General features: G+C 36.8%; 12 protein-coding genes across 18 annotated transcripts; 4 read left to right on the forward strand and 8 right to left on the reverse strand.

Moving 5' to 3' along the window:
- Window positions 1-17,947: 17,947 nt before the first annotated feature.
- On the forward strand, window positions 17,948-33,506 carry LOC140151569 (aladin-like). Of its 2 annotated transcripts, none has more exons than XM_072173960.1 (12): window positions 17,948-18,063; window positions 22,442-22,616; window positions 23,594-23,780; window positions 25,071-25,162; window positions 25,523-25,668; window positions 26,833-26,976; window positions 27,735-27,855; window positions 28,888-29,012; window positions 29,628-29,861; window positions 30,939-31,079; window positions 32,043-32,127; window positions 32,845-33,506. In XM_072173960.1, exons 2-12 carry the CDS (start codon window positions 22,488-22,490, stop codon window positions 32,998-33,000), a joined length of 1,560 nt encoding a protein of 519 aa, XP_072030061.1. In that variant the 5' UTR covers window positions 17,948-18,063; window positions 22,442-22,487; the 3' UTR covers window positions 33,001-33,506. The 2 variants fall into 2 exon arrangements, with proteins under 2 accessions (XP_072030061.1, XP_072030060.1); XM_072173959.1 differs by having other exon boundaries at window positions 17,950-18,078.
- Window positions 33,507-36,913: 3,407 nt separating this feature from the next.
- Window positions 36,914-53,032, reverse strand: LOC140151571 (uncharacterized). Its single transcript, XM_072173961.1, has 3 exons — window positions 52,919-53,032; window positions 42,649-42,790; window positions 36,914-41,424 (listed from the first exon to the last, which is right to left on the reverse strand). Exons 2-3 carry the CDS (start codon window positions 42,749-42,751, stop codon window positions 39,536-39,538), a joined length of 1,992 nt encoding a protein of 663 aa, XP_072030062.1. The 5' UTR covers window positions 42,752-42,790; window positions 52,919-53,032; the 3' UTR covers window positions 36,914-39,535.
- A 4,555-nt stretch (window positions 53,033-57,587) lies between these two features.
- LOC140151572 (solute carrier family 40 member 1-like) lies at window positions 57,588-81,265 on the forward strand. The gene is made up of 10 exons (XM_072173962.1): window positions 57,588-57,897; window positions 66,969-67,191; window positions 68,617-68,866; window positions 69,965-70,032; window positions 71,774-71,933; window positions 72,833-72,928; window positions 73,632-73,775; window positions 77,169-77,369; window positions 78,682-79,581; window positions 80,291-81,265. Exons 3-10 carry the CDS (start codon window positions 68,623-68,625, stop codon window positions 80,635-80,637), a joined length of 2,160 nt encoding a protein of 719 aa, XP_072030063.1. The 5' UTR covers window positions 57,588-57,897; window positions 66,969-67,191; window positions 68,617-68,622; the 3' UTR covers window positions 80,638-81,265.
- Window positions 81,266-94,612: 13,347 nt separating this feature from the next.
- On the reverse strand, window positions 94,613-98,100 carry LOC140150445 (ADP-ribosylation factor 1-like). The gene is made up of 4 exons (XM_072172458.1): window positions 97,956-98,100; window positions 97,246-97,356; window positions 95,529-95,653; window positions 94,613-94,750 (listed from the first exon to the last, which is right to left on the reverse strand). The coding sequence occupies exons 1-4, from the start codon at window positions 98,098-98,100 to the stop codon at window positions 94,613-94,615; spliced, it is 519 nt and encodes a 172-aa protein (XP_072028559.1).
- A 2,548-nt stretch (window positions 98,101-100,648) lies between these two features.
- Window positions 100,649-127,295, reverse strand: LOC140151573 (ADP-ribosylation factor 1-like). 2 transcript variants are annotated; one of them, XM_072173964.1, is made up of 5 exons: window positions 127,132-127,271; window positions 107,327-107,537; window positions 105,148-105,258; window positions 104,075-104,199; window positions 100,649-102,216 (listed from the first exon to the last, which is right to left on the reverse strand). In XM_072173964.1, exons 2-5 carry the CDS (start codon window positions 107,472-107,474, stop codon window positions 102,055-102,057), a joined length of 546 nt encoding a protein of 181 aa, XP_072030065.1. In that variant the 5' UTR covers window positions 107,475-107,537; window positions 127,132-127,271; the 3' UTR covers window positions 100,649-102,054. The 2 variants fall into 2 exon arrangements, with proteins under 2 accessions (XP_072030065.1, XP_072030066.1); XM_072173965.1 differs by lacking the exons at window positions 100,649-102,216; window positions 104,075-104,199; window positions 105,148-105,258; window positions 107,327-107,537 and adding exons at window positions 113,270-115,785; window positions 116,237-116,361; window positions 116,783-116,893; window positions 117,262-117,459 and having other exon boundaries at window positions 127,132-127,295.
- A 2,451-nt stretch (window positions 127,296-129,746) lies between these two features.
- LOC140151574 (ADP-ribosylation factor 1-like 2) lies at window positions 129,747-138,543 on the forward strand. 3 transcript variants are annotated; one of them, XM_072173968.1, is made up of 5 exons: window positions 129,747-129,850; window positions 135,441-135,620; window positions 136,463-136,573; window positions 137,012-137,136; window positions 138,126-138,543. In XM_072173968.1, the coding sequence occupies exons 2-5, from the start codon at window positions 135,473-135,475 to the stop codon at window positions 138,288-138,290; spliced, it is 549 nt and encodes a 182-aa protein (XP_072030069.1). In that variant the 5' UTR covers window positions 129,747-129,850; window positions 135,441-135,472; the 3' UTR covers window positions 138,291-138,543. The 3 variants fall into 3 exon arrangements, with proteins under 3 accessions (XP_072030069.1, XP_072030067.1, XP_072030068.1); XM_072173966.1 differs by lacking the exon at window positions 129,747-129,850 and adding an exon at window positions 130,856-131,093 and having other exon boundaries at window positions 135,433-135,620; XM_072173967.1 differs by lacking the exon at window positions 129,747-129,850 and adding an exon at window positions 131,383-131,398 and having other exon boundaries at window positions 135,433-135,620.
- Window positions 138,544-147,568: 9,025 nt separating this feature from the next.
- LOC140151575 (uncharacterized) lies at window positions 147,569-160,067 on the reverse strand. Its single transcript, XM_072173969.1, has 6 exons — window positions 159,877-160,067; window positions 155,265-155,409; window positions 152,888-152,924; window positions 151,588-151,721; window positions 150,588-150,770; window positions 147,569-150,013 (listed from the first exon to the last, which is right to left on the reverse strand). The coding sequence occupies exons 1-6, from the start codon at window positions 159,968-159,970 to the stop codon at window positions 149,122-149,124; spliced, it is 1,485 nt and encodes a 494-aa protein (XP_072030070.1). The 5' UTR covers window positions 159,971-160,067; the 3' UTR covers window positions 147,569-149,121.
- Window positions 160,068-162,296: 2,229 nt separating this feature from the next.
- On the reverse strand, window positions 162,297-201,433 carry LOC140151579 (mitotic spindle assembly checkpoint protein MAD1-like). 2 transcript variants are annotated; one of them, XM_072173974.1, is made up of 18 exons: window positions 201,245-201,433; window positions 195,130-195,246; window positions 191,850-192,016; window positions 190,906-191,088; window positions 189,829-189,881; window positions 189,431-189,502; window positions 189,009-189,090; window positions 178,853-178,983; window positions 178,191-178,305; window positions 173,554-173,618; window positions 173,175-173,261; window positions 172,594-172,738; window positions 171,423-171,563; window positions 170,468-170,524; window positions 169,661-169,864; window positions 168,967-169,186; window positions 168,014-168,204; window positions 162,297-164,905 (listed from the first exon to the last, which is right to left on the reverse strand). In XM_072173974.1, the coding sequence occupies exons 2-18, from the start codon at window positions 195,203-195,205 to the stop codon at window positions 164,738-164,740; spliced, it is 2,157 nt and encodes a 718-aa protein (XP_072030075.1). In that variant the 5' UTR covers window positions 195,206-195,246; window positions 201,245-201,433; the 3' UTR covers window positions 162,297-164,737. The 2 variants fall into 2 exon arrangements, with proteins under 2 accessions (XP_072030075.1, XP_072030074.1); XM_072173973.1 differs by having other exon boundaries at window positions 195,130-195,252.
- On the reverse strand, window positions 179,786-185,242 carry LOC140151576 (uncharacterized). Of its 2 annotated transcripts, XM_072173970.1 has the most exons (5): window positions 183,966-185,242; window positions 183,585-183,647; window positions 183,194-183,439; window positions 182,730-182,996; window positions 179,786-182,248 (listed from the first exon to the last, which is right to left on the reverse strand). In XM_072173970.1, exons 1-5 carry the CDS (start codon window positions 185,240-185,242, stop codon window positions 181,912-181,914), a joined length of 2,190 nt encoding a protein of 729 aa, XP_072030071.1. In that variant the 3' UTR covers window positions 179,786-181,911. The 2 variants fall into 2 exon arrangements, with proteins under 2 accessions (XP_072030071.1, XP_072030072.1); XM_072173971.1 differs by lacking the exon at window positions 182,730-182,996.
- LOC140151577 (uncharacterized) lies at window positions 185,293-188,631 on the reverse strand. Its single transcript, XM_072173972.1, has 2 exons — window positions 187,874-188,631; window positions 185,293-186,682 (listed from the first exon to the last, which is right to left on the reverse strand). Exon 2 carries the CDS (start codon window positions 186,523-186,525, stop codon window positions 185,293-185,295), a length of 1,233 nt encoding a protein of 410 aa, XP_072030073.1. The 5' UTR covers window positions 186,526-186,682; window positions 187,874-188,631.
- A 189-nt stretch (window positions 201,434-201,622) lies between the features above and the next one.
- Window positions 201,623-210,068, forward strand: LOC140151580 (NADH dehydrogenase [ubiquinone] 1 alpha subcomplex subunit 6-like). Its single transcript, XM_072173975.1, has 3 exons — window positions 201,623-201,783; window positions 209,072-209,187; window positions 209,890-210,068. The coding sequence occupies exons 1-3, from the start codon at window positions 201,645-201,647 to the stop codon at window positions 210,016-210,018; spliced, it is 384 nt and encodes a 127-aa protein (XP_072030076.1). The 5' UTR covers window positions 201,623-201,644; the 3' UTR covers window positions 210,019-210,068.
- Window positions 210,069-229,812: 19,744 nt separating this feature from the next.
- On the reverse strand, window positions 229,813-240,771 carry LOC140151581 (soluble calcium-activated nucleotidase 1-like). Its single transcript, XM_072173977.1, has 3 exons — window positions 239,721-240,771; window positions 234,341-234,544; window positions 229,813-231,092 (listed from the first exon to the last, which is right to left on the reverse strand). The coding sequence occupies exons 1-3, from the start codon at window positions 240,331-240,333 to the stop codon at window positions 230,722-230,724; spliced, it is 1,188 nt and encodes a 395-aa protein (XP_072030078.1). The 5' UTR covers window positions 240,334-240,771; the 3' UTR covers window positions 229,813-230,721.
- Window positions 240,772-288,358: the final 47,587 nt, after the last annotated feature.

Below are 288,358 nucleotides of genomic sequence, written 5' to 3' on the forward strand. Positions count from 1 at the left end.
TGATCCTCCAATTCAGCAGTTTTAAAGTTTGCTTAGAAAAACAATCAGCAAAAAGAAGGTATATATTTAGAAATACAAATAACCGAACAGTCAATTTGTTGGAGAGAATGTCAGAAAGCGCGCACGGTATTTTACAAAGTACTCCAGAATACAGCTGTTGGGTTGCCAACGATACTACTGAAATGATTACGCCAACCCCTATCATCATACCACGAGATCGTACAAATTGGTGGTTTCGATGGCTACTTAACATCGTTGCCACTTTTATAGTCCTCTTCTCACCGTATCTCTTTTTCAAGTACTTTGATTGGCAGAACCCTCCAAAGGACAACAAGATCAGAATTGACACGCGTCCATACCCTTTTGGATTCTTCCATTTTGTTTTCTATTCGACTTTTCTTAAGTGTGATGATCTGTGTTCCTTGTCATGTTGGTTGAGATACATTTTCTTTTTCTTGCTGATGACCTTCCTTTGCTGCATCCAATTCTTACCATATTTGTACGTTGATCCCAACAATTATAGTTTACGTAAACTAGCAGCAGAACGAATGGATGTTTGGAAATTTGATTGGGGTAATCGATATCTCACATATTTCTGTGTCACTGTTATTATGGTTAACATAATCCTGTACAATTGTCTCAAATTTTCGATCACTCGGCGACAGATGATGAATAATGACAAAGCCACGCCAATCAATGACATAGGGAAGTCTTATCTAACCACTAAATGGATCTTTCCTCAAACTGACGATAAGGACATTGTTGCAGAAATATGTCCAGAGAAAGGTGGATATATTTTCATAGACAGTCCCAAAGTTTGGAACCTCTTGAAGGTGTTAAAGAAGACTAGTAGAGGAAGCAGAAGTACATGTACAAAGATGTTTTTGGTTCCGATAATTGTAGCCTTTTGGATAGGTCAAGTCATTCCACTGATTTACTACACCAATATTGTGCTAGCGGTTATCATTGCATTAGTGCACAATAGCTGCAACAAGAAAAGGAAGAATGAACCCGACGATGGGGGTATTATTCTACAGGATGGAGAGGGTAGGATCGAGGAGATGGCCCGGGATAAAGAGCAAAAGATTCAAGATGTCCTCCTGCTTTACCTCATATTTATCCCTTCCTTTGGTTCGGTGTTTTCCTCGTCACAGTACCGGTGTTTTTTCAAATGTTTATCGGCTGTTCTCATTTGATAGAAGTTGTAGGATACACCCTTGTTGGGTTTATAGTCAATGCGAAGTACGTGGTGGCTTGGATCGTGTTTGCTTTAGGTATCGTGTCATTCATGGCTCAAACAGTGACCGGATACACCAACTCTTACGTCACTCTCTTTTACGAAATATTTGACGTGTCTGAATCTGTGGCTTCTAAATTAGACCATCCAATTGTGTCACGTGATACGGATGGCGTACCTCAGATTGGTTTGAATTTCTTTTTTGATATTGCTTACAGAGTAAAACCTTGGAAGCCAGCGTTGTTCTTCACCTACGTACAACTAGTGTCTGCTGGAGTATTTTTCCTACTGGGATATCTACTCTTAGACTATGTTGATGGCTTGAATGATTTGCGTGGTCAGTCAGAATTGTTTGGTGCTGCTGTTATCGGAGGGATTTTGCCTATCGCAAAGCTTGTAACAGCGTCACAAGCAACGATTAAGTGTAAAGAGAAAGCGAAGAGATGTAAGCTTGAAACGCTGGTCTTGTCTCGTGCCTCTATCAGAGGTGGGTATGACGAAGGGACTGGTGGTGATGATGGTCATCGTCAAGATGGTATCGTTGGTGGACAAGATAATGGCCACCCCACAGTTGTTTGATGTGATCATCTATTAATTTGTCTAACAAAACATTTTATAATGTATTCATAACCTCATTAATGAACGCGATGTGTGCGATCCAATTACGTTTAGTTATTTGTGAAAACGCGAACGCAAATCGAGGTCATTAATATCTCACAATTGACCGCAAAATGCGTAATTGTTCCAATATCGCACACAATTGACCAGCGTTTGCGTGTTGTTATGCGTCGAAGTTCGTCGAACAAACTGCGAGCGCGCTGGATGCCGTATTTGGATTGCTCGCTACCATATTTGCACAGATTGTGATACGCACTTTTGTTATTGGTCGTCATGTTTTAGCCTGATCGATTTTTGGAAAGGGAAGATGTAAAAATCATCTATTTTTCTAAACTTTTGAGCAAAATTTTGTGTTATTTTGTAAGGTGAAGAGATTAAAGTGACGGTTATGAATGAGGTTAATAACTTTGCATCGGTAATATGTACGCCCCTCGGGATATTCCTCGGTTCCAAAGGCAAAATGTTTAGATTTTTCACAATGCCCTCCAAATAACCGATGCGCAGTTATTAACCTCTAAATAATGTTCAATTCTAGACCTGGACAATACCAACAGCTAGGGACAATACCAACATCTATCACATTAATTATATACACTTATTTGTTAGCTATTTTTTAACATAGATTTTCGTTTCTATATCAAGTTATTCAAGTTCCTCCTTTATGTGGTAATTTTTATTCTATAAACTGTACATTTGTGTGTACATCGAGGGCGCTATTTACATATATTTTAATTTACCAAATAATATTAGTAATTACTTGCATTTTATGGATTTAAGATAAATAGCGCCATCATTGTTCAACTTAACTTAAGATTACTACAGTTTAGGCATCAAACAACCGTGACCCTGAAGCAGCTGCTGGAAACGACAATTCAAACAATAGAACAGACTAGCAGATACAGAAGAGGAATGGATCAATTGAGGATGATTATGTAGTCAGCATTGTTAAAGTTATTCAGTGTTGTTTTATTAATTTACATTTATATATTTTACTCTTGCACGTATGTGAATAAAGCAGAATATCGAATATGTGTATACGCACTTGCATATAACACCGTGTGCCTTTACCTGGTGCTTTTATGACAGGCATGATCAATTGATCATTGCATACGACGTTCTTAATAGTAAATGGCTGTGCAATAACTAACCTGGGGAGGGTAAAATTGGGGGGGGGGGGGGGCGGCGGCGGCAAGACCCTTTTAGCAACGGAAAAGCAATCTTTTGCAGGTCGAAAGGGGGCAAGGGATTTTGGCACCTTTTAAATAAAACGATCTAAAAATGGTTAGTAAAACAAACGTTCAAATATTCTAAATTACTACTCTATTACGTTACTCTCGCATTTATTATAGACCATGGATGAATATCATCTGGATGTTAAAATTTAACAATATTTTTTCTAATTTCACTGCTGTCAGTGGACAATTCATAAACTTTATCCAAGTGGATTATCTTCTCCACTTCCATGTATAAACACTTTGACTTCAATTGAGCGATATATCCCACTACCGGGTATAATGAAATTACCTTGCCTGCAAAGGAGGCTAACATACGGCAAATCCTTTTGAATTCTTCCAAAAAATCCAATGATATCATTGACCCTTCTTTCTAGCCGATATTGTTGAGTGAGTCCCAGGTTAGGCCTAACCAATCTAACCGTTTAGTTGGACTCCACACTGACTTTTCTACATTTGGCACTAAACCGGCTGAAAGCAAGTCTGCTTTCACTTGTTTTGCAATCACTTTGTTTAAAAAGGAGCCCGCTCGTCCCCATCCATCATATAAATACAGGGTGTAACAATAAAACAGGAAAAAACTAAAAGAGTTATGGCACAATTGTTATGCAATACAATCAGTAATATCTTAGCTAAAAGAACACGTTTATTTGGTCTCTTTACTAGCTTGGGCTCAAAAGTTATGTCCGATTAATTAAAACGTCCAGAAAACGTGTTGGGCCACTTTTGTCATGTTTGCGCATATCAAGTTTGTACCGCGTAGATATGCTTATCGTGCATTAAACATCAAAGAACTGACACAAAAGAATTATAAGTCGTGTTTCTTCATATAATTAACATGAACTTAATGACAATATGATCTTTCTTTAAAATCTATAAATGAAGTCATGAAATTTCTTTCAAATTATCTTATAAATAAAGTAATTTCTCATATCCCTGAGATATCGTTGGTAAAACTGAGAACAGTTTTTGCATCTATAAGTACAAAACAATAGGATTTTGAAATTATGTCAGTGATTGGTTGTGACTTTCCAAAACTCAAGGAGATATTCTATTATGTAATCATTTCTACCACTTCGAATACCCCATTGTTTAAAACTACCTATCATAAGAGCATCGTCCATGGTTCCAACTCTATTCAGTCATTTTTGTAACAGTTTAGACAAAAGTGGCCCAAGCGGTTTTAAGACTAGGTTACATAATTAGCCATATCTTCACTTTTATACCGTCGATTTCATTGAAACGAAGCTTAGCTGATGGCTAAAGAAATTATCTTGATAGACATATAAATATCAAACCACAACATAAGCGGCATACTTGTGTCATTCTATTTTCAAAATTGTACAAATTTTATTGTTACACCCTGTACAGTGCTATGAAAAAACCCCGTTTCCTCCAATATTTTATCAATGGTCTTTTAAACACTTGGTGAAAATAAAAGGTGCCGATTTTAAACCAAAAGGCAAAACCTTGAATGAAAAATACTTGGTGTACCGCCAAACTCCTATACGAAACACAGGTACTTTGTGTGATCAGGGAATATCTCCAAATGATGATATCCCGACTTTAGATCAAAGGAGAACATAAAATCGTCTTTGTTGAAAAATTCTAAGGCACATTTCCAGTCTTTATCTTCTCTCTCCAAACAAAATAATTAATATATCTCAGGTCTAAAATTAGTCTTAATTTCCCCGAACTTTGTACAGAAACTGAAAGTGTATTTACGATCATCGGTTTTTTCATCACATTCAACTACCAATTGTTTGTCCATTAGAGAATGGCCTCTGATACGAATTCTTGATGGTGAATAGCGGATTTATTACTATTAAATTCGGCGGGGCCAGGCGAATATATCAACGGAATCTTGTATCCGTTAGAAATTATCTCAATAATGTCAGGTTCCGCGCCAATTAACCACCAATATGGTAATGATGCTTTAAACCTACCTCATCGCGTCCTAGCTCGTATTCGAAATAGTCAATATAAAATAAAAGTCAATATCATCTTCACAAGCTCAGAAATTAGTCTGGTCAAAACATTTATTAGACCCCAATTATGATAGCTTTTGGAAACTTTTAGAGACACAAGTTCTTAAGGTATTTCATAATGATACTACAGTTTTATGGAAAGCTGATGCGCCAAACTGTGTTCTTGCTTTGCTAAAAAATTCACAGTTAGCTGAATCCCTCAGGGTTTGGTATTTGTTCAGAGATAAGGTGAAAGAGAACCTAGGGTACTGTGGCTATCATCTTCAGAATTCCATTTGGTGGAACCGAAAGGTGCGTCTTAAAACTAAGAAGTTCTTTTTTTATCAGGAATGGTTTGAACATGGTATTTGCACTCTGAATGACCTTAATAGAGGTCATAACTTAGTGAAAACATTTGAAGATCTTGTTATGGAATTTGATATCTCTATTAAGGGCTGGGGTATGAACGTTTGGACAGTATTTATTTTGGGACATTAGAGCACATCAGACATATCGAATTGCATTCTGAATACGAAGAATGTCATTCTGATATCAAATAATTTTGAATTTTGAAATTCGCAATTTAATACACATTTTATGGCAAATCATTAAAATTGATATTTTTGATATTTAACAGTACTTGAAGTAAACTTTATAGATCTGATGATTTATACTTAAAGTGTATGTAGGTGGGTTGAAAAGCCGACGATCAATTGAAAATTTTGACCTTTCGTATTGAAGATATGGATTTTTTTCCCAAAACACCAAAAAAGTTAGGTCTTTTGGGAAAAAATCCATATCTTCAATATGAAAGGTCAAAATTTTCAATTGACCGTCGGCTTTTCCTCCCTGCTACATACACTTTAAGAATATATCATTAGATTTATATAATTTACTTCGAGGACTGTTATATATCAAAAATTCGAAAAATATCAAATTTTTATAATTTGTCATAAAATTTGTATTATATTGTGATTTTCAAAAAATGAAAATTATTTGATATCAGAAAGACATGCTTCGTGTTCAGAATACAATTCGATAGGTCTGAGGTGCTCTCATGTGCCACAAAAAATACTGTCGAAACGCAATAAACGCTCATTTTAGATCCCTTAAGGCCCGGTCACACTGTGACGGACGATAAGCAACGAAAGGTGACGAACGTGAAAATCACAAAATGTTGACGGCAAAGCGACGACAAAAAGAGCAAAAACAAGATTCGGTGACGAGTGGGAACGACCTTTAGCGACAACACGACGGCAAGGGACGATAGGATGCGGCAGGAAACGGAGACTAGCGACCAAATCCGGACGTTGTCTGGGCGATGAGTGACGAAGTCTCGACGGAGCCCGACAACAAGCAACGAGGTCAGACGGCTGGCAGCGGATTTGCTTGCGGCAAGGAACGGCAACTGACGGTGGATTGCGGTGAAGATGACGTGACTCAGCAGCCGACATCAAAGCCTGTGCATGTGTGCGGGTCGTATAGTCCCCTTTGGCGTTCCCACTCTTCACAACGTTCTGATCATCCACTCAAAAATATCAATATCAATAATAATCAAATATATTAACATCAATATCAACAATAATCAAATATATTAACATCAATATCAACAATAATCAAAAATAGTAAAATCAATATCAATAATAATCCAAATTATTATCTATATCAATAATAATCAGGATTATTAACATCATTAATAATCAGAAATATTACACATATCAATAATAATAATAAAAAAATTATATAAACATCAATAATAATCAAAAATAGTAAGAGCAATATCAATAATAATCTAAACTATTAATATCTATATCAATAATAATCAAAAATATTACACATATCAATAATAATCAAAATTATTACACATATCAATAATATTCAAAAATATTACACATATCAATAATAATCAAAACTATGAATATCTTTATCAATAATAATCAAAAATATTACCATCAATATCAATAATAATCAAAAATATTACACATATCAATAATAATATAAAAAAACCAATATAAATATCAATAATAATAATAAAAAATAGTAAAATCAATATAAATAAAATAATCTAAACTTTTAATATCTATATCAATAATATATTAACATCAATATCAATTATTATAATCAAAGATATTAATATCAATATCAATTAGGCCTATTATAATCAAAGATAGTAATAGCAAAATCAAAAATAATAAAAACTATAGCAGATTTCGAAAATAATCAAAAAATTTATATAAATATCAATAGGAATAAAAATATGAAAATCAATATTAATAATAATCCAAACTATTATATCAATATCAATATATAAATAAAAATAAAAAAATACTATCATCAATATCAATAATAATCAGAAATATTAATATTTTGATTATTATTGATATTATTTTCTTTATATGAACTTTAAAATTGCATCGTGCCGGGTAGTCTATTGAAATCGAACTGACGTCAATAAAACGTCAAACATCGCACAAAAAGACTTGATTAGAATTTACCGTCACTCATCGTGAGTTGCCGTTAGTTGTCGCTGAGAATCCGTCAGCGACCGCAGACGGCCGAAATTATTCGTCGGGAAATTTTCAACATGTTGAAAATTTTGTGACGACAAAAAAGTAGCCGTCTCTAGTCGTTTTGAGGTCGTCACAATTTCGTTGGTAGTCGTTGTCAACGACCATAAAAAAAAGACTTGATTAATTTCTACAATCCTACAAATGCATATATCTATCTCATGAATCGCACAAAAAGTTTAAAATCGTTGACCATCGTTTAAAAATCGTAACCCATCGCAGACCACCGTTTCAATGCCGCAGGTACTCGCAAACGATACTCGCAAACAATATCCGTCACTCTCCGGACAAAATTCGCAAGTCACTGTCGCACCAAGATCGTTACAATTTCGTTGCTTGCCGCAACGTGTCGTCAGGGTTCGAGATGTGACGTCGCCTGCCGTTGGTTATTCGTCAATGGACGTTGACAACGACTACCAACGAAATTGTGACGACCTCAAAACGACTAGAGACGGCTTCCACGGTATGGAAACGTCAAAGAAATGAGGGTTGCGGTCTCCAACGAAATTTGAACGGAATCACAACTACTTTTTGACGTCACAAAAGTCAACATGTTGAAAATTTCCCGACGAATAATTGCGGCCGTCTGCGGTCGCTGACGGATTCGTCAGCGACAACTAACGGCAACCCACGATGAGTGGCGGTAAAGGCCCGGTCACACAGTGACGAATAGGGGTGAACGGCAAGCGACGTTAAGCTGCGAATTGCAATTTTGAATTTACCGCCACTCATCGTGGGTTGCCGTTAGTTGTCGCTGACGAATCCGTCAGCGACCGCAGACGGCCGCAAGTGTACCTTACCTTCAGATCTGATGAGTCAAACACCAGCATCGCCCGCATCGAACGTTGTATTCGTGACATCAAAAGTTGGATGATCACCAACAAGCTCATGCTTAATGACAACAAAACCGAGATCTTACACCTCACATCTCGGTTTATTCATGATACCGACAGCGTCACAGTGTGTGTGGGTGATGCAAGTGTACCTGCTTCTTCTACTGCACGGAATCTGGGCGTCATCATTGATGATCACATGACTCTGTCCCAGCATGTAAGCAGCATCTGCCGTAGTGCCTCGTTTGCTCTCTACAACATCGGCAAGTTAAGAAAATACCTCGACCAGGCGTCTGTTGAAATGCTTGTTCACTCATTTGTAACTTCGCGTTTAGATAGCTGCAACAGCTTGTTATACGGACTTCCTCAATTCGAACTTGATAGGTTACAGAGAATCCAAAATGCCGCAGCTCGGCTAGTCACCTGTGTTAGGGGTCGCGTCCACATGAGTCCCATTCTTCGCCAACTCCATTGGTTGCCGGTACGCAAACGGATCATGTTTAAAACTCTTCTTCTGACATTCAAGATCATCCACGGACTTGCACCTCTTTATCTTACTGATCTGGTTACCATCTACACACCGACTCGCTCACTACGTTCTTCAAGTCAACGTCTGCTAAAACCACCCCACTCGGTTCCGTACGCACGTATACATATGGCAATCGTGCGTTTTCGGTTTCAGCGCCAAAATTATGGAATCAGCTGCCCACTCACATCCGTGCAATAGACTTGATATCTCAGTTCAAATCGGCTCTGAAGACATTTCTGTTCGACAATGATTTATTTTAATTTATTTTTTGTGCAATCTGCATCATTTGAACTTTGACTTTGTGCATTGAGCCTGCTTTGTATATATTCTGCTGCAGGTTTTAACATATTATCTTGTGTACTTTTAATTAATGCCAGTGTGTATTTCATATATATTTATGTGTAAACTGTACGATTAAGGTATTAAGGGGTTTTTAGTAATGTATTGGTGTTTGTCTTACTTTTGTTCAGCGCCTTGAGGTGTATGCGTAAGGCGCTATAAAAATGCGGTTTTGTTGTTGTTGTTGTTGTTGTAATTATTCGTCGGGAAATTTTCAACATGTTGAAAATTTTGTGACGACAAAAAAGTAGTTGTGATTCCGTTCAAATTTCGTTGGAGACCGCAACCCTCATTTCTTTGACGTTTCCATACCGTGGGAAGCCGTCTCTAGTCGTTTTGAGGTCGTCACAATTTCGTTGGTAGTCGTTGTCAACGTCCATTGACGAATAACCAACGGCAGGCGACGTCACATCTCGAACCCTGACGACACGTTGCGGCAAGCAACGAAATTGTAACGATCTTGGTGCGACAGTGACTTGCGAATTTTGTCCGGAGAGTGACGGATATTGTTTGCGAGTATCGTTTGCGAGTACCTGCGGCATTGAAACGGTGGTCTGCGATGGGTTACGATTTTTAAACGATGGTCAACGATTTTAAACTTTTGTGCGATTCATGAGATAGATATATGCATTTGTAGGATTGTAAAATTAATCAAGTCTTTTTTTTTTATGGTCGTTGACAACGACTAAAAACGAAATTGTGACGACCTCAAAACGACTAGAGACGGCTTCCCACGGTATGGAAACGTCAAAGAAATGAGGGTTGCGGTCTCCAACGAAATTTGAACGGAATCACAACTATTTTTTTTGTCGTCACAAAATTTTCAACATGTTGAAAATTTCCCGACGAATAATTTCGGCCGTCTGCGGTCGCTGACGGATTCTCAGCGACAACTAACGGCAACTCACGATGAGTGACGGTAAATTCTAATCAAGTCTTTTTGTGCGATGTTTGACGTTTTATTGACGTCAGTTCGATTTCAATAGACTACCCGGCACGATGCAATTTTAAAGTTCATATCACAAGAAAATAATATCAATAATAATCAAAAATATTAATATTTCTGATTATTATTGATATTGATGATAGTATTTTTTATCATTATTGATATATTGATATTGATATAATAGTTTGGATTATTATTAATATTGATTTTCATATTTTGATTCCTATTGATATTTAATTTTTTTGATTATTTTTGATATGTGTAAATATTTTTTATTATTATTGATATTGATATTAATATCTTTGATTATAATATGCCTAATTGATATTGATATTAATATCTTTGATTATAATAATTGATATTGATGTTAATATATTATTGATATAGATATTAAAAGTTTAGATTATTATTTATATTGATTTTACTTTTTTTTTTTATTTGTATTGATATTTATATTGGTTTTTTATATTATTATTGATATGTGTAATATTTTGGATTATTATTGATATTGATGGTAATATTTTTGATTATTATTGATAACGATATTAATAGTTTTTATTATTATTGATATGTGTAATATTTTTGAATATTATTGATATGTGTACTATTTTTGATTATTATTGATATTGATGTTAATAATCCTGATTATTATTGATATAGATAATAATTTGGATTATTATTGATATTGATTTTACTATTTTTGATTATTGTTGATATTGATGTTAATATATTTGATTATTATTGATATTGATATTTTTTGAGTGGATGATCAGAACGTTGTGAAGAGTGGGAACGCCAAAGGGGACTATACGACCCGCACACACACAGGCTTTGATGTCGGCTGCTGAGTCACGTCATCATCACCGCAATCCACCGTCAGTTGCCGTTCCTTGCCGCAAGCAAATCCGCTGCCAGCCGTCTGACCTCGTTGCTTGTTGTCGGGCTCCGTCGAGACTTCGTCACTCATCGCCCAGACAACGTCCGGATTTGGTCGCTAGTCTCCGTTTCCTGCCGCATCCTCTCGTCCCTTGCCGTCGTGTTGTCGCTAAAGGTCGTTCCCACTCGTCACCGAATCTTGTTTTTGCTCTTTTTGTCGTCGCTTTGCCGTCAACATTTTGTGATTTTCACGTTCGTCACCTTTCGTTGCTTATCGTCCGTCACAGTGTGACCGGGCCTTTAATTCAAAATTGCAATTCGCAGCATAACGTCGCTTGCCGTTCACCCCTATTCGTCATAGTGTGACCGGGCCTTTAAGGACAGAAGAAAATACAACTCTCTTATGAATGGTATTTTAATTGATTGGTTCTACAGTCCCAAAACGGTTCAGGTGAATATTTTTGATAACATAGTTGCTACTTTGTTTGAAAAATAGCAAAATTACCAAGTATTCTTACAATATTTTGAAAGCAAAGTACAGTCCTGTAAACACCGAACTATTTTGGATTGATGCCTTGAATCTTGAAGACGATATTGAATGGAATAAAATTCATGATAACAACTTTACTTGCAGTATTGAAACTCAGATGAGAGCATTTTACTTTAAAGTTTTTCATAGAGCTGTTTGTACCAATAAATTTCTTCATAAGATTGGTAGAACTGATTCTCCATTTTGTTGTTTTTGTAAAAAAATGATGAGACCCTGGTACATTTGTTTTGTGAATGTGAAAAAATTACTTGTTTGTGGGATAGCTTGAGTGCCTTGATTGAAAGTAAAACCGGTGAGTGTTTTGGATTCTCAAATTTTCAGAAAATGTTTGGTTTGGATGTTGAAGAATCTGAGCACAAAAATGCCATCAACTTTCTTGTTTTATGTTTGAAATATTATATTCATAGATGCAAATTTCAAGATGTCAAACCTAGTTTTCAAGCTTACAAGAACATGGTGAAAGTTAAATTTGGCACAGAATATAAAATTGCGGAAAGCAAGGGAAAACTGGGTAACCATTTTAAGAAATTTTCCTTTGATCTTGGTTTTTAATGGGATGCAATTTTCATTTATCATGGTGTGTTTTATATATTTTTTCCACTTTTTTCAATTTTCTTTTTCTTGCCATGGTGGACCATGTTATTTGCACTGTGATATGGGAAAGTTTTCAGTGTTTTGTTTTGTCACTTGTCCTGCATGTTTGTGTGTGGGGTGTCTGGGGGGGATTGTGTAGAAAATCCCTGGTCTAATTTTTTGATGCACTCGTAACCAACATGAGTTGCTTGATCTTATTATGCATGTTGTATGGTGCTGATTCTGCCCACCCATGGCAGGGGGGCCCAACAGTTGCCTTTGTGTTTTCATGCTTTTGCTGGGCTACCACTTCTTTTTCTGCTTGCCTTTTTCATCACTCTTGGTAGCGTAGCATTTGCTCTTTTTTTAAATAATTTTTAACAGAGGTATTGGTTGGGTCCTGTTGTCGTGGTGGGGCAGCATTATTTAAATCTCATTGTCATAATCTGATTGTATCTTTGCATCTATCTTGGTTACCGTAATTAAGATGGGTCTGGTGGACCATGTCTGTATGTTCTTTTTCCCCCCTTCCACCAGGTCCAAGTACAGGTGAATAAAAATGGAAAAAAAAAAAGTCAATATCATCGTATATACCCAGAATGCAGATTATTTGACCACTCCTGTAGAACTTGTACCCGGTAAACCATAATCTGTGCAAAGATTATGAAACGTTGTTTTTTTTAATTCCTATTAAATTTTGAAGCTACGTATAACTCAGGGCGTATAATAAGTATGGTTTAACTGAATATTTGGGGGTGAAGGCCTCACAGGAACGTATTTGCAACGAACACGGGCCGAGTGCAACGAACAAAGAACGAACATGCAGCGATAGCGAGTTATACGAACACCATACGAACACACATCGGATAAATATCGAACATGTGTATTCGGTACACTCCGTTTCAAGTTTTGTGCATGCACAAAACTTGCCGACGGATTTAACGAACATCACCTAACACGAAACGCATTTGGCGGATGATAGCAGGACATAAAAAGAACCGAAACGATCATTGACGAACAACAACGGATTTACTAAAATATCATCCGTTTCTTGTACGGAAGACCTATTCGGTGTAGTGTGACAGGCGCTTTAATGTCATTAAGTTTATGGTATTGATGGTATTTATATGCAAAAACGAATACAAACTATGCACAAATCCCGGGCACAAATGCATAAAATGCACACAGGTGCCTACAATTGCACGAAATTAATATCTGTAAAATGTAATAATAGTAACAAATTCGATTGAATTTGTCATTTTTGATAACTCCATAAAAGTACACAGAACCTCTTTATTAAATGCTGAATGCAATGCACACGTGTCCCTACCATCTCTTAACATGTCGCACAGCAGCGTAAAGTTCTCAAAATGTGATAAGATTTCAGCAAAGTGATGCAAAGGTGCATTTAAGTTGTCGGCAAATTGCATAAAAAAGTTGCATACAAATTTCATTACAAAAGATTAGACACACTTTTCATGAACTAAATGTCTAGTGCTCAACTTAAAACACTAAGATGTTCAGTCCATAAATAGGGTGTTTATTTTCTAAAAACAATATACAGGGTGAGTCAAAAAAGTGCAATAGTGCAAAGAATCCATCTTTATTTTATAATCAGATTGAACTTTTAGGATTTAAAACACATGATTATATTCATTAGTGGTTAGTGGCCTTGTATGAAAAAAACGAAGTAATTAGCACTTACCGTTCTGTTGTTCTTACACATTTTACAGCGATACTCGATTTTAATGCTTGTCCAAAGGACATATTATAAATTTTGAATGTCAGCACACTCTTTGTAAGGTAGAATTGGAACAACTGCCATTTTTTTAACCGCATTGGCACTGAAGTAGAATGGAGCCCCAAAGTTCTATTGTCCCTGCTCTTGAGCTGTTTTGTATATACCCTTACATTAAAAATGTTCATTCTCTATAAAAGAAACATACAAATTTCTGGGAGGGTTTTTCAAATGTCGAAAGGAATGCGTGCAAATTGAAGTGGTGTGGATTACAAAATATCCAGTATAAGTTGGACACATTGTAGGAAATTGAAAAATTGGAGTTGGAGTTGTGTGAGGTATGAAGGACTTATGTAATATTAGAAAGTAATTTTGAACCGAAAAAAGAAATGAACGCAAAAATCAACCTTGATTTAAGTTAAAGATCTGGTGTCTTTATTTCGCATTGTGTGCTCTCATTCAAATTACATGGTGCCTCGTGGACAAAGAGTTAAGATGGGTATCGTATCGCCATAAAATGATTCATAAAAGTTAAAGGGTTTACTTTCTTTTTTCACAAAAGGTGAATATTGAGTGTGTCATTAATGGGAAAGTTCGACTTGGTTCTTACGTGAATATTGATTCGTTGACCTACACTGAAAGCCAAACTGGAGTCTAGGTGACTCTAAGAGCAGAGTCCAGCCACTCTGCGACTCTATGTCTAAAATGACTCCATATTGGGAGTCATTTGACTCCCTTGAAGAGTCATAAATTTCTTGACTCCCCTGAAGAGTCACTGTTGATGACTCTACACAGGAGTCAATTGACTCCCAATATAGAGTCATTTTAGACATAGAGTCGCGTAGTGGCTGGACTCTGCTCCGAGTAACCCAGACTCCATCAATAGGGTCACTCCGACAGTCCGAAAAAAAGACAAAATAATGATACACATAGATGTATATCAAAATAAAATTTCAAAGTAAAGACCTACCGGAATAGGAGACTTTATTCTGAGTTTCACGCCATAGGCGATAGAGAGTTCCCGTGTTTTCAAGCGGAACGGACTACAATAGTGTTTATAACGTGATTCGCACCGCCGTATTCCTCATTCCTTTGATTTAGTCAATGACCCTATTGGTGCTACATTCTACAAAATAACATTTGCTAATTATTGCGCGAGTGTTGGTATTCTGAAAATTGTAAACGGAGTTTAGGTTTCCCTCCAAGATGGCGGGTAACCCAAAACACGGGAACTCTCTATTGTCAGACGACACTTTGGAGAAAATTTAACTTGACCACCCTCCTCTTGGAATGGGAGAATATACATTCCATGGTGTCAAGAGCCAAGCAATTACAGAGTCTGACTCCCTTGAAGATTCATATATTTCTTGACTCCGTCGACGACTCTGAATGTAGAGTCAATTGACCCCACAGGTAGAGTCAACTGCATGACTCTCCTCAGTCTCCTGTGATAATCAGGTAACTCCTTTGGAGAATCAGTGCTATTGTCTGTCCAAATAACTTAGACACCCGGTTTTTAGGATATATTTCGAAAAGTTTTCACTTTGGCAAAAAGTCATGAAAGAAAAGTTGCTAAACACGGTTAGACCTAACAGAAATTATTAGTAAAGAGATGAAAAAATATTCTTCCTTGTCTACTTTTATTCAATTTTGACCGATTTACAGCAAGATATCTGGGTCCAGCCGAATATTCCTAATGACTTGAAACTTTTGATGGGATAATCTATTTACAGTAAGGGTGTTTGAACATTGTAATCATGCATATTGATCATTGATTCCACCCTTTTTTTTTTTTTCCTTTTACTGATTCACAATAATGGCGGTCTATTCAAATGCATTCAACAAAAGCATGTTTGCAATCTACCGCGAGAGGTCGTCTCACACGCATAACAAATACACTACGATCAAATAGGTTGATGACAAGATTCGATTGAATGGACTGCACTGTGCCATGATTTCGGTGAAGGACACCGGTTCAAATCCTTTGTTTGGAGCCAATCAATAATTTCATGCACAACCTCTATAACTCAAAAGATGTCACAGTTGGTGCATTATAACAAATGATAGGGCAAGTTACTATGCGTCTGGAGTGTATTGTGAATTATACTCCTCACCAATAACATCAGAACATTCATAGGGCATACAATTTGTATTTTCTTAGAATTGGACCAAGCCAAAAGCATGCACAGAAGAAGATTCAAATACCGCGCCGAATTGTTGTAATTGGTTGAGGGACAGCTGGGATCACTGAGTTAATACACTAAGAATAAATATGCCAATCAGAAACACTGTCTGCATTTTATGAACTGAATTATATTTTTCATTTTTATAAAATGTTTTTGGTGAGGAGTATAATTGATTTACTATTCATCCATTCACTATCCAAAATCACCATACCTACAAATCTGTATAATGAGACCTTCCAAAATAATGGTACCCAACTTCTACCGGATTATTTTGAAAGTGTTGAGAAAAACCTTCCAATTTCAATAGAATTTCTGGTAAACTCTCACTCAATGCTTTGGAAACACAAAAATCCCGTTAGGTCTCGGCGAATGTTAACACTTTTCTTTCATGACTTTCTTTGTAAGTGGATATTTTTTCAAATAAGTAATAAAAACTGGGTGTCTAAGTTAATTGGACAGACAATAGTTTTAATACTCCACTCATAGAGTCACTTGACTCCATTCTGGCTATCAGTGTATTGCACTTTTTTACTCAACCTGTATATACGTTTAATACCCAAATGATTTGATGTGCTCATCATGAGTGTCTATAGCTGTCTATGTGTTTAGTTTAGCGTTGAAAGTGTTCAATTTAGTATTTACCTCTATACCTTTACCTTGTAAGCACCTAGAAGAGTTTAAACCGGCTGATTTCGCATGCATTTAGCAAATGAAAAAAACAACCAATTTTTTAATAATTTAATTATCATATGGTTAAGCAGTGCTTTTTTCACTGATCTGGAATCTACTAATATATCGCAAATAAATAAATAATATGGTCTTTGAAGGTTTCCTTGAGCATGTTGAGGAAAATCGCACTTTAAGCCTTTTTCACACTAATTTGGCCATAAGTATTGTAAATTTTGATTATAAAAAAATCCCAATATTGAGCCAGAGGGATTATTAAGCTGCCCCCGTTACAAGGTATGTATGCCATACAGGCTGCGCACTTTTTTATTGGTGTCCCGGTTGCATATGAGCGGCGATGCATCACCGCTCATGAAAATGTTCCTGATGGTCATAATTTTTGACATGCTTTTACTGGGACAATTGAGCACGAAGCGCGCAAAACCTTTCCATTTTACACTACTTGCACAAGCAAAGGTGATATGTTGTTGTAATTTGCAACATTACACTACTTTTGCCCCCCCCCAAAAAAAATAAAAGGTTGATCGGGATATGGTAAAACAACATAGCAACAGTATTAAACGAGAAAGGTTGGCCAGGATATGGTAAAACAACATTATTAGCAAAGGTATTAAACACGAAAGATTGGTCGGAATGTGGTAAAACGGCATAGGCTAGCAAAAGTTTTAAAGCTTGGTCGGGATATGGTAAAGCGACTTTGGTAACACAATTTACGTGATTTATTGAACTTGAGGGGTTGTATATGGTAAAACGACAATATTAGCAAAAGTATTAAACATGAAAGGTTGAACAGGATATGGTAAAACGACATTACTAGAAAAAGTATTAAACATGAAGTGTTGACCAGGATATGGTATTAAACATGAATTTGATAGCACAATTTACATTGATTTATCAAACATGAAAGATTGTCCAGAATATGGTAAAACAACATTAGGCCTACATGTACTATAGCAAAATTATTAAAACATGAAAGATTGACCAGGATATGGTAAAACGAGTACGACAGCAGATGCAGTGGGGGCCTATTCCGTGGTGGTGCTTAAAATCGTGAAAAGGAATATCCAATCGCATATGGGCGACGAGCTGCTGATACCAGCCAAAATTGAAACTCCGAATCTGAATTTTAGGAAGTAAAATTGGGGAAATCCACGTGAACATTCTTTCAAATCACACTTGGACGAGGTAGGCAAGAAGCAGGTAAACAATTGGAACCGACATTTAAATATCCGTAGAATCTGCAAGACAGGATATGCAATTTATAAGCATGTCATGGGTAGAATTCCAGGGAGAAATAAATTTAAAAATTGTTCTACTCTTGAAAATTTTGAAAATTTTGGCTAGATTAAGGAAAAATTGGGCTGTTTTCCGAAAAAATTTAGAAAATAAAAAAAAAGGACCCATTCATATACCAAAATAGGCTTTGAAAAAGGGGTCATTGATAGGCCTATACCAGAAGGCTGAAAATGCTACCCATGTTTGTGGCACGTCCCTGTATGGTCATTTGTACTGAGTGAGTACCCCCCCCCCCGGTCCACAATAGCGTGATTCACGTAACATGAATAGGGATTTAAAAAAGGCTGTCAAGTTAGAACCATGTGCTTCTTTTGTCCAATTTGCCATCAAGATTTCATATGGAAACAGTTCAGACCCAGAACACAATCATGTCAGAAATTAATAATTTGTTCTGGGACTGATTATTCGGACTACATTTCGGTGGTGTTTCTAGATCTTAGTCTCATGTCATGATGATAGCAGCTTTTTTTAATGGTTCTGCTATCAAAATCCCATGTCTTATCACCATAAAAAATCATATATTTGGGTCAAGTGAAGTATAGAAAACATTTATGTAGGTTTCCTTGACCGGCCAGTTCTTTTAAATTTCTATGTAAATATGCATTGACATTGTCGGCAAATTTGGCTGACTAGCAAATGTGTTAACTAAGGTTTGCCTGGCATACCTGCACAATAGCGTGATTCACGTAACATACATGAATAGGGATTAAAAAGCTGTCAAGTAGAACCATGTGCTTCTTTTGTCCAATTTGCCATCAAGATTTCACAGGGGTGGATCCAGGATTTCGAGGAAGGGGGGGGGGCACTCCTGAAAATTATAAAATACTAGAGAACGACAGCATTTGTTGTTGCTGTTGCAACTTGAAGTTGATTAAGTAAGAGCTCTTTATAACAGCTTCAACTTCAATGCAGTTGGCACTCTTTGCGCAATTAATGAGTATATGGTGCAATAAGATTAGACTGATAAAGTCTGTCTGATTATAGGCTTACTACATTTCCCGTAGTTACAGCCCGATCTATCGAAACAACTTTAAATTTGACCTGACCTTTGACCTCAGATGACCTTTGTGGTTTCATACTCACCAAGTGTCGGGGATCATTTTCTGTAAGTAACAGCCCGATTAGAGCAACTTTAAATTTGACCTGACCTTTGACCTTGGATGACCTTTGCGGTTTCACACTCCCCAAGTGTCAGGGATCATTTTCCCCGAATTACAGTCCAATCGCAGCAACTTTAGATTTGACCTGACCTTTGTCCTAGGGAGACATACAGTGGACTTCCCCTCCCTTTAAGGGGGTACTACACCCCTGGCCAATTTTGAGCCTATTTTTGCATTTTTCTCAAAAATTATAGCGCATTGGTGACAAGTAAGATATGTATATTGTAGGGGCAAGGACTACAACTACTGCATTGAAAATTCAGCAACTCAAGGCAAGTAGTTATTGATTTATTGATCAAATATTGGTTTTCCCTCATTTTTGACTGTAACTCCACAACTGTTGTCTGTGCTGATATAAAATTTCCAGTGCAGTAGTTGTAGTCCTTGCCCCTATAATATACATATCTCACTTGTCACCAATGCACTATAAATTTTGAGAAAAATGCAAAAATAGGCACAAAATTGGGCAGGGGTGTAGTACCCCCTTAATGATGTTTTGTATAGGGATACATTGTATTCTCAATTATGTCAAAAACTGCCAATTTATTTTGTACTCACTTAATCTGTCTCCAGTAGACAGGTCTAAACTTGCCCCAGATTCTTGGCAGTGCTCCTAATTATATAAACTTGAATCTTGGCACATATTCTTGCCTTTTCTATTCTGAGCGATGACCTCATTGGACAGACATACATACACATTACAAAGTGCTCCAAACTACATGTAGTATATGGATAAGAATCAGAGCATTTGCGCGACGCAGGGGGGTGTCTGAGGGGTGATGTGCCCCCTCAGAAGTGAGAAACTTTTGGAAAATGAAGACCCAATTGAAGCCATTTGGTGGACCATTTTGTCACTATTGTGGAAAATTTTAGTTTGAAAAAGCCTAAAATTTGCAAAAAGACGACCCAATTGAAGCCATTCGTGGACAAGTTTTGACCTCTTTTGTATAAATTATTGCTTTATATGGTCGCATGTCATGAATTTGTCATCTTTTGTGTAACATAATGTAAAATGAGGAAAATATCACCAATTCTGATTCCTCTTTTTTGGGGAGGAAGGCGCCGCCCCTGAATCCAGCGCCTGGAGAGTGCCACCCGGTGTATGATACTCACTACAGATTTATTAGGCTATAGGCCTGAAGATTTTCTTTCTTTCTTTTTACGTTGTTCCGTTTTCTTTATTTCTTTTCTTTTTTCCCTTTCTTTTCTTTTCTTCTTTTCTTTCCCTCCTTCCCTTCTCTTTCTTTTCTTCTTTTTTTATTTTTTGGGATCCGCCAAAGGGGGGCACAGGTCGGCTGTGCCCCCTCTAAATGCGTGCATGAGATTTCATATGGAAACAGTTCAGACCCAGAACACGATCATGTCAGAAATTAATATTATTAATATTCTGGGACTGATTTCTGAATGTTTCTTCATAATTCATTTCATGATTTAGGGGGCTGGTCAGACACGAGCCAATTCTACCTAAAAGCTGGCAGCCTTATTTCTATAGATCTGCTGCGCATTCAAATTGCATTGTATTGCATTGTAATTTCATTTGTGTCAAGCAAATTCGCCGATCATTATAATACCGTATTTCGTCAAATAAACGCCCCCGGGGGGCGTTACATTTTCCCAAGGGGGGCGTTTATTAGAGGTCATTTTTAGCACGATAATTCCCGTTAAAATCATTAGGTAAGCTTAAAAGTCACGCTAAAATGACGAACTATGAACTTTTGACACTGACTTTTGGTTCACTTCCGGGTTTCTGATGCAGATTTTCGCCATTTATTGCTGCTATTACCGACCATGTGAGCAACTTGGTAAGCTTACTACACAAGATAGCATGGAAATATCGGAATTTTTGAAACATCTTGGTTGAAAAAAGTGGTGGTGGCATTTATTTGAGGGGGGCGACTATTTGACGAAATACGGTATATGATCAAAAGCGATCGGAATGTTACAAAAGTACAGATCATATTTAGCTTACTTCATATGAGATGATCTTTGGAAAAATACGGCATAATTTGTCATGGTCATGTGGTGCTTACGGAATTCCATGCAGTAAAATACTAAAACGGTGCGGCAATTCATGATTGTCAACTATGTATGATTGGTGTGTTGTTTGTATCCTCAGCTCCGCTGTCAATTTCTTATATATCCACTCACTAGTCCCTCCTCACAAAAGCTTTGTGTTGATTACGTAATGTGTTATGGCAAATTGCAATAAGTACAATGAAATAATGGGTAGGGTGGGTTTCTTCTTCGTCTTATGTAACAGTATTGTTCTCCAAAAAACCCGGTTTTTACTTGTGGATAATTTTTGTTGTAATCAACGAAATCTGGTGATGGACTTCAATTTCAGTCCAGATTGATATCAAATACATTCAAATTGGTTACATTTTGATGAAAATATAATATTTTAATTTTATATTAATTTTTGGCTAACTTTTCTTCTTATCAAATCATCCCCGCTGTTCAAAGTTTTATAATATTTATAGTACAATGTACCGGTAGTCAGTAGTGTACATGGTATACATCCATCCTTGTTATACATGTAAGTATGAATTTAAAAATGTACATTGTAGACCTATATTTAGACACATTTTTCAAATCAGCTTTCAATATGAAAATTCCCAAGTATTTCACAGTATTTCCCAGTATGTTATTGGTGGCACTTACGCAAATAATTACTAGCATTGTATTTGCAAGTACTTGTCAATTGATGATCGTCATCCATGGCATTGTTTTTTTAAAGAGAGTTCTTGTTTGGTTTTTATACATATCAATATTTCCAGTGCAAATAAAATGACTGATGACTATTTAATAGCTGAGCTCCACAGTGAACTTGTGTACATGTATAATTCATTTAATCACATGTCATCCCTTAGGCAGGATTGTCACTTAAAAACATGATGTAACATGAATTAAAGTTTTAACTACCGTACACTATTTTTCGCTCACCTGGAACATTTTCAGTAGTCCGACTAGCGTCTTCAGCAGATGGTGATGCTGTGTTGATATCTTGTCTACAATCGGGATATCTCTCACTGATGACGTCATATGATGTAACATGTATATTTAATAATAATTCTTAAAATTTTTTTTTTTTTCCACAATATATCTAGGTATTTAGAAAGTGCTCCCCATCTGTCCAGAATATAGGAAGGGAAGATGTGTTCACTAGCTGAATGTAGTCCCCCACCTCATCAAGGCTTTGTGACAGTATGTGAAATGAATGGGGAACTTGTCACAGCTCCAGCTGCAGATGCAGATCCAGCCAAATTCACTCAGGGAGTACAGGTAGTGCCTTTTGTAATGCCTACATGTATAATAACTATGTTTTGTTTTGTTTTTGTTTTTTAATATGCTACATATGACACATGGAAAATAATTTTTTGCGCTGTCCGATTTTGAACTACATGATTGTTTTAATTCTGCAATTTTGAGTTTTCTTACATAGACCTATACATTTTAAAGAACATAGTCGTGTGTTTTTATTTTCACGGTAGCTGTGTGTGTTGTATGCGAAAAGTGCGAAAATTAATGTGCCGCGGAAATTTCCACTTATACAATACTAACTGCCCACACACGCACACACAAATGGAAAATAAGACGGGTGTTATTTAACAAAATGTCTATAGCACTAAAAAATGTGCATTATTAAAGTTTAAGATTATTCTATTTAAATTTGCATAGAATTTGCATTGATTTGCAAAATCAACTTTGTATTTTTCTTATATCATATATTATTTTATTCATCAATGAATACATTATTCATGATTCTATTACCTTCAAAACCCATTATTCAAAATCGCACACTGTGATTTGTTAATGCATCATGTGAGAGCCCTTTATAATGGGTCAAGCACCGTAACACTTTTACGCATAGCATTCACCCTCACACGCCCTCCACATTGAATTAAACAACTTAAAATATTTGGGGCTGCATTTTAGGGTCCCGGACTCATCAAATTACAGTTCGAATCCTGTATTTTAAAATTTTTCTGCAAGTTTATGGGTTCCTGCAGACCCCAGCTTTTCAATCTAGCGCTACTGCAGACATACTTATGCTGCATTTGTGCAACTCTGACTCACCAAACTCTACTACAGACCCCCTACTTTCAGATTTTCTGCAAGTTCGTGGGTCCCTGCAGACTCTGGAGCACTTTATTCTAGCACTACCCCTGCACATCCACAGATCAGAAGCTGTGGAGATAAACTCACACAAATTATAGCTCAGACTGTAAATAATATTGCTACTTTCTGTTCCTATTCAGGGTATGGAGTTCCTGAATGTCCATCTGGCCCCTGAGACGATGTTCCCATTAGCAACAGATGAGGCAGCTCAATCAGCATTCCTGCCTTATGAAGGACGGGTAGCCACCTGGAAGAAAGCTTGGTATGCGTACTGTGAACATGGCTTCTTGGGGATGCTGGAGGAGTTTGCTAGCAAAGCAGGAGGGGGTAAGTCATATTGGAAGGGGGATAGATCAGATGTAGGTAGGTTTCAACAAAGTTGGTGCTTATGAAGTCATGCTGGACACATTCCAGGCTCTGGCAGATGTGTGGATGTATATTAAGCTTATACCGGGTTATGCCACAAATCCACAAAGCCTCTTAAATCACTTCACAGATTGTTGTAGATTGGCCACAGTGACCCAAAATCACTCCATAAACCAGTTAATGTCAATTCAAGGACTTGAAACTTGCAGACAGGGTCAGTTTCCCAAGTTTTGTACAGGGTACACGTAGAACAATTATGAGGAGAATTCCAAGCATGTTTAGCCTGAGAGTAAACTAAACAACATTGATTGGGCTTGAACTCATACTGTTATGCATCAGAGTAGTGCTTTATAACCTGCCTATATTAATAAAGCTTGAATGGAACAAGGCACCTGTCTCTCCAATTTACTGTAACTGTTTCAAATATGATTGATTTGGCAACCTGCTTGTAAGAGATAATAGTCAGATAGTAATTTCTTGGCTGTGCTACACACCTACATCGCCTGGCTAATAATTACTTGGTACAGCAGAGATACTAAAATGAATACCCGGGATCGATACACGTGCATTTGCTATGCACGAGTTTGATATGAGAAGAAAATCTTTGGATACGGTGTAGAAAATGATGAATATCTCCCGTAAATGATTTCGTATAAAGAAACCAGATGTGGTTCCTTGCACATGAATATATATTTTGAACAGATATGATAGGCGTTAGCTTGCGCTTTGAGACAGTAGCTTGCGTCTTGAGTCAAAAACTGACAATAATTCCGCAATAATTCTGATTTATATGTGCCGAATTATATAGCGCAGTGTATAGGCCAATCGTGAAGGTTGTCAAAAGAATATGACCTATGGCATACCATGCTTGACTGACACACAGCGAGGTCAGTCACCGAGGTAATTGGGGCTATTGTCAGTAGCCTTAGTCAGATGTCCTTCAGCCTATTTATGCGAAACTATTAAACAGGTCGATATGTATGCGTGGCGGTGGATTCAATCTACCATGGCGATTTCTGCCATGAAGATATCGGGGCGATGACACTGTGTGCTATACATCCAAATCAAACCTGTCATGAAGTTTTTAAGGGTGGACTGACATCAGTAATTGTGCTGAATTACAAATTGTTCATTCAGTAGCTTTTTACTGATTTAAAAAGTGGAAGTATTTTTGATCTATACATTTGCTCACATTTGCACCACGATGCTCTCCTATGAATAACTTTTGACTGTTTTCTCTTTTCTATGCAGGCTCAAGTTGGACATCATCAGTAGCTGGTGCCAGTTTAGGATTCATTCGGTGGTTGACATCTTTACATGGCTCTCTGTATCCACATCTTTCGGTGAGTGCAAGCACGCAAGAATTGACCTGTATACTAAAGTTGTTAAAATGTACACAAGTTTGGGTGTGATATGTGAATTGTGGTGAAAAGCAGTGTTCTGTATGTGGAACAGCTGTCTAGGTTCCATGGTCTCAAAATGTCTGCCTGCAAAGATGTACTGTGATGTGGTGCAGTGATCAGAATCTTGGTCAAAAAACAAGTTACCTCTACATGGAATAAAGCAAATCCTATTGGGGTAACTTGATTGCTGACCAAGATTCAGCTTTCTGCATGATAGGTAGCAGCAATATACATAATTTTTTGTTTATAATTATTTAAAATAGAATAATATAAATTAATATGGTAATTGTTTCATTGCAGATGTCAAGTGAAGAGATAGCAGCCTTATTCAGCCCAACCAGAGACTGGCATGAGTCAGCTATACGTGCCTTTGCATGGCATCCACACACAAACAAATGCGCTGTGTGCTGGAAAGACAACATTGTCAGGATATTCACATCAGCAAGGTATTTAACCAGAATTCATACACTCTTAGATAGAGAGAAACCAATCAGAGCAAATGTTAGAAAAATGCCAGGAGTGGATTATTTGTGTGTAATGCACGGTCACTCACTCTGTGTACTACGCGCAATCCTTTCAAAGCTGAATTAGGGATTCAATCATGTGTCACCGTTGTTCATCAATGTTTAACAGCAACAACAACAACAACAATGTGACCACTTCGTCTGGGTGCTTTACTTTGCGAGGGTAGCCTTAGCTGCCTGAGCGAAGTAAACTATGCAGACGCAGCGGGCGTGAGTTGTTAAATGGTGATGAACAATCATGAAACATGATAGAATCCCTTTCAACAACAAAAACAAGCTTAAGATTGTCTAATTCACTTGATTATTTATGAGGAATGTCATAGTCATTGCCACTCAACATTATAAGAAGATCATTGATTTTTCTGTTGATATCAACAATAAAACCAAAACAGTAAAGTGTGGATTCATCACTGATTAACAATGGCTGGTTCCTGACCCTGTACAAAGGTATATGTATAGGAAGAGGTGTTGAATATTGTGTCAAATCTGTACAACAGTCAAAAGGCCAGGATAGATGAAGTGACAACCAAACATTTGGTTGCCAGTTTTCATTGCCAGACAGTATATATTTGCATATTTTGCTGAGGGTGTGTGCTTTTAAAATTTGCCAGTTACATATTGGGCAATAAGGCAGTGAACTGGTTGTGTGCTATTGCATTTGTTTATGTCACCTCATCTATAGTTTGGCTTCTTGTGTTTTTCTGTTGCTAGAATGCAGATTTCTCTTGAAAAGATCTGCATTTTAAAAATCCGCATCCACCATGAAAAAATCCTGGCTACAGTCAGTCTACTCTGAAGTACAAAGTGGACGCACACATTTTGCCGACTTTGTAAGCGCGTATACCTCGGCAGAGACGCAGCACTGCGCACTGTTTACACGCTATATACGTGTGCGTTGTCACTTTGTACTTCAGAGTGGACAAACTGTAGCATGGGTCTGTTAAACATTGACATCTATCATTATAGAGCTGAAGACTTGAAACAGACTAATACTTGAAATTGTTTCACTTACCCTTCTTGTGTCTATATGATTCTCCTTATGATTTTGTTAAACAGGCGTTATTATTTTGATATGTTCTTATTTAGTGATGTAGTTCCTACCCTCAAGCATCAGTACCAGCGTTCAGTGTCTTGTATGGCATGGAAACCATTATCATCATCAGTTTTAGCAGTAGCTTGCCAGACATGCATACTTATATGGCATGTGGATCCAACATCTCTTTCAACAAGGTAAGCAGTATATGTGGCCAATTCCAACAAAATACAAAAATTGTTGACTCAAGTATTAATTTTACAAAAAAATGGTTTTAAAAACTCACTTTTAATGTTAATAAAGGTGTCAAAATAAAGCAGAACTTTGAGTTAGTTGCTGGCTTAGATAATATTTTTGACTCAAAAGATCTGACAGGCTGCGACATATTTTGAGGACTTCCATCAAATGGATAAACCATAAAAGTAACACACACTATTGACCCCTTGCATGGTCATCTCAAAACGAAGGTTCTACCCGCAAAGTGTGTGTGTACAAACATGTGCTTTAATTACCGCATAGGTTTTGCAAAAGTCTTCTGGTGTGTTGCTAGAAAAATATGAGAAATAAAAATTCACTTTTTGCATTTACAGGGAGAACCTAGTTTTGGTAGCAAGATGGCAGATCCATGCAAAGGGCGATTAGGAATGCAACCCGTCTCTGATGGACGGTGCCATTTCCTACAGTGCTTGTCCTTTTTATCATTAAGTGTGAAAGTTGATATAAATAAAAATGATTAACATTTCAACAACCTTGAGCATGTTGGCTACAGTTGCATACATTTCACAGGCCTGTTGATATTTCTGTGATCTTATATAATATGTATGTCTACATGTTGGTTAGGACAACAACTAACGGTGAAAAATGTTCAGTTTATTTTTAAAGTAAACTCTTTTGAACTTTATATCTGTTGCTTACCATGCTTACTATTTGATTGTTTGTAAATTTCTTTTTACAGACCATCTCCGAGCTGTGCTCAAATTTTAAAACTTAGTGGTCACTCACCAATTACAAGCCTAGCCTGGGATGCAAGAGGGCGCATGTTAGCATCAGCATCACCAAGTGACACTGCTATTATGGTAAGTACCGGTACTGAGAGTATTATACACAGGTAAGGTCAATGAGAAGCAGATGCGGTTCAAAGGATTGCCCATACTTTGTATGGGATATGTGGGCCCCACATTGTGGGGGCTGATGCTCCTTGAATTCTCATGAGAGGTGATTCTTCCATCGTCCATGTCTGACAAATCATACATAGCATTGCATGCCAATGCATTTATGCAAAATATTAAGACTGCACTTGTATGCTATGGCAGATGCAGTGTGTAAGACAGGCAAATTTGACTCACACATTTGATTGTGTGATTGACCATCATTAGCAACTATGCCCATTTCTGCCCTATCTGCTACTCATTTATATGTGGTAACACACTTGATTTTCTCTCTGCAAAGAGGAACATAGGGTTAATGTCTGCTATGATAGGAGAGGTGTCACCATTCTAGATATGGGGTAATATTATTCTTTATATAACTTAAACTATTACAAATATTCTTGTCATTTAATTGGTCAATTAATATTTAGTATTTTTGCTATATTTTGTGTGATCCCAAAGTGCGCAATGTATTGCGTTCACCATACCATGCATGAAAGCTTCGGGTCAGGAATGAGACTGTACATACACACACATCTAATAATCATGCATGTATTGTTACTATTGTATTGTATGGCTATGTAGACTCACCAATTAAAGCTTATGGCTCTTGTTTCTAAAATAAATATATCTTGTCCAGTCATGGTGAATTATAAATTAAATGAGATCAAATGAATTTGCATATCAGTTATGCAAAACATATTGAATGTTTTTATTCGTGCAATGCAAAGAATATTTTCATTTGAGATATGAATTTGTTCCATTCAACTGGTCAAAGTCCCATTAAACAGAACCATCCTCATTAAAGTGTTCTAACCATTTATACTAAACATTCAAGATGTGTATAATATTTGCACGTTATTATTTTCATACTGGCTGTTTGGAGTGCAGAAATGGCAAATGTGAAATGTATTGAAAATCCACTTTTACATTACTTCTACATTATACCTTTGACTTAAGGTTTGGGATGTTCCCAGAGAGACGGCAGTGCCTGTGAGACGAAGTGGAGGTGGTGGTGTATCATTGTTGAGATGGGCACCTGATAATGCGAGACTCTTTGCTGCAACACCATCAGCAGTGTTCAGGTAATTTTAATATATGTTCTGTGTAAGGGAAGAAACCCAAGAGATTGATGTAGCCCTATCAACAGAACTAGTTTTGTTAGGAATGGACAAGTTAAAAAAATGTCAATTATGTTTGTTAATGTTAGAAAGGGAGAGGGTCAGCTTTTATGTGATGCGATCAAGCAAAATCAGTTGGAACTCGGAAGTATCAAATTTTCAGTTTCTTATAGGATAGTAAAAAGCATATTTACAAAGCTGCATTTTGCAGAAAACCCCATTGAAATTGAACAACCAGTTCCAAAGATATGAGCAATAAGATTTCAAAACAAGAGGAAACAAAAGAATATATTTCCTTTGTTTGGCTTGATCTCAAAACAAATATTTCCAATTTCCGACTGATTTTACTTGATCGCATCACATAAAATGAAACTGTATATCCTCAGCCAGCCCTGAAGTTGAGGTTATCCTCTTTGTGAATATCGCTCTTTTGTACTCTGCTGCCAAGTCTGTGTACACAATAATTGCTGGAACACATGAATAATTAACTAATTATCAACATTCACTAACAAGTGAATTTGATGCTACCAAAAATACCCCAACTATTCTGCAATTGTATATCTTTTGTATTATCTCCAGAGTGTGGGAGACACATAACTGGACTTGTGAAAAATACACCAAGCTGATAGGCCACTGCCAGGCTGCCTGCTGGAGTCCTGATGGCAAACTACTACTATTCTGCACAGACCAAGAACCATTTATCTACTCGCTTAGTTTTGCTGAAACAAACAGTGTGATTGGTGGAGCACGATCAGCTGTTAAATGCGCTGACCTATCAGAAGTGCTGATAGAAATGGAGGATGAAGAATTAAGGTATGTGGGTTTTGAATAACTTGAATAACTGTTTAGTTGTTTTTTTATTTTTTATTTTAAAGACAATTATATTGAAGGCACAGTGTAACACTGCTTCATCTTCATTTTTGGTGAAAAGTAGATTTTGGTTCTAAATTTTTAGAAAGAATGTTTGATTTTCAGTAACACAAAGCAGTATCTCCATGACACACTCTTTATAAGAGTTATAAGACAGTATAACAGGGCCTCATGTGGGTTTATAGTATGAGCAAATCTTTTATCATATTGTTCTCAAAATTGACACAATGAGGATGATGCAGTGTTGCACTGATGAAGCCCTTGATATGTCTGCAGTCAATTTCATTTATAATTAAATGCTGTTTGGTTTCCCATTTTCTTGTCTTCAAAATGTTTCCCAGTTCAGCCCTTGATAAATGAAACATATCATTTCAGAGAAAAACAGAAAATGCAAAACATACATTGTATGGGCACACCCAACACCTTATGTATTCATCTCCTTCAATATATCCACACATAACTGTCGAGATGAACAAAGGCTCCACTTCAGATGTTTGACTTTTACTATCATGTATAGCACTCTGTTGCATTGGAGTTGCTCAGCCGTGTGCTTCATTTAGAGCCATGAGGTGGTTCTACTCTACATGCTTGTATTGGCTGAGGCATATATGTGACACGATCAAGGGAAATGAGTCGGATGTCGCTAATATTAATGTTGAGATATTGGCAAAGAAAGTGTTAAAATTCTTCTGTTTTAGATTGTTTTCAGCGATTGATAAATTCGCAAAGAAAAGTCGTATCAACATGGAAATTTCAGTTTCTGAAAGCTCTAAATGGCCTCTTTAGAAAGATGTGTAAAACTAATTTTGGACCAGGGTCGACATGTGACTCATTCCCTTTGATCATGTCACATATATGTTTTAAAATCCAAACCAATTGGGCTAATCTCATACAGGATCATATCACACCAATGTATATTAAGAATTGTGGCAAAGTCCAAAGTAATGTGGAAAGTAACCATATAATAAGCACTTCCTAAGCAATAATATGGTCGTCTCTTTGTCCAACCTCAATCTCCAGGACTGGTGGTCTAATTCAAGACATGGCATGGGATTCTACAGGAGAGAGACTTGCAGTTCTATTCCAGAGTAGTGCTACCAGCAGTAATCTCATAGCATTGTTTAACACAAGATTACACCCTATGCTGGAACTTATACCAAGGTTGGTGTCAATTATATGTTAACTGTATATGTGCAAAATCAAACAAAACCAGATATCCGTTCTATTTTGTAGTTTTTGAGATTTTGATATAAATATTAAATATTACAGCTATAAGGATTAAAAAAATAAATTATGACACCTAATTTGCTATTGTATCATGAAGGTATTTTGTAATTTGACCTTCATTTCTGGGATCATAGGATGGGTCGGAGGGGAGCATGACATAGCGGTGTTTTCATTCCAAAATAAAGACAAAAAATCTGACACACAAGAGGAATGGAATGAATTCTCATAAAGAAGATTCTAAGACTTTATATAAAGGGTGTCATTTCCGCCCTATGTGTATGATTTTTCTTGGAAAGGTGAACATGTTCAACCTTTTGTTTGGATATATTATTGGCCTTAACTCAACAGCTGACCAATGGAAATAATTGTAAATGACAAATGTTCTTTTACATGTAGCATATTCAACATAAATAGCGCCCTGCCAATTTAAGTAAGTCATTGGGAGATATTAACTATGTTATGAACGTCAACTGGACACTGCACAATAAATGCTGCTATTCAAGAAAGGAAATGTAGGAGGAACGAAACTTGATGTCTAAATTGTTTTCTTTGATTAAATTTTGAGTTTTGATCCAATTTCTTGCCAAAATGTTCACTGAAAGGGGGCGCTTATACACGTTGGATAAGTCGTCAGGGATACTAATGAAGGGGTAGTAATTAAGTTGAATATGGTAGGCACTTAAGCACCATTCTCAGAAGTCTTTCTCTTTCTCTGTTTGGAGAGCATTATACAATGTATTGCATCTCATGTATGAATGTGCCCAGGAGTGAGTGGGCAAGGACTTCTTTTGAGCAACCAGTTTTACATGCATGTTATTTAATATGGGTACATATTTCTGCATGAGAGTAGCTGGCTATTATTTACATGTGATAAATCTGTTGTTATTTTCACTACAGTGGGTACATACGAGGAGAGACAGGGGAGGTCCCACAGCTTGTTTCATTTCAACCAAAGTTTGATCATGGAGCCATGCTGACGGTGGTAAGTAACATTCATTGATATTGACAATTATAACGGTCAAATATAATGAGAATAAGCTACTTTTTCATATTTTCAAACATTTTAATAAAGGACACACATTTTGGTGGGCACAAATTTAAGTTGGTATTTATTGCATTTTGCATCTGAACTCATCACTTGTAGTTATTAGCTTATAAGTTGAAGGCACAACCCAAATTTGAAGTGTTATCTAGAAGCAACATTCCACATCCTGCTGAGATGCTTTCTGAAACTAAATATTACCATTCATAATATTGATGCTGACATGCATCTTATACCAGCAAAGCATCAGGGTTCCAAACCTGTGGGGTCATGAGCTTAAACTGTGGTTCACATGACTTAGCATTATTGTTAAAAACCAAAAACGTTATAAATGTATTGATAGCTATTGATCATCAGCAAGAATGTTTAAGTTTCCCCTTTTTTCTGCGAGTGAAAGAACATCTTATATGCACTGGCAAGCAATAGCCGAATTATAACAATGAACAAACTTCCTATGAATGAATGAAATTCCAAATAAATAAATGTCAAAGTACCAATTTGGAATGGGTTATTAGTCTCCAGGAATGCATAAGTAAAGCAAGTTCATCTTACATGAACCAGCTATACATTATGAGAAGTTTTTGCACTCACAGTGGGACATGAAACTATACCAAACATTGTTATCAATCCAAGCTTTGTTTTTTTTATCATCCACAGTGTTGGCTAAGTGGTAAGGTGACCTTCATACCACTATTATATCTAGCTACAAGAGTGCTAGCAGAGCGACGTATACCAGCCTATCAGTTCCCCAATGGAGCCTCACAAAGACAACAGGAATTGTTTTCTCTGCAGGATCAACAATTGGAAGATTAGGTGTCCAGACGTATATTTAATAATGCTGTCATCACAAAGTGATCAGAACAAGAGGTTTGCCTGTCATTGAGGGCAAACTAGTTTAACTTTAGATTTATATTTTGCCTTGAACAGACATATAAAAGTTTTTGCTATAATTTGCATTCTGTGTGAAATTTGTTTTCATTTTGCATGAAATGCATTGTGTCTATAATGCACGCCAACTATAAACATACACAAATGCTCTAGCATAAAACGTAAATTATCATTCAGTTTGGCATTTTACTCAAAGTAAAATGGCTCCATGTATACAATCTAATATGAGGTTTAAATGACCATAGCATTGTACACAGAGCAATAATCAGTACTGACTCTTTTCTAATGTTATGTCAGCAGCATTTCACCATGACTATACTGCCTCCTTCCAGGACAAAGGGGCATAACTGTAACAAATTATAAAATTATGTAGTAGATAAAGGGTGAGAAACAGACCATTACCATAGATAATTGGTGTCTTGTTGAGGTATGGTGAGATGTTAGTCGCTCGAAGGCGAGACTCAAGGGTCGAGCCTTCCAGCGACTAACATGCTTAACATATCTTATATCTGGCGAGAGCAAAAATAAACGAATTTATTGTAAAAGTGTATTCATTTTCCAAAAAAAACAAATGGAAAAAACTGATGTATTATTTTGTAAAAGTTGTGGGTTTTTTCCCAAAATAAAAACACCTCGAGATAGTGTAATATTCTTCCCATGTATCCTGCGTGCGAGTCTATTTAATGACAAATGCAAGTGATTTTATAAAATCAATACATCTCAATTGACAATTGTATTTGAAGTGGTTTGGTAGGTTATGGTTATTTACTTGCTTTAATCCGCTGCAGTTTATTCACCGCGTGACCATTGTTATTCTAATGAATAAATGAATAATGCAAATTAGAGTTTTGACTACCATCTGTTTCAACACCATGAAATTTATATCTTAGAAAAATGTGAGTATAAGCAGATATTTGAAAGACCTAGTAACGTTGTGTCCAATGGTACTCCCCATTATGGGTAGGTCACAGTAAGGCTTTGCACCCCTAGCCTCTTGACTTGTAATGAGTACCGCAGGTTAGTTTGCGAAGCTCCCCTGGTGGGGTAGTATCCCGGGGGTTCTTGCCTAGCAGCTAATTTGCATGGACCGTTGAGCGTTTTTGGGTTGGGCAAGGATAAAGGCAGATTCCCTTCTAAAAACCAATGGCAAGTTTATATACATGTACTGAGTTTACATTCAACATAACGGGTTACTTTTATTTATGAATATTTACTTCGTTATGCTAATTAAAATTTAATTTGCATAAATCTAACTGAGCACCAGTGGTGTTATATGAATTACTGTTATACGGACTGCAGGAGCCCTCTATAATTTTTCTCTTGCCATGTAACATTTGCATTTAAATCGAGCTGTAAATGCATTTTTTCCAAAATTCTATCTGAGACTAGTAAACAACTCAGATTCTACATGTATGTTGTGATCCTTTCCATAGTGTTTCTAGAATGTCCATGGTATTCCTTTTGTTTAGCTCGCTGCCCGAGACCGTTATCTTGAGCTATTGTGTTGATAACGGTCTCTGGGCAGCTAGCTACCTCCATTACTCTAGGTAATGGTCGAGGCAACGAACTTCAAACAAAAGGAATACAATGGATAATCTGTGAATAGAAAAGGGCTAGACGTATATAAAGAGAGAATGGTCTGGGTAGATGGTGGGAGTAATCCACACAGTATGCAGTGGAACCTAGTTAACAAAAAATTAACAGGGTCTTGAATTTAACAAGTTTTCACTGCACTAAATCTGCATCCAGTTACAAAGTAAAATGCAGTGTCTGCTGCTAATTAACAGATATGTGATTTGATTTGAGAGGGTGTGTCGATATAATTAACTGTTTGAAGGTAGTAATGAAGGAGGATACAAGTATTGGGCCATTGCATTTGCAATCCATGCACCCCCTATGGAAGACATGACCTTATATTAATCTTTCACACAGGGTAGACGTCAAATGGGGTGTCGCCCATTCAGGTAACTCAACTTGAAATACTTTATTCCTGTTTGAACGATTATGGTCAAGTCTTCCATGGACAGTGGTGTATGGATTTCAAATAGAATAGCCCATTGTGTAACAAACAAAAAGCAATGTGACAACTTTGTGAATGGATTTCTATGAACAGTTTAATGCATCATGCCTGGCCAGGTATTAAGATTCAACAACATACAATGGTTGATGACAATTTAAACTTCACACTTTCATCAATCACAATTTACAATTCCATGAGTAATACGGCTATATCAACCAGAAGAGCAGTGGGGTTTCATTCAACTTTAATTTGTTGACATTATTATGAAATCAAGTAGGAATTACACACGTATAGACCCTCCCTCGGGTCCATGGAGAACGACTGGTAATGTAGATGTATATAACATTAAATAAACCCGATACATGGACCCTTCCAATCTGTAGGCAAATTGACTTCCAGTTCCCAGCAGTTTGTGGGAATTCACTTTTACATCCTATGTCAGACGAGTTTTCTATATATCACGTCCGTGGTCTCACTATGTCTTGCCGTTTGTGTAAGACTTGTGTAAGCGGCTACTCAGCCTGACCAATCAATGTAGAGCTCAGTAAGCAAGGCGATATTTGAAATGAGTTTTCATTGATAGTCTGTTAACCAACGCACTCGCAAAATGACAATAGAACTGGGTCATGCATGTTATGTGCCTACCATATTTGAATTTTAAAACAATGGGGGGCGGGCAATATACTTAATACGTGATGTATCAGAAAAGGTGCGACATCGCCATGTTTGCGATGTATCATAGGAAAAAATAATATTTTTTTAGTTTGTCAAAAAAAGGTGTTACACGCGAATCGATACTCAATAATACTTAATAATGTGATTTGAAATGTGCACAATTAATTTTTTTCTATCGATTTGCGGTAATACCGCTATATATTGACAAACTCAAAAATATTGTCACGTGTTCCTATGTAATAGCATGGTAATATTCAATTATGCGGACTTGATGTCGACCTTTTCCCATGATACATCACGATTTTTCCCATGATACATCGCAAACCGCTGGCGGCGCCCTTATTGCGAATAGCGAGAATTGACGCCACAGTCACGTTACATAGCTTGATAATTATTTGGAAGTCAGTTTACTATCAAAGCGGAACAGTCTCGGATTAGGAGAGCTATTATAAAAAATAAACAAGTTGGTGTGTAGATTAATTGAGTTTTCGTTGACGCACAGTGCTCCAGGAGCACTATAACTTTGTTGCCATTAGTTAGGGCTTAGTGGTGTGTTTGGTTTTAATCTTTGGAGTGAAGGAGAAGGTGGTTTTAGCTCTAATTAATAATATTTAGGGACCATTCACAAACACTTGTTAGGGGGGCCTGATGCAAAAGGGGGGCCCTGAAATTTGTTGACCCTCCTAAGGGGGGGCCTGAAAAAAAGACCACAACTTTTTTCCAGGGAAAATTGAGTTTATATGCTTTTCTATGGGCTTGAACCATTATTTTCATGTCAAAAAGGGGGGCCCTGAAATTTTTGAGGTCTGTAAAGGGGGGCCCCGAAAAATGTTCGCGATGAAATTTTTTTCATCAGGCCCCCCTCTAACAAGTGTATGAACGGTCCCTTATGCAGCCTACATGTACATTATGTGTCTACTAACATGCATAAACACATGTGACACACTCAAAAAGAATGAGTCTAATGTTGACAATTTTCAAAATCAATTTTTGTTCTTTGCCTAAAAAGTTACCTTTTTCAGAGTCTTGGTTAGCAGCGACGTAGCGACAATTTTTGTTCATTATTCTTTCAAACCTCATTACAACTGGACTTTTCATTACAAGTGATTCTCTAACTTTAAAAACAAAGTAGAATGTATCGCCTGTTTTCATCAAGAACTCAAAATTAATTGTGTCACATTGTCTACCACTTGACATGTGGCGTCATTGCCCTGCAGTGTGCGTACGCATCGTAGTCTGCTAAGGGCATGTGCATTTTAAATCGCCCGCCACATTTCATATAGTACAGGAAAGCCATTGAACACTGTAGCGGCTCGTTCGAGCATATCGATAGACGAGTCCCTCGCCTTTGTTGATAAACAGTGATGTCAAGTGGTCTATACTGACTATAATACAACGCTAGTTTTCAAGATTAATCCTGATTTCAACATTTTATTTTCTTCTTCCTGACAAAAGTACAGACTTGCAGAATATTTTTGTTGTTACCATGTTAACAAAATCATGAACTTGTATATTTGATATACATTTGACAAAAATAAAGATTTTTTTGTTCTATGTATTATATATAGTGCTGCTGAGTCTTATTTTATGTTTGTCTGCACAAAACAGACCTGGTCTAACTATGGAGATAATTCCTGTGAAGAAGTAACTTTTTGGAATTCATATACCTTTTTCTATATTAGCATAGATCATGTTAAGGGCAAATACATCTTGCTTAATATTAGATACTATTAGATACATGTGTAGTTTAATTTTGGACTTTACTAGAAGTAAAGGAAAAGAATAAAGTCTAACCTCCAAAGTTAAACCAGGTCTAACATTAGACCAACTTGTTTACGGACTGTATTTAACCTCCCATTTTCACATGTCTTTTGCTGTTGTGGCTTTAAATTAAATCATCTTAAGGGTAATTCCACGTTAGTCGCGTTACACTTTGACCAAAATGACAAATTCAATCACATGCTGTGTAATTATACAAAAGAGTTTAATGATTCATGTTCTCTGCACAAGTAACTATAGTCACAATGTATCTAATCACACAAACAAAACACCAGTGGATACGACTATGTAAAATTTACAAATGGAAATGACGCTGTGAGTCAAAGACGCGCTAAAATTAGGCTTTCACTAATCCACCTTTTCTCTTCAAACTAGAAGCTTGGTGAAAATATTCATATTAGTGTGCGAGTCACATGGGCGATATATGAAATGACATGACTAGATCATTTGGCTGAACTTTTAACATGCCAGTTACAAGTTAAAAGTAACACTTGTATTAATCATGGACAACCATTTTATTGAAAATTTGAAGTGATTTATTACATCCTACCAAACGAATTCTTCTTCCAATAAAATGGTCCATTTTGGCTTTCAATTTTTCAACTCTTTTCTGCAAAAAATTACCTTGGTAAAGATACTCATAATTAGTCATATCATCAGGTAATAGTATCAGCGCTATAAGTTTAATACCCTGTTAAAAAATGTTACTCAAATGATTGCTCAATTAATTTTCCTCAACAGTATTTTTATGAGATACTTGTACCAATCTTTTGAGTAAGAATGTTTAACATGATATTAAAAGGATTAAACTCATAGCTCTGTATGTGAAATGTTATACTGGTACCTTGGGATACCTGGCAAAATATGCCAGGTATCCCAAGGCAATGAAAAGAAGAGAAATTAAGACCAAAAATTGATGATGGTAAACAACAATAATTTTCTGAACAGTTTCATCTGTAGGATTGGTTTGGTTATCAAAGGTTTAATTTAGGTAAACAAATCCACTCACTCAAATATGACTCACTGCTTGTACCATCACACTCTGGGAATGAGGCTACAGCCGCTTTCCACGGGAGAAGCAGTGAACCAAGTCACTTTTGAGAAAGCCATCATCCGAGATGGCGAAAGCTAAAGACGTGAGTAGTTTACTCGATTTGTTTACCTAAATTAAAACTTTGATAACAATATATTTACTTTGCAGAGTTGTGTGTTAGGCAATTTACATTTTAAAACTGAAATGGGACTTAGGCAGACTGATGTTTAATGTAAATTGAGTTAAAACAAAAACCTAGTGGGTATTTATAAACTTGTAAAAGAATTTGGGCTGTCGTCGGCAAGCTTTTGGCTTTGCGACAAATCCTGACGTCGACACGTTGTCGACATACATGTAGACAACAAATCAGATCAACTAAATTGACCAATGGTCCTGACTGCCAAAACACTGTGATCGTCACAAAAGTAAAAACAAAGTATGAAAAATACTCCGAAAAAGTATGGATTACCATTGAATATGCGCTATGCTTGCTCATAAACATAAAATGCGCTCTTGAATAAGGGAAGTTTGGAAAAGATGGTTGGGGAGATGGTGCAGTATTCCATTTTTGTTCTCTTATTAAACTTTTGCAGCTTAGCCATCGCAATCATTGTGTGATGCTGCCATGCTGGAGCATACTGCTACATGCCTAGTAAACATTTTTGTTCCTTCTTGCTTGTCAACAATTTGACTAGTATTGTCGACTGTCGGGAAAATGTGCCTTGTCGACAACATTGTCGACAAAGACCTTGTGGATGACAGCCCTAAAAAGAATACTGCTTGGCCAACACCCACTCTGAGTAAACAAGCAAACAAACTTTTGAATCTGCAACATTTTGTTGGTCATGTGAAACAAACACATAGTTTAAAACCGAATTATCATGGTCATAGAAATATTTCAGGCGTGTCATAATTGTGTCCAGCATTGTAAACTTTTCAAAAATATAATATGCCTACATCATAGATTCCTCTACCACCACAGAATGTGTTCTCATGTGTTGGTTTAAATTTGATTTGGAACTAAAAGTATTGTAGCAATACTGACATACAAGTTGATTTTTGTGGCATTCTTCCATATGCTTTGCCAAGCTTATATTACTATCATACTTAGTCCTGCACCTGTAACACTGAAAACCTCTGTTCTCATCTTTCCCATGATGTTTCTTCATATGATATGACACACACAGTAAATTCTTCATTCTTTTTCCACAGTATTCACACTGAACTTTCTCTGTTGTCACATGTGTCATCTCGTGTAATTGACGTCCTTCGCATGATGAAAACGCTCTATCGCAGTGCCGGCACTTGTATGGCTTTGCTCCTGTGTGGGATCTTTGATGTCTATTATAGCTGTTCTTGAATGAGAACGATCGTCCACAAAGGTCGCATAAGTATGACCTTCCATTATGTACCGCCTTTAAATGTTCCCTCATGTTTCCAGCACTTGCGAAGGCTCGCCCGCAAGTGGGACAACTAAACTGTTTAGATTCAGCGTGTAAAGTTCTTTCATGATGTTTCAAGGAGCCTGCACTCGAAAAATGTTTGCCACACATGATGCAAAGAAGTGAATTAGACACTGGCAAATGCTGTCCTATACATTTATGTTTTGTCAGATTGTGCTTCTGCTGATATCTTTTATGACATGTCTTACATTCATGTTTCTTGATGCCTTTATGAACAAGACTACAATGCCTATAAAGGGAAGACTTTTGTGAAAATGTTTTGTGACATATAGTGCATTTGTTGGTTAGATTTGTTTTTAATTTTGATTTGTCCGTCTTCGTTGATTCATTTATTGTATTGCCGTCATCGTTTTCAGGAAACCACTCATCATTATCTGTAGCATTGATTATCTCATTTTGATTTTCTGCCAAATCTTTGGCCTTCTGTCTTGATCTTGTAGTATTAACTTGCAATTTGTTGTCTGATTTCTCTTTTGTCCCTTCCTTTCGCCTTGCTTTTAACAAATTATTTGCATCGATTCCTTTGTCTCTTTCTTTATTCTCCTCATCACTTTCATTTGTTTTCCCAGTTCTCCGCCCATTGTTATTTTTGATAATTGTTTTAGCCTTCCTCTTTCCAACAACCAAATATCCAGCTCTGCGACCAGACCTTGTTTTCAACATGCCCTTTCCATTGTCGTTTCTCAATTTGTCATTGCTTAATTTGCTTGATTGTTCCACAGACCCTGACAATGTTTTGTTCTCAGATTGTGTTTTTAACTGAACATCAGATTCTGTTTCTAGACACAATTTGATCTCTGTGCTGGCCTCAGATGTGACCTTTTCATCACTCCTACATGTATTGGCTTCATTTCCCGCATCAGTCAACACACTATAATTTTTACAGGATCTAACATGGTCAATTAAAAGTTCAATATTATCAAATCCTTGATGACACTTTCCACACAAGTATGAGTTTAGTTCTGCTTCAATCACACCTGCCCTGATCATATTTTGTGATGTATCTTGTATGCTCTTGATGTCCTGTACTGTACTCTCATTACTAAATCTATCAGCATCTATATTTTTGCATTTTCTACTCTTCAAATTTACACAAGTGCCACTAATGGGTTGCTCTTGTGAGGCTGGATCTCTTTGCAAATTCTTGTTGCTGATACATTTTCTTACAGAAGTTATTGGAACAGTTGTCCTGCACTTGGAGAGTAGCCCACAATGTTCACAGATGAAGTGCCCTTTCCTGATTGGTTTTCTTTGTCTTTTGAGTTCAGTTTCTTTTCTTCTCAACTTATATTTTCTTGTAATGGTAGCGTTATCTTGCTTTGGTGATTCTAATGACTTGTTGGTACTGGTAGATGTTTTTACTTGTACTTGTGAAGTTCCTGCACGGGGGAAACAAAAGAAAACAAAAATACAATGGTTGACTGCACTTATTAACGCAAAGACAATTAGAAATGAGAACAGAAAAAACTAACACATCACCAGCAAGATTATGACTAATAAACTGTGCAGACTCTCATTCATCTGATTCCGGTATGTTAAAATTACCGTAGATTTTCATTTAAATCTGGTCAGCAGCCACACATATACCTATTTTTGACGGATGGACCAATGTTGTGAAATTGAAACCTTCAGACTTCAGCTGGATATGAAAAGGACCCATATAAATATGGACCCAGGGCTTATTATGAGTGCCACCCCTGGGAAAATGTTTTTATTATATTCTTAAACTTCTTCCTCTTTCATTTGACACCATTTGGGGGTTCATACCTTTGTGGCATTTAAAGATATATGTCCATTTCAGACCAAAAGGTTGGTAAGTAAGTAAGTAACATTCACTAATATACATGTAGGCTGATACCATTCCATGGTTCAGCAAAAAATGTTTTTCTGGAATTTCCAAAATAATGGTTCATGATCATCAGAGAACATACATACATTTCCCATAATGCATTTCTTTTGTGTACTGATTTGCTATTCAGTATAATATTGCTTGATAATAGTGACAAGACATACCTCAATTGCAAGATCTGGATGAGCTCTGTTTATTGAGGTATTTTTTGTCACTATCAACCCATATTGGACTGAATAGCAAATCGGTATAGGGAAGAAATGCATTGTTGGAAGTGTGAGATATATCTTCTCTGATGGTCCATATTCTTGTGCAAAGTAAAAACTTTTTTAATTAATGCAAGATAGATTATATAGTAGTTTGGGCAAGGGCACACAAACTTTAGTTATTTTTACCTAATTTGAACAAGAATTCTGAGAGGAGCTGAAATAAGGCCTAGTTATAGACTACTTGACATGTGATGTCATTGCCCAGCAGTGTGCGCGCCAATTTAATATGGCAATTTCCATCGTTCTTTGCTCTGCAGTGTGCGTGACGGATCGTAGTTTGCTCAGGGCACATGTGCATTTTAAATCGCCCACCATATTTCATATAGTACAAGAAAGCCATTGAACAGTGTAGCGGTTCGTTCAAGCATATCGATAGACCCGTCCCTCACCTTTGTAGATAAACAATGATGTCAAGTGGTCTAAAAACATGTAATAAACATAAACCTGTCACATGATTTTGTTTGTAATGAAATCATATTTCATACCATTTGTATGCTCTTCACTCAACGAATGTGTACCGTCATCAGCATCATGTGCACTGGGGAAACTCATCAGTCCTGGATTGGTGGATGGGCCATGAAATGACATGGTATAGCTCCAATATGTATTAGTTGCACATAGGTAAACCTGATATACAAAAGAAAAAGATTTACAGCAATTATATGTATTCAATTAGGTACCGTAAAACCCCGTCTACAAGCATATATAGTGTTTTTGATGAAAGTTTAATTAATACGATACATGCATAAACATGCCAATTCAATAGATTGGTCTTACAATAATACTTGTTTGTATGTGCTTGGATCTGTAACTTATTTGCTCTAATTCCATAATGGTGACTGGATTAATTTAGTTTTCATCAGAAGCACTCTATATGCTTGTAGACGGGGTTTTACGGTATTTCATGATTTTAGCATAATCCTCTTTTTAGGGCATGGTTCAATAGATAATCCAAGAAAAAGCCTTTTTCCAAAATTTCAGTTGATTTGGACATTGAATTTGCAAGTTATTACTAGCATAAAAATATACGCATGTATTTATACAGCACCCCATAAGCCCGGGGGTCTAATCAGAATTATACTTGTAAGCATCCGTGTGAAAGAAAGCGTGGATTTGAAAAGCTAAACGAGGATCCGCTCGGATCCGCGATTAGGGTCGCAAAACACTAATTTTAATGGAAGAAGGGGTGTTTTTTTAATTAAAGAACTACCCTTTATTTAAAAGGTGCCCCATGATTATGAATGTGTGCCAAAAATTCCTTGTCCTCCCCCCCCCCCCTCTTAGCTTGCCCCTCCCCTTTTGGCTCACAAAAAATTTCTCCCACCAGGGCTCATAATTATTACACACTGTCACAGCCCCTAAATTAATTTTTAATGCTTTGCCCTCTCAGCTTTAAATATTTGACAGCTCTATAAAAAGCTGAATTTATACTCGATCGCTGATAGATTGCAATGTACAACTTTTGGAAAAGAATTTTGCGATGCATCGCTCATTGCTTTTGCATAAACTTATCACGGCGATAGTGATTGCAGACAATTATAATATTAATTAATGCCATGACAAAATATTAGAACATCCTGCTCATAACCGAAAGTTAATAATCGAGAAAGGTAGATTTTAATAGATCCAGTTGGTTGGAAATGATTGGTTGATGCATTCAAGTGTCATGCGTCATTGCAAAAACGATGACGCAGTGATTTGTATCGATTCATCGGCTTGACTCTGAAAAAAGTAAACACTAAGCATGCGTAAGAAACGCTTTTCTGCAAAAGCGATCAAGTATAAGTTCAGCTTTATACTTGTGACGTAATCCCCGATTGATAGCTTCATCCACCATATCAAAACTGGCATTTGGTAACAGAAGAAAGCTCATATTTTTCTGGAAAATGACAGTCTTGACAGTAAGAGCTGGGTGGGTGCCTAAATATTATTGGTCAGTAAAAAGGGTCCTATATCAGCTGGTTTCATACTTTCTGCCGCTTGCTGCTGAGGGGCGTGGCGCTTCATCATGCCGCTTGCACTTGTCTGCAAGTGGAGCGGCACACCGCTGAGCGGCATGACTCTGAAAGCCACCATTGCCGCTCAGCACTGCTTCAAAATCGTATTTTGTTCTCATAGCGTGCTGCTGCGCGGCAAAGTGGTGGAGTGATTGATACATGTATATCAGTTTGTCGCTGGTCACCGCTAGTGTTCCTGGTGCGACTGCGCAGTGAAGTAAAATCTTCAAAGTGGCAAGAAAGTATGAAACCAGCATAATGCTGGGTACCGGTATATACTTTCTTGTCTGTGGTTTCACACTTTCTGCCGCTTGCCGCTGACTCCGGTGTGACGATTTATCATGCCACTTGCACTTGTTTGCAAGCAGAGCGGCACATGACCGCACATCGCTGAGCAGCAGCAACATGACTCTGATGAAAGCCACTCAGCACCTCTCCAATTCCAAAATCGTATTTTGTCCTCATACATCAGAGTGGCCCACCGCTCCGAGTTTATTTGAATTCAACTCCAAGCAATGCTGGGCACTGCTTGGGCAAAGCGGTGGAGTGATCGATATATATATCGGCTTGCCGGTGGTCACTGCTAGCGTTTCTGGTGCGACTGCGCAGTGCTTCATCTTCACAGGTTGGTATTTTCATTTTTCACATGCTCCAGATCAGTGTTTAGGGTGTGCAATTTTGAGGGCCTGCTTGAGGATGACAAATGAAATTGACAACACAAACTTTTTTTCAATTGAAAGTATATGAGTGCCCTTCAGTTCACCCCCCCACACCCGCCACGGGCCCCAGCATTTTATTCTTCTAGTAGCACACCGTACCCTTTCCCAGCAGTGCTATAATTTTCCATATTTAAATTGTACAATGCAATATGAACTGCATTGTATCTTTTTGGAAGAGAACTTTCCATACGAGAAGAGAACTTTGATAATGTTCATGTAAATGACATACCAAATAATGTTCATGAAAATGTCTCTATTGTAAACAATACCTGTGGCACATGCTCTAGGAAAATTATGCCTGTGCAGAAAACTTTTTCATGTATCCAGTGTTCTTTATTGTTTCATAGAAGTTGTATTGATATTGATTGTGACGAAAATACCTCTTTCTGGTGTGAATCTTGTTTCTATAGGACTTGTTTGAACGAGCTTCCTTTTTGTAATGAGCCTTTTGTTGATCTGAATTGTATTCTTGGTAAAGGTTTAAAAATTGCTCATCTTAATATACAAAGCCTCAGATACAAAGTTGATTACATTGATATTTTTCTTCACAATAATGATATTGATATTATGTGCTTAACAGAAACTTGGTTGTCTAATGATATTGATGATTCTGAAGTTAAAATTAATGATTATAATTTGTGTAGAATTGACAGAAAACATCTTACACATGGAGGTATTGTTTGTTATATTAAGGATTGTATTAACTTTAAAGAAAATACAGATCTTCTTATTAATGATGTAGAAGCATTATGGGTGGAAATTTATCTCCCTCACACAAAACCAATTATTCTAGGTACGGTGTATCGTGTTCCTGATGCAAAAGCAGATTACCTTGATCAAATTGATTCCATGTTCCAAAATTGTGCTTCCGACTGTTTATGATGATATTTTTATTCTTGGTGATTTTAACCTTGATATTTCAAAACCTTCTCTTTCAAGAAAAATTTCTGGTCTGGCAAATCACTCTCAGCTTAGCCAGCTTATTAATGATTTCACTCGATTACTCCAAAGACTAACACTATTATTGATCTTGCATTTGTCTCTAGGCCAGAGACTATAACTACCTCTGGTGTCCACAGCCTTGGTCTTAGTGACCACTCACTTATTTATCTTGTTCAGAAGTTAACAAACAAATTAAGTCGCTGCCTAAAATGACAAAATCAAGATCATATAAAAAGTTCAATGAAAATGACTTTGAAAAATCTCTGAGTGATATAAATTGGAATGTAGTGTATAATTATAATGATGTTGATAAAGCTTGGGAAGTGTGGAAAGATTTGTTTAATAGTGTTTGTGATACCCATGCCCCTGTCAAAGAACAGCGTGTTAAGGGCTCACAACCAGAATGGGTCAACAGTGAATTCCTCACATTATGTAAGGATCGTGATTATTTCTATGCCAAAGCACACAAAACAAATGACCCTCATGATTGGCAAGAAGCAAAATCATATCGTAACAAAGCTAACAACATGCGTTACTATCTTAAGAAACGATTTTATTCTGAATCTATTGCTAATAATGTTCATAACTCAAAGAAATTATGGTCTACTCTTAAGAAACTTCTTCCTAACAAATCTTGTCCAACAACCTCAAGTGTTAAAACTGAGAATGGCTTTACATCATCACCTAAAGAAACCACAAATGTTTTTAATGAGTACTTTACTTCAATCGGTACTCATCTTGCAGATAAATTTAATAATATTAATTCACATGATCTAAATAATAATTGTTCACCAAATGTATCTAAACCAAAGAGTAATTTTAACTTCAGTTACATTACTCCTGATTTTGTCTATGATCATATTTGTAAATTGCCTAATAATAAGTCACCTGGTCTGGACAATTTCAGCGTTCAGCTGCTCAAATTAGCAGCTCCGTACATATGTATCTCTCTGTCATATATTTGTAATTTGTCTCTTTGTACATCCATATTCCCAGCAGATTGGAAAAGGGCTAAAGTTACCCCTATTTTCAAAGCTGGTGATAAATCTGATGTAGGAAACTACAGACCAATTTCTGTTCTTCCAATTGTTTCTAAAATTGTTGAAAGAGCTGTTCACAATCAACTTTATTCTTATTTAACCAATAATGGTCTCTCTCAGTTAATCAGTCTGGCTTCCGTGCCAATCACTCTACCACTACTACTTTACTTGATGTTGAAGATTATATTTTGAACAACATGAATGAAGGTCGTGCAACAGGGCAATTTTCCTTGATTTAAGTAAAGCCTTTGACTGCATGAATCATGCCATCCTGCTTGATAAACTTTGTGATTATGGTATTACTGGATGTTCGTTAGAGTGGTTTAAATCATATCTTAGTGGAAGATCACAGGTTGTAAATATTAATTCTTGTATTTCTGATTTTAGTAATATAAATATTGGTATTCCTCAAGGCTCAATACTTAGGCCACTTCTTTTCATCATTTTTGTAAACAGTCTTCCTAATAATGTCACCTGTAAATGTACTATGTATGCAGATGACACAACACTTCTTTGTACTTCTGATAATCCAACTATTCTTGAATCTGAGCTTCAATCAAACTTACTTAAAATAGCTAGCTGGTTTCAAACTAACAATCTTACTTTAAATGTAAAGAAAACTAAATTTGAACATGGTGTTTGGTACACGTCATATTCTTGATAAATTTAATGATATCACTTTGTATTACAACAATGATTATATTGAGCGTGTTAATCAATTCAAATACCTTGGTGTTGTTTTTGATTCTTTTATGTCTTGGTCAGAACATGTAAGTAAATTGTCAGCAGATATCTCCAAAAGATGTGGTGTTATAAAACGTGTTAAATATTATATTCCTAATTATATCCTAATTATGCTTGCAAATGCTATTGTTATGCCCAACTTTGACTACTGTAGTCCAGTCTGGTCTAATTGTTCAAATGAGCTCTCAAGTGCACTTCAAGTTCTTCACAACAGATTAGCACGTATAATCCTGTCTGCTGACCCAAGATGTCCAATTAATGAGATGATGAATTCTTTGAAATGGGTTAAACTAAATGACAGATGGAATAATCACATGTTAACTCTAATCTTTAAATGTCTTAAAGGTACTGCTCCATCTTATCTTTCATCTCAGTTTACCTTCATGCACTCTGTTCATTCAAAAGGTACCAGAAGTCAAACTTTTAATTTATTACATGAACCATCTTGGAATAATAATGCTGGTAAGCGCACTTTCCAAATGAGAGCAGTTAAACTTTGGAATAATCTTCCTGTTAGTATTTGTAATAACTTTGATAACATGAGTATTTTCCAACTTAAGAATGCTGCATTTGTAAAACCTGCCTTGAAATAATATTTTTGTAAAATGTTGTTATCACTGTACATGGTGATGTCATGTAAATTAGTTTTAATTTATATTATCATTGTACAAATCTGCATCTCACATTTTGCTGTATTGTATTAATTATGTTATGTTTTACCAGAGAAGATGAGAAAAGAGGAGATCGCTCGAACATATAATCCGATTACCCACAGTTAACCTCCATTCACTTTTCTTTGTTATGGGTACTTAAAATACCACTTGAAGCTTCCTTTGTGGTAATCTGTTCATCCGACACACGCTCGACTGATTCGGTAGTTCTCTTAGTGGAGAAAATATTCCCACACGGAAGTACATCGTTAAATTCCCAATTTCAAGCAGTCAAATCATGCTTTTTTTTCTTTAAAACAAATAATACTAACCAGGGTGACCATGATGTTTAAACAAGTGAAAAAGCATCATATATAACGCAACTCCCATTAAAAAAATCAAAAGTTTTGTTAAGTTATGGAAAGTCAAGCATAATTAATTTTCCAGTAAAATTAATATAAGGTCAAAGGAAAAGAAATTTAAATGATAAGCATTTGAATATTTGCGGCAGTTTACGGAAGGTTGTGTGTCTTGAGCCCGCCACCAAAAAAAGGTGGCGACGTTACATTTTGCCAAAGTCGACTCAAAACAAATGATGATATCTCTGTCAAGCAAGAAGGTATTGTCATGCTTGTGGTCTCATTTTATTGCTAAATAAAATGCACTTTCAACCCTGTAAAAAGAAATACTTGAACTTTTTTAATACTGACACTGTGTTTCATAGAATTCAGAATGGGCAGGATGGCGGTGGTGGGGGATGTGGTGGTGGGGGATGTGGTACACACAAACTCTATGGGATTTGTATTTTTAGTGCCTAATCTGCTTCTGTAAAGGCTGTAAATTGGATTTGGACTCTATTTAGCATCTAAAACACTCATGGCCTTACAGCTAAACAATTCTACTAATTGTTTTTAATAATTTATGATTGGTTTAGTCTAGAAAATACAAACTTTTCCATACAAAACTACCCGTTGTCATATTAAACACTGTAGTAAGTAATGCAGATGTCTTCAAAATCTAAAAGTTACTGTAAAATTTTAATTACTTATCCTATCATAGTCAAAGTATAGATTTTCTGAAGGAAATTTGACGAGGAATCTAAATATGGACATATTTTTTCTGTATGGGTTAGGGGAAAATGTTTAGGTTCAAAATATGTTGAATTGTAAAAAATCTAACATACTTTGGGACACCCTATATTCCTAGATTACCAAACAGCTGTGATTTTGGTTTCTAAGTCAGTTGGCTCTCCATATCCTCTAACCAAATGAATGTTGTTTACTTCCAGTTTATTACTGTAAGTTGGTAATAAGCAATGCATTGAGTGACCCATTTTTTTATCAAAATCTTTTTTATTCCACCCTGTATAACTTGCAGGTCACCCTGTATAATGAGTTGAAATGTATATATTTGAATTGCTTATGCCTTGAGCTTTCCAAAAATGTATACTTTTGCTAGTTTAGGGTTGATGATTGTCGAGATAATCTAATTAGAAACCCGGTTGGTGTAAAAATTCATAATATTTGTCATGTAACGCTAAGGGTGGCGAGTTCAGGACACACGGCCGGAAACTTAAAACTAGTGCAATCAGTTATTCAAACTCGTGTCAGTTTCTCCATATACTCCCGTTTTGTGTCCAAACGTGTCCAAAAATGCTATTTGGATCCAAAATGAGGGTCTTCTTCACAGGGATCTTGGGTCAACCTTACCAGTCGGTCATGCCAAACAATACAGAAATTATATTTCGCGGTCAACTGACGTCACAAATTGATATCCGGGCATGCGCTGTTTAGAGCTAGACAGTCGTGACTCGCAAAGCCACTTATCGTATTAGTTGATCAATCGGATTAGATCATTGTTTCCATCAATAGGCGGATACACACATTATTTATTTGATGTGGGCAGCGAGCGACCTCCTCTTTTATCATCTTCTCTGGTTTTACTATGTTGTTTTAACTATGTTATGTACTTGCAGGGCCTCCTTGGAAATCAGTGCTTAGTCATTGAAGGGGCTACCCTGCCTAAAGAAAGTTTAAATAAATAAATAAATAAATAAGAGAACACTTTCAATTATAGTAGTAAGTGACAATTAACAGATATGTGACATACTTAATTTTGAGACAGATTGATGTTGTAAACATAGGTGAGTGTAAAACCCTTTTGGATTTGCAAATTAGGCATCTACTCTGTCCTTCACCTCGCATACAAAACTAAACCAGATCATTCTTGTTAAGAGACCACCTTTCAATTAGTAGCAGTGACAACAGATGTACCATAGTTGACTGATGTTTGAAACATGTATGAAGGACCTAGTTGGTTAAGCTAAGATACCCTTAATAATAGTTTGGGATTTTCAATGAATGAATGAATGAAAGAATGAATGAATGAATGAATGAATGAATGAATGAATGAATGAATGAATGAATGAATGAATGAATGAATGAAAGAAAGAAAGAAAGAAAGAAAGAAATAATAATATAATAATAATATTTATTTCAATTGTCATAAATTACAAACATGAAAAAAACACTAAAAGCAATTTAAATGACAATCCAGGAAAGAAGAAATAGACTAAACAGTCCAAACACAATGTGTTCTTCTTTCCTGATTATAAGTACATATAAAAATAATAATACATTCAAAAGAGTGAACACTCTAAGACATAACATATGCACATAGGATGTGTCAACAGAGCACAAGATAGGCCGCGGCAGCAAAATAAATTAATACACATGTGAACAATGTTACTACCTTAGAGTGGGCCTACATGTAACTCAAATTATACAACTATTGGAACTATGTAAGTTTCCAAAACATTTTTAGATATACATGCATATGAATTACATAATTACATCATAAAATGTTCTTTACACATTGCCTTAAACAAGTTAAGGGAGGGCAGAGCGGACATCAGTGGAAGTTCATTCCACAAGCGTGGAAAGGAAACAAAAACAGAATTGAAAAAGGCATTGGTATGAGAACTACAGTGGAGATATCTAAGCTCTTTAACCTTAGAAGGCTTGAAAAATTGGCAAAAGGAAGAAGAAGGACCAATTCCATTAATCAATTTAAAGCAGAAGATCAACCTTAACAAATCAAATAAGTTGCATGTTTTAAGTAATCCAAATTCGTCTAATCTAGACTCATATGAAAGATCAGAAGGACACCTCTTCCTATACATCAAGACTTTAGAAATCTTTCTCTGACTCTTATCTAACCTATCAAGCAGGCCAGTCTGACAAGGATTCCAAATTACAGCACAGTATGTAAGATGAGGGAGTATCAATGCTTTAAATAGATGCAGAAGAGCACTGAAGTGCATATGGCGAGAAGTTCTGATGACAAAACCAGTTAGGCGAGAAACCTTTTACAGATATTATCAACATGTGAAGTGAACGATAAGGAAGAGTTGAAAACAACACCAAGTAGTTTATACTCATCAACAACCTTAATTGGAATACCACCTAACTTGTATGTAAAAAGACTGCAAGCCCTAGACCTCGAAAAATGAACAACAGCACACTTAGAAGCATTAAGGGGGAGATTATTCTCAATGGTCCACCTGTGAATTCTGTCAAGATCTTTCTGCAGAGCAAGGTGATCCTCAAAAGTGCGAATAGAACGTACAAGTGTATGGTCATCAGCAAATTGAAATAAGGGAGTGGACAGGTTCTCATTAATGTCATTTACAAATAACAGAAACAAGATGGGCCCCAAAACAGAACCTTGAGGAACTCCCGATGTAACTGAAGCCCAATCAGATTTAGCTCCGCCAAAGATAACTCTCTGTTTTCTATCTGAAAGAAAACTTTTAATCCAGTTAAGAACATTATTCCTGATACCATGGTAATGAAGCTTTTGCAGCAAAATTGTATGATCTACCCTATCAAAAGCAGCACTAAAGAAAGAAAGAAAGAAAGAAAGAAAGAAAGAAAGATTGAAAGGAAAGAAAGAAATGCATAGGATTAGGAAGAAGAAAAGAACGAATGAAAGTAAGAAAGAAAGATAGGAAAGAAAATAATGAATGAAAATAATGTGATGAATGAAAAATGAATGTATGAAGGAATCAAGGCTGTCACGCAACAACTAAACTGTCAAACGCAGTCTATAAATCCAGACACATACAATGACCATCTACCTTGCTCCCTCAGACCCATCCAATTAATTAATTACCCAATTATCTGCATTGTCCCTACATGTAGATCAACTCAGATTGTGAAATGTAAAGGAAATGCAGTTGGTGACAGGTTTATAGATAAACAAAATGGAGTTGATGACAAGTTTGAGACCAAGACAGATGGTTATAAGAGCACACCTCCCACTTATAAGAGTATTTTGGTGGGTGCTACTTTAGTACTAGTTTGTAAGAATATTCGCGGCTCACGCCGCTCATACTCTTACTACTACTAAGACTTAGTTCTAGTTTATCATACATGCATATAATGCTGCATGCTAGTCTGAATAAAGTTTAAGCTTAAAGTTTAAGCTTTAAAGTTTAAGCTTATAAGTTTACTGACATTGCATTGTCATTGACTGATTAATAAAAATACAACAGGCATGACATGCGGGATTGTGGGTATGTATTTTATGCATGTATATATACGATACAAAATACAGGTAAAATATTGAGACTTGGGCAAGGTGACAAAAAGGTGGCATTTACCTGAAACGACTACTTTCAGTCTTCTTTTTCCTTGAAGTTTCTCCTAATCATCCTAATGCATGCTATCACGACTGTGCAAAATCGTTGGGGAGTGTGTATGGTTTACTCTCAGTTTACACTTGATCGCTGTTGTAGAAAAATATGTCGCGCGCATGCTCAGTGTGCACAAAAGAAGCCGTTTTTGCATACGGAGCATAATGAAAGTGCGATTCGCTTATCCACAAAGACGATCAGGTATAAACAAAACTTGACACATCATTTTTGTTTATGCACCGGCACACTATTACTTTAGCACCCTAACACTTTCACACCCAAGCACTTTCACTTTCGCGCGGTTCTGCTATAACCACACTTTCGCCCCTTCTTTTACCGCTAATAAAGCCGGGTAATAAAGGAACAGGGGCACTTCAAGTTGTGATCCACTCGAGGACTCCAACATACAAAAAAAATAAAAAAACATCAGAAACCAAGGACTAATTAGGCCCTATATATTTACTTATTAAGGGCTATCATCCCGGGGGTCCCAAATATACGGGGGTGGGGAGGTGGTCATAAATTTTTGGAAAGAAAAGTCACAAGATGACCACAGAAAGTGCGTTTATTTTATTAAAAAAGTCTGATTTCTAAACAATTTTAGCCTGTTTTAGGGGTAAGGTGTATCGGTGTGGGGGGTTCATAAAATGTTTGTTGCCAAAATAGGAGGGTCGCAATTTTATTGACGCTGACTTTTTGTAAATTTGGGACCCCTTCCGAAGAAAATGATAGCCCTTTATGTCATCATGGTCATAGTCCACAGAGCTGCGGCAAAAATGCCGTTCTCTAGACACGGACGTACGGGCCCTGCATCATATAACAATTCACCTTTTTGGTAAATCCCATAAGCCTTTGCGAGTACACCTGAGACCTCATCATTTGACATCACGAAGATCTGCGCCGATGCGCGCATCGTTTATTGAACATCGTTACTGCGCATTGCAAGGCGTCATGACGTCAAATGATAAGCTCTCAGCTAGGTGTACTCGCAAAGGCTTATGGGATTTACCGAAAAGGTGAATTGTACTGAATTACGCTTAAGGGGCTGTGCAATAATTATGAGCCCTGGTGGGAGAGTAAAATTGAATTGGGGGCAAGAAATTTTTGGCTAGCCAAAAGGGAGGGGGCAACCAAATTTTGGCAAGCCGAGCGGGGGCAATTTTTGGCACATATTCATGGAACACATTTTAGATAAAACGCTTAAATATGCAAATTTTCCTGCTCGCTGCGCTTGCAACATACTCCAGCCCATTTCAGGATCCCAAAAATTTGGCATGTGTAAAGGGGGGGGGCAAAGATTTTTGGCATGCCATGGGGGAGGGGCAATTTTGGCAGGCCGAAGGAAGGGGAAGCAATTTTAGCAAGCCATCTGAAGTTTTGCCCCCCCCCGGCTCATAATTATTGCACAGCCTAAATCATGATTAATATAACACATTATATTATTATGGGGATTGCCGGATTGGGTATATAATATGGCGAGTTAAGGGATAGGCGAGTTACTGAAAGTTAGTGGACAAGGGTGAAAGGCGAGTTAGCAGAAAGATGGTGAGTTGACTTAACATGTTTAATGTGCAAGGGGCAAAAGGAGGGTATACGGGGTGTCTCAGAAAGAATTACCGGGCGAATGAATTTGGACGTAAGTCGAGAAATATACATTTGAATCCAAAAATCTAAACATCAGCGTGTAGCCCATCTTATACGTCAATTTTACTGGAATCGGTTGACTGATTGCGAAGAAATGAGCGATTACATAACGCATGCATCAATTCCTTTCATTCCAAGTTTGAAAGAAATATCATTCAACACAATGCACAATATAGTGCTTAACTGTCAATGGGCTTTGTGTTTTGTTCGGTGAAATCCTTTTCGTTGTTTTTAAACAATCTGTTTCTCGCAAAACATTTAATTAGGTTTTGTTTAAATTTGAACACCTGCACGATATTGAAAATTAAAACTTGCACTATGTACATGTAAGATGACGATCGGTACTTGTAAATATATTTTTTCATTAATGTTGAAATAAATATTGCATGAAGAATTACTGCATTAAAGAATTCCAGTTGGCTTAAAAATTTCTCACACACATTAAAGTTTTGGAGTAACAGTTGAAATTGTAATGCAAAGTTTAAATCTTTTAAAACTTCAACATTAATGTTGCATGGTATCAAAAATAACAAATTGTAAGCATTTGATTATTGTCTTTCTTGGCTCAAATGTTCTGTGGAAAGTTAAAATGTAACATATTTGCCCAACCTAAAGAATCAAAGTTGGAAAACTTCCAATTGCAGAAATCAAAGTTTTGAACTGTTATTCATCTTCAGTGAAAGCATGAATAATATGACACCGTCGGGTTATAAAATCATGGGCTAATTTCCAATTCAATGAGATACATACATAAACGTTAGGAAGCGGCGCTCGAGTAAAAAAGCGCCTATGATCAAACTTAACTGCATTGATGCGGGCATTATGTAATCGTTAATTTCTTCGGAACCAGTCAATCGAATCAAATAAAATTTTAGTATGTGATGCAGAATAAAATAGGCTATGCGCTACTTTTTAAATTTTTTAATTCTGATGTCTACTTTTCGACTTACGTTCAATTTAATTCACTCGGTATTTTTATATTTATAGTGGGCAAAAAGGAGTTGTCAACAATAAAGTGAAAAAGGTGAACAGCGGGCGAGTTAGTGGACAAGGAAAGGCAAAGCTGGACATTGTGAAAAGCAAGTTTAACAACATTATTAACCTATACATAAATATATTATAAAGGCCGAATAGGTTAGACAAAACTGTGTGAAGGACAATATATACTGCGACTGTGCCAAAAAAGTATCCTTACAATTTTGGAAAAATAATCACAATTTCAAAACTGAACCATATTAGGGTAAGTTTCAATTGATGCACTATCTAATCCGACACATTATGACACCCCATTGAATCCAATGTGACTTCAAGAAGCAAAGTACCAAGCATTTGATTAGACCGTGAAGGTCCAGTTTTAAAAGTCACAAGCGGCCTATTCTAAACTCCACGGACTAGACATCTGGTTTGAGTGGTGAATGGCTAATTTATGCGTGCCTTTATACTAAACAGAAGGAACAAAAGAAAACTGAAACAAAATAACTTGCTTGTAACTTTACTTCTTGAGGTCACATTGGATTCATTGTGGTGTCAATGTGCAGAATCAGATAGTGCATCTATTAAAAAACAAATATGTGATATGATCAAGGGGAATGAGTCACATGTCGACCCTGCTCAAAAATGAGTTTTACACATATTTCTAAAACGGACACTTAGAGCTTTCAGAAACTGAAAACCCAATGTTGATACAACTTTTCTTTGCGAAGTTATGTTAATTTATCAATCGCTGAAAACAATATAAAACAAAAGAATTTTAACAATTTCTTTGCCAATATCTCAAAATCAATATTAGCGATGTCCGACTCATTCCCCTTGATCATGTCACATATACTAAAAAGTACGGTACCCCAATATGGTTCAGTTTTGAAGTTGTGATTATTTTTCCAAGTGTAAAGATACTTTTTTGGCGCAGTAGGCCTATACAAATAAAAAATAAGTAAAGACTAATCTGACAAGTCATGCATGCCAGGGCATCATGCTTTGTGCTCATGGCACGGGTATTACAACACTCATGCCTAGGCACCATACAAGTTGATGTTGTGGTTTTTCCTCTGATAAATTGGATAGAATTTTTTTAATACACTTTGTTTTTCTGAATATAATCCCCACCCCCCCGGGCCCTACTCATTTTAATATTTTTTAATCCCGTAACTATTCGTTTTGATGAGATATACGCCTATTGTTCATTTTGATTATCACTTTGAACGGACATCTAAATAAATAGTTTCCATTTTATTTGAACAAGTAACTATTTAAATTGACAAGATTTAATCCCGGATTTAATCAAACCATTATTCAATCACAGAGACTGGGACACATTCCAACTACATTGATTGTCTGGACGATGTGGGCCTAGTTGGAATTGTTGAAATAATAGTTTGATTGGGGGTTATGTGATTTCATCATTTTATTTTATTTCAGTTTAAAAATAACAGGGGTATGTGAAATTTATCCACGATGAGGCTTTAGGTATCCACCTTAAAGTTAAACATTCACCCGCCCCTCCGGCATTAATAATGAACGTGGTCCCTTGAAGACCCATTCAGTGATAGGGATCGCAAGTGTAAAAGAAATAAAATTGTTTATAAATTGCTTAAAAGTGAAGGTTAAGCCTAAGTCATTCATATTGTCATTTGGTATTTTTGAAATGACAAATTTGGCAAAAAACGAAGAAAACAGCAGTACTGACGAAGTTGAAGCCCCATTCAAATACATGTATCTAATTAGATACTGTCAGTATCTAAATTACAGATTTGTGTAAAATGTCTTATTTTGTCTTAAATACACAGCTTTCGGCTGAACCACTCGGAGGCTATATTAGTACATCTATGACAATGACATAGGTACCAAAATCTGAATTTTGAATGATGATTTTTACGATCGTCCGGATGATCAAATCACTGAATGGGCCTTTAAGGTAAACAAGGGGACGAAAGTGAAAGGTGTACGAAATCGTACGGGTGTGAAAGTATTAGGGTGCTAAAGCTCCAGCGCCACACAAATCATATTGACATCAGAATCCGTCATTCATTCACACTCAGCGCAAGTTGGTGTTAGTGTGAATTGAACGAATTATTACCGTTTACTGCAACTTTATGACTAAAATAGCCTCTCCGAATCGTACCTATAGCTTCCAAGAGGAAAGTTGGCTAATTTAAGAGGCTAACGCTTCGTTGACGTATCAGCTTTTTTGGTTACAATTACACCAGTCGTGATTACCAGCTTTGACTTCATACACATACACATACCGCTTTCTCATTCATGTTTGCAAGGTTTCAGCTATAAACAGCAGCTCAGAGTACGATGTAAGTATTATTATAGTGTAACTTTGAGTCTGAGATATAAAAAAAAAGGTGTAACTTTATGATATTGATAATTAAAGGAGTATTTCGTCACTTCGTGATCCTAGCAATCCCCTTTTTATGATATTTGTCAGTAGATATCCACGAAAAAAGCTTATTCCCAAGATTTCAGTTGATTCCGATTTTGCGTTTGCGTGTATAAGCATGATTAGGCCCTTCGCACTTGATTATTAGGTTTCCTGTTAAAGATTTTGAAAAAGGGACGAGGTGACTTTTAATTATTAATTATCTTTTTAATTTTCTTTATTTATCTTTATATTACAAGCAACTATTGACTCGTTTTGACTAGAGCGGGCATTTAATTATTTCACAACAATAATTTGATTTTATAAATAAGTGAAGGTGGACGAGTTGTACTCTTTGTTCATTCATCATTATTGTTGATATTATTAAAGTCAGAAAATGGCAAGTATAAGTATAGTTGAAAGTTATTTTAGAGGAGAAAATTAGAAATAAAATTAAAATAATTAATTATTTTGAGATTTTCAATTTTGGATGCGGGCGGTAAACAGGAAACTAATAATCAAGTGCGAAGGGCCTTTAGGCGCGTGAAAGTCGATTCGAGTTTATCGTCCCCGCCTAAGCGTCACTTTTGGACACCAAAACACCCGTCAAATTTTCAAAATGCCAAAATAATTCATTATTTTCAAAGTATCAGGGTTTTCACCAGTTTTAGCAATTGGAAACATATATTTTTGTTTGTAAAACATATAAATTTATAACTTGGAACCAAAACCAGGCTCTTTTCTAACTTTTCTAGTCGCTACCCATATAAAAACATGTTTATAAATAACATGTCATGAGTGTGGCTTTAAATCAACACGCACTTTAGGTCAATAATGAAATCTGATGAAATAATGAAAAATGAAAAAGTCACCTCACCAAAAAAGGAAAAAAAGGGACGATAAACTCGGAATTGACTTTCATGGGCCTTATGTATTACACTGCTCCATAGTCGACAATGTGTTGTAATTTCGTTCTGGTATAACAGAACAAAATTCAAATTTCACGATATCTTTGCTAAACGAATTAATCTGCAAGAAATGTTTTGTACAGAAAACATTATGTAGCCAGAGGTTTCCAGTGATATAAAAATCTCAACTTTTTTTGAGAAAAGTGGGGGGATGATGCTGTGGATCATGAAATGCCCTTTAAAAGGGAGCGATCGTTTATTTTACGACAGGGGGGAATGGGCGTTTTGAGGGGGGGAAATTATTTTAGGGTGAGGGGGGAATGCAAATTTTTTTGTTGAACCAGGAGGGGGATTGAACAAAGTTCTGGAAGAGTAAGACAAGGGGGGAATCCGAAAATTTTGAGTAGACGCAAGAGGGGGACAGCCTCATCCCCCCCACTTTTCTAAAAAAAGTATAATGACAAGTGTGAGCGTCAATTCCGGAGGCCGGGGGGAGGGGGACATGTCCTCCACATTTTGGGATGGGGGATACAATATCAATTCATATACCGTAGAATGGGGTACGTGAATAGGGACGCAGGTTGCAGGGGTGAATAGGGACAAAAATGAGAAAAGTTTTTGAAATCTTATTTATTCACATTTGATTTAAAAACACTTTTTTTTTCCACAGATTGAAAGCGCAATCAAACAGTGTTTAGAAAATGGTTCAGCAGATGTTAAAGAATAAATTTAGGATACAGGGTGTCCAAAATAAAATTTTCTAAAAAATGGGGTGGTCAAAACTTTCCTGCTCCCACAGCCACTATTTTAGAAAATGTGCTGGAAATTCACCAGGACCTAGCCTTTTAGGTCCTACAACTTTTTCTATTAAAAGATTATTTATAAATTTTGACAGGAATTTTTATAACAATTTTTTAAATATTTTTCAGGTAAATGTCACCTAATACGGGGTGAATAGGGACACCCTTGCCACAACCACCCTTACCACACCATACCCTACCACCCTACCCTGCTCCACCCTTACCCCACTACACTCATGAACCTACCCCACCACCTTAACCCTACCACCACCACCCTTAAATCACTATACCACACCCTGACCCCACTAGCCTCATTAAACCTACCATCCCCACCATCCTACCCCACTACCACACCACCCTACCAAGGCTACCACCCTCATCCACCCCTAATACTAATTATCATACCACTGCCAGAACTCACTACCCCACACCCTACCCTAGCACTCCACCATCCTACCCTACCATCTACCCCACCACCCTATCCCCTAACCCACCACCCTATCCACTGCTCCACCACCATCACCCTACCTCTACCACCATGATACCTTTTTGTCTCGCCTGAACTTTGTTCAGGATGGGACTTAGTAATCACTATTTCTGTCTGTCCGTCCGTGTGTGTGGATGGATGTGTGTGTGGATGTATGTATGTATGTATGTATGTGTGTCCGTCCGGAGCTGTATCTGGGGAACCGTAAAACTTACGGCGACGCTACTTGGTGGGAGGAAGGGTATCCAAGTTTGCTCAGAACCGTATGTTTTGGGGAAAAATATGCAAATTAACATAGCTAATTTGCATAATTTATGCGAAAATCAGCGCAAATTGATAGCGGAGTTTGTGGACAGACTATCTCAAGATCCGTCGGGCGCATGGTAACGAAACCTGGGGTCAGCTATGATACACATCTGCTGATCACCTGATTAGTTTTTGGGCGAAAAGTATGCGCATTTAGTTGTTAATTTGCATAATTTATGCGGAACGATTCTACAAATATGGTTGGAAATCTGAAGAAATCCGCCTTGTGGAGCTGTATCTGGGGGATTTGTAAGATCCCTAAGCCCTATGATGATGAAACGTGGTAGGGGGTAGTATGACCAGAGGATCTCAACCCGATTCGATTTTCAGCGCAAAATATGGTAATTAAGTACCTAATTTGCATAATTTATGCATAAAATGCAAAAACCTATTTTCTCGGAGACTAGAGGTCGCACATTCTTCAAACTTGGTGGGTGGGTGCATCTTCACCCCAGACAGAACAAGTTTGTATTGGTTAAAAGGCGTCAAGGTCACCCAAGGTCATCCAGGGGTCATCTGAGGTCAAATGACTAAAAACTGTCGTATGGGCACGATGCTTGGTGGGTACGGTCAACATAATGTGGTAGGGGTAGTATGACGAGAGGATGCACATTAGTACCCCCCATGTGGCCCCTCCCACACACTCAAAGTTGGGGGGAGGTCAAAATTTAATGAAATATTGTTTTATATTATGCATTACATATATCAATTTCGGTCATGTAGGCCAAGTCATTAGGCCAAAAAAAAGACTTTGAAGAATGTCTCTCATGTACAAAAGTATAGGAAACTGAAAATTTAAAAGCACCTGTTTAGGGTGAAGGAAGCATTTTTTCAAAAAAATGTCTAAAACGGGTTTTTATGTCAAAAATGTCTCTGTTGGGGTGCTACATCGAGTCAAATGTTCACTAGCACCCCCCATGTGGCCCCCTCCCACACACTCGAATTTGGGGGGGGGTCAAAAATTTAATGAAATAATGTTTTTATATTGTGCATTATATATCAATTTCGGTCATGTAGGCCAAGTTATTAGGCCAAAAAAGACTTCAAGAATGTCTCTCATGTACAAAAGGATAGGAAACTGAAAATTTAAAAGCACCTTTTTAGGGTGAAGGAAGCATTTTTTCAAAAAAATTTCGAAAACGGGTTTTTATGTCAAAAATGTCTCTGTTGGGGTGCTACATCGAGTCAAATGTTCACTAGCACCCCCCCATGTGGCCCCCTCCCACACACCCGAAGCTGGGGGGGTCATCCGAGGTCAAATTACTAAAAAAACTGTCGTATGGGCATGAAACTTGGTGGTTACAATCAACATTTAGAGTAAAATGTTCGGAAGATTCTTTTGGGGTCATCCGAGGTCACCCAGGGGTCATCTAAGGTCAAATTACTAAAACTGTCGTATGGGCATGAAACTTGGTGGGTACAATCTACATTTAGAGTCAAATGTTCAGAAGATTATTTCGGGGTCATCCGAGGTCACCCAGGGGTCATCTGAGGTCAAAATACTAAAAACTGTCGTATGGGCATGAAACTTGGTGGGTACAGTCAACATTTAGAGTAAAATGTTCGGAAGATTATTTCGGGGTCATCCGAGGTCACCCAGGGGTCATCTGAGGTCAAATTACTAAAACTGTCTTATGGGCATGAAACTTGGTGGGTACAGTCAACATTTGGAGTAAAATTTTCAGAAGGTTATTTTGGGGTCATCCGAGGTCACCCAAGGGTCATCTGAGGTCAAATTACTAAAAACTGTCATATGGGCATGACACTTGGTGGGTACAGTGAACATTTAGAGTCAAAGTTTCGGAAGGTAATTTCGGGGCCATCCAAGGTCACACAGGGGTCATCTGAGGTCACATTACTAAAACTGCCATATGGGCATGAAACTTGGTGGGGACAGTCAACATTTAGAGTCAAAGTTTCAGAAGGTAATTTAGGGTCATCCAAGGTCACCCAGGGGTCATCTGAGGTCAAATTACTAAAACTGTCAAACGGGCATGACACTTAGTGGTTACAGTCAACATTAAGAGTCAAATTTTTGGAAGGGCATTTCGGGGTCACCCAGGGGTCATCTGAGGTCAAATTACTAAAACTGTCGTATGGGCATGAAACTTGGTGGGTACAGTCAACATTTAGAGTCATGTTTTTTGGAAAGTCATTTCAGGGTCATCCAAGGTCACTCAGGGGTCATCTGAGGTCACATTACTAAAAACTGTCGTATGGGCATGACACTAAGTGGTCACTGTCAATATTAAGAGTCAAATTTTTGGAAGGGCATTCCGAGGTCACCCAGGGGTCATCTGAGGTCAAATTACTAAAAACTGTTGTATGGGCATGAAACTTGGTGGGTCCAGTCAACATTTAGAGCCCATTTTTTGGAAGGTCATTTTGGGATCATCAAAGCTCAATCAAGCTCAAATTGAACAGGCAAATCGCCATGGGTTGTTGCAGGTTCATTTACTTCTACCAAAAGTAATCGTAAAAGCAGGCGATCGCGAAAGCAGGCGAGACTCGTGGTTCGAGAACCGCCTTGTCTTATACCCAACCACCCTGATCCCACTACCCAACACCCTACCCTACCCACCTACATGTACTTCCCTACCACCCAGAACCCTACCCCAGCCACCCTTACCCCATCACATCCTACCCACCTCTTCTTGTACTGACGTGCCTGATCAACGTTGTCAAGGAATCAGATTTTAATCAGTTATGATGGTATGAAAATTTACCCTGACATGTTTCTATTGTTTTTATGCCTTATGCCTCCACCGCGAGGCATACTGTTTTTGCAATGTCCGTGCTTCCGTCTTTCCGTCCTTCCGTGCTTCCGTCCTTCCGTCCGGATGCGATATCTCGGGCATGGATGGGCGGATTGACTTCAGATTTTCAGGATAGGTGGGTCATGGACAAAAACTCTGGCTACTTTTTTTGGGTGAGGTTCAAGGTCATATACTGAGGTAAAAGGTCATTTGAGGTCAGAGGGCCCGTTTTCCTTATTTACCTCTTTTCTCGGAGACTACATGTAGGGCTCGCACGTTCCTCAAACTTGGTGGGTGGGTGCATCTTGACCCCAGACAGAACAAGTTAGTATTGGTTAGTGGGTCAAGGTCTCCTGAGGTCATGCAGGGGTCATCTGAGGTCAAATTAGCAAAAATAGTCATATGGCCATGAAACTTGGTAGGTACAGTCAATATTTAGAGCCAAATTTTTGGAGGTCAATTTGGGGTCACCCAGGGGTCATCTGAGGTCAAATTAGTAAAAACTCGTATGGGCATGAAACTTGGAAGGTACATTCAACATTCAGAGCCTAATTTTTGGAAGGTCATTTTGGGGTCATCCAGGGTCACCCAGGGGTCATCTGAGGTCAAATTAGTAAAAACTGTTGTATGGGCATGAAATTTGGTGGGTACAGACAATATTCAGAGCCAAATTTTTGGAAGGTCATTTTGGGGTCATCCGAGGTCATCCAGGGGTCATTTGAGGTCAAATTAGTAAAAACTGCCGTATGGGCATGAAACTTGGTGGGTACAGTCATCATTTAGAGCCAATTTTTTGGAAGGTCATTTTGGGTTAACCAGGGGTCATCTGAGGTCAAATTAGTAAAAACTATCGTATGGGCATGAAACTTGGTGGGTACAGTCAACATTTAGAGCCAAATTTTTGGAAGGTCATTTTGGGGTCACCAGAGGTCATCTGAGGTCAAATTAGTAAAAACTACTATATGGGCATGAAACTTGGTAGGTACAGTCAACATTTAGAGCCAAATATTTGGGTGGTCATTTTGGGGTCATCCTGGGTCACCCAGGAGTCATTGAAAGGTTGTTTTGGGGTCATCTAGGTGTCATCTAAGGTCAAATTCAGTCTCCTCTTTTAGGCTTGATGCTTTGTATCAACTTGTGAGTGCCACATCACTCCCTTTGGTGGAGGCATCACGGTCGACGCTATGCGTCGAAAACCGCGGTCCATCTAGTTTAAAATTCACTTGGGTGTCCCTTTTCCCTCCATGTGGGGGTAAAAATGCAAGTACACTCCTTCAAGGTCAATTTAGAAAATAAGTTACATGCACCACTTCAGTTTTTCCTTGAATATATGGGCTGAATATCACAAAATTCTGCATGCACCAGGCAAAATGTTACATGCACAGAACCAATATCCAATGTTATGTATGCACCTGTGCATGTAAAACCCTTCTAAATCAAACCATGATTGCGCGCTACCATATTTGCACAGATTGTGATTCGGACTTCTGCAGGGCTGTCAACGTTTTGGAATTGCTAGGCGTGAGTGAGACACTGTCGTACCGGGACGGAATGATTTTTTGCCGACTACAATGTTCATTTTGACCCATGATTATTTGAGCCACGGCGCTTGAGAGTCTAAAAAGGGGGGGGTAGGGACAACAAATTATTTTTACGATGCACAAGATTTTACTCATTTGACAGCTCTTTGTGTGAGATTTACTACCTACAATGTACATGTAGGCGTGAGATTATACTACCTTCATACACTCTTAGATAGTGAGAACCAATCAGAGCAAGCGTTAGAAAAATCCAAACCATGCATTGATTGTGTCTAATTGCACTCTGCGTATTACTGGCAAGAGTGTTTCAAGCGTTCAAGGCGCGTAGGATTGATTCATTTTTCGGGCGGGTTGATGCATTTATATTTGGTTCTGTTTTCCAACATTTTTAGTGATAATTTGTTATATAAAAAAAGTAGAAATGACATGTTTTTTTCTTCTCGTGTATACATGAAATAGATTAATAAACTTGTATTGTACTTATTGGGAGAGAAATTAGACAAAATAATGCACTTGCGCTGATGTTGATGCTTCTAATGCACTCCCCTCTTCGGGGCTCGTGCATTAGACGCATCAACATCAGCGCTGCGGCATTATTTTGTCTAATTTCTCCCAATAAGTAATACGCGTTCATTAACCTATAATTGGTGTGAGACCGTGAGAAAATGACCAAATGTGTGAGACTCACGGCCCTGCTTCTGTTATTGGTTGTCCTTTTTTAGCCGGATCGATTTTTGGAAAGGCAAAACGTTGAAATTGTTTATTTTTGAGGAAAATTATGTGTTATTTTGGAGAGATGAAAAAGTGACTGTTAGTGTAAATCAACTTAAAATTTCACGGATACTTTATTTCGCGAATTGGCGATTGTCGACATTTTCGCGGAGATTTAATTTCGCGAATTCAAAATTTTGCAAACGAATCTATAAAGTCTGTCAAATTTTTAACCTCAATTTTCACGCCAATAATGTTACAAAAGTACCTTAACAGAAGCATGTTGCACTTGGTCTATAAAACTGATGATGTTTGAGTAGGCCTACTCGTTGGCATGTCCACTAAAAATTGAAGAATTTACTTATTTATTTGTAAGTTTTTTGAACGGACGCTTTTGTATCAGCGGCACACACCTTAATTGGCGGTGCGTTCATATAAAGAGAAAAGAAATACATTTAAAACAACCAACAACAACAACAATTCATAGGAAACAATAATACCATAAAAATAAAATAATGTAATGTATAAAAGATACACAACCCACTCACGCACACACCCCCACGCTCTAATCCCTCTCACCCTTAATACTCGCTCACACCCTTACCACACATACATACCCCCCACACACACAGCACACACGCCCACACCCCCCCACATGCACACAAAATCAAACTTATGTATACAGTGTAGTGCACTTTTCCAAACATTTACAGGGTGCCCCTGAAAGGACTGTATCGTCGGAAATTGAATTTTCTGGGTATTTTAACGCATAAAACATTGAACTAAATAACTGATGTGGTTGAGGAATATCAGCTATCACATACTTTTTGAATTTTGACAATTGACTGCTCCGTTTTGAAATAAAAGAATTTTACGAAACTACCTAATTTGTAACTCGTTCCACAGAGTAAAATATATTTCAGTGACAATAGTCGTCTCATGCGCTGATGAAGCGCAGTGATTAGAACTCTGAATACAGATCATCGATTGATATTTGAATAAGTGGAAAGGTTTGAAAATGAGGGAGTTTTGATGGCATACTCTCATACGAACCACACCTGCATATGTGTATACAATGTGACCTTAGAGAGAGAGACACCAGTTATTTAGTTATATTTAGTTGTGGCGTTAATATACACAAACAATTAAATTTCCGATGATACAGTTCATTCAGGGACACCCTGTATGAAGCAATAGGAGTTGCCTTGCTGGAATATACAGGAAGGTTTTATTTGCAGCCAATCAACAAGAAAAGACAGGTGGATGTCCATAGCAAACTTTGTTTTAACAAATATAATAACATTTAGGGGAAACTGGGGTAATTATGACCCCTTTTTTGCAATTAGAAAATCAATTCTGCCTATTATGAAAGATTATTATTTACAGAGACAGATTTGTTTGCTGCAACTGGTATCATAATTCAGTAATAATGTTGCATGCCCGAACGTAGTTTAAAAAGATACGTAATATGATAACATTGTTTGTTTGCTTACATTACAGATCTGTCTGGAGTGTTCAAAGTACATGTATCATATTTTGATTCACTGACACCGGTCACTATTCATTGTGTGACAAGATACTTCAGGATGTGCACCAAGCCAATCATTCAAGGTGTTTTCTGTCTGGCCATGTGAAATACAGACTTTGGAAAGCTTTTCATAGGATTATATTGTGTGCTTTATAGGAATATAACTTTACTTCACCTACAACGCCGGGCCATAAGGTAAGTTTTTATGCAGTCAAATTAGCATGTTTGATTAGCATGTTTGATTTCACCCCCAGAAAATCTGATAGTGTAGCAACTTTAGAATTTAGTTTGCATTAATTACTGAATCATCAAACTGACTGTAACCCTTAACCCTATGTAATGTTTACCAAACCCTATAACCCTAATCCTAAAAGCTCATCTTTATCCTGAAAGGTAACCCTAATCCTAATCTTTTGGGGTAGTAATTCTGAAATCTTGTTCCAAGTCATTTTGCCCAAGTCACAAGTAAGTTAAGTAATTTCTGTGAAAGTTGCAAGTCAAGTCACAAGTGTTTCAATCACAAGACAAGTCACATTAAGCATGTAAGTCACTTGTCTACTGGGCAGTTGGTCATGGTGTGATTTGTTGATAGGTATTCAAGATGGCGAAAATCAGATTGAGTGTCGGAGTACAATACTACATGTAGTGAATATATATACAGTCCGACACCCTATCCTAGTAATAATCATTCACATGATATTGGTAGTTCAAGAACAAGTTCAACTCAAACTTTGTTTTTCCATTAAACACACACCTAGGTTTCATTATCATTGAGGTATAGGACTTTTTATTTTTTCGGAGAAGAGCAGGTAGGGCAACTACTTGATTATATTTCCACATGTTTATACTACATACTCTGAAAATTTTAGAAAATTCGCAGACGAGTCCGCTTTTTTTAAAATCAAATTTTTGTTCCTAAAATGGGGTTTATAGCGCCTCAACGGGCACTCCTCCATAGGGCTACATGTAAAGACCAGTTATAGACAAATGGCCCTAAAATAAAACGGACTCGCTCATTTTTCATCAAATTTTGTTTATGATGTAGATTTAACATCTGGAATGTAATGCAAGTGATGTCGTTGCTGCTCTTCTAAATTCATTTTTAAAATGTCCGCCCCAGACCAAGGTGAGGCCACAGTCAGAGATTGATATTTCAGTTGTGTATTGACACAAGAACATGTGTTCTTGGTGATATATTCCGGGGATATATTTTCGTTGGTATATATATATATATATATTCATAGGTTGGCTTTTCGTCTGAGGAATTATATAAATTTATGAAGTAGTGGTGGTTTGCAATCGGCAGGATTTATGCATACTGGTCAGGAAAGTTGCTAAATGTATCTGTTTGTCTGTGTTCATGGTACTGGAAGGGCATGGATACTATTGGTATTTGGGGTATATTTTCATAATCCCATCCGCACATCCCTACTCATTAATCTTCCACAACATTGGTGGCAAATGTTTATATATATTTGAGCTTTACAAAATGTAGAAATTTAAAATATCAAAAATTTGTTTCATTATTCTATCAACAACATTTATGAGACTCAATGTATTATTTCTCCACTATATTAATGACATCTTTATATACACATGTAATAACGATTATCTTTTCAGGACAAAATGACCTCGGAAGCTTCATCTGTGAAATATGAGGCAGTCGATTCTGAAGAGCTGCCGGCAGAAGAACGAAGTTTGGGAGAACCTATTGACAGAAGCAAAGGTGGCCCCACTGATGATGATGTTGCTGGTGATGATAATGGTGTGGATGGGACTGCTGGTAAGCTTGCTACAGATGTGAGGGCTGATGAAAGTGATCAACAGAATGATGATGATGCTGGGGGTGGTGAAGCTGAGGCATCAAAAGGTATGGAAATATATAGGTTTGATAGGAATTTCATAAACAAAAATAGATTTTCATAAAATATTTGATTATTTTGAAAGAAAGTGGTTCACAAACACATGTGCACACATGGACAAATTGGTATAAAACATGCACATACCACAGAGCTGCATTTGACTTTATTGTGCTTTTCATCTGAGGATTTGAAATAGTGATGGTTTGCAGTGAATGCAGTCTGCAAGATTCTAAATGCATTCTGATCCGAAAAGTTGATATGTCTGATCTGTCTGTGTTCATGCCACTGGTAGGGTATAAATCACCGAAATTGACAGACAGGGATGTATGTATAGTGGCTGCACATCGATCATTTCACTTTTAAAGATTAGCCCAGCATCTCTCCCCCTCCCCATATAAATTCCTCACAGGCTAAGGTACTTTGTTGATATTGGCAAATTCATTGCTGAATTATCATTTTGACATTTTAATAGTTCATGTAAACAGCATTTGACCTCTATCTTATCATTGAAATAAATTGTGAATGATAACAGCTAGACTATCATGTCATGTTTGCAGTGAGAATAGACAATAAATTCAGGTCATTCACATCAATTTTGTTCATATTTTTCAGTACAAAAGAACCAATGTCTGCAATTTGACAGGAAAATAGACAGTCATTAATCTCTATCACAAATAAGTCTGACCTGTCAGGCAGTGGCTGGTAACTGTCTAGCATTGCAAACATGCATGAATACCTGGCTGGTCAGTGGTGCTTCAGTAGCATGAGTCGTCCAATGGGTACCGTGACTGTTTGAGGGGACACTGGATCTGATTGAGGAAGAACTGGTCATATTTTTAGAATTTTTTTCTATGGAATTTGTCAGATTTGGACTCCCAATGGGAGGGAAGGAACACATATGCCCCTATGACACTGTGACTGGTATTATACATGTAGCAATTTAGAGCCTGTTCAATGTAAAGTTAAGACTCCATATGTCTGGTAGAAAAAAGTAACATTGTCCTTAACCTGCTAAACTGGGTACCAGGAAAAAAGTTTTTAGGACACCCCATCACGTATAGGCTATACATGTGACATTGTGTTGTTTGCATTTCTTTTATCTACAGGTCATTTTTGTTGTTGGGTTGAACAGACAGACTGTCTTATCTACAGTAGTCAAGCATTATCAGCATGGGTAAGCTATTATAATAGATCATTGTGATAGCAATTATTGTGTCTTTCATTAGGAACATTAATGTGTCAAAAGATCTTTGACCTGGGTTAAGACTAAGTACATATGAAGTATCATGACTGGATCTGACTAGGCCTTCGATGACATTTCTCTCCAAGATTGAAACAAGAATGTGTTTCATTGGTCTTTGAACATTGGACATGAAGAGCATCGTATTTACAGTTGCAGCATGCGATTCAAAAATCACTAGTAATCAAATGCTGGTAGAGTTTTCACAATCGCTACCAGTGCTCAGTCGTGGCCAGTGATTTATCAATCAGATATTGCATTCTGTTAAACGAGTAAAACAACAGAAGTTATGTGACCAAAAAATGCTATGGTCCTAGTGATTTCTCTGTATGATATGCCCTTGCGTCTTTCTCACAAATGCCAAGCCACCAAAATCTCGTTTTTTTTGTAAACTACAATCTCACCCTTTTTGAAAAAAGATTTCTGCAAATCTTACACGTATTATCACAGAATGTTATGACATGTTAGTCCAAGAACCCTTTTTTATTCCTTTAAAAAAAAAACCCGGCAAAATATTACTTTCAAGCAATTGTTATTGACTGAAATCGTGAAGAAATAATATCATACACTTTGCTTTGCTCTACTCAGCCAAAGTTGACTGCCCTACAGTGCATCAATTTATATGTGTCCATGCTGTGGCATAAGTGAGCTAGACCTTGTAATACTGATTAGGCCTGAGTAAATATCATTGTATTCTAAGCAATCAAAGTATTGTGAAATAATGATATTTGTATGGGATGTATTTTATCAATGACATTTAAGCCACCTATGACCAGCTGCCCTATTTTAAGCTGTATTTACACTCAGTCCCATATTTATATAACAGAGAAAAATTTACTTAAGATAAATGAGATCAAGCACAACAGAAAATGCCCTGTCATTAGTTTAAAGTTAGTCACAAACTTCAGTAACTGATTCAGATTTAGAATATCGCATTCAAACTAATTAGGCCCCTCCCTTAACCCTAACATGCAACCCTTCTTTTTGCTATCGGAAGTTATGAGAAATGAGAAAGGAGAGAAGATGAACAAAGAAGTCACTTGGCACCCCCGGGATTCAAACCTTAGACCCCCTCAAATGCCAAGCACACGATCACCGACCGTTAGCCACACAGGTTACGCTGCCTCAGGATTCCATGAGCATATAGCACTTAAGGTGATTGCATCATTGCAGACCCTGGGATTCACGCATGCGCAGTGGTTTTCATTGTGGTATTCGCCAATGAAGTGGTTATACATAACTCCTTGGTAACTGGATCACGCACCTTTTGGATTGGTAGTACATACGATAGACTTTTGTGTTGCGATCATTTTGATCATAATGCAGAACTCAAAAGCGTGATCCAGTTGACATAGTGATAATCGGATTACAGGTAACACTTCGCTGGCAAATTTTGTGGTATTTATGGGTGTTAGGGTTAATGATGAGCACCCCACAGAATTTTGCAAGCAACAACTGCTAAAGTGCCTACTTCTCAAATCACCAGGTGCAACTAAATCCCATGTCTAAATATTTTACTATAGAATCTTTCAGTTTAAAGATTATGATGATTTTTACTGTTAATGTTGTAAATTCCAAGTCACATTTATTTCATCATTTTGATAAGTGTGTTGCGATATTCCTTCAACTCACAGTGCTGACAAGATAAAAACTATATACACTTGTGATTTTTCAGGGAGACAGAATGTGGTCATTTGCAGTTGCTCTCTTCCTGGTAGATTTGGAGGATAATTCACTCAGATTAACAGCCATCTTTGGGTTTTCTTTAGCTATATCAGTGCTATTGTTTGGTGCTCTTGTTGGTAGATGGGTAGACAGAACGCCAAGATTAACAGGTAGGTTTGAAGGGAAATAGGGAAAACCATTTTTCCCAAGTTACTGGATGCAGGCCTACCACCCCGAGCCCGAAGGGTGAGGGGTGGTAGGCCTGTAGCCAGTACCGAGAAAAAAATAGTGACCTTATTTCCCTGAAAATACCATGTAGTATTTTCATTATACCTCATAAGAAAATATTATGAGAGAATGACACCAATTCAAGATATTTAATAAGAAAATAGGCGCTAGGTCCCCGGCTAGGCCAAATTCATCAAGTTTGTGCTTACATGTTTTATAGCTTGGAAGTTAAGCTTTGGATTCGAGAGCTTCTCTAGGTTGAGCCTTGCTAGGCTCTGCACACGCAATTCCCTTCTCCTTGCAGTAAGTCTTGAACAGCTTCATGGCTTTATGAATTATAAATTGGTGTTTCGAACATTGTTTTGCAGAATTCTGCAATATCTGATTCCACTCTGTCATGACCCAAGCCCCTCTTCCTTGAGCTCCTCTAAATAAATTACTGGTTATACAGGTATCTCATAGATTTTCCCTCCTATACACACTTTATTTCCCCCTTATATAACCTCCTTATTTGTGACCCAACATGAGTCAATAAGGTACATTACAACAATCACCATTTTCATTTTTAAGCATGTTGATCAAGGTCAAAATTGGCAAATTTCCAATAATATATGAACTCTGATACATACATGTACATTTTGTATACTGTTATTAAATGCATAACATGGTCTCTGGACTTAATATTTGGCCTTTATTGATTTATTGCTTTGTCAACAAATTGTCGACAAATTATGAAAGGGTTACTCGACAACAGCCCTATATCCATTTCATGAAATGATTGCTAAAAAATGTGCCAAGTTGATCAGAAGTTAAATCTTTTATGTTTTTATTTTTGTTTCAGCTGTAAGAACTGCCTTGCTTTGCCAGAATTCATTTGTCATTGTTTGTGCCATCATATTGTTATTTCTTCTGCGATACAAAGACCAATTATTCCAAGGTAAAGAAAGTGTCTCAAAAACAGCATTGTTAAATTTTCATTTCATTATCAAAATATTATCTTCTTGACTATAACAAAGATCATCATCATCCAGTGCATCATTGTTATGAACCATTTAGATAAACTTCAAAGAAAACATTAAATTTCCATATTCCTCGAAAAAATAGTGTTGGCTTGAAGAGATATGTTGCTATATTTCTTGAGAGTTTCTTTGTTTGTGCATTGTTTTAAATATGAGTGCTATAATGAAGAAATCATTCTATGACCCAAATTCCATTATTTACCTACCATCATGAACAACAGGCAAATATGAATGACTTCAAAGTCACAATAGACCATTTAGTATTTCCCAAAATTTTGTTTTTGCATAAGAAATTACACACATTGGATTTTCTTTAGTTCTTCATTTATTTATTTCTTATTTAACCTGGGGTGACCAATCAATGCACTGGCACTGTTCTCCCTTGGTTCCCAGGCTTGTTGGGTATGTGCATTGATGATATGCACATTGAAACATAAAGCTTTCTTTACAAATATGTTGGTAATATTAAACTAATGTGATTTTAAAGTCAGTGGTTGCTATAAAAATCTAGTCATGTGTAGGAGAAGTCATTGAGTTCAAGGATATATTTGAAGCTAAAAATAATTATTTTTGCTCTAGCTGCATTATCTATTCTATAGCTATTATATGTTTTCTTTTCAGCATGGTATCCAGGCCTATACCTACTATGTTTACTGGTGATTTTATTTGGTGTGATAGCCAACCTGTTCAGTCTAGCCCAAAAGATTTGTATTCAAAAAGACTGGGTGGTGGTATTGGCAGGCAACAACAAAGACAGATTAGCTGGTAAGTATTCATGGAATGGTTATCTCTGAATGCATACTGACAAAAATACATCCCCATTGTGCAATACTCAGAGTTCAGATAGACACCATAGCAAAGGCTAGACTAAATCCATCGGTCGTCTACACTGCACATGAAACTGCAACTTAAATTTTGGTATGGGTGTACGGCACGGAGCGCCGAGTTATTGGAACTAAGAACTGATTTTGGGAAACTGAAATTTAAACAGTTTGAGCGGGTCTAGACTAAAATTGGGCCAAATTATAGGCTGCTGAGCTAAAAATTTAAAAGAAATTCTAAATTTGAGCTAAAGAGCTACAATTGTCAGAGTTTGAACTGGAGCATGATCCAAATGTGGGTCTTATGGAACTGCCGGAGACCCTGAAAAGGGCACCCTTAACCACCGTACATACCCGTACCACCTTTACATGTGAGTGCCCCCTCTGTGAGACAGCTTTGCACTGCATTGTAATGCATTTAAAAAAATCAATAATGTCTCATACTGTCAGTATAACAAAAAGCAAGGATCCATTATAGTTATATGGGATTGTAGCAGTCCAGGTAACCCAATCAGTGAAGCATTTTGACTCTGGTTAATTGTTGTTTGGCGATGCAAGTTCAAGCCTGACACAGTCTCTGTTTCTTTTGAACTAATTGAGCTAATTTGAAATTCACGTGGACCTAACCGCTACCTGTCTCTGCTATCCGTACAAGAATTTGGGGTGTTGATCCTTTTTGCTTTTATTGTGTCATATGTAGAGTACTTCTTAGCTGCACATACCTGATTGTTGCTACATGGTTTATATGTGTGTTTTGTGCCACAATGGTCAGCAAGTGTGCTGAGGCTTGTGGTTTCATACCTGTGCATAGTGCACTATAAATCACTGTGCTTTTGTTGTTCTTGTTGAGATGAGAAAACTTCAACTTGAATATGGATTGATGGTTAATATACCTTGTTAACTTATGTGGGACATGGTCGAGGAGATTGAATCCAATGTAAACATGGGTTATTCCTTCATGTAATTTTACACGAAATTAGGGTTAAGGTTAGGGTTAGTTTAGGGTAAGGATTTGGGTTAGGATTATGATTAGGGTTAGGATTAGGGTTAGAGTTAGGATTAGCTTACACGAAATAATTACATGAAGGATCAACCTAAACATGTATCAAGAATGTTAAATATCACACCCTGGGCATCACACATGGGCACACACCACTAAATAATCGTCCCATTGAAATACACGGGAAAATACAAGAAAGTAAGTTAGTTTTTCTACCCCATGTAACAACATTTTTAATATTTTGATCAAACCAGTGTCTTAAATAAAGATTAAACTTTTATTTAAATTTAATTTTTGGGACAAGTTAAGACAAACTTAAAAGATACGCACTCCTGAACAGCGCCATCCCGAATTTCAGCCGACACGCTCGCCTCCTTACCCGTTCCGGCCATGATATTGTTCCGAGGGCCTATTACCCATGCACATTCGATTCAGAAAATTTTCTGAACAGATATGTAATGTTGAGCTCCTATTCTATCTTTTTTATCAAAACAACCAAGAGTCACTCAAATTTGGTTCCCTCGGGACGCCGATATATTTCGCAGATAGGTGCTATTTTTTTCGAACTATGAAGGGTTACACCAAATGCGGAAGGATTTGGTGTAGTGCACCCTTATAAGAAAAAATATTTTTGATATTCTTTATTTTTGGAATCAGTGGTCAACATCCTAAAAAGTGTAATTGCTTTTTATCGCTAGTCACTCCAAAGTTATAAAACAGGGCTCCAAACAAGCTTGGACTGAGTGAAAATATGATACTTTTCGCAATTTTCAGCATTCAAGGGCCAGAGCAACATTTTGACCATGTTAAACTGTATTTATAATCCCATTTACATCAGGAAAGTGACTTTGTTTACAAAAATATATGTACAATCACAAATTTAACATGACCGAAAAGCGACATATGTGATCATTTCCCCCCCCCCCCCCCCCACTCTTAGATCATGCATAATATAAAGACGTGTCAATAGGCATATGCCTTAAGTTGGGGGGGTAGGGTAGATAGAACGGTAATTTGACACTCTAAAATGTTAAATTTCCAAGTTGCGTGTATTATTTTTGCATGATCTAAAATTAAGAAACCCCATCATTAGAATTAATTGATAAATTTCTCTCTTGGGAATTGAACATTTGGTCATGAGATAAAAATGCCGTTATTTTGTCATCATTAGGCCATAATATAGTATGCTTTGACTTTAAATGTCTATTGAGACCCAATTAAAGGTTCAGTGATTATTTTCAAAACGGTTATAATTGAGTTTTGATCTTATAATTACATTTTGCATCAAAATAATTCCAAAGATGTTTCATTTTTTCAGCACCGAGATAACCAAAAGTGACCACTTCTATGATATTGGGGCCAAAATAGCTCAATTTCAAGCACGGTCTTAAATTGTCAATTCGACGGAACTTATGCTTTTGAAGCTAATTTTCGTATGCTTAAGAATGAAATCGCGTATTTGTAGACGGAAATAGAAAAACAGACTTTTTTTCTTTGCAAAGACATCAGTTTCAGTCCAAAATCTCAACTTTTTGGCACTTAAAATCAGGTATTAATCATGTACATAGCATTTAAAAAATGAGTCTTCGAAGGGCACACACCACTAAATAATCGTCCCATTGAAATACACGGGAAAATACAAGAAAGTAAGTTAGTTTTTCTACCCCATGTAACAACATTTTTAATATTTTGATCAAACCAGTGTCTTAAATAAAGATTAAACTTTTATTTAAATTTAATTTTTTGGGACAAGTTAAGACAAACTTAAAAGATACGCACTCCTGAACAGCGCCATCCCGAATTTCAGCCGACACGCCGCCTCCTTACCAGTTCCGCCATGATATTGTTCCGAGGGCCTATTACCCATGCACATTCGATTCAGAAAATTTTCTGAACAGATATGTAATGTTGAGCTCCTATTCTATCTTTTTTATCAAAACAACCAAGAGTCACTCAAATTTGGTTCCCTCGACGCCGATATATTTCGTGATAGGTGCTATTTTTTACCGAACTATGAAGGGTTACACCAAATGCGGAAGGATTTGGTGTAGTGCACCCACATGGGGAGTCATCTACTAAGAGCTTGTCTCCCACAACTAATAACAGCTTTGTGCCCTTTTCTTATTGGCCTTGGAAAAGTCCTTTTGGTAGTGGACTGGCTGGAATCCAGCTTTAGCATTTGTGATGTGCATGGTGGACCAATTCATTTAAGAAGTTATTAAAATACTGTGGTTTTTCCCATTAGGCCTTTTAGTTAGTTACTCAGCAAATTGATTTGCAAGACCAAAATCTTTCTTAATTACTCTGATCTTTTGACCGCCTTTTTTGCTGTTTCAGCAATGAACGCCATGATTCGCCGCATTGATTTGTCAGTTAACATCTTGGCACCGATCATTGTTGGTCTCATTATGAATTTTGCTGGCATGACAATCGCTGCTGTGTATATAGCTGCTTGGAATGTAGGCTCCATGATCGCAGAGTACTTTTTATTGCTAAAAGTTTATAAAAAAATGCCAGCGTTAGCAAGAAAAGGCAAAGGTAAGTGCTATCTATAATAAATTACCGAGTTGGAAAACTTTTTGTGATAAAAACTCGAAAAGTGGTGATGCATTTGCAAATTGCATTTTTGCAAAGAAAATCATACACTGAGTTACGCTGCATATTCACCTCATTTTTTTCAATCTCAGCGTTTAAAATCCCCAAAATGAGCAAAAACAGCCTTAAATACATTATCCAATGTCCAAAAAATATTGTACGGTAACTAAGCTGTCGCGTATATCTTAAGCATCACTGCTTTTGCATCAACCTTTTTACTTCAAAAATAGCTATAAAAACATGAATTTTGGAACAAAATAAAGCTTTTCCGACAGAATAAAAGGTATGTTTGTACAGTTGAAAACAAGTTTTAATCTTGTTCAGAAAGTTTAATTTGATAAATTAGCCATTTTAACCTTATATAGCTTGGGTGGTCTAAAAGTCAGGATCACCTTATTAAACATCACCCAATTAAGCTATCAAATCAAAGGTTTCATGGTAACATCAATGTAATAGCTGTTGTAGCAGGTAGCTAATCAGATTTGGTATTGATTCCCAAATGAATGGTCACTTGATGATAATGGATTTGTAGACCAATGATACTGTTCGTCAATTACAGTTATATATCGAGGGCTTAGAGCAAGAACTAGCTATGTCCACAATTACATGTTACTCATTTCGGCAACAAATATATGGATGGTTTATAATTCTGCCCTCCATAATAAATACAAGTGACTTTGGGTTATATGCATTGGTCACTTAAACAGTTAGCATGATTAGTTAGATGCTAGTGACCATGTAGGCCCAACATACACCCAAAGTCACTTACATTATATTATAGAGGGCAGAATTAACCGTCCATTTGTTGCAGAAATGAGTAACATGTAATTGTGGACAAAGCTAGTTATTGCTCTAAGCCCTCGATATACAATACAGTTTTGGAAACTTTTGTTATATAGATAAATAACAAGATGAATGAAGCAATAAATTTATTATTTACTCAGTGGGCGCCACCACTGACCATAATCCTAACCTATTTTGTTATTCTTAATCATAATTGTAATCAGGCCTGGAAAAAATTGGCAATTTGGCAACCTCCTTGCTGGGAAATTTGGTCATTTGGAGGGAAATTTTGCTTTTCTGGATAAAGAAATACACAAGAAATTGTTGGAAATGCTGCTACGTTGGAGGAAAATTGATCTCTCTTGTCGGAAAATAAACATATTTTCCAGGCCTGATTGTAATCTTTTTAGGTGGCAGCAGTTGCTACAAAGTATTACTGACAAAAATGGTATTTTCCATTCAATTCTTACAGATGAGCAACCAGCAGAAACATCTCCGACAGAACAAGATGTAATGTTACCATCTCAAGATAATCAGCAGCCACAAGACGAATCAGACAAGGTGGGCACATCAACGTCACCTCAAGATGAAACAGCAGATGGAGAACAAAACCAAGTGAAGGAATCCAAAGGCTGCTGTAGCTGGCATCGGAAATTTGTAAAGTCATTTACCAACACTTACGAAGCGTGGAAAACTTACAAATCTTACACGGTATCATGGGCTGGAATGGGTATTGCAATGTTTTATATGACAGTCATGGGATTTGATTCCATTACAAATGGTTATGCATATTCATTAGGAGTTCCTGAATATGTGATTGGTATCATGAGGGCACTTGGCTCTATTTCAGGAATCATAGGAACACTTTTATTTCCTATTTTTCACAGAAGAATCGGCTTAGAAAGAACTGGACTGTATGCAACGGCAATGGTAATTCTGTGTTTATGTATTTGTACTGGTTCCATTTGGGCACCTGGTAGCCTGTTTGATCCATTTTATTATCAGAGAAGTGGACCACTTCCTACTATTGATGCAAGCACCCCTCTTAACTATGTGGTAGGTTCCACACCACAATTTGACAATGTGGATCAGACTAGTACGCTACAAAATAGTGGTGATTTGTTAGATTTGATTAACAGTACTTTAATAACAGACATTGTTACAGAAGTTACTACCCCGTCTTTCACCTCATCGTTGGTTACCACACCAACAGATATCATCACATATACAATAGCAAGTGTGACTTCAAGGAACAATTCGGATTCAAATCCAAACCAAATTGGTTTTAAAGAGTGTGTGGACTACATAGGAGTGGAACATAGTTATTGGACAGCTGTGCTTTTCTTCGGAGGCCAGATACTACAGCGAATGGGTGAGTAGATCATGTTTGTTTCTGCCATTAAACATTAGGAGTATTTTAATAAGTAAGATGAGTCAGAAGGCAACAATGTTTTACAGGATGGGCAAAAATTAATTACAAATTTTCAATTTCAGTTTGGTATAACTTTTGTTGTTTTCAGAAAAAGTAGATTTCATTCAAAAAACAAGTGTTGAGAAAATTGAAAACTTGGCATGGATGATGTGAAAAACGGGAAATTAACTTTCTTTAGTCTTACTTTTTGCTTATGAGCGCAACTGCCATTATTACAATTTAATAAATGAATGAATGAATAATGAAGCAGTTTCCCCAATTTGTCAGAGTTCAACGTGTTCCAAAATTGCCAAAACCATCCCACAATGCTTTCAGAATTTGTAATGCTGATGTCGCTTATTAACTAATGTGACTGCTTCTGGAAAGCCACAAAGACATGTCTCTTTTTACCACTGTACATTAGTGTAGAGCTCAGCAGCACGAAGACTCAACTCCACATTAGTCATTGGAAAAGTATGTTGAGTTCTATGTGACTAAATAAATATGTCTTTGTGGCTATCCAGATGCATTCACAACAGCTAATTGCTTTTGATCAGGACTATCTTGTATGTTATAATCATGATAAAAAGGAATACCCAATGTAAACTTGAGGTAATTCCCATGTATGTGACACAATGACTTTACACTCTATTTATTGGGTTTGTTGCAGGCTTGTGGGTCTTTGACCTTGTAGTAACTCAATCCATCCAAGAGAACATCAAGGAGAATGAGCGAGGTGTGTTCAACGGTGTCCAGCGCTCTCTGGAATGCTCTATGGACATGCTGCATTTCATCCTAGTCATCATTCTTCCCTGCCCAGCAACATTTGGTTTCCTTATCATCCTATCGTTGATCTTTGTGTTAATTGGTTCGTGGTTTTTTGCTGTGTATTCGCACAAGATTCGTGGACATCTGTTTCATCCAGAGAAATTCACTGTCATCTGTCATCCACATCAAAATGGTGGAGGCAGAATACCTAACGGGACTGCTAATGGGGATGCACCAACACCTGTGTGAGGCGACGGATTCTCTCTTAAGACCCGGAGGTGGATGTTGGCCCGATTTCCTGTATGTACTAGAGCGAGAGAGGACTAGAAGAAAATGTGACTCCTGCATAGGGTATGACGTTACATGTCAAGTGGTCTATATAATGCAGAGTTTAGAGTTAAGAAATGATGATGTAATTGCTTTGGGAGAATGCCATACTTGTAAAAACTATTATAAGGTGAATGGTTATTGCTTTATGCAGGAGCACTGGTGAATAAGGTGAATGGTCATTGCCCAACGCAAAAGTGCTGGGCATATAAGGTTTCACCTCTGTATGTGACACTGGGGTGCATTTTCTGTTCAATGCTTATGTGATTTGGGTGCTTTTTGAAAGTTGATGTTCACAGATGATACCCCGTGTCAATGTCAAGTGCTGGCATGAATCTTTTTTCAAGCTTTACTTTAGTACTTCATTCACCTTACAGTATTATCAGTTTATGATAGATTCAGATTCAGATTCAGATTTTATTGACAAATACCAAATATAAAGGTGTAGTCAATTACACAGAACAAAAACATATACAATACATATCAAGATTAACTGTGTACACTAAAATTTTTTTTAAAGGTCTATCAAGTCATGAAATACGAAAAATTATATATAAAAATGCACGATATATATGAGCCACTACTAGAGCAAGAAATTGACCCAATACACATGCGTACAACACCATTGATATGGATAGTCTCCAACACATCCAGTTTGAGACAATCTAACGTTCGTCGGTCCTAAAGATGTTTTACTTTCAAACAAATAGTTTGACCTGAGTGGGCCCCGAGACCACAAATGTGTGTTATGAATTTAGTTATGATATGTATACTATGATCAGCTTGTAATAGGCGAGAATTAATCGGTTTGTGTTACTGCGTATGTCAATAAAATCCAAACTTACACCTGCATAAATTCACAACAGCGCATGTCAGTCACACAATACGCAAAGCACATTTCGTGTAGGTTCTGCGTGTATGCCATTCTATATCAATCTATGATGTTATGAGTCCTGTCAGGGCCTAGATTTCAATGAGAATCACAGAATTGATTCTCGTAATGATTCTCGTAAGGTTGGCTTGCGAGAATCAACTTCTCTCATTGTATCATACAGTAAGTGCAGTGACTATGATGGATTTGATTCTTGCAAACCAAAACGAAATCTAGGCCCTGCCCCTCTATTACAAGCTGATCAGAGTATAGTCCTAAGTCTTGTTATATAAAACAACTGAGACCATACTTCTTTTGTAAACTCTAAAGATAAGGTGAATGGCTGAGATTGGCTGTTGCCTAACGCATGAACACTAGGCATATAAGGTATGTATGTGACATAGTGGTTGAACGTAGAGTTCAATGGGGACTTAGGTCTGCACATGCATAAAACAGGTTAGACCAGGTCTAACTATAGATCTGTCTAACTATGGAGATTAGTCCCACAGAGAAGGAACTTTTTGGTATTTTAAAAGCGCACTGTGGTGATGGAACAATTTTGACTCGCACTTATAGGAAAAGGAAATAAGTTATGTTGCTGTAATTTGCAAGATAGTTACAACAAAATATAATTGGCATTAACTTCCCCAATTTTTACAGAAAAATATTGAAAAATAAAAGATTGAGCTCAATTTAGAAATATATGTGCAAGCTGTGCACAGCTGAGCTCCCTGCATGTATATGGGAGTGTTCTAATCGAGTTGATGGTTCATTGGTCATCCCTATAAAGATTGTACACTATAGCTTTTTGAGTTCTGTATTTCAATTTAATGATTTGTGAATATAATAATTATTAGATGTACATGAAATTGGTTAATGAATATTGCATGGTGTCTAAGGTCATGTTATCACTGTAGATATGTGATCTCGGACCTAGGTCCGAGTCCACAAACAAGAGGACCGAGTCATTTTGCATTCTCACTGAGTGATAAATACACTAAACAACTAATGTAGTAATCCACTTACTCGGATGTTATATGATCCACATAATACTTTGGGCTGCCATGCTAGTGATGGATTATAAATACTATTACAAATTTATTAAAATTAAAATTATATTTCTCAGAGGGTAGATGACACAAGCTGACCAATTAACAATCCTCATTAATTAAGTCACTGTATATCAATTAGCATGCACTTGATATAATTACGGGCATTTGTGCATATATTGGTGCTATATGGCACCAAATATATCTTGTACTCTTTTGTCTTCAAAGTAAAAAATAAACTTGTGTTTGAAGAGGGGTTGCTACTTGCTGTATTAATGTTTGTGCTATACAAAATGCCGGGACAAAATGTTTATGATAATTATTATAAATAATGGCTGAATATTATTTTTTTACAATTTTCAAAATAAAATGTATACTCTAACTTTTTGTCTTGTATATGCCAAGGTGAAGGTTCTGCTTATTTATTAATTTAAATGGTAATAAATAACCAATATTGGTATTACAGATTTCTAATGCATTGTGGGATGGATTTGGCACATTTTAGTGCAGCTGAATTCTGACCTGTCAGAAAAATTTATTTTTTATGCTTACAAAATATTTGATTTGCAATGATTTGCTACTAATGAAATTAATTATTAATATATTCAATAATAACAATCCAACTGTCCTTCAGTGAATTACGAATTTGTAATGTCGATATCGCTTGTTTATATCCAGATGAGATGAGGCGAATGTAATTTACATGTATATAAAATCATTCTGTATCTGACATTAATAGAACAGCACTATAAATAATTTGTAATTATTTTGATATAAAATGTGACCCAGTCTGATCCAACCAGACCCAAGGTAGCAACGTGAAATTGAGATGCAGGTCAAAATAGGCCAGGAGCAAAATAATATAATTGGCATTGATGTAAATGAAGGTAATGCTAAGGTATACATGTAATAGGCAAGGACTAACAGATTATGTATCAACAGTCAAAGTCCCTGTGCTTTGTATGCTGTGAATTCTCGCATATTCATGAGGGCCGATCATTCTATTGTGCATGTCACCCCAGCGTTGTGTGCATAGAGCATTGCGTGTCTTCGGATTTACTTGAAAGACTGTAAAAAATATGCAGTATGTGCATAGCATGCAGTTTCATCTGTTGCACTTCATGAAATGATCTGCCCTCTTTATGATGCTGAAACTTTGACTGTTTGTGATTCATCAGTAGTAGTCTGTGATACTAGGTATGTAAAAGATTTCAGCAATGAGCACATTGGAATTACTGTGGGCAGAATTGTAATTTTGATTGTTGGGAGTGGCCTTCTTGGCTTGTCTCTATTTCTTAGTATTTTTTAATTTCTTTTAACGAAGTGTTGGCTTGTGCATTTTGCTTAGGTCTGGACCATGGATTTTCCATGTTCCCAAGCATGCTCCCTTACAGACCAGCCTAGGTTACTGACAAGTTTATAATGAGAATTGTAAACTTTGAACTCAATTGTCCAAATTGCCTCCTTGATCCGGGTTGGATCAAACTGTTACAAATAGGTATTCATATGAAAGGGAAAATTTTTATTCAAGCTTCAAACTATATTAATTGTTTGCCTGAAAGTAAATATCTGAATTTACTCACCGGATGAAAAAAGAATGAGTGATATGCTGCAAGTGTTTACCAATACTTTCAAAGGTATTTATTATCTGTTCAACTCGTTAAACATGGTATTCACTTTAAATAAATGAATATCAATGCAATTATATTGATCTAGAAATAGACAACTATTTATTATCTGTCATCAGTGGTGGATCCAGAATTTTAAAATGGTCACAAGTATGGGCCGTGGAGGAACTTTTAGGACTCAAAAGTTACCAAATCGGGTTGATTTTGTATGATCTTGACACCCCCTTAAACACCCACTGGATCCGCTACTGATTATTGTAATCTTTTGATGAATCTCAAAGTGTGTGAAAATATTGGATCCAAAACATACACTATCAGATTCCTATTGATGTCGACTCCAGAGGTGACACTGCTGCTCAGCTACTTTGTGGCTACTCTGGTGCAGTACCAATTCAGTCCCAGTGTGTGTACTGTGCATGTGATACTCGTGTGTGTACTCTACAGTACCAATGAAGTAGCTGTGCAGCAGTGTACAATTGAGGGTGGCAGCTATAATAGGTACAATGTAGCTGTTTGTGTATAATAATGATAAAATTGGATGCTTTACACCCAACAATATTTACAAGTCTCCCTATGAGCTTAAAAATATTGGACTCGACTATGTCTTGTCCAATATTTTAAAGCTCCTAGCTCAACTAATTAATTTGGCCTCAATTGATCCAACTTTATACCATAGGTGTATGTTGTTGAACAGGACCTAAGGTTTAATATATTCTGAGTCTTTTACGTCAAATAAGCTTGCTCTGATTTAATGGCCATTCCTCTCAAAGCTATGCATCAGCTCAGTTCAAGTATTGGGTGATTTGCCTTGTTACACAGCAAAACTTTCTGTAATATGAGAGATTTGAATGGAGCCATTGTGTTACTTTATTTGTAATTTCACAGGCATTCTTAACGTGTGTAGATATTCTTAACATGTGTGGGCATTCTTAACATGTTGTTATGACAACTTGTGCTGTCATTTCAAATTTACTTGCATTATGATGTGACAGGCCAATTGTGTGTGAGAGATATTTCCTCTAGCAGTTTTCAGCATCTCGACTGCTCAGTGCCAGAAGTGGGTAAGTGTAATAATTAACTGCCCTGTGAACATTTGACAATTTACACACAATATATTGTACTCATCTACACATCTATTGCACTTACCCGCTTCTGGCACTGAGCAGTTGATATGCTATCACATATTTGTTCATAAACTATAAAAGGAAACATTTTAGGCTTAAATATTTTACCTTCTTCTTGTTGGTGGCATTGGTTTTGTCCTCGCCAAACTGAAAAAGGTACTGCAAAATGAGCTCCAATGTTTGTGTGTATGTACAGAAAAGTATGTTAGACTGTATCCAAAAAATGTTAACCTTTGGCCAAAAAATGTTAACCTTTCGCCAAAAAATGTTGAACCTTGGCTGCTTTTATTGATTTGTCCCACATGCTTGGGTGGATTTCAATGGGACTTGGACATAATAACCCTTGGGTAAATTGACATGTGCGCTCATTACATATTGTGCAAATGGAAGTAAAATATTGAAAAAAAATGCAATAAATTAATTCTACAGGCTGAAAAATAAATGCTTGTTACCTTGAGATTGGTAAAGTTTGTTCGGTTTATATAAGGCGGAAATTATTCCGCTTTTTGTTCCTACGCGCGTCAATAAAGTCCAAACTCACGCTCGCCAAAAAGCGTGCGATAGTCACGCATTACGCAACGCACACCTAGCGTAAGCACTGCACCCAACAGGGTGCATGCCATTCTATATCAGTACATAGTCTTATTTTTCCGCCTTATATAAGCTGAACAAACCTTAGCGACATCATAATATGATGAGTCTCTGTGAGTGTTACGATTATGCCGGCTTTATATACCAGGGTATTATGCCGTGATTCCAAGGCTATGCAAACTAGAATATGATTGTAGTGATATCACTACCAATCTCAAAGTGACAAGTGTTCTGAAAGTATTTGTATGAGACTGCTAAAATATGAAATAGCATAATAATATGGAATACTGTAAACGTTCGCCTAATGGCGCACTTAGGCTACTTTGCCTTGGGGTAAATTTCATGTAATAGAGAGCTCCCTCCTCTAAAAATCCCAACAAGAATTAAGGGTACGTGCCCTTATTTGCTGGTGGGATTTTTATCATGGGAGTGCACTTTTAGTTTGTGTCTAAAATTCCAGTTATGTCAAGAGGCCCATAGCGCCATTAGGCGAACGTTTACGGTACTGTATAAGTGGTAATTTTTGCGAGGGTTTTATTTTCGCGATTAGAGCTCCAACCGCAAAAATAAAACCTCGCGAATATATGCAATAATGTATTGCAAGTATAGGGAAGAACTGGGCAATCGCGAAAATAACATTCGCGAAACTGACTCTCACTCCAAATCGCGAAAATAACTGTACGCAAAAATTATCACTTGGCACTTAAACAGTATATGGTGAATAATATGGTGAATAATATGGAATATATGGTGATATTTTAACACTTTTGTATAATATTAGAGAAAAATAATATAAAATATTATAAGAAAAATCATATAGAATGATTAGTGGTATTACATTCTATTTTCATATATAATTTGTAAATATCTAAATACTATTTTGAATAATCAAACTTGTGATTCTATTATGTAGTCATCCAGACAACCTGTAAAATGCAAAGTTAAGGGAAAGCTGTTTATTCTGTACTGTGTTTTATATGTTACTATAATTATTGTATTCGTGTACATCCATATCAAAACGATGCACTTGTCGGCTGCTACATGTGTCTCTTTAGACATAATAGCTAGAAATAAATACCATGGTTAAACCATGTGACTTCAGGATCATTTGAAGTGACCTCCATTTGAGATGAGTCTGGCATTGATTTCTAGCTATTATGTGAAATGAGATACATGTAGCAGCCGACTAGTGCATCGTTTTGATATGGATTTACACAATTTTTTATTTGTTGTCAGAAAAGCACAAAACCAACCTTTTGTAAAAATATTGTATAGCTGGTGAGGATTTTTATTTTTTTCAGTTACATTGTTATTTCAATGTACAACATGCATGTTTAGTCCCTAATATAATTATATAAGTGCCTATATAGAAGTTTTCAAGTGATAACTGACTATATTAATAGTAAATATAAAATAATGAAGACGGAGGCGGCCTATATGTGACATGATCAAGGGGAATGAGTCACATGTCGGCCCTGGTCGAGTTTTACACATGTCTCCAAAGAGGACATTTAGAACTTTCAGAAACTGAAAACCCCATGTTGATACGACTTTTCTTTGTGAAGTTCAATTTATCAATCGCTGAAAACAATGTAAAACAAAAGAATTTAAACACTTTCTTTGCCGATATATCAAAATCAATATTAGCGACATCCGACTCATTTCTGTTGATCGTGTCACATATATGCTTCACCCTAGCAGGGTGTAAGACAATGCGAGACACAAATTAAGATGCGAGGATCATAAAATAAATGATGCAAGCCTGAGAAATTATGATTTAAATGATGTGTTTGGGGCTCGGACAAACTGACATATGAACATTTGGGGAGAGAAAAAAATCAGGACTCGGCGGGGATTGAACCCCAGTCGCTGGATTACGGGTCCAGAGTCTAACCACTGTACTACCTGAGTTTGACTCTGGCCCCGTAATCCAGTGACCGGGGTTCAATCCCCGCTGAGTCCTCAGGTTTTTTTTTTCTCTCTCAAAATTTTCGTATATCTTTTAGTAAGTAGTCCTTGAGATGACATGCCATTAAAAAAAATCACATTTTGGAATTCCTAATTTCATGGTAATTTAACTGTGGAACTAAGTGGACTTTCAAATCCTTGAAAGTACTTATTAAAAAGGTTTATTTAATAAATAATTAACAGTTGAACTATGATAATCCCTATTCAATCCTGTGAAAGGCAGAAAAATAATTGGCACATTACTCAGAATAGCAATTTGGCAAAAATATCAAGGTATCATATTTACAAAATTACCCATATCTTGAAAAGAATGGCTGCTATACATGTATTTATATCATTTTGGTATCATTTTAAAGCTTATTGTCTTGTGCTTGCATTTCTATTCAAATCATGAAATGTTACAAATGCGACATGTTCCTGGTTTTATCAGAGCGGGTCACATATTTGTTTTTGTTTACTATATACAGGTGTGAACATAACTGGTACCTTAATTCTTTTGCTGCTTGTATAATGGTTTGGGCAAGAGATACACATCTACACATGTTCCAGGCACAAGTTGCATAGAAGCAATATCTAGCCCAGAATTAATATGGCTGTTCCAACTGTTTGTAATTGAAACAGTCGAGGCTTGTTCTTCTTGATGTTTTATCATATGTGACACGATCAAGGGAAATGAGTCTGATGTCGCTAATATTGATTTTGAGATATTGACAAAGAAAAAGTTACAATTCTTTTGTTTTATACTGTTTTCAGCGATTGATAAATTGATGTAACTTCGTAAGTTGTATCAACATGGGTATTTCGGTTTCTGAAAGCTCTAAATGTCCTCTTTAGAAAGATGTGTAAAACTCATTTTCGACCAGGGTCGACATGCGACTCATTCCCCTTGATCATGTCACATATTTGCATCAGATATGTGTCATTGTTGCAAAATTCTGTCTCGACAGTAAAACCCAAAACATTGGTATACTATACTGACCCTTAATTGTGTAAAAGCAAACTTGTTTCCCTTATGTTGTAATCATGGTAATAGGGACTTTGTATTGTGCTTTCATTCATACTGTTCGCTATTTTGTTTCGTATCCTTACTGCTAGTTTTAAAAATTTGTATGCATGTGGGAATTAAATAAATCATTTGATGAGTATATTTTAACCGTTTTGACGAATGTTATCTTGTGTGGTGTTTATCTTCAATTAGACCACATTTATTGAATTAGTAGGTCCTGCAGGCATTAGTAAATTTGTGTTATTCACACCGATATTGCCAGAAAGCATTATTTGATTTTAATTCTTCACCATTTAAAACAAGAAAGTAGTTTCTATCCACAATATAATTTCCAGAATTTTTTCAGTCTTAAGATTGTCACCTGTATCGGTAGTCCGATTCATTTTGTGGCCCATTGTAGGTACGAATGCACAAATTTATTAATCTGCAAGTGGTATCTGCAATAATCAAAATATGAATGAATTATACGCTGGCGAAGTTACGTAACAAATCACAAATTTTGAATATATCGCGCAGGACTACAAGCAGGTTGCTATCATCACCTTTGTATGTCTGCAATCATAGATTGAATACCAGTGCAGCACGGTATAGAGGGTATGCAATACAACGTCATAACAGATTCATCCTCATTTAAATAAAATTCTGCCCTCCATAAGGTACCACGGGAAAATTTTCATGATAATACAATAAAACGTGTGGTAGGTATGAACTGTTGTGGAATCGATCTAGAGACCTGCCCCTCTGTCATCTTAAGTTATCTTAGAACTGTCCTCCAGCATGGCTGCCATTTTCAATTGTTATACCGTTACGATTGGTTTATTGCATAAACTCTATATATTTAAAAATTGTTTGAACCTATTGCTATGGTAGTTAATCCAATTATTACTTAACTTCGCCAGTGTATTAAAATAAAACTCAACTGCATTCTGTAGATTTTCAACATCAGAAGAGATTTGTTTTAATTTGCCCTTATGTGAATAACATTGGAAATGAATGAATACTGGCCTGAAGATTCAATGTGAAAAATTCCAGGACTACCCATTCAAACTCATAACACCGGAATAAGAAACACAACATAAAATCTTTCATCCTGTCCCATTATTTATTTCCATGTCATAATTCAGCCACAATTCTAGGTATGTAAATTAACACAGGTTTAATCAGATACAATACAATATTTAATAAACATTGGCCCCATCCAAATAGTAACATTCACTATGATATGTATGCAGGTTTTTACTTGCGCACTGAGGCTGATAACTTAAAACAATATTTATGATAAATATGTGGGATCACAGGGAAACAAAATATATTCAAATTGATCAAAAAATGTCTGTGTGGTACATTACTTTGGTGGTGCTGGCCACAATGATTTAAAATTCCAAAAAAAATCAAAAGTTGTTTCTCACAATTGATTAAGAAAGGACCTAGTCATGATTTCATTCAGCTACTCTGCCAGTACGTATAAAAACAAAAAACCTGAATTTACAAGTGTATGTTTTCTCCGACTTGATAATCAACATCTCAATTATGTTTGCAGATTCAGTCAGAGCGACCATGGACTAGATTACATTTATCTATTCAGGTTCTGGTTCTGCATTTAATTGATTTAAAAACAGCTGATGTTCCTTCACTTGTGCAAAATGAGTATTCCTAATAACTGTGAATGTTATGATAGGAATTCTGATTGTAATTGTAAACACATTTCAAAAAGAAATTTGAAAAGGCTTTTGCAAGACTGGACCTGTTAGCGCCACCATTGTGTCCACACATAACAGATTAATGTGATAATTTGTCTAGCATAATTTGTGCTATATAGGAAATCCAATCATAATAATCATCTTTGGTCCAAATATGAATCCCGTGATTTACATCGTAGATCAAATCATTGGTTTGTACAAAGCACCAATGCTGATTGTTCTTTATCTTTTCAAAATTGTGTACTTATGAGGTTTACCTAAAGATGTAAGTGAACAGTGTAAATGAACTGGATTATTTGAAAGCAGCATTCCACAAGTTCCATTCCGAAATTTGTTTAAATTCAACATGCCACGATCCCCCCTTACCTTTATGACTGCTATATCAAATTAATACAGAACAATGGGAATGTCTAAAATAAAATAACAAATGAACACTCTATTTACAGATAACTGAATCGTAATTTGTTTTCAAATCCATGTGTAAATTATCAATGACCCTTGAGGTTTGATGCAACATTGTGGTTATTAATTTTGTTATCACACCCATCCATACATTATACAACAATTTCCCTCCCGTTTCACTGTACAAGTCTTGCAAATAAACATCTGGTTATGAGGCACTGCGAAAGCTAGTTTCTACTAAATCTCTTTCTGGATGTGACATCAACCTGTTTGCTAATAATGCACCCCCGTAACTTTAATGTATTGACCCAAGCTGGGAAATAGTGCTTTGCAGCACATACCATGTTGCCAAGTTCACTGCAATGATGAGGTGTTAATAAAGGCAGTATAAACCCATTTAAATTCATGTGTGTACCTGGACCTCTGGGGTTAACATGATACACACTATAATGCTTTTCAAAATAATTCTTGGCCAAGGTGGAATACTCAACATGCTTGTAGCTCTGCGATAAACATGTGTATAACATGGTCCAGAAGATCACTTTACACAGCGTATACACATAGTACGCTACATGGATGCAACAGGCAAGTTCCACCTTGGCCAAGTATTACAAGTTAACAATACCTATAAACTTCTTTTCTTGAATCTAGTGCATAATTAAAATTTAAATCTGACACAAAATAGCATATAATTCCAGCTCTCCAAATCAGAATTAAGAGCCCATCCAAATTAATTAAATTTATTATGCTGTTTTTGTTTTTTTGTTCTCAACACATTTTGCAGAGAACATTTTCAAGATTTTTGTTACATAACTTTCTTTAAATATCCCATTCTGTGCATTGATAGTTCACACAAACACAACATGCCTCTCCCAACATCCAACAAAAAAAACCCACTGTACATACTGATTTCATACAAACTTCAATTTAAGTTATTTTAAGGGGGTACTACACCCCTGCCCAATTTTGTGCCTATTTTTGCATTTTTCTCAAAAAATATAGCGCATTATTGACAAGTAAGATATGTATATTATAGGGGCAAGGACTACAACTAATGCACTGGAAATTTTATTTCAGCACAGACAACAGTTGTGGAGTTACAGTCAAAAATGAGGGAAAACCAATATTTGATCAATAAATCAATAACCACTTTCCTTGAGTTGCAGAATTTTCGGTGCAGTAGTTGTAGTCCTTGCCCCTATCATATATATATCTTACTTGTCACTAATGAGCTATAATTTTGAGAAAAATACAAAAATAGGCAATAAAATTGGACAGGGGTGTTAAATTCTTAATAAGATTATATAGTTCTACAATATTCCACAATGTACGACAAGCTTTCCCCCAATTATTTCCGTTCATTTTCTATAAATAAAAAGACCAGATTTTCTAAAATCTCCCACATCTATTCTACAGTTGTAATCACCTACTCGGCTGCTGATTTGCAGGTTTGCAGCATATTGGGGCATGTTATCAATTTGCCCAAAATGGAGTTGCATAGTTAGTAATGTTATGCTCCCGTTTTAGTTATCTAAGAAAAATGATACAAAATGACATATGAATTTTAGTTTGGATTGCAACTTGGAACAGTGATTATTAATGCCCTATCAGACTTTTTGGTGTTGTCAGAAAATAGATTTCGGCCAAGATTCTTGTAAAAAAGATTTGTGTGAATCAAGTTTCTTCTCATATATTTTCAAAGTCTATAAAGTAAATCACTTGACACTGATTGTGACAACATGTGAAACCATTATCATCCTGGTTACAATAAAGAAAACACCCTCAATATGCTACAAACCGCAAACAAAATGCTTCATAATTATGCATCTTTTGTAGAAAACATCACAACTAGCATGGGCTTTATTACAATCACTTGCCACATACTGCCTAGCCCCATTATAAGGCCTCTAATAAGTTACAAGTTTTGGGGACTTAACAATGGGCTTAGGCAGTCAATGCTTTGGGAATCTTTGTAAGAACAGCCAGCAGTTATCATACATGATATTTATCACATTTTTTTATCCATATCTCAAAACGGAGCTCCCAACTTGTCAAAGAAACAAAGAGTTACCACTTGTTAATCATGTTACGTCACATTCTGATACACTGTTAATATCAACAATTGACTATTTCAGTTTAAATCCATACACCATGGAAGGCATGACCTTAATCGTCCACACAGGGAGTATCAATTTGCAACCTGTGCAGGAGATTAAGGTCATGTCTTCCATACAGGGTTTGTGGGTTTAAACCGGAATAGCCCAATATCAGTTTACTGCGTGTGACTTCACTATGACCGAACTTGCAATCCACTGCAAATGGACAACAAAACTCTACTAAAATCTAAACTGAGTTAGATTAGAAGACTAGCAATGAGTTAAGAACCATACAGTTTGTTGTAAACAAGACACTGTACAATCAAACCCACCCTGCCCGCATTAATTCCACAAGAAATCATATCCCAATTATGTAAAATATTCAACTGGTTCCCATTTACAAGCAGTATATACCCTGTTACAAAACCCCTTTGTACTAAAAGCTGGAAGCAAACAAAGGATTGTGACAAATTCACAAGACTGTAATGTTTCTCAAAATAAATACTTATTATTTTTTACCATTTGTCAGATATCACTATAAAATTACCTAAATTCACAATTAATGTTACAATATTTAATTTTGGTTCCTAAAAAAAAAAAAAAACTTGCAACAATAATACAGAGAACCAAAATTACAAATAACAAATAAATGACATAACGGAATAGAAGTTTACAAAGAACCTGAAGTGCTGTAGATACAAACCAACATCTTCACATTAAGACTTGTTTCAAGTCTTATTTATCATCCCTCCCATATTGTTACCCTCTGGTTTATAATAGACTTGTTTCAAGTCTGATATTACACCCCTCCTTTTTGTTACCTTCTGGTTATTATACAAGTGTTACATACAATGAGTTCTAAATAGTGTGTGATATGCCGTCAAACCAACACATTTTCTTCTGTATAGAACATTGCAATTAACAAAGAACAAAATATATAGCAGTCTTGACTGTTGACCTCAATTCCTTTTCCAATATCATCGCACTAAAAACATCATGTTAGAAGGCCAATCTAGCATGCACAACTTGCCAATCATCTATAAAATTGTAATACTGCATGATCACACTTCTGACACATATATATTCACATTAATAATCTATGCCGAAAGTGCATCTGCTTTGTCAAAGGAATTCAGGCAAACAGCGCTTGTAACAGGTGACAAGGGTGATGTTCATAACACCAAGTGTACTTGAGTAGCAATATTATCTTCCAATAGAAAACAAAAACTTAACAAAGAAATCTTGGAAGTTTATCTCATTCACTGAGTTCCCATAATTATCTAAAAAAATACCAACATCACCTATATCACATCTTATTTTCTTATGTTCCTTGTTACTTGCAATGGATACTAAAAAAATGTAAAAAAGGACTGCACAAAGACTACATGCCATGTGATTAATAAATCCCCCTCCCCTAGTGAGGGTGGTGAGTGTGATTATTTTGCGTTCTTCAGCTGATTGCTTAGCCAATCCAGACCCTCGTAAAGACCATCTCCACTGTCGCAAGCATGTTGCTTGGATGTACCAGTTTGCGGTTTCGGAGGCTGTGAAGGCCTAATTTGTCTGTGATTTCTGCGGCATTCATTGCATTTGGCAAATCCTGGAAGGAAAGGAAAAACAACAACTTCAGTGTCAGGAACAAATCCAAAATACCCTTCCTTATCCCCTAGAGGTGGTTTGATTTGAGGTGGCCTACATACGTGCTGCTCACCCTCCGTGTCACTGAAGGGAAGGCACCCTGGATGTTGGATTATGTTGGGTTGACCCTACCCCCAGGGCTGGTTTGACTTTATTTATGTATTGCTTAATCAACTTCAGATTTTGAGATTTGAGTTTTGTCAACACTGAAAATTATACATGAAATTTCTATCAAACAGAAAAAAATGCTAGTTTTGCAGTTAGCAAATCATGTGTGTATTCATTGAGAAGACATCAATTGGCACTTTGAATTAAATGACACAAACTTCTTAGTGAACTAACCTAGTTTCATCTATAAACTGAAGTCGGGGGATAAAAATCTTTTATGTTTGTAAAAAAATAGCTTAAATATCAGTCACAGTTCATCTTCCTGGGTTGATATTTTCAACATTTCACACTTATGTTTCATGGAGGGGTCAGCCTTCCAACGAAAGCACTTTCGTTTATAGGACGTCATCGAACTTTGGTTTGTTCCCTATAATCAGGGCCAGTTTATAATCACATGTTTTTGGTGACAAATGCTACAATTAAGGCTCAAATGATTTAACAATGTTTTGGCTTTATTCTTCCTCACAACCTTTTGTCCCTGACTTTTGATACTGTGGAAAAGTCATTTTGCCACTGTGTTTGACGCAAAGGGCAAAATGCATGTAAACAACATTACCACGACAGAATCATACCTGTTTGTTTGCAAAGACTAGGAGGCAGGCATCTTTTAGTTCATCTTCATTAAGCATCCTCATCAGTTCTTCTCTCGCATCACTTACACGTTCTCTGTCGTTACTATCAACTACAAAGATGAGACCTGCATAGTGGTATACATAATAGAGAAAAGATAAATGAATGCATTGTGAAATAAATTGAGGTCATTTTAACAGAGAGAACACTGGTTTACCATAACACTAAGATTATTTCATTGTACATGTAATGGGTAAAGACTGTCTTTATTAGACAGCTTATAAAATAAGTTTGTAGGGTTTCAGTATTGCCTTTAAGTAAGCCTTCACAGTGTTGTTCTAGTTAGCTCCATAGGTCATGGCTGGTAGTACACATTGGTTGAAAACCTCTCATTTCAGACAAGCTGGCATCTTGTTTACAGAAGTGTTGACAATAGGCTAATTTCATGTAGACTTACATGAAGGATACGCTTGGATTTCTGATTAGGTATATCAATTGCCCTAACCCTCAGCTCAGCTGACAACTTATTTTCAGCAATCAGTTGTCAGGGAGTATGGGTATCGTGGTAAGCATGATATTTATCACCTGCCTCATCACTCCACCCACATGCTATGGGGGAGATACTTACAGATAATTATAATGTTACACCTGAAATAACTAAACCTGTGAACAAGGTCTTAGCCAGCCATGCCTCCACCTGTCTTTTAGACGGCCTAATCTAATTTTAGACGGGTGGATTTAATGGATTTTACAGATGTGATAGCTCTAAAACAGATGATTTGAAGATTGTATGAACTTGAGACTAATTCAGAGTGACATGTAAAGGCCAAATCAGGACATATTTGACCCTAGTGACCCTTCCATGGGTATAGACAAGTTGTTTTATATTTGAGGGTCAAATTTTGCTATCTGCTTGGACGGGTGGTTTCTGATTTCTGGCTAAGACTCTGCCTGTGAATGTCATCAAGTTGAACCTATGCTAACTATTTTGCAGACCTTTTGCTCTGGCCGACCAATACTACACAGCTTGTTCGGCGAACAAGGTGCCGATAAGGTGAGGGGATTCAATTAGCCAATCAGAACCCCACTTCCTCTTTATGCTGTAAACAGCGCCATATCGGTCAGTGTGAATCATCCTTGCAAAATACTGTAGTGGTCATCTTCTACTTCGCGATGTCTAAATTTTATTTCGGTTTGAGTATTGATTTAGGTGCGTAATATTTAGTATTGATCTAGGCGTGTATTTTGCTGGTTGAAGTATCAAATCACCTGCGCTGTCAGACCTAATCCCACAGAGCATTTACACATTCATAAATGGGTGGTTTGTTGGCACGCTTACAGCACAGTCACTGTAAATCACCGATGTCACTACACAAACTTGAGGTAAAAGTATGAAAACTTGGTAGCTTAAACATAAAAAGACAGTTAAAACAGATAATCAGTTCATCTTCCTACCATTGACTCACCAGACCATCTTACATACCTTTATATGAAAATGTTCTTAACAAAATCCTGTCAAAAACTGATCAGTTATTGACAGCGCCATTTACGTCAGCTACCAATAGGAAGCAGCTGACGTCAATTTGAGAAAGTGCTACGACACAGCACAAAACATCATTGAGGTATGTTAACATCATCTTTTATTTGGATTTGTTTAGGAACATTTTCATATAATGTTAATGGACAATCCTGATGAATCTATTTGCGCTTTTTACATACCTTGTGTGTTTTGGAAGTAATGTCTCCATAGCGGTCTGATTTTGTCCTGACCACCTACATCCCATACTGTGAAACTGATGTTTTTGTATTCCACTGTCTCTACATTGAAACCTGTGCATAGATATAAATTATATGGAGATAAATGTCATATTTTATCATTCATTTTCACAATAGGAGTTACAATATCATAATACTGTGTGTGCATGTACATGAATTTGTTGACACTTTGTTCTAGAACCACTTGATCATTTTGATTTCATGCAGCCTTCGTTTAGTGTGTGTTCTCGTCCCATAGCTGATAGCTCACCTAAATTCATGGACAAATCAATACAGTTGAGGGACCAGCTCAAAAGTACATCAATTTATTGAGGCAGATGTTTGGATCACAAGTCAATATTATGTGAACTATGTTTTTGACCTTATGACCTCTTGAAGTTCATGAAGGGGCCAAAAATGGACCCTTTTCCATATGTTGTTGCAATTTCTGCCGGTACAAAAGTTTGTATCACACTTCATAATATTAATAATAAGGCTTCTTTAATTTTAAGCTATTATGGTAATTCAAAGTTAGTAGGGCAGTTTCCATGGCAACAGCCATATTAATTTTTAAGCAAAATTTCCCAGTTAATTTTCTAGCTTATCAGAAATTTTAGTACAAGAGCCCTTACAAATTGGCAGAGAGAAATGCAGTTTAACCCGACGTTTCTTACCTATTGTTGGAATTGTTGTGACTATTTCACCCAACTTGAGTTTGTAGAGAATTGTTGTCTTACCAGCAGCATCCAACCCAACCATCAATATCCTCATCTCTTTCTTACCAAACAATTTTGCAAATACATTCATAAAATTACCCATTTTGATTTGCTATGGGTTGTTGTAGAATGGGAGTATAATATGCAAACCTCGCCTATGTCAAATTAGAAGCTGTTATCTGAAAAATATAAATAGACATAAAATAGTGAATTCCCCATCAACTAAATACTACAGCAATCAGCTGGGCATGCCACACCTTTTACAAACACAATTCTTCCACTAAGCTAGCATGGCAGCTCAAATTTAGTAAAATTCTGTGAAAATATCATGCATGTTTTACAGATGACTTCACTTCATCATAAACCACTCATACAATGTACATACATGTGTACTTACATGAATACCTGTACAACTGGACCAAGTTACCAAACTGCATGACAAATTATCTCGAGATGAACTATTATTAATTGATCAAGTCTTTCAGATTTTCCCTCTCCTGTCCTCATCTCTCTACATCTCGGTAAAATGCACCCATGCATGCACATGACACGTGTACACTCACACCCCACATACACACTTTCACTGTCTATCTCTCCTCAAGGACAAACAAATGAACAATCATAACGCTTGACAAACAACAAACTATTATAATCCATTCAAAATTAATTTGGAGTTAAGCTTTATTTTTGTGCAAGTGCAATTATCAATGAGACTCCACATAATGTAGCTAGGAAAAGATCAAAACTATTTAATATTGATACCCATTGCAGACAATGGTCGAGGTCCAATGCCGTTTTTAACCTTTTCCCAACACTCCAATAGAATCAATTATAATGGTCTGCATACTATCATCACAAAACAAACTTGAAAATGAACTTGTAATTATCATATTTTGACACATCTTCATATTAAAATGTCTTTCACACCATTATTCTCAACCTTATATCTGGGCATTGCATGCACAAACTGTGCACAATCCGAAATAAGATTAAACAAAGCATACAGATTCACTACAACAGTGTTCCATTAAGGGGGTACTACACGCCTGGCCAATTTTGAGCCTATTTTACATTTTTCTCAAAATTATAGCGCATTGGCTGACGAGTAAGATATGTATATTATAGGGGCAAGGACTACAACTACTGCACTGAAAATTCAGCAACTCAAGGCAAGTAGTTATTGATTCATTGATCAAATATTGGTTTTTCCTCATTTTTGACTAACTCCATAACTGTTGTCTGTGCTGAAATAAAATTTCCAGTGCAGTAGTTGTAGTCCTTGCCCCTATAATATACTTATCTTACTTGTCACCAATGCGCTATAATTTTTGAGAAAAATGCAAAAATAGGCACAACATTGGGCAGGGGTGTAATACCCCCTTAAATCAAATCAGTTAAAATCACACAATCATTGGTTCTTTACAAGAGGTTTATTTACTAATCATGTTCATTGCAGCAGGTTCCAACAGAACAAATTATCCCTCAGGAAAATGATTACAAGCAATGTAAATTCAAGTACATTCCACAGCATGAGTTAACATGCAATTTATTGGCCAATGAATTACGAGTCAAGTCAAAAGAGTTGTTAGTCGATGTACACTGGCGTAAGGTTAGAATGTTATGTTTCTTTTTAGAAAAGCAGTTTCCACTCAATTGTCTGCATGCATATCATCTTTGATAGGCTACGTAGCATACAAGGATATCCAATTTGTTTGTTTGTTTATTGTTTATTTATTCATACCTGTAGGCAACATTTCTGAAACTAAAAGAAACCATAACAATGTACACAGGCGGTGATATTCTTACAGTTCTGAAGCATTATTTTTCAAAGAATTGTTGAAGTTTGCATTGTAACTTATTCAACTCATATCTAGTTACATCACTATAGCATATTTACTCTTGGCGAATCTGTGCAAGTTCCATTTGGCCCATCTTCAAATTGTGTTCGTTCGCTGTAATGACATACACCCGCAGAAGTTTAAAGACGCCACATAGATGCACACACAAAACAGCTGTCTCAACATATTGACGTCAAGAACTCAACAAGAGTAAAAATACTACAGCCAACAGATTAGTTTATTAATTTGGACCCAAAGTGTGTAATCTGTTCCTCTTTATCTATTTCAAATACTATTTTTTTTAAGTACTGAAATAAAGAAAATGCTATGACATTTAAGTTAAAAATCTTTTTCTAGAAAATCACAAAATCACAAGATGATGAAAGTGCCTAGTAATAACACTACATTTATGACCTTGCGCCTTTCATAATATACCAGAGGTATCAACTTCTTGGATTAAAAATTATTCATGAATGGGAAACCTCAACCCAAAATTAATGTTGCAGTACATGCAAGTGTCCTCTTAACCCTAACACTGGACCCTGCTTTTTGGGATCGGAAGTCAAAGAAGATCCGAAAAAGTCAAGGAGAAGAAGAATTTTTGACTTGGCACCCCGGGATTGAACCTTTGACCCTCGCATGCCAACCACACGATCACGGTCCGGTAGCTACACGGGTTATTGCTGCCCGGCCAGCAATTCCGTGCGCATATGACACTTAGGCTGATTGCGTCATCGCAGACCCTGGGATTCATGCATGCGCATATTTTTTCATCGTAAGATTTTGTAAGATTTTTTTTTTTTTTTTTTATAGTAGGCTCTAATCTGGAAAAATACATCTTAGTTAACCCTAACACTGGACCCTGCTTTTTGGGATCGGAAGTCAAAGAAGATCCGAAAAAGTCAAGGAGAAGAAGAATTTTGACTTGGCACCCCCGGGATTCGAACCTTTGACCCCTCGCATGCCAACCACACGATCACGGTCCGGTAGCTACACGGGTTATTGCTGCCCGGCCAGCAATTCCGTGCGCATATGACACTTAGGCTGATTGCGTCATCGCAGACCCTGGGATTCATGCATGCGCATATTTTTTCATCGTAAGATTTTGTAAGATTTTTGGGTGTTAGGGTTATTCACAGGTTACTTTAGATAAGTTCATTTTCATTTCTTATCTTTTTAACTAGTTGTTTTTAATACCATAGAATCTATATACATGCATATTTGCATCTAATGAGCAGGATTTTTTTTGGGGGGGGGGGGGTATGAAAGAGACAAAAGGCAGATACCCTCCACAAAACATTACAATAGATTGGTCTTACAATATAGTTGTTTGTACAACTACCTGTTTCAGTAATATAGTTGCTCAAAGTTTTTGTGGAGGGCACCAGCCTTTTGTCAAAAACACTTTAATTTTTTTTTTTTAGGCAAAGATACTTCTAGATGAAATTCTACGGTATATTTTAGAATATGATAGAAATAATTATATACAGAAAATAACATTTTAAAATGTGAACAAAATGAAAAATTCTTAATTTTCGGAAGTTTTCCAAAAACCAAGAAGATATTGCCAAAGTTCTGCTACAATGTACAAGGCAACCTGCAATTGATGCATTCTGACAATATCAATTCCCTCTGTACAAAACCTTCATTGATTGTCCTTTTATAATTGAATTTCTATGTACACTCAAATGTCATGCTTTCTGTGGTGCAATATATCATTGCACTCACCAAAGTTTGTATAGATGCAGAGTTGAGTTTGGCCCAAACACTGATTACCGACACTGGCATTAGTATGTCTAAACACTTTATTTGTCAAGTCGTAATGATTTTCTTTTCACTAAAATAAGCAATCTTATGACTTTCAAAAAGATTTCAGTTTTTACATCATATGCTTAAAGCAAGCCAAACTTGCACATGTAAGTACATTGAATCAACTGGCATCACATGATAGCTTTCCATGACTAGCATTATAATACCCTTAGCACCCTAACATTAACCCAAATCCTTACTCTAAATCTAACCCAAATTCTAATACTACATCCTAACCCTAATTCCTACTCCTAAATCTAATCATATCCCTAAATCCTAACCCTAAAAAATAGAGTGCCAAGGGCATTCTCTAATTATGCCAAGATTTCTGTGAGGCCAGATTGCATAATGGAAGAAGTCCTGCAAACAAAAGACAACAAAGAACACAAATCTGCCATTCCATTCTCCTTTCAGTTGACTTTCTTCAGCTGTGTGCTAAGCCAATCCAGCCCTTCATAGAGTCCATCTCCACTGGTTGCACAAGTTGCTTGGATGTACCAGTCCCGGTTTCGCATACTGTGAAGGCCTAGTTTGTCTGTCACCTCCGCAGTGTTCATAGCATTAGGCAAATCCTAGAGTTAAATAAAAAAAAAATGAAAATTTTTATAATTAAATGTTGATACTGTTAAAATGAAATACCAAACAAAATATTTATAAATGAGGGGCATTCCTTCAATTATGTTATTCACTAATATAGACAAATCCAACAAGCCAAATGATGGTCAGAATTCATTCATCTATTACAGGGGTCCATCCGCACCAAACTGGTGTTGTGACTGCCCAATAGGGTGGATGAAAGCTGCTTAAAAATCTTGTATTGTATTGCATTGTAAACTTTCATCACTCCTTTGTCTATATGTAACATGGGTGATAGAATGCAGTTTAAAATCTCTGCCAAGCCTGCATTATTTCACATTTCAGGTGGGATAGACCCTGTCAAAATCTGCCACTGAGGTGTAGGAATGCGTGAAATTGGATTTGTCTATATTCTTATCAATTGATCAATGTATAAGCTCGTAAGAAACTGATGACTTCATCCAGTCCTGCATCACAGGGTTAAGGTTTCATAGCAAAGTTAAGAGCTGCAGTCTTGATTCTTGCTAATTATGAATTTATTAATCATTTGATTCTAATTAATTTATCAATTGAAATTTGTAAGAATTAGCAATAGCATTGATTAATACAATTTCTTTTTACAAGGTGAGAGAATCTGTGGGAACCACTTAAAACAGACTTACACCAAAATTACAACCATGCTACATTTGCATCATAAGTTGTTGTACCTCCCTGAACCTACTCCTGTAGTAACTTTAAGGGGGTACAACACCCCTGTGGTAAATTTGTGACTATTTTTGCAGTTTTCAAAAAATAATAACACACTGGTAACAAAAGTTATGTATATTATTGGGGCAAGTTATCCAATTACTACACTGAAATTTCAGTGACTCAAGACAAGCGGTTCAGTATATATGATAGGAAATGAGGTACATCCTAGCGGTACCTTATTTTTTATCATAAATAACGAACCACATGTCTTGGGTCACTAAAATTCCAGTGTAGTAATTGGATTCCTTGCCCCTATAATATACAAAACTTTTGTTACCAGTGTGTTATTAGTTTTTGAGAAAAATGCAAAAATAGACACAAATTTATGAAGGGGTGTAGTACCCCCTTAAAGCATATATTTTGGTAGAAGTCTTGGAACTAGCCATCAAAAGAATGTTCATGAAAATATCAATTCACTTATTGAGCCTTGGCCCTTGCTGTGCGATTTCCTGTCACAAGATGGAATTCTCATTTGTTTACTGCGTTGAATAGTTTCCTGAATTTGTTAACTGCTTGTCTCACTCACATTTGACCACCAAGGTTAAATACACTATGTTCAAATGTCTAATACATGTAATTCATATTCAGAATGGAGACTCGGGAGATATATGATGTAAATATTTTCTAAAATGTTTTCTATGTGACCTTGAGTTTCCTGTCATCTATTCTGACAAATATCACTAACTATTTGGGCACAAAGAACAAATGATTCAGCTGATGTTTATTGTAAACAATGGCAAATTACTCAAAATATAAACTTGTGTATGATCACCAGTTTACCATAACAGCATGTATGTTCGCATAACGTGCAGAACATGTCAAGAAACTTCTTACAACAGACACAGTACATGAGTTTCAGTTAAGGACAGGATGCAGATGACATCACATAATTCACATGCTATAATTCAAGATCACTTCCCTCTATGTCTTGTCAGTTTTTTTGCTTCCCTTTTCAGTTTATTTTTGTTCGCTTTTAATTTGTATGTAGGGCTTCCCTTTAATTTAATGCTCTGTGAGCACTAGTAAGTTCTGCTCTGTGAGCACTAGTAAGTTCTGCCTGTGCTTTACGCCAATTGCAATAAACAATAAATACTTGATCAATACCTGTTTGTTTGCAAAGATTAGGAGGCAGGCATCTTTTAGTTCATCTTCATTAAGCATCCTCATCAGTTCGTCCCTGGCGTCTCCTATGCGTTCTCTGTCATTGCTATCAATTACGAAAATAAGACCTGTGTTCAAGAGGTTACACAAAAAACAAAATCAGAATTTATAATGTACTGATATCATTATAATTATTTGGGATTATATCAAATAGATTCTTATTCAACCTCAAAACTGTGGCTAGGTCATCCATTTTCAATAAGAATTTGGTTAAAGGCTTAATGTACGATTTCCTTCCAATTTTAAATTTGTCATTACATGTATATACTCAAAATGCTGAAATAAAACTAGTATTATGATCGGGGAATGGTTTCTGTCCATTTTGAGCTGAAATAACGGGGTAACGTGAAAGAAACACTGCTTGTTATTTTGGCCGTTTAACACGCAGTTCTATGGGCGGACATAAAGTCATAATTTCTTGAATTATGACTTTGTCGAACTTTGATCTGTTTACCTACAAACACAACAAATTTGGCTGATTCCATTTAGGTGCAAGTTATGACATGTGTAAACATTACAAATATGCAAAAAAATTAGGTTTTAAAAAAATTAACCAAATTCATATTATAAGATCGTACATTATGACTTTAACATGCCGCTAAAGAATATGACTAAGGATGCAATATAGGACAATACCATTTTATTTTCTAACCAGATATATTATTATTAGAGCCGGGTAAACTAAACCCATTGCAAACAGATAAAATTAATAATAGATCTTGTGAAAAATATAACACTATGTAACTGTATCTCATTTATAATTTATTGGAACAATGGACATTGAAGCAAACACTTTGAGGCAGAGAATAAGGGTGCAATTCCACCTGCCCACCTCCTTTGACTGCACCACTGCATCTTTTGCTACACCAATTGAAAGATATGATTCGTCATGGATCATTACACTGCTATTTATGTGACTAGTAAAATGACACAACTGAAAAGGAATTCATATTGTCAAGCAACACAGCGTATCTGTACAAGTAAATGTATCAAGCAGATCATGCATGTCATATTACCTTGTGTGTTTTGGAAGTAGTGTCTCCACAGTGGTCTGATTTTGTCCTGACCACCTACATCCCATACTGTGAAACTGATGTTTTTGTATTCCACTGTTTCCACATTGAAACCTGTCACAAGGAACAAATTGAGTGATTTTCATGGATTAAGATTGTTTGCAAAGGGCGATTCGCCCCCAATTTTCCCAAAATATCTCCCATGGAAAAAAATGGTCAATGGCAAAATACACACATGAGGGCTATTTTTCACTGAGTCTGTCACAAATAGCCCTCGTAATCAAAAAAGGATTTTGAGGCCTGTTTGGAAGTCAAAACTGATTATTTTTCCACTAATTTAGTTGATTATCATTTGATAATTTGCCAATTCCAGATCTAATGCTTGGATTTTGAAAATGTGTGAGAGAATCAACCGACTCAATTTTTTTTTACAAGAATTTGTTGGTTTACAATATATTCCAACCCTAATCTGAATGGATGGGATTGGGAAGTAATAAAATCTTCATATCAAAATGTTATTATTTAGATCAACAGGGATTTCACTTTACATCTCCTTTATTGCAACAGAACTGTAGATTCACTGACTAAATATAATAAATACCTTAAAACAGGTTTGTTTAATCTGATAATTTGATCTGTTTATTGCAAAGCTAAATAATCGGCATTAAAGCCGTACATGCAGACATGGATGCAAGAGGTTGCAAACAACACACATGGCATTTTAGTTTTACATGTAGGTACCGGTATACAGGAAAGTATGTATTGGTAGGCAGCAATAAGGGGTCATGCCATGCTTTACAATGAAGCTTTAGATTTGTGAGCAGAATAATACACAAAAGAATATCACATCACATTATTAATATAAACAATTTAAAAAAAACTGCATTCCCTGCAAAGCATTGTGGCTTATATAAAGAATGGTTGGTTGCAGCTGTAGGATGGATGATTGAATGAGGCGTTTTCAAAGACACAAACCAGGATTTTCTCATAAAGACAAGATTTTGTCTATTTTTCATAAACTGTCCATACATGTACAGCTATTGTTTTCTGCAGGTTATAACCAAGATTTAGTGGTAGCTTACACACATTCTAAAGATCTCAAATTCAATTCTGGAAGTGCATTGATTTTATAAAGGCAAAAAAAAAAAAAAAAAAAAAAAAAAAAAGGAAATACCAACATGGTTTGGGAAGCTTGAAATGAGAGGAATATATGATTCTGCTTTTCAATACAAGGTATGCCGCTTGAAGTAGAAGCAATCATGGCATGCAGTAGGTGCCTTTTCACTTCAAATGCAAACACAAGGCTGTTTCAAATTCATCTCTAAGGCCAGAGTAATGGGAGAGAACATGGACCTTTTTGAGCATCATTATCCTTATATTTTAAAACGGTAAGGCTTTCAGGCTTGTAAAAGCTGTATCTGGTGCATGGTCTAAATATGCATCTTTTTGCACCAATGAATCTATAATGTCTGCTTTCAGTGCTCAAAAATTCAAAATAATTAAAAAATCTAAGTGGCATTTTGACTGCAAATTTTTGTTTTGTTTACACCACATTTTAACAACATACCGAATGCGCCTGGACATACGCCAAGAGAGTGCGCGCCACACACGCTGACGCAAAATGCGTCTTGTAATCACAATATTTCGTGATTCAGCAAGCATTTCTGACTCATTATTTCCCGCCAATTTACTAAGCTGTCTTGAGCCATGTGACTTTTTAGAGTTGAAAAGAGTGAAATAAATCAAGCAAAAATTCGAGTAACTATTAGCAAGTTGTATTTTATCAGTTTCAAGTGAAAGAATACATCTTAGTGTTGATAAATATCAAGAAATCTCAAATTCGGGCGTGGACGAATGTGTCTTCCATTACTCTGGCCTTTAAAAAGTGTTTGTATACCGATAAATGTACTTAATTATATTGTAGGCCTCTCTGAAGTTCAAAAAGCAGGCCTACATGTGAAAAATGTTTCAGACACTTCATGGGTTGAAACAACCAAGTGTATTCAGTTATTAATTCAGCATGCTTAAATGAATGCAATTTTTATGACACACATAATTGTTGAACTTATCTTATCAGACTGATTCAACATTACTATGTGTGTCATTGTGTACCAGTATGCAAAGTTGCACAGATTACAGAAGATGAGAACATGAAATATAGTTGATGCATGGAATATCTTACCTATTGTTGGAATGGTTGTGACTATTTCACCCAACTTGAGTTTGTAGAGAATTGTTGTCTTACCAGCAGCATCCAAACCAACCATCAATATTCTCATCTCTTTCTTCCCAAACAATTTGGAAAATAACGATGTGAAAGCTCCACCCATGTTGATTATTTGGTCGGAATGTGGACTACGTACAGTTGAGGTATCAGATCGCTGAAACACGATCTAAAAGAGAGCAAGATCCAGTTTAGATCTCATTCTTTTTAATTTTAGATTGGACCTTCTGAACCTAATTACAAATCACCAGGTGAAATATTAGTCTTGGTTGTAGCTTTTTGAAAATGTCCATGTCTCAAGCACAAAATACTACATTTGAAGAGTTCTAGACCAAATAATGAAATAGTCATATGTTTGGCCCAGGGTTCAAAATTCACAGGGGCGAAGGGCGATTCACCCCCAATTTTCCCTAAATAGCCCCCATGGAAAAAATTGTCAATGGCAAAATACACACATGACCTGCGGGCTATTTTTCATGGAATCTGTCAAAAATAGCCCTCGTAATCAAAAAGGTATTTTGAGGCCTGGTTTTGGCCAAATTAGTGCTGGTCTGGAAGGCTTCACTAACGGCCAAGTGCCTGTCATTAGCACTGAGTGCTGGCCGTGGCCGACCGACATACTGACATCCCCGATTACAATTAGTTGAAATAGAGAGGGAGACCAATGGATGCTCACAATTTTCCATGAAATTTTTGCATTCAAAGTGAATTGCTTTCTCAGGAGACAAACTTATTGTCAATTTTGTGTACATAGCTTTTAGCTTCCGAGATCTCAAGTTGGGCTGGTATGTATCCTCTTGGCCAAATACCAACTTTATTAATGCTGGGACACTTATGGTAATGTAGAAAAAGTAAAAGGCAAATGTCTTCAGAAACTGATGCCTGTATCAAATCACTGTTCATAAAATGCTGATTGTGACTGCTAAAATGTATCTGCCATTTTGGTCAAGTGGCCAAAATTACAGAGTGACTTGACTTCAACTTGTATCAATTTAATGCTGGGCGGGCATGCATGTTAGCCACCACTGATTGATACACAATTGGTTATTCACTTAAAACTGAGAGTTGGTAGACAAAAATATTAACAGCATCAAAACCCTCCACTCCCCTCTCTGGTAACAAATACATGTCTGGATCAAGTGTTAATATCTCAGGAAGAGAAGCAACATTTCCTACAAGATTCAATTTCATTTGCGAGAATAAACTTTCCGAGCAGAGAGCTTCCCATATTCCCCACTTTTTCTAGTCCTGAGCAAGTATCTAAGCATGATACCCACATTTATCATGTTGTAAGCACTTAATCATAACTGACTAACAACACACATTAGATATGTACATCCACAACACAATTGCATGCACTATTTCCGTTAGTATTCCACTACAAAATTTCACAAACCATACAAATTTAGATTATATTGAGCATATGATGAGCCCGATCATATCTTTATTTTTTCAATTAATTTCAATCAAGTTTACACCAATGCACTTTGATTGAAATTTTGAAAACCATATTTACAAGATATTTCAGATTGACAATCAGACAAGGCACATAAATAGTTACAGCAGAAACATGTGACAGCAAACTTAAACACAGGTGTTCTCAAATTCTCAAGGCCAAACATATTTCAAAGCAGCCGGAGGGCTAAGTGCCCTCACACCAATGTCCTTTCCCCCCTCAAAATGGTATCTATCAAATTAAGGGGTAGGTGTATCTAGCAGATTCTGATGATATGACCCAAAATCAGGCTTCTGCAGCTCACCTAAGTTTACAGCATATTTAAGGACTAAACAACATTGGCTAGCAGGGCGGAATTTGGCCCACAAGCCGCCTAATGGAGAACCCCTGCTTTTAAACCTTGCTGTAAATGCCTACAGATACACTAGTCTTGGATACATGTGCAGCATATAATATAATTAATCTGCAATAAAGCACATACAGGTAATTAAAATAGGTGGATACTTTCTTTGTTTATCATATTGCTTTTAGTTCTTTTTTATAAAGAGAACTACTATTTTCACATTCACAACTATACACATGGCGACTCAAGATATTTGGGACTGGGGACATTTTGATGGATATTTTACTTGAACCCCATATAAGAACTATACATCTAAGAAATGGTGGGATTTTTTTAATTTTGCTATATAGATCTTGCAATGAAATATGGCTTATCCTGTGAAATTTTAAAAAAAATCCACTCCTTTAGGAAAGCAGCTCTAGGTTCAAAGACATTTATAGTTTATGACCCAGTGTTATTAGAAGCCTCATGTTTTTTGTACGTGTGAATAAAAAAAAAAAAAAGTGTCCACATATTTTGCAAATATTTCAACCCTTGGTCCATTTTTGAAGACTTACTATGACGCATTTTGTTTTGCTAACACTAACACTAATCGAAAGTCTTTTAAACTTAACACAAAATTTTAGTTATGTTGTGTCTGTACATTTATTGGGGAAATGGGGACTAAAACATTTGCACTACATGTACGTGAACGAAACTGAACATGGTACATAAATAAGATATTCCACACGATTTCATGGCATTTCGGCATTCTTGAATGGCGCCAAATTTACATCACATGTTCATGTACCACACTCATGTTTGTTCATCTGTATATACATCCTATATATATTTATAATCACATACACACACTGGACAACACATTCTGACATCGTGATACCTACAGGGTTCTAACTAAATCATACCAAGTACATGGAACAGTATTTACAACATAGAAAAACATAATGCTGATTGCAAAGTATAATTGTTTGTTTCCAACATTTCTCTCATACTTTATCCATCCAATCATTGCTGTGAAATTAAAAAACTAACAGGGCTACCTGTCTTATGTATCTCTCACAATCTGAATACAAATCCCCATTATATAGAAATAATATAAGTCTAAAATATATTAGCAGGCATTCTTTTTCTCCCAAAATCAAGACCATCCCAACCTGCTGTCCCCCAAAGTAGATTGATAATTATAAATTTTAATTTACTACTGTTTGGTACCTCAATAAACAATGTGTTCAAGTCCATTCAACAGCCATCAGCCTGTTTTACCAGAATAACTCTTGTGCACAAATAAAGCATCTGGTACATTTGAGCTGTAACACAATGGCATGCTCACATGATGCGAAGGTACGCTGTAACCAACTGAGCATCACATCAACGGGAACAGCAAAAATAATAGCTACATCATATTTTGAATACAGGGCCATGTATTACTGTGACCTCACTAAGAATTGGAAAATCTTACTACTGCATTTTAATTCTGAGTTATTTCACTGGGTTTCCTAACCCGCCCACGATTTCACTCTTGGATAAAAGTTGCCTAGAGTGATTCAAGTGATTTTTAAAAACGTCTGTTATTTGAATCACTGGGTTTCCTAACCCGCCCACGATTTCACTCTTGGATAAAAAGTTGCCTAGAGTGATTCAAGTGAATTTTAAAAACGTCTGTTATTTGAAAATGAAAATAACAATGCCAAAATATATTCCTTTCGCAATTTAAGGTTACACGAAGAAACGTATAAAAACGATAAAAGACGATAAAGTTGTTCTCTAAAACCGCGTTTTCTCAGCAATCAAATATCGCAGTGAGTCAAATGTTGGTGCATGGACGTATCTTAACATTATTTTTGTGTCTTTATACAAATTTTTAGAATCCGTTTGAAAATCCTTCGTTTAAATCATTTTTACGCACCGTGTTCACAAGATCAAAAACACGTTCCATGCAGTTTTTTTCAAATATTCGCTCCGTATAAAACTACGCCGAGTGATTGTTTTCTCCTTTTTTGTAATGAACTACAAATCGACCAAAGAAATAATGTTGCCATGGGGAAGAACAAAAACAGTACCGATTAAATTTTATTAGCCCGTTTTTGGGAACAATTTTCGAGAATCTTGTACCACAAAACACTGTTATGTTACATTATCGATATCTGGATTGTGGAACATTAATTTTGATTTCTAACTGCCTACATTATTTCTCAAAAGTATGTCGATTCCTTTCCCATTTGAATTTCACTCCAAATTTAAGCTACTTTTGCAAAAATCGAGGTTTTTCGCCATCGATACCTCCGACATTTACAGCGGTGATGAGATTGTTTATCATAAGAGCCTGGTATGCACTATTCCATAATAGTCAGTTTGAGATCAATCGATTTCACAGATCACTCAGTAGCTCAATCGGTTAGCGCGCTGGGGCTCACGCTCGACTATATAATTCTATAGTTTTGAGCTGGAAAACTTTGGTACGTGTTCGAGTCCCTATGTGGTCCATTCCATCTATTTTATTTTATTTTTCTCTCACTTTTTTCTTTTTTCTTGTTCGTTTCTTTTTTTCTGACTGCAGCGATTGATTGTTTTTGCCCGGTTTTTTTTTCATTATATAATTCAGGAATTTTTAGGCTATACTAGTCTAGGCGCTGCCTATGAATATATTTTTACAAATTAGATTAACAAAATATTGGTTGTTGGTTTTGTTACTGTTGTTGTAGTTATTGTTGTAGGCCTATAAATTGCATAATTATCCAGGATAATTTTAAAAATTGAAAATTCAGAAAATCCAAAGGAAAATTGCCGAAAACGGCTGCCCACAATCACCCCCCCCCCATATCAGCCCATATGGTCCTATCATGGTCGCCCCTTCCCTATCCCTGCAACATATAGGATGACTCACGAGCAGCGGTTTGTCCGTGTTCTAGTTCAGATTGATACACTATTGTACGCGTGAGTTCATTCTTTTCTGCATGGCTGTTTCCATTATTAACTTCCGCCCCTCTGGAATCAAGCCTTGAAAATCAATTGCATTTAACCTTAAGGAAGCTAACAATGCACAAAATGTAGATTGTAGAATCTCAAATTTAAAAACAAGCGAAGGAGTTTGAAATCGATTGGCAAAGCAATAAAAAATTTATAGCGCAAAAGATGCCACTGAATAATCATTACGGCACAAATATTATAATTGAAAAACCTACATGGAGTGGAAGCTGTCCTTCCACCACAAAGAGCAGAACCAATATTTTTGCGCAATTGAGTTTTCTATTTTCGATTGCTTCTAGGCACGCAAGTATAAACCTAAATAACTGAAACACCGACCCAAAATCGATGCGCATGTGCAAGTCAACTAAGTGTAGTTCATGCATGTCTATCTGTTCTAATAACCAGCTGATGCCAGTGCACCTGTCCAACTGTTACATTTTACTACAGTTAACTATACTATGATCAGCTTGTAAGAGGCGAGAATTGTTTGGTTTTTGTTACTGCGCATGCAAATAAATTACCAACTTACGCCTGCGTAAATTAACAAAAGCGAGCGTCATTCAAGCAATACACAAGCATGGTTCATGTAGGTGTTGCACCAAGCTTTTTGTACGCTATTCTATATCAATCCACTATGAGTCCCACCAATTAAGAGCTGATAAGAGTATAAATATACAATGCACACAAATTTTGGACTAGGGTATCTATTTTTCAAACTTAAGTAACTTTTTAGTACTTCCATATTCCGGGTACGCCCTGGTGATTGGCAATCACATAAAATTGGTTAGGTCTCCCCCCCTTCTACGCGCGGGCGACCATTGGGTCAACCGTCTTGTTGGCAAGACTGTTGATCAGCCAATCAGTGTGATTTTTTATGACGTCTGTGTATACGCTCATGTATGCTCGGCGCACAGCACAGACCAATGAAGTGATAAAATTAGGGATTCAATCATGATTCACCGTTGTTCATCACCGATTAACAACGATGCGTCAGCGTCGTCTGAGTGGTTTATTTCGCGAGGGCAGCTTTAGCTGCCCGAGCGGTAAACCACGCAGACGCCGCTGACGCGCAGTTGTTAATCGGTGATGAACAACGGTGAAACATGATTGAATCCTTTCAACAACGAAAAGAAGCTAAAGATCGTAAATTCACATTTATTTCACGAGGAATGTCAGTTAATCATTGCCACTCAGCCTTACAAAAACTTCGATGATTTCTATGTTGATATCAATAATAAAACTACAGAATAAAACGGCAATGTTTAGCCGCTACCTGAAAAATACTGAATTCAACTTTAAGCATGCATACGCACAAAGGTTCCAGGCATGACGAATTTTACGCGCGCTCGCCAGAACGCGTAGTCTCGCTCGCGTTGGCGTATACGCTACAGTAAAAGTGTGGATTCATCACGGATTAACAACGGTTGGCTCCTGTACAAAGGTATAGGAAGAGTTGTTGAAAATTGATTTAACACACCCATGAGCACCAAGTATAGTAAGTTTGTGGTGATGTGCCAGACTACCACCATGTTCCTGTCAGTTACAAATGCCTTTATGTAGTAGTAGTAGGGCAAAAATCACTCAGGTGACTCTTCACTGTTTGAAATGGTTATTCCTCCAAGTGCTGTAGTCACCATACACTGCACTTATTATGGTCTAAATATACTTTCTTCATACCCTGATTAATATACAAACAATACACATACATGTACATTCTTGACATGGAACGTACTACTTTCAAATAATTCCTTGCTGCACAGAACTTTGTACCTTTTCTCTTTGTTTTCTTTTGTAATGTAATAATAACAACCTAAACAGACTGTGCACAGGTTAAGGGCAATTTGCTTTAAAATTTTATAAAATAGTCCCCGATATTCTACCATTGGCAATTATTGGCCACTTTAAGTCAAATCTGCTCAAAATTGCCCAAGTACAGTACCGATAAAAATATTTTGAGATCTGGCAAGGACGAGTACACATACATTGTAGTTGCACGTTTTGAATGCAATTTTCCGCCAGTGAGCCATGGTGGGTGTAAAATACATCCTACAGTAGGCATTCTTCGTTGTCCCATACATGTAGAGTCCATCAGTATATGACAGCGTTCAAGCTTTGACTTACGTTTGGCGGACAAACCGTGAAAAAGGTATTTAGGGGTGAAAACAGTCAAAATTCTTGATTACTTAAATGTTATTAGGGGTAAAATGTCACATATTTTCAGATTTTGGCACTTAAAACCCTTATTTTCACTGATTTTGAGAAAAATTCATATTTTGGTCCAATTTTGGCCGAAAATGGCCGTTTTGGGGTGACACAAATTTTGACTTGCTTATTTCCTGTGAGTGTATGAACATGAAAACTATCAAATAGTGCCTAATTTTCTATGCTAATTGTGTAACAAGGGTACAATTGTGATATTAAAAGCATTGAATGGGATCCATATATTCCTTTATTTTCATAGCAGGGGTAGAAACTCAAAGGTTCGGGTGACAATTGATTTGGAAAAAAGTATTATATTTGCCTCATTTTCGATTTGAAAATGTCATATCTCCACAATGGTATGAGCTATAGGGATGTTTTAAGTGTCTTTGTGCTCAGTATTTCAATAGCTAAATGGTGATATAACAAATAAGTAAGCTAGATTTACAGAAAAGAAAATAACTTGCAATATGCTACCCCCACCCCTAAGAATTTTGAGGGTGTGAAAAAAGTAATGGGTTTTGCTAAAAAAATAAGTCCTTCAAAACTGGGAAGTGGAAGGCTAAACAAAGAACATGTTGCTCTAACCAATACCTTTCTCTAGAGCAACATGTTTTTTGTTTAGCCCTAAGTATCTCCATTTTGAAGGACTTATTTTTTTAGCAAAAATTTTTGCTCAAATTTGACGATTTTGGGCAGAAATATGCCTGTACAGTGCTATGGGGAAAATTTTCAAGTTGAAAATTATGCATTTTTTATGTCAGATTCAGATTCTACACAAAATTTCACCCTAGAAAAAGTTCCTTTAAGTAGGATATCTTTCACTTTAAGTTTCCTCCATTCTGTCCGCCAAACGTAAGTCAAAGCTTGAACGCTGTCATATATACTAGTAGAATGTAAGAGCTGCACTTTTCCTAAGACTTGTGGAAAACACACGAGACAAGACATCACACTATATGCTGGCCCTAACTAATGGCGATTGATTCATAACCTTATTAGTTGCAAATTTCATTAAAAACTTCAACAATTTTGTCAAGTACACTATATTTTATTGTTCCTTCTTAAATAAAAAATGTTATGGTGACAAAACCATTGAAATCTTCAGTCTTTAAAGCCACCATATTTGTTGTTAGTTTTGGTTCACCAAATTGCTCTTTATCTTCAGCTACTGGTGGAAGTGCTTACCAACCAATCAACCTGCAGCAACAGTTTTCTATGCAGCACGTAATTATTTATGAATGAAAGAAACGGGACATTAGACCACACATAAGTGGTCACACAATAAAGAGTTAGTTAGGCTTTTTGGATATTATTGCTAAGCCAGTCTAGGCCTTCGTAAAGACCATCCCCACTTGTTGCGCAGGTTGCCTGAATGAACCATGTGCGTCCTCTAAGGGTGTGAAGGCCAAGTTTGTCGGTCACTTCTCCACAGTTCATTGCATTGGGTAAATCCTGTATAACAGGAAACAAATAAATATGGTGTCAGTCACTTCTTGAGATCATTAACATTAAAATTAAAATTAAATTAAAATTACAGCACTGTTGATCATCTTTGAGCAAGGTCCTTCCTATCAATAATAATTTGACAAGTTATAACGTATTTATGAGATATAACTGGCAGAACAGTAAAACAGAGTTTACCTAGGGTATGCAAAGTGCAACTTTCGGTCGCGCTGCATTATAGTATGCTTGAGTTTCCTTCAAGCCACTTTGCCACAAAGGTGACTCGTCAGGAAACATCATTTCGAAAAAGAAACTTAAGAAGAATGTTTCAGTCATTTTCCTCACATCACAATTTGCAAAACAGAATACCATAATATTAATAATAAAAAGATAATGTGTGTGAAAATTATAAGTTCCCACTATTAAAGTAGCTTCTTTATGGGTAACATAAAATTGATACCTGTTTGTTGGCTAGGATAAGAACACACGCATCCCGGAGCTCATCTTCATTCAACATTCTCATCAGTTCCTCCCTGGCATCACCCACACGTTCTTTGTCGTTACTGTCTACCACAAAGATCAGACCTGTATACAAAACACACATAAAATTGCTTTTTGTTACTGCGCATGTCAATAAAGTCCCAACTCACGCTTGCGTAAATTCACATAAGTGTGCGCTAGTCACGCATTACGCAACTAGTGTAAGCACTGCCCCAACAGTGATCACGCCATTCTATATCAATGCACAGTGTTTTGGGTCTTATTTTTTTCGCCATAAGCCAAACAAACTTTAGTGGCAGGTAAAACTTTGTGATGAACCATTATATTGAACCAAGCATTATATAAGAGACCTGTATCGGTACATTAAGTTGCTGCTGCCCTCCATGAGATGCACCCAAACATGGCAAAGTTGGTCTTATTTGATTCTACCTCATTGCAAGGTACTGTGCAGCCATATAACAATTTATACAACACATAGTGCATATCACCACCAATGAGAACCTACCTTGTGTGTTTTGGAAGTAATGTCTCCACAGCGGTCTGATTTTGTCCTGACCACCTACATCCCATACTGTGAAACTGATGTTTTTGTATTCCACTGTCTCTACATTGAAACCTGAAGATACAAAGAAACAATTTTATGGTTGTAGAATTTTTAACAAAAAAATAAAAAATAATTTCTATTATAAAAACAAAATTTGTGAGTTAAAGTTTATGTAGTTTGTCATTTGAAAATATTTGGTTCATACTGCAGTATACCACTGCACTACACATTTATCATTTAAATGCTATAAGGAAATAGTAATGCAATAGCAGTGTCATCTGCATATCACATCTGTTCGTGCTCAAGAATAAATTACTATCAAGCTGCAATGTATTGCATTTGGTGCTGTAACAACCACTCAATTTACATACACATACGCCTAGAGTTGAAATTTAATTTGGAATATTAATGGGAGACACACAAAAATCAGGTCTACTCACCTATTGTTGGAATGGTTGTGACTATTTCACCCAACTTGAGTTTGTAGAGGATTGTTGTTTTACCAGCAGCATCCAACCCAACCATCAATATCCTCATCTCTTTCTTCCCAAACAATTTAGAAAACAATGATGTGAAGGCTCCACCCATTGTTATAAATTAAGGTATCTCAAAATTATGATGAATTTTGCTGTAAAGTACTGTAAGATAGAAATGATACAATGTGATCAGCGACAATGTGAACAAAATGTGCTGTCTCAACACATAAACATACCGTACACAGAAAAAGAGGAAAACATAGAGAGATATAGACGAAGTATTTTCATACTCATGTAAGGTATCATGTACAAGAAACATTTCATAAAATATAAATGATACATCCATATATTTTCATTAAAAAAATTTGTGACTACTGCTCACTCAGGTAGGTAACTCATTACTTATACTCATTTTACTTTCAATAATTGTAAACTAGTACTCAGCAAGTAAAGTTTTAAGTTTATAATTATCAAATGATCAAGATCACTCAAACTTTCAAAACTAAATATACTAGCATAATAGTCCCACAACACACTCTTGATTGAGTTGAGACCTCCAATTTCCAAGATTATGTTGATCAGTACAAATATATTTGATATGGTCCATTAACATGTTGGATTTATGACTCCTTCAAAAAAAAAAAAAAAAAAAGCCCACAGACATACGCATTTGAGCCCTGAGCATGAAGAGAAAACTTGAGAACAAATTTACACACAAACTCAGGGGTTAACTATTGTGACCAGCCCATCCAATTTCCACATGAAAATAATTTAAGAGGTTATAAGTTTAGATTCGATACCATTTAAAGAGCTTAAATGTGTACATCCATATCAAAACGATGCACTTGTCGGCTGCTACATGCATCTCATTTCACATAATAGTTAGGAATAAATACCAGACTCATCTCCAAGTGACTTACACTTGATATGAGTCTGGTATTTATTCCTAGCTATTACGTGAAATGAGACACTTGTAGCAGCCGACAAGTGCATCGTTTTGATATGGATGTACACAAATATGAATTCATAGTACAGCGTGTGTGCAACATCTACAGATTTGATAGTTGGTGATGGTGGTGGTGGTGATGAGAGATGGTGGTGAAAATACACTTACTAACAGGAGTCACATCAAGTCGGTTCAATGAATAATGAGTATGGAGATGGAGTGTTACGTTGTTACTATCAAACACACAAGAAAAGTTATTAATTACTCAGTGACAAAAGATTTCACATGCATGCTACATCTACATAGTTCAATTAGATTTAGTTAGAATCAAACACATGCGACACAAACAATTGAAGTCAAATTTATTTTTCAACTTACCAGTCTTTTCATAGTCAAACCAAGATAGGATATATTTGTGACTTCCACACTGCCAAATGCCAATGCACAGTAATTTTTTCACTTTCCTTGAATGTTGCCTCTGCTGCCAGCGCACTGTTAATTTTTACCTACTGTTAAAGCTCATTATGATGCCATTTTCCCCCGAACTGGACATCAACAATTTTTCTGCTTTCAAGAGTCGCATGATGCCTTTATATTTTGTATTTCCAAGTTGAAAGTTATGTTTGTAAACGTCTTTTATGCAACTTGCATGTCTTTGCAGTCAAGTTCCTTACAGTTTTCTTATCCTCGCTAAATTAAATCTAATGTAGTTTGCATGTTAGTTCCAAAGTCTTGCAATTAATAATCACAACAAAATGCTTTCAAAAGTTTGATTAATTTTGAGGGGTCATCAATGATCACATGGCAATGTCAGACTTTGCAAACTCTCACCACCACACCACTAAATCTATACTACTTTGCTACAAACTGCAAACTAATCTCTGAACTATGTCCCCTGCACTAGTATTTTAACCTATAGTTCTACACTACTAACTACAATTTTATTTTCCAACTCGCTAAGAAATAAATAATTATGCAGAATGGGGGTGGAAAGAGAGGATTCAAACTGGTTCATTGCACACATGTACATAGGGGCAGTAAAAGTCCAATGTTTGTGCATGCATTTGAAACACTTTTTTGCCTTCCTTATAGTGCTCACACTCAGTTGTGATTCTTGGTTTCGCATGATGGGCACTGCAATTTTTCAATTGGCTGCAATATTTGTGGCATTTGTCCTTCTCACTGCGGCACATTTTTGTTGCAGCCAAAAACCATAGATGAGCGATCACTCAAATGTAAAAGTGCTATGCATCCTTGTTTTAAAATGTAGAAAAAGGGTAGGATTTTGAGCATAAATTACAGAGTTTACATTTTAGCTATGTCACCGTTTAGGGCCCATTTTTTGCTATGTTTTATTAAACCTCAAAAATTGCCATTTAGGTTTACATTTTCTGGTTTTCGTAACAAAACATTTGGAACAAGTGTGATTTCACTTTAATAAATTTGTGACAATTTGTCGTCCGTATTCCATAGTGGCGTATAGTGGGGCGCCGCGAATAAACAACTTTTCGAGAAAATCGGGTTTGAAGAAATGTCAATTTAAATCAGACATTCATTATATTTTGTAAATGATGTGAAATTTCTGTAGTAAACTAAATAGATTTTATTGTTATATATTTTTCAAAAGAAATAAATACATACTATTGCTGGCAAACTGAAAATAAAACTATACGTCACTATGGAAAGCGAACAAAGCATAATACCCTAACCTAACGTTAACCGACGCCATTTCGGGTCAGCCGTGTAATCCCTATGGCGTTACTTTTTGTCGTTCAGTATTCCATAGTGGCGTATAGGTCCGATACGCGTGTCACGCCACTATGACATACGATGTTTTTCATTTTGCCGATATTTCATAATTATAAAATGTGTATAAATGGAATACGAAAAATGTCATTTTGTAACTATACGCCACATTTAATTAATTAATTACTAATTAATTAGCTAATTGTGACTGATGAGACTTAGAAAAAATGAAAGAGAACATAATTAAAAACATATATGTGCCAATTTTCAAAAAAATGACCAAAAATCACTATACGCCACTATGGAATACAGCCGACGAATTATTTAAGAGCCAATCTCCCTTATTATGTACCCATTTGTGATACAAAAAAAAATAGAATTTTCTCTAAAAATAATTTTGGTACATATTAGTACCAACAACTCACATGTAAAATATAGCGTGCACAGCGCCCTCGTTCAACTTAAAAAATTCTTGAAATTTCAGCCTCTCTGAGCCTTACTTGCAAATGGTAAACTTTGGAGGTGCATAACATCGTGCGCCATCATCAACCGAACCTGCATTTTGTATTTTTTTAAAGTACCAAATGGTTACATAACAAAAACCAAGAAAAAAATTGGGATCTTGATGGCGCACAAAATCAGCAAATCCAATGATTTGATGAAAAGCGCCCTCGTGCAAACTTCAAAGCATCATAACGGGCTGCGCCATCAAGATCCCAAGACCGAACAAGTTTGAAATTAAAGACCTCCATGGCAAGTTTCATTTTTCAGCAAAATTTTTTGGGATTTCGATTTGGCGCACCGAGTTAACAGAGGTCAAAGGTCAAAATATCCTATTTTCGCACATATTTGCACGCCTGTATTATTGCGCGCCAACGTCACCTGACTCTCCGAATAGCATTTCATCAAAGAAGAAGTAATTCTCTGCAAGAACTGAAAAAAATTAGCTTGGGATCTCTTGATCTTCATATTTTTCTGATTTTTTGAAAATGGACTTAGCCTCATTTTGGAGGTCAATTTGACCTCTTTTTTCCCACTCGTCGCTGCACAATGTGGGCTTTTTACTGCATCACAAAAAGATGCGCCAACAAGATCCCAATTTTATTAGTCATCATCTAGCTTCTTTGGCGACCAGTAGATAAAACACAAGCAACAGCTAATTGGGATCATGTGGGCGCACTAATATAAAAGAGGTCAAAGGTCAAGCTTTGTGCCAAAGTGATGCATATTTGCCTATGTGCAGCACGAAAGTGGAACTTTGACCCACAAAAAAATTGTGCGCCAACAAGATCCCATCTTACTTTTTGGATGATTGGATAAAGGGGCTTATGTATAACTGATAACAAGTAAAAAAAAAGTGGGATCATGTGGGCGCACTAATTCAATAGAGGTCAAAGTTCATACTTTGTGCCGAATTGGCATTATTTTGCCTATGTGCAGCACAAAAGTGGAACTTTGACCCGCAATAAAAATGTGCGCCAACAAGATCCCATCTTACTTTTTGGATGATTGGATAATGGGGCTTATGTATAACTAATAACAAGTAAAAAAAAAGTGGGATCATGTGGGCGCACTAATTCAATAGAGGTCAAAGTTCATACTTTGTGCCGAATTTTTTTTCAATGGGGATCACCAGACATGTCTCATAGAAACTTGTGTGAGTGCATTTCAGATGATGCTGATTCCATCATGGTAGTTGGTGAGAGTAAAAAAAAAAATTTGTCAAAATACTTGTCATATTTTGCAAAATTTGAGTGAAAAATACTTTAGGCTAAAAATCGTTTAATTTTGTATGAAGTATGAACTTTGACCTCTATTGAATTAGTGCGCCCACATGATCCCACTTTTTTTTTTACTTGTTATCAGTTATACATAAGCCCCTTTATCCAATCATCCAAAAAGTAAGATGGGATCTTGTTGGCGCACATTTTTATTGCGGGTCAAAGTTCTACTTTTGTGCTGCACATAGGCAAAGTAATGCCAATTTGGCACAAAGTATGAACTTTGACCTCTATTGAATTAGTGCCCACATGATCCCATTTTTTTTTTTACTTGTTATCAGTTATACATAAGCCCCTTTATCCAATCATCCAAAAAGTAAGATGGGATCTTGTTGGCGCACAATTTTATTGCGGGTCAAAGATCCACTTTCGTGCTGCACATAGGCAAATATGCATCACTTTGGCACAAAGCATGACCTTTGACCTCTTTTATATTAGTGCGCCCACATGATCCCAATTAGCTGTTGCTTGTTTTTGTCTACTGGTCGCCAAAGAAGCTAGACGATGAAAAATAAAATTGGGATCTTGTTGGCGATCTTTTGTGATGCAGTAAAAAGCCCACATTGTGCAGCTTAGTGGGAAAAAGAGGTCAAATTGACCTCCAAAATGAGGCTAAGTCCATTTTCAAAAAATCAGAAAATATGAAGATCAAGAGATCCCAAGCTAATTTTTTCAGTTCTTGCAGAGAATTACCTCTTCTTTGATGAAATCCTATTCGAGAGTCATGTGACGTTATGCGCAATAATACAGGCGCAGTGCAAAAATGTGCCAAAATAGGAAATTTTGACCTTTGACCTCTGTTGACTCTGTGCGCCAACGAAAACCAAAAAAAAAATTGCTGAAAAATGAAACTTGCCATGGAGGTCTTTAATTTCAAACTTGTTCGGACTTGGGATCTTGATGGCGCAGCCCGTTATGATGCTTTGAAGTTTGCACGAGGGCGCTTTTCATCAAATCATTGGATTTGCTGATTTTGTGCGCCATCAAGATCCCAATTTTTTTTCTTGGTTTTTGTAATGTAACCATTTGGTACTTTAAAAAAATGCAAAATGCAGGTTGGGATGATGATGGCACACGATGTTATGCACCTCCAAAGTTTACCATTTGCAAGTAAGGCTCAGAGAGGCTGAAATTTCAAGAATTTTTTCAAGCTGAATGAGGGCGCTGTGCACGCTCATATTTTACATGTGAGTTGTTGGTGCTAATATGTACCAAAATTATTTTTAGAGAAAATTCTATTTTTTTTTGTATCACAACCCCCCTGATTTGGGTACATAATAAGGGAGACTGGCTCTTAAAAATCTTTGCAAGCTCTTCTAAGACTGAAACATACCAAGTGTTAAAATAGTCTTTTATACAATCATGATTTGAAAGTGACCCTTTTTTAGTATAATGTTGTACGTTTTGTTACGTCATTTAGGTTCTGCTTTGAAGTTTGATTAATTAATGAGCATGGATACATGATCTGTAGCACTTTTATGTTTGAGTGACCCTTTCCCGAAAACAGCAACATGCAGTGTCACAAAACAAATTCAATTGGTGCAAAATTTGAACTTTATACTATCCCTAGGAGCCGCCTCAAATTTCTGAACTTTGAAAACCTTCTGATAAAAAAAAATTAAAAAATTTAACACCCATCTTGAATCTGGTTGATTTCAAAGGATTTCCTTGATTTTTAATCCATTTTGGTCACCTTTAAGAGGGGAGCATCAGAGTCAATTAATGGCATATGGGTAGGCCCCGGCAAAAAACACAATTTTTTGAAGTAAAAAACAAGATCCAAAGTATTGAAAAGCGAGAAAAGCGAGATTTCCCCGGAAAATGGCACAAGAAGCTTTAAAACGCCCGAAAAATCTGAATTGATCCGAAAAATAAAAAAACTGTGGCCTGCCCTCTGTTGTTCAGATTCGGTCAATGTCAACAGAACTGAAGTGGGAGGATGTGCTTCCTTTACCGCCTTGTCGTCAGTCGGCAAAAAAGTGACACAAATTTGACCTTGAATTATGTTTTATAGTCAAAATATTCCAATAATTCAATAAATATAACAGTATTTGGCCTAAACTTGAACTCATTTGCAATGAAATGTCATTTTTTATTAAGTAAAGCATGGGTTTTGCATAGGCAATGTGGTTGCAATGCTGTTGAATTCTGCACTCTTTTCCGATGTTGAAGTTCATTTCGTGGAATTCAACGAACTTTTATGGCATAAAGCAACATTTTTATAGTAAGTATACTGCTTGGGAACTTTCTTAAAAGCGAGATAATTGGTTAATAGCGAGAATCACGGCGTGAAAAGCGAGATCTCGTTTTTTGCCGGGCCTTATATGGGGAGCATCACAGAAAATTTACAGTTTATAGGGATATGCTGTATGGTACAAGTAGTATACAGATGTCACTCAGAAATTATGCAGTGCTTACTGGTTACTCAAGAACTCTGGACAGCTCTGAATTTGCACATGATAGGTGATGATGTTTAAATTTGTATGATAGTTATTTTCATCACTTGATGAGTCAACGTTTTGCTTCTTTTTAGCAAAGGTTGCCCATATATTTTGGACAGACTACAATTTAGTTTTTTTAGACTGCAATTCTAGTAACATTTTTGATGCGATCAGCCACAATGATCCGCTGTGTTTACTTTATAAACTTCCATTGCTTTACATGGTGTCATGCTTCATCCACTTCTACTACGGTATTCTTCGATAGCTCGGGACTCGTTGTTTCTTTCGATAATTTTTTTTATGTACAATGTAGGCCTACTTTGAAATATTTTGCATAAGGTCGTTCGCCATGAATTGGGGGCCAAATGCGTTACATACTAAAAAATTGAACAATTTACATGTTTTTGTACTTAAACTGATCTAATTCACAAACTGTTCATCAAAACCCTATCAAATTATATATCACTGTAAAGCTTAGAGTACCAGGAATGCACACGTACAAACAATTGGTCAATATACAGGGTGCCACAAATGTCATATAGGGTGGAAAAGTTGAATTTTGGTTCAAAAAGTATACTTTTTTGTTCCTCTCTTATTTACTAACATAAACACCTGTTCTGCTAAAACCTCTTTAGATGTGCTAATAACATTATAGGCTTTCAAAAAAAGCAAACTTGTAATGATGAGTTATGTTGCCTAACTGAGATACAGGGTGTTCAAAAGTCGTACATAATTTTTATGATTTTTATTACATTTTCAATCAAAACTTTTTTCCTCCATGCCTCACACAAAAACCAGTGGCATATTTGAATTCCTCATCAAATTTCCGTCCAAAAAATGTAAACTTTTACAGCAGTGGAGTAACTCCTTCAAGAAATATGACCTTCAGAACATTTTGGAGCATAAATGAATAGTTAACACAGTAACGTATAGGAAAAGCCTAGAACCCATGGCACAGAATGCAGCACACTTACAACAACTTAACCTAGCTTGGAGTAAAACTGGTCAAATTGTAAACTAGACATCAATACCAAAACAATGGTACATAATCCATCTCAATACCTTGCTGGGTTACAAAGTTGCAGTAAAAAATAAATTCGGGAGGCATGAAAACTCAATATTCCCTATACTTTAACACATGCCTCAACCGTAGGCACCTCAACCGTAGGCACCTCCACCCCTGACTCTGCATCGTTTGAATTGCAATATCTCAAAAAGTATGAAGTTTGAAGTTTTTACTTTCCACAATTTTAGCTAGATAAATTAGCAACAAAATGAGACCAAAACTAGCTCAGTACCCTCTCCATTCTTGAGATCTGGGACAAAACGTCCCGAATAAAATGAAAAAATGTAACGCCTCCACCTTTTCCTATACCCCAATTCATGACGCACGACCATAAATACAAGCAGAGAAAATCCAAATTGGTAAACCCCAAATCATTCTTCTGGCCAACATCACACAGCAATATAGCAGAAAGAGCGTGCGTAGTGCTTACTGCTGCATGGGAATTATTCAGGGGTCCCGCTAGTGCTCAATTGCGATAACCCTCAAGGAGTCCAGCTCCGGGTTAAAAATAGAATGTAAACAGAAGTCGAGATGTCACCGAAGCACAAATCACGATCGATTGCGCTAAAGTTTGATCATGAAATTGGTGAAAATGTTTCATAAATGAGAGAGTATAAAGTAGGAGAATATTATTTATCTACCGGTACTTCAGAATGAAAATAAAATACACCGCATTTTTTATCGATTTTATTTCACTATTTCACTCATGTTCACAAAAGGACAGATTTGACAGAAACTTTGTTGAACTAGCGGGGTACACCAGGGCCAGAATTTGTTTTGCAGTATTTGTACACAAATCAATCTTGATTCTTGCAGAATAAATTTGTGGGAATCATTTGATTCTTGTAAATCAACTTCTGTGTAAAACCACAAAAGTTTGCAAGAATCAACTAGGTCTAAGATTCACACAAATTTGTTTTACCAGAATCTTTTGGGAGAATCGATTCTCGGATTCTTGCCAAAATTCTGTTCCCGTACACATGCGCAAACAACTCATTGCATCGTGTAGTTGTGCAATTAGTTCATGTGTTGCTATTTGTTCAAATTCAATTCATCTTCATCATCAGAGATTAAACAAATCAATGTCACTCATGATTAATTTAATTTTATATATCATGTCATGATTCTCATTCTGTCAGTCGGCTGTTCCATCTTGCGCACTTGGACACAAAATGGGATACTCACCGTTGTTCTCAAATCACAAAACATGTCATAAAATAAAAACCTTCTTTTTGGTGAAAACGAATAAATTCAAAAAATAATTTGATTTCTTTATCAGGACAGGGAATACAACTTAAACAAGCTCCCAATCATAAATTACAAAGGGAAAAGCAAATCTGTAGCAAATTGGTGTTTTCTGTGCGGAGAAAACTGACTGGAACTGAAAGGCCCTGTATAAACCAATACGGATTTCGAGAGGACCCTTTGACAGCCGTGAGAAATGGGTAAGTGCACTGGATATCAGTGTCTGTGACAGTGATATGGATACATGTAGAACCGTACCGAGACCATAAACATAATCCAGTGCAGTGAGTCAGTCAGTCATGTCAGTGTCAGTCACGGAAGTATATAGTTTCTAACTGACTTGATGACTGAACTCGGGGTTAAACATAAATTACAAGGAAATGGACATCAACAATAGTATAAAAACTAGCTTCCACTTCGACTTCGACAGCCGTACGAAATATGTCACACTTCCAGATTCACATTTATGCACTGTTCGTGCACGAATATCGACAGCAGATAGAGAGAGTGCAACTTTCCGGCTGGCCAACGGAGCCTTTATGTTCCCGATTGCGATCGAAATGGCGATACCATTATATAATGAGTACATTGTAAATATATCAAGCTTACCAATCCTTTGTAACAAATTATGATTTTCCTCTGTATATTGGTCAAATTTCGTGAAAACAATACGCCACTTTTGACGAAACCACCATCCACACTTCTTCCTCTACAAAATGGCGAACGTGGCTGAGTAAACCGACCCACTTTTTAACAGCGTATTTTATTGGTCAGTTTTCTATCAATTAACTATTGGGCCAATAGAAAAAGCTGTTAGGCAATCCTGCTAATGACGTCATTATGTGGGCATGTCATGAGCAGTCTCTTACACAATCGTTATTTTATCGATACAATTTAAAGGTGGATTGTCCGATTTTTTGTAGATTTCTAAGGGGCTGTGCAATAATTATGAGCCCTGGGAGAGGGTAAAATTGGGGGGGCAAGAAATTTTTGGCAAGCCGAAAGGGGGGGCAAGCAATTTTTGGCAAGCCGAGAGGGGGGGCAAGCGATTTTTGGCACACATTCACGGGGCGCCTTTTTAATAAAACGCTCTAAAAAGGCTTAAGAAAACAATACGGAAACGCTTAAATATGCAAATTTTCCTGCTCGCTGCGCTCGCAACATACATATAGACCATCAAAGTTTGCAAATTGGGATCCCAAAAATTTGGCATGTTCAAAGGGGGGGCAAAGATTTTGGGGCGGGCCGAGAGGGGGGCAAGCGATTTTGGCGGGCCGAGAGGGGGGGCAAGCGATTTTGGCGTGCCGTTTGAAATTTTACCGGGGGGCTATAATTATTGCACAGCCCCTAATTCATGGGGCCATTCTCTTGGTCGGGCTGACGTCACAAAGGGGAAATAGCCTTGTAAAACTAGTGTGCGCATGTGCAGCGCATGTGCAGTTCCCCTTTCTCGAGCTGGTTGCTATGCGCGCGCTTGTGCAAAGGGGACGAAGGGGACAATGTTCCCGGATGTCCGATCGAGTGAATGGGTCCAATCCGGCCCATACTAGTCTCAGATGAGGCCCAGTGCAGTCGGAGCACGCAGTGGTGGTGGTGGTTGGGGGGTTTAGTCAAGCGGCGCCAGGTTTTTTTTCGGGGGCATTCGGGGAAAGTGAATTTCAGGGGGGCGAAATTGGCAAATTTTGCACAAAATTGCCACAAAAAGTGGAAATTTACGTGATTTTGGAATTTGTTGCCTCAAAAGTGGGGGGGGGGGCAAGAAAAATATTTGGGGGGGGGGAGGAATGCCCCCTTTGTCCGATTTTTTGTAGATTTTGAATCTTTTCATGGGGCCATGGGGCCCAATCCGGCCCATAGGCCTACTAGTCTCAGATGAGGCCCAGTGCAGTCGGAGCACGTACGCAGTGGTGGTGGGGGCGGCAGTGGCGGTGCCACGAAATTTTTTTCCGGGGCATTGGCACCGCCACTGGGGGGGATATATGCTGTATGTCACACCACGTATTTACAGTGAAAGATTGAGTAGGCCTACCCCCAGGGCCCCCAGGCAACTTTTGCTCCCAAGACCCAAATTCCTATAGGCCTAGTTCTATACCGTACTTGTTGCAGAATCAAGTAGGCCTGTAGCTGTTCTAAACTTTTTAATACAGTTCATAGTACCGTAAAAATGTTTGACCCTCTTCCCGAGAGCACTTGAGTTACATAGACTAGGTCTATGACATATAACATCTATTTTGTACCGGTACTTTTTCTAGTCATCATCTTGTCTGTGTACTATTATTTTGAAAAAAAATTAACAACTTTTTGACCCCCCCTCCAATATAAGAGCAAAAACTCAAGTTTTTGACTGCATGCAGACTTAAAACTTTTTTGATCCCCTCCATTTTTGCCCACACCCACTAAAGTATTTATGAACACTCCCTTTTCCCTTATAACATGGGCTAAAATGGGTTTTAGGGGCTGTCGTTATCTTCGCTTTAGAATGTCAGGGTTCAGTAGGCCTTTTAGTATAGGCCTACTTGGGATCATAAAAATATATCATAGGCCTGTACCAAAAATATTGGCGGCGCTACGGGGGGGGGGTGATAAGGGGGAATTCTTCCCCCAATTTAATATCATATAGGCCCCCTAGTTTTAAAGACTATAGTTTTCCGTTACCCCAGTTTGCCCCCCCCACTTTTGAGGCAAAACCCCACAATTACGTAAATGTCCACTTTTTGTGACATTTTGTACAAAAGTTGTCAATGCCCCCCCGAAATTTGCTTTGCCCCAAAGGCCCCTACCCCCCCCATTTCTGGCGCGTAACCTGAAGCGTGCATCGGCCTAATCTATAACAATAGCTAACAATCCGATTACCTCAATAGGCCTAATCATGGTGCGGGGGGCTGGAACTTAGGCCCCCAGTAGGCAAAGACTCCCATGAGGGGGGGGCAAAAAGATTTTTTGGCACGGGCGGGCAAAGGTTTTTTGGCACAGCCAAAGGGCCAGGCGATTTTTGGCAAACCACTTTGAGAATTCACTACCCCGGGGGTAGGCCTACACATAATTATTGCACAATAAACCCCATACAATTGGGCTCGCCAAAAACCGCACCCTGCCCTCGCCGACTCGCTTCTTTGTTTACTCATCACACAATGACTGTTTCCCGTACGTAATTATACCACTGCAAAAAAAGCGTGGATGAAGCAACTTGTGTAAGCGGTCATCCACGAAAAAAACTCCACGTCAGGGTGATCCGGTGTGTGTTCCGGTAGAGATTACTGTACTGGTGCAATATGTTGATGTCGTGACTGTATATGGTCATGTTTTTTATACTGGGACCCTAAAAAAGGTGCTGCTGTCACATTTTGCTAGATCATTTTGTCTTCTTATTCCTATATTTTTGCTAAAATTCATCATGAACAAATGGTTTTGGTCTTATTTTGAAGATAAATTATTAATCTAATGAATTAATAACAAATACAATTAAATAAATGTATTAATTAATTACTACAGCTTAATTAAGTTAATTAGTCAGGGGTGGTGCGGAAGTGGAGGAGCGGAAGCGGAGGAGCTCTATGTAAATCCAATGGGAAGTTGGTGTGCATTAATAAAATTCATGCACTTTGGTGCCTAGTAGAAGTAAAAATGCAGTTTCATAGTTTTATCTTATTTTTTTAACTTTCAAACTATAATTGCTTAATAGTTAATCTTAATAAATAATAATTAAGGATTTAACAAGCTTTTAATTAATGCAGTGGAATATGTGTGTCATGCAATTCAATAGAATTCAGGATATAGGATAGGTTTTCATAAATAGATGGACTTTTAAATTGTTTTATCTTTGAAATATCTATAAATATGTCTTCTCAAAGGAGATTATTACAGTCAAAGGATTAATCTGATGACATATTGATCTCTGGTTATTGTTAAATAGTTTGTTGATGTAGGCTTTAGAATTATGCATGTATATGCCTATGTACCATTGTTACAAATTACTTTATATTGATTTTTGGAACACCCTTTATGGGAATTAAATATTTAAATGTGATATTATAGCAATTCTTTAAACTATTTTGAATATATTTTCCAAATTCAAAGTGCATTTGATTACAAATGCTACAATTAATGACCCTTTTACATTAAATTAAGCAATTTAAATACAACTTTTTTAATACCTTGTATAACACAATGGGCTTAACAAATATGGTGCAAACTATATATTTAATGAAAGGGCTAATTGCATACATTCCAAATATCAAGTTCATTTTCCAATTTAATATATACTATGTAGAAATATTGGAGTGGTAAAGAAATGTTATTTTTTTGGTACTTTTCATTGGAATCACCCTGTATACTTTTTGGCACACCCTGTATATCCATTCAAACTTTACAGATTTGTAATCCTGACAATATATGCTTTCTAAAAATGTATAACTTTACATAGTTTAGGTGAAAACTTTTTGAAATATAATCAGAAATACAAAAAAGGAGTTGATTTTTGACAAATTGCAAGATGTGACACAATTGGGTCCCACCTCAAAAAACATGACCATATGTCATGTGTATGTCATGTACATTATTTTGAATAAATAGTGAGTATAAGTATCAGCTTTATTTTTGTTTTTGCGATACTTTAGATAGCTATATGTGGTTTGAACTCGTCTGTCCACAAACTTGTTCATATGACATGATGATGATTAAACGTCACTTTTGACTTGAAAACTCGAAGACGATGTACATGTAGCAGAATTCGACAGCATGTATACATGCATTCACCCGGCACCCGGATTCACATGTCTTCCCTTGATCGAGAAATCTATCTACTATCCACGACGACACGATAGTTAATGTGTGGTCCACACTGTGGATAGAAGATAGAGATTGCTGGTATAACACGGTCAGTCATCGTAGCGTCTTCAGTTTTAAAACGCAGCAAAACAATTTTTTAGATTGTCCAGTTTGGCTTCAAAGTTCAATTAGCCATGTTCATGTGTTACTGTTAGCTTGGCTAACATTTATGTATCTTAGCTGAAGTGTTTGGGAGAGGCAAACCTTAGTTAACACATTTGCTAGTCACTAGTCAGCCAAATTGGCCTAAACCGTATTACACAAGCTTTATAAATTTTGCAGCGCAAAGTTTTTAAAATTTATATAATTATTTTTCTTACTTGAATTACACATGACAACATCTCTGCAGTCAGACTTACAATGTATGGCTTTTTGAGCATTCCAATTGAGTTTCATGGGCGGTTGTCACACTTACATGTTGTGAAGTACCAAAAATTTAACAAAAAAATCCTCCACAGTACAGGCCTACATGTATCAGTACTAAACACAGCCAAATTAAAAAGTCTCCAGTAGTTCCATCCCCATTTACTCAGAGTCTGATGAGTTTATGGCAAAATCATTTTTATAATAATTTTCTATACACTTTCCTTCGGAGGTTGATACCAAATTTGATATCAAAAGTTTAATCATCGTGAGCAGAGGAACCTTTGTTTGGAAATTCGTGCAATTTGAAAAATGACATAGGGAATTGTATCACGTAAGCGGAACTAGCGTGAGTGCCAAGAATTACGATCGCCTGAATAGGCCGGCAGGTTAAAGGTTTACCCATGCATGTCAAAATGCAAATCAAATACCCCGCTCTTTCAATTGTGCGCAGGCAAGTGTACAGTGATTCCTGTACGGGTTGCTTCAGGCCACATAATAAGCTGATACCATGCGTTGACTTTTTGCGTGGTCAATTAAGTAATTTGTCATTTTTGAAATTGCACGAATTTCCAAACAACGGCTCCTATGCTCACAATGATTAAACTTTTGATATCAAATTTGGTATTAACCTTTGAAGGAAAGTGTATAGAAAATTATTATACAAATTATCTTGCCATAAACTCATCAGATTCAGACTCTGATTAAATGGGGACGGAACTACTGGAGACTTTTTAATTTGGCTGTGTTTATATTGATAGGGAGACATGAAGTCCATGTACAAAAACCAGAAATTACATTTCAAATGTACACCAAGGTATTCTTCCCTAACTATTTCACTTACTTTTTGAAGTAAGCTTCCTTGGTTGTATTTATTATGTCTCTGGAAATTTATTGGTCCAAATTTGTAGTCAATATCCTGAAATTATGTGTCCTGCTTGTAAGCTACAACATGCTTCAAATGGTGTTGATCAAATCTGGCTCTCAAAATGTCTGACAAAACAATCCCTAACTTTTGACCTTTCATAAAGACATGTGTTATTCTACCAATACCCCACAGAACAGAGACTGTGACTATGAGGTTGATATCATGACATTGCTAAATATGACACATCAGCAGTTGAAGCATGTGCCAGGAGGGTGAAAGTGCATATAGGAACAATGCCAAAAACTATGTCACGCCGGTCACGCTATTGTTCGACTTAAACTACATCATTCGCCATTTTGTAAATATTAACGCATGATCGTTGCTTTGAAGTTTCCAGCGGATAGTCTGTGGATAGCGCAAGAGCATGCTTTGACCATGCGCAAAAAAATGAATATCATGAAGATGTTTAAGATTGATTCTTAGATGTTTCAAAAATTACCGTCATATTGCATAGATTCATCAAAGAATGGTTTGAAGTACTAACCTTATTTAGTAATTTTAAAAATGGGAGAATTTTACAAAATCAATGTTTTTACCTGTCGGTATTACAACTCGTGAAACACATTAGTGATGTGCCTGGGTGACCTAATCTACTAACCTTTAACGTTTCCTCTATGAACTCTAACCCTCCTGCAATATGGCGCCTATTGTCTAGAGTTAAACTACATCTTTCGGTGTGTTACGTAATACTACGATGCCTATCCCATTATATCGATCCCTGCATGTGCTGACATGTGCAGGTCAATGAACACGTGGACTCTCAACCAGTCTCTTGTTCAGCATGTTGGGCTATTGACTGCACATGGCAGTGCTATCAAGGCCTTGTGCATGTGTCTAAGGTCTGAAAGGTTATGATTTTGGGTCATGTTGTGAACATATACAATGGACATGTACAGCTGAATTTGTCATGTGGATTTAAACTTTTATCAATAAAGTAAACTGGGGATCATATTTTTCAGATATGGAATAAGGACTTTGAGTGCATTTTAAAAGTGGTATGTGTGTGGGAATTTTTATAACTGGTGCAGTTATCATGTTTTGAAATATACACTCTTTGACAGCTCTATCCGTGGCTGTTTGAATGCATGGTTAAAATTGGAAAAAAATCATTAAAAAATTTTGGTATCTAATTTTGTATCTAAATCTAAAATGGACCCGGCCGAGCTCCGGTAAGTAAATGGCATCTCTGCTGATTACATTTGTAAAAAACTAGTTAAAATATTGGTCAAAGTTAGATCTTTTTGGTTGCAATTGTCAACATTTCACACTATCTTGTATTACAGTCAACATCCTAGCAAAAGCACTTTTGTTATGAATACGTGTAGGATATCATCAGAGCTTTGGTTTAATTCTCCAGATTTCCAAAAACAAGAGATGCAGTGTTTAATTTAAGTATTTGTACTAATTTGATAATGCAATGCGGTGTGTATACCGGGGAGGGGGATTGATGGTGGGGGGCCTTCTGGAATGGAAAATGAGCTTGAAAAAGTGGGTCTTGAGGGCGACACTTGCGCATAATGCAAGGTATTATACAAATACAACATGTTTGTAGTAGTCAAAGGGGGAAGTAGTCAAAACTACTGGTCCCGAGGTGTTGGATGATTTGACTACTTCGACGGCCAGCGGAGGAAGTAGTCAAATCATCAACACCGAGGACCAATAGTTTTGACTACTTCCAAAATGAAACATGTTGTATTTGTTTTACTATACCTCATAAATATTTTCACTATCAGGGTAAAATTGTAAACAAAAGTCAAAACACACACCAGTCAACGTGCCGGCGCGGCCGGCATGGTAAAATGAGCTTAATATTTTGCTTACCTGATTTTATTGAAGGATTTCTGTTTCATCAATTCACATTTTGCCCTATATTATTCTAATTTTCCTTTTAATATTCCATAAATAACATTTGTTTCATAAAACGTCAAATTCGCGTGTTATTATCCATCGGTAATCTCGGCAAAAGAACCGCAGCAGACGCCATTTTCACGATAAACATGATAAACGCATCTGCAGAATCGCCGTTGTGTAGCATAATGCCACGTTTGAAGGAACGGTGACGTGCGGGGTCGAGATACCGTGTGGTAGTAGGGGTGCGGAAGTTTTTACTACTTCCCCGCGTGCGCATAATTGCACAGGCGCGGGAACTTCCGGAAGTAGTCAAAATACCGTACTCGGACGCTGGCGTTATTAACCAATAAGATGTCTGGATTACCTAATAAATATTTATGAGGTATAGTAATACCATGTACCCATACACTAGGTATGGGTACATGGGACCAGGTATAGTACAGGCCTTGCGTCTAGATTTTAAAGGCGAGTGGTCAATCGCTCGCTAGCATGATGCTAGGCGTGTGGTCGAATCACTCTGTAGTACTATGTAGTGGTAGAATCACTCTCTAAGTCTGACAGATCATTCATACCAATATGAAATACGGGGTGTTGAATTTAACCTCTTCTTCAGGAATTAAGGCTCATTCATTACAATATATACCAAATGAATAATATTGATGTGCTAAAACTTGAATGCAAATTGGGTAAAATTGTGATTCGCAGCGAGCGATATTTAGTATCTATGACGAGTGTAAAATTACTCGCTAGAAATTGAGTATGGACGTGCGGTGGCGAGTGAGAGCGATCGCTCACCTCTAACAGCAAGGCCTGACAGAAGTGTACTCAAGGCAACCAAACAATTTGTTTTTTGCATAACCACCATTCAAGGTTACAACCCCACCAGGGACTACCGGTATTGCTTCTGTATTTTAAAATTGAAAAATTCTTTTTTTTTATAGATTTATAGTAAGGAACAACAAGTAACTAATTACATTCATCATGGGAGGAATCTTCAGTAGTTTATTCAAGAATTTGATTGGTAAGCGAGAGATGAGGATATTGATGGTGGGTTTGGATGCTGCTGGTAAAACTACAATCCTCTATAAACTTAAACTGGGAGAAATTGTCACCACCATCCCAACCATTGGTAAGTGTTAGTGTAGCCAAATATGTTTGCACAAGTGTAGCAATTATACAGCTCTGTCTGGCTGAGAAGGGTACAGTGACTGAAAGAGTTTTTCAAGGTCCCTTTTCTCTGATCTACGTTAAATTCTTGCTTAAATTCTTGCTCAAAGGCTAACATTAAAATTGTTAACTTGATTGTTGGGAGTGGCCTTCTTTTCCTTGTTCTTTGTCATCAAATCTGTTTCTCACTTCTCTTTCCAAAATTTTTCCATACAGGCCAGCATGCTTATAGGCGTTTTAGCCTGGCTTGAACATTGTGATTGAGCCTGGTCCCACCAGGACCCAAGCGTGTCTCCACACGAGCGACCATTTAAACCAAACAAACAAACACTTTTGTTTCAAGTGAACATTGTTGAATTCAAAGTTATAATTTTGGGCAAGGTCTTAATTTCTTAATTCTTAATTAAATCGCATGACACACCCCTATGTTTGAAAAACATGATATTGCAGTTTTTATGAGAACAAAGATGGGCAGGCATTTTTGTAAAATGGGTTTTACGTCACGGTTTACATGCAAGTCTATGGAGAGAGTGGTACTTGAGGGCACTACTTCAGTTTTTATTCAGATTTAGGCTTGTGGTAAAAAAAATTGCAATTTGTTTTTCATAAAATTGGCATTCAATTGCAAATATGTGCTTCAAACATACTGGTCATGCAATATTCACTAATAAGATCTGTATCCTCAAAAAATAATTGTCCTAGATACCTTAATGCTTAATAAACATGTGATCACCATAATCAATTCCCCCCAAAAGACTGAATAACTTCATGAAATTATGTTTTTCTTCCTCATAATCCTTACAGGTTTCAATGTGGAGACAGTGGAATACAAAAACATCAGTTTCACAGTATGGGATGTAGGTGGTCAGGACAAAATCAGACCGCTGTGGAGACATTACTTCCAAAACACACAAGGTAGGTTAAGAGTAATCTCCACACAGTATTTACTGATTAGACTTACTGATTAGAGGGTGCATACTGCTGAACATGAACTCCGCATTATACTACTTTTCATTGTTACCAATGTCAAGCGTTTCTGAATGTACTGGTTCAGTTCAGTTCTATTACACACCTGGACTCACTACTTCTTGTCCTAGGAAAGTGAGTCCAGGTATGTAGGTCTCCACTCTCCATAAGTAGTCACCCTGCATAATCTAAGGGGATGAGTCTTAAAGTTTGTTTGAAGCATAACATTGCCTTGTCGACAATAGCCCTAATAATTTATTGTATGAGATTTGACAAGAAATGGTGTGCAGGTTCCTCAGCTCAATAATTGGCACAATAGTGAAAGTAATGTTGGACACTCTTGATATTCAAGCATTCATCTGTTATTTGTTTTCTTTTATTGTTCAGGTTTGATATTTGTGGTAGATAGTAACGACAGAGAGAGAATAGGGGAAGCCCGAGATGAACTCAACAGAATGCTGCAAGAAGATGAGCTCAAAGATGCTGTCCTTCTAGTACTCTCCAACAAACAGGTTAGCTTTTGTAGATATCTTTTCTTTTTCTTTTTTTGGTCTAAAATAAAAACGATGACATTTGATCGCCTAAGATCTTTCTCTAGTGAAGTGGGAAAGATCAAATCTTTCTCAATATCCTAAAATGAGAATGTGCCTAACATTGCATATATGCAAATTTAAGTTTAAAGGATCATTCGATTTGCATGTATACAATATTAGGCTCATTATCGTTATGATTATTACATGAAACTTTAAGGATTATGAAAAAACTGATTAATGAAAAAATGAAATCAACTTCTAGTAAGTTATGTTTTTATTTGTGACATATAGAAAATGTTAGTGTATTTTGTAAATTTTAATAAATAATTTTCATCATGTGTCAATAAGTACATCATAGCTCTCCTCCTTCATCAATAGCGGATTAATCTCAAACTTTGTAGGGTGATAGAGTATGATGACCTCTGTTGCTGAATAGTTTGTATTATATTATCTGCATATGATTATTGACAATAATATTATGTTACATGCATTTTGCATATTTTGACTGAAATTTCATTTATTGACTGCAGTACCTATAATGCAATGATGAATGAATTTGATACAGTGGCGTAGCTGCAGGGGGGGCAATTGCCGATTTGTGCCCCCGCCCCCTAGTGCAAGGAAAAAAGAGGAAAAAGGGGGAGAAAGAGGAAAAAGAGAGGAGAGAGGAGAGAGGGGCAGAGAGATGGGGAATCCATACGATATATGCAATATCATACGATTATTATCAATAAGCCTGGCAAAATTTGTCTATTCCCAGCTACGCCGCTGATTTGATATTGGGGGAGGTGATCAACATTGTTATGGGGTGACCTTTTATGGACCGATGATAGTCTTTAGAGTATCAGTGGAAAGCTCAGCCCTCTCATATTGTCTCAAAAGGAAAGTTTAGTTCTTAAAACACAAAGATGTTTCAAATCATAATTTGATAAGCTATTTAACTATTCATATTTCTCATCTGCTACCAGGATCTACCAAATGCCATGAATGCTGCTGAAGTGACTGACAAATTAGGACTGCACTCATTGAGACATCGTAAATGGTACATCCAGGCTACATGTGCTACCAGTGGAGACGGTCTATATGAAGGGCTTGACTGGCTCTCAGGGGTTCTCAAAGACACCAAGAAATAATTCCCCAAATGAACAAAAAAATTCAAATTATTGATATGCAATAAAATGTACAGATTTTATCTACTAAGTCTATCTCCAGAAAAATGCATACACATCTTTTCCATAATTCTTACTTTAACATAATTGCAATACTTCTTATTTATAATAAAAATTGATATTTTGGCATGTCAAGTGCAATCAAATTATAAAATTGAAATTCATTGGGACCATTTTAAATGCTCCTAAAATGTTCTTAAGGGATCTGGAATGAGCGTTTTGAAGCGTTTCGACAGTATTTTTGTGGGACATGAGAGCACATCAGACATATCGAATTGCATTCTGAATCGAAGAATGTCTTTCTGATATCAAATAATTTTCATTTTTGAAATTCACAATATAATACAAATTTTATGACAAATTATTAAAATTTGATATTTTTCACTTTTTCGATATATAACAGTCCTCGAAGTAAATTTTATAAATCTAATGATATATTCTTAAAGTGTACGTAGCTGGGAGGAAAAGCCGACAATCAATTGAAAATTTTGACCTTTTATATTGAAGATATGGCTTTTTTTTTTCCCAAAAGACCTATTTTTTTTGGTGTTTTGGGAAAAAAATCCATAACTTCAATACGAAAGCTCAAAATTTTCAATTGATCGTTGGCGTTTCATCCCACCTACATACACTTTTAAGTATAAATCATCAGATTTATAAAGTTTACTTGAGTACTGTTAAATATCAAAAATATCAATTTTAATCATTTGTCATAAAATGTGTATTACATTGCGAATTAAAAAAAATCAAAATTATTTGATATCAGAAAGACATTCTGTGTATTCAGAATGCAATTCGATATGTCTGATGTGCTCTAATGTCCCACAATAAATACTGTCCAAACGTTCATACCCCATCCCTTAATCTACTTGCATCATTTTAGATTCTCCTAAAATGTTCTTAATCTACTTGCATCGTTTTAGATTCTCCTAAAATGTTCTTAATCTACTTGCATCGTTTTAGATTCTCCTAAAATGTTCTTAATCTACTTGCATCATTTTAAGATTCTTGTACGATACACTGATACTTTTAAATATTGCTTGCTAGTCAGGCAGATCTGATGTGCTGCAGAATTTGGTGCAAGTGAATTTGTCTAATTATTTGCGATTTATTCTGATGAAAAATTGAAAATGTAATTCCTACATGAATTCAATTTTTGTATATTTACAAGAGTAATATTATGTACATGTATACATATGCTGCATAAATCATACTTACTATTTTATAGAGTTTTCATATAATTGGCATTTGACCCCTTCCTGGCGTTGATGGCATTTTGGCTCTGCTAACTCCAATCAGGCTGAAATTAGCAAAGCGGAAACTGACAGCAAGGCAAAAGTTGCGCAAACTACATTTGCACAGTATTCAAAAGTTACTTAGCTAAGTAACTATAACTTATAAGGAATATCAAAGTGGTACAATGCAAGCAATTTACATTCAGTGTTTTGCTCATTTTAATCTGCATAGAAGTAACTTTGAATACTGTGAAGGTGAAATTAACAACTTTTGCCTTGCTGTCAGTTTTCCGCTTTTCTAATTGATCTGGCCCAATTGTAGTTAGCTTAGCCAAAACATCATGAATGGCTGGAAGGGGCCAATTATATGAAAACTCATAGGTGTGCAGTTTTTTGGAAGTCAAGTATAATTTTGTGTGTGTTTAATGGAAGCATTCAGCTGCAAATGGAAACTACTAAGTATTTCTTGGCCAAACTGGAACATGCGCATTGCGTCCATGTAGCGTACTATTTAAGCGTGTACGCAATGTAAGGCGCGTGTATGCTTTCTTCTGTACCGCGCTATATTTGTGTGTTTATCGCGGCACCAACAGTGTTTATAGCGTTCCAGTTTGGCCAAGAAATACTTAGTATAGATTAGAATCCAGTGCAGAAATGATGACACATGACTTGTAAAACAATTCCAATTATTGCTGTACAGTTATAATGAAAGACAGATAAAAAAGACTAAATCGCATCTGATGGAATGGCAAAGGCGCTCCGTGATTGGTTGCCGACCTGCACAGTACTGCATTTTCTGTCTGGTTGTCAGAATTTCAGATGCGAACTAGTCTTTTTATCTCAGTCTTTCATTATATGTGTTGCTTATTCCTTTGTTAAGGAGTAATCACTTCCCTTTTAGTGTAGTTGTATTAATATATTAATATAGGGACTTGTCATCATTATTTATGACTTCCAATCAATTGTAAGCAATTTACATAAAACTTGGTCGATCCTTCATGTAATTATTTCGTGTAAGCTAATCCTAACCCTAATCCTAATCCTCACCCTTACCCTAATCCTAACCCTAAACTAACCCTAACCCTAATTTTGTGTATAATTACATGAAGGAGTAACCTAAATTGGTTTATTAATTCCATTAAAAACAGCAATAGTGTCTATGTCGCCCTTGTCTGCCAACAAATAAAGGCATATTGTGTTCAGAAATATGTGGATCCTGCGGTTCTCCTTTGGAACTCAATTTGACCAGAATTCCTTCCCACAATACAACATGCATGTTGTAATACTGAATGAGATGGATTAACTCTTGAGCTTATTCATTTTACTTTTGCATTCGCTTTCTCCTTGTATTTTCTATTTTAAAATTTTTTTGTATCTTTTGTATTGGTTTTATTATGGTTAGTTAAGTGCTATGAAACCTCCTATTTTATGCTCATAGTTTTTGCAAAGGCAATAGCTGTATGCGGTGTATTACTTTGTGGGAAGGAATTTCTGTACTGACTGACTTCTGGTAGTGAAACACAGAATCCATATATCAGCATTTTCACTCAAAAAAAAAATTAACAAAGTGATTTTGTATTAAGTTGTGCCACCTATACTTATAGTGTAGTGTGCCAATCAGAATTGTAACCCTTTTATATCCTACTTAAAAAAAATAAATGAGTGTGTTGTTTTAATTGTATTGTGTGTTACAAAAAAGTATTCAAACTAATTAAATTGAGTATCTTGGTAGTTTTATTTACCAATTAATGTAACATTTAGCTGTAACAGAACTGTGAAAAAACTGTTTACTAAATATCTTAAAATATTAACATGCACATTTGTTTGGTAACTTTGATTTTGCTTTACTGACAGTGACTCGAGGAAGGTCAAGCTCTGGATGAGTGAGTGGGTATTTTAGATTTTTCCAAGGTCAAGTCAATTTAGTCTGAGCTTTGAGTTTTGTCAAAGGTAAATATACTTAAACTATACCAATGACAGTATTAATTTATTCATTAATTTGAATGGGTCAGAAAATTGGAACCAGTAGCAGTACTATTGCAATGATTTACAAGAAAATGTATTACATGCAGTGCTTGTAAATATACAGATTATCAATTTTAATGCACTAAGCATATTTTCTTCATTTTATGCCTCCACATGAGGCATACTGTTTTACAATGTCCGAGCTTCCGTGTCCGAACTTGGTGGGTACAGACAACATTCAGGGCCAAATTTTGGGATTTTCTTTTGTAAATTTGGTCTCATATGAACAGTTTAATTCCTAATGCAACCAAACTTGGGTCAATGCTGCATTATGGGTACCCTCATGTATTGGTGGTATCCAAGGATTTAATAACTGTTATAATAAATTTAAATCGCCCCATGGTGGAGGCATCCCAGTCGACGCCTTGCATCGAAAACCGCGACGTTTCTAGTTCTCTGCAGATTTAAAGAATGTACACATGCCGTGAGGCTTGAACATAATTTTTTAATATTTGCACAGTAATGAATTGATGTTAGAGATTCAAATTTTATTCCTGCCAGTTTATACTGTCATGTGTTTGAAATACACTAATAGACTGTGTTGAAATCAAGTCTAATAATAATATAATAATAGATACATCTTCATCTAGAACATTCCATTTTACTCTTACTGTCTGTGAACGTTTTACACTTTTTATACTAGCATTCCAAATGTAAATTTTATGTGGACAAAATATATATCTGTTTGTGTGTTTGCCTATATAATATAAGAGCTCTAATTATAAAATATATGTATATTTATGTCAAATCATCTTTTGTAAATGTTGTCTTCTGCAGGTCTTAGATGTTAATTAATATAAATATGGCAGTCTTGTATTTAACCACATGGGGTCAATTTCACTAAACTTTTAACCCTTCGTAACTGCTCGTAAAGTTACGAATACCCAATACTAGACGTAACGTTATGAAGGGCCCCTGTAGAAAATCCCTATTACTTATGAAGGGTACCGTTCGTAAGTAAGTTTAGTGAAATGGAACTTGCGACTCGTAGTAAGATACGAATGATTTCGAGACTTGTGAAGCTTCGTAAAGTTTATTGAAATGGACTCCTGGTGTCATACAGAGTAACAGTTTTGTTTATTCTCTAAGGTTACCTGTCAAAGGTGATATAATACTAGATTGCCATTAAAAGGGGTAACCATGTTGGTTTAGGATATGATTAAGGGGGGGTGAGGCTGTTGATCAGATCACAGGCCTTTAATATTAGCTTTTGTAAAGTTTTGTTATTGTGTACTGTTGGTAAAAGTGCTTGTTTTAACAGGGATATATGACACATCTTATGTAATATGTCTAAACCATGTAGTGAATGTATGATGTTGAGAAATTTGGCACAATAAGATTCTCTGATACATGATAAAAGGTCAAAAGTCCACATTGTATACTTCTAAATCTAATATAAAAATATATAGTGTAGAGGAGATTCAAGTTGGCATTTAATTCTTGATATTTAATGCTTTGATATAAGTGCTATGTGTGGTGATTCCTGGTTCTACTTAACTTATCAGGTTTTGTGGGAAAGAGCTGCTCATGATATATTAATTAAACAGAAATATTGTGTGTCAAGAAAAATATTGTTGGAGAAAACAAGTGGTTAATTAACAGACAGTGGCTAATTGACAGTTATGATTGGGCTATCCCAGTTGAATTCCATAAACTCCTGGTCCCCCGAGTCCCAATGGGAGATAAATGACCTGAATCGCCCACAAAGGTGTAGATTTCAAATGGAATCGCCTATTTGAAATTCAAATTCTCTGCCTTTGATAAAGATCCTGCTAGGATCGAAAGCTCAGGCCCCTAAAACTTTGAAATTTTACTTAACAGGCTATTTTTGTGGATAAGCAGTTTACAACAGCTCACCTTTTAACGTTATTTGAAATTCACACTGTGTGGGAGATAAAGGTCATGTCATATATAGGGGTGTATGGATTTCAAGTGGAATAGCCCAATATATGAGCAGCTTACATGAAGACATGGGCATTTAGTAATGTAGATGGCTAATTGTTGAGTGTAACTGTTCTTGCAATGTAAACACATCAAAAGAAATAAGTCCCCCTCTGAACATGTCGTCATAACATTGTAAGGTTTCGTTTTGTACCAATAAAACTAACTTTGAAATAATTATATGACTGTTTACTAAGTGCTGTGTGAAAATGAGAGATTTCCATGATTTCAGGGCTGAATGAGCCTAAATTGAAGGCAAAAACTGCCCTTATCAAAAGTCACAAAGTAGGCCTATGCTTGTCACAAAAGTTGATTCATGGCTTGTTACTAATGGAAAACCCCATGTGTTTGAGTGCAGTTTAAACTCCTCACCAAGTGAACATTTACTGTAATGTGTATCGATTCTTGATCATTCAGCCATGCAAATCCCATTGGTGCAGAGTTCAGCACATTGAGTTGTAAGATGGCCAGTTCCATTCCTTGTCCCAACACACCTTGCAGTTAACAAGCATAGGCCTACTTTGTGACTTTTGGAAAGGGCAGTTTTTGTCTTCAATTTGGGTTCATTCAGCCATGAAGTCATGGATATCTTTCATTTTCACAAAACACTTAGTAAACAATCATATAATTATTTCTAAGAAGTTTTATTGGTACAAAGTTTTACTTTACGATGTTATGACGAAATTTTCAGAGGGGGACTTATTTCTTTTGATGTGTTTATAAAAAATATGATCAAAAGTAACCTGTTACTAATTGTTAATAAATGTTACATTTTCAGAAGAAAAAATTGTTTTGTGAAATCTTATCTCTTTTGTGATGCTATCAAAGCCTAAGGCCAAACAAAAAAAAAAGGTTTGTCTCAAAGCTTTGCTAGCGTTTGTAAAATCCACGATTTGACAAAAAAACAAATGCGGACATTTTTTTATTTCAAAAAATAAAAATTTTTTAGTTTTTCCAGAAAAATCGGCAAAAATCAGACTTTTTCTCAAAATACCATGAAAAAAAAGTCGGGAATAAAAAATAAAAAAATCGCATTTAGCATTTGTTTTTAAATTTCTCGTGAGATTTGAGACAAACCTTTTTTTTTTTTGGCCTAAGTTAGTTTGTTTGATATCAATAATTTCACCTTTTTATTTAAAGGAGTATTTCGTGATCCTAGCATCCTCTTTTTATGACATTTTTCAGTACATATCCACGAAAAAAGCATATTCCCAAAATTTCAGTTGATTCCGATTTTTGCGTTTATGAAGTTATGCATGATTATGTGTATTACACTGCTCCATAGACAATACGTTGTAATTTCGTTCTGGTGCACCAGAACGAAATTCAAATTTCGCGATATCTTTGCTAAGCGAATTAATCTGCAAGAAATATTTTGTACATAAACATTATGTAGCCAGAGTATTCCAGTGATATAAAAATCTCAACTTTTTTTGAGAAAAGTGGGGGATGAGGCTGTGGATCACGAAGTGCCCCTTTAATGTTGATTTTGTCCAATTATTAAAAAAAATCCACTGAATTGACTTCAAATTGAGTTTCAAATCCCAACCCCTCAAATTGATTGGAGCTAAAAGCTGCCTTCTATTTGCTTGACCATGTGCCAATGATCAAGTTAGTGGGGCTGTGAATTATTTAATGACTGGAAAGACCTATTTTTGTGTTAAGTTTTTTCTTCTTCAAACCAGATTACAATATTCTTTGCATGACCTGTGAAGTGCCCAATGCAGCAAACCTATACTGCGCCAATAAAGTATCCTTACACTTGGGCAAATAATCACAATTTCAAAACTGAACCATATTGGGGTAAATTTGTTTTTGTAATAGATGCACTATTTAATCCTGCACATTATGACACCACATTGAAGCCAATATGACCTCAAAAAGTAAAGTTACAAGCAATTGAATAGACGAAGGTCCTGTTTTAAAAGTGACAAATTGGCCTATACAAGGCGCAAAAAGATTCCAACAAGCGCAACAAAGAGACAACACAGTTTCTTCAATGAAACTTTATTTAAAGCAGTATTCATTTCAGTTTTTACTTCTCTGTACTTTTTATAACTTCCATTTTATTTGTCAGCTCTTTTGGTTTCAGTTTTCTTTTGTTCCTTTTGTTTTAAATTAAAGGCACACACAAATTAGCCATTTACCACTCTCAAACCAAATGTCTAGTCCGTGAAGTTTTGAATAGGCCAGTGTGTCACTTTTAAAACGGGACCTTCGTCTAATCAAATGCTTGTAACTTTGCTTCTTGAGGTCACATTGGATTCAATGGGGTGTCAAAATGTGCCGGATTAGATAGTGCATCTATAACAAAAAGAAATTTACCCCAATATGGTTCAGTTTTGAAATTGTGATTATTTTTCCAAGTGTAAGGATACTTTCTTGGCGCAGTATACTTTAAGGAAAGGAATTTCAGTACATTAAAAAATAACAGAAATAAGGCCACACTACACATTTTGACTTGAGCATTATTGTTGTTATAAAAACCCGATTACAAAAAGGATGATGATCTGATCAACCTTATCCCCATTCTTTTAGCACAGTAAAATCATAATGGACTCCATATTTTACAAATTTTGAAAATTATGGGGTCCACCTGGACCCCATCATTTGAGATTTAACATGTGATACCTGTGTCAGAATTTGTGTCTAAAGACCCCAAAAAATTGTTTGGGACCCCATATATTACAAATTTCACAGATCATGGGGTCCAACTGGACCCCATAATATTTGGACCTATCGGGAACCGTCCCCATTTTGCTCCATAAAGATTTTGTTATCCAGTGGAAAGCCCATATTTTTCTCATTAACACTTTGAAATTTTATGGTAAAAAGCTGTGCTGTTTGGATTTTGTAAACCCAAATCTAAAGTAGGTTTATTATAATTCGCACAGTATTCTGAAATGCATGTACATAGTTGGCTCCTACAATAAACAGGTATCACAGGGATGCAAATACTGACATGAAACTTCACAGGTGAAGATTGGAGATCAACCATACATGCTCTGTAAGAAGCACCAAACTTGCATTATTTTGGTTGTCTATAGTAGTGCTGTTGTCAACATTAGGTCAAAATTATGTCGACATAACAAATATCCCGACGTGTCAATATAAATTTGGAGATGGGGCCATGAAAAAGTAGGTAAGTGCGAATTAAAAATGCCACTGGCTGCAGTGCTGCATAATAGTTTTAAAAATTGTCAGAAAAAGCATACTGATATGTGATGCGATCAAGCAAAATCAGTCGGAACTCGGAAATATTAAATTTTCAGTTTCTGATAGGATAGTAAAAAGCATTTACAAATCTGGATTTTGCAGAAAATCCCGTTGAAATTGAACATCCAGTTCCAAAGATATGAGCAATTAAAGAGTTTCCAAAACAACAGGAAACAAAAGGAAATATGTCCTTTGTTTGGCTATATCTCAAAATCAATATTTCCGAGTTCCGACTGATTTTGCTTGATCGCATCACATATGTCATGACATATGTTATACGGTCTAAATGTTCTCTCACAGGTGGCAAATAAAATATGCTCTGATTTTGATGAAAATAATTTCAAATTATTTGTCTTGCAAAAAATCAGAAAAAGCATTGTTTTAACTACAATAACGTGCTTTGTATCCAGATAACACAACAGCTGTCATGGTCAAATGGACTCAATAGAACTCAAATGGGATTTTCCTATTTTTATGTGTTTCCAAGGTAACAAGGTGCTACATTATATTTTTATATAACATGGAAAGACATAACTTGAGATCATTTTCAACAAAATTGGAGCAATTTTCATTTTCATGTTAGGGTGCTTGGATTTGGTTCTCGATTTATTTTATTCTGATCTCTGTAAGTCTTGTCCACCTGGCCCTGCTGACTTATTGTCATGGTTTAGAAAAGCAAGGATATGCGAGGGAAATAAACAGAAAATTGCTGATCCCAATTTTCATCATGTTGACTGCTCTCAACAACTACAAGTTCTCAATCTATTATGCTTAACTACAGTAGTTACTACCAAATCACAACTACATGTACAACATCCATTTATGAATTGACATCAAGTCTTTATTTCTCAGTCTGAACATCAGGAACATAGATATAGGCTTTTATCACTCTATTATATGAAGGATCGGATATTTATCATATTTTCAAAGGGAACTATACCAGAAATATTATTTAGTATTAGCTGCCCAATATATAAAGTGAATATAATACATATGATAACAGCTTTCCGAGAGGAATTGATCAAGTCAGATATTGAACTTCCAGTACTTCAAACCTGGAGAGTATTGAGTGAAGATGTCCAAGTTTGTTTCATTATATCATTTTACAATAAAATTCTTGTCATTTGATTGATTATTTTTACTATTTTTAGTGCCAGCTGCCAAAAGACTACAAAGGACACTACAGACTTTTTAGTAGATGTCAAATATTTGATGTAACATATCTCCATTATTTAACTACATTCCTCATTCTATTTCCAGACTAATAGTTTTAATGAATGTTTGATGGCGTAAAATCAATAAAATCTTTCTGCCAGATATTCTACGTAAGTCTTTCTCAACTTTCCTGGTAAAACATATTATCGATTTTTCGTCATCAAACATTTGTTAGAATTGAAACATTACTTGGAATAGAAGGGGATAGATTAAATAACAAAGACATATTACAAAGTAGGTAATGGTGCCTCCATTGATTTTATTGATTTTATGCCATCAAACAATCATTACAACTATTACTGGAAAGACATATTACATCAAATACTCTACATCGAATACTCAAGAGTCTGTAGCGGTCTTAGCGGAGCTACCATGGCAACTCTGATGACAAACATGGTACATTGCATACAAATATTGAATATCCTATGTTTATTTGTTCAATGGCAAAAATATTTTTATTCTGTGAAATATGAACTGTTTCATTCAAATGCCTTTTTGAATGGAACAGTCCACATTTCACCTCATGAAAATATTCTTGCCATTGAACTGGAAAATAAACAAGAGTTCTCTGACACTCATTACTACTGAGAATTTTGTATTTTCTTTTTCACTTATTCAGTTTTCTTGGTATATGTCAAAAAAGCTGTAGCAGTGCTTTTGAGCTAGTGGAAACTCGTTAAATTTAATACAAGCTCTGATAATACAAAAAAAAACCTGATAAGACAAGCTTGATTTTCAGGTCCCTGGCACTGAATCCCTATGTAATATGTGATGAATAAGACAAAATCCTGATAAGACAAACTAAATTTTGTGGCCCCACAAATTTCGTATTAAAGAGTTTCCACTGTAATTAGTTTCGCCCTTTATACATATTGCATTGCTGAGGAATTTTAGATTTACAAAAACTACAAAAAAAATTATTTTGTGTCTTTTTCTCAAGTTTGACAGTAACACCATGTTGGAGGTTGCAGTGGCAGTTCAAATTGCGCACGCTAACCCAATCCCGCAGGGCTTATAAATACACAGAAGTAGAAGTGCAAATTGTCCATTCACTGACGACACAACCGTGTAAACACACTGACGGCACTCTCAACTTGAGACAAGATACAGTATAGTGAACCTTTCCCTAGCTTATATTTAACATTTTAGTTGTAGAAGCATCACTATCGTAACTTTCTAGCATCTTTTATTAGAGCCAGCAGAGCATTATTTACACTGTCTTCATTTTTGTGTTCTTTTCTCCCTTCTGAATGACTGCTGGTTCTCTCTCTGTTATGTCTTTTCTGTTCGGGTGATTTCCTGTATTTTCTGTCTTGCTCATCAGGGGTCCAACTTTTTTGATGTCTCTCTGGTGATCTCCTGTATCTTCTGTCCCGTTCATTTTGTTCAGGATTCCAACTTTTATGCCTTTCGGTCGAGCGAGACTCTCCTTTTGACACTTCTCTAGTTTTAGTTCTTTTTATTCTTTCATCATCAGATGACTCACTACTTGATTGTTTTCTTTTATGATCACGCCGACCTGAGGAGTGACTTTCATATCGATCTTGACCTTTGCCCTTTACCAATTTACTATGATTTGACCTATGACCACCATCACTAAAATCACTATCTGTCGAGTACTTGCTTTTCCTGTCATTAATAACACGACCTTTAACCTTATCATTACTATGACCTTTCACCTTTGATTGCTTGTGATCTGCATGACCTCTGGGTTTTCTTGACTGCCTTTCATCTTCATCGCTGGAATCCGAGGACTGTCTCTCTCGAGAATGGCTGACATTCTTACTGTTACTTTTTGACCTTGAATCACTAACTTTACCCTTTGACCTTGGGTCATAGTGATTCCCTTTGGATCTTGAATGTCTGTCTCTATCGCTACTATTGTCTCTTTGCTGACGTCTATCATCCGTGTGGCTTCTATTCTTGTCACTATATTTCCTACCTCTGTCCTGATCAATGTTCCTTGGTTTCCCATGTTGTCTTTTGAGGCCAGGTCTTTCATCTTCAGAGTGAGACAATGATCTTTTTTGATGAGAGGATGACTTTTTGATTGGTCTGAAATCAGTAAAAGGTTACAGGATAAAATTAATTAGGGACTGCATACACTAAAAGCTTCTTATAACACTCAAACAAGTACACCCCCACACGCTCACAGATGTCTAATTAACCACTGGCAAAATGACCAATAACCCCTTTCTTAAATAGTTCTGAACACATTTAAGATAAGCTGTAACAGAATGATCCTCTTTTATCCCTCTAAAATGAGACTGGAATTTTGTTACTTTTTTCAAACATTTTACTCAATTTGGACTCCTTTTTTGGACATTTTCTTTTCAAAATATGACAAATTTGAGGTACAGCACTGTTATGTGCCATACCTTGTCCAGGTTGCACTAAATGACCACCATTTTTAGGGATTTCTTACTCAATGACCCAATGACCAATTTTTGTCAAGATATGTCACAGAAAAACCCCTAGTTTTGAATCGCTGTCCACACACGCTCAGTTCGGAAGATGAGTGCCCTGTTCCCGGGGTGGTTACACTTAAACCACTTATCAGTGGTTTGGGGTATATGTGTTGTGCAGCAGAGTTAATTGGTCTGTCGGGTGTGTATGCACATAGACATACCTTTTTTGTCTCTTTGAAGACTCATCATCATCACTTGATGACTCTGATTCCGATGATGATGATTCTGAATCACTGCTGCTATCAGATGATGAAGACTTGCTTCGCTTTTTCTTGCGTCTCTTCTTATCTTTGCCTTTTTTCCTTTTCTCTTTCTTCAATTTCTTCTTTTTCTTCTTTGATTTACTGGTTCATAAGAATGAAAAGAAAAGAAAATTACAATCAACACACAATTTAAAAAAAAAATAAAAGTAACGCCTTAAAGCCTCATCCCCCACTTTATCCTATCAAAATAGATTTTGGTATCAGAAAAAAGTTATTTATTTTTCTCATAATCCCGGTGACATTTTTGGCATGCAAGATGTTGTACTTAGATGTAATAAAGTGATAGCCCTCAACCACAAGGTGGTTGACACCCATCCTGTTCTGTCTTTTTGCTTCTAATATCAAAACCACTAGTGCAATTTAGCTCAATACTCCGGTATCATATCATTTAGCCTCAATGTGGTGTACACAACACATTATGAAAAATCTGACCATCCCCTTTGAAAGAGGATAAGTTTTTAACAAAAGTTTTTCTTCTGTCTTTTTTCTACCTATTTTCTTGCTCACCAATGCTTCCAGTGTAACTAATGAAAAGCAATCATGCCAAAACGTTTTATTCTGAAGATATGATGCCTTGTATGGTTGATATCTTGATCAAGACAAACATGATGGTTCCAGATCCATAATTCTAATAAAGCTTATAAAACAAAATTTAAACAGAACCATGGTAAATGGAGGTTAACATTCTTACTTCATACCATGGGAAGCCAGAAACCTCTGCACAAAGACTATTGGAGGCGCTTCATGGAATTGCAGAACCTTCAGACATTCACAAGTACCGTATTCAACTAATTAGTGGTCTGATGCTTAATAGTCACTTTGGGGGATGCTTATGAAATGAAAGTCAAATCAGATCAATTCTGTGCTAGTGCTATAACCTATTCAACTAGTCTCTTACCTGCTTCCTTCAGCTCTGAGCAGGGCGGCAGTTCTCTCTAAAGATAAACCTTGCTTCAACAGTAGATCTCCTTCTTTTGATTTCTTCTTAATTTTCTTGGGTCTGTCTCGTTTTGGGGATTGGAGAGGCTCTGCCTTTTGAGACAAAAAAATACAACATACATGTATAAATAATAATAAAGTTCCATTGCATCAAATTACGACCAATTTTGCATAAAACTTGCAATAACTTACAGGTTAAATATTAACTACAAGTTTTGCTATATTAAATGGTTATTATTTCACTCAAGACACTTACACTTATCAACTTTTTGAAGACAAAAAAGGGGGAAATGGCATGTTTTTGATCAAGCCACCTAAAAGAAACATCTCAGGCCTAAAATATTACTGGTGTTATATATGTGACAAATGAGCTCTCTTCAGATGACTAATTTCCATTTTCATTAGGTTACAATGTAGTTTTGAGGCTGTCAATTGGGTCACCTACTTTTAATTTCAAATTTATATATATATATACTGGCTTGGCTTATTTTTGTTTCTTGTGACAGTTCTCCCAGTTCTTTGAACTTATCCAGTTTTCCTTCGTTATACTCCACAAAAATTATGAGCAATGTATTTTTAATACTTCTTGGCAATACGCACAAACACATAACATGGTCCGGACGACTGCATGCATGCACCTTACACTTACACTACAATGTACGTACACAGTACACATTTAGTACGCTACATGGGAGCACGTGTGGCCGAGTGGATAAGGCGCCCGACTCATAATCCATAGGTTGTGAGTTCGAGCCCCACTTGTGCCAACGTGTTGTGTCCTTGGGCAAGGCACTTTATCCTCATTGCCTACTGGGGGATGTGGTTGGGTTGGATTGGATGTTTGTATAGTTGTTTGTTTCAATGTTGCAATATTGGCGCTGATTAAGCTGCTGCCTGCAAATTGCATTGTGTCTGTTTAGGTGTGTTTAATGTACAATAATAGCAATTTGACCTGCGGATCACCATTAGAGTTTGAAATAAAATCTTCCTTTTTTTTTTTTTTTTACATGGATGCAACAGGTACATCCAGCCTTGGCTAAGAATTACTAAAAAATAGGTATAGTGTAAAGCAACCAATGCTGGCTAAGTGTGTGCTCGGCTTGCACTGGTAACTAAATTGGCTATTGATACTGCACCTGTGGTGCCTTTTATCATAGCCGCAAACTAGAGCTGCTCATGTCTAAGAGATGAACCATCATGTTATGAAATAGCAAACCACTGATGGGCTAAAACATACAATAAAAAGTAAATGAACTTACCTGCTTGGGTGGTGGAGCCTTCGGGACTTTCATGCCTCTGTGGAAGAACAAAGATGAGAGAGTTCAAATTTGCTTCAATCAAACCAACAAGCTTACAATATTTTGATATGTAAATTGGTGTCAATGATTTAAAATAAGGGGTCATCATATTAAGGGAAGGGGTATGAACGTTTGGACAGTATTTATTGTGGGACATTAGAGCACATCAGACATATCGAATTGCATTCTGAATACGAAGAATGTCCTTCTGATATCAAATAATTTTGATTTTTGAAATTCGCAATGTAATACACATTTTATGGCAAATCATTAAAATTGATATTTTTGATATTTAACAGTACTTGAAGTAAACTTTATAAATCTGATGATTTACACTTAAAGTGTATGTAGGTGGGATAAAAAGCCGACGATCAATTGAAAATTTTGACCTTTCGTATTGAAGATATGAATTTTTTTCCCCAAAAACACCAAAAAAAAGGTCTTTTGGGGAAAAATCCATATCTTCAATATAAAAGGTCAAAATGTTCAATTGATCGTCGGCTTTTCCTCCCAGCTACATACACTTTAAGAATATATCATTAGATTGATTAAATTTATTTTGAGGACTGTTATATATCAAAAATTTGAAAAATATCAAATTTTAATAATTGGTCATAAAATTTGTATTATATCGTGAATTTCAAAAATGAAAATTATTTGATATCAGAAAGACATGCTTCAGATTCAGAATGCAATTCGACACGCCTGAGGTGCTCTCATGTCCTACAAAAAATACTGTCGAAACGCCATAAACGCTCATTCTAGATCACTTAAGCAAAAAATAATTTTTTAGTTGACTTTTTTTTGTTAATTTTTATCATGAAATGGAAAATGGTCCACTCGGTCATTTGACATGTTTGCGACCAGTAGTGTCCACTTAGTACTGTCCATCAGGGTTGTAGCTAGACCAAGTTGAGTGCCGGCTAATTTTACTATCAAATTAGAGTGCTGACTCGGTGCACAATCTTTTTAGCGAACATGAGGGATCGGGGAATAGGATAGGGGGTATACCCAAAAAAAATTGTTTGGTTTTTTACTCTTTTAATGATGAATAAATCATTTGTGGGGGAAAAAATTAAAAATTAAAAAAAAAAATTAAAAAAATTGTTAATTTTTTTTTAGTGCCGGTTGGCGCCGGGCCGTGCTGGCTACCCCCCCCGACCGGCGGCGACCGGCGTGGCTACAACCCTGCTGTCCATGTAACCACAAGCCGAACTGACCACAAAATGTTTGGAACCATGCTTGGTACCTTGATTTAAAGCCATATTATAACATTTTCATACAAAATAGACTAGTATTTATTTGTCATAAAATGTTAGCTTTTATTTTCAGATATGTCCCCTTTTAATTTTGAGCCGAACAACTGAAGTAAAGCAAAGAAAATTGAATTTACTACCAGCGCCGATGTCGCTAATATGTATCACTCCGCCGGTTATGTTACGGTACTATCCATTGATGTGTATATCCATCCCGCACACCATGCACCGTGAACATTGTGTACACGTTCGACTAATTATTTCCATCGTAATAATAAAACAATGATTTCAGCGTTTTATTCAAAATCTCAGATTTTGACCAAACTAGAGCACCTATATAGTCTTGATTTTTTCAGGGTATGTTAGTTTAATAAGGTGCAATATAAATATAATCATGTAAAAAACAGAATTTTGAAAAATATTGAGTGCGTTCTCCTCAGCAAATGTTATAATATGGCTTTAAGAGTGAGTACTGTTATGTCATGGACTGTCCTGGTCATGCTAACTTTTGTAGCAATTTAAATTTGGATACAAAATCTTTATGATATGGATGGATCAGGTTTGGTCTGAATATAATATTTTTCTTATCACACTCCATACAAATAAAGATGCTTAAAAAATTCAAAATCAGGGGTCGCGCTAGGCAGGCTGCAATTAAGGGTCTCGGACCCACCAAAATACAGTTCGGACCCCTATTTTTAAATTTTCTGTAAGTTCAGGGGTTCCTGCAGACCCCCAGTTTTTCAATCTAGCACTACTGCAGAGATACTATTTATGGTGCATTTTGAATGTAGGCCCTACTCTAACTCGCCAAACTCTACTACGGACACCCGACTTTTTTACCTTCTGCAAGTTCAGGGCTCCCTACGGACTCTGTTCAAAATTAAAAATTGATGTGAACTCTATCCAAAAAATCAATGAATTCTGAATTTTTGTAATTATAATTTCAAAATACTTTTATAATGCCTTGACTTCGGTAGAATTTGATTTTGTGGCTGATCTAAATCCTATTTTAAAGCAATGGTCATTCCGGACTGCTTTGAGCCTCCTGCACATTTCAAGTGCTGCTAGGCTATACTTACAATGCTGTCATTAAGGCTTCTCTTTCAGCATCTTTAGCAGCTTGCAATTCATCTCTGATTTCTTGTCCACCGTCTCTGTCCTTGTTGAACCACTGCAGATCTTTACCTTTCTGCCATCGCCCCACTGGGGCCATCAGAGAATGCCCTGTTTTATACAAAAAGAAAGGAATAATTTTTCTAAAAAATAGTGCTGATATTCATGTGAGCGTACTTGAAATGCTACATACTACACTGGGTTATGAAGAACAGCAGTCCCTTGCTAAGATTGATGCCAGCGCCTGTTAATAAGCCACATACGCAAAGCTTTTTGTTCACTTCAAGGGCGCCGATTTGCGCCAACCAACGATTTGACGCACAATTGGCCAATCAGAGTATCGGTCTGTTGCTATGATTGTCAGATGATTGATTCAGCCAATCAGAACCCCACTTCTGTGTATACGCTGTGCACACGCTCAAAATGTAAACAAGTACCATTCTTTTCCAACAAAAACTGTACGGTACCTGAGAATTATGCTACCAACACCCCGGGGGCACACTCATGTATAAAAGTTGAGTATGAAATGACTCACAAAAATGACCTTAAGCGAGGATGTCAAAATTTTGTCAAACTAACCCTAAACGAGGATTTTGCTCAAATAAAAACACCCTAAGCGAGGAATTGGTTTCAAAATTTCCCCTAAACACCCTAAGTGAGGAAATGGCCTGAAATTTGCCCCTAAACTATGGCCGTGTAAAATTAATATTTTGGTTCTCGTCCCCTCCCGCCTCAATTTCTGGGATTTGTCAGATTTTTTTTTTTTTTTTAGATTTTTCAATTTTTTAGACTTTGGAATGATTTATGAAATCTTCATACATATAAATAAGTTTATTAGAGAACAAGCATCACTTCCAAGTCTTTTTGTGGTACTCTAGGGGGTTGATGCCTCAGAATCTCACATTTGAAAAAAAAAAAAAAAAAAAGGGCCTCATCGCTTCCTAGAGCACTGTTGGAGAAGACCGAAAACTACTGACAATGCTAATTTAACATTGAAAAAAAAAAAAAAAAAAAACACCTCCCTCCCTCATCAATTCATGAAAATCCTCTGGACGAGAACCAAAACATTAATTTTATACGGCCTAAGGATAGACATTGCGTGTGTTGGTATGAGTGTCATTCAGTGATGATGATGATGATGATCTGCTATTCAAGGCGCTGTTGAAGTCGGTGTGTAAAATCGCTCGGAAACCACTCTTTTGTGCTGAATAACTTGATAAATATGAAACCACTAATGGCCGTTAATTGGGCAACTTAAAAAAAAAACCACCCTACCCGAGGATCGTTCTTTAACAAAACACACCTTCTTCATTACAAATGTAATAACAGATCTGCGCGGATCCTCGTTTTGCTTACACCACCCTTTCAAGTGGATGCTTACAAGTATAATTCTGAGTGCCCCCAGGACCAACACGTACAGTAACAGAATGGTAGATTAGATAAACTGTGGTTATTGCAGGGGTCATAAAAATTATGTGGTCTTACGTAATATGTTTACCCCCTAAAGTTAGATACGAACAAACACTAGCCACAAATGCGAGGGCATCCGTGAGCAAATTCGTTGCTAATGTCTCTCGAGTAAGACCCGCACAGCAATGCACAGAGATAAAGCATCATAGCCAAACTACAAGCGGCCCTCAGGTATATAATATATAATATAACAGTGCGATCCAATCAAAAGAGAAATTGATTGCCTGATACGTGACCGCACACATTTTGCGCGGTCAATTATTCAACTACAGTTGTAACTACAAATTTCGAACGTTTGAGGACTTGTTGTACCAGGTTCCATATGGTGTCTTCAGTGTTAATTGTTTTCATTATAAATGTCGCAAAATAATAAATTTAAATTTGACAATAATTAACAACCTGTTTGACCTCTCCATATATTCATACATTGTTCACCTGTGTTTTCAATTTCATATCATATTTTGTGGTACCGGAATGTGTAATTTGCAGACATTTTTGGAGCAACAATTTCTTCGTACCAATGGCTAAGTGTGTATGTGAATGCACATTAAACACATACACAGCATCTGTTGGAACTCTTGGTCGGAGCCGGGAGTTTCAAATTCAATTATTGGAACTGGTGCTACAATGACTTCTGAGCGCGCGCGAGCGTGCGTGTATACATGCTAAGCGTTATGGCAACATGTACACGCACCCACACATTGCCGTCGCACTTCTATGATTGGCAGCTTTTGTTGTCAGTGCTATATAAATGTCACATCAATTGCCATTGGTCAAGTTTGTCTGGATCTGGTCGATTTTTTTGTAGGATAGCCAATAGCATGATAGGTTTTAAAAAGAACAATTTAGGTATGCTAGGTGAATTCAAATTTGCCATCAAACTGCATCATTTTAAAGCCCTTGAGTAAGGAAAGCCAAAACTGAAAACCTTTTTGTCATAGCACTTTCCGTAGCAAAGTTACATCTTGTCAAAGATTGACTTTCATCAAAATGATTCTGCTAGCAAAATTCCCCAAAACAGCATTTCGGATCTTAGTGTTTCTAGATCTTAGTCTCATGATGATAGCAGCTTTTTTAATGGAACTGCTATCAAAATCCCTCTAAAATTCCATACATGTGCGATTGTCTTATCACCATCAAAAATCATATATTTGGGTCAAGTGAAGTATAGAAAACATATTTATGTAGGTTTCCTTGACCAGCCTGTCCAATCTGTTCTATATCTAGATGTAAATATGTATTGTGTTTGGGCCCCGGTCTACATGTAGGCGAATTTGGCTGACTAGCAAATGTGTTAACTAAGGTTTGCCTCTCATACCTAGAACAACAATATAAAATCTTAATTTTATAACAGCATTTTATGGCTTACAATGTAGAATAACACAAAATGCCATAAAAAGATTTGTTCAAAATATCAGATACGACTGTAATGAATGACCATAATAATTTTGCACCATCTATTTTGAGTTCATAGTGTGAAATTGTCGGGTTTTCACACTCGGCAGTCCACGCTTTTTAATGCGTGCCGGTTCGAAATTCTGAAAATTGGTGAAAGCGTGGGGTTTAAACTTTTTCGGTAAAAAGCGTGGAATGATATAAAGCGTGGGATTAAAATAAAAAGCCTGGGGCTTCTTCCAACTTACAGTATATTTTTATTGAATGATAAAATAATCATAGTTCCAAGAAAAATCGCCAAAACTCGCACACAATGTCGCAAGATAAAATTCCATTTGATGCAGGCTAGAGCTTGTTAGCGAGTGTCCAGCGCAATGTACACAATATCCTCCCCGGAAGCCCTGCCAAAACACATACGTCATATACGCAAATGTCCGATTTTCCATGTGTTATTTTTCTTTACATTGATCGTATACGAGTGACGTCATTTAAAATCATGCATAATTGATTGAGCGAAGCAGCACGGAAGTAGGATATATATAGTCGCTGAACACAGCGCACGTCAAGTTTCATGACAAGAACAACATTTGAACGCCATAAAAGTACAGTTATTCATTAAAATGCTTATTATACATTACAGTACAGTAATAATCTTACTATAATTTGCCTTATGTTGCGTGTGTGCGTGCGTGTATGTGGGTAAAAGGCTCCGTCAGTTTTGATCCGAGCCTCGCCAAATTCGCACGGGGATGCAGAAAAATACTGGGGAGTGTCGTAAGCTACCTTCGGTCGAAATCGGAGGTCGAAGGTCAAAGGTCAAATTTTAAACTTGGTCCGATTGGGCTGTAACTCGGTGGGTGGAATCCTTGATGCTAGGGGAATGCGGAGGTCACATTTGGTTGAAATCGGTAAAGAATTAGGCTCAAAATCGGTGAAAATGTGGATCTTTGTTAAAATCCTAAATCCACAGTGCCACCCTGTGTGCACTGTCTGTTCATCTATAAATAGCTCTGATGCATTCTGTACATGTATATACTCGCTCTATACAGTGTTTATATTAACCCTTTAAGTAAGAAAGGGAGTAGTCAGTAAAATAAATACATGCATACATTAACTAAATTAATATATGTCACCCAAGGTCAAAGGTCATCCTGGGTCAAAGGTCATATGGGGTCAACAGGGTGAAACAGTCATCAAAGGTCATCAAACAGGTCAAAAGTCATGTGGGTTCATGCTATGTTGCTGTTATGCATACGGGCATAATGAGCTTAATAAGCATTTACGCATACGGGTATATAACTCTAGTAATATATAATTTGCATTGTTCACGTAAATGTATCAACTTAATGGAGAAAAAAACATCGGACTCGCATGTGTGAAATAGATGCAGAATTCGGCGTACTTGATTTACTTCGAACCAAATTGCGTACGTGCATGCGTGTGACTTCGTCAATACACAATGTTTACAAATAGCGGAAAAAGGAAAATGTGGTGGGAGTCAAGAATTTTCAGTATCATGGTGCCTCAGAAAAAGCGTGGGGGGGGGTCAGGAATTTTCAGTATAAAGGGTACCTCATTAAAAAGGGTGGGGGTAAAATAAAAAGGGTGGGAGTCAAACCCCACTGCCGAGTATGGTTTTGTTTTGGGCTTTGCCGATTTGGCTATTCATCTCATGATGATCATCATCATGATGCTGTGAATTTGTAAGCTTACCTAAATAGCATTCTCTGTCTTTGTCTGATTTCACATCTTCCCATTTGAACTGATCAGCACCTCCTCTGGTACCACCTCTTGGTACGTAGTACATTGTTTATATCAATGGTTTCCAGTAAAAGTAGGAATTTTAAAGTCTATAAAAATCGGGATAAAGAAAATTGTTGTTGTGTGTGTCAGCCTGAACAGCCTCGGCGGTGCACCTACGCAATCCTTGGCACAGCTGCAGGTCATGAATATTAATGAAGTGATGTCATCACTGATGAAGGCACTTCGTGATGGGTTTTTGTTTTGACAGGTTTTGAATAAACCTTTTTTATAAGCTATAATGAAAATTCTTTACAAAAGTCAGTTTTATTTAACATATATTGTCGTATATAGATGAAAAAGTAATGAAAAGATTTTAAAAAATCAATAAAAAAAGCTGTTTATCTTTCATTCATTCTCAGTATCACTCTCATATTTTTTTTCTTTCTTCCTTTCACTTTCTAAGCTTTTCTACTCTGCACCGGGACTCTGCATTAGGCCAAGTAAAATAAACATCATCATTTTTCTCAAAATTTGGTGAGAAAGGCCCTTATTATCATGATTATTTGTTATTTTGTTACAAATTGACCATTCATTTCTGTGCAATTAAAAGGCTATATGTTAACATACAGAGCCTGATAAATGCCACTCTCAGTGAATCTTGGTGAGAAAAACCTAAAAAAGCATGGCCAATGGCTGGAAATTGTGGGAATTTGGAGTCACAGAAAACCTGAATTCAAGCTAAAACCTCAAAAGTGGCATCTCTGATCATAGAAACAGGTAGGCCCCAATATTTTTGGTATTTCCCCAGAGGCCTATCCCTAAGAAAGCATTTTTATGAAATGATAACCAAGATCTTCTGTACATGTTTGATCGACACAATTTCAAAAACAAAAAGAGAGCAAATAAGAAAAATATTTGGAAATCTCCAAAAATCGGTGGGACATGGACGATGTTAATTACCAGTATTTATTTTACTTGGCCTTATACATAAAGGCCTTATTACTAGTTATTTCATTTCTTCCTTTTAATTATTGATGAATTCATGGCATTTTGCCTATTTGCTATGTAGCATTGGTAGCATATAATTGGCATTTTTTGTCCCGTTATGGGGGAGGCTGAATCTTCATCTCCTTCCAGTGCCGCTGAGAGCCATTACAGGCCAGGGGACTCACTAAATGGGTGACAGGATGTGCAGCCACATTGCCTATTCACCCCCATCTTTCAACTCTCATCCAATGACCTTTAGCTCCTTTTTCGTTTTACTGAACTCTCTCACCACCACCTTTTTTCTTTTCCTGTCACCAAAAGACCTTGTTCAAAGAGTTTTGGCCAAATTTCTGATAATCTTTCACCAAATGACCCCATTTTGTCATCATTTTTCTTCAAATTTGTCAAAAAATTTGATGACTTTCCGCAGTCTCATGGAAAGACCCCCTTTTTTGGTAAGATTTTCACCGGTCTCATGGAAAGACCCCCTTTTTTGGGCCTTCTCACCAAAAGACCCTCTTTTTTTGTCTAGGCTCTCACCGAAAGACCCCTAGTTTCGGACTGCTGTCCGCACATCCCTGTCACTTCCAAAATCAAGTCTCCCCCAGGTTACAGTGATAACGTACAGGAGTTCATTATTAAAGTGTGTGTGTGTGTCCCGGGTGGGGGTGTGTATGGGGGAGGGGGGTCATATATTAACAGCTGCATAAATTTCTTTGGCATTCAGTGAGAGCAAAATGTAAAAATATGGGGTCATTGGGTGAGAACATGACTTTTTTTTAAAATGGAATCTTTGGGCGAGAGCCGAAACATTGCCACAGAAACCTCGAACATTGAATTTCTAGTTCTAAATGGCTTCAAATTTCTTTGTTTTTCAAAAATAAGTAACAAAATCAGTGATAAATGAAAAGTTGCTGTTCAAATGGAAAAATAGGGGGTCTTCGGGTGACAGAGCAAGTGTTCGCATACAAATATGGGGTCTTTGGGTGACAGCGGCACTGAAAAAGGGGTCTTAACAGCCCTACATATATGTGTCACCTCCAAGTGGGTGTGCCCCCGGTATATAAAGACCACATGCTTATGCTTAGATTTAAAATTTGCATTTTTGCACTTTTTTTTTTTTTTTTGAAGGCTTCCTACCATTTAAAGCACTTGAAAAAACAAACATTTTCCTTGCCTTATCCCAATAAGGCCAGTATGGTGGTTTCAGGAATTTTTCTGAGGGGTGGAAAAAATTTTAGGGGGCTAAAATCTGAAAATTTGCCTAAAATTCTGTATTTTTGGGATAAAACTGTTAACATTTTATATCTTATAGTACTGGAGATGGGGAGAAGGATGCCCGGGGAAGGATGACATGGATGATACAGGTCTAATAAAGCAGAAACAAACTCTTATGATCAGATAGTTAGATTTTATAGAAATTTAATACACCCAAATCACAATTATGTAATGGGCATCATATGAAATAAACAATTGATACACATCCCTCTATTCGCCAGCGAAGTTACGTAATGTTACTAAGTCAATGGGATCATGCGCTTGAATAACGAAACAATCACCACACAAAGTATATGGCACTCGAAGGCATACCAAAAAGTTTGATCCGGTAACCAAGAGAATTATGTAACTACTACGATGCTGAATAGAACAAAAATGTTGAGAACTTTATTTTGATTGATTAAAGGTGTATGACCAGATTGACAGCATTTTGGTATCAGGTCAAAGTTCATATTTTTCTCATAACCCCGGTGACATTTTAGGCCTGAAACATGTTTAAAGGTGATATAAATAAACCCCATGGCATTGTTACCACCGCATTAGTCCTATGGGCCACTGCCATAAATATTTTTGGTTTCTAGACTCAACTATTGAAACAATTGAAGTTAAACCTTGGAGTATGAGTTCTTGGTTATGGGTCTCAATGCGAGGTAGAAACCTCCATACATTGTGCTACAATTATGCCTCCCACCTTTAATATCAAAATAAATTTTTATGTTGATAAACCACGAGCTGATCCTGTTAACATTCTTCAGAAATGTACAAAATCTAGTGGTTTCCTTTCGCAAAAAGAAATGAAAGGAATGATTAGTGGGTTTTTAGCGGGTTCGCCGTTGGACAAGTAGAACTTGTCCGACGGCGAACCCGCTAAAGACCCACTAATCGTTATGAATTCCCATCGTAAAAGCCTATCCCACAAAATGAAGGAATGGTGATTTTTTAGCAATGTTTCAATATCAATATAATATCAGAGTTAACAATACCAAACCAATATCATACTATATTTGTTTAAACATAATGTAAATACATTCGTGACTTCCCTCTAGTCCGAAGGGACGCTAGTCTGAAGGGACACTAGACCGAAGGTTCTCTAGTCGAAGGGTCACTAGTCTGAAAACCAAATTAAGTTTGCTAATCCGAAGGTTCTTTAGTCCGAATATAGAATAAGGGTTAGTGTTAGGGTTAGGGTTAGCGAGCCTTATTCTATATTCGGACTAGAGAACCTTACTTATTAATCGGACTAGGGAACCTCAGACTAGAGAACCCGATATTAGGCCTAGCGAACCTTTTTCAGAATTGGGACTAGCGAATGGTAAATTACATGTTAGGACTAACGAACCTTCACACTAAGGAGCTTACTTAATTTATCAAAAAGGAAGTCTAGTCTATTGTTTAATAATTTCAAGTGTGCAAGTTATGGAGGTCAACAATCTTGCATCTCTTGGCTCAGGCTGGTTGACAGGAGCTGCTTTAATTTAGGTTGCACAGGAGCCAAATGGCTTATGTCTTCAGCTTAATCTCACTCTCACACTTGACCGTTTACAATAGTACCAAAGAGGTTATACAAGCCTTATCCCTTTGCATATAACCCCAAATTCTTGGTTTGCCTCAAGTTCGGAGCTGATATAGGGGCATATTTCGCTGGTCGCAGTATTGAATCATGTGCATAAAGTTAATCTCATAGAGCGTACACGCACGCGTAGAGGGCAGTTTGTCAGTACACTTGCAATGTAATTGCAAAAAACCATTGATATCACTACTGAACTTGAGGTGAACCAAAGAATAGTAAATCTGCCATATTAGATTGTTATGATTGGGCATCAATATAGTCTACCTGTTACACTTGAAATGACCATAATTGGAGCCTTTAAGGGTAGACGAGGTATTGTTGGTCCAAATTAGTGAAAATTAACACTTTGATGTTTTGCAAAAGTTCATTCTACAAATCAATCATATACTTTGAAAACTTGCTTGATTTGTTGTTGTTAATGAGTTATGCACATTTTACAAAAGTGTTGTTGTTTCAGCCCTCTTTACAACATAACTCAAGAACCACATGACCTACAAAAGTATATGAATTCTTCTACACACTCGCCATGAAATGATCAATGCAATTTTTGCCAAAGCTCACTACCATTAGAAAGATACTGCAAACTAAAAAATTCCAACAGTTTAAAATAGTTGCTAACCTTAAGCTTGAGAGTTACTGTTGATGTAGTGCTTATGCATGCCCTCATCATAGGGCATTACACAGAGAATGCAAACAAGCACCCAATCCCAAGGTACACTACTTTGTCCTTCATGAGGGATACAAAATGTTTTGGAGTTTCTCAAACATTTATAAAAATTGGACCCTTAGATCTTTAATCAACCATTATTCTCCTTTCTTGAACAGTACATGAGTAAAATTAAATTGTGTTTCAAACTAACAAAGGACATAGAATTTTATATAGTGTGCTTAATATAATTACTACTAACTAGCTTATTCCAAAGAAAATATACATTATATATATCTATATATGAAGCTTAAGCATAAGATAAATACACTGTACAACAGGTTTAAGTTTTAAAGAATGGCTCCTGTAACCATGGTTTGCCTACTGAAGAGGTCAAGGGTCACACTACTTAAGAATGCAGGGATACTGTGCTGCTGCTGTAGAAATGATTCAATAAAGTCAGTCAGGGTAGAGGAGAAATCATTCTCAAGTAGCTGCATGTCCCCTGTTGAAGTGGTCTGAAAATAAAAAATAAAATGGAAAACCATGTCAAATATAGGCAAACAACAGGTACACTACCAGTGTTGTTAATTTACCGGTAAATTAAAAATGGCGGTAAATTACCAGTGGTAAAATAAGTAAATTATAAAAGAGAACAATAAAAATTCAATTCTTTTCATATTAAGAGCTACATAGATACTTGAACACAGTCCTGTTTTGTTGAATATACCTTTCCAGATGTAAATCAGCTTCATAAATAAAGCTGAAGTTTTAAGAAGTGAAACAAAAGTCATGTAGTATTTACGTACATTTTTAACAAGTGTTTCAATGTTTTCTCTCATATTAAACAACACACGGACACAGAGCCTGTCTAGCCACTTGGCACAGGAGTCCTGGACTATAACATCTGAGAAAACTACATTCCGTTTTCATTTTCATGGTAGAACATTTATGCTAGGAATTTCAATTGAATGAACACAGCTTTTAAAAGCTGTAAACAAAAAAATTGTCAGACTGTTCATTCAATTGAAATTGCCACTGTATCTCATGAGTGATGGTAATGAACCTGGTCATTCATAATATTTGGATCTGGTTAAAAGTAAACTTGTCAAAAGTTATACTTCAAGGATGCTAATCACAACTTACATGTACGTATGAATGATGATGTTATACAGTGGTACCCAAAATATGCAGGGAGTACTTTGGTAAAACAGAGACAAAGAGCATTTATATTCAGAATGATGTGAAATCAAAACAGCCATTCTTTAGTCACAAGTTCACTCATATTTGTGACAAAAAATATGGGAAATTTTACCTTGAGTAGTACAGTTCCTTAAAGAGGGATGTGGCGATTTAATTGTTTGAAGTTTTCATCTTAAGGTCGGATCGTCGGCTATCGTGTTATGCACCGAATCCCCTCAAAATTTCCTTAATTGTGCCTTATCCTGTAATAAATATCTTCCCCAAATTACAGATCGGGCATCATTTAAATCGCTCAGAATCCATAAAAAACGAAATGTCAATTTTCACTAACTTAGCCGTCTCATTGATATTGCACAATCACATCGTGCATGTATGAATAAAATAATAACATTGCGTAGCATAGTTTCATTGAACATTTTTGTCTGATTTTTCTGGGAAATTTTTAGAATGCTATGAGTTGTACAGTAAGAATATATGAAATTCTCAGTGCTTTATAACATTTAGCGAGCGACAAAATTCAACACACTTGTGCACAGCGGCTCCCCGGGCTCTTGAAATTGTCTCCGGGAATTCAGCTGTGAGCATAAATACTCATACACACACCGCTTATCACGGAGCTATTTGGCTCCCAAGTTTCACTAGTTTTCAGTACACAATTAACTTACCAGTCAATTTGGTAAATATCCAATACCTCAAAGTCATAAATAAAGTGGAGATATGCATGTTTCTAAAACTGAACCATTATTATTGGGTTTTACATGTCGGGTAAATTTCATGATTTCGCCATGGACCTGTTCCATTAAACACTGTACAAACTACAACCAAAGGAGCCAATGCAGCGCCGGGCATCGCCTAAATTTTTTTTCCCAATTGCGATAACACGCATCTCGCATCTTGCGAGCAAACAAAAAAGAAGACGGCAGCCAGCAAAATTACGACAATAAGACTCCCTGTTTAGTGGAAAAAAGTTTTGTTTACCTTTTGAAGGATTTATCTGAATAGTGTTTTCCCACCCAGTGAAAGTATTAGTGTTTGGTCAGAGACTTTTGAAGTAGCAAATATTAATTGTTATGAATAGATCTTTCTTTATGAATGAAATTTGCCACCTACTACGTAATATTTGGACACTTTACACACGCAAAAGTGTTTTCTGTAAAAAATGCCTAAAATAGGGGATTTTCAGAATTATTGTCACAAAAATTGACTTAATGTAGACATTTTTTTAAATTGAAAGTTAAACACAACAAGATTACCTAAATTCTCTCGCCAGCTTTGTTGTTACTTTTCAGCTTCTTTAAGCAGAAATAAATTTTTAACGACATCAATATTTTCACAGACTAGAAACACGTGCTATTACGTAATTAATGGACTTAGGCGAAAAAGCTGGCGAGAGATTTTAGATAATATTTATTTACAATTTTTCCGATAGTAAAAGTTGGAATCGGAGTTGAAGTTTTTGCTAGCAATAATTATTAGTCGTAAAATTAAGGTTGAACTAATTAATTGATATTCATTAATTAATGCAAATTAGCAACTCAAATATTTTGTGGTTTCAAGCATTGGGGTGTATAGTTTACTCATAAAAATCAAGAGGTGTGCACTAGGAGGCGGAATATTTTTTATAATTTTTTCCTTGCCGACGTGTGGGAACCGAGTTTCCTACCTTAAATCAATGACTTTGACACAAATACCCCATCTATTAAATTTCACATTAGAATTCCAATCCGTTTGAATATGAGAGCTGAAAGTTTTAATAAAAAAATCCTTTTATTTCATATTTTACTTATTTTACCCTATTTTACCACAGTAAATTAAGATGGTGGTAAATTACCAGGAATTTACCATGTAAATTAACCGGCAATTTACCGACTCACAACACTACCAACAGCAACAAGCCGGAGAAAGGCCCTGGATCTTGTGTGAGATACACACATATATAAGAGTTCTTTGTTTGAACCCAAATATAGGGTTATAAAAGTTGAATGACTCAAATATCACTTCAATGGAAGAAAGAAGTATCTAAATGTTACATTATAGATAGAGCAATCACCTCACTTGGTTTCTTAGATATGAATGTGGAACTTTAGGACACATAAGAAGTGGCATATGTCTACCTTACCATGGCCAAGTCTCTTGTACATTGTGCTAAATAATTGTATCACAATCCCCAATATGACAGTATGAATTGGCCTGGCAAAATAAAGAGTGGTTAGAAACAACCATCCCATTTTAGACAGCAAGTTTGACCAACCTTTTCCTAAATTATTACAAACTATAGCCCTTTAAGCATCAGTGGTAGAATAATCTGTAAGTAAGATTTAATATACTTTTAAACATTAGTTAAATATTGCTGTAAAAATTGGCTTTCCTTTATTTGAACCACCCCATACAAAGAGCCATCAACCATACATGATTGTACTTACTTGGAATAAGAGTACATCTGAAGCGCTCTCCGCATACATTGACATTAGATGATACTGGTTTTCTGCTGGGTTATTAATTTGATAACCTGTCAGTCTGTAGCAAGCTTCACGGAACTCTTGTATCTTCTTAGCAAACACTTCTTTCAATCTTTGATTCTTCAGTTCACATGCTTTGACTTCCTTCTTGAGAGCTGTGGGCAATGGAAAGTTGTGGTTTAGGCAACATGTTTAGTTTTAGTCCTATAGAGCTATTGGTGCCACGATAGGTACAGTATTCAAATATTTTAAAATAAGACACCACTTTTTCTGAAGCAGCAGATGCTAATTCAATCATTCTGAATTATTCTTGAAAGCCATTGTTACCACAATGTATATACTTATATACTTTACCATACAAATCTTCTATGTTGCTCCCGGATGTTGCTATTTCTTCAATTAAATTTGTTCTTATATACCATTGCAAATGTTTCAAACATTTGTCTTGATTTCCAAAAATTGTAACAATGAATCAACTTTTCAATATATGGAACAATTTACTCCTAATTGGGTAAAACCGTACACCCACCCAATCTCACACCCTGGGTGCCTCCACTGGGACAGGGTGGAGCTGGGTAACACACAGGGCACCCAACCCATACCAGCCCTGGGGTTAGGGTTAAGGGCATATCATATGAAGCAATTGATAGGAGCGTATTCATTTTTTATGTCACTTCTGTCGCTGATTGGCAGAGTGAATGCCGATATCTAATTGATAAACAGCTAGCATGCCCAATTATCAAATCACTAGCCAGTGACTTCAAGGCAATTTTGATGCTCTATGCTTGCAGCAATTGCACGCTGATGGCGATTGTGTAAATGCTCCCAGTGTTTGATCACTTGCGATTTTTAAATAGCACGCTGCGATTGCTCATATGATATGCCCTTTGAGGATGAGTTTAGATCATAAAGCTTACCTTCCACTTCTTGTGAGGAGCCTTCTTTGAGTTTCTTTGACACCTGCATAGTGACATCATCAACATTTGGTCCACTCTCCTCAAGAAATTTGACCCTCTGTCTTAATGTTTCACACTCTTCTCTTAATTTACTGAGTTCTCCTGCTCTCTCTTGCCTAGCCATGCTGGCAGGGTTCATACTGAAGCTAATAACTTTGAGTTTAGTTGGATCATAGTCACCCTGGATGAAAGATTGACAAAGTATGTGTTTCTATCAAGCAGATTGAGGCAAAATTGGAAGTTTTAAGTTGTTTGCAAAATGCAAATCTAGGCAACAACGAAGGTATGCGAATAAGGTGATATGTGACATGATCTGATCCAATCACGCTAATAAGGAGGAAAAGTTTATGAGAAGCTTAGATTTACTATATTTATACTCTGAATATCATTATCTATAACTGGATGCATGAACTGTACCACAAATTGTTGAATCACAACAGCATCTAGATACTTCCCAAACTGAACACGTCCCAATTTGCCTTTTTAAGGACTCAGATGGAACTACAATTGAATATGGGTCTAAAAACTACATACACGTAGTTACACATATAGCTCATAGCACAGGAAATATGTTCTGTGTGCATGCCAACAAGTTAATACCAGTAGTTTTAAGGCTAAAATGATGTTTCAGTAACAACAGATGCATATAACATACCTGCAATTCTCTCTGTTCAAATCTGGCCTCTAGGAGCTCATTTCTCTCTGACATCTTGTAGAGTTCTTGCTCTAGCTCTTCAATTTGTTTCTTCATCAACTCAGTATCATTGCTTGGTTCATCAGGTGTCTTAAATGGGGTTGGCTCAGGTGTAGCTTTGGCATGTGATAACTCCTCTTGTAAATGTGACACTTGAGACTCCAGCTGAGGGTGAAAGTTTCATAAATAATGCCATAAAACATTACAAGATTTAGGTACTTTACGCGTCCAGCTGCGTAATTACAGTGTCACCGATTGGCTGTTCATACAACCTGACAATAGTTGGTGAAAGTATTAAGTCCTGCACAGTTGGTACCAGTGTCCTTGTCAAAGAAATTTGCTATAGTCTGTCTTGTCTCAAGTTGAGAGTAATTTAATGCCATGCTGGATTTTGAGGTGGCAAATTCAAATGGTGTGTATGCTAACCTTATTCCGTGGGGCATATACACACACATAGTCCTTACACCATTTGTCCATATAAGCTGGTGATGCAATAACATAAGTGCCCAATAACGTAAACGGAATTTCAATATGCGGCTGCAAAATCCAACATGGCGTTACTCTCAACTCCCCGTGAGACACACTATAGTATCTTTTCCATAATTATCACTTAATTTTTGTGGGGTTCGTATTCTGCAATGCTACAGGCAACCACAGGATTTCTCCATGCACAGCGATCACCTGTAAGATTGTTGTGTATGGAGAAATAGTCTGGTACCCTTCAGCACACCCAAAGGATGATGATGACAATGAACTCATTTCGCATACCTGTTTAACTTGAAGTCTGTACTGACTTGCATCTTCTTTACTTCCCTTGATATCAATCTGAGGACATGAATAAGATAATGTGTTACTATTGTTGAATAAAGCTAAGAATTCAGCATGGGTCCATGTATCAAATATTAGCTCTACACCAGCAGGCTGCCACCATAAAACCTAAACAATAGACCATCTTATGAATGCAAATCATCCCGTGTTAAATTGCCCACAGTTGCAAGTTATCTCTGCCTGGCTTAGTTTGTTATCATTCAGTACTTAGTAACCTGTGACTATTGACCGGTCACAGCAATCTTGTTCATGTACTGTATTCATCCTAACTAGTAGCCACCTGTGTGTAACTTATTCATTTTAATGGGCCTTTATCACTTGATATGTTCAAAAGTCAAATAGCAAGGACAACAACATTGCAATTCAAGGTAAATATATATAATTGTTGAAATATGTTGCAGTCATGTGAACTTGATGTCACCGGATTGTGGTTTTCCTGTGATTTGATTGCGATTTTGAAATTGCATTTATAATAAGGGGCACTTAAACAGGTGTAAGATAATGGTGAAAGTCAAGAAGAGATTACGTAGGGGACTGGAGGTGTACATTATTACGAGTGCTTAAAACCAGAACTGACCATTTCCAACATTTCTAAAATAAATAATCCCAGCGAAAAACATTAATTCTTCAATATTCTCATTACAGGTCTTTCAACTAATCTGTGTCCATTGTGAACACTTGGAACATGACAGCTTTAAATTTGCAAGCAGCAATACACATACACACAGCACAGCTAAATCCTTTGCACAACTGACCAATCACATTCCTGGTTAAAAGGAAAGACCTGTATAAGCTTCTGGCTAAGTTCACAATTAAGTGGACATAACCAGTTTGGGTTCTTAGTCCTTGCACTATGACTGGATACATAAGTTTTAAGGTCAATCAATTCACTTACTTCTAGTGCTTCAATCTGTCTGTGGCATGACTGCAGGTTGTCCTCTGCCTGTTTCAATCGAGCAAAATTCTGTGATTGGTAGCCTGCCTTCAGGGCCTCTGTGTCATACGAGTTGTAAATTTGCTTCATACTATCTCTCTCCTGCAAATGTAAATTAAATATGGGAACAGCTTGATATTTGCCAGTATTTTGATAACATGTCTTATCACCAACTATATATCTGGCATACCATTCTTTGTATGCCACTATGATATTATTTTAGAAAGAGAAATATAATGCATCTCTCAGTCTCACAGTATATTTCCCAGCAAACTATTACAACAAACATTCTCTAGGATATGTCACAACTGATACAGCATAAGGTGTGAGTAGTGCCCTTGTCCAAGTGCTGTGTTTGGGACCTGAAAATGTATCACACTTAATATGAGAAATGTCCTTATTTATTTTGCACCCAGTCTGACGAATTAAACATTGCAGGATTTAACATTAGGTGTAATTGGCAGATCTATTCCATCCACTAACCCTAATCTTATCCAGATTTTTTTTTTGGGGGGGTGTTAGACTAGATTTATGTAATTACACCCATGATCAGGGGAATGGAGGAGAGTTCATTTACATTACCCTCTTGAAAGTGTCCAAACACTTTTGATGAGCATTGCAGATGGCAGATGTTACGTCAACAGCTAGATTTTACAATCAGCTTTGCCACCTATACTTTTATCAGCTCGTAATCGGCGGAAATTGTTAGGCTTTTACCACTATGCTGAAAAGTAGAACAACCTTAAGAGTGATATAATTCACCTGTCTGGTCTATATTGTGTGTGCCAAGTAATAATTTGTGATACTTCTGGCAAGATGTCACAAGGCAATTCTCAAAATAAAATATATTGATATTAATCTGCGATATTATAGGCCCCGCCAATTACGAGCTGATCAAACTGTAGAAGCTGTAGATAGTAGTGCACGGTTAAGCCACATGCAAGGAGAACCTCAAACTTGTAAGCATGACAGAAAGAAATACATAACTTTACACAATGTTATGTATGACTGGTTCAATTCCTATTCATGCATGCTGCCCGATAGAACCTCTCTTCTCACATGGTGGAACCATGCAATGGGCGAATAGTACCAGTATTCCATCACACACATTACTCCATAATGGTCAACTTACTTTGGTTAGTAGCAGTAGTCGTTTTTGTAATTGTCTAAGCAACTCATCTTGTTTCTTCTTCTCTTCCTCCAATGCCAGCATTCTATATCTATTGGTCATCAATTCATCACGGGCACTCTTCAAAGCTTGTTCATGAGAGTGAGAGCTGTGGGATCAGGCAAATATTCTGATTAGGTCTTCATTTGGTTACAATACATAATCAGTGTCCTACGTTTGACATAATGTCAACACAGCAAAGATAACTTCTTAGTCCCAGTGCATGTGACTGCATGAACCACTGGAGCAACATTATTTTGTATGATTCACTGTTCAAAACAGAAAGCAGTAACCCTTAACCCTTATATCATATACTTTAAAGGTCTCCACATACTTACAATGTAATATCATATAATGAATCAAATTATAGTCAAATAACATTTCCCTTCAAGATCCCTACCGGGTACAGATTATGCACAGCTTATCCTGGATAATTTTGATGTTGTCCATTCTTTCCCCTTTGTTTTTCCATACTTACAAAATCCTGTTTTGTGATATCAAAATGGAAAAGAGGTAGTTAGAGCACTAGAAAATATAACACATACCTTGCCATGTACTGTCCTTGTTTTTCTAACAATGCTGCCTGTTGATGCTGTAACTCAGCTATTCTACTTGATAGCTGTGAAGGAGAGCTACAAGATGAAAACAAAAACAGGAAGACAATAAAATGTTATCGTTATCAAAGTTTAAAAATATCATCATCTCAACACAGGAAGCAATGCAAGGATTTGTTTACCATAAGATATAACAACAACAACAACAACAACAACAACAACAACAACAACAACAACAACAACAACAACAACAACAACAACAACAACCTCTTCAATATATCAGCACAACAACAACAACAACAACAACAACAACCTCTTCAATATATCAGCACCATATTAATAACAGCAATAACAAAACAATGTTTGGTACCTTGGCCTTGTGTTTCCATCACTGAAATCCATGCATTCCCATCGTCGCAACTTCGCTCTCAAATCCTGCAAAATAAGAATGATTCTTGTTCAATGGGTGTGGCTTAGCTTGTAAGCGATAAATTTGATTGATTTCTGGGTGTTGTCTAACAGACTTTTGTATCCTTCATTGATAGTGTGACGGGATTCGAAATATTATTAAGTAGTATCCTTTAATTTTACTATCCAAATCACGTAGTGCGCCTTTTTAAAGGCGAATTTAAACGAATTGCATTACGTCATTATCAATCAATCAATTAACTAGTAATGGGCCGCCCTGATTGGCGCGCTTCCTAATTGCATGAGGAATGACGTAATCCGGACAGAGCAGAGATTGACGATTTCGTGAATTTGTGTGTAAACACCCGGAAACGAGTGATATTTATCACTAAAACAGTGCTGGGGATTCAGGTATTTATAAAAATGTATTAAGATTTGAGTAAACAAACATCTATAGCACATGATGAGCCCGCTGGCGTGTGTTTTAAGTGCTCTCAAATGATAGAAATTAATGTTTTTCTGGTGCGCTGTGTATTCAGATCTGCATTCAAAAATTGCATGTAAACAAGGCATACCTGCAGATTTGCATATTTTTGGCATGACCATCTTGAGTTTGGGCTCAAAATTCTCTTTGTTGACATAATATCAGGTGTTAAATTGCGTGCAAGGGTCATCACTAATGTGTATCTATCATGATGTTAACTTCGTTAGAGTAAGACATGAGTGATTGGCCGTAAACTTCGTCATTTTCTAGATCGTTTTCATTTTGGAAATTGATATTTTACAATTTGTCACGCAGGCAATAGGTCATAGGGCAAGGTACATGCTCGCTGCGATACACGTACAAGTACGGTTTGCAATACAAAGCATTGGGCTATTGTGTAGGATGTATAAAATAGATTGAATGTTGTACCTTGTTTATATTATGTCAGATGCTCCTAATTAAGTGATTGCTCGCCCATTGTTGTGATTTTAACTCATGTACCAAAACATTACTCCAAAATGTGAGTTTTTGAAGTCGAGTTGTCAGTCGAGTTCAGGCGAGTTACCATTTATTTCTTTTATTTTCAACCAAATATGTAGAGCTATGTAGGTCCTCTAGTATTTGGAAGTTATTAAAATAGTAATTGTTTATTTTGTGAGCCCAGTAGGCCTTCACTAATTGGTGGTACATTCCAAAAAAAAGGGGTAACTCATCAATAATGTTTTGATATTATTATACATGTAGCACAAAATACTTTTGCATGATTTGTTAAAATTGTGTGGTTTATATAAAATTCATAACCTCATTAATAAACGCGATGCGTGCGATCCAATCATATTTTATTATTTGTAAAACGCGAACGCAAATCGAGGTCATTAATATCTCACAATTGACCGCAAAATGCGTAATTGTTCCAATGTCGCACATAATTGACTTCTGCGTGCGCGGTATTGTGCGTCCAACAAACTGCGCTTGCGCTGGCTGCCGATTTGGATTTGCGCTACCATATTTGCACAGATTGTGATACGCACTTTTGTTATTGGTCGTTCTGTTTTAGCCTGATCGATTTTTGGCAAGGGAAGATGTAAAAATCATCTATTTTTATAAACTTTTGAGCAAAATTTTGTGTTATTTTGTAAGGTGAAGAGATTAAAGTGACGGTTATGAATGAGGTTAATAACTTTGCATCGGTAAGATGTCGAGCATTGTGAAAAATCTAAACATTTTGCTTTGGACTCGGAATATCCTCGGGCTCGCCCTCGGGATATTCCTCGGTTCCAAAGGCAAAATGTTTAGATTTTTCACAATGCCCTCCAAATAACCGATGCATGAGTTATTAACCTCTAAATGAATCCTTGCTATAAAATACTGTGCACTTTAATATGTCAATTATCCGTTTCAAAGGTTATCACATGCCAAGAGAGTCATGTGTTGGCGAGTTTTGATTTTCTTTGTAGAGTTGTTGAGCGAGTTGGTTTAGACTATATCATGTTGTGGGGAAATACACACATGAACCCAAATTAACTCCTTTTATTATTTCTTTGTGAAGTGACTAATGATAGCCGAGGTTTAAATATCATAGTACTTCTCACATGGTGCACAATTAGCAGGTACTCAAAGTAATTAATTGTCTATGTTTCTTAGTAATAAATGTATTGTAATATTGCAACATAATGTATAATGCTCGATGGTGACCATGGGTGCGCTTGTGCTGGACAGTCATTACTAAGGAGAGTTATACATGGAGAGTTACCAAAAAGGAGAGTTATGCATGGGGAGTTTTCACAATATGGAGTTCGGAGAGAATGCACGCTTCAGAGAGGTGAAGCCGGTTGCACTCTGTGTAGGATTCAATGAGTCTTCGATGGGGAGTTAACAAAAAGTTCAGCAAGGAGTTACACACTAGATTGTTCAACAAGTCGTTCAGTCACTCGTGTTGCAATGTTATATCATAATGTGCGTAGATATTAAGTAGTTTATTATATTAAATAGTCTTTATTTTTCTCTTTATATCAACAGCCTGTTTGCTCGTAGATGTAAGTTGGAACATGTCCTGTTCTGCTGTTGTTATTGCTCGCCTGTTGTTCCGGTGGTCTGTTAATGTGTTATTGTCCTGTTGGCTCGCCTGTTGTTACCAATGGATCTGGAATATGTTGCTCGATCGATCTCCGTTGGTCTGTTAGCTATTATTCACTCCCGTGTACTATTGCTGGCGCAGTAGCTCGTGTTTACTTGTACTGCTGCCTTCCTTGAAAGATCTTAACAGCCTGTTGTTGATTAGCACATGTGATGGCTAGTGGTTTTTGCAGATAGTAGTAGACTGAGAACCAGTAGAATGTGATAGTTATAGTAGTGCTAAGAATAAATAAGTACCAGTTGAAAGTAAAAACAAGGTATCACCGTAGATTTCTTTGTGGTCCATCACAGACTCCTCCAGTGCGTAGCCGGATTCCAGCTCCGGCAAACCCACCAATAAAACCACTTGCTACGTACCTAGCCGCTCGGTCCCGTCACAATAGATATAATCTCATTCATTAATTGGTTAAACGAGTATCATGTGACCAAAAATAGTTTTACCTTTAAGCAGTCAAAAGCCGATTGATGAGGGAATGGGGTACATATTGGAAGTACTATTTCCCCGGGAATACTGAGTGTGTATAACCTCATTGTCGCGTTGCAGTTCCTAGTGGTCGGTACAACTTGCCACATACGCAGGATTTCAGTACCGGTTCAGGGGTATTAATGTGTAGCAAGTCATGTTATCTTGCCAAGCACACAAGCAGCACAGAACTGCAGCTAAAATTTGGTACTTTCATCAGGCATAATCTGAGTTACATCAGGATCAGTATCTTTTAAAGGAAATCTGTACCATAAACTAATCAATGGCTAATATAGTTATATACCCCTAAATTAAACATACCAGACGGTCTATATGAATTTGAATATTCCTAACAAAGAAAAAGCACTTTTAATCCTTCGTTTCTGCGATTCATGGAAGCCGCCATGATAGCTCCTTTCTGCCACAAGCGGTACAGTGTAACCTTTCACACAGACCCACGGCGAGCGTGTGTTGCTATGGCATTCGCGAATTCAGCGAATTTTGGTTTTTAGTGCTGTTTTTACTTTTCGTTCTCAAAAGACATTGTTGATCATAAATATTACTTAAAATACATTTTTTATGTTCTTCTGTAGTTTTATGGGTAAAATTGTCGCATTTTCTTTTGAACGAATGTTGAATCTGAACTTTGGTAGTATTCGCCGTGTCACCAAAGTTCACGAAAGCGCGAAAGTGCTGGTGGCACGGATTTCGCTGGTTTCAAAATCGGGTACCGTTACAGCGTAATAAAATACATGGGGTATCAATATGGCCGCCGCCATGGATTGCAAAATGACCGTTGATCGTCGAAGGAATTAAGAATTTCTCCTTTATTTGCACGTATATAAGCTTGGGACTTTTACTGTTTGTCGTTTTTATTATTACTGCAACTATATAGCCATTGAATAGTTTATGGTACAGATTTCCTTTAAGATACTGTTCAATATTGAAATATTATCAATATTAAAATATTGATGGTGATATAACAAAGAACATGGTGATTTGTTTCACGGTGGTATTGCAGAGGTTACAACATTTTCACGGTAAGATTAATTGGCCACTCAACTGTGTGTATGCTGCATGCATGTGCATTCAATCAAAACAAAGCAAGGCCAGCCTAGCCTAGCCTTGTTGACTAGGCCTAACCTACATGTATGCCTATGTCTATGATAAAGGAATTTTGTTTCTAATATTTCAACCAATCAATGAACAAAGAACATATTAATAGAGGATATAAAACAAATATTTACTGCTCTATATTCAGGATCTGGTGGAATCTATTGGTCCCCTTGGTGAACTGGAGACCGTGGCCCTACAGTATCTTGGCTAACAGGGGTAAATGGGAATTTTAAGTTTTACATTATTTCAAACTGGATTGGACTTTGCACACAATTTGATAATGAGCAATTCTTTCAAACCGATCCACTAAATGTGATGAAGTATTAAGTTATGATCTCATCAGCCAGTGGTGTAAATTCTAATCCTAGATATTCTCTTTTGGTCTCTTCATCCTACTAACCTCGTTTTCCACCTGTAGTCTAGCCAACTCCTCTGTTCTCTTTTCAGCTCTTGCAAGCTTGGTTTCCATACTGGTAGCTACCTCCTTCAGTAATGCATTGTTTTCATTCACTTCTCTGTAATTATATGGACATCAACATCAAGTTACTTGGCAAGATTAATGATCATCATTAGCTGATACCCATTTGTTGTAAGAGTCCAGGAATTTTGGAAAAGAGAATTCTTTCATACACCAAAGGCTGAATTTAAAGCATTTTAGGACCAATACAATAAATATTGTTCAATATTATATCTACCTTTATTCTCTAGGTTGTTGTTGTTCGTTCTATCTTGTTTTATTGATTTCTTCTTTATTTATTTCATTTCTTTTTTGTACTTCATTATTCTGAAAACAACACCCTTTTATGTTTGTGTTTTGATTTTTGAATTAAACCTGGACTGCAGTAGTGAGAAGCGAGTGAGAAGACCACTACATTAACCCATCCTCCCAAAACAACCTTAAATTATTATACAACATTAAATATGAGAATATGATCTGATGCCAGCTGAAATGGGTGTCTTGGGATTAGAGCCTGAAATAGGGGCGAGGACAACCCAGATTATGTGAGCTACCTCTCTGACATTCCTGTCTTAATTCTTGAAAACAACTGAAAAAAGATTTACTTGTAATATCTATTTTCATCTGTAAGTTTCTTATTTTCCTTCTCTAGTTCTGCAAGTCGTTTGACATCATTATGTACAGCTCTAGCTACAGTAGCACTGTCTTCCTGTTCAAGGAGTTTCTGTTCCAATTCCTGTGGAGGTAAAGCAAAAAAATTAATAAATAGGGTGTTCCAACAGTACTGGCCTTAACAAATCATCCACAGAATGCAAGCAAGTGATATACAAATCTTTATGTTCTAGCAGGTGTTTATTTCTCAGATAATTGTTTTCACAAAGCAGCGTATGGGTCTGTTTTTTGGATTTGTTGAGTCCTAGTAAGGGCTGGAAAAAGCAGGGAACCCAGGAAGCGCCAAAATGGAAAATTTTGTAATTTCAAGCAAAATTTTGATTTACCGAAGAAATACCAAATTGTGGGAAATTTTGCTATTTTTGTGGGAAATGTAGCTTATCTTCCCAAGAAATGAAAAATGTTCTAGGCCCATGTATTTTGTGGTGAATTCAACAAAGCTTTTAATCCATCATATTACAAGTAACTCCCCCTATATAAGTTACAAAGAGTCTTGACACATCATAAATTTATAATGTTCCTATAACAAATCCCTACTGGTTATAATTCATATCAATCATACATGTATATGGGTCTTTCCATGAAGTTGGTCCCCAAAGTGTGACATGATTGTTAAAATTTCAAAATGCTCGAATATGTTTAGCATTTCACTTTTTGGTTAGTACAAATACTGTAAAAAAAAAAAAAAAAACCGAATTTGCATATCTCAGTATACAAAATTTGATGTAGGCATATACATGTGAGCTGCCAAAAGGATATCAAGATGTAACGGACGGAAACCATGTTAAAATGAAATCTCAAATAAATATGTATTCATCAATGGTTATGAAGATTACTGTACTTAAATAAACTGACACACACAAGTATAATATAAATACAAATTCAACTTTTTAATATTGCTATCACAAAATTACCAAAAAAATGTGGTATCTTCCGTAGTTTCTGCACTTTTCTCCAATTAATATTAATAAAAAGGACAAGTACACATTTTAGCTCTAACTGACCAGAACTAATAAACCCAAGGCATAAAAGATTTTTACATGCAGTATGTGTGACATTTAAACTGTTCAAGATGAATTATATACCAATGAATGTGTGCAAGTAATACAAATTGGCTCGTATTAAGATCGATCAAGATGTAACAGTTCACAATTTGGAAGCCGTATCCTGTTACATCTTGATTATTATTGTAACATCACTGCAGAAAGTATAAAAAATTAGTTTTACAGGGATTTTACCTTCATTACAAAGAATAAAAAGGTAAACAGCAAAATACAAATAATTATTTACAATGACATAAACCATAAAATCATAAGATTGATCAAGATGTAACATATCACAATCCGGAAACCATATCCAGTTACATCTTGACTATAACCTTGTCAGCATTCTTGAAAGTGTACCAAAGCATTTAATTTATGGTTTTGAAATAAATAAGTATACAGCAAAATACAAATAATTATTTACAATGGCATAAACCCTAAAATAATAACAAGATCGATCAAGATGTAACATATCACAATCCGGAAACCATATCCAGTTACATCTTGACTATAACCTTGTCAGCATTCCTGAAAGTGTACCAAAGTATTTAATTTATGGTTTGGATTGATTGCTTAGAAATAAATAAGTATACAGCAAAATACAAATAATTATTTACAATGGCATAAACCCTAAAATTATAAGAGAGATCAAGATGTAACATATCATAATCCGGAAACCATATCCAGTTACATCTTGACTATAACCGTGTCAGCATTCCTGAAAGTGTACCAAAGTATCTAATTTAGGGTTTTGGATTGATTGCTAAGAACTAAAAAAGTATACAGCAAAATACAAATAATTATTTACAATGGCATAAACCCTAAAATAATAAGAGAGATCAAGATGTAACATATCACAATCCGGAAACCATATCCAGCTACATCTTGGCTATAACCGTGTCAGCATTCTTGAAAGTGTACCGAAGTATTTAGAATGGCAATAAACCATAAATCATAAGATAGATCAATCACTTGATTGATGCTGTGGACATTTAACCCCACCTTTTTTATAGAAATTTTGACTTTTACTTCCTTGTTGTTTTAACTTTTTATGCTTTCCACTTACCCATGTATTATAGCTTTATTAATGTGTTTCTTGACTAACTTAGTTGATGATTTATGCTTTGTTTTAATTCTAATTAACCTTGCATGCAAATTGCATTTATTTTTAGTGTTCCAAGTTCACTTCTGGTTGGCTAAGGGGACTTGCACGACTGCCTGATGAACTTATTGTAGTTTTGACATTGTAATGATTATGATGTCAAAGCTGGACCATGCAAATCCTTGCCCCTAACACACTAACATAGGGTCCGAAACTATTCAAGCATTGAAACCAAAATTTGCACCACAAATTAGAAACAGAATGGTAAAATATTCAAACAAATGTGCATTATGGGCTGTTTCTCAATCTGTTAGGGAATGTTGTCATCATAATGATAAACGGATACATGATGAAGACACACCCTCTTTTTCTCCTCACTGAGCTTGAACTTAGTAAAGACTAAAAACCTTCCAATCAATGCTTTAGTAGTCGTAGTCACTAATAAAATACCAAATTGGAAAAGAACTGTATGGGGAAATCCACATTATAAGATTAGAATCAATCAACGGTACTTCACATTTCCCTCAGTGCAGTTCACTTCCAACTTGTGGCAAATTCTGTATATTTTTACTTATGGCTGCAATGATTGAATTTTAATTTTAAAAAAAGACAAAGATACTGTATGTTACATCTTTAGTATTCTTGACAAGATGCAACATAACACAATCAGGAAACCATATCCAGCTATATCTGGACTGGACTATAACCATGTCCGCATAACACATTCCTGTTTTGTGAACCAAAACATCTAATTTAGGGTTTTAGATTGAATTTCAACAACGACAAACAAAGTTAATACATTTCACCCTGTACTTATGAAATCAGGGAGTTGTTGAAAATGGGGTAATCACTTATAATGAAATGGTACTTTGGATGCTGTCAGATTCCTCTCCAAATTGGCAAGTTCAATAGAATCAAACAGATATTGTTCTCTGGTATTATGTTGTGGTGGGCTAAGCTTTGTCAAAATGGAAGCCATGGGCTCCGTAGAGAATTCCATTTCTTCTTCTTTTGGCCAGATGTAAAGGTTGCGTCCCCGCTTCACCATGTACTTCACCACCACATGGTCATCGTCGATCAACAAGTCAACTACTTCAGCCATGTAGATTGCTTTGGCAGTTACTTTACCTCTTTTGTTGCATTGGTTCAGGGCTACTGCGACTAGGTCACCAATTGTCACATTCCTGTAGAAACGGAAAAAGAAAATCAAGACATATTATAGGTTGGCACATTATTCTTTGAAAGAATGAAATTTATTGGTTACCTTGTAAACGACAGGGTTTACAATCTTGTCACAACAGGTTTTTAGGTCAAGCATTGCAAACTTCCCGAAGGTGATTATGGGTGTTGTTAAGGGTCACTTGGTTACTATAATCCGATTCATATTTGAGTTGAACACTGTAGAACTTGAGCGTTGCGGTGAATCAAGTGCGCAGTGCATTCGTTCAATTATAATTTGAATTGTATTAAATATTGAAATTGCACATGTTCAGAGATGGGTAGGTGGGTAAGTTGTAATAAGTGTTGTTGAAGAAGTCTTGATACTAGACCAGTGTGTGGTATATATTCAGCAGTGGCGCCAAATATTTTCAGTGCACATAGTTGATCTGTTACATAATGTGATGATAAAAAAGGGTAAATAATGCAATATCTCAATCTACTTACATGGCATTTGTTTCATCTTCAGCTCCAGAGGGGTGGGCTTCAGCTTCAGAGGGGTGGGCTCCAGCTTCAGAGGGGTGGGCTTTAGCTTCAGAGGAAGAGAGGTGGACTTCAGCTTGAGAGTGTACGGGGTGAACAGATGCAGTGCCTTCAGAGGAGGAGGGGTGGGCAGCAGCGCCTTCAGAAGAGGGATGGACAGCAGTAGCTTGCGACATGTGGCTCGTCTCTGCATCATCACCTGTTGTGACAAGATTGGTAGCTTGGTGGTCCCTATAATAAAATAACATACAAATTTACCAGTATTGAAATATTAACAAACTTAACTTCAGAGAAGACAAAGACTTGACTAGACCAGTGTGTGGTATATATTCAGCAGTGGCGCCAAATATTTTCAGTGCACATAGATGATCTGTTACATAATGTGATGATAAAGAAGGGTAAATAATGCAATATCTCAATCTACTTACATGGCATTTGCTTCATCTTCAGCTCCAGAGGGGTGGGCTTCAGCTTCAGAGGGGTGGGCTTTAGCTTTAGAGGAAGAGAGGTGGGCTTCAGCTTCAGAGGGCACGGGGTGAACGGATGCAGTGCCTTCAGAGGAGGAGGGGTGGGCAGCAGCACCTTCAGAAGAGGGATGGACAGCAGCAGTTTGCGACATGTGGCTAGTCTCTGCATCATCACCTGTTGTGACAAGATTGGTAGCTTGGTGGTTCCTATAATAAAATAGCATACATTCAAATTTACCATTGATGAAATATTAAACAATTTGAACTTCAGAGAAGACCTAACATGTGATAAAACCAGAATGATAATGAAAAGACAAGATCATTTAAAACCTAAGAAGCTTGTAATACTTACATGTCTGCAGGTGATTCAGGTGAATGTGTTTGGACAGTCTGGGCATCAGTAGCTTGAGAATTTCTGTAAGTGAAAAAGTGAAAGAGAACTACATGATTGTATTCATTTTCTAAATGTGATGATCATGCATGAAAAACTTCATAAACCTAGTCTATATTATCAAACTCATACATTTTGTAATGCAAGTTCAAAACACTGGCATCATTCAAAACACTGGCATCATCAGTCGTTGCTAAAAACTAAAACTATCTACATGTCTATTTCAGTCATTTACATTTCATCAGTTGTTTTATGATAATTTAATATACATTGGATAATATCAATAATCAACTAAATAATGTGGGAGTAGATACATGTAATCTATTTTCAATTCTCACTTACTCATCTCTTGCAGTTGCAGTGGCCCTTGGTGTTCCAATTGTCACATCCGTCCATGCATCCACGTGGCTCTCATTGTCACAGGTGTTGTCGTTCCCTTGAGTGCAGGCAAAACAGAAGCATGACAAGTTTCGGATACAGATCTTTCCAGCAGTAATTCCCCTCACACTGTGAAGCAGCCTGGTGCCCTTCACAGTCTTCAATGGAGCCGATCCCATATCCCGGTCCCGTTCGATGTCGTCAACGTAAAAGAAAGTCCGCTGAAAATGCTGACATTCTCCAGGTGGTGGTGTCTTTGTAGCGACTTTGTCTAGGCAATACTTGAAGAGATCACGCGCATCATTAATCGTCACTTTGCCACCCAGGACAGCAAGCGAGGCCTGGCGTTTCACTACAGCGCTTTCACCATCACTAGGCCCCTTTCCATGGCGAGACCCAAAAAACTCGTGGCGAACATTGGTGTTGTAGTTCTCTTGAGCGCATGATAAGTCGTAGAATGGACCTTTGCTCTTATACTGCGCTCCGCAGCCATCCGAAAATCGTACAACATCAGTCACATGGTCGGCTCCCAGATGGCTTTTCAGGTGGTTAATGGCGAGGTCCATGAAGCTGTTCACCGCGTTGAAGTCATGGGTCTTGTCCGGGGAAATCATTACTAGCGACGTCATCATAGTCTTTCCACAATGCGGACAGGAGTGATACGCGACGATGGGGTGGACAGTGGCATTTGAGTGGTACCAGTGAGCCGACTGGATTTCATCCTGGTATTTGCAAGTGTAATTTTCAGCAAAGTCAAGTACCAGGACCATCCAGCCAGCAGGAAGATTCTTGGTCAGCTGTGAGAATTGGCGATTCTGCCAGGTGGCGTTGAACAGATGGGCAGTGATGCTTTCTGATTCCACTTTGAGTTCATTTATGCACTGCTGAAGTGTGCCTTCCACTTTGTTGATCACCTGCCTTGACACGGTTACACCGTTTAGTTGCGAGGTCTTTTTCTCCCACTTTTTCCATGTGATGGGTTTGTCTCCCTGCTTCTCTACGATGTCTTGCAAATGATCTTGTATTTTCATTGTCCCGCAGTCTTTGCACTTCCTTTCAATGCATGCCCTCCTGTTGAAGTCACCCTCCTTTGGGCACATGCTGACCTTTGCAATACTGTATACTCCTTGAAATCTGGATGGCAATTGTTGACGGTGGGCCAATTGGTTTATTGCAGCCAACTTCAAATCAATGTTAGTGCAGTACTCGCACAGGCACCCGCGATACTTGATTGACCCCATGGTCTTGATATGCTTAGGGCGAAGTGAGTAGAACTTCTTCAGGCCTATTTTTAAATCCGGTGTTTTGTTCTGAAACTGCTATATATGTGAGAAATTGGCTCTTGTAGGAAGCCAGGTTTCAGGAGGGTCTTCTTACTGATATACTTCTGGTCTGGCAACTGTATTGCCGAGCTGATGTAATGGGCAATAACAGCATCTACCGTCGCCACAGGTGTTGACCGCTTCCTGATATGCTTCGGACGATTCGCATTCCTGATAGTCTTGGGTGCAATGCCAAGTTGTCTGGATGCCGATCTCTGTAGCCGATACTTCTTGAGAAGACTCATCTTGGAGACGATCTCTCGCTTTTTCTCCACGTCTATCTTCTTCTTACTGTTCTTAATTAGAGCAAGCTGATCTTCAATTGACTTCATTACAACAGCATCAACCTCTCTGTGTGCAGGGGCCAACCCATTCTCCTCCAGCTGTGCTCGTTTCGTAGGTGATGACATGGCTCTTTTATAAACACTCTTAAATGTTCTACCAAAACTTATGGAGTTCTTCTTTGGAAACCCTTTCCATGCCCGTGAAAATGACTTCCGATCTGCAGCTTTCTTGGTTTTCTGAGCAATTTCCTGCGTTATCGTTACTAACTCTAGCCGTTTACGTTCATCTTCTACACGTTTACGCTCTTCTTCTTGACGCTCTCTTTCCGCTTCTATGTCCTGTCTTTGTTGTCTTAAGGCCAAAAGCTCCATTCTATCCAATTCACGATTGATTTTGTCTTGGTGTCGCTTTTCTCGTCTTTTTCTGTTTATTTCATCCTTCTCTAATTGTGTTTTTGCACCCCACTTGGCTTTCTTTCTGAGTCTATCTTTTTCTTTGTTCGCCTCTAACTGTAATTTCTGCTGTCTTGTACATGTAGATCGCTTCTTCTTTGTTTTCTGCTTTGGCTGTACATCTCCACTAGCAATAGCCCTAGCCTTTTCTTCTGCTTTCCGCTTTCTCATTTTTCTCATTCTCTTTGCAGTCATCTCGTTATAGTGCTTCTTCTTCTCATTTGTCATGTTGGTTCTGTTGAGTGATGATTTCATGGCATCAAATTTCTGAAAGCGCTTAAATTCTTCAGGGTCATTCTGCTTAAGTCGCTGGTACCAGTTCTTTGGTTTAGTTGTAGCAGAAGTTGAAGCACCTGTGTTTATAGTTGTTTGTTGAGTTGCACCGTTACATGAGCTTGCAGCAGCTGTGTCGAACCTTTTCAGGCGAGATGATGACCGAAGGTTAAGTCTGAGCTGGAACGCCATTGTTGGTGAACAACCACGTCCACTATAAATTTGTCAAAAAGTATTTGAAAGCAGATAATTTCATTCACATTGACAAGATTGTTGAGTAGGAAGAAGAGTTATTTGAAGTTGTGGCTTTCGACGATTGATTGTGTGAAGTAGTGGTACTGGTCGAGTCCTAAAAACACAATGAAAAATTAGCATTAAAAAGCTTTATCAAAAATTATTGGCCAAAATAATGATGAAATATTAGAAGGGAGTGTTTCGGTAGCCGTACAAAAACGGTAGCCATATATACCAGGCGCAGGAACCCAGGAACTTGCCGCCCGAGCCTCCGATGCATTCCATTTTATTCAACATTCAAATTTTAATGCGTTGAAAAAATAATTCAAACTTCTTACTCTTAGCCCCCCCCCTTGAAATTTCAAATGGTTCATTCCAATGTCAGAGGAGATTGCCAAATTATTTTCAACTTTGTACATGTATGTAATGTATCACTAACTTCAATCGCAAAACGGTTTACATTGTCATTGACCAATTTAAAACCTGGACAATGCTGTAAATATTGTGTGTCAAGACGTAACCATGGTAACATGGATGCCATGGAAGACAATGACTCGTTACATCTTGTGTTGGGAAGGCTCAAAATAACAAAATAAACATGTGCAAACGAGTAAATATATAGTATACAACATTTTCATAACAATAACATTGTCAATATACAAAAAAAAAAAAGGCAAAGTACTCCTATGGAATGATAAATGTACCGCCATAAATACGTAACAGTGTGTGATACCGGAAGTCGCAGCAGGAAAACTGAATGTTACGTCTTTCAATAAAAACACAACATGAATAGTTTGTTTTAAACTCAGCTAGCTAATTTGCAATATGATTAATTCCATGTCCATTCCAATATACTTTCATACCTTTCAAGTCAATTTTAATATCTCGTCAATCGTGAAAAACATGGTTATTGCATTTTAAACCAAGACGTATCAACAAAACTGTAGGATACCGTTCAGAAATAGTTTCCGTTACGTCTTGTGAAAATAACCTCACATCTCTTTTAAATACCGATCACAAGTGGTTTTTTTTTAATTAAAAACGTTTAACAACACTTAATTATTCACCAACAGAATAAGATCGCATTAAAAAAAATATCATGTATTGAAAATGATTGTAGTAAAATCTGACCTTCAAGACGTAACAAAAATACAAAATGGAGATCGTCGAAAAAGTGAAAGGCAAAAAATTGTTTTATTATAATTTCCAGGCATACCAATGTTTATCTAGCCCGATAATTGGACATTATATAACGATTCAATAGTATTAATTAGTAAATAGCATAAGAAATCAGTGTTCAGCTTACCTTCCCAGCAATTTATGTTTTTAGACGAAAATACGTAACTCAAATCAAGACGTATCGCCGACCGGACCTCTGGAAACCAATGTTGACATCAGCTTTTTTCATTCATAAATTTGATGCGTGTTTAAAGGTCGCTCTACTAACGGGTTTCCGAAGTTGCTTTGCACGGATTTAGAACGATCTATTGCAACAGCAGGGTGGAAGGCTTAATAATTCGCCAGTTTGTTTCAAGACGTAACATTTTTTTTCCGGAAACCAAACCCGATTTTTTTCAACATTATTGATATTATCGAATTATAGAGGCAAAGAAATGCTTTGAAATTCAAGACAGCTTATTATTACGACTATATCGATATAATAATATTGCAATTTAAAAACGAAGCATCTGTCGTAATTGTAACACCCCCGTGCAAGACGTAACCATTTTTTTTTATGAATGGAAACCGAGGGTTACGTCTTGTCAACAAATCAACACATCGTGAGTTCAGGAAATTGTTTATGATATGTGTTTAAAGCGTAAATATTATTGTTGGGTTAACCTTGAAGCATAAACATCGTAGAAAATTAGTTAGTTTTGATTGATTTTTGCCATGTTATGCAAGAAATTGTCAGAACATTTTGTTTTGTCACAGAGTGTCCATTAAAATACTACCGGAAACCGCACAATAAGGATTTTTAGAAAAAAAAGTGGCAGTATTTGAGAACCCAATTTTGGCGTCGCGGTGCCTTGAAACATGTACTACATGTGTAAATTGTTTTAATTAAACTAGTTCATTTATTCATTGGAATATATTGATTAACACACGGGCTGCTGTATTTTTTTTACTGGGGACCAACTTCATGGAAAGACCCATATATATCATTGAGAAATGAAACCACTGACTTTCAATTTAGTTGACTTACAATGCACTTACTATATGCTGTAAACGTTTATGAAATCCATACTGTGTTCCACAATATAAGAGCTACAGAGAGATATAATTTTCTTCTTGGCAAGGCAGTGACGTCAGTGTGCATTTCATTGGGTACAGCTGCAAATTGTGAGCATTCACACATACGTTTATAGATGTGTGCCTGACACAGCTGCCTGATTGCGTTGACATCACTGCCTTTCCAAGAAGAAAAATAGTACACCTACCTGAATGCGTTGCTGTAGGTAGTCATTCTGCATACGGTATTCATCGGCAGCCCTTCTGTTACTAGATGCATCGATACCACGTCTGGCATACATGGAATAAAAAGATAAAGAGAAGTAATTTCTAATCAACATAAAGCAGTCAAGTTACCTCATAGTGGAGGCAATACCTGTGATCCTTGCAAAAATATGAAACATTTTGCATTTTTAGGAATAGCAAAAAAGAGAAGGATAAGTTGAAAAAAAAATCCCATCAAAAATTGGTAAGATAATGAAGAAGAAAACAGCAGTGCTATTATATGAAGCCCCATTACATTGCATGTATATAAGTGACCATATGGACACATTCCAAAATTGACTCAATGTCAACAGATAGAGTCCCGAGAAAGCAGAGCAAAAGAGCAAAACCATTCAGTATATCTTACCTTATTTGGTGACTTAATTGAGCCTTGGCCTCATCTAGATCATTCTGTAGCATTTTACTTTCAGCATCTTTCCTGAAAAAGTGAACAGCATTGAAGTGGATGCAGTTATTGACCTTAACAACACAGCGTACTACAAAATACTACAGCTGAAAGCCACTGCTCCAGCCCAGCGAAACACCAATAGCTACTGGTGGACATCCTAGTGCTTGGCAGGTGAAGGGTCTCGGGTTTGAATGCCACCCCAAACAAACAACTTCTTTGTTCAACTTCTTTCTTTATTAATTCTTTCTTTCCTTCCATTCAACAAAGAGCACTTGGAGAGTTAGGGTTAAGATGTGGTCATATAAACAAACAAACAAACAAACAAATAAAAACCAATTCCATATTAATATACTTACTTGTTGACTTCATTGCTAAGTCTGGATATTTGAGCCCTACTTGAGAGTTGTAGCTGAAATAAAAAATTACATCTATTTAATAAAACCTACAATTGCATTGGAAAGGCACCATTGTAATAATACTCTTGTATGTACATAGTCAACTATGGAATTTCCCTTCCAATAACAATTCTTTGTTGCAGATTACCACAGAGCAGCATTTATCATAATTACATTAGGCCATTGTAAAAAGTGTACCTTGAGCAACCTGGCAAACAGAGACATGTTTTACATTTGGACTTTATTGCATGCAATCCTATGCAATGTAAATGAAGAATGCAGCTGACTATGCTGTTTATTTAGTCAGTGTGTTCATACCTTGCTTTACATTGACCAAATTAATTTTCATCTCATATAACATGTAATGCAAGATACAAAGCATGATGTAATACAATGATGACATTGTATCAGCAATGCTAAGAGGTACAAACAATGATAATATAATACATAAAGTACTTATAAGGAAATAAAAATGATAAAAATACTATGAGATATGCTATGGAATATCAATATTGAGATACAAAGAAGCTAAGCTCATTGGATGCTAATGCATTCAAAAATAAGTTGCAAGAAGTATGAGATAATTGAATCATGCCATGAAAAATGCAGAGTGTGTGGCCTATGGCACCCAATGGATTGATGTCGGTGGGACAATGCAATGGAAATTCTATTGTGTATTGTAAATTGGGCATTACAGACCAAGAAATTTCATGGCTTTGTGATTTTCATTGTCTATTAATGCTCTGCGTGCTAGCCATGAGCTTCAACGGAAAAAGTTCAAGTTTTGACATATTTCTCAAAATATCAAGAGCTACCTCAAAAACTACTGAATAAATACTAGGCTTGTTTGTACTCATTTTGATGCATTTTTGATGCTGATTCCAAATATGGTCATTCTAAAATGACCATATAAATTCTAAAATTTTTGAATTAAAAAAAAAAATTGAAACATGTCGTCTGCAGTCGACTCCCGCGTGAAGAGAGTTAAACTGCTCCTCCCACCACTGTATTTTCCCTTTAGTAGGTTACAATTCTTACATCTTGAAGTGTTGTTTCAAGTTTCAGTTTTTGCTGCCTCAAGTCATGCACTTGTTCCTCAAACTGTTTTTTCATGATGTCTCGTGTCTGTTTCACCTCCTCCAAGTCATTCTTTGCTCTGTCCTCTTTCTTGGCAACAAACTCCAGCTGCTGCTTCAGGGCTACCAGCTTTTCCTGTTCTCTCTGATAAAGACAAAAGTCATTCACATAGATAATTATCAATATGAGATTGCTCTAATCAAAATCATTTCCAAATGTGTGGTTTATTGATACAATAGCTAGGATATGAAAATGTGTGATAACTGACCCCAAAGTCAGACCTGTCTGGTCTATATTGTGCACATTTTTGTCTTATTTTTGTGTTGATATAATAGGTTATTAAACTTATGCCGACTACCAACACATAATTATGAACTTTCATTCAGATCCTTAAGGCAGTAATTTAGAATTGTTTTTTATTATAAATGTAATGATGATAAGTATATATTCTTATAAAAGTATACATTTTCAGAGATGAAATGACTCAAAGAAATCCAATTATAGTTTGATCAGCTCGCAATCAGCGGGAATAATTGTTAGGCTTTCACCAATACACTGAAAAGTAGACCATGTTAACAGTGACATTGTTGACCTGTCTGGTCTAAAATTGTGTGTGTTAAATAAAGTACAGACAGAGTATAAGACTTAAATAAAAAATTTGTGATAATTCTGGCGAGTTGTCACAAGACATTTCTCGAAATAAAATACATTGATATTAGTCTGTGATGTTATAAGGCCCGCCGATTACGAGCTGATCAAACTATAGCATAACAGATTCCTGCAAAATGAGCAGTTTTTGAGGAAATAAAAAAATTGGATTTTACTTTGCTGTGTCAAGGAAGGCATACGGACTATACCTTTGTGCATATTTTGAAATATAGTCTGAAGATGGACAAATTACCTACCATTCTCTCTAGTTTATCTTTCTCTTGGTCTCTTTCAAACTCCAGTCTTGATCTCTTAGCATGTGATTTAATCACTTCAACCTCTGTCTCTAGTCTTGCAATCCTGCTTTGGGCAGAGACTAGCTCCCCTTGCTTCTCTCTAGCTTCCTGTTCTTTTTTATGTCTCTCTGAAAAGAAATATACCAATTTGGAAATTATAGCTTTCAAGTTCTGATTATTAACATACATGTATTTACCAACCTCTAATTAGAAATGTACAGTGTTTGATTTATCTGGGGTAGCAGAGCAAAATGCTCCCCAATTTGGACAACCTGCTACACACATTTTGTTGTATACTATTTTTTACAATGTAAACATATAGGCTAATATCATAAGAACATCACCTAATAAACAATGTTATCGCTAAAATAGCTGGTGAAGAATGAGCATATTTTTTTTCTATTGCTTATTTTTCCCATCTATGTTAAAATTACAAAATGATGATGATTGATGACCACTTTACTTCCTGGGACACAAGGAATGTCCACTGTCCAGACCTTCATTCAGGTATTCTACATGTATGTACATGTATATATAACGGATGGAATACATCCCACTCAACTAAATCAAAGTGTTATTTTCTTCCATGCCCAGTGTTAAAATGTCATCGCACACTGTGAGACTTGATTCTTGCATTTGAATCAGTATATTTTGCAGCACTCTGTTGTATAGATTTTGAAAATTTATGAGAATCATGTTTGATTTATGCAAGTGTTTTTGTTTTTGGTATTTTTTTTACAGGAACCTTTGTAAGAATCACTTTGTGGATTCTTGTCCAAATTCTAACCCTGTTGCCGTTTATTTCAAAACATCCTGTGCTTTACAAGTTTAAACTTATGTAGATTGGGTCATATAGTAGTAGTTCTTTCTTCATGATAAATTCCACTCAAAGCATTGAACAGTTACTGTACATAAATGTCATCACTTTCTCTACATTCCTCTGTTTAATTCCACAGATTTTTCCCATACAAAAGTTGTATTCAAGAAATAAAGGGCGATGCAGAATCCTTTACACCCACATGTGTCCGAGGCAGTATAACATAATACACGGTTTTACTGCCAGGGACACATAATTGGGTGTAAAGGATAAAGCCATCTTAATTTAATTGTCTCAAAGCCCCAGCACGCATTACGTAAAACTGCCCGCTTTTTTGCACATTATTTCCGCTGGATTGAGTAAATTTCAGTTTTTTTCTGCTGTTTAAATTTTTTTCCAAATCCACTGCACAAAATATCATATCAAAATAGTGTAAATCGTAAGGCTGAATAAAATTCTTAATCTTGACAACAGTGAAACCTCTTTGACAGATGAAAAGGTGAGACCTATTCTTGTTAAAAAGCTCATCCCACAGATAAAAAAAAGTAAATAAAAAACCCTACAAAAACTGCATTCCTCATTACTTTTTCAACTTGGGAAGGACTTAAGACAGACTATTAAATTAAGATGGCCTAATGATACATCCTTTATTTCCATTCTTTACCACAGAATAGTTCGATTTAAAGAGAAATGTCATTTTTTGCCCAAGTTGAGCGAATTACAGAAATATAGTACACATGAGCGTAATGCTATGCGCAGAATAAAGTTTTCTAACGTGAAACAGTAAAAAAACAACTTTGACCCCATGCGGAATGTTTCCGGGTCATCGGGTCAATTTGTCCCGGGGTTTCCATGGCCCTATGACGTTAGTGGGCTTTGACCAATCAGAGCTGCTCTTTCATATCGCTAGGTCGTCATATCCGGGTCAGAATTTTTCCCGGGGTTTCCATGGCTCTGACGCTTTCGTGCTTTGACCAATCAGAGCTGCTCTCTCAGTTGCGCTAGGTCGTCATATTCGGCGATTTAATTTATTGCATTATTGGATTCCAGTCAGGATAGACAGAATTTTTTTTACTCCCACCCACCTCTCCCATTTTAAGGGGAGCTTATTGGGTTTAATAAAATAATTTAAGCAAGTACAGCTACTCAAGAAAAAACTGAAGTCTGTTTATAAAAACAGGTGCTGTCTTCCTTACATAAATTAATAAGGAAAACAAGAAAAAAATGTTTGTTTTGTTTTGCATGATATAGCATGAGTTTGGCATGCTGACTAAGCACTATAAATACATATAAATGAACTTTTGCACACAACAAGTGGAAATTAATTCATAAGCTCCTGACATGTTCGGTCAGTTTGAAATGGAATAATACTAGTATTAAATTTTATCATAATGCTTATAGCTGCAGCAAAGGAATTAGCATCAGCATATAGCATCTTTAATAATGCAAAAGCCTTGTCTTCTAGAAAAAATTAACAGATAGAAAGGAATCCACACAGAAGAAAGACATTTCAACCAGGATTTAACAAGTCTGTTTATTTATAATTAATCCATAGAAGACAAGCCAAATATTTAAGAAAAATGGAGATGTTTGTTTTATTTTAGCTTACATCGTCCAATTATATGCACTTGTATACCTATATCCATTATTAATATTCTTTCACATTCATTCTTTCAGTCTTTGTATTTCTTCCAGGTAGGATTACCTTGAGGAATCTCCAAGGTGGTAGCCTTCGGAGCAACTATTTGTAATGTATGCACTAATCACAGAATGAAAATTAATTGATTGAAAAATTCCAGCCATTATAAATTCCCCTTTGTTGGGTTTTTGTGAGCACCACGTTCCTCAGCACAGCTTGCTGTAGAATAGAAATTGGGTGGAGTAATTTTGCTCTTATTCTGGAGTTCACCTTTTGATTTTGCTTGATTGGGATTCGGATTCTTCATGTTGAACAGAAATTGGTTTGAGTATTTTTACTTTTATCTTGGAATCGCATCCTTTTGATTTTCCTTTTTGGATTTGCCTTGGGGTTCAGATTCCTCAGTCGGGTGTTTGCTGTCGAACAAAATTGGGTCGAGCATTTTTGCTCTCATCTTGGAATCCCAGGCATCCTTGTTGATTCAGGGTTGTGTACAAACCCTTTGCTTTTAATGATGTAATGGCTGGAATCTTTACAAATTTATATGAAAATAAATTATTGTCTATCCTGATGGCCAATAAGTAGACCAAAAATCACGGTTCCTTGTGTTTCATTGTCTTCGTCTGGGGTTAATGTGTTGACAAGAGCACTTGACCTGTTATTGCAGAATAAAGGGCTCGCATCACATGATTTGTTTTTTAAACAAATCAGAAAGCATGATTCTGAATAATACATACACGTCATAGGCAGTCAGGTAATAGCATTTTGGACTATTGTTTCCTTACCTATATCCTTCTTGAAGTAGTTTTCAAACTCCCCCATCATCCTCACCACCGTTGTGTTGTCCTCTGGACTATACATCTTGCTGGACTTGAATTGTGAAGATTATTCTACCGTAAATACTGCAACTGCAACAGCATGAGAACATTAAACAAAACATAAGTATCAGTGTTTGAGTAGGATTGCTGTAGATATTTAAGTTAAAGACCCATTCAGTGATCCCAGCGCAAGTGTAAAAAAATTAAAATTGTTTATAAATTGCTTAAAAGTGAAAGATAAGTCATTCAAATTGTCATTTAGTATTTTTGAAATGACAAATTTAGCAAAATATGAAGAAAACAGCAGTACTGATAAAGTGGAAGCCTCATTCAAAATACATGCAGCTAATTATGGATTCGTGCAAAATGTCTTATTTTGTCTTAAATACATGTACAGCTTTCAGTTGAACCACTCGCATGCTATATTATATACCTCATATATAGATTCCTCTCATCTGATTGGTTAAAAGTGGAGTCATTAAAATAGCTGTGCCCCCTTTTTCTATCAAGATGACGTCATACAACAACTGTGCCCCGGGCACAGTTGATTCTATGCCCGGAAAATAATTGGATATTCGCAACCCCGAATACACAGATCGCTCGTATACATTGCGCACTCACTATACGGCCGGCGTTGATTACGAGTGTTGAGACTATCGCGGTCACAGTTCGCAATGAATTTGACCTCTCCTTGCTTGACGACGATCTTTCACCGGCCGCCGTAGTGAGTGCAGTGATTGTTTACAAAATGTTACATGTCAAGGATTTATACCTGCCAAATGTCACTTTTTAGACAAATTACTACGACCTGGAGACTCGGCAGTGTGTGATGTTAGCACAGAACTTGAATGGTAGGGTTGTTTTAGATTATGACATCGGTAGATATCGGTCCAAATTCTGCACCCTTGCTCTTGCATGCACTGTCATGTTGTGTGCATTTAAGCCTAAAGGCCTATGATGCAGTTAAAAGCTTGTAGGCCTTGTCAGTCAGGAAATCTTTTCACCAATCAAAGGAGAAGAATCTATACTATTCGGTATATGTAACAAATATTGACTGCTTGATATTCGGGCACAGTTTAAAATTATAGGCCCTCGGTGATGTCAAAACCATGACTATGCCCTCAGCTTCGCTTCGGGCATAGTCATGGTTTTGACATCACCGAGGGCCTATAATTTTAACTGTGCCCCTCATAGCAGTCAATATTTGTATATTATAACATCTATGACAATGACAAAGGTACCAAAATCCAGCTTGTTGTTCTGAGTATTTTGACACCAATTTTATTGAAATCAGCCAAAAAGTGAGACAGTACCGGCCAAATAACAACACACAAGGAGGGGAGGGCAGATTTTACCTTTATTTTCTAGTTTTAAGGGAATGTAATTAATGCATTTTTGGTATCTACTTTAATAGTTTTAAGTCTAGGAAGGTCATTTATGCACTTTGTGTCAAATGAAACTTTTTAGTGTCCTTAAGGTGGTACTACACCCTTGCCCAATTTTGTGCCCATTTTTGCATTTTTCTCAAAAATTATAGCGCATTGGGGACAAGTAAGATATGCATATTATAGGGGCAAGGACTACGACTACTGCACTGGAAATTTTCTTTCAGCACAGACAACAGTTGTGGAGTTACAGTCAAAAATGAGGGAAAACCAATATTTGATCAATAAATCGATAACTACTTGCTTTGAGTTGCTGAATTTTCAGTACAGTAGTTGTAGTCCTTGCCCCTATAATATACATATCTTACTTGTCACCAATGTGCTATAATTTTTGAGAAAAATTCAAAAATAGGCACAAAATTGGACACGGGTGTAGTACCCCCTTAAAATTAGCGGTTTTGGGTAAAATTAGGCTGTGAGGGCACTTTACCTTTTAGCGGCCCCTTTCGCAACCATTTTTGATGTTTAAGTTAATCATACTAGAGATAATCATCAATCATCCATATCTGAAATTTTCAGCCATTTATCACATTTGGTGTGGCCGTGGCGCTAATTTTTAATAGCCATAGCAATATACAGGGGTCAACGAACTTTGCATCACATGTAAATCAATGGAAGCGTCTCTACACATTTTCAAATGGGTACCACACGCAAGTGAAATAAGGTTGAGAGTTCGAATTTGGAAAGATGCTGTTATTTATCAGTAACTTTGATTTGATAATAAGAAATGATAAAATTTCATTAGGGGGGATACGTAACAGCTATTAGGCTGAACAGCGCCCTCACATCCTAAATTACATCTTAAACTTGCATCAAAACATGCGATTTGTGTAAAAATTGCATAAATATATCCAGGCCCACCAGGGGACCCAAAATCATGTAAATAATCATTCGAATCCAACAAACAGCAAAGAAAACGCCCATAATTGTCAAAATAGTGAAAAATAGGGTCGGCACCGTCTCATTTTTCAACCTTTTTTTTTTTAAGGTGTCAAAATGCTCAGGAGGATTAGCTGCTTCAATTCAGCTGGTACCCTAAGCTTTTTGAAACATGCCCCTTTTTTGGGGGGCTGTACAGCCTATCACTAGTACTAAGCGTGTAGTACGCAATTATATCCAGTCTGGACACATCACCAGGGTTCACAGTTTGCGCTCAAATAACCGGGTCCACTTTTTTATGCTGGACCCATTCAGATTCCATTTAGTTGAAATTTGCGGGTCCCAAATTGATTTTTGTGGGTCCAAATTGTAGGCCCTACTTATGCATGAAACTTCAGAAACACCCGGAAATGTATTTTCAGTACTGGCGCAAACGATAAATATACCGAATTCGGCACCCAAAACTTACCAAAGTCGAGTCAAATTACTGGGTAAAAGACGACTTGCCGCGATCGGCCGACTTTCTCATAAAGAACTATAATTACCGTATTTCGTCAAATAAACGCCCCCGGGGGCGTTACATTTTCCCAAGGGGGGGCGTTTATTAGAGGTCATTTTTAGCACGACAATTCTGGTTAAAATCATTAGGTAAGCTTAAAAGTCACGCTAAAATGACGAACTATGAACTTTTGACACTGACTTTTGGTTCACTTACGGGTTGCCGATGCAGATTTTCGCCATTTATTGCTGCTATTATCAACCATACGAGCAACTTGGTAAGCTTACTACACAAGATAGCATGGAAATATCAGAATTTTTGAAACATCTTGGTTGAAAAAAGTGGTGGGGGGCGTTTATTTGAGGGGGGCGACTATTTGACGAAATATGGTACTACATGTACCTAACAACACTACTTTTATCATCTAATTATTTGGTTATTCTGTTATATTTGCTCTGTTGAAATATATACAACTACCGCAAAAACATGTTTTCGCGATGTCACCAGGAATTGGCCCTGTTTTGTTGACATTATTATTGTAACATAATATTTGCATGATCTGAAAAAAAATCGCAAGTCAACCTCTTCCACAGTTCCCCTCGTATCGCTGATCAAGTATCTGTGCATGAAATAGCGATGAGGTGTGTGTCATGTTGCAGCGATTTTTGTAATTGTATGTAATTTATGAATGAAAATTTGTTTAAAAATGTGCTGTGAGCCGATTGAGCTGGGTTATCGCACAATGACGATCTATGATGATATTTTCTATTTCTTGGATGGGATTTTTTCCGGGTCCAAGCACAGCCTGCTGGACCCATTCAGGTTACATAATCTTACTTTTTCCGGGTCCAGTGAGTTCAAAAAGCATCCTGGACGCGAAAACGCGATAAACAGTGAACCCTGCACATCACACTTCATGACATTCTTCAAGGACGGCCTGTCACTTATACATGTAGCTTCCTGAGATTTGCCGCTGTATTTTGCAAACTAAAACAAGAATACTTAAAAATAAATACGAATATGAGAGTAGGCCTATGTGAATTAATTTAGATGCCAAGACTAACTGATATTATATCGTAAAAGCCTCACCGACGCTTGCAAAATTTATAAATGAACGCTAGTTATACAAGGAACTTATTAAATACGTTGTCCTCATTCACAAACTGATACGGTCCGAATTTTGAGCCATTACAAGTTTACGTGGTGAACTAAATGAACGCTGTACAATGTTTTATACTTGTCTAATGTGTAGGCCTATATCCGGGCCTATATATCGCCATGGTCGGGTCACGTACATGTAGGCCTATTCCAGGGTTCCCGTTAAGGATTTTAAAATGTGCGTCATGTGTGACGCAAGTTTGCTGACAAGGTTGAAAAAACTTGCGTCCAGACATATTTTTGTGCGTCCATCTGAAATTCACGATCAATCATACCGGGAAACGCCGCGGAATTTCATGATCAGAACGGCAGCCCCTTGTTGCTAACACACATACCCGTACCCCGGGTCTACACTTCATCAAATGTTGATTGTTAAAATAAAATAAAAGTGCATTTTCACAGTGATATTCCATCTCCAGTCGCTATGATAATTTTTCTAATTTCTGTGTCAGTTTTGGTCGGAAACGTGGTCAGAAACAGCTGCAAAAACATGCGCAAATTTTCGTACTTTTACTTCCGGGTTTCTTTAATTTTAAAACGGGTTGTTGATGCTATAAAAGCTAAAACACGCGCTGCCACAAATAATATAAAAAAAGGTTATCATTTGGATTTTGTCTTTAAAATTGCTTTTATTCATCGTAACAATAATACTAATAAAGGAAACGCAGATTATTTATGAGAAAATAAACTTAAAACATTAAAAACTGAATATTGTCAGCTATAAATAATTAAATAAACAGCAACTGCACAGTGCCGCACGTCATCAATCCAGCAAGCTTTGTAAACAAAGCATCAATGGGGACTTTCCCATCAAACAGCGATCGTACGGAAAGCTTGCAAAAAGTGCACGATTTCCTGACGTTGCATTTACAAATATTGCAGAATTTACTACAATTCTTAAGCAGGTGGGTCAAAATTTTGGGGCTTTTATTATCTTAAAAATATAAAAGAATAAAAATGTCTTATTTTTATCATCAATTGACAATAATGATTAAATTTCGAAGTTTTGTCTGCATCCACATGTGATATGGACGCAAAATACTTGATTAGCCATGTAAACTTGCGTCCAAATTTGTAAAATACGCGTCTGGATGCAATGACGCACACTAACAGGAAGCCTGGCCTATTCATGCTATTTGCATGCTTGTCGTGGGTCGACCTGGCTAAAAATCCTGGGCGTTTGCGGGCCGAATGTGGCAACCAGTGTCCGAAATAGGGAAAATATGGAGGTTGTCCCGAGGACAACCAAAGCATAAATTCTGCTTGTCCTCAAAACATTTTGGTTGTCCCCAAAATGTGTCATATTCAAGAGGTAAAATATAGTGGTTGTCCAGAGGATAAGTAGGCCTACATATCTCAATATAGTTGTCCCCAGTGATTTTTGGACAAGAGGACAAGAGGATAAGTGCTTATTTCGAACACTGGTGGCAACCCAAAATTATGCATGTATGGTCGACCAGGGAGAAACCGATTTACGATAACTTAGGTGGTCTATCATGTGCGATACGCTATTTTGGGTTGACCTGGGATTTTTTCTCCCAGCTTGACCCAAAACGCGCTAGTATGTAGACTATGTGCGCATTGTCGAATTGTCAATCATTCATTGTCATTGTGTTTATCGCGGAGCCAGTTTGGCCAAGAAATACTTAATTTAAAGCCAAAATATTAAATTCTCGATCATGAGAGCCAACTTGGGTACGCACAGTTATTTGCGTCGAGCGTAGTCTACGCAAAGACCGGCGCTTACGGCGCAAACACAGCTTTTGAGAATTGACCAATCACACAGTCGCTGCTAGGCAAGGTCAAGGTTCGGTCATGCAGGTCGCGCGATCGTGTTATTCTATGAAAAGTACGCTGACGCAGAAGGTACATCCTCTCATGATCGAGAATTTGTTATTTTGCCTTTGGCTATAGCTGTAACTGTTTACGCGCTGTATACGCCCGCTTTGTGACTTTGTACTTCAGAGTGGACAAACTGTGCCAGCAGTAACTGTACAAAAATAAACAAAACAAAATTGTAAGCTTACCGGTACCAATCCTACACACACACAATCTACACACACACACAAACAAACAATCTACTACGACTACAATGACTAACCTGTGATGAGAAGTATGTCATGAACCGAGCAGAAGCCGAACAGAATTTTGTTGTGCAATTAATATTTGGTCAGATTTGTTTATACATAGACATATAGCTTATTTTATAGTTAAAACTTATCAGCTTGCAACTTTCTGCCGTTTTGTGGAGGCCGCCATTGTTGGCAAATTGCATGATGGGGGTAAAATGGTCTTGAATAAAACACCAAAAATCAGGATATTTGACGTACTAAAATCTGTAATATGTGCACATTTTGAGAAACAAGATATTCCTGAAATATTTCTCCCAAATAATCAATCAAACTTAGCAGGGCAGCAAATTGGGAAAGAATAAAATCAAGAGGTCATTGAACTTTGATTACTTCCGGTAAATTAAAAGGTCGCCGGCCTAAAGTAGAAAAATGGCGAATCCCAGTCAGGCAGCCCGAGTGGCTGCTGTTGTAAAAGCTATCAAACCTATCATGTCCCAAAACCCAGCTGAAGCTAGAACGCGAGTTCTAAATCTGTACAAAGCGTGGTACAGGGAGGTACCTCATGCTGGTGAGTTGAGAGTAAAAAGCACAAAATTGATAACTTTTTAACTGTTTAAGCTTACCTAAATTGAAAACTGAACTGAAGACTAAAAATTATGTGTGGCTCATGCATGCAATACGAAGTATTGCTGTGTGGTAAAACGAGTCTCTCGCAACTAAAGTAAAGCTGAATAAATTTATACTCAATCGCCAAGCGATTGCAATTAAACGCTTTTGTACTAATCATGATCATGGTGTGTCCGTCCGTCCCTCTGTCCACGCGCTATCGCGTGCACGTGGCTCGCTAATGCGTGCTTGCGGTGCGTATCGCGTAGTGTGCGGAGTATACCGACGGGCGCAGTGCGAGCATCGGAAAGCATTACAGTCATTACAGTCGTGCAGGCGCATCTCATCGGATTCCAAAACGGCACACGTGCAGAGGCCTATTAGTAGTTTAAAAGGTCGGGGCAAGTAGGCCTATATGGGTAACGGGTGTTGGGTAATTAGAGATAGTCACAAGAACCACCCAACCCGAGAACCGCGAAATCTTGTTTATACTAATCACGGCGATAGCGAATGGTTGCAGACGACAATTATAATATTCTGCCACAAAATACATTTTTAAAACATCAGTTGCTGTCAATAATTATTGCTTAATTAATTCATCACCAAAAGTAAATAATCGAAATAATTAGCAAAATATTAATAGATCCAGTTGGTTGTATATTGCTCGAGAAACACTAGCCACGAATTTGCTCACGGATGCGCTCGCATTCGTGGCTAGTGTCCTTTCGTATCTAATTTCGGGGGGTAAACATATTACGTAAGACCACATAAATTATAATGACAATACAACATGATAAACATACCCCGAAATAACACCCTTCTATCTAACTTCACTTACCATTCTGTTACTATACGTGTTGGTGGCATAATTCCCAGATAGTATGTCCCATTTAAAGTGTAGGCCTACTCACATGAATATTTCGGCACATTTGTGATAAAAATCGCTCCCTTCTTTTCCGGTGATCGCATGTTCAATGGATACAACACGTGAATAGCAGGACTCGTCAGCTCAGGCCCATGCCAACTCGACCACAAAGTAATTCGCCCCTGTATAAACCCACTTAGGTTTTTATGTGTAGATGCCATGTTAATTAGAAGACGCAATGTGCTGTGGCTGTGCAATGATTATGAGCCCCCCTCCCCGGGAAAATTTCCGAACGACCGCCAAAAATCGCTTGACCCCCCCTCGGCCTGAAAAGTCACTTGTCCCCACTCGCCAACCAAACAATTGCTTCTCCCTCCTCCGCCAAAAATTCCCTCTACTTTGTACTCTTTTAAAACAGATCAATCAAAATTCCTTTTTGTTATTGTCAATTTATGTTACTAAACTCGCCACAAAATTAGTTCTGTGAAAGTCACTCACATAGGGCGTGGTACATGTATACAGTCACTTACGGAGCACAGCCAATTACATTGTTTGTCTTTATTGCTATGAATGATGTACCGTCTACCAGGCAGGGTGCGATCAAAAAAGTCACTCACATAGGGCGTGGTGTAAAGTCACTTACGGAGCACAGCCAATTAACTTGTTTGTCTTTATTGCTATGATGTACCGCCTACCAGGCAGGGTGCGATCTAAAAAGTCACTCACATAGGGCGTGGTGTAAAGTCACTTACGGAGCACAGCCAATTAACTTGTTTGTCTTTATTGCTATGATGTACCGTCTACCAGGGTGCAGTCTAAAGTCACCTACATAGGGCGTGGTGTATTAAAATCACTTACGGAGCACAGCCAATTAATTTGTTTGTCTTTATTGCTATGATACACCGTCATAAGTCACCTACAGCACCCTGAAATGAATAGGGCGTGGTGTAAAGTCACTTACGGGACACGGCCAAATTTGACGGGAGATGCAGATAGAGGAGAGCCAGACATGATGGAGGCTTGAGAAGGGGAGGGGGAGGACAGAAACAGTAGTGCAGCGTGCTCATCACATGGGGGGAGGGGGGCACCGACCATGATGGGGGGGGCACGGATCTGATTGTCAGGGCAGACCCCAACCCCCCACACAACACCTAAAATGGGGACGGAGAGGCGGGAATGGGGACGAGAAGATGGTGAGAAAAGAGAAAAGGAAGGGGCGTAAAAATAGGGACGAGCACTGACCGTGCCCCCCCTCAGATGCTGGCTGCGGCGCCTGGGTACCGTGACAGGTCCAGAGCCAGCCATCGGTACAGGTGTATACGATGGCGGAAATTGGGACTCGAGTTCGGGTTCAAAAACGCCTGAGAACTGGATCGAGGGAGGATTTTGAAGGCCGGGTTTGAAGGAGAGAGAGAGACAGAAATAGAGTGAGAGAGGGATGGAGAAAGTCACCCAGGTTAAGTCAAATTTTATTTAAGCCTCATGCATTAAAAAATGTCTGTGTGTTGACCACTTTTCTTCAGATCTTCAATCATCAGAGATCCCAACATTAACACTATACAAGTTTGCACAAAGCACATGATCTGATCGTTATAATGGCTTTATAAATGTCACTTTTTATAACAAAAAACTTTTAATCAGTGGGTCACTGTTTTGGTCGGGGCTAAAAGTAATAGCCAATTATCTTTTCCCATTTGCTTTTGGTAAGTGATCAAAATCAATTCCCAGTTTCCCACGCTATTTAGAATGTGCACGGCTAGACATCTCGGCACCTTGCCATGGTATATTTCCTGGGAAAATCCGCTTATTTTCAATATTTGCGGTGAGCTTTTGTAGTTGAGCGGTGAACATAAAGCGATGGTTTGGTACTACAGTCATGGTACAATTAGGGACGCACCATTAGATTCTCAGGGGGTAGGAAGTTGGGTCGGGAAAGAAATTTTGTTGCCGCTGAACTAGACGGCTAAGTTTGTGAAGGCGGCGGCAAGGTTTTTTTTAATTTCATGCATTTATACACAGTTAGGTGGGGAAAGTTTTTTTTTTTAGTGTTGGTGGGGAAAGGTTTTTTTTGGTCATGTAGTGGGTGAAGTTTTTCAAAAAACTTCCTACCCCACCCTGAGAATCTAATGGTGCGCCCCTTACAATCATCATGGTCATGTTGACGCATTGTTTTATCTACGGTGAGGTAAGGGACGCACCATTAGATTCTCGGGGGTAGGAAGTTGGGGGAGTGGGATTTTTTTCAAGTTGTTTTTTTAATTTCATGCATTTATACACAGTTAGGTGGGGGAAGTTTTGGGTTGTTTTTAGTATTGGTAGGGATTTTTTTTGCTCAAAATTTCATACCCTCCCCCTCCCGAGAATTCTAATGAAATGCGTCCATATTTTTGCCAATAATGTAGTTTCTGATGAGGAGCATTGTAGACACCCAGTTGGTCGTGAGCAATTATTTTTATTTTGAACATAATTGGATAAAATTACTTGAGTCGCAAGGGTTTTACACGGTCGGTCGGGTTACCAGAAATTTTATTAGGCTTTATATAATGATGAAAAATGAGCAAATTCACGAAAAACATTGCTATTTAAAAGCTATATTAGGTTATTTTTTCTTCACTAACTGTGACATTTTTTTTTCACCCTTGACATCAAATTTATTTTTTTTGCCAGTGGAGCAATTTTTTTGTTGCTCAGATGGCATTACATTTTTTTTTCAAAAATATACCAAGCCCCCCCTTGATATCTAATGGTGCGCCCCTTACACATAAAAACGTGGTTTTATACAGGGACCGAATTTACGTGCGGTTGAGTTGCCTTGGACCGAAAATGCCCTGGACTGGTTCATCGATCGGCAAACATAACAGGTGTTATCTGAATGAGGTAATCTCATACCTACTAAGTGACTGTCCAGTCATAAATCACCAGAATTTACGTGTACGATAATCTGATAGGTTGAGATTATTTTCCACGATGTGACAGCTACAATAAGCGGCACTGTAAGCAGCGCTGAATTAGGCTCCAGATATCATCTTATTTTTGAGGATCGTATGTAACAAAGATGTCAAAAGGTAGGGTTTAACTCAATTAAGCTTATAATGGCACGCTTATGAAAGTTTGTTGTGAACCATCCGCATTTTATCAATGTTTACATGCCGGCGCAACTTTGTGTACCGGAAGCCCCACGAAATCATATAGCTCCGGTCTCTAACGCAAATCAAAGATTTGCGTTAGAGAATATGCTCGAACAAGTTGTATATGGTCATGTTTTTTATACTGGGTACCAATTGCGTGACATATGAATTTTTCAAGCAAATCATATGCTTTTACAGGTTTGGTGCTATAGGGAGGTTTCATGTACGCCACGGGTCACTAGCCCTGGAGGCACAACAATGATATTGGAGCACGTGAAAATGAAATATCACTTATCACCTACAGAGTGCTAATATTCCTTACAAAGCATGGGTTTGAATAACGCGCCAAAGATTCACAGAGGATGGTAATAGTTTGTTTGTCCTCCACCGCACTTGACTGACTCTCAATGCAGGTCATTTTTATCAACCTTTTAACCTTTCAATGATCCTTGCAAGCGCCCTATAACTCCATAAGTTTACACTAGAACCCAATAAAAGTATATACATTCTGAGAGCATATACTCAGATGATTTCAGAAACGATACAATGAGAGTCATTAAATACAGGGCGACTCATAATAATACAGGGTGTAACAAACAAAATTAGGTCAAAAATATTAATTCAGTTATGGGGGTCACACCTGAACATACATTGATAATGTAATGTTTTGACACATGTTTGATATATCTAACTTAATTGCCCACCTAGCCATATAGAACTTTTACCGGTCAAGTACTTCGATTATGTAGATACAGGGTGGTCAAAATTTTATCAATATTTATATGAATTTCTTCAAAACACCCCTTATCTGGCACTGGAGATGCAAATTTTCATGATTGAGGTGTGTAACTAGATGTAAAATAAGCTCAACAATCCAATTTTGAAAGGTAAAAGAAAATTTGACAAAGCGGTTTCGTAAAAAATGACTTTTCGGATCAAATTTGAGCATTAGGGCGCTCTTTCAGATTTGTCGCAAACTTTCTATGTTTTAATAAATATTAGTTTACCAAAGTAACAAGGATCACAACCAAGGTCTGCTTACAAAATTTGAGGCTTTATCATGTTTCGTTCAACCGTAGCACCCATTTCAATATTCCCTACATGAAATCCCTATTTAAATACACACAGGTCAATGAACTTTATTCATGTAGCAACAAGTAATTAGTAATTTTCAATTGTCCAATTAACAAATTCTGAGGCAGTGAATGCTAAAAGTGGTATCACTTGGCTTATATCAAGTACAGAAACAAGTAGAAACCCATCAATAATGTTTATTGAGACAATGTGTACTAAATCACCATTGTACATGTACAGCATTGTCCTGCTCCGCCACCACCTGCTCCGCCACCGCATCCACCCCTGCCTAATTCCACTTAACGAGCTTTACTAATTAGTCAAAATGAATTGTTTTAGTTTTCTCTTCTGATTCTTTTAGCCTACTAAATTGCTTACAAAATAAGACCAAAACCAGGTCTCTGTGATGTAGCACTAGAAAATATCAGCATCTAAAGTGAGAAATTTTGTCTTGCATGTCACAAATCCACCATATTTGGGGTCCCAACATAAAAAACATGACCATATAATTGGTTGACGCATTCACGTGTCAAGCGATATCGCTGGGAAGTTGAGATTTCTTCAACTTGCCAAAGCGATATGGCGAGGTCGCCTTCGACCTTCCATTTACATGTTCTTTGTGCCGACGAACCAATCAACCATCTTGTTGTCATGGCCGGGCGTTGATCAGCCATTTGACATTGTCAGCCAAAATCAGTCTGTGATTGTTAATCACTTCTGTGTTTACGCTCATGTACGCTCAGCGCACAGCACAGACCATGGAAGTAATAAAAAATTAACTTAGTATGTAAAGTTAATTTTTCATTACTTCCGTGGTCTGCACCGAGCGTACACAGAGCAGAGGTGATAAACAATCACGCTGATTCAGTGATTGGCTGATCAACGGTCAACAACAAGATGGTTGATCCATTGTTGTTGGCGCGTAAAAGGGGAGGAGACCTCACCACTTCTACGCAATTGCCGATCACCAGGACGTTCCTGGACCACGCCACGGAAGTAATAACAAATTAACTGGCTAACTCCACAGAAATTATGGTACATTTGCATGAATTTTAAAGTTCATTCAGTGCTTCCAAGTTTAATATTTCCTGCAAAGTAAAGTTAACTAACAAAGCTTTCAGAAACCACACTTATGCTTCCAAGTTATTGTTTCCTGCAAAGTAGACTAACAAAGATTTCAGAAACCACTCTTATTTGTTTGCCTCACATAATTTGACACATTTTTATGACAAGAATATTTAAAATGCATTGCAAAAAAGTGTCACTGCTGATCAAAACTAACATTGCAAAATAAATTAGTTTAATTATGCAGGGGTGCAAATTGTGATTTCTTCCTCAGGAGCAAGGTTTTAGGCTCAAAATTTCCTCAATAATACCATGCATAAAATAGCTTTATTCTGCACTTCAAAAGATGAGAATTTTAACATAGCGTGTATTTTTAGAGCGACTCTATGTTAAGTTTTCGAGCTTCCGAAAAAGGTATGAGGGAAAATATAGGTGCTTCTTTTTAAATTTCCCAAAAATTTTCCAGTTTGTCTTCTTATCAGTGGCATTAGTATTGATTCCTTCATGACTTTTGTTCCCATAAAATCCTCATGGCTGCCTCTATATTTATTTCCTCAGATATGATTGCCGCCTCAGTAAATTTCCTCAGATATGTGCCCTGTTTCCACCTGCCTTCATCCAACTTCTTTTTTCCTGTTAAATTACATTAAATTTCCTCATATCCCATTTCCATATTCTAACACTAACACCTTCCTCTTTTTTGCTCTAATTTCTTGAACAATAATGTGAATTCCTCTAAGTTTTGCACAACCAGTGTCTGTAAACATTTCCTCTCTTCCATTCAGTAGCTTCACTGCCTCACAGCCCGACCCTATTATTCTGTGCCTCACTCCTCTTCTTTTATTTCCTCCCCCCCTTCTTCTCATCTCCCTTTTCTTTTTTCTCTCTCCTCCTTTTTCTCTTTTTCTTTTTTCTTGATTTCTTCCCATGGCATTATTTCCTCAATTTTGACTCTCATTTCCTAGGAGCGGTGCTCCCCGCTCCCACACAATTTGCATCCCTGTAATTATGTTTCATATTTGTAAATTTGATTTTGCTGTTTTAAGGTGTATGAATATTTACAGAAGAACAAATGGTGTGTATTCACATTGTACCTTTGTTTGTATGCTTTGTTTCAGTTCGTAATTTCCAATTGGACATTTCTGTGAAGCAGGGAAGGGACAAAGTACGGGAGATGTTTGAGAAGAATGCTCATATTAAGGACCTTAGGACTATAGATTTATTGGTAATTAAGGTGAGTTTCACATCAGGATTCCACAAAATAAACAACTTTTTTAAGAGGTGAGATGCAATTTGAATAAATACATGTATGACCAAATATAACTGGGCAAATATTTAAAAAAGACATGGTGTGATCAAGCAAATCAGTCTTAAGCCAGGCACATATTCAATTTTCAGTTTCTTAAACAACTGCATTTTGCAGAAAGCCCCATTGAAATTGGTCAGTTCAAAAGATATTTGTGAGCAATTAAAGAGTTTTCCAAAACAAGAGGGATATATCTCAAAATCAATATTTCCAACTTCTGACTGATTTTACTTGATTGATATGATGTCAATGGTATTTGCATCTGAACTCTTCTTTTCAATGCATGATCTCAAAAAATTTTGTACCTGAAAAATACATCGAAAGTAAGGCGAGCCATCAAAAATATGTGAGTTTCAAATGTTATAATGTAATCAAGTTAGCTGGAGTCCACAAAAACACCTGAGTTATAAATGTTATAATGTAATCAAGTTAGCTTAATTGATAAGGTGTTCGAGTATGGTGATTGGTGCAAGAGGTGCTTTTTTATTTGTTGAGGGTTGAGAGCCAGAAAACCTTAACTCACAAAGGATTCCTTTCTGAGTTATGGCTTTCTGGTTCTCAACCCTCGATGTAATGGATACAAACTGAATGTAACATCCATCTTTTGTTGATACTTTTCTTTTCCTGCAGGGAAAACAAGAATTAGAAGAAACTATTTACATCTGGAAGCAAGTATCTCACCTCATGAGATATTTTAAAGAAAGTGAGAAACCACTCAAGACAGATTTCCTCTCCAAGTTTTATGAAGGAAAACATTAACACCAATTGATAGGTGTGTGTGTGTAAATTATAATTTTACCCAAGACTCTCTAAAGAAGTACACTTATGCTAGCTACAGAAGTCCATTTTGCTGTGATGACTTTGGAACCTGACTGACCACCTGAAGAAGCATGAAATTACATACCTGGAATTCTAAAGAACTGCACTATTGTAGACTTTCAAAACTGATCAAGGATTCAAACCTGTCATAATTAGCAACATGATTCTCATTCATTTTGGGCTGTTCCATTTGAAAATAATCTCATAAGAATCATCAAATTTTTCCGTCATTCCAGGATTGCCTTTCACTAACATCTACAATGCATCATGATTGCCTAACCCATTATAGGTCTTCCATTATGTGTTAGAGTAGGGGTTCTCAATTATATAAATTGCTTGTGGACCACATAGGGCCAAACTTATTTCAAAGACATGTGCTTGAGTGTCAAAAACCTTGTTTTGCTATGTTTACTGTACATTTCAGAGCTGTTTAAGAGCCAACCAACCGCAATTGGTCGGTGGGCCAGATCTGGACTGTGGGCCACCTATTGAGAACCTCTGTGTTAAGTGACAGTGGGTTTGGGACTTACAATGACTTGTAGTGCATCATAAAGTTGAAACCAGGGTTGGCGATTTAAAAAAAAAATCAAAAAAATCGATTTATTTGATTTAAATCGGATTTTTTTTTATTTAAATCGATTTTTTTGATATTTTTTATCCCAAGAACTGCTATACCCCATGAAAAAGTCTAAAGAGACCAGTGGAATGCTAGACATATGCACAATCCTATCAGGTATTTACAAAAAATCAAAACATGTTTTCAGATGTGAAAATTTCAAAGAAAAAAATTGGTAAAATCATGGGAAAAAACCTGTTGAATTCTGCACCTTGAAAATGATTTTTTAGCAATAGATAAAATGACATCTTAGAGGTATTTAATTGTATCCAAAAGGTGTAGAAACATTACAAATGAAGTAAAACAGGCTATTCAAGATAGAAATTAACTTAAATTTTATCAAAAACAGTAAAAACTGAAAAAGTTGATTTAAATCAGTGATTTAAAAAAAATCATTTGATTTAAATCGTGATTTAAATCAATTGATTTAAATCGCGCCAACCCTGGTTGAAACACACTCAATATAATTCCCATCCAACAGTTTAGTAGAAAAGATGTGGGGAAATTTTGGAATTCCATACAAAGTGTGTTCTCAAATAGGCACCATAAATTGTGTAAAATGCAACTGGATTTGAACCCTTTCCACACTTTGATCATATTGTTCAACTGTAATTGAGATAGCTGTTATCTTCCACAGGGGGTGTGGATTGTAAATGGAATAGCCCATACACAGTAGTAGAATAAGAATGAAAGAATCAATTATGGTACCACCAGTTATATGTCACATGGTTTAGGAGTAATTTGAGTTTGGCCTAACTTGCCACTCCCCTAATAAAGTTGTGTCTGAGCACTGTTTTCAATTCTCTCGCTTGGGGTTGTTCCATCTATTGCACTTACCCACTTCTCACTTGGTGGGGACACCCTCATGAAATTCCTATTGGTTTGTTCAGGGCCTTTCAGTTCCCAGTCAATTTTCTCAGCACAGAAAATACAAATTTACCTTTTATGGTAATTATTGGAAGTTGATTTCCCTGGTAAAAAAATGGAATTGTTTCATCAAGAAATATTTATTTTCTGGCATGTTTTGTGATTTTCCCCATTGAGTACAACAGTAAGCATCCCCTTCTTGTCAGAGGGCGTGAGATGGAACAGCCACATCCCGGCAAAAACAATCAGTGGGAAGAAGCGATCTATCACAAGTGATGTCATGCCAACTGACCGAATGCACCTGATGTACAACTTAATTTCATCAAATGTCTGATAAAATTACCTTCTAGACTTCCAGTTTAGGATTATCATGATTTTGACTTCAAGTGTATTTTAGATGTTTAATGCATGTAGTTTGTATTGTTATGTTCTTTCATTAATATTATTTTAATAACCGCCCTTTTTAAGCTTTTAAGCGCCAGGGAGCCAATTAGGTTGAATATGGAACTTGTGTGAATGAATGCAGTTGTTCATTAAAAGTTAAAACTGGTAAATTTGCAGATTTATGCTACATTTGAACCCTTGAAGATCAAATACTAGCTATTCATAAATGGTAATCTTGAGCATTGCCCTATACCTGAATTATATCAGGAACTGTCCAACATTAAGTTTGAATTACAAATCACAGTAATCAGAGGAAAATGTGTGTAAATGTTTAATTTTGTTTATGATCATTTCATTTGTTCTTTCAAAGAGCTCAACAACATTAAACCCTGTATTTCAAAATTACCTTAGAGGTTAATTTATTAGCAGATCGAAGACATGGAAAAGACATCAATTGAACATTTTGTTATTGCTGTTAATTAAATACTTCAATTTGGGATTTTCAATTCTTGACAAGAAAAATGCATGCTTAAACATAAAATAAACAAGCTTGTCACAGGTTGACCTTCACCAATTCACTTAAATTGTTGATATGAATTTCTTTATTTTCTTAGTACAGTGGCAACTCATTGGCACAAACTTGCCTGGGCCTCGCAATTTGTTCTCGTTAACAGGAATTTGTATTATCAGGTTACATTATAACATGGAACATAAGCTTGGGACTTTAAAAACACTTCATGTTATCACAAATTTCATGTTAACAGAGTTTGTGTTTTAAGTTAACGAGTTGCCACTGTACTTGATTTGTTATTTTCAGCCACACAATATTTTCTCATTTCACATCTGAGTATGTTGATTGTTGAAGAGCAAATTTGTTGTTCAGTTTTGAAGATATGATATAATTACAGGCCAGGGATTATATGCCATACAATGAAAGTATTTGACCTACATGTAGATAGAATTGAAGAATTAAAAGTTAAATTGTTGATAAAAATATCATACCAATTTTGTACTTGTATTATTATTTGTTTGCTGCATTTTTCAGGGCTGTCAACTTTTTGGAATTGCTTAGCGTGAGACAGAGACGTACCGAGATTTGCCGACTACATTTGTTCATTTTGAAATTATTTTGACGATGCGTGAGATTTTACTCATTTTCCCGCTTTTTGCGTGAGATATGCTACCTTGGCGTGAGATTATACTACCTTGTACCTTGGCATGAGACCGTGAGAAAGAGACCCAATGTGTGAGAGTTGACAGTCCTGCATTTTTCATGTACCTAAGGAATAGACATTCCAGGCCTTGAAGCTTCTAAAATTCATCATTAATCTAATAACAGGTCACTCAATCTTACCTCCTTGCCCTATTCGCCGTAGAAGTGATGATTGATGTAAGAGGATTAACTACCATAGCAATAGGTTAACAATTTTTGAATATATCGCCCTGCACTTTGAGCAAGTTGCACTCATCACCTGTGTATGTCTGCAAAGATTGAATACAATATCGCTTTTTTGAAAGATACTAATCTTACAGGTGCATGTTCTAGATAGAATTACGATCCAGGTCTTTATCCCTGTTCTTTGACATCTCTGAGGGGTATCAAAAAGTTTTAGAAATGCCAGAAGTGAAAGAGCTATATCAATGAAATTTTGTCAGTGCAATCACTGGTCCTTATGTACACTATGGTGCAAAAATGGTCTCATAAGTATGTTTACTTTTTTTACAGGCGACGCTAGATGCTAATAACCTGCTGTCCCAGTTACTGCGCATAAAGTGCAAGATTGAGACAATTGAGGCAAGCAGCGTTATTAAGATCCTGCATTTGAAGGGTTGCAGTGCCTAGAAAATTGATGATGAAATGAAAGTTATCTTCGGTGGTGATTGTGATATTGTCACTGTTGCTTTTTGGAAAATGAATTTTTATTTCATCACAGATTTTTTGGGCACTGTAACCCTTAAAATGGAACTTAATCATGCTACATGCCTCAATTTTCTCCATTTTGCTGGTTATGCGGTTACATAGGCAGGTACTGACATCTAGCGCCTGTAAAAAAAGTAAACATTCTTATGAGACCATTTTTGCATCATAGTGTACATAAGGACCAGTGATTGCACTGACAAAATTTCATTGATATAGCTCTTTCACTTCTGGGCGATTTCTAAAACTTTTTGATACCCCCTCGTATGGTTCAATGCAGATGCACCGTGGTAATGTACTAGTGCAGTGCAATATATTGAAAAATTGTTTTAACCTACTGCTGTGGTAGTTAATCCTGTTACATCATCACTTCTACAATGAATAGCTATGAGATATATGTAATGTGATCAAGCAAAATCAGTCAGAAGTCAGATATATTGATTTTCAGATATAGCCAAACAAAGACAATAATTTCCTTGTTGCATATTGTTTTGGAAATACTGCAACTGTTCATATCTTTGGAAATGTTCATTTTTAATGGGATTTTCTACAAAATATAGCTTTGCAAATGCTTTATACAATCATGTAAAAAACTGAAAATTGGATATGCCAGACTTAAGGATACGATACATGATTTACTGACAAGTGACTCATTTCGGAATGCGATCATGAATTTTTAAGAAAAAAAAGTTTCCACAGGCTTCGTTGGGATTCGAACCAGCGATTCGAAACTTCCTTCGATTAAGCGTCTAGCGCTTTACCACTCGGCCACGATGGCAGTTGAGTGGAGGAGTGTAATGATAAATGATAAATCTCATAATGCCATCTTTAGCCTTTTGTTTACTAAAAAAAGACACGTTTTGTAAAGATAGATTAGTCGTTTTATGCATAAAGAGCACGAACGTTTGGGAAAGGTTTCAAACAAATAATAAAGACACTGATGTGATTATGAAATTGCGTAAGTCGGGAAATATCTGCGTCGCAATGTTTTGTTTTGGTTTTAAGAATATGACCTTAAAATTTACGACTTCATGACATTATCATTCGAAATCAACTAAAGATATTTCAACAGTATATGGCATCATTCTTTCTCTAGAATGTTTTATACATGTATGTGAAATAGCTTCAACAATGGTTCGCTGCATAATGGTAAAAACAGCCTTGAACTAAAAAAGGGCGAGAGGTACCATATTTACGGATTCAGGCTAAATTTAAAATTGATATAAAACGTTTGTTTTTGATCGATTACAAAAATTAATTTTGTCATATAAAGAAATTGTGTCTGGCGTGAATTACACTACAGTTTTTATTCTTAGGGCTCTTTGACTTCTTCAAATGATTTTTTTAATGATAGCGTGAATCCCCTGGCCCTCTATAATTACGCACAAAAGATCTAGTCCCCTTAAGACTGATTTTGCTTGATCACACCACATACCAGAGATTAATGTTCCAGTCCTTATATGGTATTAATGGTAAACAATTATAAACACTTGTTTCCTCCTAAACAATGTTAGACAGCAAAACAGAATCTGGTCAACAACACCCTCTTTTTAATAAGAATATATTTGAAAGAGAAACCATTCCCTGTCATGATTTTTTTTAAATCTATTCCAGTGGCAGTGACACCTCATTAATTCACTGGACTGTTGGATGGAAAGAGCTTTTAAATAGAAATAGAGTCGCAATAGATTATATAATCTTTTGTTTGTTTGATGCCGATTAGAAGTTGCGACAGGCTATTCATAAAAGTGGTACCATTGTTTGAATAAAGGGGTTCCGCCATTAAATTGGTCACTGATCCGGCATCATATTAACGCTCTACACAACAGACGAGTATCAATAAGTGACCACACTACAGTCATGTGTAAGGGCAGTCATGTGTAAAGTGGTACCATTGTACTCACGTATCCCAAATGTGTGCTTGTGTGGGTCTGAAGTCTATAAGGAGGCTTTAGCTGTCGATGCAATCATCTTTACCACCCACCTGACGTTAGGTGTTTCATTTAAATAAATTGAATGCTCTTGCTGATCGATTACACATTAGAATGTATGAAGGCTGCCATGTCCAGTCTATATATTACACTATAATGGTAATCGCTATACGTATACATGTAAGGAGATTGTTTTTAAGAAATTTCCATTTAATTTTATTTTAAGGAGAGATTGGTATAGAAATAGTGGCGTACCCAAAGAGGGGAGGGGGTTGGGGAGGGGCAGATTCACCTCTGTGAGAAGTCTTGGGAGGGGAGGAGGGAGGAAGAGGGGAGGAGGGGATCATGAGAGAGGGCTGGAGGAAGGGAGAAATAAAAAATATAATAAAGACAAGTAGATAAATAGAAATATAAGGAAAATGATGGGAATGAGAGAGGGAGGGTGAGAGAGGACAATGAGAGCGAGGGAGTGATAAAGTGTAGGCCTAGGAAAGAATAAGTACAAGAGTAATAAGAATAAGGGAAAAGAAAGGAATGATGAATACATTTAATAATAATTATTAGGCCTATATAATAACTAAACACATAACAGCACTGGGCAGCCATTCGATGATGTCAATGCCTTTATTCGTTACGTAATTAAAACGCCCAGTCAGATGTATTTCACACCTACCAAACACAAGTCACCCAATTTCGCAAACTGGACGTTGAATGTACACTCTCATGAATATTGATTGGCAACATTTTCCAATATGTCAGCGCTCTAATCGGAAACAATAGAACAATAGACACTGCAGAGCGTTGGTTGGATGTGTTGAAATAGGTATTAGAATTTTGCTCTTAAAAATCAATATATTAATACTTCTATCAGGCCTACATTTGTAGATTTAAACATGAATTAAAAACAGGGACAACACTGCTACAAAGATGACATTGTTTTATTGATTTTGAATAGACTATACACAATTTTAATCTACTGTTTTAGTAATGTCTTCGGTATACAAAAACTTTGGATGTGATGTACATTACAAATAAAGACCGCACAAAAACGCAGAATGTTATAACATAAATACGGCTCTAGCTTCAGAACAATTAATCATATTCGCAATATTTTAACATAGAAAGGAGATAAGTTGCCATTTACAGCAATCAATGGTTATTCATGGCATGTAAAATTTGCCATTATCTTCGCGCTGAATCAAATTAATACAAATAACTACAACTTTTAAATTTGGGTTCTTTTCTTTAAAGACACTACTGTGTTGTTAATATTGAATGACATTGGCTGTATGAGGCATCAAAATGTGCGTAAATAAACAACCCCTCTTTGTATGTTAATTGTTATATTATTGTGAATACAATTAATAGTTCTGAAACTATAGTTTGATCAGCTCGTAATCAGCGGGCCTTATAACATCGCGGATTAAAGGCTTAATGTACGATTTCCTTCAAATTTTAAATTTGTCATTATATACTCAAAATGCTGAAATAATACTAGTAATAATGATCGGGAATGGTCACTGTCCATTTTGAGCTGAAATAACGAGGTAACGTGAAAGAAACACTGCTTGTTATTTTGGCCGTTTAACACGCAGTTCTATGGAGGACATAAAGTCATAATTTCTTGAATTATGACTTTATGTCAAACTTTGCTCTGTTTACCTACAAAAACAACAAATTTGGCTGATTCCTTTTAGGTGCAAGTTGTGACATGTGTAAACATTACAAATATGCAAAAAAAATCAGGTTTGAAACAAATTAACCAAATTCATATTATAAGATCGTACATTATGACTTTAATATCAATATATAATATTTGGAGAACTCTCTTGTGACGCCTCATCACAAGCATCACAAATTATTAATGCAAGTCAAATATAATTTGTCTACTTTCTTTAACACGCAAAATATAGACCAGACAGGCCAACTATATCACTTCTAAAGTGGGTCTACTTATGAGCGTAGTGATAAAACCCTAACAGTTCCTGCCGATTACGAGCTGATCAAACTATATAGACGTATTTATAACGGCTGCAGAATGTTACTTTTTGCGAGGTCTTTAATACAACTTACACAACCCAAATCTAAGGCCCTGAATAACACTAGGAAAAAGTTGTTATCAAATAAATGAAATTCATGTCCAATTATGGTGTAATGCAGGTAGTCATTATTTGCCACCAAAGTGCAATTTATGTACATGTCTTTTATGGTACCTCACATCAAATTTGACAAACTTTTTTTTGGCGGCCCCGATTCTTGATGGCTGCACAAATCGTTTTTTTTTCAAACCCTGTCTTGTTTTTTTTTCAAGACCCTGTCTTGAATGGACAGTGTCTTGAATGGATTCAACACCTTGTCTTGAATGGATTCAAGACCCTGTCTTGAATGGATTCAAGACCCTGTATTGAATGGATTCCAGACCCTGTCTTGAATGGATTCAAGACCCTGTCCTGAATGGATTCAAGACCCTGTCTTGAATGGATTCAAGACCCTATCTTGAATGGAACCACAAAAGAGATGTGCAAGAATATGCAAAGCAAACAACATGCAAACATTTGTACTGACCCATTACCATTTTTTATTACAATTTATATCTAATTTCCAGTGGTATTACCAGGGTGAGGGGAGTGTTCTCCATACATTGTATACATTGCACTATGCGCAAGTGCCGCCCTCAAGACCCACTTTTTCAAGCTCATTTTCCATTCCAGAAGGCCCCCCCCCCCACCATCAGTCCCCCTCCGCCGGGTATTACACACCGCATTACATTCTCAAATTAGTACAAATACTTAAACACTGCATCTCTTGTTCTTAGAAATCTGGAACAATTAAACCAAAGCTCTGATGATATCCTACACACGTATATAACAAAAGTGCTTTAGCTAGGATGCTGACTGTAATACAAGATAGTTTGAAATGTTGACAATTGCAACCAAAAAGATCTAACTTTGACCAATATTTTAACTAGTTTTTTTACAAATTAATCAGCAGAGATGCCAGTGACTTGCCAAATGGAGCATATAGCGACCGGAGCTCGGCCGGGTCCATTTTAGATTTAGATACAAAATTAGATACCAAAAATTTTTAATAATTTTTTTCCCCAATTTTTGGCTCTTGACTCTCTAAAGCCCCCCAAAAAAAAAAAAAAACACACAAAAAAAAAGTAATTAAAACATTTGATATTTTTTTGGAATTTAACAAAATTTGGAAATCTGAATAAAATTCCTAAAACTGGCATCTCTGAATCAGACTTTTTCACCCCCTTCCCCTAACGAAAGGACCTTTTGTTTTATTGATTATAGGAAGTCATCAAATTTTTGGTTCTTCTGGGAAGACAATATTTATATATAGCTTTCAATATCAAACACTACCATGAAAAGTGCATTGCTTGACCTTTAGCTTTTGCATCTATTGAAAAATAAAGAATGTTACAAGTGCTTAAACCACACAGCACATCCATATAAATTAAAACAGCAAAAACAAGACTGATCAATTCAATATAATATTTTACAGCTTCAAATTTGAATACAATCCCAGCAAACACACACAAAACATTTTTTTAAACATTTCATAAATGTGTTTTGGTCAAAATATTTCAATAACATTTATATGTTGGGTTATACAAAATATGTAAGAATGTTTTGTATTTTGCAGCATGTTTACAAATATGTCTGAATAAAATGTTTTATAACATTTAAACATTTTGTGTTTGCTGGAATCATAGGTTATTATGTTTAGATCCTATCCACAATCCCAAGCAAAAAAGTTGGAACAGTTTATTTTATGCATCCCCGCTCCCCTTATTCAATGTTGAATGCTGAAAAATAGTGGTTGCACTCAATGTTGTTTCCAGGGGAGGGAGGGGATAAGCAAGTACATAACGTGAGCTATGAAATGTATCATGTCTTTTCAGCCTCATGTTCAATTCTCAAGAATTTGATCTTTCAAACATTTGTCCCAACAATTTTTGCACAAGAGTAAAGATATTTAGGGAACAGTTTTTATTTGTTTTGTTTAAACAGATCATCATGATCATGCCCACTCTGTTGTATAAATGTAACTTGTTAAATGTTAAAATTCAGTAAATTCAGTTTTGTTATATGACCTGATTTGACCCATAATGCAGTCTACAATATGCCTTATATTTTTAGAATTGGTGGCAGAAGCATTATAATTTTATAGAAATAACGATCATATTTTGAGCTGGTTTTGCATGGACAATTTTGCACAAAAAGCGCACAAAACTTACAATTTCAGACTTTTTAGTCCATAATGAGGTGAATTGGGTCATTTGCTGAGCAGTGCGTTCAAAATTGTGTAATTTAACCCTATTTTGGTCCAAATAAAACGCACAGGGCAATTCTTGTTTGATTTTTTCTTCTCTTAGGATTTTTAGGGGGCGGATAGACATATTTATGCTTTTACCGCCTGTGCATTCTGGATAATCAATTCAATGATTGCACTACTGAACTTAGTTCAGCAAGTGAGCGCATGAAGTGAAAAAGCATTTTGTTTTTGTTACTGCATATGTTACGGAAGACACAACTTTAATACATGCCTGTGCAAACCAAATTTTCTTACTCATTTAGAGTCCTATAAAGTATGTAAATAGCTCAAAAATATATCCCATACCATTTTGCCATATTTGCTGGTTCTATCAAACTGCAGAGTGCAAAACATGAATGGATTAAATTCAACAAAAGAATAGTGGTCTGAAGCAGCTCTTGTCTGAAGCCATGCTAATTTCACAATAGCCTTTCCTAATATTCACACACACACACACACAGAATTTTCACTACGAATTTTAGTTATATTACTTATATATATTAGTTACAATAGGCTATACATGTATATCTTTCATTAAAAAATTGATATCTTTCTGAAATCACATTATAAATATTAGATGAAAACACATGCAGGTTATCTATTAGTACAGTGCAAGTATCAATCTTGATTCTTCTAATCTCAGGGAATCTTATGATTATTGCAAAATATCTACTCTAGATTTTGAAACTTTATGATCTAATCAACTTGAATTCACACCAATCATTTTACAAAAACCTTTGTGACAATACTAACCCTGATTAAAGGTGTCTGACCCGATTGACAGCTTCATCCCCCACCAACATGCAGACTTTGGTATCAGGTGAAAGTTACAGTTTTCTCATAATGATAACTCATGTGATATTTCAGACTTGTTTCATTTAAATGGTATGAACAAAAACATGATAGTTGGTTACCACAGTGGAAGTCATGTACTGTTCTATGAGCCACCGTGATAAATTTTATTGCTTTTAGAATCCAAACTGCTTGGCCAATTTAACTCCAAACTCGGGTCCATTATGGGTCTCAATGTGAGGTAGAAAACATCAAGTGTTGCAATCAGACCATCCACCTTTAATGGTCTCTTCATCTCCACTCATCTGGTGGAAGTAATTATTTGTCACATAGTGATGTGTGCTAGCACAACCTTGATCAGAAGTAAGGCCAAAAAGAGAGGGTTGTCTCTTCCACAAACATTTTGCAAATGTGCTAGGATTCTTTTTTCCACTTTTTCTTGAACTAAAAAAAATGCCTAAAAAAGGGTCCGGCACATAGGGCTATGGGCTAAGATGGCTTTCACATACAAGCTTGAGAAACCAACTTTTTTTTATTTACATCTTTGTACTGATATGTTAGTTTCAGCTGCTGTAATCAAATCAAACAATCCTTTGCAATCTATCTGTAAGTTGTGCAATAAAGTCTCAAAAATTATTGCCATGATTCAACAACAAGTTCTATAATTGTCCTTTTTGTGAGTGGAGCACCACACTCCCAAAATATTGTATTTGTAACAATTACCTTTAATTAACAGGTTATCGAGGGGTCAGTGACACAAAGACGTAACTCCATTTTGGCCATTCTGAGAAATATGAGTTTAAAGATAATGGTCCACATTGACTTGTGTAGTTAAGTCTATGTTTTACTGGCCATTGATTTCAATGGTTCTATGTGTTTATTGGAAAGTAATCATGTTTCTGAAAATTTTGATATCAAAATCTCATTTTGTAAAAAATGGAGTTACGTCTTTGTGTCACTGACCCCTCGATATGTGGTATACATGAATTGTCGACCTGCTACATTAATTGCCCAAGTATGCATTTAAACATATTTATTCACCAATCTTTGCACTAAGTGATAATGAGTCAAATTAGGTGAATAATCAAGAAATAATTACATAACTGATGCATACTTAATCATATTTTGTATTTTCTTCTCAAAATTACAAAAACTAACTAAAGGTCCGTTCATACTACGCCGCAATTGCGATGCGATGCATTGCCGCACTGCATCATACCACAGAATACTGCATTGCGATATCACAATAAAGTTAAATACATTTTACCTTGAAAATGCGACGAATTGCGGTGAGTTGCGGTAAAAAGTAATTGATACATCGGCAACGCAATTACGGCATAGTATGAACGGACCTACGATTATCGTAGCAGGGTGACAAAATATTAACTTCCACATGCATAATACTGTATAGGTCCTCATATGGTAATTTATGAGTTGTGTAAAAGCAAATGCAGTACAATTGCTCCAAAAAATGCGTTTACAGATTAACTGGAAACAATTTGTTTTGCCTAACAAGTAACAACAGTTGTCATTTATAACAGACTAACTGATATTACAATTTGAATCTTGAATCAGACATGCAGCTAACAGCATCACATGAGAATGTTGGCCTTTGGCAACTAATCCTTGCCCTTCACAGGGACAAACCCTTTTGGGGCAGGAAAGCACAACATTTTCAACAAAGCAGGTGCTTTTTTGGAAACATGATAAATATGAGTATTATACACATTTAGGCATGTCCAAGACCCACATCAATCATGGTCCGGACTGAATCAGTCGGCTGGCATTTAGGCTGTATGATAAGCATGCCCGATGTATATAGATCAAACTGCTACCAATAAATGTTTTTTCTCAGCATTTTTTCAAATTGAAATTATAATACATCTTTCTTCTCATTTTGTTTCATCTGATAGCACAGCATGGGATAATATAGAGTGCCAAATCGTGCCCAGGATTGAAGTAGTACATGTAGGTTTGCAGATATTTGCAATTATAACAGCAGAGTAGCCGATCACTGCAGCTAATATATCCCAGTTTGTTTAGGGTCAGTTTGGCATACATGAAGGTCATACAATTTACAAATGAACAGTTTTCATTATTTTGGTCATGTGGATATCTTGTCAATAACGTCTAGGCACTATTTGGCACTCTTTTTTGTTCTTAAATTAATATTTTGTTTGTGCGTACACCGCATATTTACAATTGTTGAAATGTACAAATAGCAATTGCTGTAAATATTAGGCCACCTAGATATGATTGTCTATTCTCCACCAAAAGGTCATTTTTTCCCTTTCATTTCATTCATTCCATAAATGATTACCAGACTTACATAAATATCCAAATAAGCAGACAAAAATGTTTAATTTCAAAAGCTAGTGGAGAACAATCAATCATTTGTAGGCTGATATAAGGCACTGTTTAATTGAATTCCAGCTGGTTTCATACTTTCCTGCCGCTTGCCGCTTTGCAGATGATTTTACTTCATTGCGCAGTCGCACCAGAAACGCAAGCTCTTACCAGTGGCAAGCCGATGTATCGACCACTCCACCACTTTACCCAAAGCAGTAGATCACTAGGAGTTGAATTCAAGTCAACTCAGAAGCGGCGGGCTCCAACCGTATGAAAACAGGAAATGATATTTGGCGGTGCTGAGCAGCAACATTGGCTTTCATAGTCATGCCACTGCCGCTCAGCAGCATGCAGCTCCAATTGCAGAAAAGTACAAGCGGTACTCATCGGCAAGTGGCAGAAAGTATAGAGCCAGCATTACACACATTGATCCAACAAATATTGATGATATTCATGTTGTTACATGCATTGCTTACATATACACCCCCCACACACACACCCCCACACATACGTTTATTTAAATATTGTTTGATCCAGAACAGAACACACAATACAAGACCCTGTCTCTGTGCTCTCGTACATTTTTCCCCTTTTAATAAAACTGACAATTAAAGTCCTCTGTAAATTCCAGCACACCTTCACACTTGGTCCAGGTTAGAATCCTGTGGAGCAACGCAAAATTTGCAGTTCACAACTGACTCAAACCAAAAACTACATAATGGGGCGATTCAATTATCCAAAACACTGACACTTTAAAAAGATACCAAACAATTGGCCCTTAATTTTACTAATAGAAATTACATTTGGTCATAATATATGTTTAGGGTGGTGTCTATTCCAGCTTAAACACCACCAGGCAAAACAGGGTTAACAATTAACATGGATAAGTGTGATTTATGTATAAGCTCACTGTAAAGGTAGTTAGAAAACAGAGGACTTCTACTTCATTCAAACTATAGCTGTACTTTCTCTTGAGGACAGCCACGGAACCAGGATAGTCAAAATAGTGAGGGGGGAGGTCTGTTAGGACCCAAAAATTGTCAAAAGCAGGCCAATTTTGACAATAAATAAGGGTAGGGCAACGCCCCCTGAACCCGCAACTGGAGAAGATGATACACACTGTTATTTGGTACATACTATATAATGCTCAAGGTTACCAGCTAGTGTTTACTAAAGGAACAGAAGAATGTGTCACATACATGAACATAGTACCTTCACTAATTCAAAGCTTGACCTTGATTAGTATTACAAATTCACCAAAACATTTATCACACGTTATAACTCTCAAAATATATGAGTAGTTACAGCTAGGGTATCATAACTTCATTTCATTAAGGAGGTTTACAATTGGTACACATTGTAAGTAAAAGGGATTTATAACTACAATCCAGGTCAAAAGTAGTTGGAACATTTGTGTAAAAGTAAGACTGTTGTTAACATTATTTCCGTTATACTTGACATGCTAAAATTTTGTTTTCTTTGGTGTGAAGTCTGAACCTTTTCCTACTACCGTATTCATTCCAGTAACTGCCCATACCCCTATGTGTGCCCATCCAGTGTCTTTACAAGAAGCAAACTGTGATATTGTTTTTTAACTACCCATGCATCTATCTGAATCATGGTCTGACAAACTGATGGATGAATATTTAGTGCCTTTTTTATGTATTGTTGGCCTAAACGATGCAAAAAACAAGCGCCAACCTAAATGACTTTGTTAAGCGCCCTGGGCAGTTAATGGAATGAATACAGTACTACAAACCTCCTTCCCCATACCCGACCAATCAATGTTGGATGTCTCTAGAGGTACATGACCAATTAAAAAATGGCAACATTGATCGGGGGAATGGGGGGGGGGCATATTTGAAGTGCCACAGTGTTCCAAGTTCCAAGAATTTTGACCAGGATTGTACGTGTAAAATGTACTTCCTCTACAGAAGATGATACTACACAATGTTATTTGGTACATACAGTTACCAGCTTCAAATTTAAGGCACGATGTAACTGTTAAAATATAATCATTAGGTATCATAACTTCATGCATAATGTCCACCAATACATCACAAGTTTTACATGCTGCAAGATTTTATCCCTGTTAGGGCCGGTTTCTCGAAGCATGGCCAGTGGTCAGGTTTCCTAAGCAAACAGGCTTAAGCCCAATTAGTCCTATATACCAATGCTTATTAATTTCACACCAGACATCACCTGCAAAGATAAATTAATCAAATGAATCCACATTCTGTGTGTTTCTACTGAGGGCCAAATTCTGTGCCATGCCGTGCCGTGCCGGGTCATGGCGGGTAACAAGCCCAGTAGAAACGATCTGGGTAATCGGTTGCCGTGTCATGCCGGGTCATGTGCTCACTTTCGTGATCCACCTCGTGAGGTGGATCATGCCGGGTCAAAGCGTGTAATCCGCACAGTAGAAACGAGCCGTGTGATCGGTTGCCGGGTCGAGGTCATGTGTGATGCAAAAATAACGCAATTTATATTCTACTTGTAGGCCTACAGTTGGGGCCTACGCCTATAATGTAGTAGGTTCCTTCTTTCTGATATTATTATACACTGGCCACACTTATGATGTGTGACTCGCATGAACTAAAATGGATATGACTTTACTTAGTAGGCCTACTTTAAGTTATAGTTAATGAGTTGGTTATTTTTTGGCTGTAAATTAATTATCATAATAGCCAATTACTAAATCCACTGGTAAATTAATGCAATGTCGTATGCCATGAGCTGCCATGCGTAGACATTTAAATTTAGGATAGAACCGTCATGCCTTGCGCTCGCCGAAATCTGTTTTCCGTACTTCCGATTTACAGGAAAAAAATGCCGTGCATCGTGCGAGACACGGCTTTCTGGTCTCAGTAGAAACAAGCTGGGTAACGGTGGCCGGATTATGATCGGCATTTTGTGCCCAGAAAATAGCGGGTCAAAAAGCCGTACGTACAGTATAAACACGCTGATTGGCTACATACTGACTTAGGAAGCCTGACCACAAGCCAAGCTTCACAAAATTGGACCTTAGTGTTTTTTACTAAAATACTGGTAAATCTAGACATATAACTACAGAATATACCCTCCACACCCTGTGGTTTTAGGGTTAAGGTTTGACATAGGTGGTTCATTTAGTCATAGTGTTAGGTTTATGATAAAGGTTGGGGTTGGGGTTTAGGGTTAGGGTTATAGTGTTTGGGTGTGGAGGGCATTCTATAGATAATTCCAATTCAAATCAAACATAATCATGTTTAAGGCGAGTGGTATGGCAAACCCATATTTTTCAAGTTTCAGCCATTTAACTAAAAAACTACAGTGTTCTTAATATTAATTACCTTGATCTTATTAGGAAATGAGTCAAGGAAGCCAACAGTCAATATTTCCAACGGTCTTGTGGTTCTTGAGTAAAGGTAATAATATATCTAAACAAATAATAATATAATAATGATATAACCACGCTTATAAAATAAGATACTAGAAATCAGAAAAAAACACCACAGTAACACAAAAATAAATGTGACAAAACAGAAATAGACCTAGTAAAATAGTATAACAAAATTAAAGAAACAAACAAGATATACATATAAAATCTTCTATCTTATATTACAACAAAAAATAGCTGAATTGTGAAGAACAAATTATTCTTTCAACTGATAAACAATTTTCTAACTATCATTTAATTTTGTATCTACCGTTTTGTTCCTAATAAGCGACCCTCTCTATTAAACTCCCACCCCAAAATTTTCCAAAATGAAAACTAAAAAAGCAATAAATTTACCATTATTAAGTGCAAATATAGAAAAGAATGATAGATCATTCCTTGGTCTCACTAAATTTTATAAGAAATTCATTTCTCATGATGATAAGCCATTCCTCCTGCAAACAGATACTTCTAAAACTGGAATGGGATGTACACAAAAAATTGATCCCTAATAAATGCCCACCCTTCATGAAATCTCACGGTCCATGGGCGCTTTTTAGGAACAATACGGTATAATGTGCTTTCACTACATGTTATGCATTGTGCTTACATTGATAAATTCAATGTATGATGGGAGCTACATGTAGGGATCACTTTTATCTTTCCTCTTTTATAATAAAAAGTTGTGATGGTAAAACTGTTGCAACCATATGAAATATGTTAATTCCAAATGTTAACCCTACATGTACATTTTTAAAATAAAGCTGTTATACAAGTATTAGTACAGGGTATATCAAAATGATTGGTACCCATCAGCTTTGTTGTCTAATGAAACGACTGCTTCTTTCAAATTCAACATTAGATCATTAGAACATTTAATGACCTTTCATAACATTAGTCTACAAATAAGGCATATATTTTCTCTGATGTGGTAGTCATGGCCAACTCACTGGATTGTGATGGGTACCAATCATTTTGATACACCCTGTACATCTAGCTACATGTAGGTACCGTATTTCGTCGAATAAACGCCCCCGGGGGCGTTACATTTTCCCAAGGGGGGGGGGGCGTTTATTAGAGGTCATTTTTTAGTAAAATTCCGTTAAAATCATTAGGTAAGCTTAAAAGTCACGCTAAAAAGACGAACTATGACCTTTTGACACTGACTTTTGGTTCACTTCCGGGTTCGGATCACCATTTATTGCTGTTCTCGCGACCATGTGAGCAACTTGGTAAGCTTACTACACAAGACAGCATGGAAATATCGGAATTTTTGAAACATCTTGGTTGAAAAAAGTGGTGGGGGGCGTTTATTTGAGGGGGGGCGACTATTCGACGAAATACGGTATAATACTATTCTACATCAATATGGTTTTTGAGGAATAGGTCTCCCATCTGACTTGACAGAAATGACCAGAAATGCAAGCTAGTTCTAGTTCAAAAAATGTTTATTGTATAAATATGGAGAAATATCAAAATATTTTTAAAGGTGCCCATATCAATAACACTAACCTTTTTATTTTATTTTTATTTTATTATGTGTCAAGGCTATATTCTGATACTGTTACAGCTCACTGAACACTGCTATTTTCACACATTTGATTTGGTGTATTTTCATAGTAAGCAACCAGGAAAGTGCTGTGTCACCTCAGGAAAATATTCCAGCAGTGCAGACACAAATATAACCTTTTGAAAAAAATAAGGAGGTACATGTGTAATTCTTATACAGTTTTCTAGATATTGTATTGTGCAATGGTAGGATACATTTTACTATTGTTAAGCCCATCCAGGCATGGCATAATGGGCTGCTATAAGTTCCTCTATTTATTTAATTTGTTTCAGTGAGAAGATCTATGAAATGCTCACAGGGTTTGAGAAAGTACTGTCATGATCAGGCCCGTACGCAGGGGGGGTGCGGGGGGTGCGACCGCACCTCCCCAAATTTGCAAAAAGTATACAAAAAGTCCCAAAATTTAAGAATTTGCGGCGTAGTAAAAAAAATCAGGTTTTTGACGGTTTTTTTGTCAAAAAGGTCCAAATTTGGGGGGAAAAGTCCACTTTTCACAAAATCGCACCCCCCTTTGGAAAAAAGTCCACTTTTTCAAAATCAGCACCCCCCCTAAAAAAATCCTGCGTACGGGCCTGGTCATGATACAGATACATTGAGGGTAAAGAATCTGGAACAACGCTTCATCATTTCTAAAAAGATTGTTGTTTTCCAGTTTTATAATATCAATTATTAAATTAAGCTTGATTCGTGAAGTGTTTTCGTCCAAATCACAGCAAACACATAACTTTTCCCCAACATTTCAACATTGTGTTTTTAAGTATTGGCCAGATAAGTGACAAATCAGGATAAGTGAATTACATGTATATGTAATTTTGCTTTGAATGAAGTGCTAATTATATTGAGACAGCACTTAAATATGGTATTTTAGTGCTGTATGCCACATACAGCATGCCTACTCAATGCAACAGCACATAAAATCAAAGTCTCAAAGCGTTTTAAAAACATATCGAGAAACTTGTATATTTTAAAAGTTCTCATTAAAAACATGTTTTTCTGTGAAGATCCGATGTCTGATAACAGAGAGATTTGTCTCGGGGGCACTCAACTTTAGAAGTGACGGTGCCTACCGGTGTCGCTCAAGTAAGGGCCTATCGGTAACAAAGCGTTATTTTAAAAAAGGGGTCATTGGGTACAAACAAAATAAAAAGGGGGTCATTGGGTATAAGATTTTGAAAAAAGGGGTCATTGAGTATAAGATATCAAAAAATGGGTCATCGGGTAGAAAATTTTGAAAAAATGGAGCAAAATTTTGAAAGTTTCGGCATAATTTTGAAAAAATTGAGCAAAATTTGAATGTTTTGGCATTATTTTGTTGCATTTTGATGATGCTCTTCTAGAAAATCTAGCAACAAGGGGGTCATTTGGTAGCCGCAACCAAAAAAAAGGGGTCATTGGGTAGCCGCAACCAAAAAAGGGGGTCATTGGGTAGCATAACTTTAAAAAAAAGGGGGTCATCGGGTATGACTTTTAAAAAAGGGCGTCATCGGGTATAGTCGACTTCAAAAGAGGGGGCCTATTGACAGGCACATACCGTCACTTCAAACTTGAGTGCCCCGGGAGATTTGTATAATATAGGTACGGATATAGAGGTTAGACTGTATTTTAAAGGAGTATTTCATGATCCTAGTATCCTCTTTTTATGACATTTTTTTTTTTTTTTTCCACGAAAAAAGCTTATTCCCAAAATTTCAGTTAATTCTGATTTTGCATTTGCAAGTTATGCATGATTACATGTACATGTGTATTACACTGCTCCATAGACCACTGTGTTGAATTATGTTCTGGTATATGAGAATTCAAATTTAACTATATCTTTTTGACAATATATTTCTATTTGCAAGAAATTTTTGTTCATAAACATTATGCATCCAGAGGTTTACAGTGGTATAAAAATGTCAAATATTGAGAAAGTGTGGGATGAGGATGTAGATTGCAAAATGCCCCTTTAATGTTTGATAACTTGTTTTTAGAGCATTTAAAAAGATATGTTGTGTTTGCTGGGATGAGGATTACACCCGATTCTACCTTCACTTGTACATGTATGATGTTATTTTCTTTTGCCCACAGTAGCTTAAGCTGTGTAAATATTTAAATAAAATATTTATGTCATCATGTACCATGTATCCCCATACTCATGTATCCCCATACTGAACTGATACCCTACACCCATTGTGGTTGAGCATAGCATATTCCAAGATTCAGAATTGATCAAAATATGTGATGCGATCAAACAAAATCAGTAGCAACTCGGAAATATTAAGTTTTTTATAGGATAGTAAAAAATATTTACAAAGCTGGATTTTGCAGAAAACCCCATTGAAATTGAACAACCAGTTCCAAAGATATGAGCAATTTTAGAGTTTCCAAAACAAAAGGAAACAAAAGGAAATATTTCCTCTGTTTGGCTATATCTCAAAATCAATATTTCTGAGTTCCGACTGGTTTTGCTTGATCGCATCACATATATAATAATTAAATAAATTCTATTCCTTCATATTTTATATCAGCAAATTTTGTATCTGGCACTAAAATGATACCATCTAGTGTAAACACTGTGAAATATGTTGCTATATTTCCCCTGTCTTCTTCTGTTTTCAAGGCTACTATCACATTATCATTAGTCTCTGGAACAAACTTGAAAGACGAAAATCCACGTATAGGATTTACTACACCAATTTTAGACACAACTACGTTTTTGAACGAGCTGTCACACTTGAGGATAAGGTTGGTGGCGCGGTGTTCATCTTCGGTTTCGTCATATCTTTCAGTACTAGCTCTGCGAGGAAGAAAGAACCAGCTTTGATGGACATCACTCCAGACTCCTGATTCATGAATCATATATCCTGTGAAAAACAAACAAACAATAACACACACTTTAAATTATATTACCAGGAAAAGAAAGAAATTTGTAATTCTGGCATTTTTACACTTAATGAAAAAATAATTGAAAAGAATATAACACCATTAATAACAGGGTTCGATTTATGTAGCAATTTTCAGCGAAAACATCATTTATGTGAAGATGTTGGTATGTTATGCATATATATGTTTACATTGTAACACTTGCTATACAAGCTGAAATTTGTCTAATGACCAAAATAGCATTTTGCTCTGCTACCAGGTAAATCGAACACTGATTAATAACATTTTTATTAGTTCCTGCCTGTTTTTTTTTCTTTTTGCATATTTTTATCATCAAGAAACAGAATATCTATACATGATGCACTTTATTCTTTTAGTACATCATGCACCAAATTCATGTTATTATTGTTCAGGTGACCTTCAGGTACCGTACATATAATTATGGTGTTACAATGTGCAGAATATGTGCAAAGTAAAAGTCCAACTCTTCTGCATGGATATCATCTAGGATTTAAATTTGTTGCGGTGTGTAAAAAATGTGTATGTATACATCTGTCAATCTTTGGAAGTCCAATAAAACAGCCCTCTAACCCTAACACTGACCCATGCTTTTTGGTATCGGAAGTCAGAGAAGATCCGAATTTTTCAAGAAGAAGAAGAATTTTTGACTTGGCACCCCCGGGATTCGAACCTTTGACCCCTCGCATGCCAAGCGAACGAACGCGGACCGGTAGCTGCTCGGGTTATTGCTGCCCGGCCAGCAATTCCGTGATCATATCACACTTCGGGTGATTGCGTCATCGCAGACCCTGGGATGCATGCATGTTATGAATTTTTCATCGTGGTATTTTGTGGTTTTTACTGGTGTTAGGGTTAAAGGACACTCTAATCTGGAAAAATACATCTTTTCTAACCCTAACACTGACCCATGCTTTTTGGTATCGGAAGTCAGAGAAGATCCGAATTTTTCAAGAAGAAGAAGAATTTTGACTTGGCACCCCGGGATTGAACCTTTGACCCCTCGCATGCCAAGCGAACGAACGCGGACCGGTAGCTGCTCGGGGTTATTGCTGCCCGGCCAGCAATTCCGTGATCATATCACACCGGGTGATTGCGCCATCGAGACCCTGGGATGCATGCATGTTATGAATTTTTCATCGTGGTATTTTGTGGTTTTTACTGGTGTTAGGGTTAAGACTTCCCATTTGAATCTCACTACATGTATACGTGTAAAAAAACAGTGACACTCAATTTATATTACCGTACTCAGGGCCTAGATTTCGTGCCAGTTTGCGAGAATCAAAAACCATCCGAGTCACTTCACTTACGACATGATTCAATGAAAGAAATTGATTCTTGCAACATATGTTACAAGAATCATTACGAGAATCGATTCAGTGATTCTCATCGAATCTGAGGCCCTGGTACTGACTCGAGTATAGTCCCACCCCATTTTTGGGTGAACATTTTTCAAAATTGGAGGGTGGGACTATACTTGAATTTTAAAAAAAAATTATTTTGTTTTTAAAGTTATTTATTTTTTCGGTTTTGGAGTGTCCCTGGACCTAGAGCTAAATGCTAGGATCATTCATGGTTGATTAAAAAAAAATTGTAGGCCTATGTGTTTTGAATAAATTTGTACTCATGTCATACTCTATTAATGATTTCAAAATGCATTGAATTTGTATGCATTTTGAAATCATATAAAGTATTTGTATAGAAAATTTGGGGGTGGGACTATACTCGAAGGTGGGACTATACTCGCGTCAGTACAGTAATTGATGGACTCTGTGCAGTTTTTAAGGCAGTGTTGAAAAATGATAGGTTTATGTAGCCCTTGGCAATACTGCATGTATGTGGTTCGTAATGAAGGTGGCCCCAACAACAAGGGTTTGTAATTAACAAAGAAAACACAAATTAATTTTAATTAATTAATAATACTAATAAATGTGAAAATCATAACGTACTCTATCCCCCTACCAAGATAGAAGTTCAGTGGTGATTGCATGTAGAGTGGATTAATGAACTTTCAGGTAAAATATGGAAATATGCCAATAACCCAACACAAAACTATACAGCACAAGAGATGATAATACATGTACTCTATCATCCTGTCAAGTTTGATGTAAAATTGGATGAATTCATGTACGATACATAAATTTATCGGTCAAGCTAGAAGTTTCAAATATCGTATGAGACAAATTCAAGCACGATATTCGACACTAGAAAGACCGATAAATTCATGTCTATGAGAAAAATCTATCAAATTTTATAATTATTAATAGCTTTCAGAAATATGCAAATGCAGCTGCTGTCCGAATATGGTAGTGTATAGAGGCAATGCAAACTGTGACAGTAAAGAGTATAAAAATTAAAATTGAGTACAGCTGACATCTGCATGAAACATTTTATTTAAATTGGCCATAAATAATTTTCCTGGTCTAAAGTATGCTAACATCCCTCAACCAAGGACAAACTACATTGTATTATAGAAAATGTACAGTTTAACATTTAGAACAATATGGATATAATCATGCTGCCATCTTAAATTTTAATGCAAAGACCAGACTAAATCAGATTTGGTCTTGCGCCATGAGTTGGGACACCTTTCGGTAACACATGGAAATTTTGAAAATTACAATGGCTTTCATCTTGCAGCTAAGTAACACCTTACTTGATGAAGCTTGTTTTCCTGAGCATTTTGACACCTTTTTAATGAAAATCGGCCAAGAAATGAGCTGGTGCTGCCCGAAATACCATTTTCAGGAAGGGGGGGTCTGAAAAAATATATATTTGTAATAAAATGATGTTTAAATTTGTTATTTTAAAGCTTTTTATTTCATTTTGGTGTCTATATATATGCATTTGGGGTCTGTTAATCGATAAATAGTGATTTCATGGCACATGGGCCTTCCCGTTTCTTTAAAATTTAACTTTTAAATGTGTGAAAATGGCTCCCTAGCCACCGGCTCCCTAGCCACCCCCTCAATCACCAATTTATTTATTAATTAATCACAATTAAAACTGAAATAATATTAACCTTTTTTATTTGTTGGTATGGAAAGAGTATTAATTACACTTTGAAATGACACCAAATTTATCACTGTATGACAAGTATTATGGAAAATGTGACATCATAAACATCACTGAAAGTGGAAAAGTGTTACTCCCCCTCCAAATTAGGTGTCCCAACTCGTGGCGCGTGACCATTTATAACTACAAAATGTACCTGGATATGGAAATCCTGCTGTATTCCTCATGGCATTGTAGTTATCCACCCAATCAAGATGTTGTAGAGCTCCACTATGGCTAACAAACTTTACCCATTGAGGGAAGTAGTTCACCAGTTCACCTGTAATTGTTGTCCACTCCTTGCCCAGGCCACCTACGTACATCAAATGGTCTTTCACAGCCATCCATTCTCCCTTAAAACCTGTACAAACAAGAAATATGATATTCTTACATGAGATTGAGAATAACAAAAATACCCTAAAACATTGTTTCGAATAAGCCAAAAAACCGCAGGGGGGGTCACTCCCATTGTGGCCTGTACACCATCCGCGATAATCAACTTTTGAAAAGTACCCTAAACAAGGATTTAACCCTTGGCTAAAACGATACCCTAAACAGGGATTTTGTTCCTTGCATCAAATTTCATACCCTAAATTTCATTTCTGCGTATTAGCAATTGCAGTTTTGCTACCCTTTTTCCAATATTTCATGTTTTTGACACCCTAAACGCGTTCCGCAGCGTATCGTGCCTACTACCACGAAAAACTACCCTTTTACGCGTTTTCATTATCACGGATGGTGTACAGGCCACAATGGGAGTGCCCCGGGCAAAAAACTAGGGGCAACAATGATGAGCCATGATCAGTGCACTTGATGTATATATTTTACATGATTAATAAATTAATTTTATTTGTGCTGCACTTATGAAGGTCTTCTCATCAATCACAGTTTATTTGTTAGTTACGTGGCATGTGGCATGTGCACAAAATGGACGATCAGCAAATGAAATAAAATAATGGGTGTACACATTGTATTTCACTTTTTCAGTAACAGCTACTGAGTATAACTCAAACACAAGCAGTGTATACTCTCTCTGGAAATTGGGTGCGCCAAATGAAACATTTTCTTCCCAAATTGGCCCAATTTTGGCCCAGTAATTCCCCAAATTCACTAATTGTAATACAGCATTACAAATTCTTGTGAGACAAAAATAATTTTCACTGGGCCAAAATTGAGACATACGGCCTCTGAGTAAACACTGAACACAAGTACTACATAAAATTACTGATTCTTGAAGCAGTAAACCAAATTTCACAAAGTGGACAACATTACTAATGTTACCTTCAAATTAACATTTTTCACACAAAAAAATTATTGCTTTCCTCATAATTATACTGATATAAAAATATTTATTGTTGCTATTTTCATTTAACCCATGATGAATGGATAAGATACAAGATTTTGAATAACTTGTCACACATATTTTCAATTCCAGAGAATCATTACAACTTTCTCCACATTTGTGTAAATTTAATGTTAAAATCCCAGGACAGACTGTTTACATATTAACATAATAGGCTAGGTTCAATCATTTAGAACAATTTGGATGAAACTACAATGTATTCAAAAATCTATTACTTTGCTTTTAATTTTTGTTTATATCCATTTTAAGATGATAATTTACTTGTTTTTGTTTGTAATTTATAGGTTTTGTATGCTTTATTTTATCTCCACGACCCCTAGGACCTCCATGTCATGTGGAAAGAAAGCTTTCTATCCTACCCTATTGTATAAAATAAAATTGATTGAAATAAAATAGATTGATCGATTGATATATCCGACTCTGGAAATCAGTGGAATTGTTTCTTCAACAAATCTTTTATCAGAATGATTAAAAACATTATACTCAATTGTAACTAGATGGACGGCGGTTCTCGGATGTCGCGGTTTTCGACGCACAGCGTCGACCGTGATGCCTCCACCTAAGGGAGTGATTTAGCACAACGGTTGATACAACCCACCAAGTTACATGCACATGCGACCAATTTATTAATTTGACCTCAGGTGACCCTCGGACCCCAAATGAACCCAAAATAACCCTCCAAAAATTTGGCTCTAAATGTGGACTATACCCATTAAGTTACATGCCCATGCAACAGTTTTTAGTAATTTGACCTCAGATGACCCCAAATGACCCCAAAATGACCTTCCAAAGATTTGGCTCTAAATGTTGACTGTACCTACCAAGTTTCATGCCCATATGACTGATTTCAGTGATTTGAACTCAGATGACCCCTAGGTGACCTCAGATGACCTGGAAATGACCTTCCAAAAGTTGACTCTAAATGTTGACTGTACCCACCAAGTTACATGCCCATGCGACCAATTTATTAATTTGACCTCAGATGACCCCTGGGTGACCCCAAAATGACCTTCCAAAAATTTGGCTCTAAATGTTGACTATACCCATTAAATTTCATTCCAGTTCGACACAATTTAGTAATTTGACCTCAGATGACCCCTGGGTGACCCCGGATGACCCCAAAATGACCTTCCAAAAATTTGGCTTTAAATGTTGACTGTACCCACCAAGTTATATGCCCATATGACCATTTTTACTAATTTGACCTCAGATTGACCTTTGACCTCAGTATATGACCTTGAACCCCACCCAAAAAAAGTATCCAGAGTTTTGGACCATGACCCACCTATCCTGAAATTCTGAAGTCAATCCGCCCATCCATGCCCGAGATACAGCATCCGGACGGACGGAAGCTCGGAAACTCGGAAGCGCGGACATTGCAAAAACAGTATGCCTCGCGGTGGAGGCATAAAAATGCCAGTTCCTCTCCCAGGAGGGGGGGGATTGGAAACTAATTTCCATATCCACTAGCCTTAAATCAAAACTTGTACTATGTACATATTGACTGCTCACTGCCTGAAGTGTGCAAGTGCAATATTAAACTACATGTACCATGTGTTGCAGATGAGTACAATTTATATCGTGTGTGTAAATTGCCAAATGTTCACAGGACAGCTATTACAAAAGTGACTTAACCACTTCTGGCACTGAGCAGTAGACATATTATTTAGAAATGTACGTTATTAAAAATTATCACCAATTAATCAAGGCATTTTCTTGAACTTGGAAGATACAAAATATATATGCAATTTACACTCATACCCATTTCCACTCTAGAGCAGACGAGGTGTGAAAAAACACACTGGTCAGTAAGAGGAAATTGTGAAAGATAAATTACTAAACAAGAAAGTGTCAAAAATATGGATGCCATACAAGTCAAAATAAGACAAAAAAAAGATACAAAGGAAATTTGACAATAAAAACGTGGACCAAATCAAATTCCCAGGAACTTGGGTACCAGAACCCAACTGTCCATAAAAGGCACCCGGTCTGAATTTCTGGTACAGGTTAGGTCATATCTGCTATGTTTGCAAGCTTTGCCCTAGTTTTAAGCTTGCATGAAAAGCCCAATGGCACCAATGAGGTCCACCACAAAATCAGGCTGACAGTGTTGCAAGAATATATTTTCACAATTGCTAATTACAACTGTTAGGATAAATAAAATTGTCTGATTTTAAAATTCACATTCCACTTTAATTTGACTTGATCAGGGAAATTCTTGTTTAGAACTTATATCAAATCAACAGGATTTCAGCAAGTTCCACATTGACCCTCTTGGAATTGGCTGATATGCTCATGTATTCCCAACATGCCAAAATGAAGAAATCCGGCCGAAATTTTGTTTTGAATACTTTGGTTGCTAAGGGACGGCCCCACCTAGCGACCATCAACATCTCCATTCTTACATGTAGGGATATTTTTCCCCCTTCAATACTTGGGGTCATTTTGTCACATAAATCAATGAAAGAAAGACCCCAATTATATCAATTCACATTTACGGGATAAAAGGGAAAAAAATGTACGGTATATTGTTTCTCCGCAGGGGTAATTTTATAACATTTAAGTTGGTCAAAGTGCTTTAACCCTATTAAAGAAGTGCTTGTTAAAGTTATTGTTTGTGGCAGGTTAGAGCCCAGTGGGAGTACTCAAGAGTTACAAAGAAAAAAATCCTGAAGCGCTTCATTTAGATGAACAGCGCCCTCAAAATTGAGATTTCCCACTTTTGGCCCTATTTTAAGGGGAAATTTGGGCCTGTGGCACTCCATTTTTTTTCATGGTTTTAGTATTTAAGCAGGCAGTCTATTTTCAAAATCTCTAGTGCTCTGTTATATTTTAAAAATGGATTTTTAGGCCTCCAAAATCTACGAAAAACATAAATGTTATAGAATTTGTGACCACTTGTTTTCACACTGGTCAATCAAAACCTCTCATGGTAGATTACCATTTCCTTCAATATAAAACTTTGATAACAGTTTGAATACAGTTACAGGCAATGGAAATCCCATAATAAACCCCTATATTCTCTGTGATATGGGGAAATTGCATGCTATTCAGTGATTTTGGAAGCCTAAAAATCAATTTAAATCAAAAATATACAAACAGAGCACTATAGATTTTGAAAATAGACTGCCTGCTTTACTAAAACCATAAAAAAGTAGAGTAATAGATGGAGTGTCACAGGCTCATCAATTTTCCCCTTAAAATGGGGCCAAAAATGGAAAAGCTCAACTTTGAGGGCGCTGTTCACCTAAATGAAGCGCTTCAGGATTTTTTTTTCTTTATAACTCTCGATTACTCCCACTGGGCTTAGACTGCCACAAAAAATAACTTTATCAAGCACTTCCTTAATAGGGTTTAAAAAGCACCTTGAAAGTACCTTAAATTACTAATTGTGATAAAACGCTTCTTAAATTACCCCCTGCGGAGAAACGATACATGTATATTCTTTTTCCTTTTATCCCCTAAATGTGAAGAGGACATAATTGATATAATTGGGGTCTTCCTTTCATTAGTTTATGTGACAAAATGAAAAAAGGTCCATAAAATGGCAATGTTGATGGTTGCTTGTTCCCTAGCAGGCAAAATATTTCTATTTCCAGATTTCTTCCTTTTGGCATATTGGGAACACATGAGCATAGGGTCAATGTGGAGGCCTAGTTGAATTGACATGGAATGGCTCACAACAAGCTGAAGACATTTAGCAATATACATTGTTTTGACTCATTGTACAGGGTGACCTTGAAGTTACTTAGGGTGGAATAAAAAAATTCTGGATAAAAAAATGGATACTTTAAAATGTAATGCATTACTAAATTAACTTGCTGCAATAAACTAAAAAGTAAACAACATTTATTTGGTTAGAGGGTAGGGGAAGCTCAGCCAACTGACTTTGGAAGAGAAAAATCACAGCCGTTTGGTAAGCTCAAAATACTGGGTGTCCCAAAGTATGTTAGAATTTTTTACAAATTCAACATATTTAGAACTGAAACATTTTACCCCTAACCCATACAGAAAAATTGAATCCATTAGAATTTAGATTCCTCATCAAATTTCCCTTCAAAAAATGGATCCTTTCAACAGATTTTTTTAAAGAAAGCTCTTCTAATTCTAAATAAATTAATAGACCTTACTTGTGCTCTTGTAAAAAGTAAGTAAAAAATTTGAGAGCTCCTACCTTTTGTTGAAGATCCATCGCCATCAGGTAAAATCACCCAGGGTAGCACCTTGTCATCCAAAACTTGATACACAACACCTGTCCTATCATCAACAGTGTAGAGTTTACCATTAAAGCATACTAGTTCTGATAGCTCCATTGCACGATCCCCTTGTGCTAAGTGGGACTGCAATGCAATTTCTTCATCGTCAATGTCAACAGTAACAATGTTATTGGATGATGAAATAGTTAGGTACCCTTTCTTCATGTATGCAACCCAAGTGTGACTTGGATCTTCAAGTTTAGAATTTGTATCTAAATCAGTTATCATACCTATTCTATATTTTCTACCTGTTGAAGTTCTTTTGACAGGAGACATTGGATAAGTTGTATTGTATGCAGACGATGACATGGTAAAACTACCACGAATAATGTTTGCATTCCCCCGATCAAATAACACGCGACTTTCACCACCAGAAGCTTGCTTTGGATTTGGTAACAAAAGTATGATCAAGAGTACAAGAACTATTAGCACAACAAAAGCGACAACTTTTGGTCTGAACCGCATGACGGACGTACCACCATTGGATGTGTAGTGGATGGGAGTACGGACATTAGTTTTCCATTCGTTCATTTCTGGAGTTGTTGAAGATTGCACTTTTTTCTTTGGTTGAGTTGTGTGTCGATTATGGAGGTTGTTATTTACTTGAGCTCCTGCCAACTTGTACAATGGTGTTTACCATACCACAAGATAAAGAACTGAATTGAATTCCTGCTCAGGTCGAGGTGATCATACAGCTCGAACGACGAAAGCTCATGAACTTGTGAACTCAGAACTTGAAGTTGATGAAAGCTTAAAACTATTTTTCACGCACTGTGCGGATCATACCTAAGCTTAAACACTTATATATTATACTCGATCTGTTCACCTATTGTTGAAATCACTTTACGACGGCATACTTTTTAGACTGATCATGGCATAGCGCTAAACTAGCATTACTAAGGCAGAAAGTCATCACTTACAGAACGGGCAAACATGCAGTACACGTATGCATGTTTCATGGGTTAGGCGCACCGGTAGCGCCATTGAAAAAGCCGAAACATCAACAAAGCCGTAATACTAGATTTTATTTTAGTAATTTCTTATAAATTAAGTTTTTTGGACTGAAATCTGTATTTAAGTATCGAATGTAATGAGTATTTTAATAGAAACATATATAAAATTAAATATACTTAAAAAAATAAACTATAAAATGTAAAATATGTGAAAATGTTTGAAAACTTTTACAAGGAATAGAAACTTATGTATTTACAATTAACCTTTGACCTCTAATTAATCGATATTCTCATTTTATTGCTTTGAAATTAGTACAATGCTGTAGGGCAAGTTGTAGACTATTCCCAGCAGGCGGATTCCCAGGGTATAAATTACCCCCGGAAATTACCGAGTTAGAAAACTTTTAAAACACTCAAACGGCGCAGTGGTGATGCATTTTAAAATTGCATTTTTGCAAAGCAAATCATACACCGAGTTACGCTGCATATTCACCTCATTTTTTTCCAATCTTTGCGATTATGAAGTTCAAAAATGAGTAAAAAACAGAAAATACGCCGGCCAGGGTCCAAAATACTTTAGCCTACGTTTAGGCCCTACTAAGCTAGCGCGTAGGCATAGGCCTATTAGCTTAACATCACTATTTGCTCACGTATGTTGAGCAAATATTAAAGATGAGGCAAAAAAAAGAAGAAAAAAAAAAGCTTTTAAAATGATTAGACATTGAAAACAAGTCGACCCTTTCCCACTTGCACTAGTTAAAATTTAAAATGAGAATTCTTTCAAATCGATGAGAATTAGACAAAAACTATGAGATTGAAAATTTTCTCATCTCTAGGCCTATCTAGGAAACTTTCTCATCCAATTCAAATGAATGAGCTATAGGCCCACTAAATTAAACGTGTCAGTAACCTATCACATTGTATTAAAGTGTTAAATTTTCTCATTAACAATGTGTCAGGTTGTTGACACAATAATTAGTAATTCTCATTCATTTGGATGAGAAAGTTTCATAGAAATGAGAACATTTTCAATTCTCAGAGTTTTGTCCAATTCTCATAGTTTTTAAAGAATTCTCGTTTTAAATTTCCACCAGTGTAAGCAAAGATGCAATATCATCATCATCATCATCATCATCATCATCATCAGCCCATATCATCCCACTGCTGGGTAAAAGCCTCTCCTAAATTCTGCCAATTTCTCCTGTCTCCTGCAATTCCTGTCCAGGCTGTTGTTCCCAGGTAGCTGACCAGCTCATCTCTCCATCTAGCTCGAGGTCTTCCTCTTTTCCTTACTCCATATAACAGCTTATAACGGTTGCCACTCTGTTGTGAGCTGACTCCATCTTTCATCTGTTATCCAACTCAGATGTCCAGCCCACCTCCATTTAATTCTTTTTACTGTTGTTAACACATCCTTGTTTGTTCCCTAATCCAGCTGTTCTTTTTCCGGTCTCTCCTTGTATACCCCAGCATCATTCTTTCCATACTTCGTTGTGTAGTCTGAAGTTTCCTTAATATAGGCTAATACAAAAAGGCATCAACACAGAAACATTTGAACAATTTGAGAAACGTGAAACCCATCACCGAGGACAAAAGACTAGGCTACGTCAAATTATACAAAACAATGGTTGTTGTACCAAATACTAAATAATATTGACAGTCATGAAAGTTCATCTGTGTTGGTATAAATCATGATTTTGATTTAAACCTTTGATCCAAACACAAAGAATTAATTCGTACCTCGGAATTTTCAGATTTTACTACATCTTTTATCAGCGAGTGAGTAACTTTTCAGATGGTACCTGATCCGGTACCTGATGATCCTGATAGGCCTACAGTAGCTTACAGTCATCCACTCGCTGATGAAAGATGTAGTACCATCTGAAAATTCCGATGTAGGGATTAATTCCTTGTGTTTGGATCACTGACAAGTTTAAATCAAAATCAACATTGACAGTGTTTTAGCTCAGTTGATAGCCTGCTTTTATTCCTTTTATTTATGAAAAAATGGTACACATTTCTATTTGACCTGAAATTCAGTGATATTTGAACAATTATTTTAATTAACTTAATTTAGTAAGGAAGCAGAAAAAAGCAACAACAACAACAAAAAAACAAAAACAAAAAACAACAACAACAACAAATCAAACAAACAAAAAAAAAACCCAAAACAAAACAAAACAAAACTATCAGGAATTGAACCCAGCTTCTTGGAACATAGGGTAGGCCTACTGGCGTTATCAACTGAGCTAATAGCTTGAAGCAGGCCTACATGTACCTTTACAAAGTGTTTTGGTGCATAAAATGTATTACAAAAAGGATAAAAGTGATTAAATTAATCCGCTACTTTTATCGCTAATTGCGCGATTTTATGAAAAGCTTTGGGTAACTTCGCGCAACTTTGCAAAATGTTTAGGCAACTATGGGCAACTTTACGCAACTTTGCGATTTGATCAGTTTCAAAAACAAATCTGTACATTAATGATTTTCACATAGATGTTGGTAACAGTTGTAATCAAAAATCAGCCTTTCTTTCCAGACCGTTTCCGATGTACCAAATATGTATTTACTTTAACCAACACATCTTAATCCAACACATTTTAATTAAATAACTTTCATTTTGTAGCCAAGATTTAAGTGATTTGAATTTCTCAATATTTTACAATCTTTTAGTGATTAAAGTTAGGGGCAAATCTTTTTCGATTAAATTTTCAGTAGAAAGGATTGATTTTCATTGTTTTTCAATCTTTTGCCGTCCCAAATTAGGGACAGGTCCTTTCCAGTTAAAAAAAGATTGCAAATATTCATTCTAAAACAGTTTGAAATCTCATTCCAAACATATGTAACACATGTCATTTGGCAGTACATTAGGAGTAACACTAAGTTGAAATCAGTCTACAAAGTGAGTTAGAGTGAACAAAAAACCCATTTCAATCTATTTTTCAATCTATTTAGATTGATTCCTACATCAAAATATTGACATATTTCAATCTTCCAATTTAAGAGAGTAATGAAGGAGGTAGAACCTTTTAAATGACCCTCGTACCTCGTCCTCGGGGCCTGCATTGGTAGGATATATAAGCCCGAGTGTGGAAAGTCTGCAACAGCATGAGCAAGAAGAGCAGCCTGCCTAGAAATCTAAAAATCAAGCTTTTCACCACGACAGTTGACTCAGTCTTGATGTATGGTGCAGAAACCTGGACAATTATATCAAAGTTTATGAAGGCACTTGATGGTTGCTATGCACAAGACTACTGAGAAAAATATTTAATGTTACCCGGCAGTCATACATCACCAAAAAGGATCACTGCAATATCTCTCTCGAATCTCCAAAAAGACTGAAAACGAATAGTCTGAGATTCACAGGACGGACACTGTGCATTGCAGCACTGTTTTTTTCAGTGTAGATTCGAGTCGTGTGACTTGGACTCGAGTCACAACTTGAGTCACTATTTTTGCGACTTGTGACTTGACTTGCAACTTTTGCAAAATGACTTGACTTAGGCCTACTTGTGACTTGGACAAAATGACTTGGACTTGGACTTGACAAAAATGACTGGTTACCAACACAAGTCTGAGGTTACGTTCCTGCTAAATGAAATTCATGGATGTGGCTTCAACGTCGTTAACACTGCCGTTTTCATCGTCATGTTTGCTTTACAAAAGCATTTATTGCAATTTATATTATTTATATGAACTGGTTGTGGTACTTCAATTTGAGGCGGTAGTTGTATAAATCGCATGTGTGACAGTTATCACAGCAACAATCATTTATGCCAATTGGCTCGAGTAGATGTAAGGGGTTTTGCAACAAAGCTCTTCATTTATCAATCCAAAACAGGACCACTTTTGAAATCACTTTATTGGCTTCAAATACGCCAAAGGGTCATTTTTAAATTACTTTTACTTGCATGTATGTATTCTCCACAGCAATTAATGAAGTTCATATTAATTAATTTCAAAGTTATTTAATATTCACATATTTAGTAAAATATTGTCGACCAAAAAAAAAATCACGAAAACTGCATTTTCAACCCAAATTTCTCAGAACACGTCACTTTTCAGAAATGCCAGCCGGGTAAAATGTTAATTGGTGGGGTATGAACGTTTGGACAGTATTTATTGTGGGACATTAGAGCCCCGGGGGGGGCACTCACATTTCCCAGCTATACGGGTATGTGCCGCGGCGACGACCCCCTTTTTCAGAGCCGCTGGCCGTTCCTTAGACCCTCTGAATTCATTGTTTGCCCGCTCTGAAGCCCAAAAATGTTTCTAGCCGTTCCATAGACCCTCAGATCATCGATTTCCGCTCTCATCGGCATCTTGAGAGGCGTGTTTTCTGTCCTACCATTTCAAGCCCAAAAGCAGACCCAAAAGCTACTTTTGCGAGCCCAAAAACTTCAAAGGGAATTTTCCATTAATTTCTTTCCCATTGAAACACATTGTAAAGTGAACTTTGGGCGGGATTTTGGGCTCCTTTTAGAATGGCAACACTGGTTGACTGATATAAACATTGCAGCACTGCACGACCGCGATGGCTCCAGCTGGTGAACATTTAGCTAGAAATAAATGATTTTGAGATCTCTTTTGGGAATAAAATTGCCAAATATGAGGAAAAGTACCTTAAATAATTATGTACACATCCTTGCAGCTCTCCATAAACAATGAATTAAAAGGTAATTTACGATCTACTGGTCTAGTGAAATCGGGAGTGGAATGGCTGTCAAATTCTGCACACTTCACTCAATCATCTCATGCATAGATAAGCATGGCAGTTCAATGTTGTCTAAATGTTTTCTTTTCGGCACTGAAAAAAATAATTCTTGTGGATTTGTTTTTATGGTGGGCTGCTGCTATAATTATCAGTAGGCTAATAGCATAGATTGAAGGTCTACAGGGTCTAGTAATTTTTGATTTGAATGCTGTTTTGCTTTGTTTGTTGAGGTTTCCATCGTATTGGCTAAACCAGACCTATTTTGCATTAATGGTTTTCCTGATTAATAATTTAATGCACAATTCAAAGTGAAATCGATTCCTTCAAAAATCTGTGGCAAAAACGCAACAAAATTGAACCCTGGTTTGGCCTGCGGGTTTAGTTTCCGAGATTTTTCGGATTTCGGCAGCCGATCAGTTCCCAAGACCCCCCTTTTGGTCGGTCAATCAGTTCCCAAGACCCCCTTTTTGACCGGCCGATCAGTTCCCTAGACCCTCCTTTTGGCTGTCCGATCAGTTCCTTAGACCTCAAGTTCGAAACTGGCGGTGGCACACCCTACCCAAAAAAATTTGAGTGCCCCCCCGGGATTAGAGCACATCAGACATATCGAATTGCATTCTGAATACGAAGAATTACTCAAATAATTTTGATTTTTTGATATTCGCAATGTAGTACGGTACACATTTTATGGCAAATGATTAAAAATTGATATTTTTGATATTTAACAGTACTCGAAGTAAACTTTATAAATCGGATGATTTATACTTAAAGTGTATGTAGGTGGGATGAAAAGCCGGCGATCAATTGAAAATTTAGACCTTTCGTATTGAAGATATGGATTTTTTTTCCCAAAACACTAAAAAAAAAAAAGGTCTTTTGGGGGAAAAATCCATATCTTCAAATATATGAAAGGTCAAAATGTTCAATTGATCGTCGGCTTTTCCTCCTAGCTACGTATACTTTAAGAATATGTCATTAGATTTATAAAATTTACTTCGAGGACTGTTATATATCAAAAATGTCTGATGTGCTCTCATGTCCTACAAAAAATACTGTCGAAACGCTCAAAACGCTCATTCCAGATCCCTTAAGATCAGACTCAGAGTAGTGTGTAGATATATGCCTACATTTTAACACCATTGGAAGCTTTGTCCACTGTGAGGTCTCTCTAAATCTTAAATCATGGGACTTGTTATTGCTATAGGTCCTATGTATTTTATGTATAAAAGTGAAAAATCCAAATAATATGTATTTTGTGCTGAAATGGCCTATGGTTTCTGAAGGTCATAGGTAAAAAATATGGGTCCCAGAAATATGTCACTGTTAACTTTTCAGTTCAAACATCCAGCTCAATACACATTGATATACATTTATTGTCAATAAATTTTCACCCAAAAAATAGCGCAAATGTACATTTTTGGTAAAAAATTATAAAAATCATGAAAAGTCATGAAAATTTAACCCAAATTTTGCCTCAATATGGTATGATGGAATATTTGTGTTAACAGATATAAAATATTAATGCCCTCTACTATTCAGAGCAAAAATAAAGGTTGCAGTCAATTTTGTTTTGAAGCTATGGCTACTTTAATATTTGACATATTTGGGGAAAATGGGAAAAGAGACACAAAAAACACATTTTCAACCAAAATATCTCTGTTCGTCACTTTTCAGAATTGACAACCTGGTTAAACAGATAAAGAGGACTCTTTAATACGATTAATTCTATTCGGTTGTCTCTTTTGTCCAAAACTGTTGCGCGGGAAGTAGCCACAAAGTGGCATCTCTATTACTAAACATGCTTATTTTTGACCGCTATATTTGGCTTTATTGAAACCAGTACCAAACAGCGTGCATTGTAGTGAAAAATTATACCAGCATCTTAAAAGAGAGGAGTCAGACAGGGATGTGTGATGTCACCAGGTCTCTTTAATTATTACAGTGAGCTGATTCTAAGGGAGCTAGAAAAGGAAAATGGTCTCCGTATAGGTGGACATAACATCACGAACATAAGATATGCAGATGACACTGTCCTATTAGCTGAGTCTGAGGAGGATCTGCAAAGGCTTCTTGATGTGGTGGTTCAGGAAAGTGAGAGGAAAGGTCTATCGTTAAATCCGGGCGTTAAATTGCAAGAAGATAGAATGTATGGTAGTATCAAAGACTGAAAGCCCAACATGCATATTGAAGGTGAAAGATCAAAGAGTTAAGCAAGTTTCCTCCTTCAACTACCTTGGCAGTCTAATCACAGAAGATGCAAGATGTATTAAGGAGGTAAAGAGAAGAATTGCACTGGCTAAGTCTGTGATGTTCTCAAAATTAGACAAGATCTTAAAAAACAGTGCCCTCAGTGTAGAGACCAGAATTCGGGTACTCAACTGCTATATTTTCCTGTACTAATGTATGGAAGTGAAGCATGGTCAATAACAACAGACATTAAAAGAAGATTGGAGAGCTGTGAGATGTGGTTCCTTAGAAGAATGATGAAGATCCCGTGGACTGATAAAGTGTCTAATGACGATGTCCTAAGTAGAGCAAATGTGAACAAGAAGCTGTTACGTGAAATCAAAGTTAAGCAGCTTAAATTCCTTGGTCATATCACAGATACCGTATTGGAATCTGTGGTCATATCCTCCAAAAGGATGGTTTCGAGAACCTAGTATTGACAGGTAGGATAGAAGGCACAAGGAGCAGAGGCAGGAAGAGAGTGATGTGGTTATCAAATCTGAAAGACTGGCTAAAAGAAAGGGGAGCTGAACATAAAGCGAAAGAGCTTCTGGAGATGGCATATAACAGAGAATTGTGGCATGACATGATCGCCAACGTCCTAGTATATGACACCTAGAGAGAGAGATAGCACCAATCTCTCGTTGAGGAACAAAATGACAAAATGCGTTTAATTTGAGTTATCTTTAAAAAAAACATGGGTTCAGAAAAAAATTCGCAACGCTTAGAAATGTTAATTTGATCTTCGGTAGATATTACCAACATCAATTCTAAAAAACATAAATCTATTTAATTCGTTCAAGAGATGAAACAATACCGTAGAAACCCGTCTACAAGGAATAGTAGCGACTGTGATGATAGCATATTTCACGCTAGCGCCCTCCACAATATTATATCATTATGGAATTTGAGCAAATCATTTACCGACACAAGCAGGTATACAATGTATTATTTTATCTTTATTTCGCATCTCACGAGCATAGCTCACTTAGCAAGGCATAAGACTTTGGTTCTTTAGATCGGAAGATGGTGAGTTCGAGCCTCATCACGGTCACACAAACTTTTATAAACAAAATATTGTTCAAACTTTTCATTTATATTTTCTTGCATTTTCTAAAGACTCCTTTCGTGATCATTTTTTTTTTCATATTTAGTTTAATTTATTCTATTGTTTTTCTTTTATTGTTTCTTTTCTTTGTCTTTTTTTCTTGTTTAATTTTCTTTTTTCTTTTTTTTCTTTGATTCATATAATATTGGCAGGATAAGGAGAGGAGGAACTAAAGACCCATTCAGTGATTTGCTCATCCGGACGATCGTAAAAATCATCAAAATTCACCTTTGTCATTGTCATAGATGTGGTAACATAGCCTGCTAGTGGTTCAGCAGAAAACCGTGTGACACATAATATACATTTGGCTACATTTTATTATACGATAAATACGAATTTATTAAACATGGTAACAAATATTCTCTAGCAGATCGGTTATACGATGGAACTGGTAGGCATAGGCCTATTATAAATTCGGGATATTAAATATCTCTCTGATATCTTCCTGACGTGGTCAAAGACGATTCCTTACTAGCCACAGACCGTCCGCTGGAATTAGTTGAACATGAACCATTCGCTATGGCTGTTGGTCGGACCTCTCATCTCTCCACATCGATTGTGACCTATAATCCCCGACATTGCCCTTATGAACTCACATCCTCCTGTTTTATTTCAATACGCTGGCGAAGTTACGTAATAATCGGATTAACTACCATAGCAATAGGTGAAAACAATTTTTGAATATACCGCGTTATACACTGATACGTTCAGGCGGTACCCCCGGGGCGGTACCTCTTCATTGAACCATATCATGCTGCACCTGTAAGATTAGTATCTTTGAAAAGACCAGTATTGCATTCAATCTATGATTGCAGACATACACAGTACAGGTGATGAGTGTAACCTGCTTGTAGCGCAGCGCGATATGTTCAAAATTGTTTTCACCTATTGCTATGGTAATTAATCCGATTAATTACGTAACTTCACCAGCGTATAATGGCCGAATAAATTCTGACCATCACTTGGCTTGTTGGATTCGTCTATACTACAATTCGCTGTCGAAGTGACGTAATAATCGCAATAACTACCATCAAGCAGATTGCACTAATCACCCGCGTATGTCACCAAACATAGATTGAATACCACTCTTTTCATAAATACTAATCTTACATGGCGAGTGATTAGCATTTCTTTGACAACTATGGTTCAATGCATAGGTGCCACGTGAACGATGAAGTGCAGGGCTATATATTCGAAATTGTATTCATCAATTGCTATGGTAGTTAATCCGATTAATTACGTCACATCGACAGCGAATAGCCTATGAGTATGGGTTCAAGTGGAAAAAAAAATAGTGTATGTCCATTGCTAGCTATGGTAATTAATCATGTTAGTGTTTACATCACTACTTCGGTGAAGACAAGAGAAGTGTGCCTTCTCTACCAACGCCTGTGATATAACAGGTGCAAGCGAAACAAAATTGAATGACCAGAATAGTTTCCTTTGTCAGATGAATTGATTGAAGTTTTTGAAGACACTCTATTCTTGATGGGACAATAGATTCAAATATGGAATAATTATTATTCCTCATCTATTTTTTTATTGAAAAACTGCAATTGTGGCAACAGAACAATATTTATTTTGATTTCATTTCAAGTAGAAACAAAATCGTGCTTAAGCCAAAAACGCACCCTACCTACCATTCCTCAAGAATTGGGATGGCACAAAGGTGCAACATAGGTTTTTATTGCAAAGACGAGGACAGACAAGTAGTTACAACACATCTGTCTAACCGTGGGTTTCGCTATTATTTAGAATAAATGCTTTTACTAGTTTCTATAAAACCACAAAATAACTACTAAAAAAAACTAAAAAAACTATAAAAATAAAAAAAAAAAAAAAAAAAAAAACCCAAAAAAAAACACACCTAAAATTAAAAGTAGAAAGGTAGATTTGAAGAAAGATAAAAAGAACATGTCAAAAGTTAAAATTAAACGAGAATGAAAAAACGGAACCGGTGCCCGGACCATGCTCTCTTCAGCATCTTCAGTTCCAAAGTCTGACGCTCTATCAATTGAGCTATACGATCCTGATATACGAAACAGTCGTTATTGTGTCAATACAATTGATTGGTGTTACAACATACTTAGATGGAATGCATAGCCACCCAGTGCCAGTATATATTTGCTCAAACTCCAAATACAAAAAGCAACCAATTTTATTGAGGGCGTTTCTTAGGTATATCCTTGTAGACGGGGTTTTACGGTATGCATTACATTTGAGCTATCTTCAGTAGATAGCAAAAGCGCGTGAATTCAATATAAAAAGACTCACTGTAAACATGTTACATGACCAGAAATAATTGATTAAAATAAATAAAATACCGTAAATTTTGTTCATTTTGAACAATTCCTAAGAAAAAACGAAGTTTTTGACTCAGGTTTTAGTGACGTTTCACCACTACACTAGTGGCTTCATCAGACTGGCAACTCATCACATCTGACTGTTTCCTTTTATGGGTAACAGGAGACACCGTAGAGGGCGTGATGAGTTGGTCAAAGATGTTGTTGAGTGCGTAGGCACCCTCGTCCTTGTTTAGAGTGTCATGACCTTTTCTGCGGATCCAAATGGCTTCCTTGAGCCACATGGTAGTCTTATCAGCTTCACGATCAATGACTTTGGATTCCTCCCAATTGATTGAGTGATTTGTGGAGGCAACATGGTCAGTGATGGCAGATTTGTGAATCTCTGTGACAGAAGATTTGCGATTTGCACGTGTGAATGGTCTGGCTTCAAATTTCTCAACCTCTTTTTGGTGCTCTTTAAGTCGGGTGCCAAAGGGACGGCCAGTTTCGCCAATATAGGAACTAGGGCAGTCACCACAGGGAATCTCATAAATGGCCTCCGCTTTTTGCTGGGGGAGAAGTTTGTCCTTAGGGTGGACGAGCATACTGCGAATGGTGCGATGTGGTTTCATGGCAGTAGAGAATCCATGCTTTTTGAACACACTACTTCAAAATGAACAAAATTTACAGTTGAAATCTACATTCCTAATGAACTTGTTCAAAGAAATAAAATACCGTCTTACCCAACTTTTAATCAATAATATGATGCAGATTTGGAAAAAGTCAATGTAGAATGTTTTGCACTCAGTTTTCAACTATGTTTCAAAATGCTATTAAAACGTTTTATACCCTTTATGTATATCACTTATAAACCCGACATTTAACGTTTTCTGTGAAGCATTTTGTGTTTGCTGGGACGTGAACTCCTTTAATTTGTAAAATCTTGACCAGGCGGTCTATACAAAATACAAGTAATAATATTTTTAATCGACTGCGTTTCGCATCAGTGTTTGGCGCAATCCTTGATGTACGGTACAAATGTATATTCAACGTCAGGTTCAGTGTTTTATGTGGGTGAGGATGCATGGATAGGGCCGGATTTATCTTTTGGGGGCCCAGGGCCAGGCCAAAATTTGGAGGCCCCAAACTCACTGTGAGGAAGGCATGTGGCATGCACTCAAAGCTACTCAAGTGGCCAAGATTTGGTTTATGAAGAAGATCGATAGTGGCACTGGATGCATTAAAATTGAGAAGGCCCTGGGATGGGAGGTCGAAGGGGTGGAGGAGAGATAGAGTTGGCGAAAGAGCATGGCATATGAGAGAGAACATATGGAAATCAAGTAGTGGTTATAAGAATTACCAGTATTATGCTAGTAATTAGCTGAACGGGCAATTTTACCATCTGGAAAAAGTACATCTCAGCAATATTCATAATCCTACTTCGTATTTCCAATTGCTGCAAATATGTTTATAATATGACCTAGCCCTGGGTTAAAAAAAAAAGTAGGGCATCATTTATATGGCTATCATAAAACTGGTATTCAATCAAACCAAAGGCCAACACTGATCTGCAGCTGCGGGCATTATCAACACAGAACTCAAAATGCTTTACTTCTTGTTACTTGTGATCACTTTTGCTATTCTCGATAATGATCATTTTTCGCTATCATCCAAACTTAGCGAAAAGTCCAACATCGACTTTCAATCCATTGTTGAACATGAGATGCATAAGAGAGCCAACGTTGACGCTATTGACGACTTGTATGATGCAAGTAAACAGTTAGCAGCCTGCACAACCGATTCTTTTGTTTGGCAAGGCTCACTCAGTCATTTAATGAGGCAATACAAACGATCGAATTTGGTGTTGACATGAGCTAAATTTTTAGTTACACCTTTTCGATGTAAAATTAATTTTCTCGGCCAAATGAAAAGCAATCATTTTCATTTTTTCAGTAAATGTCAGGAAAAATTGTAGTGCTTGATACTGTATTTTTTTTCAAATTCTAGTGTTAAACTTAGGCGTGAAATTTAGTCATTTAGTGTAAGATTTTCGATTTTGATAGGCTTAAACTCTGTCCGCGAGCCTTTTTTGGATCAACCTTTTAGCTTTTCAAAGTAAGATAGTTCGCTAATGAAGGATTTTTCCCAACTTTCTAACGCACATCACCGTGAGCGATATATCATAGTTTTGTCAGAATTTGCGTTTTCATTTCACTATTTTAACTGCCGGCTGACCATTTTTCAAAATCAACGAGTGAAATCTAAGGCTAATACTAGCATTGTGGATCGATATCCCTGGGTTTAATAGGAATACCGGCATGGCTACAGTGTTGCTAGAACTTCAATATAGCAAAGAAATTCCCAGGCCTATAGCGCTCCTACTGATCATGTTTAACCAGAACACTCAATTGGGGATTTGGGCTACCAAATCGCTGGTCGGGCAATTTGCTTTCAATGGAAAATTGACCTGGATAAACAACAAAGGAAATATCGACTATTTCTGTTGGTTGCTCTCGAGATAAAAGTAATGAGTTAGACATTTTCGGAGTATGAAGGGAAAAAGGGTAAAATAAAAACGGAAATTCTAACAAAACTATAATATATAGACCCACAAGATGTGCTTTACAGAGGTGGGAAATATCTTTCTTTAGCAAACTATATTAGTTTGAGACGCTAAAAAATGAATTCCGTAAAAAGCTCGCGTGCAAACTGAAGGCCAATAAAAATCAAAATATCACACTAAAAGACACAATTTGATGCTTAATTTTAACACCAGGATTTGTAAAAAAATGTATATCCAAGCACCAAGTTTTTAATTGACATTACTGAAGAAAAAAAAATATTGCTTTATATTTGACCGAGAAAATTAATTTCATAGCAAAAAGGTGTATCTCTGAATTGTGCTGATTTTAACATGTATCGATCGACTTTCAGCGCGACTAAGCATTTCTAAAGAATCGGTTGTCCAGGCTGCTAACTGTAAAGTGGTTAATCACACCGAGGAACAGAAACAAGTCATTGTTGATAAACACGATGAATTCAGAGGCCAAGTAAGTCCAGAGGCCAGCAACATGGAATATATGGTAGGTAGTCTCTTTCTCTTACAACATTTGTATATTCACTAACATATCATGTTAACGCATATTCAAGAGTCTAAAGATTTTACCAGCTATTTTAAATCCACTTTTATTGTGTTATGTTCAAATTTACACATAACCCGGACTCGTGAATTTAATCAAATCAATTTCGCCAATTATAAAGTTTTAAAACGAAATGAAATGAAATTCTTAAACAGTGTCAATGACAGGTCGGAGCCTAGCTAAAAGTTACTGTTATCCTATATTAGGAAGATTGCTTGTGGAAAATATGCAATTCAGTATAACGGTTGAAACTGCTCTCCAAACAAATCCTTAAAAGTGTCAATTTATGTGTATTACTCATCGTAAAAATAAGTTTTCTCCAATTTACCTTGTGTCAAATACTAAGCTTTCTCAAGCTAACGGTCTTCTGACCTCACATTGAATGTATATTATGTTACTAACGTAACTAACTAAAAAGTGCAATAGATTGTTGAGTGTTTTTTAGAACTTTGGTTTGCAATTAAAATCAAAATATCCTCCTCACACTGTATCGTTCTCTAGTTTACCTGTTATTGATTTCTGTTCCCCTGCTTGGTTTGCTTCAGTGGCGGATTTATTAAAGCTGTCAGCAAGACGTTGACGGGAACCCCTTGCTATATTGGCCCTCGTGCCGGCCCCATTGCTATCCAGATGATGGTGGATGCGATATCGCTATTTTTGACGTCGCCATTGGATTAACACATAATCATGAAATCTTCACAAACAATTCTAAATTTGTTATGTGGTTTAAAAGCAAAATTATCTTACTTTAAAACCGTTGGGGTTCGACAAAGTACCCCACTGTAAGTATATTGTTTTACAATTTGTAACTGCTAACCGTGTATTTTGAATGGGGCCGCCGGCCTTGTATTTTCGCCAGCCTCGAACGTCACGTGTTGCGTGTCCTATGCCGCCTGTTGCTATCTTGGTCTTCTGGCCCCCTACCTTAATAAATAATGCCGATCCACGAGACGAATCAAGATATTGAGGGCATATGCTATTTATAATTACACGAGTATAATGCAGTGGGGCATTAGGGCCAGTTGTCCAAAGGTAAATAATATTTAAAATAAATGTTGGCCCTTGGCCCCGGGTGGGGCACACGAAAGTAAATGACACAGAGGCCCAAATGTAAATGATTTGTTGCTTTTTCGCCTCAGAAGCTCAAATGTTACATTTTGGCCATAGGACCCAAATTAAAAGTTAAAATAATATGTACAGAACATTTGGCTCAATATATCCTCCGGAAGACCAAAATAGCAAGAGGCCCGAATTGCCAATATAGCAAGGGGCCTTGTCAGCCACCGCTGACTTGCTGACAACTTTAGTCCGCCCACTGGTTGCGGCGGTGGGTTGGTTGGGTTGAGGTCAATTCACATGTCTGATGCGAAGATGTCACTGAGTAAATAATGTCTTTTATTGTTTTTAAATATCTATATTATACCTTTAATATGCAAATGCCCCAATAAGGTTGGAGGAGTGGGCACATCAGGAAATTAAAGTCAATACAACGTCGGAACGTTGTATAATGGTTGTAGGATGGTTGTATATGAAAGTTTGGTTGGTTTAACGTTGTAATAAAATAATTTTACGACCGTGGGCAAATTTTATTATTACACCGTTAAGGGGTGGGGTATGAACGTTTGGACAGTATTTATTTTGGGACATTAGAGCACATCAGACATATCGAATTGCATTCTGAATACGAAGAATGTCATTCTGATATCAAATAATTTTGATTTTTGAAATTCGCAATGTAATACACATTTTATGGCAAATCATTAAAAATTGATATTTTGATATTTAACAGTACTTGAAGTAAACTTTATAAATCTGATGATTTATACTTAAAGTGTATGTAGGTGGGATGAAAAGCCGACGATCAATTGAAAATTTTGACCTTTCGTATTGAAGATATGGATTTTTTCCCAAAACACCAAAAAAAAATTGGGTCTTTTGGGGAAAAATCCATATCTTCAATATGAAAGGTCAAAATTTTCAATTGACCGTCGGCATTTCCTCCTGCTACATACACTTTAAGAATATATCATTAGATTTATATAATTTACTTCGAGGACTGTTATATATCAAAATTTGAAAAATATCAAATTTTTATAATTTGTCATAAAATTTGTATTATATTGTGATTTAAAAAAATGAAAATTATTTGATATCAGAAAGACATGCTTCGTATTCAGAATGCAATTCGATAGGTCTGAGGTGCTCTCATGTCCCACAAAAAATACTGTCGAAACGCAATAAACGCTCATTTTGGATCCCTTAAACCAGCCAGAATTTGCCCACGGTAATGTATATCCTGTGTCCTCATGATGAAGCAGGCCCACAAAGGTGTTCCGGGGACTTCCTTTGATTCGCTTTCCTTGTGTGGATTTTTAAGTAATCAGATGTCATCATTCCTCCGGCCTTCTTACAGTGCAATCGCAACCATCTTGTGCGGGTAAATGTTTGAAGTTACTGCGTAGCTATGTTCTTTTTTAAAAAAACCCGTTTATTCAAAACGTTGTAATAACACTTAAATGTCGGGTTATATAAAGATCATGATTGCGTTTTTAAAACGTTATTGTAAAATGTTTTGGGCAGACATGTTTACAAAATATTTTGTCAACAGTTAATAAGAAATGTTTTGCATCAAAATGTTGTATGAATGCTATTAAAACGTTTTTATATAATTTATATAACCCGGCATTTATAAATTTTTCTATAAACTGTTGTGTGTTTGCTGGGTAACTCTCTGCGTGATAATGGAAATATATATAAAGAAGCCGCAATACAAAAAACGGACGATTTGTAAAATTAGGATTTGCTTTTATTTCATCTAAACTGGGCTCAAAAAGAAACTTATAATTATAATTATAATTGTTCACACTATTAAAATCCTGTCCATCAAAATGAACCAAAATTACACACAATACTCTACTCTAAACACATGTCAGTAACCAAGCAGTTGCCCAATTATAAACACAACAGCAAAACACACTGGCATGGAGCACACGTCACAGCCCATTTGATGTGCTTGTAAAGCAATTGTAACAGCAATGTGGATCTTCCTGTCTAATGATTGCCTTACAAAAATAACACTCGTAGCAGATGCACTGAATGCTTTGTGGACACACACTTTATTGATGAGAGTGTTTAGGTATTAAGTGATATTACCTTTCATTATGCAGTTACTGTCCGTTTTTCCTATTCAGTGCACACACAGCGCTCCAATTGATGATTGACCTTTAGCTCACTCACTGTACTGTAGGCATAAGCAATAGACTAGTTAGTGGGCTGGAGGGAAAACCTTCACCCAATAATAGCCATAGAGGCTCACATGTGATTATAATGTTTATCCTTAACATACTACAATTTGAAGTAAAAAATGTCACGGGAAAGCTGTTGTCGAGCTGTTTTTCCGAAGAGAGAAGAGAGCACCATCGTGTGATCGGTTTGATCAATTCTCGCCATAGAAGCTGTAAAAAAACTTCAATTCTTTCCCTCTATGGTCATCTAAAAATTATTAAAATGCGATTTTGGGAAGATTGTTGTCGAGCCCTCCCAAATATGGAGTTCTGACTGCCCGATAGGGAGCTAAAAATGGAAAAACTTTTTCCAAACCGTATTAAGTCTAAAACGACATGTTTCTCAATTACTTGTGTGATACGATCACAATAAATGTGACAAGTTTGACATGAGTTGTACCATCAACATGGCTGGATAACAATATGCAGACTTTTGTTCTTATTTCGGAAACACGCTCAGTATTGTAAATGTGCGTTTGCTTTGTAATGGTGCATCCAACTGAAATTATAATACCTATTTCATCACAGCACATTGCGATATCGCACAGGTAAATCAGACACATATGTTTATGGATTTAATTAGGGATATGAGACACATCCCTGATTTAACATAGTTGAGCTGTTTTGAATGAGGTTTATCTTGGTGTAATGGGGTTTAAGTCCTGTAAAGGTCGTGGTGAATTCTGCTGTAGACATGACTGCATAATGTATGTCGATTTGTTTTGACTTCCTCACAAGCGGTCCCATGTCAGTACATTTTCCAGTTGTGCCAGTAAGATAACCGTTTGGATATTGGCAGGTCATATAGAGTAGAGTATTGAAGTAATCCTGTGTGTAATTTTGGTTCATTTTGATGGACAATATTATTATGTCCATGAGAAAAATTATAAGTATATTTTGAGCCCAGTTTATTTTGCACATTTAACTTTAGAAATGGAATGAAGACCTCGCCTATCTCGCCGGTTTATGGGCTTCAGTGTGCTACTGGGGACATGGATTTCCAAACCACCCTTTACGTGCAAAGTATCCAAACCGTGGTCAGAATCTCTGGTTGGGCGGAGGTCAACCAGTTGGAGTAAATGCGGTGATTGCGTGGCATAATAACGAAAAGGGAAACTACGACTATGAAACAAATACATGTAAAGCAGATACGATGTGTGGTCACTACGCTCAAGTAAGTGTTAGTAGTACCAATATACCCAGCTCTTTGTACTGTCCAGGAGCATAAACATAATAATAATACACGTACATGTCAATGATTTAATGATACACATGCACACATGCACTCACTCGATCGATGAACTCTAAATAAAACCGGATATCTCTGGGTTTAAGTTCAAACTCAACTTTTACTGTAATTAAAGCACTTCAGGCATAAATTAGTCTTTCACATCATGGCATGGTATTGTAGTACACCATTGAGCATTACAATCATACAAATATTACCAATTCGAGACATTGAGGGCGTCACTGTGGAGCGAATCCGGGAGCAAATCACACATTATGGCTTTGATTGATAAAAGACACTAGAACACACAATTGCTATTCTGGAGTCCTATTACACATATGGGCGTTAATCCTGAGTGTACTGGGGACATTTGTCTCACTTTTTGTTCTTTTCAGCCACTTTTCGACAGTTCAGGCCAAATACCCCCTTATACATTTCCACACGAATTGCCCCTGATAAATGTTCGTGAGAAAAATAATTATGTAACTTAATTCGTCTATCGCAGACGACAACGTTTTTCGCTGTTACACTACAACCTCATCTCCACAGTCTGGAATTCAAATTTCGGTATAATGAAACAAAACACTACATGGCACAGTGTCATCGACCCTATATCTTCATGGCATAAATCGCCATGGTAGGTTGAATCCACAGCCACGATTGGCCATTTGGTTCAGACCTTTGAAGCTCTTTGAGACGAATAATTAGTCGAGGGACATGACTAAGGCTACTCACAATAGCCGGGTAATTGATCTTGGTTGTGCGTGAATAAGCTTGTATACCCCATTGAGGTCAATGATCATCGACTTTTATACTGCCTAGTAGTGAGTGCAGCTGTACTACACGATGTAGTCCATACAGGACCAACGCAGTATAAAATTAGAGTTTTGGTCCGATTTTGAGTTCAAAGCGCACGGCCAATTTTCAAAGCGCATTCTAGCGACCATCATATCTGTTCAACACGTATTTTCAAGTGTATGAGACCACATCTGGTTTCTTGAGAAAAATTCATTTACGGGAGATATTCATCATTTTCTAACCCGGTATCCGAAGATTTTCGTCTGATATCAAAATCGTGCATAGCAATTCACGTGTATCGATCTCGTGTATTCATTTTAGTGTCTCTGCTACACCAAATAATTATTAGCCAGGCGGTGTCGGTGTGCATGGTTTATATCGAGGAAATAGGAATGTATTTCCCATGGCACTGGCTACAGGCCTATCACTCCGAGGATAGGCCGAGGTGGAACAGTTTCCCCACTAAACGGTTATTATTTGTTTTCTTACTGTTTGTGTTCAATTAGTGGAATCCAATGAACATTGCACAGCATGTCGGCTCAAGTTGTGCCAATTATATTAGACTAGTGTTTTTTTCCCATCGTAATTGTCTTTTTTTGTTTACTACACTGCCAAAACGTCGGTGTTGATTTTAACACCGGGCTGGTGTTCTGAGAGGTCCACACTTTTCAGTGTTAATGAAACACTGCTAAGTGTTATTTTGACACTACGAAGTGTTAATTTGATCCTTTTTCCGGTGTTAATGTTTTATTCAACACCGCTGGATGTTGATTTGATCCTTTTGCCTGAATTTCCTATATTCAACACCACTGTGGTGTACATTTTTAAACACCACTGGGTGTGAATGGAACATATTTAACACTGCGGCGGTGTTCTGAGAGGTCCACACTCTTTGGTGTAGAAGTGACACTGGTGCGGGTGTTGAAATTATCATCTTTAATCATTGTTAACATTTTAATCAATGAGCGTGAATTGTTTCTGTTGCTTCTGTTGGTTTCCACCCAAGTAATTGATCACTTAGATCTAAAAAAAAAGAGTATGCAATGCACATTTAAGATTTTGTATTGACACCACGTGGTGTTAATCTAACAATCTAACACCGTAAATTAACACCAGAAGCTTCATTGCATATTCAACACCGGAGTTTTCGCAATGGTATATACATTTTATCATGATCATAGGTTGTTTGGTGGCAGACATCGGAAGTGGGATGCGCCAGAGCCTATTGTTCGAAGCCTATAGACAAGGACGGAAATCCAGATGGTAGAACTAACTTGTGGATTGAAGCCTGTAATTACGCACCGGGGTAAGAATGTAGGTACCGGGTGTAGGTAGACCGTCGTATGTTCGACGCTCTACTTGTTCGATACGGTAAACCTCGATACTCTAACCATAGCCTTATTTAACCACACTGCCCTAACCCTATTGAAATTCATATTGAATTTGCCGGTCTTTGTTGTTGATTGGCTGTCGAACGTCCCGTCGAAGGGGCATAATGCCGAACAAGCGGAGCTGAAGAATGCGATAGTGTCTCGAGAGAGTATATTGTGATAACAACACCATAAAGTCAAAACTCAAGTCACGAATATCCAAACAACGGTTTCTATGTTCACGATGATTAAAGTTTTGATATCAAATTTGGTATCAACCTTTGAAGGAAAGTGTATAGAAAATTATTATATAAATTATTTTGTCATAAACTCATCAGACTCTGATTAAATGAATGGAACTAGTGGCGACTTTTTAATTTGGCTGTGTTTAGAATATATTGTATAATAAAACAAACACAGTTATTGAAAATAAAGAACAGAGAAAAGTAGACCACTGCCAAGCGATCATTTCAGTGATATGACATCTGATATTTACGCTCTTATTAACCAGTACCAACTATCCCAACTATCCCAACTGGAAACCCTACAAGAACGGACCAAGTTGCACACAATGCCAGTCTGATTCAGGAGAATGCGACAACAATGTATGCAGTAAGTATAGATCCGGACAACCTTTTTTCTCTAATATTCAGTCTATATCGCACTGAATTACATTCGATATTCAGTCTATATCGCACTGAATATACGGCATAAATAGGGCCCTCTGTTGGTCAATCTTACATAAAGGTAACTGTTATATTGGTCTACGATACATTGGTTACTCTTGGTTACTCTTGCTTTCTTGCACTGCGGGGCCCTTATATTTGGGTCCCACATGGAGTGTTTAGTCGTCGTTGGGAGTCGCCGGCCTGCTGGCCCTGCTGGCCCTGCGGCCTTGATTTTTTATTGTTATACTGGGGCCCAATATCAACAAAAAAGATCAAGGCCGCATACCTATAGACAGTCCGTCACCCATTTCACAGTGGCGTAACTTTGGGCCAGGGTGCCCGGGGGCGAAAGTAGATCGGGTGCCCCTGACCAAGGATGTGCATAGTCCGACGTGTGGGACAGTGGCGTAGCTAGGGGTTGTGGCGCCCAGGGCTAAGGATACATATTGGCACCCCTCCCCAATTCTTGGGGAGGATCGCGCGATAATTTACACAAATAGGACCAATCACGCATTAACTTTGGTCATAATGAAGTTGAATATCGGTCTTAAATTGATCTTTCAAATGATTTTGTGTGCTGAAATGCGCGCGAAGCGCGCGAAAAATTAGACTTTCATAGCTGGAGTGGGCGCAGAATCGACGCTGAATTGGTTAATTCGGCGCCCCCACGGGTGGCGCCCAGGGCACGTGCCCCCCCCCCCGTCGCTACGCCACTGGTGTAGGACCTATTTTCTAAGTTAACATGTAGGCCTATGCTCAGCTCAGACTATGATCACTATCTCACATGGCGCAAGAAAGACCAATCGCGAAAGTTGCTATCTAAGAAAAACCAGGTCCTACTCGTCGGACTATGTGTGCATGGTGCAGACTGCAGAGCTAATCAATTTTGGTATTGAAAGCCATAGACCTACCGAATAACTTCATGTTAATAACAAAAAATGTTTTCATCTTCTCCAATGTCTTTACTTTTGAAAATTCATCACTAGCTGTAGTGACGTAGCTAGGGCTTGTGGCGCCCAGAGGAAAGAATACACAATACCTGTGGTGCGGGCGCGCAAAAATGTGCATACAAATTTGGTATAGCCTAATCAAGTTGAATTTTGGTCTTTCAAATGACAGTTTTATGTGCAATGCGCGCGAAGCGCACGAAAATTTTGTGTTGGAGGGGGCACTCAAATGAAGAGTAGAATTCTATACATGGTGGGTAAAGGTTTCCACTTCTTTCCTATAACAAAGTATTATCGTGTCGAAAGGGTATCCGGTCTGCTGATGGGTGCCCCTTAGCCCGGGTGCCCGGGGGCGCGGCCCCCCAGAGCCCATAGGAGTTACGCCACTGCCATTTCATACTTTTCACTTTTTACCCCATAATTTCCCAGGCGGTGATGGAAGCGATATCGCCAATTTTGAGGTCGCCATTGGATTAACACATAATCATGGAATCTTCACAAACAATTCTAAATTTGTTATGTGGTGTCAAAGCAAAATTATCTTACTCTAAAACCGTCGGGGTTCGACAAAGTACCCCACTGCAACGAGTATGTTAATTTTCCATTTGTAATTGCTAACCGTGTATTTTGAATGGGGCTGTCAGCCCTGTATCTTCGCCAGCCTCGTACGTCACGTGTTGCGCTTCCTATGCCGCCTGTAATTTCCCTCATTCTTCAGGCCCTGCCCTCTATCGGCGGCTTATTTATAGCTTAAGCTTGTTGGATAACCATATTTCGCGGTTAGTGGTTCTTTGTAGCCATGTGGGGCAAAATAGTTAGATATCCGAATTTCGCGGTTTGTGGTTCTTGTTTTAACGCCCCGAAGCCACCTCAAACAGCTCATATCAATTTGTAAGCGCTCTTTAGCAAAGTCATAGTTCATTGAATTTACAACCGTATGAAAAAACAGGCGAACATTTTTGCACAAGATTTGCAATTTAAAGAGCATTGTCCATTGCTCATTGTAGTGACGCTAGTGTATGGACAAAATAAGTGGGCGGGTTTTCATTTTATGACATAAAATTTGACAAATATTGTAAGGAACACTTGACTTGACTTTGACTTTTAAAACCTACATTTTGGTCAAAAATTGTGCGTGGATAGGTAGTTTTCAACAGATTTACCACATTCGCCTTGCTATTATAACATTGAATTGCGTTATCTGTTGACCTAGTGACGAAAGGTGTTTTAGAGGGAAGTGTTAACGTTCGTTTGATATAAAACAAATTCTGATTGGATGAAGGGAACACTTGAGGTTTCGACATAAACCAAAAACCAATCAAAGACTTTCCATATGCCATACCTCATCCCGCTATTTTACTTCTGAAAATACTATAGTACTAGTTTCTATATTCTATGTTGTCGAAATAATAACGTTCAATGTTAACGTTTAACAGCTATTGGAGCTGCTGCGGCCCATTATGGTTGCAGAAAGAAATTACGCGTGCGGGAACCGCTCGAGTCCAACAGAGGGCGCTATTTATGCTGTATATTCAGTGCAATATAGACTGAATATCGAATGTGATTCAGTGCGATATAGACTGAATATCAGAGAGGCCAGGTTGATCCGGGACTCTTAATTTCTTTCTGCAACCATAATGGGCCAAAACTAACCGAATAGTCCACGGCAAGTTTCATTATTGATCGGAGATTATATTACGTATTCGTTGGTAATAATTATACTCAGTACCAGTGGCGTAGCCAGTGGGGGGGGGCAGGGGTCAACAAATGACAACTTCCGTCGGCAAAAAATATTTCCGTCGGTACATTTACAAGTTGTGCCCCCTCGGTTCCAAAATCCTGGATACGTCACTGCTCAGTACGCCCTTTATTCCGTAATCAATACGTATGCTAAATAAACGCTTTCCTGTCAGAACGACTCCTAGCACAGCGGTATAGCCTGCCATATATTTTTGGGGAAATTATCTTCAATACGAAAGGTCAAAACTTTCAAATGTTTGGCGCTGACAGCATTCATAAAATGAAGAGCTGCTTTTTGCCGTACACGGTCTCTATACATCTTTGGATACAAAAGAAACGGGTTTTTTTTTCAACACTTACAATAGACATAGATATCTACACAAAAATATATAAAAATGTTCTAGTACAACCGAGATCGTAAACCTAGGACCTATGGAAAGTCTTTGTAACGAGAATTGTCATAAGTGATGGATCAAGTTAACAAGTGCACTATTGCACTATTAGTTTCTTTTCTTTTGTTATTGCAGGGTTTTGTTCAGAGTACAATGAAGCTTGTGGTATGTTTTACTTAAATGTTCTTATTCAGAAACTGCTTAATTTTCTTGCGTCATCTTGCCTGATGGCTTGATCGGTCCACTGCATCTCAACATTCCTACTAAATGAATCTCTTTGCTGAAGTTCGTATTCAGACTGTTACAGACATAAATACGTTTTTGTTTAACATGTTTAAAGTAAAAAGCAGTGTACATCGAAAAGAACTAATAAAGTACAACAAAGCCTTTTTATATCTTTATTTTACTTGAATACTATAAATATACAATGTTTGATGAATAAATACAAGGATAATATGTCGTTGTTTGGCAGGAAAAACCTCCTATCTGTCATTGGCCCCTGAACATGTTTAAAGCAAAACCTCTTATGTAACATGTTGGCGGTTTTGTTTTAAACAAATTCAGGGGCCAAAAGCACATACAATGTTTTTCCTGCCCACAACATCGATATACATGTATATCCTTCGTTGGACGTGAAACACAATCACGGTCTTGAAAGTAAGTTTTTAACAACAGAAATATTGTTTACTTCCTGTAACACTTATAGATTGTCGACAAGTGTGTCAGAATTGTGGTACTGTGACAGCCGACTGCAGGTGTTCATGTATGGACGGATGGTATGGAACTTACTGTACTATACAGATAAATGATGCGAAGCGTCTTCAGAGATTGCTAAATCGCTAGCACAATAAGGAATTGGAATACAATAATTTCAAATAACGGTTTCTTGTTTAAAATCAGTTCAAGCCTATTATTATTCGCCCATTGCACTGTTCCGCCATATGCGAGGAGAGCCTCTATCTGGCAGCATATGGGAATTGAACCAGTCATATAACATTGTGTAAAGTTACGTAATTCTTCCTTTCATGTCTATTACCAGTCCGGGGCTCTACTTGCATATGGCGTAACCGTGCAAAGGCGAATGATCCAAGTTCCCCCTTTTTCGTGTCCCGTTTTGGTCCAATTTTATTTTCGTATTTCCCCCAAAACCCCCCCCCCCCCCCACCAATTACTCCCTGCCATAAATATCGATCGGTTCCTAAATATAAAATTAATTAAAAATCTGTGAAGCTTTACTATTATTTTTATTACAACTTCAACATTATATTGAATGTTTTAAACGAAACTCAATTCTCTAATTTGTAAAGATATGTGAAACTAGGCTGTAAAAAAAGACTAACAATAAAAGGGATGGCGAAACCTCGAAGGTAACAAGAGCAGAACGATGACAGGCATATAGTCCGAAGGGTCATTTGTCCGAAAGCTCAGCAAGTTGTTGTAAATCTTAATAACTTACCTAACCATAAGCTTACCTAAACGTAACCCATAATACATGCCTAATCGTAACCCTAAACCTAAATAAAACCCTAACTCTATTCCGAAACATAACCCTGACACTAATCCTAAGCTAACCACAACTATGAAAATAAATAGATACTATTTCCATGCCCTAACCTAACCCTAAGCCTTACCTAAAATGCCATGAACCTATGGATAGACAAAGACAGTGAGAACCAGCTGGAGAAAATCCCCGGGAGAAAATTATATAAAATTGACCGCTTCATTACCAAAATGAACCAATTAGGAAATATTCATAAGACTACCAGCACAATGTCATGGCAATAATTGGGTCGCAAATTAGACGTAGGTATATTTAACTAAACAGTCAAGTAAAAAAACTCTCTTAATAATAATTACGTTTCATTTAATTAAATCCAAACGATACAATACAAGTTGTGTTATTAGTGAAATCAAGGGATCGGTGATTGTGCTACACTGAAATTAAACCATTGTGTCTACCATCGAACTAACCCTGTAGTTTTAGAAAATCGGCACCATTCTAGTAACAACACATAATTTTAGATTATTTTATGATGGATAACCTTTTGGCAATCGTGATCATCTTTGTAATTATCGGCAATGATTCAATTGCACTATCATCCAAACTTAGCGAAAAACCCAACATCGGCTTCCAATCCATTGTTGAACATGAGCTGCATAAGAGAGCCAATGTCGACGCTATTGACGATTTGTATGACGCAAGTAAAGTAGTTAATCACACCGAGGAACAGAAACAAGCTATTGTTGATAAACACAATGAATTCAGAGGCCAAGTAAGTCCAGAAGCCAGCAATATGGAATATATGGTATGTTAACATTTTTCGTTTCTATATTATATCATAAAATTAATAGGAAACTTGGTATGTAATAATTTGTAATAATTATGTACTACGGTATAATGAAATAGAACTATTTAAATAAACGCAGTTTTTAAATAATGGTATGTGTCACGTCAATACTCTAAGTAAAACCCAACAACTTTTTTTTGCGTGTGGATTTGGTAATGTTCTGTGTTAACAGTGGCGGCGCCAACAATAGGAATATTTTTTCGGGGGAGGGGGCATTGAGGAGGCAAAGTGAGTTTCGGGGGGGGGGGGCAAAATCAACCAATTTTGCGCAAAATTGCCGCAAAAAGTTGCTTTTGGGGTTTTCCCGGGGGGCAACAGGGGGTAAGAGTTCTGACGGGGGGCATTAGATTTATAAGCAGAGATACGACATTATATTTTTATAGATATTTCATTTCAATTCCCAGTTTGGGCAATACAACATGAATATGAGTCAACATGCATTGTTACATTTACTTGATTCATAATAATAATAATAATAATAATAATAATAATAATAATAATAATAATAATAATAATAATAATAATAATAATAAATCCTCAATGCGCTTACATTATTATAAAAACTTTAGCTAGTATACCAAATGCAATTAAAAATGAAACCATTATGAACAAAATACAAATAAGTAGCATACCAGCTGCAAATGATTTAATTAAAAAGACACAATACATTAGAGGCCCCCATGAAATTCATAAGGAGCACCACCAATATGTCAGAAAATCAAGCAATTGGTCTCCCATCCCATTTCACAGAATAACAAAGGAACACACATCCAAAACTGAGGCGTAGCCAGCCTGTGGAGAGGCAAAGCCAAATGTTTGTCACCATTTGTCATTTTTATCCCATTTTCAGTCATTCTAATGCTTTCCTGGACACATAAATACGCTTTGCCGTCTCCATTTTATCTATCCCTGAATATATCTGGGGGAGTAAGTTGCCCCCTCCCGGTTACCCCCTGGTCCGGCGTACACAGACTAACGTATGAAAGGTTCATTGATCAATATCATCATTGGACTTTAATAATCCAAAGAAAGAAATCCAAGTTTATTTTAATAATAAGTACACTTCAGGAAGATTATTTCTCTGGTTTTCTACATATTTTGCATTAAACCCGCAACATCTAGAAATGGAATGAAGACCTCGCATACCTCGCCGGTTTATGGGCTTCAGTGTGTTACTGGGGACATGGATTTCCAAACCACCCTTTACGCGCAAACTATCCAAACCGTGGTCAGAATCTCTGGAAGGGCGGAAGTCAACCAGATGGAGCAAACGCTGTTATTGCGTGGCATAATAACGAGAAAGACAATTACGACTATGAAACAAATACATGCCAAGCAGATACGAAATGTGGTCACTACGCTCAAGTAAGTGCAATATTATTCCTTCTTCTTATTGTTTACATATGGGCGTCAATATTCTTCTAATCATCTCATTGACAGAGTGGTAGCGGCCTACTCCCTAAATATAAGGGAAAGTTTTAAACAAAAAGGTACATTTCTTAATTAAAAAGAATATATCTTCAAAAGTTAGGCAATTAAAATATTTTGTCGGTTTATTAAAGCTAACGATAGATGATATATGGTATATCAGATACGATCAAGCAAAATCAGTCTGAAGTAGGCCCAGGTCAATTTCGGGATTCTTACATTTTCATTTGTAATGTATTCAAAGTTCCACATTAGTGAAAAACCCCATGTCAATACGACCTTTGGTTACAAAGTTAAAACAATTTGAACAACGGTACATTAAAAAGAAAGAAACGGACAAAATCAAGTTCAAAGTTAGTGTACTTTAATTGAGTCATTTTAGCATAACTAAAATACATGTGCCAGCTCTCTGGAACAAATTACCTGTAAAACTTCGTACTTCACATAGTCTGGCCACTTTTAAATCTAATCTGAAAACCTATTTGTTTCCAAACTAAGTTTTTTATTTCTAATTAAGTTGTACATTTTACTGTAGCCTAAGATGTAGTGTAAGTTGTACTTTTAAGATCATTGTAAAGCGCTTTGTTCATACTAATATGCTAAGGCGCTATATAAATTCCGTTTATTGTATTGTATTGTATTGTATGTAAATACATAGTCAATTTAGCAACGATACCTTTGGTTTAAGATATGGCTACGATATTTGAATAACAAAACGCTATTAAAGTCCGAGTTTGTTTTGGAATAATTTCACGATTTTTGACAATTATCGAAGTTGGATGGGCATGATAGGGTCAAAAAGGTCCTTTTTTAACATTTTCCCTTCGGAATTTCATCAAACAATATTTTCATGGAAGAAGGACGTTTTCCACACCTACACACATTATTTGGCCCATATCTCACAACTAGGATTGCCGAGTACCGACCAATTTTGCTTGATCGCATTACATATCGTCGCTGTTTTGACATACTCTCGTATGACGATTTTTGGGCAAAATGAGTTAAAAAACTTTCACAATCTGTGAATGAAACTCTATATATTCACAAAGTTTTGAGACCTAAATGTAATTAGTTAATGAGATATGGCACTAATTAGTGTGATACGACATGTTTTTTATGTAACCCCCCCAAAAAAAACGTCATTCTGTATTTTGACATACAGTCGTATCATGATACGTCGCCATAGGCCACCGTGTAACTGTAGTTGCCTATTATTTTGACATACTGTCGTATCACAATGTCGTATCATTATTAATACATAGGTTTTCACATTGTGCATATTTTGGCATACTGTCGTATGAGTTTGCAGATTAATTACTACTAATTAGTGAATGAATAAACAGTTTGTATTATGTTGAGAACAAAGACAGACATATTATTGATTATATTATTTGATAATAATACACATATTTTACTTTGGTGCTCTCCAGTGGGTCTTCAAAAATTGGAAAAACTTTAAATGCGATTTTCTCAAAACTACATTTTTCGTCATACAGCGACGATATGGTTCAGTACCACTAATTATGTATTACGTGGGTTTAAATGGGAAAATGGCTAATTTCGGAGAGAATTTTCTCATATTCAGAACTCTCACAGTTAAATGCCACGAATATCAGGTGAAACTATATGATTTAGATGCCAAATGATCAAAATTCAACATGTGTTGACCTGAGACTTTTCTTGTTTTAACGCACTGAACCGCTAACACCTTAAAATGGCAGTGCGCCCTCGAAGCTAAAGTTACAATATGGTAGGGCGAATATTTACTAAAAACCGAAACCGTGCGTATGAATTTTGGTACTATTACAACAAAAATGTCATATAATGAGAGAAAATATACAATTTTGAAGCATCAAACCCTAAAAAGTACTTTTTTGGCTATATTACTTGGTCAATTTCAGCGATTTTAAAGCAGTCTTTTCAGATACCAAGCAAATAAATAGTTAATCATCGTATTTCCATGTATCGCCCAGCCCTATTAGTGGTATATAACCATATGATGGTCGGCTTTTCCTTCCAGTTACACACACTTTATATAATTACATATCATTACATTTATAAAGTCTACTTCGAGTACTGTTAACTGAATGTCAAAATATCAATTTTAAATAAGTTGCCATAAAACATGTATTATATCGCGAATTTCAAAACATTCAAATTATTTGATATCCGAAGGACATTCCTCATATTCAGAATGCAATTTGGTGTGTCTGATGTGGTCCCACAAAAAACTACCGTGCAAACGTCGCGACGCGTCGCTATCCGATCACTTAAGCAAAATAACCTAAACTGGAAAAATATGGCCTAATGGCTCCGACACATTTTAACTTCACCACCCGGTGGTGGTACACAAACCCTGAACTATCAGGCGTTAACAGTATCTCCCAAGTTTTGCGCCTTCCAAATTTTTTATTCTATCTGTATTTAAAATATTTTTGGAAATTGCTCTGGGATAGAGGTTTGTTGTAGTGTCTCAATTGAATAACTTCCGCAACTAAATACCATTGTTATAGGTTATTTGGTGGAAGACATCGGAGGTGGGATGCGGCAGAGCCTTTTGCACTGAGTTCATAGACAAGGACGGGAATCCAGACGGTACATATACTAACGCTTGGATTGAAGTTTGTAATTATGCTCCAGGGTAAGAAAGAGAATATATTCCCGAACTCTCCATACTTTCATTTCGGACATTTAGCAACATTAAATAATGATTGTAAAAAATGATGTGAATTCTGCAGTTGGTCGGTGTGCGTTGGTTTTCACCATGAACCGTGAACACGGTACAGGGGCCAATCGAGCCTTATGCGGATACAGCCAATATCGTGCTGCTCTGCTTGTGCTGCTTTGCTTGTTTTTCATGTTGTTGCTTTTCTTTATTTTGTAATGTAAGTTTAACTTTTAAAGTAAGAGATTAGCTTTTGAATTTGACTCATTTGGGTGCCATTAAACACTACCGATCGTTGAAATTATCAAGCGCTCAGCGCGGGAAAAATGGGACAACATTATAAAGGCGGTCAAATGCTTTTTTAGAATCAACAAAACCGAAAATGATTTTGAAATCATAGCTTGCATGACTTGAGAGAATCTATTTCCGACAAGAAATTAGAGTTATTATACAAACCTCTAAAATGTTTTAACATCTTCTCAGTTCCAACTATCCTAACTGGAAACCATACAAGAGCGGACCGAATTGCACACAATGCCTGTCAGGTTCAGGAGAATGCTATGAAAACCTGTGCAGTAAGTAGAACCGAGATTTATTATTACCATTACCATACATCTTTTTGAATATCTGACATGCTTTAGACTGGTTCTATTTTGGAAAAAAAAACATCAAGCGGCAAGTTCGCGTAAAAGCTGGCAACCACATTATTGTGGTTAATTCGGGTACGCTGAATTCATAAAAAATTATTTGCCAAGCTATATTGGAGCCTTGTCACCCAAAAAATGACCCTCAAATACCTTGGGGCAAAAATTAAGCATGCTCCAAATTCACTAAAACATTACGAATTATTCGTTCAGTGGGTCTAAGGATCGCTAAAATGTAACATATTTGCGCATAGGACATATAGTTATGATGCTCAACAGGTCCAAGGTCAATTTGCATGTTTAGGCCTATACAGGGGTGAAAATTTAACGTTGCTCCGATTTTCTTTAAAATGGATGCAAATTGTTCCTCAAGTTCAAGGGATTCAAGAAAAGAATATTTTTTACTGTCTGTGATATCTAGTTCACTAGAAGATATGTGGATAAATAAATACAAATTGCATTGAATCCTATGGAATCCTACATATCATTTGACGTTTTGCTGTATATATATATAACATGCTAACTGGACATCGCAGATTGTTCTATTCTTTTTCTGAAACATCTAAGCTAGGCGAACAATTTGCCTCAACTTTTTCAAAAATATGAGCAATTTGACCTTTGACCCATACACAACAAGCAAATCGACCTGTGACCTTTTGTGCCCCATAACTTCTTAAATCGTACCCGCACAAACATTACATTTCTGGGATCCGTGGGACCAGACGAATAATTTGACATGTATGAAAGTGTTATTGGAATAAAATTAAGTTTTGCCTCCTATACGATCCTATGGTGTACTTTAGGGGTCTTTTTGAAAGACCACAGTCTCAAAATATTGCTTGGCAGACAATAGATTCGAGTTCAGCATCCTAAATTAATAAAAAAATAAGCTGGTTGCCAACTTTTACGCAAACTTGCCGATAGGAACGAGATTTTTCCAATTCTACGGTATATTACTGTACTAGCACCAAGACTTACGAATCAAATTAAAATAATAAGTTGTCCCCACACTACAAAAACAAAATTACCTATGCCTTTTATGGTATTAAGGAAGAGATGTCTCCTTTTCTCCAAGCAAAGTAAACAAGCATTACCTAACATTGTGTATACTCTCAATCAGATCAGGTGAGAAGGTTCAATTGTGATTAATTTAATCTATCAGGAAACTCACGTTATTATTGGATTGAATATTATTTTAGTATTATAAATTTTATTACTTGATCGCAACGTCTTGATTATTAAATTAATCACACATTATTACCCAGCTATGCACAATTGTATTTACTACTTAAAAAAATGTTTTTCAATGCAGTAAAGCACAAGGATTCCGATTCTGACATTCATTAGTCGCCGGTGTCATCTTGAAAAATTTAGTTTTGAACCAGAGCACCTAAAATCGTGCACAAAGACACTTTTTCGGATAAGTCGACCACAAGGATTTCGAATCTGACATTGCTTTAACACTACCACATCATTTTTAGCCGGAAATCCAAGATGGCGGCCACCGGTGCCATCTTGAAAAAGTACGTTTTGGACCAGAGCACCTAAAATAGTGTCCGAATCTGACATTAGCTTAATGTAATGCATCATTTTGCCCAGAAATCCAAGATGGCCCCATGAGCGAAAACGTAACTTTTGAATGGGAACACCTAGGATTATGAATTAAACCCTAAAAGCTACGTTTACGCTCTACCGAGTGGGGCCATCTTGGATTTATGGGGGAAAATTATGTTATAACGTCAAACTAATGTCGAATTCGGAATTCTTGGAGCCGACTTGCCCAAAAAAGTGTCTTTGACACGATTTTAGGTACTCTGGTTCTAAATTTTTTTTCTTCAAGATGGCGCCGGCGGCGGCCATCTTAGATATCTGGGTAAAATGAGGTCGTCATGTCAAAATAATGTCAAATTAGACATTCTTGTTGTCGAATTACCTGAAAAAGTGCTTTTGGACATGATTCTAGGTGCTGGTTCAAAACTTAATTTTTCAAAATGGCGCCGGCGGCCATCTTGGGTTTTGGTCTCTAGTGAAAAATGCCGGGAGTTTTGCGGGGCTATTTTTTTAAACATGCATAATTGCAACATTTCGACAAAAAACTGTTCTACTGGCGGACAGACTTGCTAAATAGATTCGGTCGGTCGTTTTTTTTTCTGATATTGTAAACATATTTTGAAAAATGTCTGTATTTTATTCAGTCGAAATCAATCCACTTCGGCCAAAACACGGCTGTTAATCCGGAAAACGCAAAATCTGGTTCTGCTTAATCGAAGAACAGGATTTTTTCGTTGCCGTATAATTATGGAAGTTTTATTGCCTCTTCAGTATACAAGATCAGGCTAATGACATGTATAACTTTTTTTACAGGACCGTGTTCGGAGCATAATGAAGCCTGTGGTATGTTTTATATATTTTGCAGGATATCTTGATGTTCTTGTTTATATATTTTGCACTTTGCTTAGTATTGTTTCAAGTTCATCTAATAGAATACTGTGAGTTTGCCTGTATCGTTAATATCACGGTAGCTGTGTTCAAGGTGTCGACCACTGAAGCCAACACCAATCTGATATTTTTTACACTTTGTGGTTCTTGTGCTTTCATTTAAATGTACCTCCAAAATGGGTATCAGCCAATTAAACTACAGATTTATTTATCTATTCATTTGCAGTTTTTAACCAGTTTAAAGCATTAATAAGCCACAATCTGTGAAAGATGTTCTTCCTTTTTAAAACAGAAATATTCTGTAATAAAAATCCCTTTAAAAAGGGATGCGTCTGGTCCAGAGAGAAGATTGGGTGCGTTGTGGGCATGGAAACAGACCTGAAGAATCAGGAATCAAATACTAGTATAATTATGTACTCTCATGGCGTTTTATTAGTCGACATATAAAAATGAATGTAGTTGGTGGTAATTAAATATAAAAATGATAAGAAAGTTTTGACATCTTGACAATTATAGGGGTATTAGAGATATAAGATGCACTTGAGTTATGTCTGAACAATTATAAAAAAAGACTTAAGTGAAATGTGCAAATTGTATTTGTCTAACTGATTGTATACTGTTTGAATAGTTTAGTAAACTGTTTGAATAGTAATATGCTGGTGGAGCAGCGACAGGTGTTTTCTCTAATTTGATAGATACTTTTTGACACCATTGACCCCATATGACCTTTGACCAAGGATGACCTCTGATTGATGACCTCTGACCTTGGATGACAAGTAATTAATTAATTAATTAATTAATAATAAATAAAGTAATTATTAATGGTTGTGTACTTGAGGACAACACAACAATATATTTTTTTGGTCTAGTTTCATATCGCCAGTCTATTAATGGTAATATGAGCTCTTAGCTCATATGCATGTGTGGGATGGAGAAAGTTCACTGACATCGACCTAGGCCAGGTACGCTCTGCCGTCTCTGTCTCAGTATGTCAATTATCACTGTATGTATATCTTCAGCTGAGTTATAACAGATAACTTCTAGAATGTGTCACTGGAACTCACTGGGGATTTAATTCCAACACTATATCAGCGTCAGGTCCCGTGGGACCAGACGCGAAAAAACAGGTTATGGTGGCGCGCAGTTGGTAAGCGCACCGCAGATCGGACTCAGGGGTCGTATTTTCGTGTCCCAGCCACAGCATATTCTTTTTGTGGTAGGCCTATGCATCCGTTTTGTTAGCATTTTTGTGTGTTCTAGACTGCAATACCTTCATAAGTAAAACTATGTAGGGTTGCGGTAGTAGTAGGAATTAAACCAGGGGAATTAAACACTCTAAATATACTTGAATTCTAGTGTAAACCTTCAACTGATTTGTAATGTCTTCCTTTTCGCAAATGCAAGTTTTAGCAATACATTATTCTTTACTTTCAGAATGTCGACAAGTGTGTCAGAATTGTGGCACTGTGACAGCCGCCTGCAGATGTTCATGTATGGATGGATGGTATGGAACTTACTGTACGGGTAAGATTTGTGAACAGCCTATTCAATGAGTGTATAAAATATATTGTGCGATAAGAAAATAATTACAACAATCTTTACGATACACAATTATTTGTATATTATGAAGTCAGAATTAATAGATGTCTTAAGAATATTAAATTTTCTAATTTACTGTTGGAAGATCTAGAAGTTGGATTTATTTGTATGTGATTTTTGCACGTCTTTAGTCCAGTATATACAGGATTTTAATGTGCACGCCCAGGACTCTACTAAACCAACCTTTTTAGCTTCCTTTTATGGTCCTATAACACATTCAAGATGTTAACAACCCCTCCCACCCAGGTTAACATTAAAATTACGGTTTCATCCACCTGGTCACAGTTCTACAAAGCTAAGTTGTTCTGCAGATACATCTGAAGGTACAATGATATTTAAATGGTAACCCATGTGGAAGGTGGGGTGGACTGATGGAGGAGTTTGACTGATCGATAGCTCATGCAGCTCATCTCCATTGTCTATCTGTTTGATTTTTCAGAGGAATGCAAAAACTATGATACGAAGTGTGGAAAAGTTTGGCCGTATTATTGTGGTCAACCTACCATACCTGAAAAGTGTCCTCTTCTTTGTGGTCTCTGTAGTAAGTTGTAATTCCAACAATGTCAATACGGACTGTATTAACCTGATGCTATGGCATGTAAACAATGATAGTGTTGTGAATCTATAGACGAATCCATTTTCACACATTCCTACACCTCAATGGCAGCCATAGCTTGGTCCCCCCCCCCCCTTTAGGCACTCTATTCCACCTAAAATGTGAAATGATGTGGCCATGGCGGGGATATTAAATTGTATTCCATCACCCGTGTTACACGTAGACAAAAGAATGACGGGACCAGTAATGGCCGACTGAATTCTGACCATCACTTGGCTTGTTCGTTGGATTCGTCTGTAATAAACACATCCAAAAAAGAAGTCCTTTTTGATCGAAAGGTATAACCTTGTGCACAATTACGATCCTAATGAACGTGTAGAGAATTTTATTAGCTGCAACATGATATCGAAATCGGAATGACCGAGAAATTAATTGTAAATCATATTTGATGCGTTTCAAAAAGTTCAAGTGCAATTAACTGTTTAAAAGAGTATTTCGTGATCCTAGCATTTTGCGTTTGCGAGTTATGCATGATTATGTGCATTACACTGCTCCACAGTAATGTGTTGTAATTTCGTTCTGGTATACCAGAACGAAATTCAAATTTCACGATATGTTTGTAAAACGAATTAATCTGCAAGATATTTTTTGTACATAAACATTATGTAGCCAGAGGTTTAAAGTGATATAAAAATCTCAACTTTTTTAGAGAAAAGTGGGGGGGATGAGGCTGTGGATCACGAAATGCCCTTTTAAAATGGGTATCGACTATGCAGATTGAAAAGACCGCGATCAGCTAGGTCAGTTACACAATATTGGTATTATGATGCAGCTAACAAAAATCTCCTCCCACATGTTTATATCAGCTTTATTGCTTTTATTTAGTATGTTCACCTTTTAATCAAGTCAAGCGGGGACTTTATTTTTAGCTAAGTGCTGTGTTTTAGCAACGTCGGAGAAGCTATTGCATGAGCAAGCATTCGAAGGTTGCTGAGAATCGGAGATGTGTATCTTATTTTAGCTGTCTTCGGAAAGTCAGAGTTGTATTATTACATTCAATAGACCAATATGAACCATTTGTAAATCCAGAACATCTTGGTGTAGATTATTCATCCAGTATAGTTTAAAATATAATTTTAAAATCTAATCTAAATCTGAAATCTAAATATCACGTAAATCTGCAACTTTGCTACGTTGCGTCCGAAACCATCGGATTTCATCGGGCATCTGATTGATGATGGTGTAACGTCGGCAGCGAGGAATATCTCATAATGCCGGGTCCCATGCGTGTGAATTGCGGGCTCCTCCACACTCTCCCACAGTGGCGTATCGTCATAGGGGCACGGGGGCACGTACCTCTCAATCGATCTGAAATTTTAAAAAATCCCATACGAAAATTGCCGAAAAACAGCTTGTGCCCCCCAATCAGATCCGGTACTCCCCCAATCATGGTCGGTGCCCCCCATGTGATGACACACGTTACGCGAAGTCCCACGTGGATTCCTTGACCCCTCTCTAGATCTACCTCTCCTCTTTGTCAAGGATCACTGCTCCTTCTGGATTGAAGAAGTGCTCAGTGTCCTTATTAGAGCAACCGGAACAACAACGATACCCCATCATCAATCAGATGCCGGAAGAAGTCCGATGGTTTCAGACGCAACGTAGCAAAGTGAGTTGCAAAATCCCTTCAAGTAGTTGAAGTACTGCATCAAAGTACTTTGATTTATTCACCGAACGAACAAATCGAATGAGTTAACATATCGCTAATTATCCTTTTCAGAACCTGCCAATGAGCCGTGCGGTAAGTTTTTTATGTAGTCTATAATATTATCACGTACATCATAACCTCAGAGTAAGGATAACAAGCTGTGTATAATATAGATTGGGGGAGAATATACAACTTTATAATCACTGAACTACTCCCAGAAGATTTCAGCACTAATTCTTTTGGATAAAAATATTTTTCTGTTTAGCCAAATGAAAACATAGCTAAATCATAATCCTTTACTTGGTACTAACGGGCAACAAAAGTCTAATTTCAATATTGGGCAAATTTTTGGAAATAAATGCCAATGCGTTTTAGGTGTTTTTTTTGTTGTTTTTTTTTGTTTTTTGTATGCTGTGACAATCAAGCCAAAAGACCTGTACTAAGATATTCATCATTCATCATCGTACTAGTAAATAAACGAAATAAAATAAAAGAACGTCAGACACATTAATTTGTAAGAAATATTTGGATAATAATGTTATTCATCTTTTCCTTTTCATGTAGAGAAATAAAGGACGAACACAGAAGAATAATTGGTTACTCAACAGTTGAGACGTAGAGACAGGATGTACTGTACAGATCAAAAGTACACAATTCTGGTTGAAATTATTATGCTATCCGAATATTAAAAGAGGACTTCATGAAATAACAGTCAGTTTCATTAACATTGTTTGTGTTGTATTTTATGTGGAACTTGTGGAAACGTAGACTTCTCCCACTTGCCCATATTCTAGCTTATTTATTCGGTAAATCGTAAAAACCATCAAAATTCATTTCCGGATGAAATTTTCATCTAAATCTATTTCCCGGAGATTAATCAATGTTTTGAACACATTTGGTGGCAGTTCCGTCAGCATGTTCCCCTCTAGATCAATCGCTTCCAATTGCTCTAATTCTTCAAAAGCATCTGTGTCTATTACCGACATAATATTAGCATCTAAGAATAAGGATTTTAAATGCGGTAAAACTTGAAACACACCTGCATGTAATTTGGTCAACGCGTTAAATCCCAAAGTTAACTCTTCCAATTTCATCAATCCTTCAAATGCACCAGAATGTATTACAGATATGAAATTGGCCACAAGGTCGAGTTGCGTTTACAGATCAAGTCCAGCAAACACATACGGCAGAAGTTCCGTGAGCGCATTGTTGTACAAGTATAGGGATTCCACATTAACAAGACCTTCAAACACTAGTGGCTGAAGACCAGATATACTGTTGTTGTTCAAATACAGCTCTTGCAGTGGCGTACCGTGGCCGCTTCTACCCCAGGGCTGAAGAAAATTCAATTTTGCCGCCCCTTCCTCAACAGCCCGAAAAGTTTGACCCAATTTTTTTCCGGTGGTTTGAAAAAGTGAACAGCAAAAAAAAAAAACAAAAAAAAAAAAAAAAAAAAAAAAGGGTTTATAGGCGCTAGTGCCCCAAAAGCAACACATTTTGCTGTATAGTATTTATTTTTTATCCTTTTTTCAAATTTGTTTCGCCTTTTTGAAGCAGCGCCCGCAGGCGATGCTTCCCTATTTAATTTCACCGAAATGACCTCCATACGATAGGTGATATGCCTCAACTTTTGTTGATACACCATTCAAAATACATACGATAATCGAGCTCAAATGAGATCGAAATTGTAGGTTAAGCGCATGCACGTTCTGTATTTGCTATGAGTTTGTTTTGTATGGCAGTACATGACTGAGAAAGAGATTAAACATATTGGTCTTTTTAACAGTCATTTGTCATGGGTTTGTTTTACATATGTCAGTAACTGACTGAGAAAGAGATCACATGAGAGTGAAACCCCCATAATTCATTGCGAGTCAAGGATACTAGCGACTGATCAACAGCTGTTACGTCATCATTTTGATGTTGGTCGTCACTCAGCATGGTCAGTTGATGTAATTAGTCTTATCTTTCACAACTCCCATATTTTGCGTGTGAGTATAGGCCTAGATGTAGTTCACACAGTATTCAGTGGAATAAACGAATTGGAGTCGACAACAGAGCGGGTCTCCCTGGTTGGAGGTAGGGCCTATACGGGGATATGCCAGGGTTTTAGGGTACCGTACCTTTTCAGCGATTTTGGTATATGATTATGATTATTGGTCCAATAGGCCCCTATTTAAATGATAAATCCTTGGCGCTGCTTAACCCTTTAAAAGGGTTTTTTTATTTCTTTACTAATTCTTTTTGCCGCCCCTTCTTCTTCCGCCGCCCCTTCGTTTTGGTCGCCCTCTGCTTTTACCCCGGGGGGCTCACGCCCCCAAAGGCCCCCTCCCCCCCCCCCCAAAAAAAACCGCGCATGTCTTGTAATGTCTCAGCGAAATCAATGAATGAAAATTGCTTTATAGTAATCAAGGAATGGTTCGCTAAGAATAGAGATGTTACTCGTTCAGGAAATACGAAATCCGATTGCACATTAGTATCATTGCAATTGATATCCAGGGTGCTGTTCCCAATGGTGCATATGCACTGAGATGGGCAAAGAATATCGCAAGTGGTTGCAGATGACAATGCCACATACTCTTCCTATGAGGAAACCAATAAGTGATGTTCAGATTTTGACAAATTATTTTCTTGCACCGTTAATATTGCAGCTAAAAAGCACACGAAGCGTGTGAATAAATCATGACGTATTCGTTAAGATCTGTCTTCAATACAGTATAGTGTAATGGTTTTAGAAGCAAAGGGCCGGATAAAAAACATTATGATACATCATGTAGCTTTATGCCCGATACTGACATAATAATCAATATACTGCATTAACGACGTTTAAATACTGTTTGGGTTCAGTTGAGCAAGACAATTTTATTTGGATTAATAAAATTATCGAGCCCTATTTGTAGTTGAGTAAATATAATAGGACGTTTTTGTGTTATTTGTCATTAAGAATGGAATCAAATCTGCATGAAATCTTGTCAATATTTGTTGAAATGCGAAAGTCATCTCATATTATTGGAAACTCACTCATCTATGGAAAACAATATTTACACAAGTACCTACATGACCCAGGATGTATACGGACACGAATAAAGCATGGCATTCAGCATGTATAGGTTGAAGCGTTTGTAGAGCATTGGACTAGAAAGACGGTCCTGAAATTATTTGGTACGAATGTCATAATCACTTTAGACATACAGTACGGCGTTATAGGTATTAGGGCATTGCCTAGTTAACGTCACTGTGTGAAAAATAACCGGCCAATATTTAAAGTACTCTCTGAAATTCTAGAAAATATAGTTTTGTAACATGTCCTAAATTTTTAGCTAATTTAGGTGTTTGGAAATATTCGCACTTTGGTGTTTTATGAAAGATATGTAAACAACAGATAACACCAAAAAAATGAAGAAATTATTTCCAAACTGTGTTAAGTCTACAACCATTATGTTTCTCATTTTCAAGAATGCTGGTTAACAATATTCAGACTATTGTCTCTATTGTTACCTTGCGTTTGCTTTATAATCGTTCGCCCAACTGAAACTATAATACCAGCTCATTGCAATATCGCACAGGTAAAACAGAAACATATGTAGTGTGGATTTAACCAGAGAAGATTTGATTTAACATAGTTGAGCTGTTTTCAATTAGTGTTATCTTGGTTTAATAGCTTTTAATGGGGTTTAAGTCCTGCAAAGGTCGTGGTGAATACTACTGCAGACAAAACGGCATCATGTAAGGCTTGTGCGTGTATGCCTGTGTGTAACCGTGCATAATGTTGATTGGGATGAGGTCCTTTTCAGGAAATTCTTAGTCACAAAGTAATGTACGGAAATGTCCATCAATTTTATTATGAGGTAGTTTCCAATTTCAGATACGATCTCCGATCCATTCATAACACGGTAATTTTCGATCTCTTCCAATCCATTGATATCTAGTCAAAACTGGTTTGGACAAAAGAAATTTGGGATCAATGATGAGACGCAATCTCGGATAATCCTGTGGGCTGATGTTCCAAGGTTTTTACAAACCCTGGTAGCGGGAGAAACAGGTCTCTCTTGATTGGCAGACATCCGACATACGACATGGGGTCGTGAGCAATCTTTGCTCTGGTTGTTTTCATATATTTTTCTCCAGAATGTTATGCATATATTTTTATATCTCTCATTGGCTTAGGAAGATTTTCAAAATGGGGGGGGCGATGTAACTAAAAATTTTGGTGAACCATCCTGTGGGTGCCCACGGTGTCAGGATTTTTGCTAAACATAGGTCAAAAGCACCCATTTTTCTGGGATATCTGGTCACATTTTTTAACTTCATGTGGAATTATTGGGAGGGGGTAGCTGAGCCCCCAAACAAGAATTATTGCAAGACCCCCCCCCCCGGTTCCTAAGCCTATGTCTCTGCAATATGGCAAGATAATTCGTCAACTCGTATTTTATCAGTGTTATAAATTAATAAACATTTTTGTTTTAAAGTATCTTAAAATATTAAAAATCTTTGGTCAAAATTGAACAAAAAGTCAAAATTTGATATTTTTGACCCCTATTTTAAATTCTAAAATTTGAGACAATGGTTACTAGTTTTGTGTCTTTAAAACGCAAATATGCAATTTTCGTTGATTTGGATATTTTGGGTACGTTGTTATATGGTGTACCATGGCATGGAAAATCCAAGTTTAGAACCACAATAGCCTTATATCACCCCTAGTCATTTGAACGTCCCTCCCTCAGTGAGATTAGGGTAGTAAATGTTTTAAATTGTATTCATAACCTCCGCGTATCACGCCATATGTGCGTCCCAATCAAAATACTCGTTAGATCATATACGCACACCGGCGCGGAGGTTATTGATATCCATCAATGACCTCCGCGTATGCTTACGCGGTACAATGACTTCCGCGTAGTGCGCATCTGTTGCGCCGGAATACTACACGCGCACGCAACTACCATATTTGCACATGGCTTGATTGCGCAGTGATGTAATTGGTAAGTCCGTTTTAGTCTGTTCGACTTTTTGAAGGGCGAAATATAAGTTTTGATAAAAATTGTTTATTTCGACAAATATCGGAGAATAAAATCTTGAGATAATGGTTGAGTGATGAGTTAAAAATGACGGTTATGAATTCGGTTAATAACTTTGCATAAGTTTATATGTCGGGTATTGTGAAAAATCTAAACATTTTGCTTTGGACCTCGGAGCAATCCATCTTTCACCTCGTGATTATATTTCGACCATTACACTCACAGACAGTTAATATTTGTATATTAACAACTCGTGTCCGGCGCGTCTGAGTGGTTTACTGGAATAAACCACTCAGATGACGCGGACGCATCGTTGTTAATCGGTGATGAACAACGGTGAAAGATGATTGAATCCCTAAATTAATTAAGCGGCTGACCCGGCAGGCGTAAGTGTTACAAAGTTGGTTTTATACTATCCAAAAGCCTCATTTGTTTAATCTATCATTCTCATTGTTTTCTTAATAAACATTGCGGGTTTAGTGCCAGAAAGCCCTATCTGCAATAGCTGCCCTATAGACATTTGACAATTTCTGCATTCTTTATTGTATACTATCTCCTAATATGACATCCGGCAGCTATTGCAGAAAGAGCCTTCCTGCCTTAAACCCTCGATATTCTATATATCCTGTTCAAATGTGGAATGATGCATGGATCATTTTATTGATTATTATGACATATTGCATATTTACGAGAATGTAATAATATAAGTCCATTTGTATTAACTCATAGTGAGAACAAATACAGCATGATATATGTATGTCTTCAAATGTGAGATGGTCTGATCTAATGATAGATTTTTGAGAAATAAAATCATTATGTGCTATAATTACTTTCAGTAGCATTACTCCGTCCATATGCAAAAAGGTGGATTCTTATGTTGTGTCTTAATGGCTACACGTCAGTGGCGTAGCGTCATATGGGGCACGGGGGGCAATCGGTTGCAAAATTTAGAAAATCCCGAAAATTGCCAAAAAACGGCTTGTGCCCCCAATCAGACCGGTGCCCCCAATCATGGTCGGTGCCCCCATCCCATCGGATGACTCACGCTACGCCACTGCTACATGTTTCTTTAGCACTGGAGCATGAACATGCCACCCCTTTCCAAGGGGCATGGAGGTCGGTCGGATGCATTATCGCCATTTTGACGTCGCCATTTGATCGACACGTAATTATGAAATATTTACAAACATAAATTCTAAGCTGCTCAAAAAAAGTATCGTTACACTTGAAAAAGTCGATATGATTTAAAACCAAATGGTCCCCCGGGATTTTAAGGTGGTGGGTCTTTGGAGCCACTACCGTACCAATTTTTTTAATATATCACGCTGCACTGGTACGCCACGTGGTACCTCTGCATTGAACCATATCATGCTGATCACTCGCACCTTAAGATTAGTATCTTTGAAAAGACCGGTATTGTATTCAATCTATGATTGCAGACATACACAGGTGATGAGTGCAACCTGCTTGTAGTGCAACGCGGTATATTCAAAATTGTTTTCACCTATTGCTATGGTAGTTAATCCGATTTAGTACGAAATGACATTTTACAGGTGCAAGTGATCAACATGATATGGTTCAATGTAGAGGTACCGCGTGAACGTACCAGTGCAGCGCAGTATATTCAAAAATGATAAAGGGTCCAATAAACACACTACAAATTCATAACAGAAAAAGTTTCTTTTCTCAGTTATAACTTTTATTGAACCTGTTTATTTTAATCTTATGCTATATAGTTTTATTTTCATAGATTAATTCTTTCATGACATGTCAAACGCAGTTTATTTCGGTTTATCCTTCACTGTAAATCTTTAATACGACGTCGCATGCTTCTGACGAAGTGTCTAATTTCTTATTAGTCAATGCTGTTCCACTTTCTCACAAGGATGCGGCGCAAACCTTTTATCGTTGTGTCTGACTTGATGGACTTGTCAGTGGGCAGCTCAGGGTGCGCTTTGGGTCCATTCATGGATGCTAAAGCCCGTTGACCACTTTTAAGATTCGAAAGCCCATTGGGTTAGCATTAGGTTAAAATAAGGGTTAGGACTAGCCCATTGTCTATGAATATCGGTAAGTATGAATATGCAGTTTATTCCGTTAATTTACCCAAAATTTTCCTCATTATTCAAGCCCTGCCCTCTGATGCAAAGGTAACAAGAAATGTGTTTAAGGTAAAAACCGTGGTCTAAAATTGATGGCAAAAAGCCTGATGGCAAAACGCGTTCAACATGTTCAATGTAATATCAATCTGAGGCGAGTCTTGTGTACATCATGAAGCACAGAGTAGCAAAAGCGCAGATGTTTTAAGAGGAGTCGTAAGTTTATTTAATTATAAAATTTTAACAACAAAATTAATATTGCAATAGCATTATACAAGTATACAAAAGCTATTTTGTGCTACAAAATGGTGAAAGTATTGTGCATGATTTTGGGTGAAAAGTCTGAAATTTGGCACAAATGTAGCTTTTCATGTGCTAAAGACATCTGGATAGCATTGATATGGCGCCAAATTACTTTATTTCCAAAATGGCGGGAAAATCATCATCAGTTTATACATGGACCAAAGTAAAAATTCAACTAAACTCAACTGAAAACCATATTTAGTTGACCCATCAAAAATGATATTTTGACACTTCTAGTGGGTGAACCCCAGGAGTTGTGAGGTACCACTTGGCCGCACTTTTAGCATATTTTTGTTGACAAGGTCGTGGACTACACAAAAATGCCTGAAAGCAATTGAACCGGAGTAGCTTTTTGGCGGGAAAAGGTCATCGAACATTAGACAGGGTCAAATTTCAAACTCGGTGACCTTTTCCAGCAAGAAGCCACTCCAGTTCATTTGCAATCAGTCATTTGTTTGTAGCACGTGATATCAACCACCTATATGGCAGTAGTGCAGCTTTGCCCCCCGCCCTCCTCCTACCAACTGGCACCAAACACCACATCTGAGGGGTCAGGCGCATACACTATTCTAGAACTAAAAGGTCAAGTTGTCTCAAGTTATTATTCTTGCATTCAGAATTTCAGAATAAGATGTGTTGTTACATTTTTTTATAAAAAAAAATCACAAAGTACAATGTCCATAGAGTTAACCTCTTACCATGCTTACCATTAAAACAATCAAAGCATTTTTTTCTGATGTTGGCCAAAATAGGACCTTCGACATTTTCGCTGATATATAACTCAAGAACCGTACATCATAGAAAGGTCAAATTATACCTTTTTCTGAATCATGAGGGCTAGAGGAATACTTTTGTGAGTTTTGTGTGATTTTTAATATCACACCTTTCTAGCCATCTTGGAAAAATAGTTTGGCCCATATCCAGATATGTTCACCACATCAAAAGCTTCATTTGGTAACAATTTGTCAGCTTTCCAGAAAAATGCGCAATAACATTACATATACAGCTACACCAAGTAATACATTATTAATATTATACTTTATATAAAGTTATATTTAAAATAGTTCGCTCGACGAATATTTAAAGGCCCATTCAGTGATTTGCTCATCCGGACGATCGTAAAAATCATAACAATTCAGATTTTGGTACCTTTGTCATTGTCATAGATGTGCTAACATAGCCTGCGAGTGGTTCAGCCGAAAGCCGTGTATTTAAGACAAAATAAGACATTTTTCACGAACCTGTAATTTAGATACTGACAGTATCTAAATTAGCTACATGTAATTGAATGGGGCTTCAACTTAGTCAGTACTACTGTTTTCCTCGTTTTTTTGCCAAATTTGCCATTTCAAAAATACCAAATGACAATTTGAATGACTTGTCCTTCACTTTTAAGCAATTTATAAACAATTAATAATTTTTTACACTTGTGCTGGGATCACTGAATGGGTCGTTAATGTCACAATAATTTCAATTTGTGTCAATTATTACTGCAAGTTTTACTTACAGTACTGTTCATTACATTAAGAAATTCTAAACCCGCAAATATTACAATATCCCTTCGTAATGGTACTCGAATGTATAAAACTCATTTGCAATAATTGACAACTAAAGAAATTATATGCCTAAACCACGGCTTTACTAATTTCATGGCAGACTCTCAAAACGATTTAGTCGATTTGACACGATTTCTAGTGAAGTAATCTCACTAGATTTTCTGAGAATAGACCCGATTCTAGATTTAACATTTTGGGTCAAATTTGACTCTCATTCTAGTCTAGTAGAATTTATAATCTAGTAAGACCTAATTTCAGTAAAAATGATGTCAAATCGACTAGACAGATTAAAATTAAATATACGATCATTATGAAATTGGTTAATTTTTTTTTTCAAACCTGATATTTTGGCATATTGTAATGTTTACATCCCAACTAAATGAAATCGGCCAATTCATTGTGTTTGTCAGATCAACAGAGCAATTTTGACATAATGTCAAAATACATTATGTCCTCCACGTTAAACGGCCAAACTAGCAATTTCTTTACAGGGATATTCTGCTCGGTTACTCGTACAATAAAAAGAGTTCTATAAGTTCACCGCCACGCCATTCGATTTGCAGTAGTGTAACGCTGCTGAATGCATAAAAGTGTATGAAATCTACTTTTAAACGGATAAATAATATTATTTTAAAGCGGGAAGGTTAACACAAATAACCTTACGGGTATGCTCCCCGGAATGATCCCCCTTTTGGACTCCATTGGAATCATTTCAGGTCTAAAAGACCCCTAAATTGCTCATTCCTCACATTTTTGATTTTTTCCAGGCAATTTTTAAACAGAAAGCCATGAAAGACCCTTGATTTTGACTGTTAGCAGCTCCAAAAGACCCCTTTTACTTGTTCGCAGCTCCTCAAGACTCCTTTTTCTAATTTTAGCGGTAAGCCGTCAGCTCCCAAAGACCCACCACCTTAAAATTCTGGGAGACCATGCCCACCAAAAATTTATGATGTGCCCCTCCCCGATTATTAATCCAGTTAGTTTGACATATTACTTGGATCCTATATTGGTAGATTGTGCCTGACTTACCGACGTCATTTTGATGCCACTATTGCTCAATTTGCTCGTATTTTGTCGACGTCGACCATCAAATATCAGAGTGGTTAAAGTGTACAAAAACGGATTGATACAAGAATTGATAGGTAAAACAAATGTTGCAATCCAGGCATAGGCTTCTGGGTCGATAGTCACTGCCCCACTTTGTACAAGTATTGATAGCACGACAACTAACATCCAGCAACAAAAATCAGAGAAAACGATGCCCGCCATTTTGATTGCCATTCTGATTTCATCATCTATGGTCCCGGTACGACCAGCTTCACGTGATGTATCCCTTGCGGTAA

The sequence above is a fragment of the Amphiura filiformis genome, chromosome 4, assembly GCF_039555335.1.
Source record: "Amphiura filiformis chromosome 4, Afil_fr2py, whole genome shotgun sequence".
Taxonomy (NCBI): Eukaryota; Metazoa; Echinodermata; class Ophiuroidea; order Amphilepidida; family Amphiuridae; genus Amphiura; species Amphiura filiformis.

What these genes read in the sequence shown, in the direction of transcription:
- LOC140151580 (XM_072173975.1), top strand. Translation starts at nt 201,645, where the DNA reads ATGGCGAATCCCAGTCAGGCAGCCCGAGTGGCTGCTGTTGTAAAAGCT. An exon ending in CAGGGAGGTACCTCATGCTG is followed by an intron (nt 201,784 to 209,071) that starts GTGAGTTGAGAG and finishes GCTTTGTTTCAG; the next exon opens with TTCGTAATTTCCAATTGGAC. An exon ending in TAGATTTATTGGTAATTAAG is followed by an intron (nt 209,188 to 209,889) that starts GTGAGTTTCACA and finishes CTTTTCCTGCAG; the next exon opens with GGAAAACAAGAATTAGAAGA.
- LOC140151574 (XM_072173968.1), top strand. Translation starts at nt 135,473, where the DNA reads ATGGGAGGAATCTTCAGTAGTTTATTCAAGAATTTGATTGGTAAGCGA. An exon ending in CACCACCATCCCAACCATTG is followed by an intron (nt 135,621 to 136,462) that starts GTAAGTGTTAGT and finishes TAATCCTTACAG; the next exon opens with GTTTCAATGTGGAGACAGTG. An exon ending in TAGTACTCTCCAACAAACAG is followed by an intron (nt 137,137 to 138,125) that starts GTTAGCTTTTGT and finishes ATCTGCTACCAG; the next exon opens with GATCTACCAAATGCCATGAA.
- LOC140150445 (XM_072172458.1), bottom strand. Translation starts at nt 98,100, where the DNA reads ATGGGTAATTTTATGAATGTATTTGCAAAATTGTTTGGTAAGAAAGAG. An exon ending in CACAACAATTCCAACAATAG is followed by an intron (nt 97,357 to 97,955) that starts GTAAGAAACGTC and finishes ATCTATGCACAG; the next exon opens with GTTTCAATGTAGAGACAGTG. An exon ending in TAGTCTTTGCAAACAAACAG is followed by an intron (nt 94,751 to 95,528) that starts GTATGATTCTGT and finishes CTTTCCTTCCAG; the next exon opens with GATTTGCCAAATGCAATGAA.
- LOC140151577 (XM_072173972.1), bottom strand. Translation starts at nt 186,525, where the DNA reads ATGGCGTTCCAGCTCAGACTTAACCTTCGGTCATCATCTCGCCTGAAA.
- LOC140151573 (XM_072173964.1), bottom strand. Translation starts at nt 107,474, where the DNA reads ATGGGTGGAGCTTTCACATCGTTATTTTCCAAATTGTTTGGGAAGAAA. An exon ending in CACAACCATTCCAACAATAG is followed by an intron (nt 105,259 to 107,326) that starts GTAAGATATTCC and finishes TCCTTGTGACAG; the next exon opens with GTTTCAATGTGGAAACAGTG. An exon ending in TAATCTTTGCAAACAAACAG is followed by an intron (nt 102,217 to 104,074) that starts GTATTGATCAAG and finishes ATTTAACTCTAG; the next exon opens with GATTTGCCTAATGCTATGAA.
- LOC140151575 (XM_072173969.1), bottom strand. Translation starts at nt 159,970, where the DNA reads ATGTACTACGTACCAAGAGGTGGTACCAGAGGAGGTGCTGATCAGTTC. An exon ending in AGGCTCCACCACCCAAGCAG is followed by an intron (nt 151,722 to 152,887) that starts GTAAGTTCATTT and finishes TTGTCTCAAAAG; the next exon opens with GCAGAGCCTCTCCAATCCCC. An exon ending in TCTTCAAAGAGACAAAAAAG is followed by an intron (nt 150,014 to 150,587) that starts GTATGTCTATGT and finishes TACTGATTTCAG; the next exon opens with ACCAATCAAAAAGTCATCCT.
- LOC140151576 (XM_072173970.1), bottom strand. Translation starts at nt 185,242, where the DNA reads ATGGGGTCAATCAAGTATCGCGGGTGCCTGTGCGAGTACTGCACTAAC. An exon ending in ACTGCAACTGCAAGAGATGA is followed by an intron (nt 183,648 to 183,965) that starts GTAAGTGAGAAT and finishes TTTCACTTACAG; the next exon opens with AAATTCTCAAGCTACTGATG. An exon ending in GAAGATGAAGCAAATGCCAT is followed by an intron (nt 182,997 to 183,193) that starts GTAAGTAGATTG and finishes ATTTTATTATAG; the next exon opens with GGACCACCAAGCTACCAATC.
- LOC140151581 (XM_072173977.1), bottom strand. Translation starts at nt 240,333, where the DNA reads ATGAACGAATGGAAAACTAATGTCCGTACTCCCATCCACTACACATCC. An exon ending in CGATGGATCTTCAACAAAAG is followed by an intron (nt 234,545 to 239,720) that starts GTAGGAGCTCTC and finishes TTGTTTGTACAG; the next exon opens with GTTTTAAGGGAGAATGGATG. An exon ending in AGCAGGATTTCCATATCCAG is followed by an intron (nt 231,093 to 234,340) that starts GTACATTTTGTA and finishes TGTTTTTCACAG; the next exon opens with GATATATGATTCATGAATCA.
- LOC140151569 (XM_072173960.1), top strand. Translation starts at nt 22,488, where the DNA reads ATGTGTTCACTAGCTGAATGTAGTCCCCCACCTCATCAAGGCTTTGTG. An exon ending in TGCTAGCAAAGCAGGAGGGG is followed by an intron (nt 23,781 to 25,070) that starts GTAAGTCATATT and finishes TTTTCTATGCAG; the next exon opens with GCTCAAGTTGGACATCATCA. An exon ending in CCAACATCTCTTTCAACAAG is followed by an intron (nt 26,977 to 27,734) that starts GTAAGCAGTATA and finishes TTCTTTTTACAG; the next exon opens with ACCATCTCCGAGCTGTGCTC.
- LOC140151571 (XM_072173961.1), bottom strand. Translation starts at nt 42,751, where the DNA reads ATGTCATTTCATGGCCCATCCACCAATCCAGGACTGATGAGTTTCCCC. An exon ending in GAGTGAAGAGCATACAAATG is followed by an intron (nt 41,425 to 42,648) that starts GTATGAAATATG and finishes TCCCCCGTGCAG; the next exon opens with GAACTTCACAAGTACAAGTA.
- LOC140151579 (XM_072173974.1), bottom strand. Translation starts at nt 195,205, where the DNA reads ATGTATAGTCCAGAGGACAACACAACGGTGGTGAGGATGATGGGGGAG. An exon ending in TTGAAACAACACTTCAAGAT is followed by an intron (nt 189,882 to 190,905) that starts GTAAGAATTGTA and finishes TTTTTATTTCAG; the next exon opens with CTACAACTCTCAAGTAGGGC. An exon ending in GACAGATTGAAGCACTAGAA is followed by an intron (nt 170,525 to 171,422) that starts GTAAGTGAATTG and finishes TCATGTCCTCAG; the next exon opens with ATTGATATCAAGGGAAGTAA.
- LOC140151572 (XM_072173962.1), top strand. Translation starts at nt 68,623, where the DNA reads ATGACCTCGGAAGCTTCATCTGTGAAATATGAGGCAGTCGATTCTGAA. An exon ending in TGAAGCTGAGGCATCAAAAG is followed by an intron (nt 68,867 to 69,964) that starts GTATGGAAATAT and finishes TTTTATCTACAG; the next exon opens with GTCATTTTTGTTGTTGGGTT. An exon ending in GTCAAGCATTATCAGCATGG is followed by an intron (nt 70,033 to 71,773) that starts GTAAGCTATTAT and finishes GTGATTTTTCAG; the next exon opens with GGAGACAGAATGTGGTCATT.